Below are 278,911 nucleotides of genomic sequence, written 5' to 3' on the forward strand. Positions count from 1 at the left end.
TGGGCGGATGTGAAGAAGGTTCTTAAAGCAGTAAGGCGGGCTGGTCGAAATGCAGAGGTATGGTCATTTCCCTACAACCCAGAATACTATGAATAGTTGAATACAGTCAGCAGTACGACAACTACTCTGGAACTCCAGCAAACAGTCCAGTTACTGATGATTTCTTAGCTGGGCCACCTTCTATGTACAACTATTACGAGCATGGGTACAATGGCCACAAGCATGGATACTATCAGCAGCCACCTTCCTCGACTATCCTCAATGAAAGGGCAAGTACCATGTTCAGAGATGACAATGTGACTGGTTGCTCTATAATGTGATGACGGGGTTTGATGAAAGGAACATTGTGAATATACACATTTATCCTTTATATATATATATATATATATATAAAAATATTATATTTATGATTCGTGTAAGATGTAAATAACTTCTTGTTGGGGTTCTTGTTTGATTACTGAAATTTCTGGTTTTACATTCATCGTCCTTTCACCAGTCAACTGACATACAACCATTGTTTTGATTGTGAGGGAACGCGTGTGTTTTGGAGAGGGATTCCAGATGTCTTATGGTTTTCCTAAAAAGATGGCTTATTTAAGGAGAGAGATTGCATATATCTTTTGGTTTCCCGCAAAAGATGGGTCCAAATAAAATTTTCAACCACTAGAGACCAAACTTAGAACCATAACCTCACGTATATAACTGCCAAAAGAAGTATAAACCTACCTCCCCACAAAACACAAAGCAGAACCATCTGTAGAGCTAGAGTCGAGAAAACTTGAGAAAGATACGAGAACTAAAAATGGCAAGCCTAGCACAAGTTGCATTCCTCTTCGCTGGGGCTCTATGCTTGATGTGTCTCCCTGGCATCGCCCACTCCACAGTCCCTCAATTCTTTGTTGAAGGAAAGGTCTATTGTGAAGTCTGTCGAGCCAATTTCATCAATAAACTCAGCGAGCCTATGGCAGGTACTACATTGAATTATATGATTCTAGGAAACACAATGTGCGGCAGACCTAGCGTGAAACTTTCATCATCTAAAAAATACGCAAAATATTTTAAAATTTGTCAATTGAGGTGGACGATCGAACTTGCACCCAACGGGATTTCACTTGTTTCAACTGACATTAACCAACCATCTCTAGGACAAAACTGGATTCATTTTCATAAGCTTCTTGTCCTTGATGTTCTTACTGCTTACATGGTTCTAGGAATAATGATGTTCTAGGTGCCATGCATGCATCTCAAAAGAAGATCCAAAAACCATGAACTCAGGAACACCTAAAAAAACATTTGAGATTACCCCTGTTTATCTTTTTCCAAGGACAACACATATATGAGCAGGATTAATGTCATGTTGTTTTCATCACTTCAGGGGCGAAGGTTCGATTGGAATGCAGAGGAGAGGAAGCAGGTAATATAACATACAGCGTGGAGGGAGAAACCAATGGCATGGGACTCTATCGGCTGCCAGTCGAGGGTGATCATGATGAAGAACTATGCGAAATAACATTGGTGAAGAGCAGCAGGCCTGATTGTGATGATCTCCCAGATGAAGGATGGGCACAAAAACCAGCATCAAGAGTCACACTAACCACTCACAATGGTATTCAAGGCGACACCCGCAACGCGAACCCCCTTGGCTTCGCCAAGAAAGTGGCACTGCCACAATGCTCTGAGCTCTTCAAGGAGTTAGATATTGATCAAGACTCGTAGATCAAGGCACACAAATTTGCATCTTTCATAAATTTTTGTAATTTTGATTCTGAATAAATTTTGCTGTTACTTGGGTTGATGTTTATTGGAAGGCTTCAACATAAGTACTCGTTTCTTTTATGTTTTTGGAAATTGATGGTTTAGTGATCGTGAAGGATGATACTACAGTTTTAGACTGAGAGAGACATGTAAGTGTAGTGTGCAATAAATAAAGCTTACTCTTTCCAATATTTATTTGTAATCAAGGAATGTGCGGCGATTTTTTTCTTCTTTCAATTTTCAAAAGTCAGAAAATTTTGTTTTCGCTTTCTTTCAGCTGTATCATTTAAATTTGTAAAAAAAAAATTGCAATGCACATAAGAAAAAAAAATTGCAATGCACATAAGAGCTCGATCAATTATTTACATAGAAGGAAAAAGTTAATCTGGAATTGATACAAAAGCTTCGCCTAACCTGTAAATTCAGAAAGAATTGGCACCATCATGAAAGGAGAAAAGTTAAGGGTCGCTCCAACTACCATTGTCTACCTCATCATCACTACCAATAGCCTGAACCAGAGACAAGATTAAATATAGAAAAAAACATGACAAGTAAATGCATATATGGATTGGGCGAGAGAGATACCTGGCGAACTGCATTTGCCTTTTACAGAATTGCAGTAACTTGAACATGAGCTTGTGTACCCGTTGGTGCAGCTGGTTTTGATGTCACAGTTGGTCGCTGATTAAATAACTGACATCATTAAACAGGTTAGCATGGGAACACAGAATACAACAAGAATGTTGATCTTCAAGCAATCATGGATCGAGTTGTGCCTCATATATGTGTGTAGTTGATGATGAATTGAATAGATAATACCCCGAGTCCTGATGAACTCTTCCTCAGTTTTAGCCTGATTTGGGCTATCCATATAACATCCTGGATCATCCAAGACCCGGAGTCTAATGGGGTATCACCAGATTGCAAATGCTTCGGGTTCTTCTATAGGGTCGAATCATCCAATTGTTTGTTAGTCCGGCGCTTGGAACTTTTAACCCTGCGCATGTTGGATACATATGTGTAAGTACATAATTTAAGTTCTGTCGGTTTGGTATGATTCTTAATTCTCAAGTCGAGAGATTATAACTCACTTCCGCACAAATTCTTTACCTATACCAAATACAACAACTAGCGCAAAGTATCGCTCAAAATCAAAAACTGGTAGGCAAGAAAATTGATGCAACTTAGTAGGAAATTGAAGTGGGGTTTGAGCTTTAAATAATTGAAAACCAACACAATGAATATGTATGGTGGGGTTCTCCAACTCAGAGTAATTGGAGAAGAGCGCTGGACCCAATCACTTGGAGTGGCAACTCTTCCCGTACGAGAATTAAAGCATTTGTTCGACAGCTTGATAGGGAATTCACAGTGTTTGCCTTACAAAACTCAAAATTAAGAATGGACCACGACTTTAAATTAGTGCGCGCTACGTTTTCTGAGTACAGAATTCTTTGTATGAATTATCAATTACAATTAGGAGAGAAATGGAGTAAATTCGAAATTTACGTGTTGATGTTATATTTTTTATGTTCTCTAAATATCAATAGGTAAGGTGTGCCAACCGTCAATTCATTAAATTATAAAATGGTTATAACATTGATAAAGATGTAATTTTGGCTGATATAATAACGACATGAACATATCGTATCATTTGTTCGATAAAATCACCAAGCATAAAATAACTATAAAAAAAACCGATTACTTCGACGGTGAGATGAGGAGGAATTGTACCGACAATTAATAGATGTGGTGTGATTCAAAAGATAATCGATTTATCCATGTGATAATTTTTGTTGGATTCTTAAAGTTAATAATAGAAACTAGACCACAAGTCAAGTTTTGATTAAATTTTTGAACCGACAAAAATTTTAGTGTTTAAGCCAATCGATTTTTTTTTTTTTACTTGATATCGACTCTAAAAATTATAGTATAATAATAATAATAATAACTAGCAGTATAATTAAACTCGAGTTTGGTGAAAAAAATTACAAAAAAAAAAACACACCTTTCCATTTTCTGAAAGTCAATTAGGTTTTTCATGAGAAGATCTCACGGATCTTTATTAATGTGACGAGCTTGCTCATATTTACAATAATAAGAAATATTTTTGACATAAAAATTTGTACTTTTTTATTGATGATTCAAATAAATTATTTGTTTGACAAAATTGACTCGTGAGACCGTCTTATAAAAGTTTTTGTGTTGTTATCATACATAATTTATGATTAAATTTCAAAATAAACTTATAATTTAAATAATGATAAAGATCTAACAGATTATAGACGTCAATATTACTTTTAAAAAATGTATTTTTTATGACATTGAGACTGCGCTAGCTCTAATGTAATATACTGTGATTATCATGCATGCTACTTTGCTTATTTAGTAGTGCTGAACTTGATGACTGCAAGTTGTTACGCATACGTACTAATAATTAATTAAGTGTCGGGAAATATATATAGTGGCATGTACATTTCAAGAAATATCAGCGAGTTGTTATCAGGGCATGTGAGGAGCATCAACTCTAATAGTTATTATCATATGATTTCATTAAGTTAACTAATCACAATATAAATCAATTTAAAATTTTATTTAAGATGATTCCATAATTAGTTGTAATTTCAAAATTAAAAAATAATATAATAAACATCTTGTTTACAACCATCAAATAATAAACATGCTCACACAATTAATTAAATAAAATAATTAAATACAAGCATTCCTTATTTCCAGGACATGTCCTGATATATTTATAAATATATACTAGGATAAATACTACCAAATAATTTCAAGTGTGGCTCATTCCAGAAGTATAACTTATATTCTCATAATGACTTGTGGTATCTGTTATTTTCTTTATACAAAGACAATATCAACCCCTTTTGGAGTGCGTAAAGGTCCGTATACAACAACCATAATAAATATAAAATGATCTATAAAATGATATATGATATGAAATACATATATGTCGTAGAGGTATCAGATTAATTGCTCATTCATTGAGCATGTATAGTATCAATCGAATCGCTATCAAATCATAAAAGCTCGAGCAGGCACGCTGAACTCAATCAAGTATAAGAGAGTAAAAATATATAGCGTCGGCAAAACGTCATTAAATCCCAAACCTCAATCAATCAATCATAGAGGCCATGTATAGATGTCTTTACGGGCCACATAATATCAAACAACATATCGTATTCACAACTCAGAATCAATCTCAAAATTCGATTATGTTAAGATATACAATGATCATAGTTCAACATACATGTCATGTATCAATATATGTATAAAATGATTTGTGTTAATAAAATACTTATTTTATATATCGATATATCAATCATGAATGTCATGTAAATCAGTTCAACTCAAATAAGCTCAAATAAGGTATATAGATATATAGTTTCACTTAAATCAATCAATCATATATCAAATGACACGAATACCTATAATATATTACTCGATGGCAACGTACCTTATTTATTATCCCTTTCCTGCCCACCTTTTGATTGTTAAATGACTTTTGGGGAACTGCTTCAATCTAAATATTTAATGCTATATTATTTCATCATTATCCATTTCCAATTTGAATCCAACTTTGATTTGTCAAAATCAGTATGTTATTTCAAATTCAAATGATTCGAACCAATTACTATTAACATTAATAATAAACTTATTAATTTTAACCCATAATCAACATTATTTAGTCATCCGATCCAAAGAACCATATTTACCAAGTTTCAAGTGTTTACATTATAGAAAGCCTTATAAGGAAACATATTAACTCTTTTCGAAACTACTTCTGATCGAGTTGCAATTAAATCCATATGTATCCAACAACTAAGATATCATTTATATTCTAAAATTTCAAAACTGGGTAACGTTCCTTGACTGATATGACTAAGTTTCGGTTGCCTCTTATATCATAATTTATCTCAAAATAGCCTCGAGTAGGAAAATGATATGTAAACTTGTAGATAGTTTTGATACAATTTAACGAGTAATTAATGACAAGTCCATAATCATGGTTATAGGTTGCTAGCTACGTGTTTAATTTCATAGTGATCTAAACATGAAACACCATTTCACGTCTCTTCGTTTGAATTTAGCGCCGTTCTATCTTCCAATAACACTAAATCATTATATTGTACGTGTAATATGCTATATTATTGGTGTGGAAATAGTAGGCTACAAGACAAATGCTTGTAATAATTGTACATTTACCTCACTAGCTTTTTACTTAAACACCATTGCACTTCAATACTCGTGTAAATTAGCATGAAAATATCGGCTAATAGATGGTATATATGGTGGTCAATCGTCAAGTAATGATTACAACCGAAAGTATTTAATTTTCCACAATGAAAGATAAATATTGTTGTGTATATAAACTACATTTCCGTGCTTTCCTAAAATGTAAAATTTCGCTTTTTCCATTCATAATCACTTAAAATCTGAACATCATATCCAATAAGATGGTACCAGGTCCTTGCTTATAATTTCAGGAGTGAACCAGTAGGATGATGACCCAGGTGAATCAGGTAAGAGCTTGGTGGATGATTGCACCGAGTCGAGTTGATGCGCTGGAGATGATTGTCTAGGCACCTAAACCTATACTTTCAAGGGAGAAAGAACGTTATATGGGCACGAGAAGATTCTCCGATGTGACCACTCCGATGATCAAGTCAATGAAGGTTTTTAGAGAGAAACCGGTAATAAATGTTGTGGGCAATATGAAAAAAGAATTAGCTTCTTTAATGCTAAACCAACATGATATTTATAATAAAAAAGTTAATGATGACATTGTTTTCAGTGTCCACTTACTAATTATGGCAAAATGGTTGCTCATACACTGCTTTTCTGACACGTCAAACTGTCCCTTTTTGCCTTGTCAAATCCATGGGATCTTGTCAGTAATGATTACCAAGATAAGATATCACATACTTGTGCACTCGAGTAAAGTACTATTTTTGAGATAACAAGGGTAGAAAATCATCATCTGGGAACTCGTCTGGAAGTCTGGCTTCTGGCAGCATGGGGAGATGATGTCTCGGCAGTCATTTGTCCGGCTATTATCAAACAGGCCCAAAGCTTGTCAGGACCTAACCCATAATCAGGATCATCCAGTACCCACGATCCGGGCTTCCTCGGGGTATCACAGTACTTGTAACGGAGGAAAGACTATACACATAATTTGTTCTCCTAAATGCATCTGCTCAGCGCCACAGGTATATGATTTTGTTAGCGCAAGTTCCAAATAGTTGTAAGAAAGAGATTAATATCCTACACCAAATCGTTTAATGTAAAGTTGTTGGCGCATTCATGCATATGATATTATATATATTAGGAAATATAATATGGTTAATGATGATGGCTTGAATATTAATTACCTACACCAAATCGTTTAATATTTAAATGGTAAAAAGGTAGCGTTTCGAAATCGAATCAGATTTTGTGAGTGCTTTTCTGCAGTTGACTCGGTTACCTTTTATATTTCTCAGTAAATAATGTTCCGTCAAAAAAAATTGATTAGTTATTTAATGAACAGTAGCCAGAACAACGTTAATTAACCTCGAAAATCTTTCAAAATATATAAGAGAGGAAATAGATTTCTGTATATATGATAATCGAGTTACCATAGCACTCCAAATCCAAAGATAATTAGGATAAATACATACAGTACGTATATACTTTTTAGTGCTATTAAATTTAAAACAAAATAATTAAATTTCAATCAAGATATCATTGATTTAAAAAGTAATTAATAGTGCATTGTACTTTTTAGTGCTATTTTAAAAATACAAGTTGAAAATAAATGCATGAGAGAGAAGAAATCATACATAAAAAATATATATATATAAAGAAAATAGAACCCCCAAGGGCCCATATCATGTCTACTCAGTAGACCCTAAACTCGTTGTTTTCATCTCTCCACTCTTTGGAAAATAAATTGCCACTTTTCTTTCTTTTCCAATTGCTAAAAATAACCATGAATTCTCCTCCTGCAACGATCATGTCCAAGGATTCTGTCGAAGCTTCAGCCAGCAAGCACCAGAAGCCGCCGCCGCCTCAGCCTCCACTTAGCCGCTACGAGTCTCAAAAGAGAAGAGACTGGAACACTTTCGGGCAGTACTTGAAAAACCAGAGACCTCCACTCACGATATCTCAGTTCAACTGCAACCACGTCCTTGACTTTCTCCGATACCTAGACCAGTTTGGAAAAACTAAGGTTCATCTACCAGGTTGCATGTTCTTCGGGCATCCCGATCCCCCCGCGCCTTGCACCTGCCCCTTAAAGCAGGCTTGGGGAAGTCTTGATGCCTTGATTGGACGGCTCAGGGCAGCTTACGAAGAGCACGGCGGATCACCGGAAACAAACCCTTTTGGCAACGGATCGATCCGCGTTTACTTGCGTGAAGTGAAGGGATGCCAAGCTAAGGCAAGAGGGATAGCATTTAAGAAGAAAAGAAGAAGAAAATCAACCATCCGATCATGAATCCGAGGCAACCCCTCTTGAATTAGCAAGGAAAAAATGGTAACTTTAATTTTGATCCTATTTAAATCATATGCGTAAGTTATAATACTTGTGTGTGTGGATTTTTATTTCGTATCTAAAGCAAGTAGCTTCTGTCTGGTAACTTCAAATTCAACGTTAGGATTCATGAAATTAAACCGACCACAAATCATTAGATTTTCAGTTAATAGCATAACTTTGATATATGACAGCTATCTAGAACCCATAGAGGGAAGCAGATGAAATATGTTCGGGCAGGACCACAAGATCACAAAGAACAATACTAGTATATTAAAGAATGCTATACTAACAGACAAACCCTAGATCCACAAAGGAAAAACCCTAAATTACATAGCCGCTGTGGGTGAATCAGCTCCAGCGCCTAGTTATAAACTTAATATCAGATGAAGGGAAAAAATATCATGTGGTAATAAACTGTTAAATAAGTAATTAATTAAGTCCTTCTCTTTGTTTCTCTCTCAAATCATGCAAAACACTATTGATTTTGCTTCATAATTTAAATGTTTTCTTTTTTACTCTTTTTGGATTCTTTAAGATTTTGTCCCCCAAGAACGACCTTTCAGCGTATCATCTTGTCTGTTTTTTTTTTCACGACTGTGGACGTGTATATAGATACCAAATACACACACACACGCTTAATTTTTCTACTCCAGAGACTTATCACTAATTTAGTAAAACTCCAAACAATGTGTTTAAACACATACGCTATGATATATATAGTAGAACTTTTGACAAAAAAATAAATAAAATTGGTGAAATTATTTTTGTTGCTTCTTGTTAGTTGCCACGTTGAAGCGAAATATGCACAAGGCAAGAAAATGCATGTTCCAATACTGTTGACCTATGTAAAATTAGTTTCTCAACATAAACTTTTCATCATTACACCGGTCAATTAGTTCAAGGGATGCATAATTTTCTTCTTCCCTCTTTCAAATTAATTACCTCATATTGCTTCATTATATCCGATCCGTGGATGAAGTTTTCCTTAGAAAAAATAAATAAATAAATTACAGTTTGTTAATTACATCGTTGAAATTATTTTTATTTGTTTTATATAATGTATGCACATGTGTGTGCGCGCGCGCGCGTGTGCGTGTGTTACAAAAGTTTCTTTCAAAATTGAACCGACGGTTTTTAGTTCTTTGTTTACTGAATGTTTATATGTGCCGAATTTCTATAAAATGAGAATATAATGAGTATTTCAATATCAATATATAAACAGTAGCAGAGCCAGGAATATGGCTTTACCCCGAACTAGAATTTTAAATTGTAAAATTTTTTAATATTTTAAATTGATCTACTCAGGATAATATCATATTAATCCAAAATTAAACAAAATTTCCATATAAGTTTTTTTAAAAAAAATTGGGCCAACAAGGCTTTAATCACCGGGGCTCCGCCACTGTGTGTAGAGCTATTTATATATGCATACATGTACATATATATATGTGTGTGTACATGTATATTAACTCTATCAGAAATATTTCATGAAATGCTTTGTGAATTTAGGTCATTATTGTATACCAAATGATTAGCAAATAACAATGGACTTGGTTTCTGTCATTACTTTTAATTTTCTTACCTCATGTTGTAATTCTGTCTTTCATGGTGATATCGTAGTGGCTCAAACGTTGTATTCTCTATATATCGATGTCATTGTTCTCGAAAAAGACATGCCTGTGAAGTTAATTAGTGGCTAACTTCGCATAGAGCTATATGATCTGGTAAGGAGATAGAGTATATATTGTTAACTGCAGAACTGAGTTCCTACAATGATGCCCACATTTTGACCTCACATTAGTTAGCTCTTTGTAGTAAGTCGGTGTAGATGAGCTAAATATTCAAATTCACGCTCTCTATTTATAGCTTACCTTAAACGAGACTCGTTCTTCAATCTCAAAACAAAGACCCCTCGGCGATCGATCAAGTCAAATGACTTAGAGATGGCGAGCGTACCCAAAAGGAATGAGTAGTTTTTTCGTCTATCAAGATCAGGACTATATATGGTGGTGTTGTTTACGTTTATGTTGATTGACCGATGATTTCGGTTGAATATAAATCTAGCAAGTGGATTAGGTCAAGTTATAGTAAATGGTTGATGAGTCTAAGTATCGATCCCAGAGAAACTAATATTTAATTACTAGAATCTATATCACTTAACTTAAGCTAGACAACATAAATATAAAGATGATATATGGATTATTAATCTAAACTATTAAATAAAATAATTGTAATTAAAAACGAGGGATTCCAATATCAAAGAGTAATTCAAATTTAAATAATTAAGACACAAAACGGTACCAATGTCTACTATGTTGACATGCGTTAAAATTCAATTAATTATTTAATTCTTGACAATCATGGTGAAATTCCGAAATTTATTTATTAAACGATTCTTCGAGTTAATAAACATATTTAAATCTAACATTCAAATTATTTCTAATTGAATTTAATTATATCTAGATGCGTTAAATCTTCGTGGAATTTTAGTTTTTACCTAAAACCGCACACTGAAACCGATTATTATTTATAGTCAGTTTAACCATGTGTTGATGGCATTTTTATTGCTATATTTAATCAATCGTCTTTTGATTCAAGATTAATCAACATACATGTAAATAATTGACCAGGCTATTAACAAAAAATATTAAACTAACATCAATCAATAATTAAAATCAATAAAAATAATATATTGAAATAAACCAAATATCAAACAAAGTATTGTTTGGCCCTATAGTGGTCTTAGTCTAAATAAAATTATTTCATGAATTCAAAACCGAAGTGTAAAGTCAAATTTAATTCCATAGAAGAAAACAAAATCAAGAAGGAATAAGATGAGTTCTCAGTGATTTTTGGCGTGTGTTGAGGAATCCATCATGCTTCTGTCTATCTTCCTCCCTGCTGATGTCTTCGTTGTAGCCTTCTATTCACTTCTTCCACTTAGTCCTCTGTTCTCTCCTTCCTCTACTGTTCACTTCTTCCACGCCGCTGCCCTCTTCCTTCTGCTCCCTTCTGTTCACTTCTGTTCTCTTTCCCTTATTCTCTCTCCTCCTCTCTTATGCTATCTTCCTTCCCTCTCCTTCTTCTCTCTCCTCTACCTCTCTCTTCTTTTCTCTCACTGTTCACGTCTCCCTTTTATATTTTTTCATGGGCCTAATCCTCCAACTCTTTGAAGCCTCTTTAAAGTATAATAAATTTATCTTATCTCTCGATTTAAACATTTTTTCACTTTTATTCAAATATACAATTATTAATTCAAATAAACACGTAATTAGGGATAAAAATTCTAGATAAGAGAAAATATTATAAATCAAATCCCTAAAATATTTGTAAGATTTGGCCTTATCATTGATTTTCAGAACAGAGAGCAGAACGAGTTGAGGGAAGGAAATTTATTTTTCCGCAAGACAAATTTGCTCGTTTTTACGTGCTACGGAATGACAATCGTCCCAAAATATAACAACTCTAATCCAAAAAGGTAGCACTACAAATTCCGGATGTCAGCTAACAAAGATATGGCCGAGCTTTCAAGTTTTGGAGAAAACAAATGCAACGAAATTGTATGCAAAAAGTGTATGATGAATGCATACAGAGGGCCTTTTAAAGAGTGAATCACACAAACCATGGAACACATCCAGAGGTCACACCCTTCTGCGACAAGTCATGGGACGCACCTTCTGTGATAAGTCATGGGGAGGGATGCGGCTCTGCACAAAATGCCAAAGGACAATCACGAGATGCAATTATTTTCCAAATAAACTTTATATAAAAAGATTAATATGGTCAAGAGACCGCACCGCACTGCCCTGGGCCGAACCGGCCGGTCGCCGCCCGTGTGTGTCATCAAAACCCAGCCTATCAATGTTTTCCCTTTCTAAAAACTTCTGATATACATTGTGCTCAAACCTTTAACTCAAACTTGGAGTTAATAAAGAAAATTATTTGGCACATTTCCTCGTATAAAAAAAGTCTTTTCTTGGCACATTTTTCAAAGTTCATTCGTTACTCATACTTATCTAACAGCTGCTTTAATGTTCCGGAGAATATAATAGGACTAAAATCTCAGTCCTCCTGCATTAGCAAATCCCGATCGTTTATCAACTTTATATGTATTGCTTATTTCTTCTTTTTGAATGTCCTCTGTCCCTACAAGCCTTTCCGGGTATATATATATATATATCCTGTCAGCTAATCGTAGGTAGATATCAGTGTGTGAAGATATCAGAAATGTTTTGGATCAGGAGTTAATTAATTATATATACGGGGGAGCATGACTAGATAATTTTATGTCTCGGTTTATATACTAATATATTAAGTGGGAAAAGCCATTCACGTCAATTTAATTTTTTAAATATAATTTTACTCTATTTTATTTCAAATAATTAAATTCAGTGCTGTTAACCATATTGTTAATGTTGTTGTCTAGTGATTTAATTATATATATTGTTTGGTTTAATAAAGATTAATCATGCACAAAATTGTGACAAAATTTTTTTGTTTCGCAGGTATTATGGTTAATAATTGTGTAGAATAATATTGGAGCGAGCAAAGGAATTCAAGCATAACATACACATGCATATATATATATGTGTGTGTGTATGTATATCCGCATCAAATTTCTTGTCTACCCACTATTTGCAGACATATATATGTATAATCAAAGTTATGTAAAGTTAAGTACTGGTTAATATATATATATATATATATATATATATATATATATATATATATATATATATATATATATATATATATATATAGAAAGAAAAGATATCACTTCATGGATGTATATATATACTTAATAATCTACGTACTTCGATCTCTTTGCTACAAGATTTGTACTTTGTGTGAGCAGTGCGATACAGATCATCATTGAGAAAACATCAAATTTTATTATCTTCCGAGTTTTCAATTTTTACACTGATATCATGTATGCACACTTTTATAGTACGATACGATTACGACTTCTCATCTTCCGCGGAATATTTTGGGAAAATTGCAAAAAAGCATTCTATAAGTTAGTCTTTTTACTTTTTGTCCCATTATTGATCAAAATTTTATCTTACTGCATTAAGTTGGAATTTTCAATATTCAACGTCAGCAGACGTACTCACAATACGAACAACGAAAATAAGATCCAACTTTATTGAACTAAAATCAAAGTCTACATACTTACAAGGCTAAAAAATAAAATGGGTCGATTTCGAGATGATTTTTGCAATTTTCCTACTATTTTGGACTTGTATTTATGAGTATATATAATCAATATTGTTTCAATATAGCATAACTTGATTTTAAAAAATAAAAATTTCACTTTGAGATTTATAAGAAGTGGAATATATAGGGATCAAGCCTCTCAACCAAGTGACAAAATTGCTTCCAAAGGGGACTCAAATTCGAGTCTTATAATTTGTAAAACCCTTCCCAATTCAAAAAATTTATATATGTAGACTAAATATTAGTAGCTGAAATTAAATTTAATAATTTTTTTAAAAAAATATTAAATTTAATAACAGTTAATTTACTGGTTCGTTAAATTCTTGGAATTGATATTCGAAAAAACTTATGCTTGTTTTCGTTCTAGCCCAATGGATCTCTATTTACGGATTGACAAAAAAAATTATTATTTTAAAAAAATTTAAAAGGAGAGTTATGAACTTATGATTATAGTTTTTTTTTTATCTTCTTAATACATAGCTGAATAGCATTCTCACAAAGCACGATTTTGCCATTGAGAAAACTATGACGAGCAAGTTCTTGGGCGACTTGGTTGGCATTCCGAGAGCAATGCTGAATCTAAGTTCCTAATGAGTTTGCAGATATCAAATGGATGGCTTCCGCGATATTGTCTTCAACAGAAAAAAGTTTGTGACTAGAAATTGGTTGGATACCCTCAATAGCACGGGAATCCAGTAGCCAACATGACCATCCCTGATGTCTGGCCATCAATAACCCTTCGTGAATATCTTTTAGTTCTGCCACATAAAAGGAGAAGCGACTTGTTAAAATGCGACATTCAACCAAAAAAAAAGATGTCCATTGCTGTCTCCTATACCATTCCCAAAATGATCATGAGGCTCAGAAATAACAGCGTCTACATTCACCTGAAAACACCTGTGGGCGGTGGTTGCCAAGATAACAACCAGGGTTGCCTTATGCTATTGTGAATGAGATTATGAAGATTAGTTCTGAAAATGTCCCTTGTCACATCTGCTCGAGCCATTACGTCCTCTGGTGTCTGAGATAATACATGGAATATCAATTTGTTTCTTTGCACCCACAAGCTCCAACATATCAAAATAAAATTTCCCAAATTCCATTCTCTGCCATTGTCCAGAATATCCTATTAAACATGTCCCCAAAAAATCCTACAGAGAAATCCCTTGGTGTGAACCTTAATTTTATCATCCAAAATACGTGTATTATATCTTCCGGTTGTGAGCCACATCTTGGGCATATCTTGCCCACCGTAATACCTCTTGTTATCAAATTTGTTTTTAACTGGTACAGCGTTGAAAAGTATACGCCGGAAATGAATTTTTATCTTGTAATTGAGAATCTCGAGATTCCACAACTTGTGAAGCCACTTTGTGAATCCATAATATAAGCCATTACTTGTTGAAACTCATTATCCCGAGTTAAATAGTATCCGGACTTTACCGAGTATTCACCACTGGATGTGTAGTGGAGCTAGTTAAGTTCCCCTTTCAGGTTAAGGAAACTGAACTCACTTTTGAATGTGCAACTTGGCACATTCTTTACATATAAAATGTTCGCATAATTTTCAATTTTAATTTCCTTTTTCATATTTACGACTCATGGCATGCGAAAGCGGGAGCCATGACTCAAAAGAGGTATTCGGAGTTCGACTTCTCTAGTTTTCAAAAAACGACCCATAATAAGTCAGCACCATGTAGTATTAATATCCGATTTCACCATAAATGACTTTGGAAAAAAAACAGATTCGACACATTAACCTAATAATGAATATGTTAAACATTAAAGTCACATGCAATTTGATGCGCTTGGATTGGATTCCAACAAATGCGTAAACTTTTTAGGAGCTCCTAATGATGGGAGAGTTACATAGGTAGCATGTACAAATGGATCAATACGAATATAACATCACATAACACATTCTCATTCGTTGCAGGGTCGGCTATATAGATAGGAATAATAAATAAAAAAAACATTTGCTGTAAATCACCTTTTTAAGATGCTATTGGCATCGATCTATCATATACATATGTATAATCCATTCTCTTTTATATACAATATACCCAAATTCTTAAAGGCACTGCCCACTTGCCAGATGCGAGCTACAACTCCATTATTATTTCCATGCATCCTAACCACTGTGGGGACTATTATTCCATCAGTATCAACATAATTTAATACACGCAACATACAAGTTTCTGTAAACTAGTGATTGTATACACACTTTATATATAAGACCGTACATGATGCAATAATTTAATGAAAAGCACTAATGTGGTTCTAAATTATCATGTATTTGTTTCTATTTGAGAAAAAAATGATTAACTTCTTGTAATGTGCTCCGTCAGCGTCTTGTTCTACCCACTATATATATGAAATGAGCTATAGTTTGAGTTTGTACCTACTCGATCAAATGAAGTTTAGCTTTTGATCATGTTATTAGCGAACATCAAAGCTCGTGATGATCCCTGAAAAGGTGTATTAAACTTTCTAGATATATGTAATTAATGTATTACAACTCAGCCATATATCCGTGTGTTTAAGTGAGTATCTATACATTCAGTTTTGATATGATATTCATCGTTAATCGTGCCAACATATGTGTCAACTAATAAATCACATCAGTGTCACTTCGTTGGTGGATATAGAAGTCGACATTGTTGATGAACAAACATAATAAAACTACGTACCCAGTTTAAAATTGCTAAATGAGAATTGCTTTGCAGCTAGTGGTGCCGGCAGAAAAGGGAACTGGAACCAGGAAACATGGAAATTGATTGTGTTTCTTTCCTCAATGAAATAATTATAATGGGACATGTTAATAATATTTTTATTACATCAATTGATGGTGGAGCATATGAATATTATTAAGAAATTATACAAGATAACATACAAAATCACCTCAAGTTATTATACATACATCATTTATTTAAAAAAAGAAAAAGAAAAAGAAGAATACAATTAAAAAACGAAGACTGAATAGTAGAAGTGGGATCATATTCAATACCAATCTCTAATATACGATAAGTGAAGTCAAATCCTGAGTTCTGTGTGTCTCATCAACTTGATAAGATCACAGTAAGTCTGATCAATTTTAATTTTTCGCTCTCTCTGCTTGAATACTTTATATACAACTAAGAGGATGAAAGGTAAAAAAAAGACGATCAAGAAAATCAAATATTTCAGCTTCAAACCCTGGTGAACTGATGTAATTATGAAAATGACACTGAAGGAAAGTTAAGAAAAGGAGAAGAAAAAAACTTACTGGCATGAATTAATCAGGCTTCAGATAGGGTCTCTGAAATGCTCTCCAAATGGGGCCTCCACACGCCAACGCGGCCTCGCCGCTGATCCCTGTGCGTTGAAATCTTCTCCGATAAAATCTCACTTAAATAGCGATCGGAAATGAGTGGATTTGTCACTGAAACATTGCTGCCTCCATGTAGCGTTCGCTGCACTGTTGTTATTTTCGGAATACTCTTTCTTTTTCCTCTTCGATCGGGTCTTCTCCGGCGCCGGAGGCAGCGGCATGAGGAAATAAATTTTGCCACGCTGAAGCTCCGCGTCTGAAGAAACGACGACGATTTTGGGGCACACACCTTCATCAGAAGAAGCCTTTGATGGCTTCTTTAAGACGTGTTTGGGGTGCAATTTCATGATTTCTGCTGCTTTCACAGTGCCACCGATTTCTTCAACGCGTCCATTAGCATGCACGATTCGGATCACGTCGAGTGCCCCGCATGGCAGAATGCAAGATATGCAGCATCTGATTGCGTTTTTCATGGCTCCGATCTTTCTAGCTCTCTCCCTCTCGTTTTTCTTTCATTAGGAGAAATGAAGTGAAAAATTTAAGCTTACAAAAAAGAAAAGGGTCTTTTGTAAAATTAAAGAAAAAGTAGTGGGAGGTTGAAAACAAAAGTTGTGAGTTCGATGAATTGTTGATGCACTTATTTATATTCAGTTCATTTATTGATTTATTTAAATATAGAGGTAGAGATACAATTTGAAGAACATTATACACTCTTAAAAATACATTTTAAAAATTCCATAAAAAAATACATTACAAATAACAAAATATGGTTTGTGAAAATCATCTTTCATATAAAATATTATTAGTTATCTCACGTCGATTAGATAAATTCTCCGAGAGTTACATAATGGACTTGTACAATCATCTCCCTAGTGTTAGATTTTGAGATTGAATTATGTCCAAATCTCAATTTTAACATGGTATCAGAGCTCAGGTTCCACAGTTATGTATTGAATTGTCAATAGTTGCACCACCCATTATGTCCATAGTTGGATCATTTGTAAATTTCACACTTCAGATGTTCATTCATGGACGTGAGAAATGTATATTAGTATGTCTCACATCGATTGGATAAAATCTATATGAGTTGTATGTATGATTTTGGACAATCTTCTCTCCTAGAGCTAGCTTTTGGGGTCGAGTTAAGTTCAAGTTTCAATTTTAACATAAAGCGATGCCAACTTTTTAATGATATTCTTTTGGGTTATCACTTCCTTGGAATAAAATCAATTAATAATTGCAACTCATTTGTACTTTGCCTTTGGATCCATTCCGATCCTACACTTCTTCTCATCCCCCCCTCCCCACCTTTAGTTCAATAATTTCGGGTAGGGTGTGAAGGGCTGGGGGGCTTATTCATGTGGAGACACATGTTCCTCCATGATTGGTATATCTAACTCATCCAATTGACCGAGCACATGTGTTTAAAAGGATACGCGACACTTGTCAAGACATAGTTGATTTGGCCATATCATGGAGGACAGGCAAGAGTTGGAAAGCTCTATATATATGTAGATTAAAGAGAAGGGGATATATGGGGTTTGTGACTGAGTATAATGTGTGAAGAAGGGGAAACAAATGGGTCGATTATTTGGGGTTTTGGAGATAGATAATTTGACCTTTTTCTTTTGGGAGTGTCAGTGATATTTCAGTATTGACCCCTAAGCAAAACCATATATGGAATGTGGCTTCGTTGGAAAGTGGACATCGGGGGGAAAGGGATTTATTTTAGGCTTTTGAAGTCCTTTGACCCCGTGGGCCGAATTTCGCTACCCAAAAAAATAGTTAATCAAATCGGTTTAAGGCAGAGTGCTTGATTTATCCTGCTTAATTGTTGCCATTTTAATGTCTAATACAACATCATGAGGATCCAGACCATTTAATGGTTGTTAGTGGGAAACATGTGAAGGATGGAGTAATATTCACTCTATCATTTGTGTTAATAAGTTTGTTTTGTAATATGTTATAAAAATAATAGGCGGAACAATTTCTTCGCCTTTTAGTTGCAAAACTACAATGATAAATATTATATGTATGTGTACTATTTCATTTTGATAATTATAGCTTTCTTTAAATATATCATTTCTCACTCAAGTACCAAACGTTATTTATTTCAATTTTGAGGATCGACAAATCCTATATGTCATTTAAATATTTTAGTTTATACTACTTACATGAGTTATATTGTGTATTTTTTTATTTTAAAAGAATCAACTGTCATTCAATTTACACAATATCTGAAAACTGAAGGATGCTTCCAAATTTAAAAATCGAGTAACATGTAAGGGGCCAATTTAAAACTAAAAGTTGATGCAACTTGTTTCTTCTAGTTTTATAATCGAATAATTTAGGATCGAGCACTTGCTATTTTATCAAAAGTTGTAGTTGGTGATAACGATATAAGTCAAATATCTTAAACCATGCAACACCTGAAACACCATATTTTAATTATTTTACCCAACATGGACAACTATTGACGGTTTATATAATGTCTCTAATATTTGCGACGGTTGTAATAAAACGTCGCAAATATTTTATTCGGGACGGTTTTTGTATAAATTGTCGCAAATTTAGCGATGATTTTGTCCAAACCGTCGCTAAAACATTATTTTTTTTTTTTTTTGTAGTGATCAGATTTTTCGGGAAAACCCTTAGAAAACTTCAAGTGGTAAATTAAGTATCAATTGATGTATACATGAAATATTTTATTATGACGTCTATAATGACGTGGGATAACGTTAAGTATTTTGTAATGAATTGTGGAGTGCTTTATATGTTTATGTGAATAATGTGATGGCATTCATGTATTTTTGTGATTTGATATGCTTAGATTGATAAATAATCCCTATTTTTATCATTTGAAAATGATAAAATAAAAATATATTTATTTTGAAATGAATATTTGGGATATTTATCGATTAGTCATGTTAACTATTCAAGGGAAGCATTTCGAGCCTTGACTCGTTGGTTGCTATCATTATTGATCTATTGAGATGTTGAGTCATCGATGGAGCGAGTGGTAGGATTAGATCACTTCTGACATCTCATCGATGGAGTGAGTTATAGGATTAACACAATCATGATGACTGCATGATAATTGACCGGGTCGCTACCGGACCCTCGATGCTACGTGTATGGATGAGCAGCAGATTGATGTTTCGTTGCTGCATTTTTGGCACAGGTGGCCACTATTCCAATTGCTAATGCAATTTGTTTGGACTTCGTTTTGGTATCCATTATTTTGTTGTTACCGACACGTATTGCATCACATTGCATTTTACTTGATTTTATTTCATGTAAGTTATACTTGTCATAATTTTTCTGCTTCGTCGTACTGATATTATGATTTTATTTAGAGCATATAAATGTTTATGTTGTTTGAAATTTTTTTGGATTTCATACTTATAGAGAGGTCATGCCGAAATTCCTATTGGCCCAATAGAATTATTTTTCTTTCACTGTTTACAGTTAATGAATCATGTAACTTTTCAATAAATGGATTAATATCATTTAAGTTCCAACATGATCACATTTGATGTTGTAAAATTTTATGTATGATCTTTTTCAATCAAGTCGAAATTTAAGATCTCAAGTCGTATTCCGGATTTTTTGTTTCTTTAGTTTCAAGAATCTTCTTAAAATCAATACACAGAGTATTGAATTCTTAAGCCAAAGAAACTACTTGAATGGACTTACTCATATTCACGTGTTTAGCATAATCTTTATAGTTCATAATTTTCAATATTTGCATATTACACAGAAAAATCAATATATTCTTAGTTCTTCAATAAAAAAAATTGAAAGACGTTACATTAAAGATTATAACAAAAAAATCAATGAAAATTTTTAAAATCTATATTTGAAAAAACTTTCTTTCTTTCACATGGATACTTGACTAACTTGAAAGTCCGAATAATCAAGCCAAAAACTCTTCTGACGCCCGAATAATGTTCTTGTTTTCAAGTCGGATTCATTCTACCTGGTCACCAACATGCACAAGAGAAGAACTAAACTATGTCCAAAAAAGTGTTCACTCAACTCAGTCCATTTTCCGAGCAGCATATGTACCTAGTCGACAATGGCAAGATAAATGTAGCTCTCTAAATGAAATTTTCCTTAGGACAAACAATAATAATAATAATTATCTAATTAATTATGACCGACAATAATGGAATTAGGGTTAAGATATTTGTACGCTTAAGACATGGCCCAAATTTATTTGGACCACAGACACCATACAAGTTCTTGAGAAGAAAGCCCACGATTACCTTTGCAACAAGACAATTGAGATAGAGTTGGAAAATTTAATAAATGATGTGACGCACATAACGAGCTGAAATTCGGTGTCTATTTCAAGAGCAAAACGTTAACGAACATAAAAAATTATGAGATGATTTTACGAGTCGATTTTGTGAGACGGATATCTCATTCAGATGACTAATGAAAAATATTGTTTTTAATATCAAAATTATTACTTATTATTATAAATATGTGCATGATTGACATATCTCACAAGAAACCTATTACATTAACGAAACAAGGAAGCGTAAATTTTGGGTTAATAAAACGACTTGAATGATAATCTTCATGCGCACTATAAAATCTAAACTATATCAAAAGAATATTATGATGTAAATACCAAATTTTGGATATATTAAACATGCATGCAATTATCCATATAAAATATATCAAGATTCTGATTTATTTAGATTATAAAACTATTAGGCTTGTTAACCATATAATAGACAGAGAGGGAAAAAAGGATGTATAAAAGACTTTGCAAAAATGGTCTTGAAATTTTCAAATAGAAATTTTATAAGCTACGAAGAAAGTAATCGGTAAAGTTAAAAGGAAGAAATTCGGCAAGGTGTGAAAAAGATGGGAAAAAATGAGCAGAAGATAATTTCAAAACAAAATGATATATAATAGAAACAACACATCCAATTATCGTCTTAAAAGACAACGTCTATCGTGATGTACCTCATGTTTAACGTTGTAATTTTAGTCTTTTTTTCTTAACGTGACACCGATGTGACATTGATACAGTGCTGACTCGTGTAATGTCATATTAATAATTCTGGGTAAAAATGACCATTCAAAAATGAAACTTATACATGACTAAAATTTAAATTTTATAACATAGATAACCAAAATCACAAAGAGACAAACATACACGACCAAAAAAAATCTCTACATATGGATTAAGTTTTTTGAGAGTTGTATATATAGATTGAGATAATCATACCTACTTGAGCTCAGACCCATCAATAGATGTTTGACAACTCTTATGAGTCACTCACTAATTTCTTACAAATTTCACACTCTATTAGGCGTGAGAGATATGCGTTAGATATCTCACATCGATTACATTAATTTCTTTTGAGTTGTATATATAGATTTTGACAATCATTTTCTTAAACTAACTTTTGAAATAGAGTTAAAAGCTAAAATTCATCATCTTAACAAAATTTCAGAAATAAATTATATAAAGAACGTCCCGTCCCAATCCCGATACTGGTTTTAGTCTCGTGGTTCTAGGATTATTGGATTAATTCCATTTTATGTGCAATAAGCCTTTTTTTCCTATCCCGTTTTTAGCAAAGAGTCTAATTCGAAATCTTTTTTATTCCACTAAGAAGTTACAATAGAAAAACGTACAAATATGAGCAAGAAAAATAATAACCCGAAAGAATTTACAGAGTAAGACAATTAATGTGTGTTTTAGTTGAATGAGGCGGTGTTTGTAAATATTTAAAAATCTATAATATTTTTTAAGTATTTAAAAACACTATTTTAGTATAGCGGATAAAAATAGTTGGACGTAATGAAAAAGAAAAGGTTTAGTCAATTTGTACATTGAACTTTCTATAACTAAATTCTTACAACATTCATTCATTCTTTTTTCTTCAACCTTCATTCTCGAGTTCTTCTTTCTCTTTCAATTCTCGAGGAGATTAGCCTCGCAACACCTTTTCAGCTAGATTAGCCCATGTAAATATAACATGTTTATAAATTGTCGATCAATGGTTTAAAATTCTTTCTGTTAAGATTGAAATTTGGACATAATTCAATTAGAAAAACTAGCTCGAGAGGGAAGGATTGTTCAAGTCCATATATATAATTTTCATGTATTTTATCTAACTGAGATAGCACAATTAATACCTCAACAATTTTTAAAATTAACATTTTATTTCGCACGGCATTTTATGTTAAAAGAAACTGTGTCCCAGCAATAAAATAATTCCTGATTGATTAGTCAAAGAAAAACAGATCTGGTATACATATTCAAAATATCACATGCAGGAAGGCATCAAACATGCTTACTTTACGCCCCATTTGTTACTCATCCAAGCGATCATTGGGCCACAATAATAAGATTAAAAAATATATAATATTAATTTTTAAAAGACCTAATCTTTAGAAAGAAACACCTCTTCTTAGGGGTCAAAAAAGCAAAGCATGTGTGTGGTTTTTAACAGAAGAAATTGGGCGTAATTGACTTTGTTAGCATTACCGACAAATCCAGGTGCGCTGTTTTTTTCATTTCGTTTGGTTTGGTTACCATTAATTACGGGGACTTTCGTCCCAAATAGTCAGCTGTCACATGGCACAAAATGACTTTCACTATATTTTCAATATTTCTAATCGTACATGTTTTTTTTTTAAAAAAATATGTTTTTTTCCCTTCAATTTTCAGACAAAAACTTGTATGAGAAGGTCTCACGAGTCGTATTTTGTGAGACAAATATCTTATTTGAGTCATCCATGAAAAATTATTACTTTTTATATGAATATTACTTTTTATTGTGAATATCGGTAGGATTGGTCCGTCTTACAGATAAAGATTCGTGAGACCATGAGACCTACTCCAACTTTTATGCTCTGTGAATCAATTCGATGGTTTGTTTCTGGTGGAAAATTTGATTTTTTTTTAATTTCATCTCATTAGTCAAATGATGACTTATGCCATTGAAAATGAGTATAAGGTGGAATGTCGCAACTAATGTTGAGCTAAATTTCAAGAGATTGAAACTAGTCAACTCTGTCTCCATCCGGTGTTTAAGCTCACAAATTGTTAGTAGATAATTAATATTAAACTCCAACTTGACAAATTTATCCCTACGTTTCTTACGTTAATCTCTATAATTTTTATATTGAAAAGAGCGGTCCCCGCCCGTGTTTTGCTCCTCAACTTTAATAAACTTGGGAATTGTAGAAAAAAAAGAGGCGCGAAATAAAGGGAGTTGGGGTTAACTGTCATTATAACCCAACGGTATATACGTGACGTTTGTCCCCTCCATCTCCAGACAATCAAAGTATCATACGAAAGTGAACGGTTGGAAAAAGAACAAAACTGTAATCGAAATTAAGAAAAAATGAGTTTGATATTTAATGTTTTTCTTTTGGGATAGAAATGAGTTTGGTATTTAATGTTTTTCTTTCGGGATAGAGGCCCACCGGTGTCCAAAATCCACATGCATATGTCAATCACTCGTCTCCATTCTCCGCTCGACTAAATATTCATCATCTCAAAACACACAAGCAAGCAGAGGTCTTCTTCAGTTCTTTCCTGCCCCTTTTTCATCTCTCTCCCTCCTCTCTCTCTCTCTCTCACTTTTTTCTTATTATTCACGCTTTTTCACCAGTCTTCTTCCCATAATTTGCGGAGTGCGCGTTCCTTTTTTCTCTCTCTCTTTCTGCCTTTGGTAAGTGAAGATGCATCTGGGTTCTGTTTATTTGGTGTTTTCTTGGATTTTTTTTTATATATATATTTTGGTTTTGAGGATTATATGTTCCCATTTTGATGTTTCAGGGGGTGTGCTGGAAATGTAAGCTTTATAAGATTGTTTCTTTCTATTTATTATGCTTACTTGTCACTCATTGACGAATGTCAGTTCTCGGAAATCAGATTATGGCCCTGTTTCTTGACCAAACTTGCTTCTTGTGAGAATTTCTTGTGTTACTCGGTAATTTATTTTTACTATTAAATTTAGTTCTTGATGGGTTTGGTACAAATTTTTTGCGTCTGGAATTGATGGGTGTTTAAGGAATCTAGCTGAAACATTGCTCCCCTTCTCTGCTGAGGTTTTGTAAGTTCTTTGGTTATAATTAATACATGTTTGCGTAGGAGCTCAAACAACTAAGCCACTAAAATCAATTGCTCGCTAACGAGTTCTGGTGGAGCATTAAGTAAATGTTTGGTTAATTTATTAGCTGTTTTATAGTTGTGTAACGAACTTTAAAGATGAAATTTCTGTCTGATTCAGATTTTGATATTTAAGCGAGCTGATGGAGAACAGGCAACTAAATTTCGATGCTCCGCTTCTGTCTGTACGGAGATTTTCATCGCCCATACGCTCTTCAGAGCTCGTAAACCACAATGGGTTCGAAAATACACAACCCTATAGACACAATTCCCTTCCATTGAGCAAATACGATTTCGAAATGGAGGAGGTGACAAAACCAGCTTCAGTTCCATTTCACTGGGAAAAAATCCCCGGAAAATCGAAAGGTGGAGTCTACACACCAGAGGAACCTTCCATTACACCGAGGCTTCCACCTGCCATGGTATCAGATGCCATTAGACGCAATTCCGGTGAAATTCCAAGGATGGCACACGGAAGGATGTCTGGTCCCTTAAGATACAATTCGGGTGAAATTCCGAGGTTTCTGCCGGGACGGGCGTCGAGTTCTTCAAGACACAATTCTGGTGAAAGATCGAGTGATCAGAATATTTGTAGAACTCAAACGGAAACATTAAATTTCATGGACCATGCTAGTCTTTTGGAGAAGTTGAATGAGAGTTTAGATTGTAAAGATGAATCTGATACAGGAAGTGAAAATGCGGAATTTTCCGATGAACTTCACTCAATTTCACGAACAGAATCATCGTCCTTTAACTATAGTGTAAGTGGTCTGAGTGGGTACCATAGTTCATGTGTGAAACCATCTGGGACATTCTCTGTTGATGTTCAAACCCGAGATTTTATGATGAATAGATTCCTACCAGCGGCCAAGGCTGTTGTTTTGGAGACACCACAGTATGTCATGAAGAAACAGTTAGTGGCAAATCGAGCCACCTAAAGAACAGATAAAGAAGGTGATTTCTTGTGAGAATAGGCCTTTGCCAAAGCAGTACGGTTTTGATTCGATGCAGAAACGTAGCGAGTACACGGATAATGTGGAAAGCGATGATGAACAGGAGTTCCCCGTTCCAGTGAAAAAGCGGGGTAAAATTTGGGGGATTATCCCTCGGTTGTGTGTGAAGAATACTTTGTGCCTCTTTAGTCCTTTGCCAGGAATGAAATTGAGAAACCACGATCCAAATTTTTCAGCAGGTGAAATTAGGCGACCGGCTCAAAAAGCATACAGCGGTCCTCTGTACAAGGTAATTCTGAAGTTTCACTTGTGCAAATGTAGGAAAAACTATGGTTAATATAAAATCAATAATTTTATAATTTTGAAATCCTGCAGAATTCTTGCCATCCGACTCCTCAGAAAAAATTTCATTCCGGATTGTTACCTCGGGACCATCAAGAAATCGAGAAAAAACTAGCTGATGATTCGAATCAGATTTTGAACTCTCTTGGCTCATACAAATCAGGACTGTCCCCCTTGAGGCGTAACAGAAGTGGTGGCATATCTCCCTACCGAAATGAATCTACGAAGCCTCCGTTCCGTGAAGGAGCGGGCTTTCTTGGACTTCCCAAGGAGGTTGAGAATGACCGTGCCAAGAAAATCGCATCTTCTCGCAAAATGTTTTTGGCCTTGCAGGATGTATCAAGGAATCAGACAAATGGCACCCTGAAGCCTGAATGTGCCATTGATGGAGTGAAGGATATTAAAATGAATCAACTTCCCAATCAAGAATCCAGTCCAGCTTTGGAATCTGATGTAAATTTTGGTACGCAAGATGAAAATAGTCTGGAATGTGACGAGCGAAGAGAATTTGATCCTTCTTGTATGAAGTCTCCATTACCTCCACCATTACCAAAATCTCCTTCCGAATCATGGCTTTGGCGTACTCTGCCTTCCATTTCTTTGGGCAATCCATTTTCGCATCCGCCGAGTAAAAGCCCATTTGACTCTAGGAAACAGGTTCAGCCAGGTTCCAAGACTGAAACCAAATGGGAGACTATTGTCAAATCTTCTTACTCACGACATGATCATGTTCGCTATTCAGCGGTAACTTCACCTCCACCTTCTTTACCGAACTTTGTACTGTAATCGGCAAGTTTTATACTGAATTTTGCCTGATCCCTTCCATTTTATCTTGACAGGAGCTAATACCGTTTGGATCTCATAGAAAATACTATTCGTAGAAAAGGAGAAACGATGGGACAATCTGTCCGTTTCTTTCTACTCTTCCTTTTTCCATCCATGCTCATATATATACAAGTGCAAGATATTTTTCCAGCACTTCTAGTTTTACTTAGCTGCTGGGAACTCATAGGCAAACATACATCAAAGCTGTTTTTCTATGTCATCAGGCGATAATGTGTGAGGTTTGTTTATTATTGTTGAATGCAGACGTCTATTTTGTGTGACCACATGGTGCTATGTGTCTCTCACATGATCCAATTATGATTTGATAGACAAACGCTCTCAACTAGGCATCCACAAAATCCATTCAGACAAACAGGCCGTCGAGTTTATTTTTGTCCATGTTTATATAAACGAGTCTCAAGTTCGAGACAACATCTCATGTAAAAATTTATTTTAACAAACATCTCCCAACTTTAAAAGGTAAAAAAAAAAACCGAGTTATAGTTGTAATAATAATTTTATAAAGTTATGTATCACTCCACTTGTGGCAGCTCGGTTGAAGATTGAGACATAAATATTACTTGGTTTTGAATTACGAAAATAAAACCATATACATTATCATGTTATTTGTTTTTAAATATTTTTTTATTCATTTCATATATCCCAATGTAATTATTATTTTTAATTTTATTTCTAGTTACCGTTGTCATGTTACATTTTTAATCTTATATATCATGTCTTAGAAATCAATCTACCACAGATTAATCAAAATCCGGATAACCGAACGCATCATTTACGACAAACAAATATCTTCTCAAAAGAAAAACAAACATATATCATATGATTATTCACTGAAATCTCCAAAACAACACAATAAAATTAAACAGTATTTATATTGGAAAAAAGTCTTTATTTTTTACATAATATTCAGAGTTATAGTAATAATAAAAACGCATACCTCGTGATATGGTTTTAGAATGTCCACATAACCTTATGATATCCTCAAGAATTTTCGAAAAATCTATTAAATGAGTAATAAAATCACAAAGCCTAACAAACTAATACATCATTGTTATAAGCTAGGAGTAGAGGTGCAAACGAGTCGTGTTACTCTTAAATTCGGTCGAAATTCAATCTTGTAACCGAGTTGAGCTCGAATATATGATAAGTTATCAATTCGAATAGAGTTTTTCAAGCTCGAGCTGGATCTGGAGTAACTTGATAAGTTATCGAGTTCGAACTTAAAAATTATTACTTAAATCGAGTCGAGCTTGAATATTTTAAATTTTTTTCCGAATCAAGCTATATCACAAGCCTAGTCGGAGTACCAACATCTGCTCCAGTTATTTTATGCGGCCCAATTTATTTTGCAAAGCCCAATAAAAGAGTATATTTAAAATATATTTTTTGGCTATCTAACTGAAATAAAAAATTCGAACAAAGCCTCGCTCTCGAGATTTCCTAGCAAAATCCCAAAACCCTATCTCGCCTTGTCATATCATTCAGTATTCTCTGAAATCTCAGTTCTATCTACAATTCCAAGGTAGTAGACGAGTAAGAATTGTAGATATTAGGGGGGAAAAACCCTAAACTAGGGTTTCGATTAGGTGGAAATGGAATCGAGTAAGAAAGCTTCTGAGGGCATAGCGTTGTTGTCCATGTATGGAGACGAAGACGATGAAATGGAAGTCGCCGAAGATCAGGATGAAAATCTTCAAGAAGAAGAAATCCCCACCATCGCGTCGGATGTCGTTATGGTGAAAGATGAAGATGATCTTATTGCCATTGGCAATGAAAATACGTCGCAGAAAGAGGAAGAGCGAGGCCCGAATGCTATGTCTCCTAATAAGCTCTTTAATTATGGTACTTCCTCGGCAACTGCCTCTCCACTGTTCTCTCGCGTGTCACCTCAACCGCCGCAACATACGGTTGGTTTGGATTTGAACTTGGCTCATGTTACAAAGAATCGGCTGACGATAGTGGATTATGGGCACGAGGAGGGGGCAATGTCTCCTGAAGCTGAGGTAATCATGTTGCGTAAGCATTTTGAGTTCTATTTTTTTTTTTTTTCGTGTTGAATGACCGGTGATTGTAGGATGGAGAAATAGTGGTGACTGGTCGAGTAACGTATGGGGATCAGCTTCAAACCAGTGACGGTGCGTAAGGCTGTCCATTTTGGTGATCATTTTTCTCGTTTGCCTCATCTATTAAATTTAATCATTTATATGGCTGAATGTTAGTATTATGATCGTTAGAACGGCCTATGGCACCAGTTTTTAGAGACATTAAAATGTTCAAAGATGGAGATTTTTAAATTAGGATATTGAGTTGGTAATTTTATTTCCATTTCGATTACTTTATGTTATGTGCCATTTGTTATGACACTGGAATCTGTATTTTGATATGCATAAAGTTTGAAAATGGATTGGAAGGTTTTTTGTGCTGGAGTTGTTCTAAGTTTTAATTGCTGTTAATTTAGGTGAGTTTCGGGATAACAGATCACCAAGAAATGCTAGGCTCGCAACACCTAACACTCGAGCCATAACACCTCAATTATTGGATCCAATTGATCAACCTGAATCAGATAGCATGGATTGTGCAATTAATGCATTGGAAGCTGCAGAAACTGAAGATGCCATTAGAATTTCTACCGAAGAGGAAAGGGATATGGATCCATTGGCCAAGTTTCTTCCTCCACCTCCAAAGAAAAAATGCTCAGAGGAACTGCAAGTTAGTCCTTTCTTTTTAGTGAAAGGACTATGATATAATATTTTATGTTAAGCTGATGTAGAATCTGACTTGTAGGATATATTTATATAGCTTTTTCATTTACTATATTTTGATCCTATCTGTTGGACACAGTACCTCAAATTCAGAAAAAAAAACTGTTCTTTATCACAGGTTCCTTTCTGAGAAAGGCAATGTTACAACTGGCTGTTTTCTTGTGGGTGTAATTTATAAATCTAATGGACTGAGTTAACTTATGTAGGGTAATGATTGACCTTTAATATGTCCCAAATCATGAATGTTTACTAGGTCTCACTTTATTAGCAAGTTTGATCTAGCTCAAACTTCTTTTTTCATGCATATCTCACGGTTCTACAATTTGGTGCCAATGAATTCAAATTTAAAATCCTTTCAAGATTACTCACTTCATATATTCTAGACTTCTAGTGGTACTAGTAGTAGTATTTACGTTTAAAACCTTGTCTAAAGAAGTATCTGTATTCTGTTTAAATTAATCTACTCCAACTTTCCCTTGTGTGAGGCATATTTCAGTAAACTTTGTTATTTTGATAAATCTTTCCAAATAGAACTTTGTGCTTGGGTGTTGATCTCTTCCATTTCATTTTCAGCGGCTTGACAGACGCAAGGTTTAAAACATAGTTTTAATGGCACGCGTCTTAGCTTGCACAGGTGCCACTCTTTGGAAAGGTGCATCAAATAGTTAGTGGCTTAGCCCAAAATCATCCTAAGTCCTGCGGCATGAAAGGAATTAATTTCCAACCTCCATTCTGTGCAGCACTCTTTCAGTCTTTATTTGAGGATCTTTTCCTCGACTCAGGTTGATAGTTCTTTGTACATTGTTTGAAAATCATAACAACCATCCTTCATTACTTGAGTTACTAAATTTCCAATTCCAAAATCACTCAAATCCTCCTGCTTTCTCCTGCCGCTAAAGATGAAGAAGAATGGGTGATTCACTTGATTGAAGTTTTTTCTTTTGATACTGCAAAAATTTACTAGTGTCCTTTTGATTTACATTGCTATCCAATAGTTTTAGAGAAAAATATTTTTTGGCTGCTATGTAATATTGAAGTGAAATTCCCTTTATACATATTATAAGAAAGCATGCTTACTGCCCATTATTTTGATAAGGCCCGCTCCTCACCATCGGACTTGCCCCTTATTGCTCCTTGTGTCATAAAAAAAATCATAATTTGAAATCCTTCCTATAGGACACATAACAGAATATTTGTGGTAGAAAGATGGAACTGTTACATATTTTGTCAGCGTAACTAGGCAGAAACAATAAATTTGTTATTTGTCAGTTGTATTATTGGTTTCATCTTGCTATGATATTTTCATGCTATTTTTCAATACATTCCTCAACTTTTCTAATCCTTTGATGCTTCAGGAGAAGATTATCAAGTTTCTTGCACTGAAGAAGACAACTGGAAGAAGTTTCAACGCAGAGGTGCGCAATAAGAAGGAATATCGAAACCCTGACTTCTTGTTGCATGCTGTGACTTACCAAAATATTGATCAAATAGGATCTTGCTGCAGTAAAGATGTTTTTGACCCTCATGGATATGACAAAAGTGACTTCTATGATGAAATAGGTTAGAATTCATATGTAATGTATTTAGATTTGTTTGATTGCCGTCTAGTGATCTATATTCCCATTTATGTTCTAATTTCAATTTAATCTAACTGTTTCCTATCATTTGGTTTGATTTGGTTGGTGCATGTCCACGCTAAAAATTTGTCAAACCTGTGAAATATCTATTCCATTATGAACTTTTCTAAAATATGTTGAAAATTTTAATTATGAACCTTTGTGTTTGATTAAGAAGATCCTCTGAACTCGTTATTGAGCTCTGAATACATTCTCTTATATCATTTACATCTTTCTACCAATTGGCGCTTTCTTGTCTTTTGAAACATATTTGACATACACAAGCTATGTATGAAGAACTTCTTTCTGAAGTGTTTACCCTAATGTTTTATTGTGGGACTTCAATGTCGGGTTTATATTTTCTATCTCTTTTTTTAATTAGAACGAAATTTTCTATCTTTTATCTTCAAACTGGGGCATATGTCAAGAATAAATATTCTTCAACACCCTCGGGACTCTTTATATCATGTAGCATCCTTTTGTAACGTGTTCCTAAGTCGGATGATCGAAAAATAGTTGATGTCTTGTTTCAACTTGAGAAGTTCTTTCACATAATTCTTAGGATAGTGTATCTTCAAATTTTCCCGTTTTGTCTTCTGCAAATAGAAGCTGACATTAGGCGGGAGGTAGAAAGGAGGGAACTAGAAAAGAAGAAAAATCAAAGGGTTGACTTTGTTTCTGGGGGAGCGCAGCAAGGAAATGTTGCTCCTACTCCAAAGATTAACACACCAATTCCAGGTGCTTAAGTACTTGTCAGCTTGTACCATCATCATATCTCCATAAATTGGCTTGTTTTTTGAAAATTTATCAAGATGATACCTTCTTGTTAGTTGTTGTTTCTATGCACTTTAGGATTGGCCGCAGTTGCTGGTGGTGTGTCTAATATAACACCAGTTGCTGTAGATGTTGCAGCTCGAGATGGAAGACATAACAAAAAGTCAAAGTGGGACAAGGTTTACTCATTTTCTTTCTATCTATTAAGGAGTTGTATGGGTTATTTCAAGATTAATAATCTTGATGATTTTGGTTTTAGGTGGACGTTGATCAAAGGAATTTTAATCCGTCTGGAGGTCAGGAAACTCTATCTGCTATTGGTGCTCATGCAGCCCTTATCTCTGCTGCTAAATCTGGTAGTGGATACACTTCTTTTGCGTAAGTTTTAATATGTGAATTTTCTATTATCTTCATATCTTATTCCATTTATTTTGTTTATGGTGTTCACATTCTACTGTCTTTTAACTGAAGTGGGGAAAATGACTCTACTCAATAACGTTCATCTTCTAGTTTACACATTGGTGGTGATATTCTTTTTTTTATGGACTTCAGCATTGGATATGTTGAAAATTAACTTCTATGTTTTCAGCAGTAAACCTGTTGGATTGTAGTTTAATATGTTTTCTGCTGTACATATCTATGAGGAATAGTCTTGTCTTATGATGGACTTGTGGAGCTAAAGAAACGTTCATGTAGGTGCATATGCATCTTTGATAACGCCAGTGTAAAGCCATTTCAGCTCTCGGACTAATACTAGGTTTTTTGAATTAATAAATTAGACTAATACTCTAATATCTATTGTGGCAGGCAACAGAGGAGAAAGGAAGCAGAAAATAGGCGATCCAGTGAAAGAAAATTGGAGAAAAGATCATAGTGTTGACTCTTGTTACAAACATTTTCATTCATATTAAAATACGTGCGCCAGCGAGATAGAGATGGAAGGAGTGGCGCTGAAAGCAATTTTGTACTTGTATCCTTCAACGGGAAACCCATTCTGTATACTTCCCCCTTTTAGTTGATTTAGCTTCCGAAATTTTTTCTTGTTCATCAATCAGTCACGTAAAGCTTTACAATGATTAACTTAGATCCACATGCGACGAAATGTATGCATGATGATGCACGTTTTTCATGCAGTTGTAGGATGTTTGGCCTATTTTCCCTTTTTCTGGAACAAGAATGCAGAGTTTTGTGAACCTTGAGTGTTCAATATATACCTGATAGTTTGGGGCTATTAAAAGTTCAAATTACAGATTATTTTTAATATTTTTTGAGGGTATATCTCTGTATTTTAGGGGACGGAGCTTTTCATTTGTAAAAGAAGTAGGTTTATTTTTTTTAAAAAAAAAACATTGCTCTACTTTTTTTGAAAAAATAATTAATTTAATGACGATGAAATGCCGACCGGGTAAACCCCTACCGATATATTTTTGGGCCAGCATGTCATGTAAAGTTTGTTTAGTGTGGTATTTTTGGTTAATTTGATTTGCATGCATTGTTTTTTTTGTTTTTGTTTCTAACTTTTTGTTAATTTCTAATCTTAGAAGAAAAGGATTTGGAGTTTTAGATCATGGGCATCATTGCTTCCACTAATCTAACCCTCATCCCGAAGTCTTATTTTCAAAAGTAGATAGCATGTCCTCTTGTCTTGTCGCTGTTTGTCTTTAATGATCACTTTCCACGCATTTTTATATTTTAAGGTGCTCCCCTAGTCTTAATTCCCGTCCTTTATATCGATACCCAAGGTTTCGTCCACCGAACGACAGTTTATACTACTTTAAGTTAAGAATGGCTTGAAATGTATTCTGACGGAGATAACTCTCGTGTATACGAGAGTACGATATGTGTGTACATGTAAAATTAAATTTCAAATTATATCTGGTGTCATGGTTGTATGTCATACCCCTCTTGGGAATCTTTTCCGTTCTGTTGATAATGATAATAAATATGCAGTCCTTACAGGTCGAAAACTAATCAATGCGACTCGATTCTCAAATGGAATCAGTGGTTGATGGAATATTTGTTCTGTCTCGCAATGAATTTTATGTTTTACGGTAGGTGAAAGTGGCATAAATTTTGAATAAAAAGTAGTATAGGTGAGTAGAGAAGAAGCTCTGATATCAACGCTAGTAATTCATAATTTCACTGTATGTTGAAGATTTTCTTGATGCTCTCTCACTATCGTGCACACAAAACACATTGACGTCGAGAAGAGGAAGAAAATTATTATTTCTTTCAAAGCAAACTTGGAAAAAGTTTGGACCTACCAACCCTCTTTGAAATTTTTACTTTTGCTTTTTGAATATTCATTTCGAGATAGGAACGAAGGATATGATAAGCTAGTTCAATTAAATACATTTCTTATTTTTTTTCCCATATGTATAGGTATGAAGTATCATTTTCAGTTTATATGTACAAAAAAATCTTTCGTATATTCTTACACAGTTACACTATACACTTATTTGATTAGATATTGTGAAATTTATGTAATTTTCAACTTATTTAAAGAGATTAGTTTAGTTGTGTATCAGTTTTTTTAAATATTTGTTGGCTTCCCTTGCAAAAATTGATCATGTCTCGTTGAGCATAGTGATTAGTGAAGCCTATTACGTATAAATATGCCCTCGGTTTATGAAACTTTTTAGATCCTATTTTCTATTCTCTTACATCACAATTACTCCACTTTAATGTCATCTTTTTTTGTAAACAAAGTTAATGTACAGCTACCTTTTAAGCTGATTGTTTTTAAATAATTGGGATTAATTATTAAATCGTCAATCAATGATACCTCTTTTTTCATCTTTCCCTTTTTCTGCTTTTGAGGAATAAACCCAAAAACAAACATAAAATAATATATTTGCAGGTATAAATTTGAACTGTAAAAATAGAAAAACCATGAAGTATCGTACAGAAAGGCAGGAAGCAACGGTAACATCTGGTTTGGCAGTGCCTTCAGGGGCAATCTCGGAATTTGGATAACTTAACGGAACATTCACAATCAAATAAAGCTAAAAGAAAGCCAAGCAGGAGTTTGCTTTCTTTTCTCTCCAAACAAATATTTTCTAACTGCATGTATGTATGTATGTATGTACAGTCTGTGGGTCTTATCACATTGACTTGGTTTCTCTCTCTCTCCCATCACTTTACCTTTCTTCCTGGTTTTCTTTTTTCTTGTGTTCGATATCCTTTTTGCTTTTACCCATCTAATAGTATATTTGTTTATTAAAAGTTTGACACTCCGTCACTTTGAAGAAACATATATTTTCTTGCATTTGATCTTACTTTTAATGCGTTTTGGAACGTCCCATTCGGAAGCTTAATTGAGAGCAAAAAAGCAAGTTGTGTTTAGCGATGGATGCTCCAAAGCCAGACGAAATATGTCATCCTCCAATGGACCAACTTCAAGGCTTAGAGTATTGCATAGATTCTAATCCTTCTTGGGGTATATTTATGTTCTATTTACTTTCTTCTTCTTCATTTATTTTTATTTTAAAACAAAGGTTTATGTTTGATTTTATGTGTGAAAAATATAGGCGAGGCGATAGCGATGGGATTTCAGCACTATATCTTGGCATTAGGTACCGCGGTGATGATTCCTTCCTTCCTTGTTCCTTTGATGGGTGGAACTGACGTAAGTGACTCTCTTACCTTTGATTAAGGTTTATCTTTATTGTTTTAAGTTGGTTCTTAAATTTTCGATAAGAAAAATGGGACTCGCTAGCCATTCTTTGTAAAATTACACGCTCTCTGTATTTTTTCAGTGGCCATTGTATGTGTTTGTTTTCCCGAATGGGATATTCGACATTTAATTTCATTTGCAATTCCAGGGTGATAAAGTGAGGGTAGTTCAAACTTTGCTATTTGTTGGAGGAATAAATACACTGCTGCAAACATTATTTGGAACCAGGCTACCTACTGTAATTGGCGGTTCTTGGGCATTCATGGTTCCCATAATTTCAATAATTCATGATCCATCCTTAGAAAGAATCCCAGACCCTCATATGGTATGCTGCGTTTCTTGAAATATCAGTTCCTACTAGATTGTTGGTAGTCATTTTTTGAACTAGAATTTTGTTTTCGTGCAAGATATAACTTAATGGGTCTTTACGATTCATTTCATTTAGTTTCTACCAGCGTAAAAGTTCAACTTCAAAGTTTTAAATAAAAGAAAATTTGTAAATGCAAATTTAATTTTTTGGACGACTTTCTTAACTAGTCATCTCTAAAAACAACTGGTGACGTGTAGAGATTTCTCAATACGATGAGAGCCATTCAAGGAGCATTGATAGTAGCATCAAGTGTACAGATTATTCTGGGCTATAGTCAGCTCTGGGCTATATGCTCCAGGTATTATATAGCTTCTACTCAGATAGAACATTTAACTTTACCATAATGCAAATCTTATATCAACGGAGAGACTGTAAATTAAGTATAAAAAGGCATTTATTCCAGGTTTTTTAGTCCACTTGGAATGGTTCCGGTGATTTCTCTTGTGGGCTTTGGTCTGCTCGATAGAGGCTTCCCAGTGGTATGTTGAAATTTCAATTTCAAATACTGAATCAAATGGCCATTTCTTTGCATTGACATGGTTGATGTATGCAGAAATTATGCCTTCCTTTAATTATATGTTGTTCTGATGCACTACTCTCAGGCTGGACGATGCGTGGAAATTGGCATTCCAACGTTCATCTTATTTGTTGCCTTCTCTCAGGTGTCATTACTAATCTTACACATATTTGAAAGTTAAAATTTGTGCTAAAAGTTTTCTATGAAAGTTCGAATTTTGCAACTACAAATGGATAAATCTAGTAGAATTATTCGCTAATGTATTCTTTCACTATATCTTTCAGTACATGAAGAACTTTCAAGCAAGACAATACCCTGTACTGGAGCGATTTTCTCTTCTGATCTCCGTCACCGTCATATGGGCTTATGCACACCTGCTGACAGCCAGTGGAGCATACAAGCATCGACCAGAGTTAACTCAAAGAAATTGCCGAACCGATAAAGCAAACCTAATTTCTTCTTCCCCATGGTTAATATTTGTCAACTTGTTCTGCTGTAGAATCATCCTATTTTCATTTTATTGTCTTGTCTTTGATATTATTTATTTCCTTGGAGCATTACTCATCACCTATAAATTTATCGAATAGGATTAAAATCCCGTATCCACTGCAGTGGGGTGCACCTACCTTTGATGCTGGTCATTCATTTGGAATGATGTCTGCTGTACTGGTCGCCTTAATTGAGGTAAACTTCCACAGTTCTAATATTTTATAACTCCATTAGAATGATTGCTGCAATTGATAAAGTTTCCTTTTTCTTCAGTCAACGGGAGCTTACAAGGCAGCAGCTCGTTTGGCAAGTGCAACACCGCCTCCCGCTCATGTTCTTAGTCGTGGAATTGGTTGGCAGGTTTGTAGAAAATTGTTATCTGAATTTATGCCTTTTACTTAATGCCACGATTATGAAGTTAACTGAAGCAAATATCTCTCGAAATAAATTAAATACAGGGCATTGGAATCCTGTTTGATGGGTTGTATGGAACTGGTACTGGATCCACAGTTTCTGTGTAAGTGGTTTAGGCTTTATTCACTACTTTGCCTTCACTACTTAATATATAACAGATATTCACTATTGATTTCTATGGAAACAGGGAAAATATTGGTCTTCTTGGAAGCACCCGTGTTGGCAGTCGTAGAGTGATCCAAATTTCGGCTGGCTTCATGATCTTCTTCTCAATCTTGGGTAATAAGCATATACTGCCAAGAATTCGAAAAGTACACACTGTTGGTGTTTTTTTTATCATCATTAAAAAAAATGTTATGTGCAGGGAAATTTGGAGCATTGTTTGCATCAATACCTTTCTCAGTGTTTGCAGCAATATATTGTGTCATGTTCGGTATAGTAGGTCAGTAATCCGGGTTTCGTTGCTTGAAACTTATCTGGCTTCATTTCCCTTGTTTCTGATTGCTTATCACTATTTCAGCTTCCGTGGGATTGTCGTTTTTGCAATTCACGAACATGAATTCAATGAGAAACCTATTCATCACTGGTGTATCCCTCTTCCTCGGTTTGTCTATCCCAGAATACTTCAGGGAATACACTACCGCTGCTCTTCATGGTCCTGCGCACACCAATGCTGGATGGGTGAGTTGACACAAATATATTATTATTCTTTCTTGTTATCACATGTTTCTAACTCCTCCCATTTATTCGGTGTTTTCCATGTTCTGCTGCAGTTCAACGATTTCCTTAACACGATTTTCTTGTCCTCCCCTACTGTGGCCTTGATCGTGGCTGTATTCTTGGACAACACGCTTGACTACAAGGATAGTGCTAAGGACCGAGGGATGCCCTGGTGGTCGAAGTTCAGGACATTCAAAGGAGACAGTCGAAATGAAGAGTTTTACACCCTTCCATTTAATTTGAACCGATTTTTTCCTCCATCATGAATGAACAACATATCCTGGTAGAATCTGAAAGAGGAATGTTATCAAAGTGGGGGTGCTGAGAAAGGATTGTGAGTGAGTCCACATGTTTCGACTCATAGGTAGACTGTGACAGACGAGCCTCCTCTGTCATTATTTTTTAATTATTTGAGTTGATCTATCTTGGGTTATTCAGTTTTAATCCAATAAAAATGTTTCACGTAAATTTTCGAAGTTCGCAGAAAATTTCAGCTTCTAATCGTTCCAACAGTGAATCAAGAAAAAAGGAGTTGCGCGGTAACTTTTTTCATTACAATTGACGCATTAAACTTGTTTGAAATTGATCAAGGTGCAATTAATTACATATGAAATGTTAATTTATAATATGGCGACATCTTCGGATAAAATTAACATATTTTACAGTGGTAAAATACTCTCTTGATAAAATCATCATAGAGTCTCATGTTCGAGCTGCTCTCAATAGCATGGTTTCCCAAATCAACCCCTTCTTGAAATTGCTTTTGGCTCTATACACACACACAAACGCAAAGAGTAAGATATTTATTTACCCTCAACTATATGTTTACATTGAGTCTTAACGGGATTTCTGGGGTCACCATTAATCTGACATTAACTGAAGTTTCATTTTCTTTAGTTATGCAAGGACGTCTTTCATGTTCATCCTTTCTCCAGGTGATTCTGCCATGCAATTCAAGGCTAATTCCAGGACATAATTAACACATCTCCATTTCTTGTTAAAATTTTCTTCCCTTACTGTATTAGACTGAATTTTATTGACCCACTTCTTGAGGCTAAGGTCTCCATCAAACATCTCATCACTAGGCCGTTTTCTTGTGAATGTTTCCAATAGCATGACGCCATAACTATACACATCACATCTTGTGGAAACCATACCTTCCAACCAAAATGACAAATTCAAACAAATTATTAGTGAAATATGAGCGGAAAGTGAGAAGAAAAGGTCAAGGTTGAGTATTGCCCGGAGCCAAAAATTTTGCAATACCAAAATCACTAACATGGGCAACCATGTTTTCATCTATAAGGACGTTGCTAGGCTTCAAGTCATAGTGAACGACAGGTATGGAGTAACCATGGTGAAGATATTCCAAGGCACTACTGCTGATTACCTTCGTGAGATTTCTACTGCGAAGATTGCAAAGTACTTATCATTCACTCTTCAACGCATCTTGGACTAATGCAATTAGGCTTTATATGAATACTTAATTTGGAAGCAATTTTTTGAAACATAGCACTACAATGGCATGCATTGATTGCCAAAATATAAGGTCGTACCTGTGAACTTGTTGAAGCCAAGATGTTTTTGCATTGGACAGTATTTACTGAATCCATACATTTTACTGCTACTATTCTGAAACTATGCAAGTGATCATCATTTTAGCATGAAATTTGCCTATTATTTGGAGCCGACACACGAATTTAAGCTTCAGTTAAGCTCGCTTTTAAATAAGAAATCAGGTCGATTCATTTCATAAGAAATTTAAAATCAATTAAGATAAGGGAACAAATTTAAGTGCCGGCTAAATAAATAATCATTGTGTTATCTGGTCCAAGCATACCAAATACTTGTAAAATCGATGATCCGATACTCCAATAGTTTCTTTGCTCCTGAATTTCTACTTTGTTTGTATAAATGCTTAACCATGTTTTATTGTATTGCTTGATCTAGTTGTCCTCAGAGCCTGTTTTACCTTATAGATTGACGATTGTGCAGTTATCGTCCAAGTTTTTTTCCCCTTCTTTTAGAAATATTTTGATAATATGTATTTTGGCTATATATATGAACATTATTCATTTAGTGAAATTTTCATCAGGCGTGCTTAAATGGAAAAAATTACAATAATAATGAAGTAGATACTTAGTATGAAAAGTAAAATTTATGCAGACGTGGTTGTCTGCTTCGCTGGTAATTATCATAGTCGTTGGTTCAAACTTTCAGAGACGAAACAACAAACTCGAGTTTTAATTTTACTGTCATGCCACTTGTTTTTAAGGTAATAACTGTCCATTTGAGAGTGCAAACTCTGGCAGCGAAATACTAAAAACCCCTTATAAATTCAGACCAGGTCCCCATCTCTTCAAGCTTTGTCCCTCCTTATCCAGACTGCTTCTTTACGGATCTATATGCCAACTTCCCTCAACGTTTCACCTGCCCATTGGTCACCCCTGCCTGATTCCTCAACAAAAACACCCCTTGCTTTCCACTTCGTGGTATCAACTCCAGATTGACTCTGATGTCCACACCTTCATATTGTTTGGTTTTGGTGTAGATTCCTATTGTAGATATTTTTGGGCTTGTTTCAAGGTTCTGACTTTGGCTGGGGAATTGCTGTTTAAGCATTTATGGATCCAGAATTAAGAGAAATCAATCAAACAGTCTCCAGAGATCTTGCCTGTGATAAATCAGCAAATTCAGCTCATCTGGAGACTGTGATTGAGATGGGAGAAAATGAATTTTCTGATCCAAATGCGGGCTCGAATGGGTCAACGCTAAGTGAGCCGGTATCCCTGGATGATGCAGCAAAAATTGAAGATAAGTCTTCTTCTTGTGTGATTGATGTAAGCAGCAGAGATTCTTCGGGAGAAAATTATAGGGTTTGTAGAATATGCCATTTGAGTTCAAAGGAAAGTGGGAAGACTTTAATGGATTTGATTGAACTTGGTTGTGAATGTAAAGGTGAGCTTGAAGCTGTGCACCAGGAATTGTGGTGAGGCTTGGTTTGGGGTTCGAGGGAATAGGTAATCTAATCTCTTGTTCTTAAATGTATATTTTGAAAATAACAATTGTGTACGTTGCGTTTTTCGCACATGAAATTTGATATACTCCGACTTTTACCATTGCAATGGTTTTTCTTTTCTATCTGATGTTTGCAATCTTTTTTGGTATTTTGAGCTCTTAGATGTGCTCATATTGTTTGCAGATAGCTAGTTTTAATATTTGATCTTGGCATGGAAGAAATAGATGCCGGTTGTTAGGAGTCTTGGTCTTGTGTTAATCTTGGGCGAGCTCGTAAGAGAACGTGGAAGTTTAGTCCTCATCAAGGCTTGTGCGCTGTTTTCAGTAGACTAGTAATTGAAGTGAATCAAGTATTATTTTCTAGGAGAGAGAGAGAGAGAGAGAGAGAGAGAGAGAGAGAGAGAGAGAGAGAAGGCTGCTCTTTAGATTGAATGGATGTGTTAATCATGGTTCAAGAATTTCTATGGTTATGTTTCGCTTTTGTTCTATTTTATTTTCAAAATCGAGATTGGATATTGATTACTTGGCCAGACTATGACGAAGGGTTGAAACTTCTAGGAATCCTCACAGCTGTAATTTGTGGCTTTCCTATATTATGTTCAAGACGAACTTTGAACTTCATGAGCTAGGTCATAACTTGAAAAACGGCTTCCTTTTCCCTTACACTTTCTTCTCTGTTTTGTAATGTGTGATTGGTTTCAATTCATCCATGCAGATTGTGCGAAATTTGTGGTGAGACTGCAAAAAACATTAAAGGTGTTGGCAACAATGAATTTATGGAAGAATGGAATGACCATATCTTCTGATACTAGTAATAATTCATCTGATAACAACAGAAGGTGTTTGCGTGGACAACCATTGTGTAATTTCTTAATGGCGTGTCTGGTAATAGCATTCATCCTTCCGTGGTTTTTCCGAGTAAATATGTTTTAGGGACGCGAGTGTTAATTACCAGCACGAACTCATTTGTCATGCAAAGTCTGTTTTTGGTCTGCGTGAATGGTCATTTGCCATTGTTGTGATTGTTTTTGAAGTCAGACGAGTTGGATTCTTGATGTTTGCATAATCTTCTGTTTATTAGGCTGAGTTGTAGGTTCCCATTTCAATTTCTCTTTATTGTTTCATTGTATTTTTTCTCTCGTTTGTCAGTTTCAAAGATTCACAAAATAGTTATATATACTCTTAGATTCTTGGTCACCAACGGCCATCGATTGAATTTGCGAGGAATGCTACTAGGAACAATATCACACATTATGGTAGTGAAATATCAATTGCTTGTTGAATTATATGAATTGGTAAATGTCACGTCTCGGGACCGGAGTTATTCAACACCGACGTTGCTTTACAACCACATAATTAAAAACCAGAAGCTTCGTAATACATTATAAACCAAAAACCAGTTTGTTACTCATAATCAATCATAAGATTGTTTTTATAATATAGATTCTTAAAATGATAAAAATATGCGGAAGTAATTACAACTTACTATTATCAGCCTCAAAATTAGTCTTGTTCATCTTCCACGATTTTCTCTTCTGATTCATCTGGGAAGGATTGAGTAAGGGGTGAGTGATATGTTAGTCACTCAGTCAGCGAGGGCCGTTTGAGCACATACATAACAAATACACATGAATTTCGAAAACCACATGTCATATCATGCATCATGTCATATCATGCATAACATGATTCTCATAACATGTCATTATCATAATCGTAAACATAATTTTGACCAAGGCACTGAGATTTCTTTATTTTTCATGGTTTACTGATATTAGTCCCTAATTTATACCTCTAAGAGAGCAAGACAATATAACTGTTACAATCCCACCGTGTAAGGGCCATAAACATATCATGTATACTGAGATTTTCATCCATATCCTAGGCGGCCAATTAATATGGTAGCGCATAGAAGTTTCGACTAGCCTAAAATCGGGGCGGTTTTGGACCGCCCAGTGCCTAGGTGGTCCTAGGCGGGGATTTTTAGAACACTGCATAAAACATACGATAATCATATCAAGAAGGGTTAGAAACAGAATAATGGTGATCGACCGAAATTTTCAAAAATGAAATAATTCATATGCAACATATTTTAAAACAAACTCACTTAACTTAGACTGGAAGAAAACGTGAAGAACTCGGAAAACATAGAATATTCATGCAACCGACATTTCAAAAACGCAGCAGCACATCTACCGAGAAATCAGCCGCCTTAAAAAATTCATTGCGCCTTATTGAAATGTTGGATCGAGTTTAAACTTTTACATTACGTTCACAAGTAAATCGAATAAATTATGAATGATAGAGATCGAGTTTAGAAGTCTTTTTTTTAACCTTCCTATGGAAAAAAAATCATAGGGACAATGTTCATGCTTAAAATCTGAGCAGTTTTCTTGCGAAGACTATAAACGAAAAATTAACCTTAGATTTGACTGAAATTTAGATATGTTATTCAAAACATATATATATGAAAGCATATTCTGAACGGTGGAGATCGGATTCTAAACACTTGATTTATTGAAACCATTTTCTGAACTTTGACATAACTTTGATTACTGCAGTAGAATTTTGGAGAGAAATTTCGAAAATTGAGGTGTAAATTTTGAATGAAAGCTTCACTTATTTATAGAGGGGTAGTAAAAATCTAACCATAATTCGATTAATATCTTTCCTAATTTGGAGATGCTCTTCCATAGTTTCATGATAATCCTTCCATAAATATTGAAATACTTCCTTGTTGATGAAAAAATGTCTTGTATGTGATATTTTCTTCTAATTAAGTGGATATCCAGGCCTTAATTTATCGTGTATCTTGCACTGGATTTCGAATTCCTTGTATTTATTGGCTTGAAATTTCAAATATAATGTATTATTTAATATTTTCGAATTTATTATTTTTACAATAATATCATAACTTAAAAATAAATTCGTATACATCTCTATATTTAAACAAATAATTAAATGCTCAAAAATTTGGATTCTCACATTAAATTACTCAAAGTTCAGGGGTTAAAATTTTTATGGAAAATGCAACGAGCTAAATTTTATTGTAACACGGATGCATACGACTTGAATTAAGACTTTTGTTCTTGAAAATATTACTCAATTCATTGAAACAGCTTGCATTTTTTTAATAAAAGTGAGATTCTTATGATTAAACTTTACTAAACAAACCAAACAATTGTAACAAGACTCTTGTAATACACAAAGTTCGGATCCCCGTTTGATTTTAAAGGGCAGAAAAAGCGAATAAAAATTACCGAAATGGTATATATGTTAAATACGTATATAAGTAGCAGATGGATCACAATTCCGTTGTAGTCTAGTTGGTTAGGATACTCGGCTCTCACCCGAGAGACCCGGGTTCAAGTCCCGGCAACGGAATGAATGTTTTCATAAGCGTTTTTTAATAATTTTCCTTCCTAGGGGCATTATTGTCCTTGGACACGGTTGTAGTCCAATCCACCTTCAACTGCATGCTTTCCACCATTTAATCCAACAATTTAATTAAGTAGCCATTATCCTAGAGCGTCCTGATGTAAGGTAGTTTTTTCAAATATTTTTTTAAAAAAATTAATTTGCAAAATTTTGTAAAAGCAAAGTCTATAATTTTTTTTTTTTTTTGCATTTCTGAAAAATACCTGAATCGAATGATAAAAGAATTATCGCAGTATATTGATTCTTGAAAAAGGACGTTTCAAATAAAGCCAGGTTGATGGAAGCAGATGGCTTATGTTAGCTATTATCAGTGCTGCTACTTTTTAACAAAAATGAGGCGATTTTGTTGACACAAAATCTTGCCTTTTAACATATTTGTTGGGAGCTGAGATGTTTCAGATTATTGGCATTGCTTAGCCTAGCTTTTCTAATTGCATAACTGGTTGCTTGTGGATGATTCTTTATTCCTTGGGAAGAAAAGAAAAAAGAAAATTCAACTAAACTGCACGCAATGCAGTCACTTTGCGTCTGAATATATATACATACACACACATACATACATATAAAGTACGTATAAAGTACGCTAGATATCCTTTCAAAAGAATCCAAAGTTTATCAACTGCTTACGAATATATGCATGTACATAATTTACAAGTGAATGAAAGTTTTAATTACTCACAAATTTAGAACACAATGAATCTAGAAACAGGGAAGATTAAAAAAAAACAAGGAATGCATATCATGAATCAGAGGCTTAAGTTTCATCCTGTCCGAATTATCTGACTGCAGAAGCAACAGCGTGAGCCCACCATTTCAGACTGTCTTTCATCTCAATCTCATTGCTAACAACAGGAACTCTCCAATTAATCAATGGATTCTCTCTGCTTTCTTTCTCTAATATTCCCCACGCCTCAGAAAGATAAGGCCTCGCTCTCGATCCACCAAATTCACCACCACCACCACCACCACCACATGTTGTCTCTTCTTGCACTTCACAGTCATTTTTAGGTCCAAATCTGTGCAGACCTGGTATTATATCCGCAAGACTCGAATTCTTATCTTCTTCAGAAAACACGAAACCAAGATCCATGAACCCCTTCAACTCTTCGAACTCCAGCTCCGACAAGCTCTTGCTGTAGCCTTTTCTGGCTTTTTTGAACCCTTCAATGGGTTTCTTCATCTGCGGGTTGGTGTGGGTTCTTGGAATTTCTTGCGAAATTTCTTTTTGTGAGGGAATGGTTTCGAGTTGGGGTTTTGAAAGGACTGATTTTGGAGATGATGAATCTGGTTTGAAACTCGTATCACGTTTTATGATAAAATGGTCATGGCTTCTCGATCTAGAATGGATGCTTAATTTGGTTGGAACCCTTTGCCTTCCTGAATTTTCTTGATTTTGGCCCGCAAGCGGAGGCTCAGGAGCTGGTGAATTCAAATGTTTTTCGAAAACTTTGGGGTAGAACCAAAAGGAATCGAAGAGGTTTACAACATCCTCCGCTTCCATTAATGGCGGCTGAAAAAAGGAGCAACTATTTAGGCTAGATTTTCAGCTTAGATTTGTGATGATGATGTGTCGAAGACAACATTATTATATATATACTGTAAATAAGGAAGCCGTTGACTGCAAATGGCATTCAAACAACTCGTTTTGCATGTAATAGTATATATATTTTATTGGATTGACCAGTCGGGTTAATTTTTACACGTTTTATTTCATCTTCTTTATGTTTTCGTGGGAGAAATATTCTTTGTTGTTATCATTATTATTTGAAATGTCGTTGCTCCATCGAAAAGGTTGGTTAATTGGCTTCAAGACAAAACAAATTAATATCGTGGGGTACAGAGTTAGATGGCATGAAATAGATGGATAATGGACAAAATGACTACGACTGAATTATATATTGGGATCTATTATGATACTCGTAATCAATTTAATAATAATTCATTTTTGCAAATTAAAACTATTTTGTTCATTTTTTCACTAACTCGTTTAGATAATTAGTTCAACTGAGCGGCACTACAAGAGATTAATCACGGATATCGGTTTCTATCGGCCTTTATGACGATTTGGTTGATATCAATAATTTTGGTCGCTAACTGTGAGATATCGATACCATTAATCGATCTCTGAAATAGCGACCACATTTACGTCATCGAATTCGACAAAATATATTTGAACTATATTCGAGCTTATCGAATTCGAACCAAACTCAAATGTTCGAACTTTTACGAACCAAACTCGAGTATAAATTATTTTGTTTGATATATAATTCACGGGACTTAATATTTTATTAATATATATGGGGTTCCGGACTTGCTCTCTAGAGTGCAAGGCTCGCGAGCCTTAATTATTGATATAATATAATTATATATTAAATATATAATGTTCGAGTTTTCTGATTACTTATTTTCGAACAATAGTTTGAATAGTTCATAAAATGTTCGAATCTTTCGATCCAAACTCAAACTCAAGCTTTAATTCAAACTGAATTCGAGCCACAGTTTTTAAAATTTTCGAACTTCGAATCGAGCTCAAACCACTATGCCAAAAATCACTTTTTACTTCAGATAATATCTGAAGTAATAGGGTACTTAAGTGCCGAAGTATATGGACGTGAAGTAATAGATGTACCTTTTACTTCGCATAATACCCGAAGTTGTAGTATTGAAAATACCGAAGTCTTTTGGCCGGTTTTGGGAGAAAAATCGGTCCAGAATTGGACCGGTGTCGAAGTAATAAATGTGTTTTACTTCATCGATTATAGTGAATAATGAAGTAGTATATCATATAACTTTCTCTTAATTATTATTTAGCGACGGAATTCATGTTCAAAACCGTCGCTATTTTGCGACGGAATACATGTTCAAAACCGTCGCTATTTTGCGACAGAAGTAATGTTAAATACTGTCGCTAGTGTGCGACGGAATTTATATCAAAAACCGTCGCTACTTAGCGACGGGGTTCATATGAGTTCCGTCGCTAATATGTTACGTAAATTAAAAAAAAATTTAATAAATCTGTGTTATGAATTGGTGCGGTAAAATATAAAAAATTTAATAAATCTGTGTTATGAATTGGTACAATCGTGTAAAAGATAAAAATTTTAAGTATCGTAAAGTGGTAAAATCGTGTAATAATAAAAATTTTAAGTGTTGTGAAATTGTAAAATCGTGTAAGTGATAAAAATTTTAAGTGTTGTGAAGTTGTAAAATTGTGTAAGTGAGAAAAAATTTTAATTGTTGTGAAGTGAAGTGGAAGAAATTGGAGAGAATTTGTATGTATTTATAGAGAGTAGTGGAAGAAAATAGAGGGAAAAATTGGTGGGATTGAATTTTTTTTGAAATGGCGACGGTTTTAGTAAAAACCGTCGCAACATTTTAAATCGGCGACGGTTAAAATTGAGTGAAATATATCCGAGGTGGAATTTTTTTGAAAATGACGACGGTGTTCTTTTAACCGTCGCCAAATTTTTAATCGGCGACGGTTGACTTTAACCTGTCGCTACTTTTAGCGACGGTCAAATAACAACCGTCGCTAAATATAGCGACAGTTTTTAAAAAACAGTCGCTAGTTTTAAATATGCGACGGTTTTTATTTGACCGTCGCTAAAATTAGCGACGGGTTTAATTAAACCGTCGCCGATTTAAAATTTGGCGACGGTTTAAAAAATCCGTCGCATGTTTTAATTTTTTTACTTCACTACTTCGTATTTTCATTATTTTTTACTTCATCAAAATTGATATGCCGAAGTAAAATATATAAAAAAAATACAGTGAAGCCCGTGTTTTTAAACATCCGAAGTAAAATATATTATTTTACTTCGCTTGTGTTATTAATGAAGTTATTGGTAATATATTACTTCGTAATTATTTTTGCCGAAGTAACGCCTAGCGAAGTAAAATGTCATTTTTCACATAGTGAACTCGAATATAACTCACTCGAGCTAAATTCAAACATTCAAATTTTCATCATATTCTTTTCAATTCTGTTCATTTACATCCTTGGTCGTAATTCTCACATTAACATATCATGACGTGAATGAAAAGTTAATACATCGTATACATTGGAATATTGAAAATATGTTGACCAAAATAAATGTGTATTGAATTTCTTTGTATTTTTCGAAGACTTTTAATGTAATAAATCAGTAAATACGTGAACAATTCACGAGATATATGCACACGCTCGTTGTTGAACGCAGCCAATCGTATGACCAAAAATTTTTACTTTGAAAATTAAAGGTTGCTATTTTTTAATCCCTTCATTTTCAGACTCTTTCCTTTTTCTTTTTATCAGTTGAGCATTTTCACACTTCCACGTGCGTTAATATAAGGATTTCATGACGTCATCTGCAACGTGTATATATTGACTAATGTAGTATACTATATCTCACATATATAAATTTGTTTGTTTTTCACAAAAATTAAGAAAATCGAGATTGTAATTAAGTCGTGCTTGCACAAATATTTTTCTAAGTATTTATTATTATCTGCCTTGTAGAATAACATATGTAGACACAAGTTTTGGAATGATGTCAAAGTATCACAAAATAATTCCAATACACTCTTTTTTTATTGTTAAAAATGTTCGACATGCAATTTCGAAATTGGTAAAGCTTGCCACATGCATGCTCGACTTCCTAGATCTTGGCAAAATAACTTGATGTTAAAAATTAAAATTATATATCCATTATTTATTTAATTTAAAATTAAACCAGGGATATAAAGTAGGGATGAAGCCAAGTACAGTTGCATTCCGGGGCAAATCTCCTTTGGCAGTGAGCTTACTTAATATTGTTTATTAACTATAAATTTGATCATGCAATAATAAATCCATTACAAATTCCTTTGTAAATTTATCAAGTCAAATTTCGAAAACTCGTGCAGAATGATGACCCTTTACTATTTGGAGGGACGCAATAAAAATGGAAGGGCCCGAGCCTTTTTGTATTCCGTACATTTAATAATGCAATCCCATTTCGATTCAATTGATACATGTAATTATTCAAGAAAGTGCAAATAAAGAAAAGTAAAAATATGAGCTGTGATCCTCTCACGTAACCATGGAAATGGATACGTGACCAAAAAAAAAATTATCAGTGCTAGAAAAAAGTATATATTGAAGAGATAAGTGATTCCAATGCTGGAGAATAATCTGACCACGGGCGGAGCCATCCAATATGTGACTTTTTTTCCCGATATTTTTTATACATAAAATTTTGTCTTATTTCCCGGTAGCTCATGGTTCTATTTGGCAATATTACCTCAACCATGGTTTAAAAAATTCTAGCTCGAGTAGAAATGAAAACCTGGTTCCGCCACTGGGGCTGATCACTGGAAGTGGCGAAAGTGCTGCATGAGATTATTGCAGCAATTGTGAACTAATTAATAAACCATCCATGCACATCTTATGTTACGTTATATATGTTGTATTTTTATAACAAAGTTCTTTTATCACAAAATTAACATAATAACTGAAAGCTAGATAGATAAATTTTGAGATTCAACAAACGATCTAATTTAAGGATAACGATACAAATATATACAGAGGAAAAATCAAGAGGGAAATTTTCAGGAAAAAATTACGGTACTATAAGAAAGAAAACTGGCTGTGGAGTCAAAAATTAATGTAATAAATGTTGATTTAATTAGTAATTAGTAGAGAAATGAATGCGAAATGGTGTACTAAATTTTAGATTTAAATCTTTGTTCTTAATAATGTAGTTGAATATATAAATTTCTTTAACGAAATTAAAAAGATGGCTTGTATAAATTCAAACGCAGGTTAATTACAATGTATAATCTTGTATAAATAGGATAAACTTCCATGTTGCCTCTAAAAAATACATCGCTTCATTTTGTATAAATTTTTTGATCTTTTTGCAAGATTTTGAGTGTAATGTGTTATGTATACATGTCCGTAATTTTTAATGTACATTTCATTAAATTATTTATTTTTCTTTAAAAAAAATATTACATGAATAAAATATTTCAAGACCATGATACTCACGGAAAATTTAGGATCTGATTCCCACAAGTGTCACTAGTCCAGACGCAGGTTTCAAATTTGTCTGGAGTCTGAAATCACGAATAAGACCGTTAGAAGAGGGCCCAATAAGGTGTCCCGGCGTAGCCATAAGAGAGTGCTGCTGAAAATAATATATTGAATATATCAGTTATACATCCAAACCTGGTGTTTATAGGAGAATATCTGGACCCGTGCTGGACCTGTCTTCCATTTGGGCTAAAGATGAGCCGGGGTAATGAGCTCGTCCACGAGGTATCACACCATATATATAATTAGTTCCATCTTAAGATAGATTTGAGTCTGTGCGAGACTGTAGTCGTCAAATTAAGCTCCTCAGGTCTGGTTGCTTCATGAGGGGAATGGATTGGTTTTGGTCGATAGCATTAACGTAACTGCATCTCATTGATGATGATCAGTAGAGCAATTAGTGGACGGCTGAAACTTTTAACTTATAATTGTAATTTTAAAAAGTAAAAAAAAAAAAAAAATCATTCCATGCCCAAAATCTGAGTACTTCTCTCGATTTCTGGGCTATATCTCATACCTTTTCTTTTATTTTTGCAAGCTTAGAGTCCTATATATGAAGATGGAGTGAAATTTTATTGTTTGATAATTATTGAAGCAAACTCCGGAGAATGTAGGGGATAAATAAAAATTAGACAGGTGTAAATGAAAAAAGGTAATATATAATTAAATACCTTTGATCGATTGTGGTGGTCATTGGCCAATAATTAAATGACCAGTGAGGCTGAATTGCCGGGCAAATCTCCTTTGGCAGTGGACGCAATAATAAATATATTTTCTAGACATTTACCGGCCTACTGCCAATGGAGTATTTGCCCAGTAATGCGTCCCCACACAAATGTAAAATTCTCAAGTTTCAACTTCTCAGCTTGATGAACAGAGTTACAGTTTTCACAAATATTTATAGCTGGAGCATACTCTGAAACCTACTAGGATATCTGCAGTATATTCTTTAGCATGCAGCTACGAGATTAAAGCACTTGTTGAATTAGTACTACTGTATTTCCTCGGTGTTTAGGAACAAGAATCGAATCTTATGCTCCTACAAAGCTCCATTCGGAGCATGAACGCCATGTTTGAATGATGACATATCTTCTGCGCGTAAAAAGCATATCCATGGAACAAAAAGGGCAGCGACTGAAAAGTATGGAGGGGAGAAAACCCTAGAGGAATAATAGCCTCAAGCATATGCTACTTCTTACTTCAGCATATCCCAATCACCGGGGGCTCTCAAAAGTACTACTTATCCTTCCCGACTGCGTTTGCGTGTCTTGATATATTCACACATTTACATTTTACACAAACAAACAAAATCATAGTTGGAAAGATTGGACGATGAAAGATGTATAATTTATGCATGATAATCTTGTAATTATAAATTTGAATCATTTTTACATTATGCTATCTATATATTTTAGTGTACGTACACGAACTGCGTATCAGAATTATAATAATTTTTGTTTATGTATTTAATTATATATAGATCGATCTGCAACAAAATAAATAGATTCATAGTAAATATAGACTTATTTACCACTCTTGTTTTTTTCCTTCAAGATTTCACATAAACTCACATTCAATTTTAACACTTTTGATCGATAAGTTTTTTAAAATATATATCGATCAACAAATTAGCACTTGCCATTGGCCATAGATTCGATTTCAAGGACTAATTGCACATACTTTCAAAAGTTTAGAGGCCGAAAATTGAATTAAACTTTTTAGGGACAAAGAATTAATTTACTATTAGTATAATTTTCTCCAGTGTATGATTTTTTTTTCCCTAAAAAATGTTGATATATGATGAGTACCAAAATTTGTTTGGATCACTGTTTTGTTGATGTTTAAATGGATAAGTGGGCCTTTAGCTGAAGAAGATACTCTTTACTTTACATATTTGGACCTCTTCACTACTTTGGATCCACAATAGTCCTTTATTCTTACTCGAAGTCAAAATTAATTTTGACCAGTCACATGATATTAGATTCAACTAGGCTTTTTTTAAGAGTGAAACTAGGCTTTAAATCAATAAAAACATAGTCCCCAAAAAAATTTACCGAATTAAAGTTAATAAAAAGTTATGTCCGATCAAATAAATAAATTTTTAAATGGAGTGACTATATTATCGATCGATGGGGAAATAGCTGAATATCTCAGCTAGAAAATTAGTTTGTTTGGTTGATTACAAAAATTTAATGTTTATATACTAATTTCATTTTAGATTTGCATGTGTTCATATTCATATATTTAGTTTTGGAAAACTATCATTAATGATTGAATGCACCCTATCGTTGAGGTAATTCTCTATTGAATTACTCAAAACCAAAATATTTCAAATGCAAGCCGGGTCGGGTCATAGTCATTCCACAAGTTGTCTCGCGCCTCTTGTAAGTCAATTATAAAAATACCATAAATATTGGTCGTGCAGTGTGAATATTCATGTGATTGAGAGATAATAATAATAATAATAATAATCAAGTTCATCCATACATGCAGTGCAAGTATGCACGTTTTTACTTCAACTACACAAATAGATATGGACGTCAGTTTATTGGACTCGAACTGAAGACCTAGGGGGTGGGGAGGGTGCGACCAACCGACTGGACAAATTTTTAAATATAATATAATATATATAATTTTGATATGTCTACTTCTGAGTTTACATAATTACTTCCCTATATATATATATATATATATATATAAAGTGAAAAATAGATATGAATATATTTAATAGATAACGTATCAAAATTATATATATATATATATAAAAAATATGTGTAAGTATTGTAGAAAGAATCGAATAGTTTGGCAGAAAATTTACGTGGAACCAGGCCATAACTGAGACACATATAGTATATAATATCAGCCGAAGATTATATATACAATAATCGTACGAGTTGACTTATTAAATTATCGTATATACTATAATGAATGATTAATTGATATATATTAAAATGAAAGGGAACGGAAACTCAAGATTATTTATTACAATAAAAAGGACATTTAGTTTGATTATCTGTATTCATGCAATAAATAAAACTATAAAAGCTACAAAACATATATATATATATATATATATATATATATATATATATATATATATATATATAGTAACTCAATTCTAATTAACAGAGTCAATGTTATATATGTGTATGCGCGTATTTCTATGTAATTTTTTTAATTAAAATTTTCAAATTGCGTCAATAAAATTGAATTTAATATAAAAACCAAAAAATGCATTTTGAATTTTCTCATGATTTTTTATTTATATTTATGAAAAAACAATAAATATATCTTTATTTGAGAAATAAATGTTAAATTTAACTTGAAAATAAAGTTTTATGCATCCAGTTTTTATTAAAAGTAAATAATTTATTTATTGTTTTAAATATTTATTACCGATTCTATCGCAAAATTAAATATTTTAAATGCCTTTCAAAGAATAATATTCACTTAAAAAATATTTAAATAGTTTTTTTAATTTTATTAATAGTTAATGAAGGAAAATTAATATATTACAAAACATAGATTAACGGGAAAAAGGAAATAGGGATAGTCATGTTTATTTGTTTTCGTTATGCCTCTTTTTTTCGATCCCAACCACCAACTATTGAAACACAAATTATTAGTCACTACATTAATAGTATATAAATGATTATGAATACTCAAAAATATGAATAGATATCTTGTTATACGATATCATAAGTTTATATCTGTAAGACTTGTCCATTCGATCTATACTTGTAACAACTATGTAATAAAACTGCCAAAAATGAGTAAAAACCAACATATGAATTTTTGAGTTAAAATATATATTTTACTATAATGACTAAAACTGTTAAAAATAAAAATATATAAGAGTAACACATAACTTTGATGAGATAAAACATCAAAATCATAAAAATAAAACTAAAATTACAATTCTTACTCAAAATAATTTTAACTTAATAAAGTTTTAGATTGGCCCCGATATTTTAAATATGCAATTTAAAAAATATACGTTTAGTTAAAAAAAAAATTATATATACTTATAGTTAAATAGTTGATTATGTGATCATGACGGTGGACATGATAGCCACAATTCAACCGTATTATATGTGTGTGTGTGTGTGTGTGTGTGTATATATATATATATAGGAGAGATTCTAAACAGTATTTAATTTTGTTATACAAAAAATAAATTAGAATATACAAAGCATAATTCGGTGTGGACATAAATGATAGATACTACAGGGCAAACAATTATCCAATATTATCAGAATAATTCCATTTGTTATTTTTAAAAAACAATATATTAAGAAAGATATTTAATCAACATCACATTTACTTTTTCTCAATTATTGCGTTCTTGAACAGTTCAATTGCCCACTAGAGGCAATAAATCAGCTGGAACAACGGACAACTTTAGATCACTTGTCTATATATTTTACAGAAAGCAAAACATTTAAATTTTATTTCTTTTCTATTATTAATAATGACTTGTTATTGAATATGTCCGCGTCATGGTAACTTTATATTTCAAATGACAAAAAAAACTAAATTTGGAAAAAAAAATATAGATATAACAAACTAAAACTGACATTTGATAATAAAGACCAAAATCCCAAAAATTATCGATAGGAGGGATTAGGCTGATTTTATTGATAAATAAATTTAAATAACATAATTAAATTACTAATTACTACACAAAAATCAACGTGAGGGTTCCTTTCACACAACATTAAAATATACTAAAACCACGTTTGCTTGCACGTCCTCTATAAACTATATCATTAAACAACTGTCAGCATTTGGCCCCTCCATTAAAACTAAGCAAACAAACAACCCCCAATCCACCATTTCTCCTCCATTGTTTCCTTGTTCTCATTAATATCTCTTTTATCTTCTCATACATAAAAATCTTCACAGTCCAGACTTCAGTACGTACTGTTAGAGATGAGTAGATTGAATAACACTAGACTTGTTAGCGAACTTGTAGATTCCGATGAATCCCCGGAAAACAGCGCAGATTCGCCTCGCTCCGCCGTGTCCGGAGATATCAAGACCGCTTCCACTTCCTCTTCCAGAAGAAGGTAATTTATCAAATTATTTCTTTGGGTTTCAAGTGCATGGATCAGCACTGCAGTAGAAGAATTTTTATTGAGATATTAGTTTTGGTAGTTGGGCTGTTTATTTAATTTTATATGATTTACAGTAGGAGAGGAGGCACACAGAAGAGAGTCATGTCAATTCCAATCAAAGACGTGGAAGGATTAAAGCTGAAAGGTGATCATATGACTGCTCCGCCGTCTGATTCTTGGGCGTGGAGAAAATACGGCCAAAAACCCATAAAAGGTTCTCCATATCCAAGGTACTCTCAACATTAATTATTTGAATCTCAATCTTTTTTGTCAACTAAAATTGTACACGGGTTTCAGATAATTAATGAGAGATATCAAAACTATCAGCAAGAAACTGTGTTAAATTTGGGATCGGGTTATTAAAATCCTGATTTCTTGGAATGGCTTAACCAATTACAAATCTTCGCTACATCGATTTTTTAATAAATATTGTGATCGAGTGAACACATATGAATTCATTGCGGTGGAATCAATTCATCCTACGATGTTGCAGAGGATATTACAGGTGTAGTAGTTCAAAAGGATGTCCCGCAAGAAAACAAGTGGAGAGGAGTAGAGTGGACCCTAACATGCTAGTGGTGACATATTCTTGTGAACACAACCACCCTTGGCCGGCATCTAGGCATAACAATCTCAATACCAACCACAAAAAATCCACCAGCTCCAGCTCGGCTTCTGCAGCCGCCGCCACTGCTTACTTGACAGCTTCAGTATCTGAAGAAGACGAAGAAGACGAAGAAGAAGAAGAAGAAGAAGAAGAGGAGCGAGAAGAAGAGAAGAATATGAAACCCGTAATTAACCCTTCTAATCAATCTCAACACATCATCGAGGATAACAAATTTAGCCATCTTTGTGAAGGGCCCCTGATCATTAATGGGAGCGAATTTGGATGGTTTTCTGATTTTGAATCCACAACTTGCATCATGCTAGAGAGTCCCATTTTAACCGAGGACAGGATTGCTACAGACAATGAAATGGCTATGCTTTTCACGATGCGTGAAGAAGATGAGCCGCTGTTTGCTGATCTGGGTGAGTTGCCGGAATGTTCAACTGTTTTCCGCCGTGGGATGGTGCAAAAGGAGGCGGAGCAACGTCGGCACAGTGGGGATGAGACCATGTGCCTTCCCCAAATTTGTCTTCCGTCATGAGCGGGTTGATTATTATATTGAAAATCTCTAATTATTTACTGATATATTTTAAAAAGAAATGTTTCATTCGAGGGGGTTGATGGGTTGATATCACATTTTCTTGTAGTTAGCGCCATGGGCGTCTGTTTCTTTTATGTTAAATCATTAATTTTTTTTATTTTATTTTTTGAAAGTATAATTTTTATATTGGAATCATTATCTCATCATGCAACATTATTATTTTCTTCAATACATTAATGGCTGACATTATATCCAACATCTATATCGAATTTATTTGGATTACCTCTTTTTCAACTAAATTGTTTTAAATTAATAAGATAACCGTCTTATGGTATATTTATGTGAAATGGATCTTTAACTTGACTCGACTCATGATATTTTTTATGTACAACATATAATTTTACACTGCAAAATATTATTTTTGTAAAAATAAACCCTTACGAAACCGTCTCACAGATCAATTTTATAAAACATAACTCATTTCGACCAACCCTTATAAAATATATTTTTTTGACAGAAAAACTTGTAATTTTATTCAAAACTAAGTAAGATCCTCGATTACAAACTTTACTAACCAAACAGGAAACTCTCCACAAATCCACACGAAAGATGAGGAAGAGGAAATAGCAAAATAGGCTAATGAGTGCGCAACACCATTTGCGGTGTGCAAGAGATGTTCTAATTTTAAATGGGCATGAGTTGCCAATAAATTTCTAATCTTTGTTGCAAAGGCCCCAGTGTATCCAAAGTCCTCTGTTGGACTAGTGACTGCTTGCACTGCAATCAGAGAATCCGATGTAATCTGGTTTATCCTCAACTTTTGAGTCTGAGTCATTTGAATTTCCTCAATTGCAATAAGTTCAGCGGCTACTATAGATGGTGGTTTAGTAATTTGCTTTCCAAAAGCTAGCAATGTCTGGCCCTCGTGATTTCGCACAACACCGCCGATTGCATATCGATTGCACAACAACCCTTATAAAATATTATTGTTTATGCTAAAAAAATTACTTTTTTTTTCTCAAATATGGATTGTGTCGACCCGTCTGACTGATATAGATCCGTAACATCATTTCACAGGAGACACATTCTAATTTTTTTATTTATGTTATGAAAAAACATTGTGCGATATATGCTGATTTAAATTAAAATATTATTATTTATGTGAAAAGTTATATTAGATAATATATGTTAATTTGAGTGAAAATATTACTTTTCGTCGTAGATATTGATCAGGTAGATGCGACTCACAGATTTTGATCTGTGAGAATATTTGTGACGTGCGGACCGAAGAGGAAGAGGGTGATTGTTAGTGCCATGAGGTCGCAATTGACAATGAGCGGCTCCTGACAGATTTCTAGTCAAAGAGAAAATGCATAAACCGATCTCACCCAGAAATGAAAGGGTTTTTAAGATTGTTCAGGTATGAAACTGTGCAGTTGAAAAAGAGTTAAAAAATTGATAAAAATTATTCATATCATCCATGTGCATATTCTTTTCGGGAGCTCATATCATAAGCACTCTAAATTTAAGCGTGCTTAATTTCGTAAAATTATGAGCTAAGTAATCCTCGGATAAATTTATCAGAGAGAGCGTATAAATGAAAATATCATTGTTGATATAGTGAGAATAATCATCTAATATGAAATTTTACATTATTGCACAGAAGACATACTTTAAATTAAATTAAATATATCAACAATGAGAATAATCATCTATATGAAATTTTACATTATTGCACATAAGACATACTTTAAATTAAATTAAATATATAAACCGAACCATTAATTAAATAGAAATTTATATATATAATAATTCTCGAAATGAATTCAATATATGATCACATTATGTCTTGTCAATTACGATGGGGAGGGTTCCAAGATTGAAACTATGACAGACATTGATGCGTATGTGGATTGTGGAGGGATTTTAAATACGAATTCTACTACACATCCTTCTTTGTCTTATTAAATCTTCTAGAAAATCAAATGACTTCCTCCCCCAGGCAAAGTGGGCTAGGAATTATTGTTGCATCACTCGATTAATTAATTTCCAAATGCAAGCTGTTAATTATTACTAATTGTCAATCTAAATCAATATATGGAAAGAAATTCATGCATGCCATAACAAAAGACTAATTAAAGGGCGTGCTTTTCAATCGATGTAAAAATAATGTATGATTCGGTTCATAATTATTTTATATACACAAATGAATTATATATGTGATTTATTTAAATTTTAAAATTTAAAGTATATAAAGTAAATTGAATACATGTACCTCAGTTCCAATATTACTGGGATGCATGGGACACTTGAGACATATTATTACATATACTCACTCTGAAATTGTATGAAACAGCACGCACAATACCTCGCACGATGACCGAAGAGAACCATTTTCTTCAAAATTCTCGTTTTTTTTAATATATTTTAGCTAATAAAAATATTATTCAATAATTATATCTAAATAAATCATCATCACTATTTTGTCACCTTAATCATAGATTTTAAAAATAAAAGAAAAAGGAAATGAAAGAAAATGTAACAAATAATACTCTTGTTCCAAAGCTGTAAACTCAGAAGTCAATAGTAAGCAAAGGTAGTTGGATCCGGTGTAAACTTGTCATCCATTTGTTTTTTTTTTCGTTGAACGGAATAACACACATATTATATTAATGTTTGCAATTAATTTCATTCTATTTACTATTGCAGCTGAATCCTCACCAACCTCCACATTCTTCTTGCTCACCATACGATATATCTGATCAAGAACATATGAGAACGCCTTTTCCACGTTTGTAGCATCCAGTGCAGATGTTTCCATGAAGTAGAGTGACTCTCTCTCAGCGAATGATGTTCCATCCTCAATGGAGACAGTCACCAGATGTCGAAGATCCGACTTGTACTTGCCAATGAGCATGACTACAATGTCGGGATCGGTGTGATCTCTCAGCTCTCTTAGCCATCTCTCCACACTTTCGAAAGTCGAATGTCTGGTGACATCATAGACCAGCAAAGCACCAACCGCGCCACGATAGTAGGCACTGGTTATGGCAAGGTACCTAGAAAGCAAAAGGATGTGAAACCATTAAATTGCTATATAAGTTATAATAAAAGTAGGAGTAACCATTTATGATTTATATTTGGCAATTCTTGAAGATCCTTAGACGTCATGCTTACTGACCATGACGACATTGAGTTTAGATATATGTTGAACGTGATTTATCTCTTCATAGCTAACTCCACTGTCTGATATCTGACCATATAGTGACCTATCGACACTACTTTACTGTTGATTGGTTCTTTAGAACAGTAGATGTCGTAGGCATAAATTTGAGCATAGGTTCGTGCAAACATATAATTCGGGACACTACAAAACCCAAATGAAGGTATCTATAATCACTGAACAGCACTTCATTCAAATTTTCACATTTTTACATTGGAAGAGTCAAAAGCAAGTAGTGGAACATCGAAATCCTGAGTATTGTAGTCTAAGAATAAATCTTATTATTAGATCAAGTCAAATTAGGATAGAAATGCAAAACTCTTATTTTTCAATTTAAATAATGGAAAAAAATTAATTAAAAATAAAACATTTCTTTACATATAAATATAGCAGATTTTACAAACAGTGCTGGGAATTCGTGCACCAAGGAAATTATGTAAATATTGTGGCTTCTCTTTCACTAATTTCCCCCAGGCCATTTGTAGTCTAGGGCAAGGCTCCATTCAAAAGATTAAAAAAGAAAATCAAAATTGAAGAGCCCACAAAGCGGATGATCAAGAACTCGCTTCCTTTGTTTTAGAGTGTAAAAGGTGGTGTACAGTCAGTTTGCTACAAAATTTCAGCAGTGTGCTCGATTACACATTGTCTCTAACAACTAACCTTCAAGATAAAAACTGAAAGCTTAATCATAGCTTTGATCAGATCTGTCTAAGCAATAGAGTCAGCGAAAGCAACGTACATTAATACTTTAAAGTAGTCTCAAGAACCTGCAGTGTATTACACAAAATCCGTATCAAGGAAATAGGAAATCTAGAAAATAAAACAAATTGATCATTATAAAAATGTCACCTTTCCTGGCCAGCCGTGTCCCAAATCTGAGCCTTGATAACTTTACTCTCGAGAGTCATGCTTCTGGTAGCAAACTCAACTCCGATGGTGGATTTAGTCTCCAGGCTGAACTCATTCCTAGTGAATCTCGAAAGCAAGTTGGATTTACCCACACCTGAGTCCCCAATCAAAACCAACTTGAACACATAGTCATAGTCATCTTCCGCTCTATACCCATCCATCTGTAAACTGAAGTAATCGCTTCTCAACGTAAAGAATCCAGTTGAATAATAAAGAAAATGTGGAACTCTGAGGTGTGGGCACTGCCGCACACCCAGGATCGAACGAACCTGGAGAGAGACTGCTGGCTCTGCCCGGCATGGCTAATTTGAGATTACCTCACTCTTTACAGGGGTTGCTTTTCACTTTTTTGAAACTCGTGACCGGGGAAATGAAACAAGCCGAAAAGATCTTTCAATTGGGCCAGAAATGGATCGTGTAAAGCCCAAACAATTGAAAGTCTCTAACCCAATAGTACTGTCAGAACACGCGTAGGCCGGCCTGTCATTTTGATGGATCAAAAAATTGGCATATGACGAAGTCGCATACTTGACCCATTTTGACAGCTTTACATATTTTATATCATTATTTATTTTGCAATTTATATTGATGTCTTTGTTTGGTAGGTCAGAAGCCAACGTGTATTCTGAGGTTCCATTACATACACAATATTTTTATTTAAAATCTTCCTTAAATTTATTTTTTTAAAAAAAGAAGAAATGTGTTTAATTAAGTAATATGAGATAGATCCACTATTGCTCGATCAATATTAATAAATTAAAAATATAAAAAAAGCGCATTAAAGATCTTAATTCCGTCCATTCCAACGTAGACTAATTTTCAGCTGTATATAACGTTAATCTGACGGTGTAAAATGCATGAAAACTTGGCCGGCGGCTTCTCATGCATCTGATTCATCTTCCACGCGTCACCACTTCTGTATAGATATATGAACTTTTGTCACCAAACAACTTTATTTACAGCTGGACTCATGGTGTCAAAAAATATATTACAAAATAAATGAGAAATAAACATGCTACTAGTTTCAAGTATCATATTTGTCTCCATATCACAATTATTTTTATTAAAAATATTCAACGTAACTAAATAAAAACACAATAAATATTTTGAAATTTTAAAATTTACTCCAATATCATCACACTTTAATACAAAAAATTATTTGTTGTATTAAAATTTGATGTACGTAAGTACATGCCTCGCGTGGCAACGTTAATTTACTAGTATACATGATTATACGGACATATAAATATTTTACAACTAAATCGTATGTAAAACACGTACATGTATATGATTTATATGATCACTAATATGGGAAAAAACAGAAAACTTCAAAAAAATATTATGTAGTGGAAATCACCATAACAGCTATTTTCTGATACTCATTGGATAAATCTCGTACTAACGCAATAACCAGTAAATCAAGATATATAGGTAAATTACATTGAGTAAATCATGTGCGATAATATCATCTGAGAAGTTGTTGATATAAGAAATTGAATAATTGATCATTGGTCAAATGTTCACTTGTTTCAAAAGACGGAGGGAAAAATTCAAATTTGGACTTGGCCAATGCCAGAATCTCTTAGCATCACCGCGTTGAAAACTCTTGCATAAATTTGGACTTGGCCCGACAAGATCAACCTCTTGGCATCACCGCTTTCAAAACCCTTGCATGTTAGTTATTCCATTCCCATACTTCCTAAACCCTTTTGTAAAATATATATATAGCATTCGTGCCTCAAACTCAGTCCCCTTCTATTTCTCTTACCCTCACACCCACCAAAGCGATCCCAAAACATCTTCGCCTAGCTATCATCTTTTTTGTCTTTGTTTGTAGTACTATATATATATATATATACAGAAAGAGTAAACCTTAAATGGCTCGAAAAAGTCTGATGACATTCTTGGTGTTGCTGATTCTGTTCTCAACTAATTTGGTATCATACGTAAATGGGAGGAAGGTATTGTTGCACATGAAACTTAGCAGTGTTCCATCTTTAGAGGAAAGACTGTACTTAGAATCGCTTCCAAGAGGAAAACTGCCGGCTTCCACCCCTTCCAAGAAAGGCCACGATGTCACCTTTAACGAAAAGCTCATCGCCCGCCACCTAGCTGCCCTTGATCGAATACTCCGTTCGGTTCCAAGCCCAGGGGTCGGCCACTAGCATTATTTATATATAAACTTTTCTCGAAGTTTTGGATTTTTTTGTTGGCTGGATATTGGATTTAGCGAGGGATTTAATGTATAAATTCTTTAAACGCAAAACAATTTATGAAATATGAAATTCTTTCATCCGAGTTGATGTCTATATATTCTATGAGTTAATTGCACTGAGCGTGAAGTTACATATTGAAGCGTATAGCATTCAAGAGTACTAATCGAATACATGAAAGAATTCCTTTTTTTCCTCAATCGTTTTCATCATTTGTTATAAATGGAAAGTTCGTACAAAAATCTCATCCACTGGTTAGACTGCTACTCGGCTTGAGCATTTGATGCGGTGATAATCTATTCTATAAAGCTTAATTGAGCAATACAAACCATTTTCGATTTACCTTAAAACCATCTATTATGTAAATTTAGTTTATTGGGTTAATGGTCATATTAATTATAACATTTATAGTGGCTTGATCGCCCACCTTTTTATAACTAATCATATGATTCTTCTATCTATTATTTTAAATTTGAGTAAAAAATCAACCTTTGATCCATTAAATCATGGCCTCCACCTCCCTCACGGTTTCATTTAAAATGTCTCTCAGTTTAAAACTTCTTTTTCATTCGAATTTTGCTCCAATTATTATATTGATAATTCCAGCTTCAATCCGGTGTAAACTGTAAAAATCACCATAACCAAGAATTGTATATGATATCCTCGTGTCGCAGGTATGTTTGTAGATGATCTGATAACAGAAAAGACTGGTGATTGTATTGTAAGTATTAAAGATCGCAAATCTTGTAAAACTAATTTCTATTATCGATTTTGTAGTTAAAATCAATACACGTGTTGCTTCGACCCCGACTCAATAATAATATATTATCAGGAACATGTATACATTAATACTGTCTACTAATATTAGTTTAGTTGGTTTGATAAGATTTTTCTCTCGTTTTTTGTAGGATTAATTGGGTTAATGAGATTTATCATAAATAATTTAGATTAGCAAACCCATCAAAACATAAACTTTTACACTTTTCCGTCCTTTTTTTGTCGGTTGTTTTTGTAAAGATTGGAACTTGGACCTAACTCAACCCCAAAAGCTAGCTCAAGGGAGAGGATTGTCCAAGCCAATATATGCCACTCAAAGGTTATTTATCTAACCGATGTGGGACATTTAACACACCCCTCTCACGCCCAGGAATGAACATCTGGAGCGTGGAGTTTACAAATGACCCAATTATGGGCAGAACGAGTGGTCTAATTATTGGCAGTCCAACACATAACGGTGAAACCCGGGCTCTGATACCATGTAAAGATTGGAACTTGGACCTAACTCAACCCCAAAAGCTAGCTCAAGGGAGAGGAAAGTTATTTATCTAACCGATGTGGGACATTTAACAGTTTTTGTGCCGACTTCATATATTAAAACCGAGACAAGACATTGTTTTCAGTTTGAATTCATGCGATCAAGACGCGAGTGTGTGCACATGTGCCAATCGTGTGAATAGATGGTTTTAGGTTAAATCGTTTGAAACAATTTGTCGCTTAACAGATGTATTTTTCAAATCAATATATTTATTAGGAAATAATTTAAGAATTTTATATGAAAAGTTTTGAAAAATGACAAAGTAACATTAACTTGGATTACCTCTTAAAACTAATTATGGATTTTGCAATGATATTAATTATCTTATTTGATAAGATTGTGGTATGTAGAAATTGGGTATGAAGTTGATACGTTTGCAAATCCAAAGAACTAAGGGTTGATTCTTCTTACATGTATGTAGGGGCACTATCCAATGATAGAATCAAAGACACAAATATAGCCACACATACATGGGGTCCACTAATTTTTTAAAAATCATATGTGTGTGAATCTTGTCCATTCAAATCATGTGACGACAATACACCCACATGTAGCATCGAACGAGCCAATTTCAAGATACATTGCGCACAAGCGTTAAAGGCGTCGGTGAGTTTCTTGTAGAAAAACCTTCCACACACAAATCAACCATTGACCGATGAGATTTCCAAAAATCAAAAGAGCATTAATATGAGAGAGAGAGAGAGAGAGAGCATACCCTACAAATGAAAAGACAATTTTATGAAAGATTTTTTAGGTTTGGAGATTGCTCGACACATCTTGGGCTTAATATCCATAGTTATGGACCTTAATAATTAAAATAGACACGGGCTGAATAATAAACTTGTATTATATAACCTATCAATATTATGGTGCACTTTTTAGGATTTAAATGCAATGTAATGTATATTTGTTGGATTCATGCAAATCTTATTTGTGCCTAAAATCATACAAGGGAAGCTGGTTCTTTTGACTTTGCTCACCATACACGATGACTTACTACAATTTTCTGTTGAAAAAATAAAGAAGAGGACAATTTTATGGTAAGATCTTTGAATATTAAATTTTTCATGGAATGAAAAGCATTTATTAGGATGTCGATATCAATCAAACACGTTATCGTCAATTTCGCCGACCCAATTTCAAAATTATACCACACGAGTTAGTTAGGTAGCTCTTTTTCTCTTTATTAGGGGCGGTCCATGAGATTAGAAAATTTGTTCTGTGACAAAATTAAATCTTTGAATATTTTTGATTTCAATAAAATATAATAATTATTACACAGACATCTTCTTAGAGCTACATAGATTATCACAAACATGGATACATTAAATATAGCTTAACGACGTTTCGAGTTCGAGATTCAACGGTACTGTCAAACTGAGAAAAAGAGAAAAACTAAGATCCTCATTGCTGACAAGTCTTCACGGTCATCCAACGCTTTGAGCAAAACTTTGTCATATAATAGATTAAATAAAAAATTCAATATGCCGAATGACATTTGATCGATGCCGTAATAAATATGCGCGCATTATTAATTTAGTTTGGATTTCCAACGAATCTTCTTCTGGAAATTCTACAAGTCATGAATGAATGATCACCACACGTGAAGTTTTATAAATTTCATATGCCCCAAAGCTAGTCAGTGCAACAGTAATAGCTAATTTAATTTAGACCCCTCGCAGTCGCAGGTACTAACAAACAAACAGAAAGATGTAATAATAAAATGCCTTGGTTCATGGGCTGGACCTTGAGCAAGTGGCTAGTAGACGTATTTTCTTTTAATTGGGCTCTTACAATATACTTTTTACTAGTTTGTTAGCCATTAGTTTAATTACCTGGTTGTTTAACCTCTAACACGTTATCTTGAATAATTATAAACGGGTTCTTCAGTTTTCTTTACGTTTGTTTTGGCATGAGAATTTTTGCACAGCCAACACAATTCAGTTTTTTTTTTTTTTTTTTTTTTTTTTTTTTTTCAACCCAACACGAAGTAGAATATAAAAATCCGTTCCATTCTTCACTTTTCAATATCCCTTCCACCAATATTGCACATGGTATGCGTAGCGTCTCCCGCTCTTAAAAAAAAATAAAGAATGAGCTCGGCGGTTTGTATTCACTATTCAGGTCTCACTTCTCAGGCACCCTTCCTATTAGGATTTTATAATAATTTTATTATTTCATATAAAAATAAAATAAATACGTGACAAGCCCCAAAACCTAAGTTCAATCACACAATTCTCAAGCCCAACCCTTAGTGTTCTACAGCTTTCAACGCTTATTTCTAGGGAAAAAAATCATTTCAATTTTAGAATCATTGTTTCTAGTTGTGTCTACATATAATATATAATCCAAAAATCGAAAAAAAAAAACGATGAAAAATGGATACAAACTTTTGATGCCCTATTTGTTCCACTCGCGACAACCCTATCTTCGGTCATTCTAATGGGAAAACTTTAATTTTTTTAGAAAAAAGGAGAATCTATTCCTATAAATTTATTTACGAGAAGCAACGTGAAACATGTAACTTAATCTCAACTGGTCCAATCAACAAGTTGTTGACCCAAAACTGGACAAATTCATGCTCTACATCACAGAGAATCAATCCAACAAAGCATTCTGAGTTTAAGTTAACCAGGTCAAATAAATATTGGTTAATTATATAAAAAGAATTTCACGTTCTGTCCGATCACCGATCTTCATGCAACCATACTTAATCTGTAAGAGGGAATTTGGCACCTAAGAATCAGAAAAAAGAGGCCAGATGCTTTATTGAAGTTAATCTCCTGTGGAAGAAGTTGTCTCTCTGGTAGGTCCTCGAGGTAAATTCTAGATAGATTCAGTGCAGATTTCAGCACTATCAGTTGGATTTGTTTGTGTACTTTCCTCTTTTAGGTCTCATATTTGTTATTTGGAACAAATGAAAAATTAGATATTTTATGAATAAATAATGTCTCATAGACTTGTCCAATATATACTCCAATTCAAGAAATCATGCTACAGTGGAGAAACTTTTCTTATACGTAGAGTATATATTTAAATAGCGATCGTTTAAGTAATTATTTTTTTTCCTTTGGGTGCAAATTTTTTGCATTGGTGCATATCATCAATTCATCATGAATCAACTATTTTTGGTGTATTTGGTAGATTTTTTATTTTTAAGAAATATGACCAACTTTCGTAACTGTAAATATGTATTGTTCTAAAATACATTTATCATGAATATGTTTGATACTAATATGGAAAGTAAAATTTTAATATTTACAAAAATTAAATTATCTAATACATTTAATGCAAACACAAGCCAAATAATCATTCGATCAAAAGAAATGAGAAGTACTCGTTGCCGCCGAGTATGATCAAGTGGGGCACTGTGTGGTTGGTTGAACCAAATTTGACGGGAAAATGGGTTCTGGGATAAAGTGAGTAAAGTAGTCACAAGATCTAAGGCGGGCCTTTCTTTCGAAATAAAAAAGGGTAGGAAAGCCATGTCCCTATTAATCCTCTAATCATCTCCTACTTGATGATAGCTCCCAATAACGATAATCTATGCCCCGTTATTCATCCTCAGCTTCTTATTCAATCAATTATTCATCTAGGCTTCTTGAATGAAAATGGATTGGGGTAGAAAGAAATTCGAACCCTCTTCATCCACTACCACTTCTTCTTCTATAATTGCTCGTGTGCTTCCAGTTACTTGGGTTAACAATGGAGGAACAATATTCTGAGCCTGTGGTTTCAAATTCAAGAAAGCAGCGTAATGTTTCTTTTCCGAGCTGGAGTTTAATCTCGATTGAGGAAGATTGTGCTTCTGAAAGAGTATCAATTTCAGAATGGCAGAATTTTGAAGACTTTAAGATTAAGAAAATAAAATTGAAAAATGAGTCTCAAAAAGAGGCTGCATACAAAAGCAGAGAATCTCATAGCAGAACAACAAAGTAAAGGTATATACTCCAAGAACAGAATGCAAAATCAAAGCACCAGAAGACATGAAGAAATCAAGAAAGATGTTGAAGATGGTGCCGATGAAATAAGTGGAGGGAGGAACCATGTTCCATGGCTTTGCAGTGTTGAAGAGTTCATTTAACCCGCAACAAGACTTGGGAGATTCAATGATTGAGATGATAATGGAGAAAGAAATTTAACGAACAGAAGAGCTTGAAGAACTCTTGGCTTGTTATTTGACATCTAATTGTGATGAATATCATGATCTCATAATCAAGGTTTTCAGGCAAGTATGGTTTGAGCTGGACAGGGGCGTATGTTGACCCTGAAAGCAGAGAGAATGGCCAAGAGCTTGATATAAGAACTTTAGCAGCACAGTACAACCAATGATCACATGATCAAAATAATTCTATTACATGAATGACATATATTCATCTTTGTTATGAATTGAAGTTCAGGAATGCAAAGAATGAGAGTTTTTAGGCAGCCCCATGTTCAGTGACAAAGATGTGCAAAAACATTAAAAAAATCTTGAGCTAACATCATAATATATTCACATAAAGTGTAGTTTATACATCAAATGTTTATCTATTGCAAGATCCACAAGCCATATCTATATTTGCACAACCCAAGCAATACACCTAGAAAAGTATATTAACAAAAAAGAATTAACACAACCAACTGGTATCAAGTTTTCTCCGCTGAAGTAAGATGTCCCAACTGCTCCACGAGGTTATTTACATTCCTTATATTCCACCAAAACGTCCCACGATCAACTGGTTTTTGTTCGTTTCTCTTCCCCTCATCTTTCCTCTTAGTCCGACTTTCAGATGAATCATTTGAACCTGGATTTTCAGTAAGAAACTGTTCCCAGAAAACATCATTGATCCCAGCTCTTGCAGTGGTAGCTGTCCCAACTGCTTGTTCTTCAATAGGAGGCTGCTCCTCAGGAACAACAGAATTAGGCTTGGAATTCATGTCAATCCCAGAAGTCCTGGACTCAACATCAACATTTAGTTGGGTGTAAGATATGGTAGGGCTAGGTGCACAATTTGTAGATTCATCCAACTCCAATGATGAATAACTTTGTGCTAAACCTTCACGGGCATCAAGCGCTATTTTTTCCCACAACATTAGAGAAGAATCTAGCTGTTCCAACACTTCGATGTTGAGCGTTAAAAGTGAATTAACATCTATATGCTCCATTGACGAAATCTGAGAAGAAACCCCTTGATTATCTTCCGTGCTCCTTTCATCAGGGAAGAAGCTATTTCCAGGAAATCTTCTTTTTCTATCATGAACTTCAGTTTGCGGCATAAGATCAAGAGCAACAGCTGGTTCGTGTAGCACCCGGGCCAGAGAGGATAACATGTTTCTGTGGCCTTGTTCCATATTCTGCACACGTTCTGTCAAAGCCCTCATCTTCACTTTAAGTCCTTGCTGCTCTTCTTTGCGTCTCTGCAATTCCAACTGAAGGGATTCTTTATCGCGCTTTACCCTCTCAATATCATCCTCGTACCCTTTCCTTTCCGATTCAGTTAGTAGAGGGAAAGTTGACACATTTGGCGTGGAATGACTGTGAACTGGTTTGCGTCTATGGATGTTCAGCAAAAGTAGTGGCTGGCCTCTGACAAAACCCTCATTTGCAAATTCCCACTGCTCAGGATCAACTTTCCTGAAACCCTGCGAGCAAAAAGAGGGCACACGCACAGACTGAAACCTATAAGCTATCATAGATGGAATAATTTAGGCATATCCAAAATCCATCAAAGCCATAGCGAAAAACAAAAGAATTACATATGTATTCAGTTGCCTGATAAAGCTGGAGAAATTACTGTGCTTAAAGAATTTAGGCAAGAGGACTCTAGCAAATTCTGGCGGATTCGGCACAACGAAGCTTTTATTGTTTTGACTCCAGGATACAAGAGAATTTGTCGAAGGATCATCCACCATTTCGTAAGTCTTTGCCAGGAAAGGAGGCAGGGAATTGGAGGTACTTGGAGCTTCATCCATCATAAATCCGTTCCGCAATCACGTGCCCGAAAATTTCGCCGAAGAATTATCGAAATTCAATCGACAGAGCTATTCAAATTCTTGCCAGACCCCCGAGGTTAGGGTTTCCTGTAAATTCCAAGTCATTCGACCCACCTAATTAGGACACACCTGCTGATTCATTCTCTGTGGTTGTATAATTCCACGTACCTACAAAACCAAACAAGAAATTCCAGAATCCCACCAAATCGTTCGTCATGACGCCCACACAGAGAGGAAACCCAACACCAAAAAATATTCCTTGCAATTATGCACAAGAAAATTAAAAATTAAAATTAAAAAAGAGTTACATTCGCGTCAAGGCCGTTAGATCGGAAAGTGGTACCCGAATCTTCAAGCAAAAGCATCAAATTTAGCACACAAGACACACCTCAAACACAATTCATCTATATTGACATGTCATTTTTTTCATTCCATTTAACAAATGTATACATACGATGGCTCAACAACTACCGGCTTTCCATTTTCATTGTCTTCGGTTGGGTTTGTCAGCTTTTGGAGTCCCCCCCTCCTCTAAATAATACATAAATCCAAGTGGATAAACATGTGAATTTTAGGGCTTTGACATTTACGTGATGTAAACGAAATAAAATTTGTTTCTGAGCTATTCAGAGTTTAACTCGTGGAAAAATTTATTTGAAATCGTTCGCTGTGTTTATAGGATCTAGTTCGAGCTTAAAGATATCCGGCTAATAAACTCGCGAGCTTGTTCTAAAGCTCGACTAGTTTGTCGGATTTTGAATATATAACTTGTATTGTCATATATCATAATTTGAATATAAGAGAAGCGATTAAAAAAACTATAAAATGAGAAGTTTACTATCTTAAATTCTCATATCTTAGTTGACATTTTTGGTAAGAATGTCCGACGAGCTCAAAAACAAGACTGCTTAACGAGCCTAGCTCGAACCATACTCGTTAAACATTATAAAAATACTATTAATGAGCCAAGATCGAACTATTCGTGAGCTTAATATTTTTAAAATGAGCTGACCTCAAACTTATGATAAAAGCTCAAATCGAACTCAAACTAATATATAAGTTAAACGTCGTTTACTTCCCTTGCATTTATGAAGTATGTGTGGCATACTGGCATTCGCAGATTTGGCTAATTTCTTGCAAAACAAACATGTACTTAAATTAAATTCTAAAAAAAACTTGTACTTAAATTCCAATTATCCCCTTTACTTTTAAATTATGTTCAAAGTCACCCCTGTATATGAGATTCGTTTTGGTCCTCCACTTTATTTAATTCTTCTTTTCAAACAATCTTTTTGTCGAAACTTCATGAAAAGGTTGCCTGATTATTACAACTTATGCATACATAAATCTTAAATTACAGTGTGAAAAAGTAATAATACGTATAATTACAAAATAATATATATTATTTATATCATCAGTTTATTAATTAAATCATTGTCATATTATTATTATTATTATTATTATTACTTTTCAAATATATAGAATCAATACATGTATGTCTACAAAAATAAAAAAATTTGGAATCAAACACATTGCACCCTTATTCTATAAATTCTCAAGCAAATTTACTCCGCATGTCCTGTATAAAAAAATAGAGGAAAATGTTTTTTATTACTTTTGAACTTAAAATTATCAAATAATATATAGATGATAAGAGATATCATGGAAAGAAATTTGTAAAATATGGAATTAACAATTGAGTGATTGAAGCATATTTGAAATTATGAAAAAGCTTCATCATTGGCACCCACATGAGCAGGCGCTCAGCTATGCTGCCAACTTCATGGTAACATTGTCAAAACGGACTACTTGGGGGACCAACCTATAACCTACTGCAACCCGCAATTAGGCGGCGCAGGAGACGAATTAGGCCTCACTTTTATTGGTCGCATTTTCTCAATTCAATTTATCTATTTTATATGACAAGACATGATCGACACGAATTTAGGCTAGTCGAGATTTTATCAAGTCATTCCAAATATTTCATTTATACATGAAGTAGAGTTGTCAAAATAAATCAGATTTATCATGTTAGTCCGTCTCATTAGAGGAAACAAGTGGAATGTCTTTTACTTTTTTTTATTACTTCATCATTTCAATAGTTCAGTACTTGATAGTTAATTTCTACAATTATGATATGATACCATATCAAATAATCCATTCAAATTATAATATACTTCCTCATCACTTTTTATAATATGATATTACGTTTATCTGAATATTAATCGATTAATATAAGAAAAACAATGTCATGCATCAGTACACTAGTATATAATTAATATTTATTTATTGTTGTTGGCTGATGACTTTGATGTTCCACGTAATAATATTTTATGACTGCATGATGCATGGATCTATCTAGAGGTATTGTTGTTAATTTATTTGGTGTTTTCTCGTTGATTTTTATCTTATCCGACGTCACTGCTGAGGTGTTCTGGACCGCGCTATTGGCTATTTGCTTCTCGCTTGAAATTAAGGCGTGTGAATGGAATCCTAACGCGGTTCTCGTCACCTCCAGGAACATGTGTACTACGTAGCTATTCAACCGAGAACTTTACCCAAACTAGTCAACTGCGAACATTTTATTCCCAATCGTGTCTCCATAATTGCCCAGCTCCCTTAACCTAGAGAAACGGGATAAACTAATGCATCTGGATCGCTTCTTCTAGAGAATTGTAGATCTCTTCTTCTAGAGAATTGGACTCCGGTCCACAACTTTTTCCTTAACCGGAAAAGTTTTTATGCCACTAAACTAATGCAGGGTGTCTTCAATTAATTATGATAATCAATAAATTTTAATGCTTTTTATAAACTTTAAAAGTCTAGAAATATTCAATCTAGATTTTTATATACTCTACAAAATTCTAGCGATATATATAAAATGAAATTACATAGAATTTTAAAAAGTAATGTGAAATTTAAGCTTGACTTTCTAAAGCTTCTAAGAAAATTTGTATTAAAAAGCTATACTCCTTGCTTAAAAATCAAACCTTTCATTAATAAATAAATTAAATTTATAACTTTTTGAAATGTTCATATAAAAAATTTCATGTAACAATTTGCATAATTATTTTTTTAGTTTCCAACTCTAATAATTAGTTGCCACAAAGGACCCAATTTGGTTATTAAACTCTTTACTGGTTTGGTATATATGAATCGGGAAAAAATAATTTTTACACAGCATATGCATTATGCCATTAGATTTGTGAGTTGTGTCGGATCAAATAATGCATGGTCTCCTAGAGGACTATGTTATAACTTGAATGCTTAACCCGATTCTTGATTTTCGATGATTGAGTCTGTGAGGTCTATTAACGTTCACACAAATTCAGCTCCACGATTAGAGAAAGATGGAGATATCTCTTATGGAAATAAGAATGATACAATGATCAGAAGCAATAAATCCTCATAGGCATGATCATATCAATGGAGACAGATTAGGGACAAACGATTGATATATTGGTGTACAGCTGCTTCATAATCAAAGGAGATGCGATGATATGGCTTAGCTCTTAAATTAAGGGATTATGATCTAAGTTTCTACATTTATCTCACAATAAATCCTCTCAATATATGTATACAGCAGAGGTTGTAAAACTGATTGTGGCTCACGTTGGTTATTGAAAAGTAAATCAGACATCTTCCATTTCTTGTAAAATCTTTAAGGTCCTCTCTGCACGTGAATCTCCTCTTGTTTTATATGGATCACTTGTGTAGAATATCATGACAACGGTTGCTCTACTTTGCAAGTTTTCGTCGGTGAGAACATAGATAGAAGTTAACTATCGAGCCCTTTCCTTTTCCCTCTCAATAAAAAGTTCTCCTCTCTGGTCTTAAACACTAAGTCTGCTAATTATTGTACAATTTCAGGTGATAGACATATGCACTCCATGCATTTGTCAAAAACATCCAGTTCCAGGTGTTTGCAAAAATATAGTACCGTGGAACATACTTTTGAGCAAAATGCATTAAAATCACTTTATTCATCTCGCAATATCTATTTAACCTGATAATAAAGTAGTTTCCGCGTTCGAAGAGGATTAATAATCGATTACCACTTTCCTATCACTGAAAAACCATATATATCGTGTATCATATAATGATCCCGCCATACAAATATCTAACATCATAATAATATCAAGTGCCTGATATGTTTCTGTGGATTATGGCATTAATTTATGGGTTAATTGAGATTTCACTTCCTAAATCCAAACATAAATTAAGTTTCATTTGAGTTCTCTCGACTTAAAAACCCAAAAATCATAGTTCATATATCAATGATATGTACCTACAATTACTGTTAAATTTTCGTGTCTTACATGTGTAAAAAACAATTCACTCAATTAAAATTCATTAATGCCCAAATTTCATAAACTTGTCCAACAATATGTAGTTATTTTTTACCTCAAAAAGTTCAGAGAAGCGAAATGATAAAACACGTTGAGTCAGAAAACACAAACTAAATTTTTATGACATTAGGACTGAATCCTAAGTTGCGGTCAATCTGTTCTTTGATTGAAATTCATTATTAGTATTGTCCTTGATTTTTTGATAAATTTAAAATGTCCATGATTTTGATGCCATTATTTTTCATATGATGAAACAAAGAAAATCTCAAATTGTTTTTTCCCCCCTGAGTTTTTCAGTCTACGCCTCATTTAATGTAATATAGATTCGATGATTAATGCAACTCAATAACAGCTTAATAAATATCTCCTGAACTTTAAATTTGGGGTTGTATCTTACTCGATACTCTATGTTTAGAAATTCTTTTTCGAAAAAATTAAATTCAATAACAATAAAATATATCTTTAACATAAATATATAGAGATGTAAAAAGAATCATACCTGCCAATCCGACTCGAGTCGACACAAAAAATATCGGGCGTTTTAGGGTTTGTATCAATGGGATTGAACCCGAAATAAAACCTGAAAAAATTGGGTTATGTAGGATTTGGTTTGACCCTTTGACTTGAATTAAGATTTAAGAATCATGTCATCAATGAACACAAATTCATTCGAACCATTTATATTTTTTTTCATGACGCAAACATCCAAACTTTTTTATTTTAAGGCTAAGTTACTTTGTGAAACTTGAAAAGTCTTTTATTTATATTTATGTCATAAATTTTCATCGTGTAGTAATATTTACTTTGTAAAATGTTTGAATATTCTAAAAAATTATTTTTTGAAGAATTAATAGTTTAGACAAATAGAATTTTAAATTTAAATACTTAAATCTATAAAACATAATTATCATATTAGGTTAAAGTTTTGTTACAATGTGTTTAAATTAAAATATTATTAATAAGTGTTCTGAATTTTTATTTATATTGACATCATAAATTGAACTTAATCGCACCCAATGTATCGGAATTCGCACCCTTATTTATGTATATGTATATATAAATATTCAACTTTCAATAAATTAAAAAAAAAAACCCTTTCCCAAATCACACTCAACCAATAAATCCGACTATTAAATATATATATTCAACTTTCCATTAAAAAAAAACCTTTCACAAATGACAAATCACACTCCCCCTTCCTAAAGTCCCAACCAATAAATCCGACTATTAAATAAATAAGTTATTTTCACCAAACTCTCTCCTTCAAATATCAAATATATATTTCTCCTCTATGATCAAATATATATATATTTCTCCTCTATGAAAATAAATAGACATCTCAGATATAAATCTTTTATAAAAATTGCACAAACATCCCTTGCACTATCTGAAAATCTGGTGAGCAAAAATATTTTGATAATATCTCATAAATTAAATCAAAATATCCAACAGAGAAAAACGGTAAGAGAGAAAATGTTACAAGTCATATCTCAAGCCAAAAAGACTAGTTCAAACGATATCTATGCTAACTGGACATTGTCGGTTATTGTATCTGTGTCATCTAGGTCGAGCTTACAGCATTCGGTTAGTATATATAACGTTCAAATTAATCTAGTCGACCTGAAACATAAGTTATATAAACTTAAGTTTTCTTTCTAACTGTTTTGTCCGCTAGTTATTTTGATCAATATTTTATGAGATATTATCAAAATACTTCAATTACCGTATTCTATGTGGTACATGACCGTTAGTACAATTTTTATAAAATATTAAAATATGATATCTATTTAATTTTAACGAAAAAATGAATATTTTTTATATTTCACGGAGTAATGTGGTGATGAAAACCCTAATGGTACGTTTGGTACGCATGATAAATGACGGATTAAGAGAGAAAAACCATATAATCCGGTGTTTGGCTCGTTTTTTACTTTAGGTAGGATAACTGGAAGCCCGTGATACGTTCACTGTATTGGCATGAAAAGAAGAGACTGTCATCCCAAGCATTAGGTGGGCTACACAATCCTGCAATGAACAGGAATACAGATTTCTTATCTTCCTACCCGAATTACCCTTTCTCTCTCACAAACCAAAAACAACAAACTCTTCTCATCTCTCTTCAATGGCGTCCCCGAGGTTTTATGCAGCCTACGAAAGTGTTGGAGGGTGAAGTACCTGTCTTCCGATCCCGTTTCGTAAGCCTCCGTTTGTCGAAGTTAATTTGTTGTGTAATAGCCGAGCCCGGTGTACGGTACGGTTTAAGCTTTATTGTGTTAATTGGGTTTATGATTAGTCGTTTATAGTTGTGTTTTGGGCTATAGTATTATTGGTTATTATTTATTTGAGGTATTAGTTGGTGTTGATTGTTCGTTTCAGCGTTTCGGATCGATTTTAGTTGAGTTTGTACTGTTCATTGCCGTGAGTAGAGTGCACCCGCGCTCTTAGATGAGTGCCCCCGCGGTGTACTATTCATCATTTTGCATTTTGAGGGCCGTGGCATGACCGCACCCGCGGCAGTGCAAGGACCGCACCCGCGGTGTGCACCGCACCCGCGGTAATTGTAGCACCGCACCCGCGGTGATCGTGCATGAGAATTATTTTGGTATGCCGAGAGCATGGCGCACCCGCGGTGCTTGTGTTGGCGCACCCGCGGTGTAAGTATGGGCGAGTTTTTAAGTCACTTTTTGGGAGTTGTTGGCCATACCTTATCCTATTCCTTCTCTTCTTTACCGATTTTCTCTCCATTGGCAAGGGTTTTCATCCATTTCTTTAGCTTCCTACCTTCGATTCTTGGAGTTATTTGGATTTCCGACTTGAGATCATCGTTCTCCGTGGTATAAGGAAGCTTAGGTAAGTTTTTGGTGCGATTCTAACGAGGTTTTGAGTTAAGGGTTATTTTGGATTTGATGTTTGAGTTGTTTAATGGATTATTTGGCTTGTACTTGTGGATCTAGAGTTGATATTGGTGTTATTTATGGATTATTGTTGTAGGTGGTGTACCAAGAGCTTATTTGAGGTGTTCTATTGGTAGTAAGTGGAATTTCATCCTTTTTGCTCACATGATATTATATGTATTGTGTTTTAAAGGTTTCAAAGTGTTATTCCCTTCCATTGATCCATTGCTATGTATTCATTTCATTGATTATCTATTGGAGGCATTGTATGTCTCACCATTGTTATAAAGGGAATACAAAAGAAAATATGAGATTGCGAAAGGACGACTTTAAATGCTATTCAGAGTTCAAATGTTTTATTGGATTGATTTATCATAGCCATGGCATTGCATGCAATTAGATGATCATCGACCATAGGCTTTTATCCCCTCACAGTTATCGATTTATATCGATGGGATATTGGCAACCACAGTTACAGATACTATTGATATCAATCCAACCATAGAAAAGAGAATACCATCGTATTGCTATCTATTGCCATTGCTATTGCTACAGTTATTGCTACGTTATTCATGTTTCAGAGTCGATGGTATTTATGATTTAAAAGCCATGTTTTACAGTGTATACTATGTATCATTGCTATGTAAGAGTTCCACTTGCTGAGATTTATTCTCATTTCAGTTATTTTTCATGTGATGCAGATAAGAGCGACGGACCGGGACGTTGACTGTGGATGGGGGTCATATGCATACAAAGATTGGAAGGATGATTATTTTGTACTATTTTGTAACATGATCACACTAATGATATTTTGTATTTTGTTATGTCATTGGAATGATCATGTTGTTATTTTGTAAACACTTTTATAAAAATGTATTTTGAAACTCCTTCCATGTTTGAAAGAAAATTTTAAATTCCGCTGTATTTTAATTGTATCGGGTCAGGGTGTCACATTTAGTGGTATCAGAGCGGTGTTCTTCGGACCAATGCATATGACTTCGTCTACTTTCAACTGTCCGGGTATGTTTTCTTGCATCTATCCATTGTTATATTTATTGATTGGTGTCTTGTGAGCAATTGTAGAGTATGCCTCCTAAGCGTAAGGCGGCAGAGGGTGAGGATAGTTCTTCCTCGAGAGTTGTCGACGAGTTCGGCAAGTTGCTTAAGGAGCAGGCTAAGGTGCATAGCGATCAGATTCAGCAGTTGCTCCGATTGCAAGGAGCAGGTCAGGGTCGAGGCCAAGTGAGAGGTCAAGTTGCTCAGGCCGTTGGCACTGATGCCGTCTTTTCTGCTTTCAAGAGAATGGATCCACCGGAATTCGCAGGTAGCACCGATCCTCTAGTTGCTGTCGAGTGGGTCAAGGCGCTTGAAGCTATCTTCGATCATCTCCAGTACGAGGATAAAGACAGGATTAGCTGTGCAGTGTTCATGTTGGTTAAGGCTGCCCGCATTTGGTGGAATGCTACGAAAGTTGGAGTTGATGTTGCGACACTGAAGTGGTCAGAGTTCACTGACTTGTTCTACGACAAGTATTTCCCCGACGCACTTCGAGCGAGGAAGGTTACGGAGTTCTTGGAACTTAGACAGGGGAGCTTGGATGTTGGCCAGTATATTCTGAAGTTTGAGGAAGGTTGCCTATTTGCTCCGTATATTGCTTCGAACGACAAGGACAAGGGCGCTCATTTCATTCGAGGCCTTAGAGCGGAGATTCGTCGTGATATCAACATGTCCAAAGCTGTTACTTTCAAGGAGATTGTATCCAAAGCTTTGTTGGCCGAGCAGGATGAGAAGGACATTGCCCGGGAGAGGCAAGAGAGACACCAGGCCATTGCTCAGAGAGGCCAGGGTTCTAATCAGAGGGGCAGGGATCGTTTCAAGGGCAAGGGCAAGATGGAGTCGAGTCCTAGACCTCCGCCAGTTCCAGTTCCATTTGATCCTGAGAAGCCGCAGTGTCCAAAGTGTGGTAAGCATCATCGAGGAGAGTGCAGATTGGGCACTCATACTTGTTTTCGTTGTGGCGCGGCAGGCCACGTTGCCAGGAATTGCCCGAGGGGAGATAGCCAAGGGAAGGTGCAGGGTCGTATCTTTTCCATGACGAAGGAAGGTATTAATCGTGAATTTTCATTGATCCTTAGTACTATTTTGATTTCAGGCAGAGTAGCTACTACTTTGATTGATACTGGTGCTACTCATTCTTTTATGTCTGAATTATTTTTGAGATCTTTGGGTATAGTTCCTTCTATTCTTCCCCTTCATCTTAATGTTGTTTTGCCTTCGGGGGACGTGTTGTGCCCGACATCGATTGTCTTTGCGTGCCCTGTTCGTATTGAGGAGCGAGTTGTCTTCGCTGATTTGATTGTTATCCCTATGGTTGCTTTCGACGTTATTCTTGGCATGGATTGGCTTTCGACTTACCGTGCAGTTATCGATTGTGTTGCTAAGAAGGTGACTTTTGCAGATGATGGCCAGGGAGGAGCGCTCGCCAGTGCAGGTACTTCGCTGGTCCTTCCTTTTATTTCTTGTCTTGAGGCTGAGAGATTGTTGTGTAGAGGTTGCGATGGATTTCTTGCTTCTATTGTGGATGTTGATAGATTGATTAAGTTGAATGTAGATGATATTGATGTGGTGAGGGAGTTTGCTGATGTGTTTGAGGATGATGTTCCGGGTTTGCCGCCGGATAGGGATGTTGAGTTTGTGATTGATTTAGCTCCAGGTACGGTTCCTATCTCTAAGGCTCCGTACAGGATGGCCCCTACCGAGATGAAGGAGTTGAAGACTCAGTTGCAGGATCTTTTAGACAAAGGCTTTATTCGTCCGAGTTCTTCGCCTTGGGGAGCTCCGGTTCTGTTTGTCAAGAAGAAGGATGGTTCCTTGCGGCTGTGTATCGACTACAGGGAGCTCAACAAAGTGACTGTCAAGAACAAGTATCCGTTGCCTCGGATAGATGATTTGTTTGATCAGCTCCATGGTGCCACTGTGTTCTCGAAGATTGATCTTCGGTCTGGCTACTATCAGTTGAAGGTTAGGGAGTCTGATATCCCTAAGACAGCTTTCCGGACCAGGTATGGTCACTATGAGTTTCTTGTCATGTCTTTTGGGTTGACCAATGCCCCTTCAGTCTTCATGGACCTGATGAACCGTGTGTTCAAGCCTTATCTGGATAGCTTCGTCATTGTCTTCATTGACGATATCTTGATCTATTCCAAGACCAGAGAGCTTCATGCCGAGCATCTCAGAGTTGTTCTTCAGTTGTTGCGAGAGAAGAGGTTGTTTGCCAAGCTGAAGAAGTGTGAGTTTTGGCTGGATCAGATTTCTTTTCTAGGCCATGTTGTTTCGAGAGATGGCATTGCTGTTGATCCATTGAAGATAGAGGCGATTCAGAGTTGGCCTATTCCTACCACTGTTTCAGAGGTTCGCAGTTTCCTTGGTTTGGCAGGTTACTATCGTCGTTTCATTTCAGGTTTCTCTAAGATTGCCCTGCCATTGTCCAATCTGACGAGGAAGACTGTGAAGTTCGAGTGGTCTATTGATTGCCAGAGTGCATTTCAGGAGTTGAAGGACAGATTGACGACAGCTCCTGTTCTTTCTTTGCCCAGTGGTTCAGAGGACTTTGTTGTCTATACCGATGCGTCGAAGAGAGGCCTTGGTGCAGTGTTGATGCAGCGAGGTAAGGTCATTGCCTATGCGTCTCGCCAGTTGAAGGATTATGAGAAGAATTATCCGACGCATGATTTGGAGCTCGCAGCTGTGGTTTTCGCCCTGAAGATTTGGAGACATTATCTGTATGGCGAAAAGTGTGAGATCTTTACAGACCACAAGAGTTTGAAGTATTTGTTCTCGCAGAAAGAGCTCAACATGAGGCAGAGGAGGTGGTTAGAGCTGGTCAAGGATTATGATGTGACCATCAGCTATCACCCAGGGAAGGCGAATGTGGTGGCTGATGCTTTGAGCCGCAAATCGAGTGCTTCTTTGAGTTCTTTGATTCAGAGACCATTGTTGATGGATTTGCAGAGAGAGGAGATTGATCTAGTGATTCCAGGTACCATTGCTCGCTTTTCAGCGTTGGTCATTCGATCTACTTTGACGGACAGGATCCGTAGAGAGCAGTCGACTGATGTTCAGTTGACAGAGTTGAGAGCTAGAGCTGAGGCTAGAGGGAATTCAGAGTTTAGTCTGAATGGTGATGGTTTGGTGACTTTCAGAGGCCGTATTTGTGTTCCTTCTGGCGACGATATTCGTAGAGACGTCTTGACAGAGGCTCATACCGCACCTTATTCGATTCATCCAGGCAGTACGAAGATGTATCAGGATCTTCGTCGACTTTACTGGTGGCCAGGTATGAAGAAAGATATTGCTTTGTTCATTTCTCAGTGCCTTACTTGTCAGCAGGTTAAGATTGAGCATCAGAGACCTGCTGGGACATTGCTATCTTTGCCGATTCCTCAGTGGAAGTGGGAGCACATCACCATGGATTTCGTGACTGGTTTACCCAGGACGCAGAAGGGTTTCAATTCCATTTGGGTTATTGTTGATAGATTGACCAAGTCGGCTCATTTTCTCCCAGTCAAGACGACGTATTCGATGTCTCAGTATGCCGAGGACTACATTGCCGAGATTGTTAGACTTCATGGTGTGCCCGTGTCGATTGTGTCTGATCGTGACCCTAGATTTACCTCCGAGTTTTGGAAGAGTCTTCACAGAGCTTTGGGTTCTCGATTAGCTTTCAGTACAGCTTATCATCCTCAGAGCGACGGTCAGTCAGAGAGAGTCATTCAGATTCTGGAGGATATGCTCAGAGCTTGTACTATTGACTATTCTGGTAGTTGGGATTCTAAGCTGCCACTTGTGGAGTTCACGTACAACAATAGCTACCAGGCGACGATTGGCATGGCACCGTATGAGGCACTTTATGGCAGGAAGTGCAGATCCCCTTTGTTTTGGGATGAGGTTGGAGAGAGGAAGATGTTGGGTCCCGAGTTGGTCCAGCAGACTGCCGATGTTGTTGCAGTTATCAGAGAGAGGATGAAGACTGCTCAGTCGAGGCAGAAGAGTTATGCAGATGTTCGTCGCAGACCTTTGAAGTTCGAGGTTGGCGATCATGTTTTTCTGAAGATAGCACCTCTCAAGGGTGTGATGCGATTTGGCAAGAAGGGCAAGTTGAGCCCTAGATTCATTGGTCCATTCGAGATATTGGACAGGGTGGGTGACCGAGCCTACAGATTAGCCCTACCGCCCGATCTTGACAGAGTCCATAATGTGTTTCACGTATCGATACTCAGGAAGTATGTTGCAGATCCTTCCCATGTTCTTCGCCATGAGCCATTGGACTTGACGCCGAGTCTGACTTACCATGAGATTCCGATTCAGATTCTGGATCGCACAGTTAGAGTTCTGAGGAACAAAGAGATCGGCATCGTTAAAGTCCTTTGGAGGAACCATTTGATTGAGGAGGCTACGTGGGAACCAGAGACTGAGATGAGAGAGAGGTATCCTGAGTTGTTCGTGCCGTGACGTCAATTTCGAGGACGAAATTCCTCTAAGGAGGGGAGATTGTAATAGCCGAGCCCGGTGTACGGTACGGTTTAAGCTTTATTGTGTTAATTGGGTTTATGATTAGTCGTTTATAGTTGTGTTTTGGGCTATAGTATTATTGGTTATTATTTATTTGAGGTATTAGTTGGTGTTGATTGTTCGTTTCAGCGTTTCGGATCGATTTTAGTTGAGTTTGTACTGTTCATTGCCGTGAGTAGAGTGCACCCGCGCTCTTAGATGAGTGCCCCCGCGGTGTACTATTCATCATTTTGCATTTTGAGGGCCGTGGCATGACCGCACCCGCGGCAGTGCAAGGACCGCACCCGCGGTGTGCACCGCACCCGCGGTAATTGTAGCACCGCACCCGCGGTGATCGTGCATGAGAATTATTTTGGTATGCCGAGAGCATGGCGCACCCGCGGTGCTTGTGTTGGCGCACCCGCGGTGTAAGTATGGGCGAGTTTTTAAGTCACTTTTTGGGAGTTGTTGGCCATACCTTATCCTATTCCTTCTCTTCTTTACCGATTTTCTCTCCATTGGCAAGGGTTTTCATCCATTTCTTTAGCTTCCTACCTTCGATTCTTGGAGTTATTTGGATTTCCGACTTGAGATCATCGTTCTCCGTGGTATAAGGAAGCTTAGGTAAGTTTTTGGTGCGATTCTAACGAGGTTTTGAGTTAAGGGTTATTTTGGATTTGATGTTTGAGTTGTTTAATGGATTATTTGGCTTGTACTTGTGGATCTAGAGTTGATATTGGTGTTATTTATGGATTATTGTTGTAGGTGATGTACCAAGAGCTTATTTGAGGTGTTCTATTGGTAGTAAGTGGAATTTCATCCTTTTTGCTCACATGATATTATATGTATTGTGTTTTAAAGGTTTCAAAGTGTTATTCCCTTCCATTGATCCATTGCTATGTATTCATTTCATTGATTATCTATTGGAGGCATTGTATGTCTCACCATTGTTATAAAGGGAATACAAAAGAAAATATGAGATTGCGAAAGGACGGCTTTAAATGCTATTCAGAGTTCAAATGTTTTATTGGATTGATTTATCATAGCCATGGCATTGCATGCAATTAGATGATCATCGACCATAGGCTTTTATCCCCTCACAGTTATCGATTTATATCGATGGGATATTGACAACCACAGTTACAGATACTATTGATATCAATCCAACCATAGAAAAGAGAATACCATCGTATTGCTATCTATTGTCATTGCTATTGCTACAGTTATTGCTACGTTATTCATGTTTCAGAGTCGATGGTATTTATGATTTAAAAGCCATGTTTTACAGTGTATACTATGTATCATTGCTATGTAAGAGTTCCACTTGCTGAGATTTATTCTCATTTCAGTTATTTTTCATGTGATGCAGATAAGAGCGACGGACCGGGACGTTGACTGTGGATGGGGGTCATATGCATACAAAGATTGGAAGGATGATTATTTTGTACCATTTTGTAACATGATCACACTAATGATATTTTGTATTTTGTTATGTCATTAGAATGATCATGTTGTTATTTTGTAAACACTTTTATAAAAATGTATTTTGAAACTCCTTCCATGTTTGAAAGAAAATTTTAAATTCCGCTGTATTTTAATTGTATCGGGTCAGGGTGTCACATGTTGTTTCTTTTTTGGGGCTCAATAATTTGCCCACTTTGAACTCGTGAATTACTACTTACTACTGCTCATTTTTTCTCTTCTCTGTTTGTATCTGCGATCGTAAGCTACATTTCTTGTACGCGACGGGAATCAGTTTGGGTTTGACGTGATTTTTGACCAGAAGTTCGGAAGCTACGTGTACTGCATTTCTTCGTCGGCAGACAACGAAAGTAATTTCCTTTGTACTCTTTGCTGATTTGGGCGTAAATGAGTGTACATTGTGTTAAATTAGAACTTATTTTTCACTTTTTCAAGTCTTACCCGAAACTGTTTGGACTTCTTCGACACTGAAATTCCAGATACATTTATGCGTTGTGTATTTTGGTTGACATCTCTATCCTCTAATCGCGGGGTCAGTAAAGCGCATTTCTTACTATACCCTGTTCCTATCATTTGTTTGTTAATGACACATAAATTTCCAGTTTTCTATTCACTTTACTGACCACATGGCGGACCGTAGTAAATATTTCTACCCAACTAGTTGGCCACTTGAGGACACTCCAGTTTCTTTTCAATAAATATTTTTATGTTATGTGCATTATTGTACATTCTGTAGATTTTTACACATATAAACATATATACATATATTTAAACAGTAAATATTAGAAATTGAAGGGGGGCATTTGCGTCAACTCATTGAAATTAACATAAATAATCCATCATTTAAAAATCATACCAAAAACAAGTTTAGTTATCCTACTATAATATTAATCCATATATCTCATTTTTCAATCACTCTGTAAACTAATCATTTACTTGTCCCATCACTCGTACCAAACGTAGCCTTAAATAAATCGACTTGACATTTTAAAGAGAGTTAGAGAAAATCAAAACAGAAAACCTTCAAGTCTGTCTTCATCCCACGCTCTCAACTTTCATATTCCAATTATTTGTTCACGTGCCCACTCCCACTCCCACTCGTCCGCGCACGTGCACCTGCTTTGAATTTTCGGTCCCACACGGCCACTGTCAATTTCTATTTTTTTAATTAAATATTTCAAGTAAATGATTATAGAAAGAAGATTCAACGGGCGCCGACGGCCTCGGTCTAATTATTAAGATTGAGGTGTTTAGAGTGGTTGGTCCTAAGTTCAAGTATTGCTGATTTCAGATAGTTTAATTAATTATTTAGGTAGATTTTTTTTTTGAGATAAACAAGTATCGAATCTATGCTTAATTTTTGTTAGTAGCGCCTACAATTACATTATATCTTCGTAATTTAAAACAATATCATACTTATAATCTAAAAGAAATTCAATTGGTGGATGTGGTGAAGTTTTAACAGATTTTCCTTAAATAATATGGACCCAAGTTAAAAATTGAAGTCGATCAAATTGAGTTTGGAGTAACTCTAACTAATAATCAAGAACTAAAAAATGCATAATACCAAAATTTTCTTAACAAAAGTTATATTACTAAAGCGACGTGGCTTATTGGGTATATATACATTACATTAATTATATATAGTCACCGCAAGCTAATTTATTTCTAATGTAATTTCAAACGTTACAGCAAAGAAATATAACTTTAATAAAGCCAGAATTTAAGCTTAAGACCTTTAATCTACACGGTTCCCTGCTCTCCGTCGCACTGGAAAAATAATATGTTAAAGATAATTAGCTGTTTTTAACTTATCAATAATAATTTGATCCAACATGAAATTATCTTTTTAAAAAATATTGTTTAAAAAAGTTAAATCTAAAATAATTAATTAAACATCTCACACGCAATGGATACACTTACCAATACGACGGTAGATGATCTCAACAACTTTTGGAAACATAAAAAAATATCCATAAATACAACCAACAATAAGTTAATATATAAAAATAATGGTCTGTATGGGCTTAACTCAGTTGATCAGCAGCAGTCAGTGAATCTTGGAGCAATGACCAAAGATCGAGTCTCGCAAGCGGCAGTGTGAGAGTTAAATTCCCTCCAATGAGGTGGAGCTCTTGTGCGCGGCGTAGCATAAGGTCTAGCTGCTGCTGGTTGGCTGAGTCACCATGATTTACCTCCTCTCACAATCCTGTCGGCCGGGAGTGAGGGACGCCTAAGGTGAGCGATATCACCTTTGGAGCAATATATAAAAATAATGAGCAAATACAATATTCAATAAACCAATAAAAAATTAGAAATAATATTAATAATGATTCCATTTATTTATATTTTCTTAGAATGAACCCCTTTTAAAAAGACTAAACACGTGCACCACCCGCGTTCAAGGGCAATGAAAAAGCCAGAACATACAGTGGCACTCTCGTAATTAACGCCACATATCAATCCCGAACATTTATTTAAAACACCATCCTTCTCCCCTTAACTGACCACAACAACCCAAAGGACCCATCCCTTCTCCATTCCATTCTCAAATAATCTTCACATGAACCCGGTCCGATCATAGTTTACAACCTGGTTCATTCAACTATCCGGCGATAATATCTCCATCTGCTCGCCGAAAATTCCGAAACTGAGCCGTTTTGATGACGTCGGGCTCGAGGTTGCCGACTTGGAAGGAGAGAGAGAACAACAAGCGGAGGGAGCGGCGGCGGCGTGCGATCGCGGCCAAGATCTTTTCCGGATTGCGCTTGTACGGAAACTACAAGCTCCCCAAACACTGTGACAACAACGAGGTCTTGAAAACTCTTTGCAACGAAGCTGGTTGGATCGTAGAAGAAGACGGGACCACATACAGAAAGGTACGATACAATTAATGACAACACTCCACTGCGTAAGGTGAAGCATAAGTTGCTCCATGGTGGCATAGATATTTAGACTGAGGCTGATTAATTTAGTTCTGGAACCGTAATGATAACTCTTATGCTTGTAGTTTTGAGCTTCCTTCCTTTCTGTGTGGTGTTGCCTGCAAAAAGCGTTGGACGCATTTACGTTGATGCGGTCAGCAGGTGCTTCCTCTGGCCTGATAGGCTAGTTGGTTCCATAGCTTAGTGCTAAAGTGCGCTGTATGCACTCGGCGCATGATGCGAGTGGGAGAGTAATATAATAATAATTCTGGGTGAAAAATAAAAATAATGTAACTTGGTGTATTTAATTGTAACTGTTAATTTTCTCAACATTTTTTTCCCAGAGAGCAAGTATAAATATGATATTAATTTTGTTTTCCTGAAAATAAAGATGACATTATTTTTTTTTCTTACTGTTTTGGCGTACGATAAATCACCTCAGATTTTACTTTTAGTAGTGCACACCTCAAAAGATTCTTATTTCTTGTAACCTTTCTCAGTCATCTTGCTGTTTTTTTTTTCTTTTTTAAATACGTAATTGAATATATATATATATATATATATATATATATATATATATATATATATATATATTAGCCAGGCTGAGAAACACATGGGCCCGTCTGTACTTTCACTCTGGGTGAGAGTTTGTACAGATCCAATTGTCAGGAAGTTATCCGATTCTGATCAGACTGTGGTTAGACGTCGATGCCCCCAAGATGCCTATAGTCCCACGTTCAATCCATTATAAATCATGTCTGATTTGATGTGTGCAGCTATTCTGTTAATACTCGACTTTTTACCTTAGGTAAAAAATTGTCGATGGCGTTAACATATAAAGTCAGTGTTAGCCCTGTTTCGAAAATCAAACCTATATGATGTGGTGTTGAGGTTAAATTAGGGTTTTACAACTAGCCGTGAATAACGGCAATATCCCTTCACTTTTCTCTTTAGGCAAATTTAGAAGCGACATGACACTATGTTAGTTCGACCTTATCTTTGAGTGTTAGTATTATCCAAGGGGTTGATCAAATGGTTATAAACATAACATCAATTTGATGTAATGTATTTGAACTACTTAAAAAATGACAAGTACTATATTTACAATCATCGGATAAATATTTTATATATTTTAAGTAATGTTTTAAGAGCATAGTCGAATAAGTTCTTGAGGTGTAACTACATGTACAACTCTAGTCAGTCATGCTGGTAGTTCGTTTGTTGATTGCTTTAATATTTTGAAATTGATTTTTGGTGCACATAGTACTCGGGAAGTTTAGTTTGAATTTTAGTGGGGAATGCAGCTATATTGGATGACAGAATGATTTACGCTTTTAAAGAAATTTTATAGGACTGGGATAATTGCTATTTAACCTTTTTATCGGCATATCTCCATCATTATATACTTTATGGTGGGGAAGGGGATTGGATACATTGACTCAAGCTTATTCCTTTTTCCATGTTTTGTTTTGCGATTCCTGCTCAAAATGATTATGGCCCCGGGAGCCAATAACACAAACCGACAGTACAAGGATCGAGCATTGATGAGTAAGCTGTGTTAAATTATCACACATAGATATTCACAGAACTGGTGGGGGAACCCTTAGTGTGAGTGCCGGCACATGTCGATTCCAACCAATTGTACAGTGATAGATTTATCGTATTACAGATCTAAGTGCATGATAAATCTTTGTGCCTTTGCATCCCCTTATTTAATATGAATTTTTTTATCACAATTATCATGTTGACTTGGACTTGAACGGTGGATCAGTGAAACCTTGTCATCAAGTTGAAGTCCCTGATGAACATTTGGGATGAAGTGGACTACACGGCTACACCTGCTGTTGACCTATTTCATTGTCTTGACTTCCTCCATGTTTTTTCTCAAGTGCTTCTACCTTCTGCAGGGTTGCAAGCCTGTTGAACGAATGGACATCATGGGTTCAGTAGCAGTCAGCCCATGCTCGTATCAACCAAGCCCAGAAGCCTCTTTCAATCCAAGCCCTGCATCGTCTTCGTTTCCTAGCCCCATCTCTACTCCTTATGCTATAAATGTCAGTAACACCGCTGATCATAGCTCTCTCATCCCATGGTTAAAAAACTTATCATCCGGCACGATGCCCGCTTCATCTAAGTTCCCGCATCATCTCTATATACCAGACGGTTCTATCAGTGCTCCAGTCACCCCTCCACTGAGCTCACCAACTTCACGTACTCCTAAATTGAGAAGTAACTGGGATGACGCAAAAACCAATCCAGCATGTCCTAGTCAGCGCCATCCATTCCTACCCTATTCTACTCCTCGAAGTCCTGGTATACTAACTCCACCTGATTCAGGATGGCTTTCTGGTGTTCAAACCCCTCAAGAGGGACCCTCGTCTCCAACATTCAGCCTTGTATCACCAAACCCATTTATTTTCAAAGAACCATTGTCAAATGGAGGTTCCCGTATGTGGACCCCAGGGCAAAGCGGAGCTTGCTCTCCTGCTATCACAGCAGGGCTTGACAAGACAGCTGATGTTCCTATGTCCGACGCAATTTCAGCTGAGTTTGCCTTTGGAAGCAATACCAAGGAACTAGTGAAACCATGGGAAGGAGAGCGTATACATGATGTGTGTGTTCCTGATGATCTCGAACTTACTCTTGGGAATTATGGTACTAGGTAACACACAAGGCTTTCTCCTGCCCTCTTTTGACTTTTTCAAGATTTGTTTCTCGTTGATTGAGGACAAAACGTTTGATTTGGTGAAATTTCAGGTGATGACATAGAAGAAAGGTCTTAAGTCGGTATCTATCTGAATTTGTGTTGACAGTTCTTAATATTATTGCACACGGTAGGAGCAGCTTCCTTTCTGTCTTTTCCTTTTGCTTCACTATATATGTTCTAAAAGGAATATCTATAGTAGAATTAGCTTATGTAGTTAGCTCTGCACAATTTTTTCCCGGGCAGAAATTTTTAATGTTGTGTTTTACCCAGCAAATTGTTTTGATTCTTTTTCCCCTTTTATTACTGAAACATTTTGCAAGTGTTCAATTGTGTTGTAACTTGTAATTGAATGTACCTTGGACGTCAAAAGACTATCGAATTTTCATGTACAGCTCTGGTCTGTTTTTGTATGTCTCTGCCTTTTCTGGGGTTTTCCTACCCATGACCTCCAGTTGCATATGCTGGAGGAAAAAAATATCAATTTAACTTGGGCAAGGCTGGATGAAAAGCTACTTAACTTTTACTTTTACGATTTGATGGTAATTATGACTTCGATTCCAATGACGGGAAATTTATACGGTCAGTAGCTATTATTATGGCAGTCTGAATTTTACATCAAATGGATACCATGAACCAACGCGTGGAACTGGCCGAGGAGTTAATTAACTTGGTTCGACATTAATAAGATCCAAATAAGGTTCAAAAATTGATCTAGCATATTAATAGAAAGAAATAAAATCACGTACGCGCTAACAAAACTTGAGGTAAAGAGGGAGAAGAAACAATGATTGTATGCATATATTTTACTAGAAACTGTTTCGCAAGTGCAGAGACGCAATGTGAAGATCAAAAGGCAAAGGGAAAAATTAATCGCGTTTGCTTACTCCCTCTGAAGTTAAATATGCAAAGTAATTTATTTGAATTCACTACCTAATCCCCTTTCCTGCCTGCAAAAATATCTAGTTATCGTAGAGACTGACTTAGATGTGTCAACAGTACTCCCTACCAAAGAACAACCGATAAAAGCACCTACAGAGGAAATTTACGAACCATGTCTAATCCAGGAAATGATCCATTTAGTAAACTAGCATAAATCCATATCCCATACAGCACACTTTAGAGATGTAAAAATATGGTGGATAGAGTAAAATCTTTACTACAGCTACACGTATAACGAGCAGCATGAGCACCGGGACCAGCTCAAATTGCTTAATTTAGTTTTGTCTGTCGTGATAATACATGTCGATGTCAAGCTCAATTTAGAATCCTGTGTCATCGAACCGACTTTACGATCAATACTATTTAAATTTAAACTAGCTTCGATGATGTCATTAAGGCCTATTAGCTCAGTTGGTTAGAGCGTCGTGCTAATAACGCGAAGGTCGCAGGTTCGAGACCTGCATGGGCCATACAAAACATTTTAATTTTGTACGGTCTCCTTTTCAACCCTCCGAGAACTGTCAACCCTCCGAGAACTGAAATTTACCAAACGCAGCCCCTCTAGTACCAACTAAAAAATAAATCAAATTTAAAAAGGAAGAAGGAAATCAATAATCCATTCCGGGTCAGGGCGACAGGAATCATAAATTAATACATATGTATGATATATTAGATCAAGGTTATTTTAGCGTATGTTTGTTAGTTTATTTTTTCCCCCTATGTTTATTAGTTGAACATTATCCGGGGAGATCGTGGTCAAATTAAATAATATACAATATAATTTATAGTGATCCAAAGTGTTCATTCTTCTTCTTTCTTTTCTTTTTTTGGTAGTCCAAAATCATGATCTCCCCATGCATGTATAAATAACTCACCAAATTGTACTACAGTGTCATATGGATCTATCTATCTATAGGCCCAACATTCGAGGCCTAGGCCTATAATATTATCAAATTCACACAAAAGCCTCTACACGAAGACCGGATCTTTCTTCCAGAGCTCAACCCAAAATATTGACTAATATAAGGCTGCGTTTGGTTTGAAGGATAAAATAAACTAATTATTAGTAAGTAAATGATAAAGAAAATGATTGTGGTAGGAATGTAATATATAGTGTTATGTTTGGTATGATTTTTAAGTGTAGGATAATTTTGAATTTTTTGATGAGAGGACAAAATCGTCCGTTCTTATTTTTTTTTCTTCTTCCACTCCGGACGGCGACGACAGTCTGTCGGCGGCCGGTGGCAGCGGCGGTCCGGCGACGGTGGTGGCGGTCCGGCGATGGGCGGGTCGGAGACGGCGGCGGTTCGGCGACGGCGGCGGTGGTCGGAGGTCGGTGGCGGCGGTCGTGACGGGAAGTGGTGGTGAGTTTGGATATAGGAGAAGGGTAAAATTGGAAAATAAGAAGGATTAAGAGTTGGATAAATAATCCTAGGAGGTGAGGAGGTATTATTTTAACCTACCTAATATAACCTAATCATTCATAGGAGGGATAGATTTGGTTAAATAATCATCCGTACCAAACATGTGACTAAGTTGGTTAAAAAAAATAAACCCACCTAATAACCCCAACCAAACGCCCCCTAAAAGACATATGCAGGAAAGCCATAAGAAGATACTCTTTATTCACAGATGGAAAAGAAGAAGAAAAGATGGGTCAGAATCAAAATATTCCACTCACAAAGGCAACGCGCTTCTTGCCATTATTATACATACAGTCAAAAGCCTCTCCTCCCTTTTATTAAATTTTGATTTGAATAGAGACAACCACCGAATCTGATCCGACAAAAACAACATGGTTGAGTTCAAAGTCCAATCTTTGACAAAGTCCCAACAAACCTCCCAAGAAAATAACGTAGAAAAATCCCCCCCAAACTTCATTCTTTTTTCGATCTAATAAGCTGAATGAAACATTCTTGAATCTCTGCTCTTCCATGGATTTCCCAGAGAAGAGCATCAGTAGCACAAGCCCGGCAGTTCCAGAAAATTCACTGATCACCACTCTCTGCAACTCAATCCAAGCTCTGGGACGGGGTTTTGACGTCACCTCTGACATTAGGTTGCTTTATTGTAAAGGAGCCCCTGGCTCTAGGTTGGTGCATATCGATGAAGAAAACACCGAAGATCTTGAAATTTCTGAATCTTATGCAATCCGTGATGTTTCTGTTGACATTGGGTGTTCTGTAGGCCAGAGCTCTAATGTGAAGACCCCTGTTTGGACTTTCTACGAGGTTTGTTTCTGGCCCTGACTCATTCTCGTGATTTATTTCTGTTCGATTGAGATAAAATGGTATTGTTGAGGTTATGATAATGAATCGTTCTTGGTTGGATATTGAACCTTGAATGGGGCTGCGCAAGATTTTAGATTTTTTATTGAACACTTGAAATAAAGGCTATCCAGATGTGGATGTTGGCTTTTAAAGGCATGGCCAATGTTATATATCCCATGTAGGCTTAAAAAAATAGCTTTACTAAAAATTTAAGCACAACTGGAAACTACTTCTTGTTCTAGACAGGTCCATAGTATGAGTTATAGGTATGAAAGGGGTTGGAAAAAAATGCTTCCATCTGAAGTTGGCGCATGATCACCTTTGCGTACATTTTTGATGATTGAAAGAAGTGGTGTCAGAAATGAAATTCGAGAAAACCTTTTGCTACCGCAACATACAAATTGTGTGTGCCTATTTCTTGAATGTGGTGTTAATCGAGGAGTTTAGTTACATCTTCACAGTTAAATAACACTGGGCAAATAGCTTGATCACATGCCACACAAGGTTACCCATTTTTGTGTTGCTCCATTTGTTTGAGATAATGTTTCGTTTCCTATTTGATCATGGAATAAGGTAAAATTGTGATTAATCTCGAAATATTCCTTCCTCATTCATCTTCACTAAATTATAACAGCGTGGCTCTAAATGAGTAAATAAATTTATTATATGCTATGGAGAATGAGCATTTCCCTTGGTTGAGTCCTCATTCCTCTATATATTTATTTCCCAATGTGACAGCGCCCTTAAACATTTATTATAGGACCTTTGGACTTGAGAATATCAATGCCCATCTTTGGTCTGAAATGAGCATTTGCTACTCCTCAATATATTTTATTTCCCGATGTGACAGCGCCCTTAAACCTTTATTATAGGACCTGTGGACTTGAGAATGTCAATGCCCATCTTTGGTCTGAAATGAGCATTTGCTACTCATGATTTAATTTTCTTGGTATTCTTTCACAATTAAATCTCCTCACCTAGCTATTCATCTCATGTTTATTCCATACTCGCATTTGCAGATGGCTAAGTATTTTAATGAAAAATCAGATATACCTGGTGATATACCGCTTGGAAGCTTCAATGCCATGTTTAATTTCACTGGCTCTTGGCAGCTTGATGCAGCAGCTACACAATCCCTCGTGATGGTTGGATTCATTATCCCCTTATATACGGTCGCACTAACAAATCTCAATTTAATTTTGCGTGAAGAAGTCAAAAGTGCCGTTCCATATTCTTGGGACCCTGCATCCTTGGCAAGGTAGCATCTATGAAAGTTTTAGGACTTAGCATAAGAATTTCACTGATATATCATCCTTTTCCTGGATATTGCATGAAGTTTCCAAGTTATTTGGTTTACGAAGTGTATCTGAAATTATAGTTTTTGGTTACTTCTACAACATGAATATGAAATATACACGCTATTCGATTTTCTTATGTCAAATATTCTGTCAGCTTTATTGAAAACTATGGCACTCATATCGTTACCTCAGCGACAATTGGAGGAAGGGATATTGTCTACATTAGACAGCATCAGCCATCGCCATTATCAATGTCAGATATTGAAATATACGTGAAAGACATTGGAGAGCAGAGGTTCTCAGATTCAAAGGGTTATGTTAGTTCTGGTGCCTTAAAATACAAGGACAAGGTAAGTCGAGCAGCATTCTTTGAGTTTGTACCGTATAGCTGACTATATGCTGATCAAACGTACTTTTTTCTCTCGAATACTTTTATGTCATTTATGTATTGTATGTTTACAGAATTTTGGCATTTATTTATTTATGCAGGATGTTACCGTCATTTTCAGAAGGAGAGGAGGAGATGACCTTGAACAGAGCTATGACAAGTGGGCCAGGACCGTAGAAGGAGCTCCTGATGTTATCAACATGACATTTATGCCCATTGTGTCTTTGCTTGAAGGAGTACCTGGAATAAAACACTTAGCTCGTGCTATTGAATTGTACTTGGAGTGTAAGAGTTTATCTTTTGTTATTTTGTTCAAAGCGGAATTTGGAAATCATGCAGAATTTTCTTCTAATTGCCAGCTCAAAATTCTTGGAAATTGAATATTTGGCTAAAGAATATCCTAGAGTTGTTTCTCTTACATCTTGAACTTTGTGAAAAAATTTCATTTTGTTCAGATAAGCCGCCTATCGAGGATCTACAGTATTTCTTGGATTTCCAAATTCCTCGGGTTTGGGCTCCTGAGCAGAACAACCTACAAAGGAAGGAACCCGTGTGTCCATCTCTTCAGTTCAGTTTAATGGGTCCTAAACTTTATATAAGCCCTGAACAGGTATCGTAGTCTGCTGTTACAATGTTATGTCAGTGTCGACTCTCCACTTTATTTCAATGTTTAATTTTGGACATTCTACGATGTAACAGGTTGCTGTAGGACGTAAGCCTGTCACAGGGCTCAAGCTCAGCCTAGATGGTTCCAAGCAAAATCGTCTTTCTATAAACCTGCAACATCTAGTGTCTCTTCCGAAAATTCTTCAACCCCATTGGGACTCCCACATGGCTATAGGTGCACCGAGGTGGCAAGGACCCGAAGAGCAGGATAGTAGATGGTTTGAACCAATTAAGTGGAAAAAATTCTCGCATGTAAGCACTGCACCAATAGAGTACACAGATACATGCATCGGAGATCTTTCTGGCGTTCATATTGTCACCGGGGCTCAGCTAGGTGTATGGGATTTTGGGGCAAAAAGCGTGCTTCACCTTAAACTCCTATTTTCCAAAGTACCAGGATGTACTTTAAGGCGATCTGTGTGGGATCATAGCCCCTCAAATCTATCTGCTGCACAAAAGCTTGATGGCTCGTCTACTTCATTACCAAACGAAAAAGGGGATGGTTCCAGCATAGTAGGAAAACTGGCAAAAATTGTGGATATGACAGAAATGTTGAAAGGGCCCCAAGATATGCCAGGGCACTGGTTGGTAACCGGAGCCAAGCTTGGAGTTGATAAAGGGAAAATTGTTTTACGTGTAAAGTATTCTCTACTGAACTATTGATAGATGATTGTGTTAGCTAGGATTCTGCTTGTACCTCCATTAACAGGGTAATATATTTTCATTTCTTGATCAGGCGATCTACCGCTCTATTCTTCTGTACATTATATATGCCAATATAGTCGGTCATTCATTGTGCTTGAATATTTATTGAGATTATACTTGATGCTTGTCGTGTATAAGGGCAAAAATCTGCATTTGTTTTTGTATTTTGGTTTCTCAGAAGTTAATTTTTCTTTCTGTTCATCTGCATATCAACAAATTTTTTTGTTTTCATTTTATCAGTACTAAGTCTAACTGAATTATCTTTGGTCAAAAAACTTCAATCTCGCTTTATCTTTTTCCAAACTTTCGTTTTTTTTTGTATTAAAGATTATCCAGTAACTCAATGTTGAGACACAAAAGATTAGAATTCAAATTGAACCTGATTGCAAAAGTTCGAAAAATAATCAGATGGAATCAAGATAAGCTGAGTCTGACAAATAAATAAAACATGAGTATCTCGAATCAAGGGGTGGTTTTCCATTTGGATTTTACTAATCGAGCAGAAAACCAACCATCTCAATTTAAAAACAATAGGGTGGAAATGTTGGATAATTTCTAGAATATACTCCCATAAGAGTTAACTAAAACCATCCAATCATCGTTTTTAGTGTCCAAGATATTTACTGAAAGCAACCTTAATCTAACAACATGACTGAAGCTTGATGTTGATGTTCATGTTGATGTTTGGTTTCTGGTTACCTGAAAAAGTCAAAAACATCGAAACCATTTGCGGTTTTCCCCCCTTTTACTGCTACAGTTGACGTGGGCAACAGAATATATATACTCCCACGTCGGCAAAATTCCAGGAATATGTACAAGAATATCCAGAAAAAGGGGATTGTTTCTCGATAGGATTTGTCTGACTTCACCGATTCCTTAAGCATACTTGAAAGAATCGTTTTTGGATTCCTAACCGTTCGTTTTTACTATTCTTGGATATTGGTTTAGATAACAGTTGGATTATGTTTTCTTGGAGATTATTTATAATAGGAATGATTAAAAACATATTATTATTGCATAAATATTGATAATTAATTGTTACAACCTCCTGTTTTATATATCTTATGAGTGACATATGTTTTTTAAAAAACAAGCAGTCCATTTCCATGCAACAAAAACATGCGTATTTATTTTATTTTATAAGATTTGTGATATTGAATAATCTTTTCAGAATCTGATTAGTTGAGATCAGGGAAACATGCTATTTTTATTTAATTTGGTTTAATTAATTATGCTAGGGTTTTAATTTGATTGGTCTTTTTATACTTTTAGACCAACTCAGCTGATATAAAATGCTTCGACCTTTGGTAAAGGTGTCATACACACTAAATAATCAACATAGTTTTCACATCAATCTCAATAAAATCATATATATTTATAGCCTCGTTGATTCTTGACTTTGCAATTCTTGCTACTTGGGATCTTCTGCGAAAAGGGTTTTAAAGAATTACACCAGCTAATGGTATTCTCCATACTTTTATTCTTAATCAAATATTCAACCACTATCAGTTGTCGCTTAGCATTTTTGGGTTTCCATATGCATATGATACCACCAGTACTCCAAAACTATGCAGGAACATACTAAATTTGTTGAAGGGAAGGTGAATTGGAAAGGAAATAAGGCTCGAAAAGATAAGCATGGTGGAATAGGTGTCTCGTAACTTCTAGGTACCACCACAACTATTTCAATACAAAAACATAATTTAGAAGGTCTAGTCAAATATCAACGACGTTTTTTAAAGGGACATATGCTTTCGAGCACATGGCAACTTTCGGATTGGCAGTAAACTTGGTAACATACTATACTGGGGTGATGCACTTTAGCATAGCCGATGCAGCGACTCAACTGACAAACTTGTTGGGGACTAGTTACATTATCACCATTGCCTTGGCCTTTCTAGCAGACACATATGTAGGCAGATTCAAAGCAGTTCTTGTAAGTAGCTTCTGTCGAGTTTCTGGTTAGTTTTCATGAATTCAGATGCTTCATTTCTCAAAAACCTTATGACCACTGAACTTTTCCTTCATTTAGGGACTTGGGCTGCTAGCTCTGCAAGCTCATTATCCAACTGAGGCCACCTCTCTTCAACATATATGATAAAAACTCTCATTGTGTACAAGTCAGTGGAACCAAAGCTGTGCTCTTGTTTTACCACACGCCGATGCTTTCAGGTTCCCTCATTTTCAAGGAATTTAAATATGACATAAATTGGTTTTTCTCTATATCAGATTTTCTGGCGATTTTGTTTGCCAGGTTTCTTGATAAAGCAGCTATCCCGACTCCTTCAATACAAAACTCGGAAAGGCCGAATCCATGGAAACTCTGTCGAGCGACGCAAGTCGAAAATGAAAAAATAAAACATTGTTCCGATCTTTTGCTGTACCACCATCATGACCCTTTGCTTGGCTCAGCTTCAAACCCTTTTACATCCAACAGGGAATAACAAAGGACACAAGCATCACCAAGAATTCGATTGTCCACCTGCATCGATAGCAGTCCACCCTGTTTTGTTTCTGATAATCGGCGTTCCACTGTACGATCGAAAATTGTCCCATTTGCAAGAAAATTCAATGGCATTCCCACAGGCACAACGTATCTTCCACGAGTTGGAGTCGGTCTCATCCTATCCTCACTGTCAATGGCCACATATGCAATAATGGAAGCAAAGCGCAAACGAGATGCAAGAGATAACAACATGCTTGATTCAATCCCGTTGCTTCAGCCGCCACACCCAATCAGCGTTTTCTGGTTGTCGTTTCAGTACTTCATATTGGGACGATAGCAGACATGTTTACATACGTCGGGCTCCTCGAGTTCTATTCCCAGGCCCCGAAAGATCTCAAATCGTTATCGAGCTGTTTCCTTTGGAGTTCAATGGCGCTTGGGTAATTCCTTAGCACCATAATTGTGAGGATAGTTAACACTTAACATTGCTACAAAGAATATCACCAGGAGTGGGGGATGGCTGGCTGGAAATAACATCAACCGTGGCCATTTGAATCTGTTATATTGGCTGCTTTTTTTCTTGAGCTAGTTCCATTTTTGCATCTACTTGTCGTCACAACACTCACAAGTAGTTACAAGTAAAGAAAAAGTGAGTTGCGACAGTGCAAATGAGAGTAGCAGGGTCCATGAGCTGCAGATTGTACAAGAATAGTGCAGATTTGGACAAGCAAATTCACTACTAAAAATTTTAGATATTAAGTAATGTTTGTATAGAAAAATTAATTTTTTTTATTAAAATTAAAAATAGTTTTTCAATAATAATATTTTATGTTAGTTTGATATAATCATTTAAAATTTAAAAATAAGATAAAGATAAAAAATTATCTTGGCAGTTCATATATAACCAAAAGGAACATAATCCAATAATTTAACTTCACAATAATTACACTTGATTATCTTTTATTAAGAAAGTTCATATATAATTTTCAAATAGTTTTTTTGTAACATTGAATTAATAAAAAAAATTCACAGTGAGATTGTTTTACGAATCAATTTTGTGAGATTTTACATTTGATTTAACATATAATTTTTTTTATTTTTTATGTCAAAATTATTTCTTATTGCATGTATAGATCGTATCAACATATCTCACGAACATAACATGAGACTTACTAATAGACATTTGGTTGATTGATTAATTTTATACATCAAAGAAATTTTTGAAAAACTATAAGAAATATATATTAGAATTAAACAAAAACTATTATTATTTATTATTATTATTATTATATAGTATACAGGCCTATGTCATTATTAATCAAGAAAATTGTGGGAAGAAAAAACAAAGAAGAAGAAAAGGAATTTGCTCATGCTTGCAAGAAATTGTAACTTTTATTTTTAAAACATTCGTGACGTCACATTAATGGCATTATTTGGTCAATTGTTGCCTATGGGAAATAGCCCACTATTTATTTATTAGTATTTTCCATTTATTTATTAGTATTTTCCAAAAACAAATAAAAAAATAAACAAAACATGTCGTCATAAAACCATTTAACATACTTACCAGTCCTTTTCCTACTTTTTCCACACAGTTCTTGCGTCATTCTTACTAGTCTTTCCCTCTTTATCTCCGCTTCTTTGGATCTTCTACAAATCGTACTCGTGAACTAGCCGGGGTCCTACTCTTGTATTTTCAGTGATATTCGAATTCTTGGTTTTTCGAATTTTAACTTCGGATTTAGGGCGTAAATTCTACTGTTTGGATTTAATTTCATTGTTCTCTTCGTTTTGAGTGTGAGTTATAAAAAAGAAGAAAGAAAGAAAAAAAAAAGGTGTGCAAAGAAAGGATTTTTCTTGAAGAGCTGGTGATTTCTTGCGAAGGGAATTCTCCATTTTTACATATTTCTGATTGAAATCTTCAATGGACTCGAAAATTACCCCTCCCGTGGGATTAACATTGTGGAAGCAATCGTCCATGGCACCTGAGCCGGACAATGGGTTCTTTAATGATTTGGAGGGAGAACATGAGTTTGCTGATGTAAATGGTATTGATCCGGGGTTGAAGCTAATGTACTTGGCGAATGAGGGAGACTTGGATGGCATCAAGGAGCTTTTGGACAACGGTGCTGATGTCAATTTCCGGGATATTGATCATCGGACTGCACTTCATGTTGCCGCATGCCAAGGTTACGTTGATGTAGCCGAGTTGTTGCTTGAAAATGCTGCAGCAATTGATGCCAGAGATCGGTGGGGAAGCACGGTATGACTCGATTTTTAAAATTTAATGGCTTTGTCTATGATTGTTATTCCTTGGGTTTGTGTTTCTTTATCTGTTGGCTGTTTGCTACGTTAGATAGATCTATGAGGACTGTAAACTAACAACTGCTGAATACTTGACATTTTTAATGCTCCAGGTTGTGCTACTGTTTTTTTTGTTAGGCTGCTCGATTTTTTTTCTATGAAAAAGGGCTTAAGTTAGTCGTCTTAAGGTTTGAAATCGAACTCAACTAGTTTGGTTCAAACTTAATTATTGTCCTCCATTAAGAAAATGCTGAAACTTTGGCTCGAATAACTCGTTGAATTTTGAATGTATTTACAATAAAAACTAATGAATATGTTAAAGCTTGCCAGTGCTAAAGTTCGATTATTTCGAAACGTCGATTGAAATCTTTTGATTCATTTAGTAATTTGATTTGCTCTAAAATCTAAACCTGGTCTTACTTAAACAGCCTCTTGCAGATGCCGTGCATTATAAGAAACATGACGTGATTAAACTATTGGAGAAACATGGTGCAAAACATTTTGTGAGTTTCCTACTATTCTCTTTGTGCCTCATAGTTTCTCATTTATGAGAAAGTTCCAGGACTAGTAAAATGTCTCTTTTCATGGCCTCTTCTATGCTGGAGCTTTATTGTTTTATATGTGTTTTTCTTTAGATGGCTCCCACTGCATGTCCCAAATGCCCGTGAGATACCAGAATATGAGATTAATCCCAAAGAACTCGATTTTACAAACAGTGTGGAAATAACTAAGGTACTTAACCAATTTCATTTCTTGTATAATCAGATACCCACATTTGATGTCATGTCACACTTAACAAATTGTTTTTGTGTTTTACCAGGGAACCTATACAATAGCTTCATGGCGTGGAATACACGTTGCTGTGAAAATACTATGGGAGCAAGTTGCTGACGAGGATAAAGTGTGAGATTTTTTTAAAATGAACTGACGGGTTCTGCACTTCTTCTTAACATCGTGCTCTATTACCTGCTCTATTTTTGCAGGAGGGCATTTGGGGATGAGCTTGCTTTGCTTCAGAAAATAAGACATCCAAATGTTGTTCAATTTCTTGGTGCTGTGACACAAAGTAGTCCAATGATGATTGTGACTGAATACTTATCTAAGGTTTTCAATGAAGGAAGCAATTCTGGATAATGATTCTGTTTCTTATCATTCACTTTTGTAGCTTGTAAATTATTTGACTGTCTGCTAATATAACATATGCATGAGTTTTTATGTTCTTACTGATAATTTTTATGTCTCTATGGAAATTTTCTATGTTCTGATTAGTTTTACTTTAATCCTTTCTTGTATGGGAATCGTCATATTTTGTATTTTAAATTGGATTTTATTATGTCTGAGGCAACCGTTGAAGGAAATCACATGCTGTGAACTTGTCAATTTTCTTCTTGTACTTCTCACATGGCTCTCACAATGCTTGGAAGCTGGTAGAAACCTGTCATTTTGTTATTTTTTAGTCAGAGTGGCACTTGCTATATCAACAGAATTCCAAAATTCATGTTTCATTTTTTTTCTTACTTCCAAGGGATTCTAATAATGGTTGTGGAATTGTTGCTTATTTTTCTTAGAAATTTTGATCATGGATAATTGATTGCATTTGGTGCCTATTATTGATTTATCAATTTCATTGAGAAAATTATATCTTTCTTAGCAACTTAGTGATTCACCAGGAATGCGATATTATTAAATGGGCAAAGATGAGCTATTTATTGAATGTCTATTTCAATTTTGGCAGTTGTCTTCCCATATATTCTCCGTTAAACTTGTGATTTTCTATTTGACAAGTATAGAACTTGTGATTTGGTCTTATACCTGTGCTAATATCATGATATATTAGTTAAATGAGTTCGTGACTTGATCTGGTTTACATTCCTCGGTCTTTTTAGGGCGACTTGTGTGAATATTTAAAAAGAAGAGGTTCCATTAAGCCAGCTACATCACTCAGATTTGCAATGGATATTGCCAGGTCCAGTATGTATACTAAGTTAATTTTTGTGTTGCAAGACTTTCCTACCACTTCTTGTTTCATCTAGGTGGTTAATATGTTGACACTGTGTACTAAATGCTGTTCAGATTTGCTTTAGATATAGGTAGCCTAATCTGTTTAATAATTATTTCAATTATGATCCTAACCTCTTTTCCCGTTTTAAAATGTGAGTCACCCTACTACAAACTCGCTGAGCAGTTGTATTTATATGAAATTTATTATGAAGCTGATTTGATTTTGCTGAGCCCTGGAAAACTAAAAATAAAAATAGGAATGCGTTCTTACTGAGGAGTTAGCCAGGAGTTAAATGAAATGATGAATAGGTCATATATATGGAGAAATTTGCGGACTCCCCAATCATTTGAATGATGACGAGAGCCATTTTTTCTTACAATAGAATTGTTCTTGCAGGGGAATGAATTATTTGCACGAATTTAAACCTGAAGCCATTATTCACTGTGATCTTGAACCTTCGTAAGTTTTTATCCTTCCATAATTTGTTAACTTTTCTTTCTTCTGCAAAATTTCTAGAAGAATTGTCTTTTCCTTATTTTTGACTAAGATAACAGAAACATATTGCGGGATGATTCTGGGCACCTGAAAGTTGCAGACTTTGGGGTTAGCAAGCTTCTCAAAGTTGCCAGAGTTAAAGAAGTCACGCCTCTGACTTGTCAGGACACTTGTAAGCTTTTTTCTGCTCTAGAGCTAGTACACTGTTTTGTTACGCTTTTCGACGAGACCATTTAAAATTTGACTGAGAGAATCCATCTGATTATGGGCACATGAAAATTTTGCTGAATTTTTCAGTTTGAAAAAATTTATTTCGACATTCACTTGTGGTGGGGTCGTGTGGCGATTGAGGTGATTACCAGAGATATGATTAATGGCTAATTCTTTCTCATATTTTCTGTACATGGACAGGTCGCTATGTAGCTCCTGAGGTTTTCAGAAATGAAGAGTATGACACTAAAGTGGATGTTTTCTCGTTTGCTTTAATCTTGCAGGAGGTAATGGATGTAGCATTAATGGTTTGGGCTAAGAAGTTGTAGATATCAAATCCTTATCCTAACAATATGTTGATGATGAAATTGCATTTGCTAGATGAACTATAACCGCGATAAGAAAACGAGAATAACATATTATTTTATTTATTAGATTATAGAAACGTTCATGTGCTGTAAATTGATATTGCTTATTTGTTTCACTTTTTCTCTTGCTGTGTGGCATAGATAGTTACTGAACAATTGGACGCAAATCTGTGACAAGTGATGTATTTGTGTGGGCGAATGCTACTGTTTTGTTAAGTTTCCTTGTGATGTTTCTCTCTCTTTTCAGCTTATAATCAGCCGATTTCATTTTCCTCTTCTTGGGTTCTAATTTTTAACATTTTTTTATATTTACACTCTTTTGTATTTTGATAACAAAACATATTACTACGACTTCATTTCATTCATGTCAAGTTGCTATTAGTATGTGACACGATTCTAATTGAAATTTTTAATATCAAATTGATGCCAAAGGTATTGCAGCAACATCTATAATTTTCTCATTGCGCTATCCATTCACTTTGGCTCTTGTTCATGTATGAGATCCATACATAAAAACATGCGAGGTGATTTGATGGTGAGCAGGATCCAGGGAAGAATGAGCTGGGCAGTCACTATCCTTGATCAATAAAAATATGAATTTGAATGTATATTTGTTTCCAAAAATTCAAGTTTCAGACCCCAAAAATAACCCCCATCCCCTCCTCCCTAGTTTCAACCTCTTCACCTAAAGTCCTGGGTCTGCGACGTAGTAGAGCTTGTAGTTTGCAGGACATAGATTTAGGTAGGAGTCACACCTGCGTTTGTGGATTTTTTCAAGAAAGTGCTTATCTTTTTAAATCTTTTTTATTATTATTTTTTGATCATTTTGGGTCAAAGATGCGTGTCTTTGAGAAATTTCCTTATTATAACTGGATTTGATAAATTTATCTTTGTGATGCACTTAACCTTAGATGATCGAAGGATGCCCACCATTCTCTTCAAAGCAAGATCATGAAGTGGCAGAGTCTCATGCTGCAAATGACCGCCCTCCTTTTAAAGCCTCGTTGAAGTTGTATGCCCATGGGCTGAAAGAGTATGTATTTACTCCCAATAATGTTCTTTTCTTTTGTTTTTGCGAATATCTTTGTGAATCATGAGAAATACACTATATCCGATAATTTATTCTTTCTAAGATTTTCTCTAACCATTGAGCATTGGCTTGCGAATGCCACAAATAAGAGAAATATTAGTACACGGTCTAGTGAATTTCCTGCAGGTTGATTGAGGAGTGTTGGAGTGAGAATCCAGCAAATCGACCGACATTTAAGCAAATCATCCCTCGACTGGAGGCCATATATAACAGCTTTGGTCACAGAAGGCGATGGAAGGTTTTCTATGATCCTTTTCTTGCTACTTGAAGCAATGGCCTTTATACCTGCTGACTAACGCATCGATATTTTGTTCACAGGTTGGACCACTGAAATGCTTTCAGAAGAAAGATAGTAGCTTTGGTCATTCCTCTCGATCTGATGGAAGCATTTAGACTTTCGGCTACGATACTTTTTATTTTCATTACATTGCTGATTTTCATATCGGTATTATGTTTTTAATACTTTTCTTGTTTTGTTTTTGGTATGGTATTTTTTTTTAAAGCAGCCACCAGGTGAAAATCAAAGTTGATGGATAAATAATCCTATACCGGGCTTACTCTTGTGTTCTAATGAAACTGTAATTTTTATTGTAATAATGTTTGTTGGCCATGTCCAATCTATTTCCCATTGATATTTTTTGAGTGCTTAATTTTTATTTCTTAAAAATAAACCTCATTAGTTGTGTCTAAATTCCATCAAATATGATGTGTAGTACTATTTATTACACGCAGAGTTGCATTGGCACACCTGCGGTTATATTACGCTTTTGTTTATTAATCCCATTGAAAATCATTATGTTGTCTATAATTTTCAATTGATATTCAAACATAAAATATTTTTATAAACAAAAATGTTATAATTGTATTTTATTAATTAACTCTAATTAAATTTATTTAATTTTTTTTAATATAAAACTCAACTATTACATTAAAGTATATTAAATAGAAAAGATGAATCGCGTTTCATACATTTTAGTTTGATTTACTTGAATTATAAATTGAACTTCAGAGTAGGGAAGATTTGCCACGATCGATATGCGGAAGTTGGTATTATGGACCCATCCCAATTAATTCTAATTCCGGAATAATAATATATAATTGACCCTTGTATGATAAATGACATAATTCGTATATAAATTCCTCAAAACATACGAAAACAGTAGTAGAGCAAAACACAACAGTAAGCAAAACACGACAATATGAATAATATCAAAATTTTTGTTTGTTTTTAGGATTGAGCTAAGCGACTGATATCGTAGGATATGCATCGGATGCCTTGGCAGCACGATATGATCGTCCTCCCGACCACGATATTTGCAGCTTCGGTGGGATGGAATGCATCCCAGAACAGATACGCATTCCGGTTTCGGCATGAAGGTTGAAGCGGGAGACATGTTATTTGTCCATTGTTCCTCCCCACTCCACAGCATCCAGCATTCGTCACCCTAAACCCTGAAATGGGAAAACAAAGTATATTAGGCTGTAATGAATCTCGCACTGCATGCGGTACATGTGGACGTACATACATCCATTTGGTAATCAAATCCTGAAAAATTCGGAATGATCTGATGTTGTGATGATCAGTATGCTTACCGAATGATGCAGGATTGCTAATCAAATCCTGAAAAATTCCATAAGCATCGATATAGATAAACTTAGCATCCCTTGTATTCTGGTTAAGGTTACCAACCAATCCCTTGAGTCCATTGTTAAATAGTTGGTTTGCGCTGTTGATTCTTTGCACACATGTGGTTCCATCAGGGCTGTTTTGTGCCAATGCATTTGGGCTGCACCCGATTTGGCCTATTCCGATCAAAGCAAACTTCCTAGCTCCGAAGTTATATAAAGTCTAGACAAAAAATTGAAATAAAATTAGGATAAAAAATCATCCAGAATAAAATAACAAGATCCAAATTATTAAAATTTGAGACAGGGTTACCGTCAATTGCTGGGAATACTGTTGAATGAGAACGTCGGCATATTGTTGAGGCGTGTACTGGCGGCTGGTCGAATAACTAGGCATGAAATAGTTGTTCAGGTAGTCATTGCTGCCTATTCCAATGTAATAAATGCACTTGCTCAGATAATTTGCAGTAGTGTTTTGGTCACCGAGTATGTTCACAATCTGCGAAATTGTGGTCTTGTAGTTGTTTACTTGTCCCGTAAAATCGGTCCGGGAACCCTGTTTAACAAGAATTTGCCATTAATTATTCATTCGTACTACTGTTGTGAATTGTGTGCCTTTATCTTCGATGTTTTAAAGCCATACCAATTGTCGGCCGGTTTCCGGTCTGATTCCTGCAGCAGCAGATGCATAGTTTACTCCCCTGAGTATTTGCTGGCCACGGGCGGTGGCGTACGGCGGAATGTAATCATCAAAGCCTAGTTGCTCAGCTGAAATAAATGTCGAATAATGATAAACATTATGAGAATGATACGCAGAAAGAATTTACACAGTTAATGAACAAGTTATCCTTTCAAATTCGTGAAATTATTAGTACGTAAAAAGAAGAAAAATATCTTACCAATGACATCAACGGTGGTTTTACCATTGGAAAACCTCCCAGTTGGGCCAGCAGGAAAATCAATTCCATAAGGCAAATAATTAGCTTTGGCCAGTGACTGAATATTATTGTTGTTGCCATTGTCCACTAAGGAATCACCAAATATGAAGTAACACGGGACCTGAGGATCCGACGAGGCCCGATTGACAACGACTACTAACGTAATCACCACCAGCATCCATCTCTGAAACCCACCACCCATTTTTTTATATGTGGCGAAATCTGTGTAATATGGACGAATTATTTTGTATGAGTGTGAATATATAAGAGGAAGAATGTTTCTGAGGTAGGAATGAAGAAGATTCAGAGCATATATATAGTATTGGGAATGAGGGACATGCAAAATTTTCAGAGCGGGGTTGACTTTTTTGTATGGTTTGGAGTTTACAGAAATGTGGTTGGATAGATGCATTGATTTCACGCGGACGTTCTGCGACATTTTTTGACGGTGATCGATGGTAATGTCGATTCTTTACTAGATATATTTGATATTACATGAGAGTGAGTCTTATGTGAGACCGTCTCACAGATTCACGGATCCTAATCTGTGAGACGGGTCAACCTACTCATATTCAACAAATTAAAAAGTAATACTCTTAGCATAAAAAATAATATTTTTTTCATGGATAACCCAAATAAGAGATCCGTCTCACAACTACGACCCGTGAGACCGTCTCACACAAGTTTTTGTCATTATATTTTATAGGAAAGCTCATCTCTATTAGGTGTAATAAACCGAGTGAGCTGCTCTCTGATGGTGGTACAATAGGTTACGGTTTGGTTAATGTCTAGAAGTACGATATTTTTGTTAATATTTTCTCGGACGAATGCGTCACTCACGATTTGTTCAATACAATTTATCTTGCTAGTACGGTTTATAGGTTATTGCATAAGTTTGGATATTTATCTACTTCGCATAAAAAATAACGATCGATAAAACAACAAAATTAAAAATAAAAATAAACCGAGTGATCTGACATGCACTCCAATTAAAGTTACAAATAATCCATTTTATGAGTAAATTCGATATATTAAATGGACTATGGATGGATGAGACTATGGATGGATGATATGAAATGACGTATAAATAAGATTGGTCTAATACAACTATGGTTCATCAAAAGTGCAAACCAGTATGTTTAAATTAATTGCAAGTCTTTAAGTAACTACAGATTCTTTATATTTTTAAAATTTTAATTTCGTGTCTAAATCATTTCAATAAAATTCAATTTCTTCCAAAATTGAAGTCATTTCATCCACTTTTAAATCATTTCACCAAAATAATCCATAGGACAAAAACACAATATGAACTAATAACTTCCTAATTAATTAGTACTAACTCCCCAAAAAAATAAGATGTATTCGCGTCTTAAATTGCATGCACATTGGAACACAAAGTCTCGAAACATAAAAAAGTAAACAAAAACTGTACGAAAATCCAACCACAAGAATCGAGCCAGGTCTGAACACGATTTAAAACCGAAGAAGAATGTGGTAGAAAATGCGATACCTATTCAATATGAATATACAGTAAGGATTAGGCTATCGTTGTATTGACTAATAAGGATGGCATTCATTGCACATGGACATGGGATAAAGGCTTTGGAGCTTTTGGTTTCAATAAATGAGGCAGTTGATCGAACAATACTTCGAAAAAAGGTTGAAAAAAGTAGGTCTAGAAGTTCATTCGCATGGAGGGATATAGCAAAATAGAAATCCATTGAGATATATGAGTTCAGTAGTACGTAGTCTGTCCTATGACATTTTGAGGATGGTGCGGGTTGAAGACGTTCAAATATTTATCCCTTCCCCTCCCCTAATGGAACTTCATTAGCAGATGGTGATCATTAGAGATGCAGGGGATCCAAGTCCAACCTTAAGTATATATATCCCGGCAGTACGTGGTTCAGTCTAGCAACGCCTGCGACTATATATAGCTAATCATACGGTTGGCACATGAGTTGGAGTGACGGGATTCACTTGGTGGCGACTCCTATAATGGTGTCACTATATATATCCAATAAAATAAATAATGAACCATTTTAAATGGTCATGATACTGGAAAAGGATCACACTGAATAAATAGGCATTTGTCTTCAATAAATAATTGCTATTTACATATATAGTTCCATTAATTCACTTTCAATAGACCCTGAATATCACTTTTATAACTGTAGTGCACCAACGAATTATAAACATATAATGGAACTTCACAAATCTTGGCCACGATGTCCAAGATTCAAATGAAACATTTCTATTTGATAGGAACTAGTTTTTATTAAAAATCATATATATAAACTAAATTTATCGATCATCCAAATTTTGATTGATAGACGTGAGATAAATAATCCGAACACAAAATTAAATATTACAACCAAACATTTAATTGATTGGATATGTTTATTAATATCTGCCAGTCTCCTTTCTCCCTCAAACTTTTTTGATTGATTCAACGCATTGGATTTTTAACGAGAATTAATGTAATCTATTAATTCATAGAATTCAAATCAGCGTAAGTACTTTGGCTGAAAAAACCATTCATCATGCAGTTAAAACATTAACTAATATTTTAAGACAAAATAAAAATTATCACTCAGATTATAAAATTAAGAATTAGACGAGGCAGGCTAGTGTCGTTATTGAAAATGATCCTTGCGTAAGACTTTATTGGATGTCATTTTCTTCAAAAAAAACAAAAATTCACGTCAAGTCGCGTATCAATCCTTCTCATCTCGAATTGTACTCTAGTCCAAGAATGCTAATTAATTACAATACAAAATCGTATTTCTTGTTTCCTGTAAAAACGTTTAAATATGTCATCTTAGATTTATTCTTCATATACGTCTTTGGTATCAGCTAGCTATAAACGAATTAATAATGTGGCTCATCGTGTTATTACATTAATATAGCTAATCTGTGATTTTAATTGGAAAGATCGCCTTCATATTTGATTACGTGATGATGTAAAAACTGATTGGTTTATGTAATTAAGTAATATATACATTTTATTTTTTGTAAAAAAATGAACGTTTTAAAACGCAATATATTGATATTTTTGTTTAAAAAAGGAAAAAAGTTATTAAACAACGCGCGGCGGCAGAAACGTTGTTGCAATGAAAGCCCGTGCCGATCCCTTCAATTCTACGGCTGGTATCTAATCATCAGCCATACGACAGCTCCAAGCTTCCTGCCTGGTTGCGATTTGTTTTACCTGATCAAACTCCGTTCCAGCCTTCCAGCTGGTCGAACAAGTAGAACTATATTTTTTTTCCCAGTTGCATTTCATTCAAAATATTTAAAGATTATAAATACTTTTTCCCTCAAAGATTCAAAATATTTCCATAAAAAAATTAAATCGTTTATTTACATCATTTATCGTGTTCTCTTACGTACCGAAAATCCTACTTCCATTTTTTTACACAATTTAATAAATTTTTATATCACCAGAATGTCAAAGAATTATTATTATTATTATTAATTTGTATTCGAATTTTTGTTTCTTGTCGTCTAACGCCGCACGTTTCATGCACACGAGACACGTGTCCCTAACGAAGTTGACACCGTTTCTTCAGACCTATACATGCTTGTTAGCTTGTTTTTTTTAATGAAATACCATTGATAAACTAATTCATCGGGTCTCTGGCAATTGCTAGTACAGACAATGAAAGAGGAAAAGTTCCATCCGTCCAAACAAAACTAGACAAATTTGACAAAGCTACACGAGCCAAGCTATATATGTGCAATCACATTGGCCGTTGGTCGCATATGATTTATGGAAATGAATTTGGGATGATGATCCAATAATTAAAGCTCCAACGGTCGTTAATCAAAACTCCATCCAAACTAAAATATATTACATTATTGATTACTACTTGAAATGCTTGTAATGAATCCGAAAAGATGTAAACATTTGTAATCCGATGGGATAAATGAAAATTTGTATTTTCATTTTTAGTCACTTATCTTTTTTTTTTTTGGAAATTTAGTATTTTTTTATCAGAGTGTTGATGTGATATCGCATCATCAATATTGCATTAGTTTTACGTCAGCGTCATGTAAGAAAAAAACCAAAATCGCAAAGAAAAAAAAAAGCGAACTAAAATCGAAAATTGACAAAATAGTAAACCAAAATCATGAAGAAGCAAAAATAAATGATAATTTTTTCTCCTAAATAGAAATAAGATTTTGAAATAATAAAATATATCATGGTTAAAATGCTCTTAAAAAAACTAAAAAATGCTATAACTCCATATTAGTTAAATTAATTTCATTATTTTATGGGGTTTGCCTCCAACCACTAACACTATAGTACTTTTACAATTATTAAATTTCTACACACAACACACGTAAAAGGAAAAAAAGTTGTATTTTTGCGTATTTGTAGGAATATCATGTAATCGTCGTAAATACAAGCATATGATATCTATCCACCACCACCTAATTAAATACACACTAAATCGTAGAAAATGTCTTATCAACAAAGCAAGTCCACATGAATTTATTTAAATCGAATTTCAAATGTAGTAGGTCCCCACACACCAATAATTAAGAAATATACGTTTTTTTCGTTTTCAAACTCAGTGGATATATACCCACTTGTAGCTTTAGACTATTCACTTGCAAATTCAGTAATTGCCAAAATAAATAAAAGGCTAAGTCGAAATTTAATTAATGATAGTAATTTACCAAGTGTACGTTTAATTAGTTCACATTTTTTAGTTTGGTTGCTGATACATATTAACCACAATTAAATGCTTTCAAATTTGATAGAAATAAGTAATAAAAAGAGAGACTTGTACGCAAGCACAAGCAAGTCAATACAAACTTTTTTAGGCACGTAAATTTATTAATCATCGACAGTGTTTTGAGTGTAAAATACGAAGGAAATATGAAGACAAATTAAGTTAATTACGACAGCTCGTGAAGATTCGATCAGATACATGACACATAAACAATATATATACCGTACATGGCCAATTGAGATAAATACTAGGAAACTTTTTGTGGAAACAGAGGTGTGAAAATGCCAAGATATTCAATTCGAAGGTGTTTCGGAAATATAATTTTTTTAAATTGTCTTGTGTAAATATATTTTCTCAAAAAAGAAAAGAAAAGAAAAGAAAAGACGTAGAGTATATAAGTTGATCAGTTAATGTTCAAATCTACAATTTATACTTATTGATTATATATAATATAAAGAGATTAATGAACATACATTGAATATTATTGTTTAGACTAGAGTGATCAGTATTTGGTAAAACTATGGAGGCTTAATAAAAAGTAGCCCTAAAATATTTTAGGTGAAGACAGCATAATTTTCTAAACCAGCCATTTGGATACACACACGTCTCGACAAAAATTTGTCAAAAAAAGAAACAGAGAAAGATGAAGTCTCAACAGAAGCCGTGAATGACAAGGAACGTACAAGCGTTGTGTTTGGTTCATAACCGATTATTTAGGAATCATAAATAATATATATTTTTATTGTAATAAAAACTTTCTTTTTTAAAAAAAAAAAAAACCCTTTTCGAAAGAACAGGATAGCGGGGGCCGCACTCAACGCCTTCCACAGTGACAATATATATATTTATATATAATCCAAACTATTAAGCTGGAAGTGTACTCACTACGATTTTACATTCGTTCATTCCTTCCCCAAAACTTTTCCATTTCTTATAAACTCCCGTTTCCCACCCTTTTCCATTTATTCAACCCTTCTGTCGATCGTTGTACGAAGTTTTGATGGCAGAAGAGTTTCAGGAATTTGAAGTTATATTTCAAGAAAATCTTGTCGATAAACAAGGCGTTGATGTTGCTGAAGAATGTATTCCTGCATCTGCATATTTCAGTTCTGTAGAATCAGGTCAACTGCAGCAAAGGAAAGAGGAAAAAGGTGAAGTTGACGAGTGAGAAGAATGGCTCGGTACCGGTTAACATTCCAGGGAATGCTTGGTTCGGTTACACGGTGGACGGTGATGACGGCGAAATGGTGCCGCCACACATCATCATAGGGCGGCGCGTGGCCGGGAAGATGATGTCGTTTTCCGTCTGTACTGGTAACGGGAGGACGCTGAAGGGAAGGGATTTGAGTGAGGTTCGGAATTCGATTCTGAGGAAGACTGGATTTCTTGAAACCTGAAATCCCAAACTTAGATTCGGGAATCAATATATATTTCATATATACATTATTAATTTTCTTTTATTTTTTTCCCTATAAGATTTCATAATTGTAAATTAAGATTATATACCTGCAGAACAATGAACTGATATTGAACGATCGAGCAAGCAATAATTCTAAATTTTCGAGCTCCGACGTTTGTGTTTTAGAAATTTCTTTGACACGCTTCATTTAACGTTTGACATTTATATGATAAATAAAATAGCATAATATATTTTTGACTATATCGAGGATATATCTAAAATAGTTACACAAATACTTATACGCTACGGTTTCACATTTCAATTTTGTGAAACGAATATTTTATTTAAAGATTATCATTTTTTGTTGTAAACATAAACGTGATTCAGAGATAAAAATTTATAAGATTATCTCACATACTTAATCGATTAGTTATGCTTCCATTATAAGCTCACAAACGTCATAATTATCATCATCACAACTTATTTCCATAAATCATATGCGACCAACGGCCAATGTGATCGCACATATATAGCTTGGCTCGTGTAGCTTTGTCAAATTTGTCTAGTTTTGTTTGGACGGATGAAACTTTTCCTCTTTCATTTTCTGTACTAGCAATTGCTAAAGACCTGATGAATTAGTTTTATTAATGGTATTACTTTTCGTTCGCGCATGTGTGATTATATATATATATATATATATATATATATATATATATATATATATATATATATATATATAATTTCAACAAGCTAAGTAGATTATGGGACAAAAGTTTCATGCACTAATTCAAGTATATATAATTACTGGAGGCCAACCAGCTGTATAACAATTTTTTTTAAACAAAAATTGACTTGTTATGCAGTAAATTATTAAAATATAGGCAATATTACCACAAAAAGCAATATATGAAAACGAATATTCAGATTTGGTAGTTGTTTGCTCTGAATTTTACGGGTATGTCACGTACGCAAATTATAATTTCTTTATGGAAGATATGGAAAATCTAAGTTACTAAAATCCTTGATTTGACTACTAGTTCTAAGCCTCATTGATTTTGCAATTAACACGAATAAATCATTGAAAAAGTGAAGGAAAATTCTTGGAATGACAAGAAGATGGAATGGCTATAACTCGGACACATAAATCTTCATACAATGACATCCACTAAAGCATGGCTTCTCATCAAAATATTAATGTGAAAAACGTCATCGTTCTTATAATGTGATGAAAGTGTCACCATGCAGCCATCGACATGAAATACAAATACTGTAAACGTACTCACGTGCATAGGAGTTCGTAAGGAGCGTTTCATTCTCAAATGCCTCTTTATGGGCCTTCAAATGGCCCAGAAAGGAAACCAGATTCTTGGGCTTATCCTGGCCCATTAATAAGATATACCTACATACATACGCTCATCTCTATTAATTTTAATTAGCACTTTCGAATTTAAATAAATTATTCTATCCATACTAGTCCATTCAATTTAAACTGATAATTCGATCGGATCAACTCAGTCCATACCTACTATGAAAATTAATAATTTTGATCTAAAAATAATGCATTTTTCATATGTTGAGTCGGGTTTGAGATATGTCTCACAAAATTGATATGCGAGACAATCTCATATGAATTTCCTGTGTTAATTCAAAGTTTTTAATTTTGACTCTTCAAACTACAATTTATATATGACACAGCTCATTTATTTTTACAATTATCTATCTCACAAAAAAAAAAAAAAATTATTATGATAGCTACATAATTCTAGGCGGTCTAATATTGCATTCTGAAAGAGGTTATTAATACCATATTCATAAATAAATATGATCAAAGTAAGGAAATCATCATGGATTGTCTTACTAATAAATTTAATTAAACAAATTGGATGATGCGCATATAACATGGAATATTATGTGGTTGGGTCTAATAATAATAATATAATGACGAGCATGGAATTTAATTTTTGCTTTCAACTATAAAATTTAATTATTCGCAATTTCCTTCACCAAATCTTTTAAACAAAATTACTTGTTGCCACTCACCAGACAACAAGAGTCGCGATAAAAGATGTGTTAGAACATTTGAATATACAAAACTCGATAAATTCAGCACACACGATCCAACCTGTATCACCGTTAATGTCCATATTATATTTATGGACTTCAAAGACGGCCGTGTGTTGAATCCAAAATGAAAGGACTCGTGCCAAAAGCGAACAACAAACATCGAAAAATACAGCTCCTTTAATAGAATTCTTGTATCTGCGTTCCTGCTGAGGTTCTTTCTTGATTTGACTCATGTCTGAAGACGGAGTGTTCTCTATTTATACAGTTTTCAGTGAAGCAGCTGGTGTTGCAGGTTACTATGTTCGATCCCAATCCTTCGAAGTGTGCGTGTATGAGTGCTTTTGTTTGTGGGTTTTCTTGTTTGCGGGTGGTTGCAAGTACATGGTCTTCTGCTCCTGGCTTTAGCTCTGATTAGCATTTGAGTTTTGACTTGAAGGGTTGATTCCTGTGTTAAGCTCTCAGTTCTCAGGAGGAATATTGTTGATTTTTCGTTTTTTTAATGTTAGTCTCTGAGAATTAATGGGAAACTCTATCCAAAATATGTTTTAATCGTCACTCGTTGCAATTTGCAAAGCTCGGTTCTTTGATTCGAAACTGAGCTATATCAAAATTCTTTTACTCTCATTGTTCGAAAGGGGGAAAGGTTTTGATAACTAATACACTTCATTTGACAAAAAAAATTTGTAAATGAAGAAATTTCAAGATTTATTTGACATTCACAACAATTTGACTTCTGGATGCTTTGCAAAAGCTTTTGATGTCATGAGAAAACACATATTGAGCTGTAGTGCAATGAAAATAGCAGTTACTTATAAAGATCGATTGGCCATTCACTGCTTTAACAGCCAAAAGTTTGCTTTTTTTCTTTGCAGGGAACCTCCTAGCTTTTGTGCTGTTTGTGTCACCAATGTAACTAAGTGCATCATACTTTTAGCGAGTTATTTGATTTCTTGATTAATAAGCGTGTTTTTCTCCTTTCCCAGTCCAACATTTAGAAGAATTATCAGAAACGAATCAACAGAACAGTTTTCTGGGTTGCCTTACATATATGCCCTCTTAAACTGCTTAACATGCCTTTGGTATGGCGTGCCCATCGTCTCTTCCGGGATAATATTGATTGCCACTGTCAACTCGGTCGGAGCTGCTTTTCAGTTGGTTTACATTGCCATCTTCATTCGATATGCAGACAAAGGCAGAAAGGTCAAATTTTAATATCTTAACATACGGTATGAACTCTTATTGCGACCTAAATGGAATTGTGATCTGCAGATAAAGATGCTGGGATTGTTGCTGGCAGTTTTTTCTGCCTTTGGGATCATTGTTTTCCTGAGCTTACATGTTTTTCAACAGCCTAACCGACAACTTTTTGTTGGATATCTTTCCGTTTTCTCTCTCATTTCTATGTTTGCCTCTCCACTCTTCGTGATCGTGAGTTCACCATACACCCAAATTTATCAAGTATTTGATTGTATTGTGTTTCTGTTCCATGTGGTAACTTGTTAATTTAAAATATTTTTACTACAGAATCTGGTGGTTAGGACGAAGAGTGTGGAATACATGCCCTTCTATCTTTCACTTGCGACTTTCTTGATGAGTGGTGCTTTCTTTGCCTATGGGTTGCTGAAGCACGACTCTTTTGTTTCTGTAAGTTGTGTCTATGAACCTATTTTCTCACCACCTTGTTTTTTAAAAATGAAATCCTGGGCTACTGTCATATTGCGAAGTAAAAAATTCGACAGTCCCAAGATTCTAGTTGAGGATACAACTTAACATCGTCAATACTACATTTAAATTCTGTCAACTCTAATTTTCTTTTTCTTGTTTCTTTGATTGGTTGACAAAATCAGGTTCCAAACGGGATAGGAACGATTCTTGGGATTATCCAATTAGTTCTGTACTTCCATTACAGTAAAATTTCAGAGGAAGCATCGAGACGGCTGTTGCTGGAGTCGTATGCTTGAGTTGAGTGCAGAAAATTTTGAAATGCACTTTTGAGCCGAGTTTGCGTTGGTTGTTTCTTGTCTCCTACAAATTGCGTTGTACTTCGTACAATTCAATGTTTTGCCAAAGGGAAAAGGTTTTGTCTGTAATAATTCTTATATAGTTACTGTAATATGATTTGAAAATATTCGAATTTATAATTAAAAATGTGTTTTAAATTATGAATTTCAAAATATGAAAATATTTTTACAATCTTTTATGCAAGACATCAAATATAAAGGACATGAGGTGACTGAATTACAAACAAGGATGCGAGTAATGATTTTACGACTATATATCAATAAGAAAAAGAGCTAAAATATGTGCGCAGCACTCAGACAGCTAGCACGCAATGCTATCAGAAACACTCTTAGGTACCATAAGCCAAGCAATATAAGGAAAAATATCCCCTTTAGATAAACCAAATAATCATTTTGGCAATTTCAAAACCACGTCAACCCGCTCGGATAAAACATACTTGCAGAGACTATTACAGAGGTATCAGGGATATCCGTATGAAAGCAAATTTTAACTGATGGTAACGAGGAAGAAGCCATTCTTTAATAAACTTCAGATGTGGTATAATTTGTGGGAATTCTCTGGCGTTTCTCCACATATGAAGTTGGGAACCATCCCGCTTGACCCTGACATTCTCCTTCTGACCATCCAGAAGGGGTCACCTGAGAATACGAGGTAAGTAAAATATAATAAGAGGACAAATATAACATAAAGAATCTTTATCAGCAATAAAGCCCAGCTTAAATTCCGTATAATTGGCAAGAAAATTAATGGACCGATCAGGGAATTAGGTTTCAAGCTGAAGTTTCATTCGAAATTCATTGTCAAGTAACATAAGTCTCTGTCGCTGATGTGAAGGCTTTTTGTTAAAAATGCATATGACTGGTTACTGGTGTACAATTTCATCAGCAGCTATGTTTTTATATTCATGGAAATAAAAATTGATTTTGTTGAACATGCCAAGTGTTTAGCAAGATATTGAATGTAGTAAGTTTATAAGGGAGATTGGACAAAAGCTCAACAGACATCACTTTGAACTATTTCAGAAAAGTGGGAATTTCATGTATTCAAAAACTCTCTACTTCTCATCATGAAGCAACTATGTATAGTAAAAACAACACCAATTAGCTCACGTTTCTTCATATCTAACATATATGTATGTCCACTGGCACCCATAGACATATAAACACCAGAAAATGTTAAAACAGAAGGTAAAAACCTTTCTAACAACAACATAATCCCCAATCTCCAAGCTCAGTTCCTTCTCTGATGAGGCATCAAAAGCATGTATTGCCTGCAAAAACAAGAGCAACGACCTGCCAATTAGATAAACTGTAGTGTGTTATAAGATCTCCGTTCCATTTATAAATCCAATTTTTACATGCCTCAGCCAAAAAATACTTGGTTTTCTCTGAAGTGCGAGTGAGAGGAGCAACAGGTGGAGCAGCTTCCTTTCTTTGTTTCTCGGAGACCATCTATAAAAAACAGATAAAATCACATCAGCAGTAACATAATACATAATCTAGAGAATAGGTGGAAAATACACACCTCGGCTTCAATATTACCAAGTATTGTTGCAACTCTTTCATGATAAGTCCTTTCACCTTCAACCTACAAAAGAAAAACTCACTTAAATGTATGATCTTGGTCAAGAATCTCATACAAATATTCTACTTTCGAGATAATACCATTGCAACAAATCTTTGAAATGTAAGCCTCTGCTGCTGTGATTCTACAGCAGCCAATGCTGTTGCTGCTTCTTTACCAAGTATAGCCATGTTTGCTTTATGTTCCTGCATTTTAGATTCTGCTGTATGCAGCTTGATCACATTTTCAGGAATAGGAGATTCCCTCACCCGTGCTTGTCTTCTAGAAACTTCAGCAGCCTGCATTCGGTTGCTTTTGTAACATGAAATATGAACCATAACCACCTTATGATTGACAGTTTTCAAAGACGTAAACCTGACATTTGATAAACAGAACGCAAACAGCTTCTGATTACCTGCGCTTCTGCTTCTTGTCTCATTCTACTGTATCGTTGAGCAAGGTGACGAGCATCTTCCAAAGGAGAACTGGTTATCATAGTTCTTAATGGTTCTAAGACCTAAGAAAAGAGATACCACATATCATTCTCAATACAAACCTTGATAGCGCTTGATAAGCCCGAATCTTATAGAGATTTAAAAGGATTTTATTTTATAATATTTGTGCTTATCTGTAATTATTATCCCTAATTATGTGATTATCTGAATTAATTTTATAATATTTGTAGATTTGAATAAAATAGGAAAAAAAGCCTAATTTGAGAGATAAGATGATTTTACAAAACTTCAAGGAAACAAAATACCAAAAGAAATGAAATATATTATTTTTATATTTTATTATCTTGAGAATATTGAAGTTTTGGAAGAAAATCTGTACAGATCTTGATAAATAAAATCTCTACAATCTTATCTACAATTTTTGAAATTGACATGAGCTTCAAGGAGTTGGAGAATTAGGCCCATGAAGAAATATAAAAAGCAGTGTATGTGAGCAAGAAAGAGGGAGGCGCAAAAAGAGAAAAAGAAAAAAACAGCGTGGAAGGGCGCGGGCAGAGGAGAGAGACGTGAAGGAGGGGAAGGAAAATAGCAGAACAGAGGAGGAGAAGAGAGAGATGTGAGAGGAGAAGAGAAAACAGAAGGATGAAGTGAATAACAGAGAAGGATAAAAGAAGACGGAAGTGCAGAAGGGATGAATAGAAGGCTACAGTGAGGACAACAAAAGACTGCACATAAGACATTTACACGGTGGAAGATAGAAGGCAGAAGCATGAGGACTTCCTCAACACACGCCAAAAATCATGGAGAATTCCTCATATTCCTTCTTTATTTTGTTTTCTTCTATGAACTTAAATATGACTTTTCCCTTCTGTTTTGAATTTATGGAATAAATTTCTTTAGGCTAAGAACACAATAGAGCCAAACAATATTTTGTCTGATCTTTGGTTTATTTTCAATGTATTATTTTTCTTGATTTTAATTATTGATTGATGTTGGTTTAATATTCTTTGTTAATAGCATGATCAACTATTTACATGTTTGTTGATTAATCACGAATCAAAAGATGATTGGTTAAATATAGAACAAAGACTTTATCAACACATGGTTAAACTGACTAGAAATAGTATTCGGTTTCAATGTGCGGTTTTATTAGAAAACTAAAATTCCACAAAGATTTAATGCATTTAGATTTAGTTAAATTTTATTAGAAATAACTGGACTGTTAGACTTAAAAAAGTTTATTAACTCGAGGAATCGTTTAAAATTGGGGATTTCACCGTGATTGCCAATAATTAAATAATTAATTGAATTTTAACACGTGTCAACATAGTAGAGTTTGTATCGTTGTGTGTGTTACTTCTTTATTTGAATTTGAATCCCTGCTAGATTTTTGTATCCATCGTTTTTAATTGCAATTATTTTATTTAATAGTTTATATTAATAATCCATATATCATCTTTTCATTTATTTTGTCTAACTTAAGTTAAGTGATAAAAATTCTAGTAATTAAATATTAGTCTCTATGTGATTGATACTTGGACTCATCATCCATTTACTGTAACTTAACCTAGTCCGCTTGCTAGATTATTCCCAATCGAAATCGTCGGTCAGCGCTCTGATTCAATTGGTGCTCATTTAAAATCCAATACAATTAAAGGGGTAAAGATAATTTGTGCCCCGAAAAATATTTTATCACCAATTCAGTACCTTAGATGGTAATATAACATTCATAAAAACAAGAATATCATCTTAGAGCAAAACTAGTAACTCGCATTGCAGTATCATGCCCAATTGCTCAAAATAGAATTCAATCTCCTTCAAGTTGTCTGCTAAATTTTGTTACATTCTACAACACTAGCCTCTGTCCCCGATTACCGAAATTTGTAACACTAAACAGAAACATAGATATGTCCCCACCACGACCATGATCCCAACCCTCTACAGCTCCCTTACCATAAACCTTTCTTTAAACAGCGATTCAAAATGGGAAAAAAATTGAAAGTGCTCCCCAAATGGATACGATGAATGGCCAAAACATCAGAAAAAAATAACAAAACATATTGCCATCAGGTAACATACAAAGTACTTGCACTCAACTACCAAGACTGATAGATTATCACATGTCATAGATGAAGTCTAATCTCTCAAACTAACCTGAGTAAACAACAAATTATTCAAGTCTTCTTGCTCCTTTTCCACATGTTTACGAGTGTCCCCATAAATGGATGCAGTCTTGGCTAGAATCTCGTCATTAGAATTCTCAATTCCATACCTGGAACAATCTTCAGAAAACTTGGTTCCTGACTACCGTAAGTGAAATAGCGTTAATCCAAGTATAGTGTATGGTTGGCTTGGATAAGTCATATACTGATCCAATTCTTTTCATGATTAACAGGTTTCGTACAAACTCACCAGCTTCTATATGCTTATACCCTATGGCCGTGAATGCTTCAGCTGCTTTGACAATATCTTTCTGAAAATCCTGAATTGTTTTTTAAAATGAAACATTTCATAGTTCACTTTAGGAATAACAGGAAAGGTTAATAACAAACAAATTTAGGTGTGCCATTGTCGAAATGTGAAAATCTTCCAGAGTAAATCCACTGCAGAGTGCAGACAAGTGGCAACACATCCACACTCCAGACATATCAAATCAGCATGAGAATGCACGTCTTCTCCATTACTTGGACATATCATAGTTTGAAGAAACTTACAAATGATTAGATAATAAGTATTTGCTCGGAACTTATAATTAAACTTAGTTTCTCACCTCATTTTACATTAAAAATTGAAACATAATACAAAAGTTTCCATAGAGAACCACATTATCACACGTGATATCCCAAGATATTTATTTGTAAGATTTCCCAGCATATAATGTATAGAAAATAATAAGGGCGTGGAAGAGGGAATCATATACTGGTAAAACAAAATAAATAGCATAGAGATGAAAATAAAAAAAATGAAGTCAATTACCCTTCCACCTCGAGTAGACCTGTAAAGCTTCTCCAGCTGATGATGCATTTGCAACTCAATCTCATCGACAACCATAATTTCCGAGCTCTCATAGCCGCTCCCACCAAATTGCTTTATCACAGCCTACAATCCCAACAAAAAATCAAAATATATACTGTGCAGTTCATGACTGATTATCATTACTTCCATAAAATAAAATCTAACCACATATTGAAAAAAAAAAACTAAAGAGCAAGCACCTGTTGCTGTTTTGCGACTTGATCTCTGAGTTTGCTTGCTTGCTTCCTTAGAGCGTCCATCCCCGCTCTCTTTTTCTGCTGCGCGTTTAAAATTTCTCGAATTCTTGAAGCAACAAACCTAATTCTGATCCAAATCAAGGCCTCTTGTCATTTGTTAGATCTCAGTTCGACGCCAAAGAGCTCTCTCTTCAATTCGTTGAAGTTACTCTCTAGCAATTTCAGTAAAATAATTACCAATATTTGGGTTTTATCTATATACTTAAAGTATGGAGTAAAATTGATTATTTGATATTTTATCTTTAACCGTAGGAAACAAAAGGCCCAGCCCATTTGCAAGAGATTGGACCGCACTTTATCCAATACTTGCTGATCAAAGAACTTATTACACAACACTCTCTTATAAAATAATAAATTAAGAAATTATATGTTTTAAAATAATATATTTTTATTTTAAAATTATTTAGTAATTTATTATAGAATCAATTAATTATATTTTTATAAATAATTTATAATATTTTTAAGTTTTCAATTTGTGTCCATGTTAATTGAATTTTCAGGGAAACAATTTTAAAATATATCTTGTATTAAAAATAAAATATAAAAATTTGTAATTTATTAGTAAATTGATTTACCCAGTTTAGCTTTTTCTGTAAACCAAATAATGCTGACGAAGACAAAATATTATAAAATGACAAAATTATAAGATTTTATAATATTAATAAAAAATAATAATATTAGAACATTGGAGGAGGACAAAATTTCACTTAAACGAACATAACTGAACGATAATATTAATTTTATAATATTTTTAAAATAAAAAACTTATTTCTTAATTATTCTCAAAAAATTAGTTAATGTGATACAAACGAAAATAGTCTATTGTATTTGTAATTCAGTTCATTTTGTTTGGTTCTTTGGTTTTCATTCGCTTTAGTTCTTTTGTTGTCAATTTTAGAATTAATTTCAAATGATTTATTTTTATTTATTTTTACAATAATTTAAATAATAAAAAAAATATTCATCAAAATATTTTTTTCTAAAAATAAAACACAACTTATAGTAATAAATCTAAACGGCCGGGGTTTGGAATAAAGCACCCAATGGTCTAGATGGGTGGGGAAGAAGAATAAAATGAGAAAGAAGAGAGCTGTTCAACTGTTCCTTCAGTGGAAGTGTTGAAAATTGACGACAGTGAGGAGCCAAACATAGTGATAAGAGGATGAGGATGCTGGTGAAATTAAAAGGGAATTCGAGATTCCTAGTGAATCGGATAGAAAAGATGACAGGATTGAGTACGATAAGCCATCGAACAAGTCCAAAGATGGTGGTTCATCCGATAGCTCAGGCGGTGGCAGCAGCAGCAGTTCCTATTGTGAGTCTTAACGGTATCAAGAATACAAGAAATGTTGATGTTTCTCCATTTCACGATTCTGTGAAGGCAGCTGCGGTGACTGAAACATCATCTAAGACTTGCATAGTGATACAATTGGAGAGGCAGGTGACCCGAGTTATCCTATTGAGAAATCAGTGGATTGTTGTTCACTTGAATCTGTACTTGATGAAAAATAGGAAGAAAAGATCAGCTCTTTTGAACAGAAAGTTTACTTTGTGGCTTTTACAGATGCAGCATCGGAGAGGGAGGAAGAGGAAGCAACGATTCAGCCTATCGAGGATACTTCAGATCCAAAGACATTTGAAACACAAGAAAGTGGTCATAGAATGACTCAATCTTATAATCCAGCAGGCTGAACACTTGGCAGTGTCTGAGGTGCTGTCTCCTTGTGTTTTTAAGTTCGATTGTCGATACCTGCCATAATGTGGTCATAGAATGCCTCAATCATACAAATTTTTTTTTTTTTGATTATCGATTGAGTAAAATAAAATTTAACAAATTATAAAAGAACTAAATTGATATTTGAATGATTAAAATAAAAAAATAAAAATAAAAGTGTATGTTGAAATTTTAAAAAATACATAAAACAAAAGTGTAATATTAGTATCATATAAATGTAAAACAAAAAAAAAAATTCGGAGAATATTTTTTTGATTTAAGATTTGAATTAAATGTGTTAGAGATGAATGTTGTATTTGGTGTAAAAATCATATTACTTTAATATTATGAAAATAGATTTTTATAATTAGAGATGACACGATGAGATAAATGTGGGATTGAGACGAAGGGAAGGGGCCAATCAATCCATATTTCCGTGTGACCTTATACTGACACCTTACGCATTATGGGACATGTGTAATGCATCACCTCCATCTGTAACTTTTTCTATAAATTATTAGTATCATTTTTCTCTGAGAGATTGCAGAACCTATATATATATATAAAAACAGAGTTGTTACTATATTAAGTAAGTTCTCGCCAAAATTTTTACTAAATAAGGAAATAAAAAAAGAAAAATTATTTCTTAATATATTTAATAATATTACAATTTTCAATAACATTAATGAGTTCTCTTTTCAAAGTTTCTTTTTGAAATTTCTATTGATATTGGATAACACAATTTGAAATATTTGAGTATTGATAATTAATACGTAATTAATTAAAGTATGAAAATTAATAAAATTGTCGTAAAACATTTCAAAAATTTTTTTTCAAATTTCAGTTAAAATTGAATTTCTTGAAAATATAAATTTCACTTTTAATTTCAAATTTAAATCTAAATATCTTGAAAAAAAAAAATAACATTCAAATATTTGACATATGTTCCATCACATGATTTAATATCTTGGTTCTATCACCACGGTTTGTACCAACGAGGTTGTGCTGAATATAATTTGATTGAAACAATTAATTTTAAAAATGATAATTCTAAAAAATATATATATATATTATTAATCTCGAAATAGGTGAACTGCAATAAATGATTGAAAACAATTAATTTTATGCGATTTTTATTGATATTTTTGTAATAAAGAATTATATATATTTTTTAAAAAAATTTAAATGTGAATTGAAGAAATTTAAAAATATAAACTTCAATTATTGTTTGAATTGATTATATCAATTTCTTTATTAGTTTAAATTTGATTTTAATTCATTTTTATATCAATTTAAATGTAATCTATGAATTATGTGTTTTGTATGTTCCTTATTCAAATTGAAACTGAACTCAGTTGAAAACATAAAATATTTTTAAATCATTCAAAAATATATTTAGCTCTTAGACTCTGATTAGTTCGTTGATACGATCTACTAGCATATAGAAACTATAGAAATTCAAGTTTAAAATGTATTTTTCATTATCAAAATTTTATTATTTTTTCCATATATTTTATTTTTTGATTTAAGGGTAATATTTATATTTTCTTTATTTTATATGGTTTACACGCGTACACGCAAATATATAAACAAAGTTTTTTTTTCATATCTGGAAAGTTTTTTCTCAAAAATATTATGTTATAAAAAATACCATTATTAATGTATTCACATACCACATTAATATTTGAAACAAATAGGAAATAAATACGTAGTTAAATGTGAATTTTTTGAAAATTATTTTTTAAAATTCAAATTTAAATTTGATATTTTTTGAAATTATAAACTACATTTAAGTATATGTATTGATTATATCATTCTATTTAATTTCGATTACGATTTAAGTTGTGTGTTACTTTTATAGAATTTATTTTACTATTCTCTATTATACTAAATAAAATATAAAAGCTTTTATATAATATTATGTTTTTGCAATTTTTTTGAAAGAATGTCATAAATTGTTGTTATTATTGTTATGTATAGAACTTTAAAATATGTATTTTAATAGAAATTTAATATAAATATTTTTAACATGTCCAAAAAATAATTAATTTTTTAATCAAAATTTATTCATATAATAAATGACAAAAAATGTAATTTTTTTTTTAAAATTTTTTTATTTATTCTGTAAAATTTTGATAAACAAAATAATATAATTTTTTTAAATAATTTTATTTTCTTTTTATTTATAGCAGTTTCACTTAACCAAGATAATAAATCAATTTTCCGACAAATATTGTTATCATCATTTGAGTGTTATTTCAAATGACATTAATATTTTGATATAATAATTTTTGATAATAATATTTAAAATTTAAATATATTCATTATATTAAATAAATAATTTTATATCGTTATTCAAAAACTAATACTTACTAATTTTAATCATTAATTATATAAAATAACAATCCGTGCATCGCACGAATGTAATACTAGTTCTTTTAAAAACAAAGGAATAAGCAAACAAAATACTATAAAAACCACCATTTTCATTTTCCTTATACATAAATAATTAATAATAAATAATTAAATAAATATATATATACATTCCGAAACTACTCCGTGTTCTCAAATTCGCCGGTTAAAAACAAGCGAACCAGAGATTATTACAAAGGCGTGATAAAATGCTGTCACTCACTCTGTGTATTCCCTCTCCCTCTCCGTGCAACCAGCAACGAGTTTTTTTCCAGAAAACATACCACTTGCGTCAAACCAGAATTGTTTGTCGTAACTCTATTCAAGTACAGGGGCACGAATTTAGCTCCCTCAGTCACAACCCGCTCCGGTAATTGTTTAATAGTCTTATAATCAAGGGGTTCCTAGATAAACAAAGCTCATTCTGTTGATTTTTCTGATGGCTTTCTTGATTCTTGATTTTATTTCGAGTTTAATTGTTACACATGTTTGTAATGCAGAGAGTTTGTGATGAATAAGAAAGTACATGGGTTTGGTGCTGTTTGTCATTCGGGGCCGTTAACACCTCGTAATCTACAGTGGGTCTCCACTATTTCCACCGCGTATGTTTGCTATTTTGATTGTTTATTGCAGTACTGTTACCTCGAAGCTGATATCTGTTTTATTGATGCCCAAAGGATGCATTAAACGTGAAATGAAAAATTAGGGACCGGTTGAGAGTTAATCTAAGGTGTTAAATGGATGATTTATGGCTGTGGAAACTACTACTCTCATGATTGATAGGTTGATGATTCGATTGAGTGGTTGTTTCCAGCTTAAACGGGTTTCAATTTTTCGTTTCTTTTTTTATTTTTCCAACTATATCTTAATCGAGATTCTTCCTGGATCTGATTTCAAATTCTTCTAGTAAATGTGCAGTAAAGCGTTCCATTTTTCAGGTGCTATTTCGAGATTTTGCTAAAAAAAGTTATTGTCTTTCTTTTTCCAGGGTTCTAATGTTAGTAAGGGGCACAAGTATTCATAGATCCTTTCTTGCTCCTTTATTTGCCCTACAAGCACCTGCAAGCATCGTCTCATGGATAAAGTAAGCATTTTTAATAACGGTTCTAGTTTAGATAATAGAGACGGTTATTTTAATTATGGATATAACGAGATCATAATGAATTTACTGCTTGATAAGTTACTTTTCTTTGGTGGAATATTCAAAACTGCTTTGCAGAGGTGAATATGGCATTTGGACTGCATTCTTGGCACTTCTTGTTCGCCTTTTCTTCTTCATTCCTGGTAGGCCTTTTCCCCTTTCCTGGATATAATTAACAAGCATTAGTTGGGAAGTCACTGAATTTCTTGTTGGGCAAACAAATAAATTTGACTGCTACTATTCTAAATTAAAGCTATTGAGAGTAATAGATATTTCAACATCCACCACCGATTACCCCCCCACCCCCCCAACCAAAAAAAATAAAAAATTACGATCTGTTATCAAATTACAAGACTGTTTGGTGAAGGTGGTGTTTGTTGGATGCTCTGCTACTCTGCAGTTACTTGTACAATGTTCAGACCATAGAATAAATCTTGCATGAAAGAAAATGGTTTCTTACTGCTTTACAGGAGAACTGGAGTTGCCTTTCATAGCATTGCTCTTGGTGATCTTGGCCCCCAATCAAGTTATGAGTCGGTTGAGGTTAGTAAACAAATTATAACTAATCAACCTTTGATCTTTATGCCATTTGAGCTGATTGAGTCTCACAACAATGTTCATGGCAGGGGAACACAGGAAGGTATCATTCTTACATTGATAATAGCGGCTTATCTGGCTTATCAGCATTTCTCTAGAACTGGCAGCTTGGCTAGAGCCTTTGATCAAGGTTCAATCTTTGCCACATTAGCGATCATCTGTATTGTTGTTGTTTCATGCTTGCTTTTGATCTAACTTTTGAGTTAGAGAAGCTACACTTTTAAAATTGTTTCTTAACAGCTCAAGATCAGACTTTTGTACATGTTATTTTTTTAATGAAACATTTGTGCGTGTTTAGGATTAAAAAATGTACTCTATTTTAGGTCCGACTTTATAGAACTTTCATTTAATGGGAAATACACGTGTTGCTTCATATATCTAATCATCTTTTGGTGAATACTCTGAACTTGCAAAAAATTTTGAAGCTGAAACTCGATGGAGGTGAGATTGTGAATCACAGTATCATGGACTTGGCACAGTTCTGCTGACGAGAAATTTAATATCATAATCATTTGATTACTAATTATTGCTGAGTAACTTACACATCTGTTCACTATAATTGCCCCAAACCAGGCATTCTTGTCTAAAAGTGCTCCTCGACCTAAGAATTTAGCTATTATTAATTAACTAGAATATTCTATTTTTTTATATTTCTCCCTTGCTCTCTACTCGATCTAATAACTTCCAATGATCGCTATATGGTTAAGACATCGAAATTTATACCATGCCATATCTCTCCGCCTCAAAATTTTGTGAAGCTTGGAAACAGCCAAGTTAACTGCTATCTCCTTTGGGAGGTCATAACCAAATTTGATCCTTGTCTAGAGACAACTGGCAACAGAAGCTGTCAATACGAGACAGGTCATGATGACAGGTAGCAGTAGGCTGTGTGATATGGTTTCTGCTGAACTTGGGGTGCCTGTTGGTTCGGTACCATCATCATAGCCCGTTGGTTCTGAACCAAACCCATTTCCCACTCCCGGCGTGTAAGGATTGATAGGCGTAGTTATGCTGCAATGGAAGTTTCCGAAATTTTCATCTCAGTCTGGAAAATATCTGTCTAAAATTCTAAACTCCGTAACTTTACCTGAGGCGGCGGCGGCGTTGGAATAGTCGGTGTTGTTGTGGGTGGTGTTGTGGGTGTTGTGGGGGTGCTGGTGGATAACACATAATGACAGCTCCCGTGACCTGATCCATATATGATTGGAACTTTAAACGTGGTACTCAATAGTTGCAGCAATTTGGATAGACATCATGAGGAATATATCGCAATTCTGAGTAGAGGAGTTGTCTCAAATTGATTATTTGACATTGCAATTGCGCTTCTCTCTCCGACATATTAAGTTTTTGAGAATATACTAAGTCTTATTATCAAGGACTGAATCTTTAACTGTTAGCATATAATTAATAGAGTTCAAAATCTTACTTGGGTCGGTGTAAGACAGCTGTGCCGCTCCTCCAAAAGCACAGCTGGTGGAAATTGGATTCTTCTGGTAGTAGTCGTTAAAAGCATAAGAAGCATGGTCACGCAGCGTATTGGGATCATAGCAAAGTGCACCTGGTTGAATCGCTGAACAGTCTGCTCCTCCATAGCCACATGCGTAGTCCAAAGCTACCTGTAAAGCAATCTGCGAAGCAGTGGGATTGGCGATGCACCAAACTCCGCTTGATGATGTAGGTGTTGTCGTAATTGGTCCTGAGTTGGTTGGTGGAGATGGGCCGATTGGATTCACGATAGGAGATGTACCTGGTGTTGTAGGATTGACAATGGGAACGTACCCTGGAGCTGTCTCTCTCTGGGTGCTCACCATGGAAGGTGAAAACACCGTGTCAATTTCTTGATAGTCAAGTTTTTCACTTTCTTTTATGGCTTTCGATGGTGGTTTTCCTGATATACTTGTATCTGATGGTGGAAAAGGTAATCTTTAGTTTGAAGGAAAATAAAGTTGTATTTAATTGAATTCCGTGGGTATTTTATTTGATTTTGAGAAAATAATCAATCTTTGAAAGTTTGTTTAACTTCTTTTAATCATGGTCTCGGCCTGTATGGATATGTAAACAGAATACCTGTACGCGGAGGGATTAAACCATGCAAAAGGCAAGGATCCATAGAAAATTCTTAGACCATAACGAAGGTCTGAGACGTAAAATGATATAGATATACTAATTATGACACAGTTGCTTTTCTTTTGATAAGGTTATCGAAGATTTGAATAATGATATGGTTATAGAAAATAGGTATCATGACATATTTGGAGCAGCGCCCACCGGAACAAAGCTCAAGAAAGTGCAAACTTACCCGAGATTAGGAACATGCAGACCAGAAAGAGCGTTGCACGACAAAGCACTCTGGTATCCATTATTGCCTTGTTTACCTGGGGTAACGCCTGGATAAATTCTTGTTTTTGTCAAAACAAGGGGAATGAGGACCCGTGTCTCAATGAAGAAGCTATCTCCATTTGCTATATTCAGTTTATATATAAAGTGCTAAGAATCATAGCTTTATTGCACTGAAGAGAATGAAAGAGAGGTCTGTGTTGGGGAATATAAGAAAACTTGAGGAAGGAGGCATTGGTTTGTTGGATACTGCAAGCAAGAAGAGGTGCTCAAATAGGTATAAAAGGTACGGGAAAGTAAAAGACCCGAGGTTGTCTTATTTTCAACTTGGATCTTCAGTGTGTCGATTTCGATCTCATGTTCTGTCACAAATTATTAAAATAAACTCTAAAATAATTTAATTCACATAGACACTAAACATGAGACTCTTTTGGAAGTAGGAAATAAATATGAGTCATATATTTGAAATATAAATAATTAATATGTTCGTGACAAAATAGTAACCTAGCATGGTGGTTTTGGTGCGCTCTTTTTTTTTTCTTTTCTGACCGTCTTTCCACTGTATCATGGTACTAACTCATGCAAAAGGTGAAAAGAACAAACAAGAGAGATTTTATTCTGTTTACACATCCTACGGTCTACAAAGGGTTCACCTGTCTTTCGCTACTGGAATTCTTGATCTCGAATATTTACACCTAATAATTATTATATCAAGGAGTTACCAAATACTGCTTGATTGATTTAATTCATCATGAGAATTTCACTATTATTCACACACTTTACTAGTTCAAACATATGTGTTTATAAATGTTCAACATTCACACAAAATTTCATGCTTCAATTCAACAACAGGGGTGTCTTAAACTAATGAAGTGACTAAAATCTGTGAGTATATATATGTCATTAATTCATATTCATCTTTGACCAATAATTTTCAATTTTCATCACCAACTAGTTTACATATGCATGATAAGTTTTTTTTTCTAAAAAAAATGACAACAAATTAACAAAGGAAAATAATTATCCCCTCCATGTACTTACAATAAAGTTGTGCATTGTCCTTGATTAACTAGATGACACACATGACACAAAATCGATTAAACACAAACTGAATGCAAGGATACGGAATAGATAAAAACAAGAAAAGAACTTATTTGGTTGATGGTGAGGCGGTGGGCTTGAGGACCACAGATGAACATCAATCTTCTTCTGTTGCAACGAATTTCTTTGGCCACGACTCTTTCACTTCCTCCAATATATACACCTTGCACGAAAACTTAAGGGATTAAGCAAGATCAACTCACAAAGTAACAAGAACTCAATGCTAAAAGTAAAAGAAATTTAAATAAATAAAACTTATATAAAACGCTTGGGTTGCCTCCCTAATAGCGCATGATTTTTAATTGTCGACTTGACCTCGGAAGCACTCATCAAAGAGTGGTTGACAGCCAAAGTAAGTGTCGTATGACACCACGTATAGGTCTTGGTTCCATGTAACCTCAAGTGTGGCTTGATGTACAAACTGTAAGTTCATTGCCTCAACAACACTCCACAAATAATGATAAACATGTGAAGAGAATATCGATGTTGGCTCTCGGGGAACAAATTTTTCGAAATCGGTGTTGGAAGAAGAGAATGATCGTGTGGATGTGTGTATGATAATACTAACAATGAGCTCAAATTGGTAGTCTCGATAACTTCATCCTCCAATTTCATTGGTGACTCATTTTCGTATCATATTTATTTCAAGACTTTTTCCAAATGAGACCAATTTTCTATAGCTTCCTCAATCAATACCACATATTCGTCAACCATAACCTCGAGTTGATCCATGATCAATTCTAAACTATCTTCATCTCCGTATTAATAATCGAACCATTGGTTCATAAAATCTAGATAACTCTGGAATATTTAGGTGGTTCCAACTTTGTAGCCAAAGAGCTCAATACTGATGATAGTCAAAGTCGGTAATATCATTCAACAATTTTATCATCTCATCATTACAAATATGGAACTACCAGTTGCCAAATCTCCATTGATTACTCATCTTCGTGTTACTACATCCAAACTGTGAAAGAAAATATTTAGAACAATCATGATACATAGAGTTGTTTGCAAAATTATTCAATCTATCTCATGCTGAGTAAAATGGTTATACATGTTGTTGGGCAACTTGTAAATACTTGTCGATGGACATCTCGAAGTATCACACAAGAAAAGTTCTTACAAAAATATAATAAAAATAGTAGATCACGCAGGAATGAAGTACAATATTTATTTAAAAAAATTCTAAAGAAAGTAACTAAAAGAAATTTTGTCAATTTCAATCTCAGTCAATTGCGCCAAAAACTAAATCGATTATTTCTTTCACTGTAAAATTCCCGATAAAAACAAATCTTTTATACTCGATTTAATCGCAAATGCACGAATCAAGTTATAATATAGTGTACAAAGCACGAGTATTGTTCCCACATAGATTGATTAGACAAATTTATTTCAAACACAATTTTTTATTTAACTAAAACGAAAAGTGAATTAATTAATAAATTAAATTGAAAGTCAAAAAAATAATTTGACAAGAAAAATTAAATTAAAATATTGAACGAACAATTGTCAGGATGTTGGTTCACCTACACAATTGATATTCTCTAGCCATTGAATTTCAATTCATAAGCCATGTTTTTTACAAGATTCTCTAATCTATAAATATATTTATCGAGCTATATTAATGTAATTAACAAATGATATATTAATCTAATTAACAAAATGAAGTAACCAAGTGTCCTGGTATTATTTAACAATTGCAATCGCATTAACAAATTGTTAAATCATCTAACTTTTGACATATTGCACTACAAAAAAACGCTCAACTTAACGACGGTTTTAGTAAAACAGTCGCAAATATAGCGACGGTTTTTTGTAAACCGTTTCTATGTAGCGACTGTTTTTTAAATTACCGTCGCTATTTAGGTTTGGCGATGGTTTAATAAAAACCGTCGTCAAACTAACGACGGTTTTAAGTAAACCGTCTTCATTTTTAGCGACAGTATTCCATATACCGTCGCCACAAATGACGACGGTTTTGAGTAAACCGTCGCTTATTTTGTGAAGCGACGGTTTAATATAAATGGTCGCTATAATAGCGACGAAAAAAAAAGAGACCGTAGCTATATTTAACGACGGTTTAATTAAACCGTCGTTATCTTCAAAAATAACAACGTTTTTAAAAAAACCGTCGTCACTTTTGGCGACAGTCAAAGTTAAACCGTCGCCGATTTAGATCGGCGACAGTTTAGTAAATCCGTCGCTATTAGCGACGGGTTGTGAACAACCGTCGCTATTAGCAAACTGTCTATAAATTGTCGTGTCTTCGACTGCTTTTCTTCACACCTCTCCTCTCCCTTCACTCACATTTGCGAGCGATAAACAAGTCTTCAGTTATCATGCAATTTTTTGCACATATCATGCAATTTCGACATATGTTTTGCACAATTGCAATGAAATAAAGCCATTTGTCAGGTATTATGTATATTTAATTCATTAATTTATATAATTACTCGTTTCAGAATTTAAATTGTATTCAATGTGTTGCAGCATGTACGAGAACAACGTACGTATGACATATCCAGATATGGATGACGCTTCAGTCGAGGCGTACATCCAAACCAATTTGTTTCAGTGGTTTCGTCAATATGTATGAATGCCAAAATTTTAATTCTGTTCACATATTTCAATGAACCGTTATATAATGTGATTTAAAGTTTCAAATTATTTTTTATCGTAGGCTACCTTGCCGGATTCTCAAATTGAACAGCTAATTATAAAACAGGTTGCAGGAGGTCCTCTGATGAAAGTTGAGACTTACCGAGGTTATTGCATTAATGTATTTAACTTTCATACAGTGCATGACACTTCGTTCAAAGGTACAAACAACTCGGGGCTTCAAGTTAGTGGTCATATGAGTAGTGGAAATGTTACTGATTTTAACGGGCAACTTGAAGAAATAGTGGAAATTGAATACCCAGGTCTACAAATGAGACAAGTTGTACTTTTCAAGTGTCGCTGGTTTCATACTCATCCTCGGTCGGGCACACGCGTACACAAAAAGTACAAAATTGTTGATGTCAACCGAAAAAATAATCTGGAAGACTACGAACCATTTGTGTTTCCTACGCAAGCCTCGCAAGTTGTGTATCTGACTTATCCAACAACGAAGAGAGCAGAATCAGATTGGATGCATGTGAGTACTCTACGTAGGCGAGCTTATGTCAATGATGTTGAGCCAAATATTGAGCAGAATACTGATGCATTTCAAAACAACGAAAGTGGACCTCATGACATTTCAACTCAATTTCTTTTGACTTCTCAGAATTTAGTCGATGTAAATGTTACGTACGACAACGAAATTGATTTGAATAGTAGTGAAAGTGAAGCAGAAGATGTTCAATATTCGAGCGATGATGTCCGTGAAACTGATTACGACGAAAGTGAATAAGGTTCAGTTTAATTATATTGAATTGTACTTGGACAAGAATATAAATGTTTTTGTGCACATATTTTAACACATTGTTTGCGTACCTATAATTACGACAGAGCAGCAACATGGATGTAATCTCAGTTGTTTTTATAAAGGTTTATTTTTAAATTGAATTTATTTAAGCAACTAAAATGTTTTGGTAATAAAATTTAAAACATTATTTTAAAAAAAAATAAATTGAAATAGCGACGGTTGTTAATCAAACCGTCGCTAGTAGCGACGTTTTTTGAAATACCGTCGCTAATTTTGACGACGGTGTTCATCCAAACGTCGCTATTTTAAACATCGACATTTTTGAAAAAACCGTCGCCGATCTAGATCAGCGACGGTGTTTGTATCGAAACTCTATCAATTTATTCGCATGAAATGTCGGTTTATTTATGTGTACTAACATCTTTTCTTTTGTATTTCGTAGAATTGCTCGTTCGTGTGATCTTCCAGCTGCATATCCTCACGCACGTTAGATTTCTAAATTGTTTTTTGTACTGCAAAATTTAATATTTACGTGTTATTAGTGTAGTGCTGAATTTTAGCGTACGTACTATGTTATTTATGAAGTTTTGCGTAGTAGTTTAGTTTAGCGACTGTTTTACCGTACAATGCTATTTATGAATTTTATGCATGTTATTTATAAATTTTAGCGTTATTTTATTAATAACTCATGCATTTAATTTTTCAGTAGGAACAATAAGTTAATGTTAGAATGATAGATACTTGTTTATTTTTTCCTTGTATATTTTTTGTTAATTTAATTTATGTAAATAAGGATTTTAAAATTTGTAGGCATAAAAAGTAAAACATCAAACTGAAGTTGGATGGAGCGTATGTTGGAAAGTGGGTTCTTAATTAAGTGGTTAATGGGTTTTTAAGATATTTGTAACAACGAATTTTTTGTATTTGCAGTTTATTTACTATGTCTGGACATCCGCCTCCTCCACCGCCTGATCACAGGCTTGAGCTTACCATCCAGGATGGGATGTAAGTAAATTTTTTTGTAAACTTGAAGTAATTTATCGCAAAAATTTAGCTCTACTTATTTAAGTTTTTTAGGAAAAATATTAAAATAACAATTTTTTCCTGGTTATAGATTTTGCCCAGATAATAACACTGTCTCGAGATTCATATCAAAACAGTTCAAACTGCAGACATGTGAAACCGGCTCGTCGTGGAAATATGTGACAATTGAGCAGCGCCAGTGGTACTGGGATCAGTTTTGCGTAAGTCTTTATTAAATCAATCAATTTTTACAATAACATATTTCAATTTTTATTAAACTATTAATTTACTTAAATATTAAATATTGCAGTTGAGGTATAGATGGGCGGAGAACATTGACGCTCAGGTACGGCAGTTGTGGACCCGTAACATTGCCAGCCTATTGTAGTAGCCCGAATCCTATTTATTTAAATAAACATGATTAAGTATCTTTAATTAAGTAAATCATGTGTAATTTGGCTTTAGAGTTCGTGTGAGTAAGCCGAGGTGTAGCCCAGAAAGGGAAGAGCAGCCCGGGAAGGGAAGATCAGCCCGGGAAGGGAAGAGCAGCCCGGGAAGGGAAGATCAGCCAGGAAGGGAAGAGCAGCCCGGGAAGGGAAGATCAGCCCGGGAATAGTATTTGGTTGACACGTTCATGCATGTAAGGTGAGGTGTCTTTGTGCATGCTGCTTAGCGACAGATGTCCGGATGCATGGGATTTGGTTGACACGTTCATGCATGTAAGGTGAGGTGTCTTTGTGCATGCTGCCTAGCGACAGATGTTCGGATGCATGGGATTTGGTTGACACGTTCATGCAGGTAAGTTCCGAGCTGAGGTCTATAAATAGGGCATGGGATTTCTCATTGTGGAGGGGGTACTGTGTGTTTAAATGCAAGTTTTAGCTCTCTAGATCAGCCCGGGAAGGGAAGATCAGCCTGGGAAGGGAAGAGCAACCCGGGAAGGGAAGAGCAGCCCGGGAAGGGAAGATCAGCCAGGAAGGGAAGAGCAGCCCGGGAAGGGAAGATCAGCCCGGGAAGGGAAGAGCAGCCCGGGAAGGGAAGAGCAACCCGGGAAGGACAGAGCAGCCCGGACAGAGCAGCCGGGCATAGCCGACGGTCCGAGAAGGGCAGTCAGGGAGCTCAGTATCGTCAGGGCTGACGACGGACTAGACCCGATTGATAGGATTTCCCGTGGACTAGGATTGCTTTACTAGAGGTACGAAAGTACTATCCGAGATATCCTGGTCGAGTATACATTCTTATATGTGTTGCATGATTATTTGCTACATTGATATATGTCATATGATGCATGCTATTATGTCACGCTTTATGCTGCATGTTGCATTTTATCTTGAGCCGTATCTCTTTCGAGATAGCCTTTATTGTTGAGCTGTATCTCTTTCGAGATAAGCTATATCTTGTGGGGCCGCTCAGCCCTGTCTTATGGACGCATGGACACCGAGAGTACACAGTGGCCGACGGGTCCGGAGGGCTTCGGTGATCCGGGACATTTTAGGTCCACGTCTGATCTTGTAGTGGATGCAGTGACCCAGAGGAGTACCGCGCGGCACTATCCACTTGGCGCCTCTAGACTGAGCATATTGAGATCTTTTGTGACTCCTGTTTCTTGACTACCCTGGTATCATATGATAGCATGTGCATTTCATATAGGCTTGTATACTCATGCTTTTGTACTGGGCGTTCTTATCGCTCACGTCCTCGGTTTTGTTTATCTTGGACACCCCATTCCCACGGGGCAGGCCTCAGGTTGGATGGCTCAGGAGGAGGATGATGAGGACGTTGAGTAGCCGGTTGGTTTAGTTCTTCAGTACTGTTTGTTTCGATATGGTTGTACCGCATATTTTTATTCTGAGTTATTCTGGACTTCATTTGGTGACCATTTCCGCAATTATCTCTGATTGTTATTAATTGCATGCTTAATTCTTGATTAGTAGGTGATTCTGGAACGGGTCACTACATTTATGGTATCAGAGCATGCATATGATATTGGGATATAGATTCTGTTTTGGGATTTTCGTTGACCATTTTACCATTTTCCCCATTCTATCTTGTAGCGATGGCTGACCACCTTGGTGATGAGAGTAGTCAGGGGAGTGTAGGTCGTTGGTGTGACCAGGACGATCTTAGGCGTCATCGTGAACATCGTCATCGTCGTGATGGCCCTAGGCGTTTTGAGATGCACCGTTTCATTCAGATGGGGCCTAAGCCTTTAGTTGGTGGTGAGACTCACGATGTTGCTGAGGATTGGTTAGAGCGCATGGAGAGTTGTTTCCGTGCATTTCAGTGCACCGAAGAGCAGCAGATGGAGACCCTTGGTTTTCTTCTCGAGGGCCGTGCGTGCAAGTGGTGGCGATCGACTTCTGCGCCGATAGTCCAGGCTCAGGGTAGGGTGACTTGGGCCGAATTCCGTGCAGCTTTCATTTTCCTCCAGCCCTTCGCCAGGCAAAGACGATTGAACTTCTGAATCTTAAGCAAGGGAGTATGTCTGTTGATGCATATCAGCAGAAGTTCTTCGAGTTGTTGCCCTTTGCTCCTCATATTAGTGGCAGTTCTGAGGCCAAGTATGACCATTTCCTTCAGGGTCTTAACCAGGAGATCTTTGATCGAGTCACTGTCTGCGATAATCCTACTTCTTATGATGGGTTAGTGAACCGGTGTCGCCAGGCAGAGATCAGTATCCAGCGTGGTAGGTCTATTCTTTCTTCTAGACCTCCGAATACTTTGAGCCCTCGATCTCAGTCTTTCAAGAAGTCAGGTTCTTCTTCTTCTGGATCTGGATCTCGATCTAGCGGTGTTTTTCGCTTTGGTAAGAAGAAGATTTCTTGTGTGCATTGTGGAAAGAACCATCCATCTGAGCAGTGCCGATCAGCCGCGGGAGCTTGTTTTCAGTGCGGAGAGATGGGTCATCTTAAGAAAAATTGTCCTCAGTTGCGAGGTGGAGCAGGATCTGGTTCCGGATCTCAGACGACTGTTCAGCAGAGGATGCAGGGTCAGGCAATGGGTAGTTCAAACCTTCGACCTCGTGCCCAAGGTCAGGTATTTGCGCTGAACCAGGATCAGGCTGCAGATGAGATAGGGAGAGTCATAGCAGGTACTTTTTGTTTATGCGGTATTCCTGCTTTTGTTCTTATTGATACCGGAGCATCACATTCATTCATTTCTGCACGATTTGTTAAGCGTCATAAGTTACCGTATGTTTCTCTAGACGTCATTCTTTCCGTTTTTACTCCGATGGGTCATTCGGTGTTAGCAAAGCGTCTAGTGATGGGTTGTCCTTTAGATTTTGAGGGTAACGAATTGACTGCGAATCTTATGATCCTAGAGATGGAAGATTTTGATTGTATTCTGGGTATAGACCTGTTGACTACCTACCGAGCTACTGTGGATTGTTACCAGAAGCTTGTTCAGTTTCGTACGACTGAGAGCTCTAGTTGGTTTTTCTATGGTGAGGGAGCGCGACCTCCGATGCCAGTGGTATCTGCTCTGAAAGCCTGTCGTGCTTTAGAGTCGGGCGGGGAAGGCTACCTCATCTATGCGATTGATTCATCCACAAGTAGTGTTGGTACAGATGATATTCCAGTGGTTTGTGAATTTCCTGATGTTTTCCCAGATGAGATTCCTGGTTTTCCTCCGATTAGAGATGTGGAATTTGGCATCGAATTAATGCCAGGGACTACACCGATTTCTCGTGCCCCCTATCGTCTTGCTCCGTCAGAGATGAGGGAATTGAAGCAGCAATTGCAGGATCTTCTTGATAAAGGTTATATTCGTCCGAGTGTTTCACCTTGGGGAGCTCCAGTCTTGTTTGTCAAGAAAAAGGATGGATCGATGCGATTGTGTATTGATTATCGCCAGCTGAATCGTGTGACGATCAAAAACAAGTATCCATTACCTCGTATTGATGACTTGTTCGATCAGCTTCAGGGTACCTCTGTTTACTCCAAGATTGACTTGCGATCGGGTTATCATCAGATGAGAGTCAGAGATGATGATATTTCCAAGACTGCATTTCGTACTCGATATGGGCATTACGAGTTTCTAGTTATGCCATTCGGATTGACAAATGCGCCAGCGGTGTTCATGGATCTGATGAACCGAGTCTTTCGGGATTTTCTAGATCAGTTTGTTGTGGTTTTCATCGACGATATCTTAATTTATTCTCACAGTGTGGAAGAGCATACCCAGGATTGTGTTGCAGATTCTTCGCGAGAAGCAATTGTATGCTAAGCTGAGTAAGTGCGAGTTCTGGATTAATCGTGTAGTATTCCTTGGTCATGTGATTTCCAAGGAAGGAGTTTCTGTGGATCCTAGCAAGATTGAGGCAGTGCTGAATTGGTCACGTCCGACGACAGTGGCCGAGATCCGTAGTTTTCTAGGTCTGGCAGGGTATTATCGTCGCTTCATCGTGAATTTCTCTCAGGTAGCTAGACCATTGACGCAGCTTACTCGGAAGGATGTTCCATTTGAGTGGTCATCTGAGTGCGAAGATAGTTTCAGAGAGCTTCGTCGACTTCTGACTTCTGCACCTGTTTTGGCGTTACCGTCAGGATCTGATGGTTTCAGTGTTCACACCGATGCCTCCTTTCAAGGCTTAGGGTGTGTGTTGACGCAGAATGGTCATGTGATCGCTTATGCTTCCAGACAGTTAAAATCTCACGAGGAAAAGTATCCTATTCATGATCTAGAGTTGGCAGCTATTGTGTTTGCGCTGAAGATCTAGCGTCATTATTTGTACGGTGTTCAGTTTGAAATCTTTACTGATCATAAGAGTCTGAAGTATCTGTTCACTCAGGCTGAGTTGAACATGAGACAACGTCGTTGGATGGATTTACTTAAGGATTATGACTGTGTGATCAAGTACCATTCAGGTTCTGCGAATCTCACAGCCGATGCTCTTAGTCGCAAGGTGAGAGCCTCTGCACTTCAGACCAGTGCTATGTCTAGTACTATCCAGGATTGTTGTTCGTTGGGGTTTAAATTCAAACATCGGAAAGGTATGGAGAGCATTCGTGTTGCTACTATTTTATCTGAGCCAACTTTGTTCACTCGGATTCGAGATGCTCAGATGTCTGATCTCAAGACTCAGAGATTAGCTCGGTTAGTTGGTGGAGATAGCAATTTCCATTATCAGTCTAATGGTCTTCTGTGTTTGTCTAACCGGGTTGTAGTACCAGAGGATGATACTTTGAGGGAAGAGATCTTGTCTCAGGTTCATCGAAGCAAGTTGAGTGTTCATCCGGGAAGCAACAAGATGTATAAAGATTTGAGGACACGATTTTGGTGGAAAAAGATGAAGCGCAGCATTTATCAGTTTGTCTCCAAGTGTCTAGTTTGTCAGCAGGTTAAGGCAGAGCATCGTCGACCGGGAGGATCATTGTTGAACTTACCTATTCCTGAATGGAAGTGGGAGCATATCACGATGGATTTCATTACTCACTTGCCATTGTCTTCGAGGAACACTGATGCTATTTGGGTAGTGGTGGATCGACTCACCAAGTCTGCTCATTTTCTGTCATATAACCGTGATTTCACTTTCGATCGTATGGCTCGATTGTATATTCAAGAGATTGTACGTTTGCATGGAGTGCCAGTCAGTATTGTTAGTGACAGAGTTCCTCGTTTTACCTCACGATTTTGGGGTAGTTTCCAGTCAGCATTGGGTACTTCACTAAGTTTGAGTACTGCTTATCATCCAGAGACCGACGGTCAGTCAGAGAGGACTATCCGTACACTTGAGGATATGTTGCGAGCTTGTGTTATGGATTTCGGAACCGCTTGGCAGGATCATTTGCCTTTGATTGAGTTCGCGTACAACAACAGCTATCATCGTGGTATTGGTATGGCACCATTTGAGGCGTTGTATGGACGACGTTGTCGTACTCCGTTATTCTGGGACGAAGTTGGGGAACGACATGTTGAGGGACCGGAGTTAGTCCAGCAGGCTATTGATAAGGTTGCAGTAATCAAGAAGCGGATTAAGACTGCTCAGGATCGACAGGCTAGTTATGCGAACACCAAGCGTCGACCTCTTCAATTTCAGCCAGGTGAGAAAGTGTTTCTCCGAGTTTCGCCTTTTCGCAGGATTTTGAGATTTGGTCTCAAGGGTAAGCTATCCCCAAGATTTATTGGTCCCTTTGAGATATTGGAAAGCGTGGGAGATTTGGCTTACAGACTTGTATTGCCGCCGTACCTATCAAGTATTCATGATGTGTTCCACGTATCTTTGTTGAGACGATATGTAGCAGATGAGTCTCACATCTTACATCCCTCTGAAGTTCAACTTGATTCGGATTTGTCTTACGTGGAACGACCAGTTCGGATTCTCGATCGCAAAGACAAGGTGTTGCGGAATAAGATCATTCCTCTTGTCTTAATTCAGTGGCAGCGCAGAGGCACTGAAGAAGCCACTTGGGAGTTAGAGAGCCGTATGCGTTCAGAGCATCCAGAGCTCTTTTGAGTTGTACTGTAGTTGTACTATGGATGTATGTGTGTTTTCACGTTGTAAACCAAACATCGGTTGTATTCAACAGTATTTGAGCTGTTTATGTAATTGAGCTGTTTATCGATGCTGTGATTTCGTTTCGTTCTTCTTCTAGCCTGATTTCGAGGACGAAATTTTTTTAAGTGGGGGAGAATGTAGTAGCCCGAATCCTATTTATTTAAATAAACATGATTAAGTATCTTTAATTAAGTAAATCATGTGTAATTTGGCTTTAGAGTTCGTGTGAGTAAGCCGAGGTGTAGCCCAGAAAGGGAAGATCAGCCCGGGAAGGGAAGATCAACCAGGAAGGGAAGAGCAGCCCGGGAAGGGAAGATCAGCCAGGAAGGGAAGAGCAGCCCGGGAATAGTATTTGGTTGACACGTTCATGCATGTAAGGTGAGGTGTCTTTGTGCATGCTGCCTAGCGACAGATGTCCGGATGCATGGGATTTGGTTGACACGTTCATGCATGTAAGGTGAGGTGTCTTTGTGCATACTGCCTAGCGACAGATGTCCGGATGCATGGGATTTGGTTGACACGTTCATGCAGGTAAGTTCCGAGCTGAGGTCTATAAATAGGCCATGGGATTTCTCATTGTGGAGGGGGTACTGTGTGTTTAAATGCAAGTTTTAGCTCTCTAGATCAGCCTGGGAAGGGAAGATCAGCCTGGGAAGGGAAGAGCAACCCGGGAAGGGAAGAGCAGCCCGGGAAGAGAAGATCAGCCATGAAGGGAAGAGCAGCCCGGGAAGGGAAGAGCAGCCGGAAAGGGAAGAACAGCCCGGGAAGGAAAGAGCAACCCGGGAAGGACAGAGCAGCCCGGACAGAGCAGCCGGGCATAGCCGACGGTCCGAGAAGGGCAGTCATGGAGCTCAGTATCGTCAGGGCTGACGACGGACTAGACCCGATTGATAGGATTTCCTGTGGACTAGGATTGCTTTACTAGAGGTACGAAAGTACTATCCGAGATAACCTGGTCGAGTATACATTCTTATATGTGTTGCATGATTATTTGCTGCATTGATATATGTCATATAATGCATGCTATTATGTCACGCTTTATGCTGCATGTTGCATTTCATCTTGAGCCGTATCTCTTTCGAGATAGCCTTTATTGTTGAGCTGTATCTCTTTCGAGATAAGCTATATCTTGTGGGGCCGCTCAGCCCTGTCTTATGGACGCATGGACACCGAGAGTACACAGTGACCGACGGGTCCGGAGGGCTTCGGTGATCCGGGACATTTTAGGTCCACGTCTGATCTTGTAGTGGATGCAGTGACCCAGAGGAGTACCGCGCGGCACTATCCACTTGGCGCCTCTAGACTGAGCATATTGAGATCTTTTGTGACTCATGTTTCTTGACTACCCTGGTATCATATGATAGCATGTGCATTTCATATAGGCTTGTATACTCATGCTTTTGTACTGGGCGTTCTTATCGCTCACGTCCTCGGTTTTGTTTATCTTGGACACCCCATTCCCACGGGGCAGGCCTCAGGTTGGATGGCTCAGGAGGAGGATGATGAGGACGTTGAGTAGCCGGTTGGTTTAGTTCTTCAGTACTGTTTGTTTCGATATGGTTGTACCGCATATTTTTATTCTGAGTTATTCTGGACTTCATTTGGTGACCATTTCCGCAATTATCTCTGATTGTTATTAATTTAGTTAATTGCATGCTTAATTCTTGATTAGTAGGTGATTCTGGAACGGGTCACTACACCTATACCGATGGACCATTCATGGCTGGAGGAGCAAGAACAAGTATCCACAGTCGGTCCCGCATGAGAGATGGGCTTCTTGGAATGCTGCATGGCAGCAAGAGGATTGGCAGAGCAGAGCCGCGAAAAACAAGGCGAATAGGAACAGCGAGCCTGCAGGGACAGGTACATGGACGTCGAAGCACATCGCAGGTGCGAAGACGTACAGCGCTCACGAGCAGGATCTGGTATTTCTTCCAATTTAATTCTTTTCATTTGTACTTTACCATACATACATATATATATATATATATATATATAAATATATATATATATATATATATATATATATATATATATATACATATTTCATTACTTATAAATGCTAATGTTTTACTATTATTGAAATTATTTTAGCGAGCTCGTCATGGCAGAGATCCAACTTCATGGGAGTTGTACGTTCACACATATCGACATGCAGATGGAACTTTCGTCGACACACGATCCCGTCTGATCCACGTAAGTTTATTAAATTTAGTTATACTCGTTAACGTTACGTTAAAAAAATTCGATTTGATTCATTTTTAATCAACATCACAGGAGGAGATGGAGCGTTCCATGGCTCAGTCGGTCACTCCCTTTGATGGATCAGAACCTGAAGTCCCCAGCCCACAGTCGGTAAACAGCATGTTCAAGAATGTGGTTGGGGGAAGAATAAGGGGAGGATGTACGGGTGTGGGTCCATGGCCAGCACCTTTTATCCCGAAGAGATGGCTCAGGGGCGACGGGGTGGGTCGTCGGGTGTCGGTCAGTCGTCTGAGTCCCAGCATATGACAGACATGCGGCAGGCTCTAGACCGGTCGTTACGGCATAACGATGAGCTCGTCGATATGGTGCAGGCTACACGGGCGGAGAACATCATGCTGAGAGATCGCATGACGTCGCTAGAGGAGCAAGTCCGAGCCCTAGTTGAAGGCATGTCGCAGGCAGCTACTGCGCATACATCAGGCCGCACGCCGTCTGGACCAGACAATTCTCACAGGGGTCGATCCCGATCCCGTGGCGCATCAGTTGATCATTCTTCGCATGGCTACAGATTATCACAGACTTATATTCCTCCGATGCAGGGGTACGGGGACGACGACGACCACGACCACGACGACTACGACCACGACGAGACGCAGTCACCGTAGATGCTTTTTTTTGTGATTTATTTTTATGACACATGTATGAAACAATTGATTCTTATTTTTAGTTTAGTGATATGATTATGTTTTTTAAATTTTCTTGTCAATAGTTTTTTAATTAAACAGCACAATATACGAATTATATTTTTTTTTAAAAAAATATTAGGTCAATAGCGACGGAACATTGGTAACCGTCGCTGAATATAGCGACGGTACTGTGAACACCGTCGCTATATTTAGCGACGGTTTTTAAAGCAATGTCGCTATAATAAGCGACGGTTGAAACGTACACCGTCGCTATATGTAGCGACGGGTGTATCACAAACCGTTGCTATAGGGAGCAACGGTTTATCAATAACCGTCGCTTAATATAGCGACCGTGGGAAATAAACCGTCGCTTAAAATAGCGACGGGTTTAAATGAACCGTCGCCAAAATAGCGACGGTGTTCATAAATCAAACCGTCGCCATAATGGTCACGGTTATTGATTTACCGTCGTTTGGCGAGGCGACGAGGCCACCGGTTACGGCTAACCGAACCGACGCTAGAACCGTCGCTTTAAGCAATTTGCGACGGTTTTAGCGACGGTTTTGACCGTCGTTAACCGCAGCGTTTTTTTGTAGTGTTAGACTATAACTATCAACATGTATCCAACTTTTTATGTTTATGTAAGTTGTAAATCCAATAATTATGTTAATTATCTTGTTATAAAATATCTCTCGGTCTCAATTATAATATATAAAATCACTTCTAACTTGATAATGAAATAAAAATTAATAACATAATCAAGTGTGTCAAAAATAAAAATTCAATCTTAAAAAAAATCAAAACATTAATATTTGGGTAGGATCCCCTAAATTCTAACTAAAAGAATGAAAAGATGAAAAATGTTATGTAATTCTTGTTATTCGCTTGAGTTATCTTGATTTGTTATATTTCAATGAAAGCAATTGAAATTAATTATATTTTCTGTAACTAATTGTTAGGTTCAAATTGTGTCAACCCAAATAATTTGAAGGCCAATGAAATTAAAGTCCATCAAGTCAAAATATTTGAGCGGTTGAGGGCTTGATCCACCAATGATCGAGGAAGTTGAGGAAGATGAGCCACGATATATGTCCAGTGATTATGGAAGATTGCAAAACTGCTCTGGACAACTAAACAAAAAGAAGACAGAAACATCAGAATGAGGGAGGACAAATCAATCCGAACAAATCTACAGCAAAACTATGCATAATTCCTTATCAATTTTATGCAAAATTTCTCTTATTTGCTCTGTTGTTTATTGTCATTTCCAGCAAGTGTTTCTATAGATTTTAGCAATGTCCATCCAAGTCTCATGTGAAAGCTTTGTTCGAATTTATAACGGCATAATAAATATTGATGTTGCTTATGAATTCTTTCTTTAATTTCATTATATTTCTCATTTCACGTTTTTATTTTTGGAGCCATTTCGAGGGAATTAGAACAAACAGTCGAATCGAGATTCGCAACGCTTGGTAAACGAAGTCAGATTAATTCACATTTGGCACAAACACGTGCCTGGCACGCCCGAAAATTTCGTGACAAACACTAATATATAAATAAGTAAGATACGAATTTAATATTTCATAAATTTAGAATATGTGAATCCGATAGTCACCTCGTCTCTAGTGCAGTTACATAAGTGTAAACATCTTCCATTATGGTAAATGTCTATGTTTGATTGCAATCGATTAACGAAAAAATGCTCCCACGTAATAAAAAAAAATTCAAGATATTGTCAAACATTTTAGTAATAGATTTACTTCGAAATAAATTTATAAGGATCTAGTAGCTCTCTATATTAGCCCCATGTAAATTTTTATTGTTTTTTACGATTATAAGGGTAGAAAACGTTAAACCTTCATGAAGTGCGATTTCGAAGTCGCACGACTCTTGACATGAGAATATTTACACAACATAATCAGGACGAAAAACAGAATGCCCAAATCGATGATTCGAACGCTTCAATGTCGCCTCACCTCTCTCTCCAGCGTCCACGTACTAGAAATCTCTCTTCTTTTGCAAATGCACCTTAACGTTTTCGTGTTTTAATTCCGAGATTACTGAGTTTTCTTTGACTGTGCGCTTAGGTCTCTTTGGCTTCGATTCCGCCAAGGCTTTACAGGGCACATGGACGGTATTCTTGATCGTCATCTCTCAATTTTCTTGAAATTTTAACGATCGTTGAATCACAAGCCATCCTTTTTATGTATTTTGTTTCTGATTTCTTTTCTTTAAGATGTAGGAATAGCTTCCTTAAAATACTTGGCAATTTGTGAGTTTCTTGAAATATTTTGGCATGATGTCCATGTTTCTTGAAATTGTGTACAATTAGTTGCAAACTTGAACAATCATTTTCCGATAATTTCTTTACTGGTGGTTTTTTTTTTTTTATAAAAAAAATATATTTAACAACCATGACCGGATGCTGGAGTTCCTTTACTCCTGAGTCCTGACTAACCTAACCCTTATGAGTCGTTTGTTTCTGATTTATATTCTTGTGAGCAGTAGCTCATTTGAAATTTCTATCGCCTTCAAGTTTCTTTCCTTCTGCATTGCATTGTCTTGGGTTGAAGCAGTTATTTTGTAATTGCATACAGCTCGAGTATACTTGTAGCTGATATAGTTCGAGGGCATGATGTACTCTCATCAAATGTAGGAAGTCTAAATGGAGTTAGGGCTTTTTGTACTGGTCAAGGTGCGTTTAGATTTCTTATAAAAAAATTTATATTGTTACTAGGCCCTTCTCGTCTTAGTTTCTTCACACGGATGCTATTAGTCGGTACTCTTGTTGATCATTGGCCCAGTGTTTGACGATTCATTTTCATCTTTACCTTTTTCAAAATATTCTATGAAAATGTTAGCTGCTTTTTTTTATTTAAAATTTTCTGATCACGTCATTGCTAGAGTGAAAATGTGTTCCAGTGTTCCTGGAGCCTTTGAGAACTATCTCACCCTTGATTTTTGGAGATTAACAGAGACATGTCTTACTTTTTTAAGGTTGTTGTTCATATGTTAATTGTTTCCATCATTGATAATTTGATATTTATGCAAATTGTGATATTTATGCAAATTGTGGTTTCTATCGCTAATAATTGTCATCTTTGTGCAAATTAACCGTGTCTCTTTATTTTGACTGTTAACTTTGTCAGATTTGTCAATGAAAAAGTGTGTGCCATGCAGTTTGAAAGAGCTAAGGCCTATGACTGAGGAAGCAGCCAATGTTTTGATTCTACAGGTGATGAATACATGCTTGTGATAATTGTCTGCTTGCTGTTTATGGATTGGAGTTCATATTTGTTATCTTACTTTCAGGTTCCAGGATGGAATTTGGTTCATGAAGGTGATACATTGAAGCTGCATCGGTCATGGAAGGTTAAGACTTTTGTGAAAGGAATGGAGTTTCTTCGGCTTGTAGCTGATGTTGCAGAAGCAGAAGGTAACGTGCCGGCTTAATTTGTCTGGTCCTAATCGCCTGGCTTAATTTATGTCTATCCCTATTCGTCCTTGAAATTTTGTGGGCATAAGACACTTTGCTCTTTTGCATCCACATGCAAGTATGTTTTTCGTTCATTGGCTGCTGGAAAATCTGTCACTATATGGTTTTGTATTTGTAATAGGTTTCTTAGTATCTTGGAGCATTATACCAATCTTTTTGGTGATCTTCTCAATGTGCTCTTAGTACATTTATTTTTGGAGAAATAAAACTCGAAATGATTATGCAGTGAGAATAATAGATCAATAAATTTATGAATTTCACACCTTAATGTTTCAACAATCACATGTACTTAATGACATGTCCAGATGCATAGACCATCTACCAAGAGTGAGTGAGTTAAGACGCCAAGAAGTAACGTGAATATCAATTACGGTGGTATAACACTGTAACTAGACACAAAAATTTCCTGCTATAGGCTTTTTTCTTCTCAATTTATATTTGGCGAGCTTATTTTATGACTAGAATATAGATTCAGAATTGATATGACAGCTTGGAAACTATCCTTAGGATACGCCTGACTTGCTCGGAAATTATAAATTTTTTGAATAAATGATTGAATTGGGGACACGTTCTTCTTTGACCTTCTCCCAATTTTCTTTACTTTTTATTGCAGAATCCATAGAGTGAGACTGTGAGAGTAATCATTTGCAAATATATATATAAAAAGAGAAATGATTTTTCATCTGAATTAACTCTTTGCCCAAGTTTCTTCACTCGTTAACAAAATGTTCTTGATTGGTGTTGGTACGGCAGCTTAATTTAAGCTTGGTCGTACTGCAGCCTAAGTTAGGCTGTAGTTTTTATTGGTGTTGGTATGGTGCTCCTAATTTAGGCTTGGTCGTACGGCAGCCTAAATTAAGTTTGGTCGTACTGCAGCCTGATTTAGGCTGTAGTTGATGATTCTTTAATTTTCTGCATTAAAAGTCATATTTTGCAGGTCATCACCCAAATCTCCATCTTATTGGGTGGAACAATGTAGAGATTGACATATGGACTCATGCAGTAGGTAAAATTCAATCCATCTATCGCCTTCTTTTTAAGGTCCTTTCGTTACCATTTTTATTGTTCTAAAGGATAAGTTGATTTGTAGCTTTAACGTGCGAATTGGCATGCTTACTTGTTGTGTAGGTGGATTGACAGAGAATGATTATATACTTGCTGCAAAGATCAGCAGACTTAATCTTCACCACCTTCTGCGGATAACACCTGCTAACAAGTGACAAAGCTTTCATATGCAATTGCTGTGCTGGGAGTGAGACAGTTTATAACTATAGTGGCATAATAATAGGTGACCATGGATAAATTTCTTCCCTTTTTCTTTCTCATCTGTGGTTTTATACTTCTGGTTTTTGCTGGAATTGCCTTTTCATGCTTCAAGTTCCTATGCTATTTGAAAATGTTTGCCTAGAATAACTATTCTGGTGCATGCTTTGTAGCTTTGATAATTTTATTTTTTTGTTGTAAAGGGCTCAACAGTCAACACCACTACTTGATGGTTTTGCTTTTATCTATTGTTTCTATTAATCCTATACTATCAATGAAAGTGTGAATGGTATGTTATCGTTACACTAATTGGATTTTACCGAAATAACTCCCTCGAAATACAGAAGTACGTTTTTTTTTTTAAATTTAATAAAAATATTATAAAAATCTGTTTTTAGTATTTTAATTCAGAGTCTTCGTTAATTTTCTATATTTCTTTAAAATTACCGAAATATTTCTTTCATTTTAAATATTATTGAAATACTTATTTATTCTCATCTACAATTTTGTATTTATAAAATATAGGATCTATGTTTTAAAAAACCTTTAAATTGTTACAACATTTCTTTTATCATTGTTTATTTTTAAATTTAAAAAATAATTTTGATTTTAATAATGATTAATAATTAAAAAAAATAGAAGTATTAATCCAATTGAAAAATATATGCAAGCAAATGTTCATGTGCGTGAATGTCGAGTTTTCACTATGATTAGTGAAAATTATTTTTAGTCCATTGCGAAATATTATTTTTTTCGGGTTGAACTCAGTCGGGTTGATGGATCGTGTTTGATTTTGACATCTTTACGGTTACAACTCGTATCTTAGTGTGCGCACACATTGATACTCGAAAGGATTCAGTTGGTCTAGTGGTAGACGTATATATCTTGATTCCTGCAATTATTATTAACAATGATACAGCTAATAATAACTTAACTAATCCCACTATTTGATGAAGCGATGGGTGCTCTTTCAATGAGCTTGACTGCTGAACAAACACAACATTGCGAATTTTTTCTTTATATTGGATGTTCATTCTAGGAGTAGCCATCATCAAATTGATCTTAAATTTCAAATTTTAAAATTTCAAAAGGAAAAAAATAATAATTTTATTCTAAAAGATACATTAGAATATCTATTAGTTAAACTTTTTGACTCTGTCATTTGCTGAATAAACTTAATAATTACCGTACTATCTTTTTGGATCAACTTATGTCAAAATTTTAATAGTAGGTCTCATGTGAGACCGTCTTACGGATCCTAATCTGTAAGACGGGTCAACCCTACTCATATTCACAATAAAAAGTAATAGTACTCTTAGCATAAAAAATAATATTTTTTCATGGATGACCCAAATAAGAGATCCGTCTCACAAATACGGCCCTTGAGACCGTCTCACACAAGTTTTTACCAAATTTTAATCAGAGTAGGTATCTTGTGAAACAATCTCATATATTTTTAGTCGTCAGACGAGTCAACTATATTCATATATACAATAAAAATTAATATTTTTTAAATAAAAATTAATATTTTTTTATGGATGACCCAAATAGAATATCTATAATTAAAATAAAAAAATTCATGTAAGACGGTCTAACAATAATAGATGTGATATTTCTAGAAGTGATATCATACAAAGAGTGGAACATTATTGAGGGTGTCAAAACCGGCAGTACTATAGGCATAACAATATTTTTGTTGGGATTTGAAACTAGGCTATGCAATTAATTATGGTGGGAAAATTTAAAAATGGAGCTGTTTAGAATTTAGACGCATGTGTGAGATGGTGAATATATTAATGTTATTTTTGGTTGATTACCATCCAATAAGCATAATATAAAATAAAAGTACACTTTTCTAAACCTAAAGTAAAGAGTTTTTAGTCAATACAGAGAACACCAAAGGTCAAGAACCCAATCAAGACCCTTCACATTTGAAGCCTAATTTAGCTACAAATCAAAAGGACGAAGAGATCCTATGCACATTTCCCATTTTTTTTCTATGTTAATGTAATAATAATCATAAATGGAATAAATATGGCAGCATTGACTAATTCCAAGTATCCCAAGTGGAGTGGATGTCACATAATCATTGTGAACATTGACTTTGGTTTGAGGTTTATTTTAAAAAAAAAATTAAGATATGGAGTTATATAATAGGATTTCGAAGGTAAGATCTCGTTCTAAATTTAAGGTATTGGTGTCAAAAGAGCTACAAATCGACAATTTGGAATGAGTTTTTAGTTGTAATAAAGATAAAAAAAAACCTATAAATGATTGTTAGTGAAAAATGACATGCTCATTTTATTTTATCAAGTTATTGTAAGAAGAAAAATGAGCAAAATATAATCCAATTTATCATTCAAATTGATTCTAAGTTATATATTAAGTAAAAATCGATGGGCAAAATTATTCCAAGATAATTATATATAATTTATATAGTTATATTAGTACAATTTCACACTTAGCACACATGACATACAACGAATGACTTAGGTATAACATAAAGCGTCTCTTATCCATTTACATATAACTTAAAATCAGGGTTGCGATGTTTGATATTATTTCAGCTAAGACTAGTCTCGATTAGGAAAACTTGAACCTAACATTTGTTGAAGCTTTTTTTTTTAATAAATAGATTAAATTGTTACAAACTATCCCCAATGTTATCAACACGTCTTAAATTTAAAATAAAACTTTAAATTTGAGATTCAATTATAACAAATCTTCCGAAAATGTTAGGAAAACAAGTCGATCTCAATTAATTAAAAAATTAAATAATTTTGACATAATGTTATGGACGCGAAAGTGGAGTGGCCGTGTTGGAGTATAATAAATTGTTACGGGCTGCAAGTTGATATATATTTGACTGAGTCTTTATCTAACTAATTAATTTTCTTTGATTTACCCAAATAATTATTAACTTTGTCTAATTATAAAGTAACTTTTTCAACGGTCATAATTCAAAAAAGATTTTATTAGGTTTGGCCCATGAAATCATGAAAAATGTATATTTAAGGAATTAAGGCAGCTCATTAATTTTTTTTAAAAATTAATCCTCTTGCGAAAATATTAATTTCTTGAATATTAAATTAAAATTTTAAATGGCATTTCCTTTTTTTTTTTCCAGTTTTATATATATGTGGATGTCAAATTAATGTGAATTTTTTAATCTACACCTAATAAACCTGCCCACTTCTGTGCTGAAAAAGACTTCCATCCAGGAGTACATGCATATTAGACACACAGACACACACACACACACACACACACACACACACACACATATATATATATATATATATATATATATATATATATATATATATATATATATATATTTTGTCACGTATAATGGACGCCAATTATTTAGTGCTCTTTCTTTATTATTTTCCAATGGCAAAAAAAAATTATTATTTCTCAAGCGATCTCCCAAATCTTCGTAAACCACCAATCATTTCACAATTTTCTATTAGTTAATTGTGATTAAGCAAATTTAATGATCAACCTTTTCGCATAATATGGCTACCAAATGTTCTTTTCCCTTCAGTTTTGAGGTAATGTTTTTTTTTCTTTGAGAATATAAGTATTTTCCCTCTTTTTTTATAAATCTTTGGTCCGCGCAAAGAAAATAAGCATGATTTACGAAGAATAAATTATCAGAAGATTCAATTGATGGTCATATATACGTAACATATTTTTGGTTGTTGCCAATACTTACATTCTGTGCCTAAAATATAGCTCAATCGAGGATTAAAAAAAGGTAAAAAGAAATTATATAAAAGGAGTCGTAATAAAGAATTCAAAATATATAAAACTTGAGATCTAATTAAATTATTCCCGTGATATAGTACTTATTTTTTCTCATGTGCAATAATTTGGAATATTCAACAAGCTAAAGAATCTATCAAAGTGATAAAAATATAAAACAAATAAAAAGCACAGAAACAAAGATTTAAGCATACCGGAATAAACAATACCGAATTTATCGAAATTTTCTCTACAATATGACATCATAACCGAAATATTCGGTACGACAACAGTATGAAATTTGAAATTTTCGGTATATATATCGAAATAATATATATAAATTTAAATTATTTTAAAAAATATAATATATTTTTTTCAGTATAAAACGGTATATGTCGATATTTCAGCGCAATATTTCGTTATAAGCATATTCGGTGTACCAAATTTTCGGTGCGATATCGATATAAATATTTTTAATTTTGTAATTTTCAATGTGATATACGATACGGTAAACCATCGATCTCTAATATAGCATCTCTAATATAGATATATTCATGGCTTTACAATTTGGAATCACTATAATTGATCACTATAGTTTTATTATCGTGAGAAGTTTCTGGCCAATCCCGGTTTTGGTGTATTATTTTATAATATTTGTTCAATGATGTCTCTCTGAGCTTCCTTAATTAGTACCAAATTTTATTTTATATTTTACATAATTGTTGCTTCCTTAGTGCACAATTCATTTCAGGAATTCAGTGACATCGTGCAATAATTTAGCATAATCAAAATACTGGCAAGTTAACTAAATTTGGTTATTACTTATTTTTAGTACAATATTATTAGATTTAAACATCTGATTCGATTCGATTGATTTTACTCTATAAATAATAAAAGAAACGTGCATGTGAAGTTTATATATAAATTTAATAATATTTTTTTGCATTCGTATTTATGATTAATTGACACATGATTAAAATTAAAACCAATTGATTGATGCCCTAGCTAGCTAATTATTATTTAACAGATCAAGAAAGAAAGGCATCCCGTCAACAATTTAATAAGTCATATTGAGTACTAGCAATACTATTCCTTGTTGACTTGTGCTTCATTTTTAAATCCACCTATTATTAATATAATATATTCTTAACCTACCTAACAAGTCACAGTTAATAATTATGTACGTCCATTAGCGTAGTTAAAACAGTTAAATCAATCACATGTTATCTTTTGACGTACAAGATTAATTTTTCCAAAGGAAACGAGATTGATCTGACCAAATATTTCTACAGAATTTAAGTTAATATATATTAATTGTAAAATTTAATAGATTGTTACAAATATTATTAATTTATACAAGTTTCACTTGCTATTAGTAAATACTAATTGAATATCAATCGAATTATATATTACACGACTTTTGTAACTAAATAAATTAAAAGGATATATGTAATTATTATAAAACTAACAATGAAATTTGTATCTAATTATATTTTAATAACGACTGGATTAGCAGAATAATTATACTAATGGCCTCGATCAATCAAATCTTATTCTCGTCAAAGCATAAATAAATAAAGACTACTTTTCAAAAAAATAAAAAATAAATAAAGACTGTAAGAAGCTGTCAAATTAACTACCTCTTATCATTTCGTCCACACTCCTCTCTACCAATTAATAAACTTGTTGAAGAATTTTCATGTCTGAAGAATTAAGAGATGGGTTTTACTATCACCAGACATTTCGCGATGACCTCCGCGGTAATCCCGGCGGAGCCACCAACTTTCCATACTCAAACACCACCAATAATGCAAAGCCAGCTGACCACTCCACCGAGGCTTCTAGTTCATTTCCGGCAGATTCATCGGTTCATCAGATTCAAATGCTTGATCCTTCTTTGTATTTAAGTAGTTTCACCGACTTTCTGCATGGATCTTCCGATCACAACACTCTTTCCGCCGCCGCCTTCGGCATGTCGCCGCTGTCTTCTTCCATGAAAGAAGATCCGAGGGGGCAGCTAGGAGATAATCAAGGGTTGGGAGACGGCGAAACCCCACTTACACCCAATTCTTCGATTTCCGCCGCCTCCACTGAGGTGGCGCCAGGCGAGGAATTAGATTCCAAGAAGAGTCAAAAACTTGATACTCAAGTAACTAAAGAAGCTGCTGAAGACGGAGAAGACACGAGATCCAAGAAAGAGTAATTAGTAACTATATCTTTTGACCTCAATTAGTTCTTTTAATTTCTCAACTGTGAATTATATAAGGCTAATTATAGTTAATCAAGATCCAATGATTTATCATGTGAAATTATTTGATCCAATTAATGAAATTAAAGGGATAACAAATCAAAGAAGAAAGGAGAGAAGAAGCAGAGGGAGCCTCGATTTGCTTTCATGACCAAGAGTGAGATCGATCAATTGGAAGATGGATACAGATGGAGAAAATACGGACAAAAAGCCGTCAAGAACAGTCCTTATCCAAGGTTAATTGCACATTTCCTTAGCATGTTCTTTTAGTAATTTAATTAGTTATAGGTAGTGCAAGCAACCGTGAATTAGTAAAACCGATAAAAACCCTTCAATTTTCAGAAGCTACTACAGATGCACGACAACTAAATGTACGGTGAAGAAACGCGTGGAGAGATCCTTCCAAGACCCTTCAATCGTGGTCACCACGTACGAAGGGCAACACAACCACCACGTCCCCGCCACCCTCCGAGGCAACTTGGCCACCGGAATGTTTTCTCCAGCTGGTTCCATGCTTTTAAGTCCGCATCCATTTTTGCAAGAACAACAAGTCTTACTTCAAATGCCTCACCAACTTTACATGAGCAATTTTAGCGGGGGAAACCTTGTGTACGATCACCATCAGGAACAGCAGCAATCTTTGGGTACACTGATACATGATCACGATCAGCAATCTTGCTTGCATGTTTCTGGCCATGGACTGTTAATGCAAGATATAATTCCTCCGGCCTTTCCCAAACAAGAATTCTGACGTGTATTACGTACGTACGGCACTCTCTTCATGTGATCGATCGATCGACGAGGTCCTTTATTTATTAACTATATATGTTTTTTTCTTTTTTTCACTTTTAATTAATTAGTTTCCTGACAATATAGTTCTGCGCTTGCCTTATCTACGCTTCTGTTGTATATATCAGCACTATATATATCCAGCGCATGCATCTTTATTGATTCATGTTAATTATGACTTTTAGCTTCTTTCATCTGTGCTAAAGAGGACGTAATCGTTGTTTTTTTCTTGAAACGGTCGCGGAAATCGTCGAGATTACTGTCCGAGCTAGTTCTATTGTTATGTCCGACGACGGTCACTGTTTTTTTAAAAGTAAATAATCAAAAAAGAAATTTTGAACAATTTAAAATTATCATTTATTGCAAACACACAAAAAATCTGGAAAAAAATTCAAATCTCATTCTGCAACGGCTGCTCCACTACTTCAACCTTGGCAACCTGAAACTTTGTAGCGATAGACACCGATCGAGTTCGTTCAAGAGAACCATAAGCTAAGCTAGGGAGGACTGACTTTAAATGAAATGATTTGTACATTTAATATATATTATAGTTATAATTACTTTCCTAAAAATATATTAAATGCTAGTATGACAAATATGTGTCATGAGTTCGTTTAAACTATAAGGCGTCGATAAGATCATATATACAATATAATTAATTGGATTCCAAAGTATGCAGAATTGTAAATTGGTACAAACACGCAACAGGCATATGCAGAATTACAAACTTTTTACAATTGTCATATAATCTATTCTGCTGAAATTGTATGTATAAAATAAGTATACTATATTATTTAAGTCAAAACTGCTTATAAATTCCTTTAACTAACTTTCATGGTTACATTAATTATGTAAGTTCCGAGAACTAGATGTTAATTAAATGATTATTGCATGATTCATAAGAATGCCACGAGAATCATTTAGATTTGGGCACGTGTAATATATATTTATCTCTTCGCTGCTGCTACAGATCATATGGTCTCCTTGATCCGGGCAACAGTCTTGATTACATCTAAACAACCTAAGCAAAAATGCAGCAGAAGCCCAATTAAACAATCTATTCATTCTTCTGTGAAGTGCTGGATAGAGACTATATATGCTTCTTGAATTATTCTTAAATATTTTGAGTTTAGTAAATTTAAGCAATTTACTATAATGGGTTTTTGTTATCATTTTTTAAGCAATTTACTATAATAGGTTTTGGTACCATTTTTTTAATTAAAAAAATAAAATATTCTAACTTCAGTCTATAACAAAATTTTATAGATATTTAGTACCGTGGATCCTTATTTCGCCATATCACTTGACACATATATCTCTCAATATTTCGTGACGTATAACATAATTTTTTTCTGGATGTGCACTGCTAATAATTTATAACTCATCTATTACAAAAATTCTAGGTTTGAATTTAATAATTTTGAGATTTAATTATAACAAATCATTCTCGACTAAAAACGACTGTATTCTTATACCTACCATTTATTTTTTCAAGCATTTGAGTAAACATGGCCTCAAGGGCGTCATGGTAAACGTCGAAGACAACCAATTCCCTGAAAGTTGGAAGGTTGACCCTGAAATGAACGACTTAATTTCCCCATGTTTGATTTTTTTTTTTTTTTTTTTTTTTGTTATGGGAAAATTTTTTGGGGGGAATCATTTGAGGAAAAAAGAAATGGAAAAAAAATATATGTTGGGTAGTATAAGATTTCGTGTTTGAATTGATATTAGTGAGACGGTTATCATCGGTGATCACTTTGATCTTCATTCAAAATTACGAAATTCCAAAAGTTTGCCAAAGTCGCAGACATTTTGCAAGTTTCCACTATTCTAACCTTGAATTCCTTTTAACTCTACAATCGGCCAGAATATTCAATTGCGTATAAAATTATATCAAGTGTAATATAAATCGAGGCTTGATAATTTCATCAATACGAGACAAATTCACGTGTAGACAAAAATCTACGTTAAAGTCTCGTCCGCGGGAGAAATGGATTTGACTTCTTATTTATTTATTTTTTTAAAATATCTGATTTGCCAACCAATTTTTAGAACAACAAGGTAGATCTGAACACGAGCCGATCCGTGTCCAATTTTGGGTTGGAGTCGACAGGTTCAAGTTGGGATTTTTTTAGAACAATTTGTCTACCATATTTAGTGTTAAGTTCATTATAAAGATCATATAAATGAGTTTAAGTGTTAAACAAAATCAATGAGATAAATGAAATTGTTTTCGTAGGGTCTAAAGAATCATAATATAATGTTAACATTTCTTGTAAACCATCTAATATAAGTATATGATATGAAACCAAAGCACATAAAAATATTTCATGAATTTCTAAAATATTTGCTTTCATGGCATAAATACATCGAACTGACATATCATCACTAGATTTAATATGTTCATTAAAATACATGCAATATATGTTGCAACAATGTGTTAAAACTAAAGAGAACTAGGATAATAAATTCCAGATAATTTGTGACTACATCATTAAAATAAATATTGAACATTGATTTAAAGTAAAAAATTTAAATGTCCGACACACACAGAGTCGAACTCGTCCAACCTAGCATGTCGGCGTATTTTCTACCCTTAAATCATAACCGAACTGCCTTAAGGCGGTTCCACCTACTAGACGAGACACATCTTTGAACATTCCCCCGGTTAACTGCATATGAAGTTTATCAAGGCCGTTATAAAAGCTCAACCAAAGGCCACCTACCAGAATACATGTATAGTCAACTCCAATAGTACCTTCAATTAATCATCACTTCCTCATATTTTTCTTGTATTCAACATGGGAATAATAGCTCAAGAGCTGCAACCAGACATCAATAATGGTGAGATATATAAGCTATTGCTTTAGCTTTCTGACGAATATGTATTACTTCCTGTTTTGTACTGTTTATTGAAATATCTCCTTCTTTTGATCCTTGTGATCATATACAAAAACATAATCTAATATTTCATGTGGCGATGATCTTTGTTATTTAGTTGAACTAGGGGGCAAAACACGACTTTAATTTTTAATGGAAAATTTCAAAAAAGTTAATTTCTTTATAGAGTTCTTATCGATGATTTGATGTTATGTTCAGCACCAAGTTTAAAAGATGGAGGGGGAAGTTCAAATTTAGCAACAACTGCAGAAACCAACAACCGGACTTCCAGCTTCCCATATCTTAAACAGTACAAATGGTGGGTTCAAATGGCCATATACTCGTTCTTCGTCTTGGCGGGTCAGAATTTGGGTGTACTCTTGGGGCGGGTCTACTTTACCAAAGGAGGAAACAGCAAATGGATGGGTACATTAGTACAAGTTACAGGATTCCCGATTCTCTTCCCTTTTCAGTGGTTCATGAAAACCGATAAAAACGACACGGAAATCGCAGCAAGAAAGCCTTCTTTCCCCTTGATTCTTGCTTCAGTGTACCTCTGCCTTGGCATATTATTAGCAGCAGATTGTATGTTATACACAATTGGGCTCCAATATTTGCCCGTCACTACATATACTTTGATTTGTGCAAGCCAGTTAGGATTCAATGCCCTCTTCTCCTTTTTCTTGAACAGACAAAAGTTCACCCCATACATAGTCAACTCATTAGTTATCCTAACCATATCCTCCGTGCTACTAGTGTTCCAATCTGACCCTGGAGACTCGAATAAAACATCAAAAAAGAAGTACGTTGTCGGGTTTTTATGCACCCTCGGTGCATCAGCTGGATACGGGCTAATGCTGTCCCTCACGCAGCTCGCATTCCAGAAGGTAATCAAGAAAGAAACCCTCAGCGCAGTCGTTGATATGGCAATCTACCAATGCATGGTCGCGACATTCGTGGTCATAATTGGGCTTTTTGCGAGTGGGGAGTGGAGTACACTAGGCAGAGAAATGGACAGATATGAACCTGGAAAGGTTTCTTATGTGATGAACTTGTTTTGGACCTCCGTTTCTTGGCAGATATTTCTTGTAGGTTGTGTTGGCTTGATTTTTAAGATCTCATCGTTGTTTTCCAATGTCATCAGCATTCTTGGGCTACCGGTAGCCCCAATATTGGCTGTGATTTTTCTGCAGGATAAACTCACTGGATTGAAGGCCATATCGATGATACTGGCAACATGGGGTTTTGTGTCCTATATGTACCACCATTATCTCGAGGAGATGAAGATAAAGCAGAAAAAAGAAACCAATGATATTGAAGAAGTTTCTCTTACTCAAAGAGTTGGATAGTTCACAAATCACTGGGTTCAAGTTTCTAGCAAGACCTGTCTCTGAAAATTGAGACAACAAAACATAAGGCATAGGTCTATCCAGATCTTGGATATTTTGCTTATAGTTGATATCCATCTGTAAGACCAATATATACCATACCGTCTGTTTAATCAACATAACCACTGTCAAAAAGGTCATCTGCTGGCGACCAATTCTCGTTACTTTCTTTCTTTTTCTTTTTAGCAGGCACCCAAGTTGTGAAACATTGATTATGTTGTGTTGTCGCGATACTCGCCTGTCTAAACAAAATAGAGTAATATGCTCAAGTCCTTGGATTCTGGCTAGTATACATGTTAAATTCTTCAATATCCCCTTAATTATACATACACAAAACTCAATTTTCACGCGTGGAAGAATTTCAGTTCTCCAGCACTCTGCACGTAGAGATTCCAAGTCAATAAAATTTGTAAAGTAAACGGAAGAATTGGAAAAGCCAAATATCGTTTGATTCAAGGCAGAATTTGGTAGGACGCATCTCCTTATCCAAATTCTCGATCTTATCTTTCTTATAATATATTAAAGTTTCACAAAAAAATATGACGAACGAAGAATGTAACAAAGTGGATACAAAATAATATTGGAATACTTTACCAACTAAAATCCCTAGCGAACAGAAGTGACTGTCATGTTTTTTTCGTGTTGAAATCAAGCCCAAACACAAATTAATGAGCATCCAGTTTGCGAACTTTCAAAAAAATTTGATTTTTTTTCGCCTGAAGACGTTATTTTCATAGGCAGAAAGAGTATATATATATATATATATACAAGATGACAAGCATCCCGTCAAGGAGGTTAGACAAAAGCAGAGAGTTGAGAAATCAAGAAGTGATCCTGTTTTCATTCTTAAACCGTTTATTTCGGTAAACATCGAACCTTTTTTCTATGAAATGTAATATCTGATATAAATCTTCATCCAATAAAGTCCAGTAGCATATTTTTCATGGAGGAAGCTCAAGAAAATCAGTTGAACATCCGAAATGAGTTATCTTTATCTCCCAGACCTCTTCTATTATTTTTCTGTATTTCATGACTAAAGACAATGATAAATACTAGGAAAAATAGGTGCTTTCTCCACTATTCAAATCTCCGACTATTTCTGTTGTTTGTAAGGAATTAAACTAAATTTGGTGGTGAGAGCATTTCTATGCATGACTGATAAGCGTGATGTATTTAGAAGGATATATAATTTTTTTATTGATATTTGATCATTAGGCGACTGCACCAGCTCGCTTTTGAAGGCAGTAACCTGGAGTAGAATTAAACCAACTTTACTCCCGTATGACCTGTCGAACATTGGAAAAGTAGCCTCATCAAGAAAAAGATGGAATATTACAACGTTTTTGGAGTTTAAATGCCTTTAATTTACAGATTTAAAAAGTGTCTTAAATAACGTAAAAAAAGTACCAAGATTTACTCCACAGATATTCTCTGCAATCCCCTTTGTTAAGCATCACAATTTTTCTTTTAAATTTTTTTTTATCAAGGGTTGTTGTCTAGTTGATGATTACCAGTTCAAGAAACTAAACAGACAATCCTAGAATTCCAACCGAAGTTATATATGATTGGCAACTTCACGACTTCGATAAATTTGTAAAAAATGAGAAGTTCCCCCCATCTCAACCTCTGCACAATGAACATTCCAGAGAGCATGTTGTTGAGGACACCATAAACAACTACAGGCAGACAAGTAAAATAGATCATTCAAATTTCTTCCCATGGACTAAACTAATTGTCTTTCAAAACTATTCTTTCAGAGAAAGGATGGCCATGGGAATACATCCATTTTTATGTCCACGGCGCGAGACGATTTTGTTTTTTCTTATTAAAGCCCTGGAGTATTTTTTTTAAAAATCTAAATTCTGACAATCTAACTTGTGCTTCAATAGAAAACTGATGTGCCTGAATTAAACCCACAAAAAGGTTCCATAATTCAATACGCATGGAGTCTTAGATAGATACTGTGTCCAAATCCATTATATTTTCCAGCAATGAATTCTCCAGCACTTGTGCCTTTTCAGGACTCATATTATCAGTAGCAGCAGCAATATAGTATCTTGGTTTAAACCTGTCAATCTGAAGAGCGGCTAATAGGTTCAGCATCTCTGCAGTTTGATCACCTATGCCAGAATACAGTGACACCAGAATTAAAATAGAGGAACCAGGAAAAATTAAAAAAGAACTCGAAGAATACATCTGTTGTCACATTCAAGACCTAATTCGAAACTATGGAAAACTGTGCTCTACCTTAACTGAACTTATTATGAGAGCTGCAATTCGATGCCATCAAACTAAAATAAGAGCCCAAAGAGGGCAACTGTATTCCTGAAGCCAAAACTATAATGGCACTGGGAGGTCCTGGTGGTCTACAATACAGGTGATGATCGCTCAAGTATATCACATACAACAGTCGAATCATAATCAAGGAAGACAGCCCCGGCCCATAACGAGCAAAATAGTATAATTTAGGAATCCTATATCTGGAAGAGAAACAAATATCTCTATCCATACACGAGACTTCTAGTTCAGCAACCAGCCACTTCCTATTATATTATATATTTTAAAAAAAGCAAAGAAAGGACTATGCAATCAAGCGTGCAGTGGAAACTTACAGAAATCCAAAATGCATAGAAAGGGGAAACTGAAGTAAAATATATATGTATCTAATGAAAGGCGCCGATATTTTGAGCGACTCTGCCTCTGTATTAGGACACCTGGAATGAAAACAACATCTCAATTCCTTTTTTCTTTCTCAGAGATCGTGCGAATTCTGGCTTGTTTATTTCCAGCAATCATTTTCTTTTTCCCACTCACTGGTACATAATTCTGGCATTATCTTTGTGCTAATTACGTTTCAAAAAATACAAACTTGGTGGAGCACAGATAGATGAATCATTAACGAAGTTCATTTATCAGATAAAACGAAATGGAATCTTTGGGAACAATAGAAAAAGAAATCCATTTTATCATTAAAAAGAAATATCACGACCCGCATCAAAGCATAGAATCAATCGTGTTAAAAAAAGAAAGAAAAGGGAAAACTTACCGGCTTCAGTCCGCACTAAATTATCCGAGCAAAGGGCGAAAAATATCGGACTCACGGATTCACGAAAAAAATCAATTTTTATTATTAGCATTTCTGCAAGTTAGCTTAAGATCGTTTAGTTGAAGAGTCGGGAGATGATGGTTGTCGCCTGTCGGAGGAATGCCAAGAGAATCAGCGACGGGTGATATTCATGTTTTATATAGGCTACAGAATTTAATATTAATCATATTTATTTCGAAAAATTTCTATTTGAACTTGATTTTATTATGCATTCTTCTTTTAAAAATATGATATCTCAAAAAGGGATATTCAAAATATTAGAGATTAAACCAAGATCACTAGATTCTCGAGAGACACTTTGCCTCAGCTTAAATCCCAAAAGAAAGGTTAATCTAGTTTTTGGAAAATTGATAATCGAGAGACTGAACCTGGTCGGCCCACTCCACCGAACTTAGGCAGTTACATTCACGCCATTTTGCGTATTTTTGAAAGAGAAGACAACACTTGTTCCATGTCAGGCCTATTTTCAGGGTCTGGGCTGGTGCAGGACAAAGCTAAATGGAGAAGCACTTCCAAAACTTCATGTTCTCGGGAGGTATATGGTATTAGAAGAGGATCCAAGACTCCAGGCACGTGGTTGATTCCAAGAGCAAGTGTTTGCTGGACTAGTTGAGGCAAAGTGATAGGCAATCCATCTTCCCCTGTGAGTTCTGTAGGCCGCCTTTTTGTGATCAACTCCATAATTATGATTCCAAAGCTAAAGATATCTACTTTAGTAGTTACCTTCCTCAAGTATGCAAATTCTGATACGCCAAAAAAAAAAAAAAATTGTTTTTTAATTAAGGTGACGGCAGAATATGCGGCAACGTGGATAGTATTTTACAGAAGCAAAGCAAATTTACCTGGAGCCAAGTAGCCAATGGTCCCTTCAAATACTGATGCTGAGGAAATGCGAGCTTCATCCTCTGGCTGAATACCCAGAATCCGTGCTGTACCAAAATCACTCACATGAGCTTCCAACTTTTCGTCTAAAAGAATGTTAGACGGCTTCAAGTCGCAGTGCACGATGGGGAAATCATAGCCTGTGTGCAAATACGCCAACCCGTTGGCGATAGAAACTAAAGCATCGATCCTCCTCGTTAATGTCCAACTGGAAAGATGTGCCTCTGATTCATGTATAATCTTGTCCAAATTTCCGTTCTCCATTAATTCTAACACTAATGCTTTCAAGTTTCCACTCTCCCAGGCGTAACCTAGAACTTTGACCAGATTCTTGTGCTTCACTTGCGCTAAAGTTTTGACTTCCCTGTTGAAGCATTTATCCGACTCAGCTGAGAACTGGTGCAAATTCAGTTTCTTCACAGCAATTCGATGTCCATCTTCCAAGGTACCCTTGTAAACAGTGCTTAAACTACTCATGCCAATGATGTTATCAGGACCGAAGGAGTTGGTAGCAATCTCTAAATCCTTTGCATCGAATCTTCTGAGGGTTGATATTGCAATGTAATTGGGTTGTGAATCCTCAGGTTCTTCAATGCTGCACTCCTTGGTCTTCTTTTGGCGAATCACGTAGAAGGTTGACAGTGAAATTATTAGTACAATAACAAATCCAAGTGCAGAAAGAATAAGAAGTGCCTTCTTTGAGAGCTGGTGGGAGGTTGTTGAATTTCTTTTATTACTAGGCCGCTTCGAACAGATTGCTCCACTAAGAGATGGGTTGCCCTGTAAACTAATTAACTGCACATTTCTGAATACACCACCCTGGGGAATACAGCCTTCTAGCTGATTGAAAGAAATATTTAAAAATTTCAAGCTCAAAAAGTTGGAAAAGTTCTCTGGAATCTCACCGCTGAACTTGTTCTCGGACAAATCAACTACAGAGAGATGTCTCAAACTGGCCAAACTTCCAGGAAGTGGACCATATATCCGATTCTTCGAAAAATTTAATCTTACCAGTTCATGTAGTTGAGGAAAGATATCAGCCGAAAGTTCGCCAGAGAGTTTGTTGCCGGAGAGATCAAGAGAGATCAAATTCATGCAGTTTTTAAGTACAGGAGGAATACTTCCAGACATATCATTGTTCGAAAGGTCAATCTCTTGAACCATTTCTAACATGCCGATCTCGTCTGGGACTGTCCCGTCCAAGGTATTGTGTGAAAGATTAAGGTAGACCTGAAGATTCTTCATACTGGCAATCATAGATGCTGGAACAGCTCCAGTAAATTGGTTGTACGAAAGATCTAAAGTTGTCAAGCGGAGAAGGCGTTCTAAGCTTTTTGGAAGAGTCCCATTAAGCTTGTTACCACTGAGATTTAAATAAGAAAGGAATTCGAGTTCAGATATGGCATCAGGTATTGAACCAACGAGTTTATTATTTTGCAAACGAACATAAGTCAGTTGTTTTAGCTCAGACATTTCTTGAGGAATCTCTCCTTCGAGCTGATTTTCGGACAGGGAAAGGCCTTGTAGAAGTGTCAGTTTGGAAAGTTCTGGTGGAATCCTTCCTGAAAATCGATTTCTGTGAACCTCCAAATTCAGTAATGCACTTAAATTGCCAATCTCTCTGGGGATTGATCCATTAAATTTATTTTGTCCAAGTTTCAGAGTACGAATATTCACCAGTTTACCAATGAATAGTTTGATGGTACCGCTTAAATTGTTAAGGCTCAAATCAAGTACCTCAAGCTCTGAACAGTTGAAAAGATCATCAGGGATTTGGCCAAAAATATTGTTTCCCCCTAAAGATAGGTATGTAAGATTAGATAATTGACCCAATCCTTCTGGGATTTTTCCGGCAATTCTGTTACTGGTCAGAGTTATAACTAGAAGACGTGTACAATTGGTTATGCTAGACGGAATTGATCCCTCAAAGAGATTGTCATTTGCTGTCAGGTTCTTCAGATTATACAGCATTCCTATGTCGGTTGGAAGAGGCCCTGTCAAGGAATTGAAGCCTAAAGACAAGTATGCTAAGTTACTCAACTGTGTTATACTTGAAGGAAGCTCCCCACTGAAATGATTTGAATGGAGAGTCAACACTTGCAGGGATTTTAAAGAAGCTATCTTTGATGAAATTGTACCTACTAACTGATTCTGAGACAGCCCAAGATTGATCAAGGATTCCAGGTGAAACAAGGTGTCAGGAATTGTGGAGTTTAACTTGTTTTTGTACATCCTTAAAGCTTGTAAATTAATCAATTTTCCAAGTTCTTGGGGGATACCACCAGAAAAAAGGTTTTCATATAAGTTCAGGCGAACCAGATTCCTACAATTAGCAATTTCGGCTGGAATTGCACCAGAAAGAAAGTTCACATGCAACTGAAGAACCTCCAGATTCGACATGTTGCCGATTTCTGGAGGGATCTTTCCGGTTAACTGGTTTTGGCTTAGATCAAAAGACTGCATTTCTTTGAACCTGCCGACAGAAGCAGGTATGGAGCCCTCTAAACCATTAGCAAACGCTACGAAAATCTGAAGATTTATTAAATTACCAATATCTCCTGGAATTACACCAGTGAGATTATTGTAGATGAGGCCAAGTTGTAGCAATCCAGTGCTGTTACATAAACTATCAGGGATGCTTCCACTCAGAAAATTTTCCCCGAAATCTATCATCTGCAAGCTTTTCAGATTACCAAGCTCTTCTGGAATAGAACCAGAAAGGGAGTTTGCATAAAGGATCAATTCGGTAAGTTGGGAGCAAGATGCTAACTGGGATGGAATATTTCCAGTGAAGGAGTTGAGGGAAAAGTCAAGAACCTGGAGATAGGAAAGGTTTCCAAGAAAAGGAGAAATTTCACCCTGGAGCTGCTGGTCCGAAAGAGAGATTGAGACAACGTGGGACGAATTCGGATTACATTCGACTCCAAACCAAGTACAGTGATGGTTTGAATCATTCCAGTCCAGAAGTACATGAAATGGATCATCCATGATTGATTTTTTGAATTCTTTCAAGGCCTGGATTTCAGTTTCCAGGCCTCTTGGCTTTTCTGAAAGAACCCCACTCACAAGCAGGAGGCTGTGGAGTATAATTATTGGAAATATGAAATTTAAATGCATGTTTCTTTTTTCTGATGATTTGATTCAACGTATGGATACCGTGAAGGGATTTATATTGCTCAAAATGGGTCTGGAATTCAGACATGTCGGCTGTAAACTCCCGTCTCGTTCAAAGAAGTCAACCTTATTCTGAAAGATCAAATTGTTTGACCAATAATTTGGTAGGAATAGGATCATCTACCTCGGATCACCTTCATTATCATCTAAGTCATATAATGAAAGTTTAAAACAAGCTTTATGTGATGTGTACACAACATTATAAAAAATAAATTAAAATACGATTGTTCAAACCACAGTAAATATAAAATATATTTCAAGATATTGATATTGAATAAAAAAAAACAAATCGCATGTATAAATTCTAGTGATAAGATTTGATATCATCTGTTTCCAAGTAAATACAAGTCGGCAAAAATGAGAATCTTACAAAGTGAGTGGGTGGGTGGGTGGAGGAAGTTGACAAGTGGAGGTGGTCACTTGAGTCAACTCAGTGGTGTGTGGACTCTGCTAGAGGCAATTAATTATATCTAGTCTTCTTCGCTGCGAAATTCTCTTCCAATTTCCATTTTTAAGGTTGAAAAAATTAGATGGTGTTGTGAAAAAGTAAAAATTTACGGTAAAAAGTAAAAATCTCAAACTCTCAAAATTATCAAACTACACACTTTATAATATTTTTCTCTCAACTCAATTGTTATTTCATTCACAAATGAGTGCTCTATTTATAGAGTTTCATATACAAATATTCCAAAATAAATTACCTCATTACATACATCATCACACACTAATTTTCAATATTCAACACCTAATTTTACCTAATTTTCAACATTCAACATTCAACATACATATTTTAATATTATATTTTCAACACTCCCCCTTGTGATGATGATCATAATGATTGTCTTCATTACGTGTTTTTATACTGCCTCGTTAAAAACCTTACTTGGAAAAACCCATTGGGATAAAAACCATAGTAAGGGAAAAAGAGTGCAGTCACGTAAACTCCCCCTGATGTTGACATGAACAGTTATTCACAAATTTCGTAGATTGCGCATCCCAATATTATATATGTGCTTTCTGAATATTGACGTAGGAAGTGCCTTTGTGAAGAGATCTGATGAGTTTTCACTTGATCGAATGTGACGAACATCAATACATTTATTCTTCTCAAGCTCCTTGGTGAATGCGAAGAACTTAGGAGGAATATGTTTAGTTCTGTCGCTTTTTATGTATCCTTCTTTCATTTGAGCAACACATGCAGCATTATCTTCATATAGTATTACAGGTTTCTCGTCGAATGATAATCCGCATGAGATTTGGATATGTTGGGTCATTGATTTTAACCACACACATTCACGGCTTGCTTCATGTAGTGCAATAATCTCGGCATGATTTGATGAAGTTGTTACTAGTGTTTGTTTCTGTGAACGCCAAGAAATTGCAGTGCCTCCACGAGTAAATACATATCCAGTTTGGGAACGTGCCTTGTGTGGATCAGATAAGTATCCAGCATCAGCATAACCAATTATACTTGGATTAGCATCTTTTGAATACAAAAGTCCCAAGTCTGTCGTTCCTCGTAGATAACGGAATATATGTTTAATTCCGTTCCAGTGTCTCTTTGTTGGATATGTGCTAAATCTTGCCAACAGATTCACGGCAAAAGATATATCAGGCCTTGTACAATTTGTAAGGTACATAAGGGCACCGATGACACTTAGATATGGTACTTCTGGACCAAGAATATATTCATCATCTTCACATGGACGGAATGGATCTTTTTCTATGTTTAATGATCTAACAACCATTGGAGTACTTAAAGGATTTGCTTTATCCATATTAAAACGTTTAAGAATCTTTTCTGTATAATTTGTCTGGTGAACAAACATTCCACATTCTTTTTGTTCGATTTGCAAACCCAGACAATACTTGGTTTTTCCAAGATCCTTCATTTCAAATTCTTCCTTCAAGTATGACACAACTTCTTGAATTTCCTTACTCGTTCCAATGATGTTTAAATCGTCAACATATACAGCAATAATTACGCATCCGGATGTTGTTTTCTTAATGAAAACACAAGGGCATATTGAATTGTTTACATATCCCTTTTTCATCAAATGATCACTTAGTCGATTATACCACATTCGACCTGATTGCTTTAACCCATATAACGATCTTTGTAATTTCACAGAATAACATTCTCTGGGTTTTGAACTTTGTGCTTCAGGCATCTTAAATCCTTCAGGGATTTTCATATATATATTACTATCAAGTGATCCATATAAGTAAGCTGTAACAACATCCATAAGACGCATTTCTAAATTTTCAGATACCGCCAAGCTAATCAAATACCGAAACGTAATTGCATCCATCACAGGAGAATACGTTTCTTCATAATCAATTCCAGGCCTTTGAGAAAAACCTTGTGCAACAAGTCGAGCTTTAAATCTTACTATTTCATTTTTCTCATTTCGCTTTCGAATAAAAACCCATTTGTATCCAACAGGTTTTACACCTTCAGGTGTAAGGACTATAGGTCCAAAAACATTACGTTTATTTAGCGAATCTAATTCAACCTGGATGGCATCTTTCCATTTTATCCAATCCTGCCGATTTTTACATTCACCAAAAGATTTTGGTTCATGATCTTCGTTATCATTTATGATGTCGATTGCCACATTATAAGAAAATATATCATCAATTTCATCTATATCTTTTCGGTTCCATATTTTTCCAGTATTAATGTAATTGATAGAGATTTCATGATTCTCGTCAGTTTGTGGTTCTGACAGAACATTTTCATCATCATGTGTTTCTTCAGGAACACCATTCTCTATTTTGTGATCATCATGTGTTTCTTCAGAAACATCATTCTTTATTTTGTGATCATCGTGTTTCTCTATGAATTTTCTTTTTCGAGGATTTTTATCCTTGGAACCGACTGACCTTCCACGCTTCAGGCGTTTAATGACATCATGAGTATCTTCCATTTGTTTCTTTGGAATTTCAATTCGAGCAGGGGCATTTGCAGCATGTATATATGATTTAGTTACCCCTTTTGTGTCTGCAAATGCATCTGGTATTTGATTTGCTATTCTTTGCAAGTGCACAATTTGCTGTACATCTTTTTCACATTGTTTTGTTCTTGGATCCATATGTAACAATGATGATACATACCACGAAATTTCCTTTTCGGTATGTTTCTGTTCTCCCCCTAACATTGGGAAGATTTCCTCATTAAAATGACAATCAGCAAAACGTGCTGTGAACACGTCTCCTGTCTGAGGTTCAAGATATCGAATGATTGATGGACTATCATAACCGATATAAATTCCAACCTTTCTTTGAGGTCCCATTTTCTTTCGTTGCGGTGGTGCAATAGGCACATACACCATACATCCAAAAATTCTCAGATGAGAAATGTCTGGTTCTTGACCAAATGCAAGCTGTAATGGGGAGTATTTATGATATGCACTTGGTCTGATGCGAATTAATGCAGCGGCATGTAAAATTGCATGTCCCCATATAGAAATAGGGAGTTTTGTTTTCATAATCATTGGTCTAGCAATCATTTGCAGACGTTTAATCAATGATTCAGCCAATCCATTCTGTGTATGTACATGAGCAACAGGATGCTCAACAATGATTCCCATAGACATACAATAATCATTGAAAGTCTGGGAAGTAAATTCACCAGCATTATCAAGTCTAATTTTCTTGATTGTATAATCGGGAAATTGATTCCTCAATTTTATTATTTGAGCAAGTAATCTTGCAAATGCAACATTTCGAGTTGACAATAAACATACATGTGACCATCTGCTGGAGGCATCAATCAATACCATAAAGTATTTGAATGGACCACATGGTGGATGGATTGGTCCACAAATATCACCCTGAATACGTTCAAGAAACATTGGTGATTCAGTTTGGATTTTGCCTGGTGATGGTCTTATAATAAGTTTTCCGAGAGAACAAGCTTTACATTGAAACTTATTATTCTGAAAGATCTTCTGGTCTTTTAACGGATGACCATGTGTATTTTCTATAATTCTTCGCATCATTGTTGAACCAGGATGTCCCAATCGATCATGCCAATTGGTTAATATCGAAGAATTATCAACTACCATGTTTGATTCAATGGGACTTATATGTGTATAATGCAATCCAGTAGGGAGCATTGGTAATTTTTTAATCACATATTTCTTTCCTGATTTATATGTGATAAGACACATATATTTCTCATTCCCTTCATTCATTGTTTGAGTATCATACCCATGGGAATATATATCATTAAAACTCAACAAATTTCTTTTCGATTGTGGTGAATATAAAGCATCATTGATCAAAAATTTTGTACCATTAGGTAACAAAAATTGTGCTTTACCACATCCTTTAATCAAGTCTACAGGACCTGATATTGTATTCACCGTTGTTTTTGTTGGTTTTAGTTCCAAGAAATATCTTTTATCTCGGAGGATAGTGTGCGTTGTACCACTATCGGGTATGCAAACTTCAGCTTTGCTCATAGCATTTTCCATATTTGAACTTCAAAAAAATATGCAATGAAATAAATTACTGGCAATATATATTTAAATATAACACATATCATAATTATACAATAAAACATTATTTTATGAATACATGAAAAACAAATTATTGTACATTTATATTCTACCACTATATTGTTCATTTTCAGAAAAATCATTGAGAAAATCTGCAGCATCAAAATTGTTCATTTCTATCCCACCAACATGTTGATCATTTCCAGAGAAATCATTCATAAAATCACCAGCATCAAGATGAGTTGAATCACTCAAACGGTCACTGCGTTCAGTGAAGTTGGTCTCCTTTTCTTTCCCCTTTAATGATTCTTTATAAAGTTTACAAAGGTGCTCAGGGGCTCGACAAACTTTGGACCAATGTCCTGGAGTACCACATCTGTAACAAGAACTTTCATATCTTTTTGAGTGATTCTCATTAACACTTGTATTCTCATGATGCCTTTTCTGTGGATGGTTTGGGACGCTCTTTTGAGATGAGTTATAAAAATAACTATCTCTATTATTTTCAAAACCACGGCCTCGACCACGACCACGGCCAAATCCACGTCCACGTCCACGTCCACGACCTCGACCTCGACCTCGACCAAAATCTTGTCTTTGAATTTGATTTTGGTTCCGAGGTTTAAATTCATTTTTATTTACAGCATTTACTTCGGGAAATGCTGTTGATCCAGTGGGTCGGGACTGATGATTTCTCACTAGAAGCTCGTTGTTCTTTTCCGCCACAAGAAGACAGGCGATGAGTTCAGAATATCTGGCAAATCCACGTACTCTATATTGTTGCTGTAAAGTAATATTTGATGCATGAAATGTGGAAAATGTTTTTTCAAGCATCTCAGATTCAGTAATCTCATGGCCACAAAATTTCAATTGCGAGATTATTCTATACATCGCCGAATTGTAATCACTGACTTTTTTAAAGTCTTGGAATCTTAATGTATTCCATTCATCCCGGGCGGTCGGAAGTATAACTTCTCTTATATGTTCAAATCTTTCTTTTAATCCCTTCCACAAAGCCATGGGATTTTTTTCAGTCAGATATTCACATTTCAATCCATCGTCGAGATGTCGACGTAAAAATATTATGGCTCTTGCCTTTTCTTGTGACGTGCATATGCCATTTTCTTTAATGGTCTCGCTTAGACCCAATGACTCGAGATGCATTTCTACATCTAGAGTCCATGGCATATAATTTTTCCCAGTAATGTCAAGAGCGATGAATTCGAGCTTTGTCAAGTTTGCCATGGTGGTACTAAAAATCACGATGCATTTTATTAGTTAATGAATATTGCAATACAAAGTAATGGATAAACAACAAGTACAAGTATTCGTAAAAATAAAGAAAACACACGAGGAGGATATTCTCCGATAAATACAAGACTCGTGAGTATGATAACTAAAATAATTAAAAATAATCTTGCGAAAGCCATCTTCTTTTTTCTCCGAAAATTTGATGAAGAATAATTTTTAGAGAAGAAGAGAAAGTTGGGGTGATTGAATGAGTTTGAGAGATCATATTTATAGGGCAAAAACTAGCCGTTTTGTTACCGTTTATGACCGTTGGTGAATAAAAGAATAAATGTATGTATTTGTATAATTTTATGGTAATAATATGGTATATATAATATTAGACATGTTTAAATAATTATATATATCATATCATAATATTATAACGACTGTCATAATTTATTTTGTTTAAAAACCTTATAGGCTTTTATACTTGTCGTATCCCTTGCCGGGAGTGTGGGATGTCGTCTTAACATCCTCCCAGGATTTATAACAAGTTTATGAAAAATTTATTTTAATAATAACATTATATTGTATATTAAATAAATACACAATAAATAAATAACAGTAAAATAAATATAATTACTTTTGTTACCTTTTTCTTCTGTTTGGAGCTTGGAAAAGTATGTAGGACTTTTAGAGCTTCGTGCTGATAACGTGTTGTGAAAAAGTAAAAATTTACGGTAAAAAGTAAAAATCTCAAACTCTCAAAATTATCAAACTACACACTTTATAATATTTTTCTCTCAACTCAATTGTTATTTCATTCACAAATGAGTGCTCTATTTATAGAGTTTCATATACAAATATTCCAAAATAAATTACCTCATTACATACATCATCACACACTAATTTTCAATATTCAACACCTAATTTTACCTAATTTTCAACATTCAACATTCAACATACATATTTTAATATTATATTTTCAACAATGTTTTTTTTCCTTTTAACAGTTTCTAGAACCGAGTAGTTTTTGAACAAAAATGGGAAAAAGGAAAAGATAATAGTGACAGCTGTGGGATTTGAACCCACGCCCTTTCGGACCAGAGCCTAAATCTGGCGCCTTAGACCACTCGGCCAAACTGTCTTGCTACCTAATATTTCTTTTTTTTTATTTAATTTAATATACAATTCTCTCGATATCAAACTAAAACTGCCACTAATTATATCTTAAAATTAGTAGTAAGTTCCCACACAATAAAATATGGAATTGCTGTTTATGTGGAAAGATTATTTATGATCATGCCTACCTAAATAAGAAAATTATATCAAACTGTCGATTAATATTTCGAGGCTCAGAATTTAGATATATATTTTTTTCAAAAAGTACATGACCAAAAAGAAAAGGAAGGATATATTTTCATTTATTTATTCATGTATATCTATATTTCTATACTATTAATTAAGGCTGAGCACCTTATAAAAATTGCTAAGGAGGACACCATTTTTTTTTTTCCAGTTTTACCTTTACAGTTATAGTAATATTACATTTTTGCTTTTTTTGTTTTTTTTTTTATTTCATCACACTTTTATTTTTATTTTTTTTTATTTCAATCATTCAAATATCAATTTAGTCTCTTCATAATTTGTCAATTTTAACTTTAGTCCATCGATAATGATAAAAAAGATTGTACACACGTAACGCGTGTGCAGAATAACTAGTACTTAATATGCCTCGAGTCGCCATAATATAAAATTAGTTTGTTTTAATTTCATATAAATGATCGATATATCAAATAATAATAAAAAAAACTAATAATAGAATGTAGGATTCAATTTATTCAAAAATAACGTCATAAACCACAATTAAAGTAAATATTTATCATAAATTCAAGACTAATCGAAATAGTTAAAACAAAAAACATAAAATTAACATGCATGTTCGGTGTTCCTATCTTGGTTGAAAGTCTATATGGACTGGTATTTTCAAGAGATCATCCCCAACGATGAAATGACCGCCACCGGAAGGCATCAAATTATAACCCTTATAATCGACCACTCCCAAACTCTTGCAAGCGTTTAACACGAAACTGACCTTCTCACTACCTCCTGCACCAACAAAAACCCTCTTAAAAGCCACAACTTGTTTAATTGGAGCATCCACAATCCCGTTAGGCGGAGCCCAATACACGATGACAACTTCACTTCCATCCATCTCACCGATATTCTTGACCTCCAAATTCAGTTCAACGTTATGGTGATCGTCGCATTGCAAGTCATCGATCAAAATCGCAGGGCAAGCTGGTTTATATAAGCCCTCGGTGTAGTTCATCTCTCGACAGTGCTGGAATTTGTTCAACTGGACCTGCAAATGTTTTGTGGACGAGACTAGAGAGTGTGAGAAGTTCGTATAGCTAAGGCCATATCCGAAGGGATAAACTCTCGAGCTGTTGTAGAATTTGTATGTTCTCCCAGGGTAACCAAGGTGATCGACTGGTCTCAAGGGCATGGATGTCATTGGTAGCATTTCAACGTATCCATTTTCATGCCAGGTTAACGGTAGTCTCCCTCCAGGGTTGTATTTGCCGAATATGACGTCTGCTATAGCCTGACCACCTTCTTCTCCGGGATATCCAGCCCATAGGATGGAATGAACATTGGAAGAATCCCTGGCGAAAGAAATGTCCACACCGCCAGCTGACATGATGACTACCACTACAGGACCTTTGGATTGGGATGCAACTAGATTGATTAACCGATTCTGGTAGCCTGGAAGAAATAAATCTTCCCTGTCTAAGCTTTCTGCCTCAATGCTTAGATCAATTCCTACTACTACTACAGTTGCATCAGCTTTCTTCGCGGCTCTGACTGCTGGGAAAATCATGCTGTCGTTCTTGCATGCCACATCTGCACATCCCATTTCGTATATCACTTTTCCATATTTGGCGAATCCATCAATTGGAGATGTGTACTGACATGGAACACCTGCAAAATTTATTTTTGAAACTGTATTAGTTCATGAAGTTTTAGGTGACAGATTTATGTCTACACATTATGTAATTGAACCAGTCAGACGACCTGCATAGTTTCCGATCATGACGCTGGTGGCATTTGCATGTGGCCCGACAACTGCTATGGTCTTGATTTTTTCCTTGCTCCATGGCAATGTTTGATTGGAATTCTTCAGAAGAACAATTCCTTCACGAGCTGCTTCGGTGGCTAGTTCAATGTGTTCACCGCTGCACACGTTGGTCATATCGAGCTTTTCGAATTGTGGGCTTCCATCAAAAAACCCAAGCCTCATTAGAACAATGTAGAGATACTTGAGGGAAACATCGATATCTTTTTCACTAACTTTTCCTTTGCTCACTGAGTTTCTGGCATAGTTAGTATAGTAGTTCCCGCAATCCAAGTCCAAACCTGCACCGTAAAAAACACATGAAGAAAAATTAACGCATTATATAATATATATGCTCTAGATATAAAAAACCATTCATATTTCAAAAACATAAATTTATGAGAGAATCCTTTTTTCGATTATGGTCACTTATGTCATAAAATTTCAATTTTAATTCGTAATTATTTTTTTCGATTTTAGACCAAAAAAAATGATTAAAATTGTCGAAAATGAATGATGGTGACTAAAATTGAAATTTGATAGCATATATACAAAATAGCAAATTAACAAAATTACAAGAATAAAAATATAGTATTCTCCAAAAAATAAATTCACCTTGTCGTGCACAGTTGTTAATCTATAATATAGGGATACAAATATCCTGAGACGTAATGCAATCAATTTTTTTGTCACGTGTCAAATAAACTGACCAGCTTTTAGAGCTTGAGCAACAGCGTCTTCGGGTTCGTCTTTAAGCCATTTTTGATGATTTATCATCACTTCAATCGAATCACAATCCGAAACTATGTATCTGCAACAACAAATTAAATAAAAAAAATGAATTAAGTAGCTGTTACTTAACCCATATATATAAATACCATAGTTTTGTATAAATTAAATTACCCGTGAAGATCCCATTCCCCTCTTATTTTACCCCTCAAAAGCCGTGGATCTGCGCATGCAGGAATCCCATTAATCTTGTTGTAAGAACACATTACGCTGCTCACATCTCCATCTTTCACGCACATTTCGAATGGCTTAAGAAAAGTCTCCTGCATGTCTTGCTCCGTCACCTGTATTCAAGGGCAAAACAAACAAAATATCTCCTCACGTCAAAATTTCGTTTCAATAAATAAAATATTAGAATGAGTTTTCTTGTATTTTACTCTCGCATCAAAGTTGTAACGTTGGATTCCTAGCCAGTTGTCCACATCGTAAGCTGCATAATGCTTGCAACATGCAGCAACTTTAAGAGGCCTAGAGTTCAGATCTGTTGCATTCTCAGTTCCCTCGACATCCTGCAAACCTCGTACATAATTAACTGCATATTCACCAACAACGTAAGGATCTTCCCCCGGTGTTTCAAGGGCTCTTCCCCACCTAGGATCCCTAACAACATTAATGTTAGGACTCCAAAATGTCAGCCCCGCATGCCCTAAATTGTGCATGGCTCTTGCTTCTGTCGAAACCGCCTACAAGACAAAAATAAATAACGCAATATTAATATTAGAATATATACACGAACAAGTCAACAGTAACTATTTAAACAATCCATATTTACTTAATATTACCTGGCCAATCTTTTTCCACAGAGATTGGTTGAAACTAGCTGCTGTCGTGATAACAGTCGGGAAACTTGTTGCACCAGGGACAACGTCATCGAAGAATGATGCTTTGTGACCCCATTGGCCAACATCGGAGACACCGTGCAAAGCCTCGGACCACCACTCGTACTGGGGGAGCCCGATTCTTGGAACCCCATAGGCAGTGTCTCCGATTTGATCCACCTTTTCAGACAATGTCATTCTGTCGATCAAATCTTTGGCACGTACATCGTATGGGAGGGATGTGTCACAGTACGCGAAGTCTTTAACGTTCAATCCGAGTTCAAAAAACCGAAGAGCATCGCAAACGTGGGTATAGTTTCCATTGACAGTGGAAGTGGAATCCTTGATCCGTGCTAGTGCCGAAGTGAAGGTGAACAGAAATGTGGCCGCAAGTAAAGAGACGATGATGAATGGTCTTGCTACCATTTTTTTGGTTTTTTTCCAAGAATGTTGTTCAGTACGTAGAGAAGTAATGTTTGTTAATATATTGAGATTAACAAATGAGATCGTTATCTTGTTTTTTGAATTCTTTCGGATATGATAGTTTTATATCAAATTATTATCAGTAAAATCTGAAACATTTATCCTAAACAATATTTCCAAACAAATCCTTTGACCTATCTTCAAAGATACTATCCTTTTTCCTTTTAAAAAATATAATAAAAGCTGATATTAATTTGTTGCTTTCATGTCATTAATTTGAACGGCGAAAATATAAATATTTAGATAATGATTGAATTATAATTTAGAATATATAGTAGGTTAATATTTTTTTACTGATATTTGAAATATTAAGATTCATAGAATTGATTATTTGACACGGATAGAAGATGACAACTGATTTGTTGATCAAATATTGTGATTTCTTTTAGTTATTGATTTGATTTTGTAATTATGATTTATAATTATAGCTATTAACTCTTGATGTAGTAGAAAATAATAGAAAATTTTGGTATGCTGTTCTATATAAACTTTATGATTGAATCATTGGATATATTAAATAAAATTCATTTGGATACTTTAAAAATATTTATTTATATATCTAATCGTGTTATGTACAATTTATCCAAACTTAATAAGCCAACATATAATAAATAATGCTCCATCACACCAGAAAATAATAGACCCGGCCTGTGTTTTCATTTACTTACTATATTTAAAAGGCAAAAAAGACAAAAACTTATGAGAGATGGTCTCACGATTCGTATTTGTGAGACGGATCTCTTATTTGGATCATCCATGAAAAAATATTACTTTTTATGCTAAGAGTATTACTTTTTATTGTGAATATGGGTAGGGTTGACCCGTCTCACGGATTAAGATCCGTGAGACGGTCTCATATGAGACTCACTCTATTTAAAAAAGAAAGATGATTATGAGTAAAACTTTATCCGAATTTTCTGAAAGTTTGTTAGGATTCGACAAATTTTAAATATTTCTGAAGCTTAGTCATCTTTCTTAATTGAAACTCAGATAACAATTATCCTCTCTCATATTTCTACATCCACGTTTTAAATATTTTTTTTTTAATATAGACAGTTTTATAGATTTAGCCATACCAAAACGTATCAAGATCGAGTTTTTATTGTGTGCAAATTCTTTATAAAATAGAAAAGATGATTAAAACTTATAAAAATAGATATTATAAAATGCGGAAGAAGGTTATCCTTGATTTAAAATGTGGAAAATGAAGGCAGTTTTTTAGATTTTGTCGTATAAAAATGTACCAAGATGTTTTTATGGTGTTTATATTCTTTATAAAATAGAAAAGATATGGTCTTGAAATGTATATGGTGCAGATCATTGTTGGACTTAGAGCACTTGGTCTATTGGGCTTGTTCTTTTTAAATGAGAAATTGGAGAAACAAGACCTAGATAAGTAGATGGTAAGTGGGAATGTGACGAATGTCCCACATGAGAAAATAATCATATTATTTCGGAGTTTATATTGAGTTACACTTTGTGAAGGTATAAGAAAGATTGCAATGGAAAAGGCTTGACTTGTGTGCACGCGTATGAGCGTGACCTGAGTGCGTTGAATGTCTGACCGATCAATGCATAAGAAAACGTTGTAGAGCGAATCAGTCAATCCGTGTTTAGTACATAGTTTCGGCATAAGACCAACCCGTTTAGTACATAGTTTCGGATAAGAAATTTGAATGATTTCATGCATCCACCGCACTAACAGATTCAACATCTCCCTCACCCTCTTTTTGAGTTTAGGAGCATCATCAAACAGGAATTTGGCCAAGTTTAGCATCGTCAAGTAGAACAGCATCTTCTGCTACCACCTTTTGAAGTCCACACCAGTGAACTTTTCAGATTTTTCACCGTGATTGGTTGGGACAGCAATCACAGTAGCATGAGGGGTAACATGAGGGATAACTTGAGGTGGCACTAACAGATTCAGCATCTCCCTCACCCTCTTTGAGTTTAGGAGCATCATCAAAGAGGAGTCTGGTCAGGTTTAGCATCGTCAAGTAGAACAACATCTTCTGCTGCTACTTTTTAAAGTCCACACCAGTGAACTTTTCAAGTTTTTCACCGTGATTGGCTGGGACAGCAGCCACAGCAGCATGTAGGGTAACATGAGGGACAACTTGAGGCGACACAGGAGGGACAACATGACCAATTTCCCTTTGCTCGCTGGATTCAGTAGCCATATCTGAAACAAACCATGTAATGAGTAATCTGTTTTAAAATTGTTACACAATATATACATATATATATATATATATATATATATATTATATATATATATATCGAATGATATAATACAGAAAGCTTTTAAAAAAGAAAACCAACTAACAGTGTAGTGAAGAAAAATAGTAGATAAAAGCTAAAAATGAATCAAACCTCGGCTTGTATGTGAAATATAGTGTCCTTAATCGGTCCGACATTTGCCGCACCCAGATGAACTTTGGTGAAAGTTTTTGTCTTGATCGGTCCGACATTTAACGCACTCAGGTCGCGCTCGTACGCGTGCCCACACAAGTCAAGATTTTTTACCCATTGCCACGACCAGGTCCGAAATTTGCACCCCCGGCACCGGCGAGCGTGAAAGAGAGCATCTTGACCAATCCTTTTTACACCTTCACAAAATGTAACTCAATATAAGCTCACTAATGCTATAATTATTTTTCTATGTGAGACATTTCTCACTTATCAACTATTTATCTAGACATTGCTTGTCCAATTTCTCATAGAAAAAAGAACAAGCCCAATAGACCAAACGCTCCAAGTCCAACACCTTTTTTACGCATGTAGTGTCATAAGAAAACCGATTCTTTTTAATTAACAATAAGATAAAGCAGTTGTAATTATATTTTATAAGTGGGACCACGCGTAACAAAATGTCTATTTGGACATTATAAACAAAAAGGCAAAGATACATCGAACATGCATCTAAAGACACGGAGAAGTGGGGGATACGAGGATTCCTAGCTCAAAGCATATATATATATATACATATATATATATATATATATATATATATATATATATATATATATATATATATATATATATAATATATGCATTTCCATACAAAGAAAGAATATTTTCCAACCGTGCAAGTTAATTAACTAGGTTAAAGCAGCTGGCAATGATGGTGCATGTAGCTAGTAACACACATTGTAGACCACACGAAGAACATGGACCGTTGAAATTGTTTTGAATCATGAGCTATATATAGACATTCTGTCTTAATAATTAATACCTCAAAATTTATTGATCCTAGAATATATGTACATGATCTCACCTTAAACCAAGATAATTAAAAATTATTGTGTTCAATCTGATTTCAGTTGCACCAAGTTGTATGGACTGTATGTGGAGAATTATTGTCGATAAATATGATAATCGTTCAATGTCATTTGTAAATACAACTTGATTCTCGAAATATCAATGCGATGCAGTCTTAAAATAAATCGAACATTCTGGTCGGTTCAAAAGCATGCATGAATGAAATTCCATGTCTTTATGATCATTTCATTCCGATCCGTTGGCCTACTAGGAGTCCTTCAATGGGAAATGAATATTTTCAGACCAGGCCTTATCTTTATTGGTAAAGTGATTCCATGATTTCCATCCTCGATCATCAACTTTTGATGTTTTACGCCTTCAGCTTTCGACACAAATAAATGGCAAGTAATTAAATTCTTCATGTAACCCTAAATCCACAAAACTAATAGAAAAATTGTCGTTTGATTTGGTTACTAACAAATGATGGTTTCATAAAAATAAGTCAAAGGATATAATGAGAGTGTTTAGGTAATAGTAGCCGGCATTAGCCCTTAGGGGGTGGAGACTTTGGGGAAAAATCATATGTGTCAGTTATTAACAATTAATTGTCTGAATTTTTATAGGTATGGTAAATTTTTAAACACATTATATTAGCTGGCGATCAATGTTGCATTAATTGTTACAAAAGAATTTTTGGCCGGAATTACTTGTTTCACTTTCCTTTTATCCAACAAATCATACCGCTTCCACGAAAATGCGGAACTCCTAAATCACGCGTTAACAAACCAAAAGGCCCCACGAAGAAAAGAACGATATTTCCAATTCCTAAACTACCCCTGCAACGAACCAAGAATTCAAACCTTAAATTCCAAGAAACCTTCAGACGAAATGACTCACAAGTCGCAAACCCAAACATCGTAATTGGCACCAAGTTTTTATTATACAGTTTCTTCTTAGTGAGAGAAAGGGACTCATGGACAAGAAGTCGTCGAGTTTTTCGTTCATCTTCAAGAGGCTGAACAAGAAGGTCGCGGGCGGTGGCTCGTGGAAGTGGAAGTTGAAGAGTTCCACCGGATTCCGATGGAAGAGGAGGTTCAACTTGCATATTTGGTTCATTGATGTTTTCCTTTTCAGGATCGTTTCCGTTCTGGAAGCCATCGTGTTGGTCTCCGGTCTCTGCTTCTTCTTCCTATGCTGCGGCTGCCACCTCTGATTGCAATATCGGTGGTCGATCTCCCAATCAATCGAAGCACCCTGTTTGTTTGTTTTTAAACCCTTTAGTCAGACACTGATTTTTTTTATTTTTTTTTGTCGTACATTTTCGATGCAAATTACGATTCCCAGTGCTAAAAAGGCAGTATCAGATTCATGAACTGGAGTAAAAATTCAAACATTTTTTAAAATAATTAATTTGATCCAATCTTGAATGTTATTTGTTGTAGATCGAGTTTTATGGTAAAATACATGCTCTTTAATTGGACGATATATTAGCTGATGAAAATACTATGGGGAAAGAAAAACAATTTGGAGTGGAGACGCAATCGTTTGTGATTATACAATTAATTATGTTGCAACTTGTGAGGTGAACGAACATCTTTGAATAAAATTGAACCACTGAAAGACTAATTTGCATCTCATTTATCACGATATATTTAAAAATAACGGCTAAGCTATGATTATAATTTTGAATAAAATTTTACCAAATCAATTAAAAATTAATTAATACAGAAGTGTCAACTTTAAATAATAAGTGAAAAGAAATTAATTCTCTCATAATTCATCATTTCTATTCAACTCTAAATATAGAACATTGTATATATATATATGAATGAAAACTATTTTTTGTTATAAAATAATTTAACCGTACAGTATAATATTTAGTGACTTATAAAAAATAATTATAAATCAAATTCTTGGTTCCATGTCTTTTATATAATAAATATAATATAATATACACCCCAAATTAAAGGACGTGACTTATTTCAAGTGCTGTTTACTATCATAATAACGTAAATTGTGACAATATTTCGTTGATAAACAAAAGAAAATATGGACTTGTTGTTAAACAAAATATGCTAACAACAGTAGGCGTAAAATTGTACTCGCGAAAATAAAGCAGTAACAGAAACAAGCGTGTTGTTTACAGTATGATTAATGTATAAAACCAGCAAATCAGTATCGTGAAAAAAACAGTAGTATAATGCTTAATTCAATCAAACTTAGGCTTGTAGCTTGTACATTTTTATTAAAACAGATTCGCCCCCTCCGGTATGTGCTTCGAGGATTCAGCGGACGTCTGTTTCTCAAGTTACAACAAGTAAATCAGCAGAGTTGCAGCACAAAGCACTATGCTAGCGAACAAAAGCAGCGACGCACCCAGGTCGCGCTCGTATGCTTGCACACAAGTTAAGTTTTTTTCCACTGCAAATCATGCCCATGATTTGCATCCCGGGGCTGGCGTGCATGAGAGAGAGTCTTTTGACCAATCTTTGTTACACAATATAAACTTATCTATACCACTTTATTATTTCAATATAAGACAAACCTACCTTTCAAATTTTCATTCACTCACATAGAAAGTCCATACACCTAAAAACTCATATATTTAATCCAACCCTTGTTAATTTGATGCTACCGTGTTTTGTCAGACATAGGAATTAAGTAAAACCAAAGAGAATTCTACCAAATTTCGTAATTATATATGTTTAGCCTGCGGTCAGTAATTTCTTTGAAATTTACGAAGTCAACGCATACTTTCTTTGTAAACAATTACTAGTTTTGTTTCAGTAATACTTTCGCGGTCTTGAACCATTATTGTTATTAGTGATTCTTGACAGCTTTTATGTATATTAAGTTTTACTATAAAATATATTTTTGTTAATTTAGCTTATGATAATTTTTACATAAACTGTGATTTTTCCCTATCTAATTATTTTAGTTTGTATTTGATGTATGTCATAAAAGTAAGTATAGAGAATTGATATTATTGAGAGATAAATACTGGTATATTTAAAAAATCATTAACAATAATGGTATATGTGCTTGAAATGGTCACGTCTCTTATTTGTATATTATGTTCCAAAGCCACGAAATTGAGGAAAGAATTACCAACGAAAATTAAAATTTGAAAAAATTGTACTTTTGATTATATATGTAACATGTTTGATTTTTACGATTTTAGTCTTCTATATTATTAATATTAGTTTTAATCGTATATATTTTAATTTTGGGCAATTTTAGTCTTTTCTGAGTATATGTCATAGTTGTAACGTTATCATATCAACGTCACATCGAAAAAATAATCAAAATTGAAAGAAGAAAAGAGAAATAGAAGTATGAGGTTGAAATTTGAAATAAATATACAAAAACCAAAAATATAATTTTCCTTTGAACTTCTAAATTGCGTGAAACCCAACCCCTACTCGCAAAAGCGATATAAAAATATTCAGTTTCAACTTTCACGTTACTGGAACTCAATCTTCGTGCATATTTTTAAATACTAGATTAAAAAAAACATCAACTTAATTATTAAAGAGATAACAATTAATATGATTGTTGAAAAGAGAAAATTAAATTTTTGTTCTATAATTTATTTTGAAAATCTGCCAATGCACTCACATATAACATTTTTTTGTCCGCATTATTATGCAGCGAGAGATGTATTAATTCGATTCCCTGCAGGTTATTGCGGCAAAAATATTGGCATTTGCTCAACAAAGACCCAGAGCTTTATGCATTTTGTCAGCTTATGGATCAGTTACTGCTGTCACGTTACGCCAGCCTACAACTTCTTCTGGCGCCATAACATATGAGGTTTAAATAAGTTGTTATTGAGAGAAAAAAGCTCGAAGAAGAGATAATTTCAGAATGAGAGGAACTTTATTTATAGAGTCTCTTGTCCTTGTGAAGACATGTATAAAACACGTCGTCTGAAAATTCCTAGTCAAATATGTCAACCGTGTTTCTGCTGCAAATTATGACTTTTTTCCCCTCATTCATTGAATGATTCCAGTTTGACATTTAATGCATATTGCCGACATGGGAAAACCTATTCGTTCGGCCATCTCAGTGTCGATTCCTGGCGGATCATAACTTGAACGTGGGATGAAATGAACGATGAATTGGAGGACAAAAGGAGACAAGAAAAGGCGATGAAAGATGGAATGGAGAGCTGGTGCTGCCGAGCTGTAGAAGATCACATAAGTGTGCTCGATTTAACGGAACTCGAGGAGAAATTGGTAGACTTTCAAGAAAGTTGGATCATGGATCGGATGAAAATGTTTCGAATGTGAAGATGGATGGAGTTCGATCTCCAATTCCGAGTGTGGTTGAAATTATAAAACATATGAAGCGTACATAGTTATCTGAAATGGAATAAGAAAACGACAAAAACTTGTGTGAGACGATCTCACGGGTCGAATTTGTGAGACGGATCTTTTATTTGGATTATCCATGAAAAAGTATAATTTTTGAGTGAGTCTCATATGAGACCGTCTCACGGATCATAATCTGTGAGACATGTCAACCCTACCCTATATTCACAATAAAAAGTAATATTTTTAGTATAAAAAGTAATACTTTTTCATGGGTGACCCAAATAAGAGATTCGTCTCACAAATACGACCCGTGAGATCATCTCACATAAGTTTTTTCCATAATTTTTTATGTGAAGAGTATTACTTTTTAGGGTTGAATCTGTGAATCTATGAGATGGTCTCATATGAGACCCACTATGAGAAAAATACCTTATGTTGATTATAAAACCCATGCGATTATTGCAATGAACAATGATCCATGTACAAAATAATATAAAATAATAAATTATAAACTCGCAGTCTAATTAAGAATTCGCTAAATCGAAAGAAATATTTTTTTAAAGTCATTTACGTGATTAATTAATTATAAATGGGTAACTTATTAAAAGTAGAAGAACATATTTTGTTACATTTTTTATACATGCCTTGCACCACTTCCACGACGATTGTCGGAGCGAATGAAGCAGTGGAATTGCGGCTAACAACTGTAAGAACTTCCGTTTTTGTTTAGTAGATTACGAATTACCGTTTGTAAATTTTTCTTTTATTTTTCCTTGAAAAGATTTATTTTTAAGTTCCGACTTCTTATCTTCTTTGTTCTCTCACACACTGAACTTTCAAGCATTCCAACTCAAGGAAAAGAAGAGGGGCAAAGTTGAGAGCGGCGAGAGATGAATTCCTCAAATTTCACCCCTGTTTCACCCATAATTAATACCTGTTTGAGACCCAATCAAAATCCACTGATACTGATTGACACTACTTATCCAAAGCGAGTTTCAGGTGCCAGGGCAAGAAAAGATATAACTCAGACCAAGGCTTTGCTTTCAACCACCAAAGAGAGAGTCATGAAGGATTTCCAACAAAGAAGAGCCCTCAAAGTAAATTTCCAGTTTCAAAACACAACTTTCTGTTTTGCATTAGTGCTTCCATTTTCGTTTTTTTATTTGCTTTATTCGAACGCTACAAAAAACTTATATTAAATGCATTTACTTCAAAGTTGAGCCTTTCCCAATTTGATTAGCGTTTTTCATGTTATATATTTATTTTTCTTGAGCTGGTGAAGCTGACTTGTCTGACAGATTTGTGTGATTTTATATTTCCTCTAGATTATTTCAGGGTTGCAAAATTTGGATAAATATAATGTTGCTTCGGTGGTTATAGCTGCAGATAAGGTTGTTTTCTTTGACCTTTTTCGGCATTGTTGGCTTCACTAAAATTAGTAGTTTGAGGACGTTAAAAACATTTTTCTCTTATCTCTCTCTCTCTCTTTTTATTTTTATACCTTGGAACTTATTGTAGCATGCCCTGTCTGCTAGCTTAAATTTACGGCGGTGTTATTCATGGATGGTTAAAGATTTAAAACCTTTTGTTTGTATTTGTTTTGCATACAGAGGGGAATAGTCCATGTTCTTCATCTTTTTCTTGCTAGACTGAAACAACTTTTGAAGAAAAATGATAGTTGAGCCTATCCCAAAGAAATAATGCTGTCTTACCTCATTTTCTCTTCTTTATACTCTCTCTAGCTAGGTCTCGCTCGCTCTCTCTCTCACACACACACACACACGAAGGTTATCTATCCCATCCCTATTTACTATCCTGGTTTGGCTCAATTTGGCAGGGAGGTGCAACTCTTGTGGATATTGCCTGCGACCCTGAGTTGGTGAAACTTGCAACTAGTTTGACTTCTCTTCCGGTAAAAACTAAGCTGATCATGGGAAGAATTTCATTGCTTTTGTCACCGATTATTTTAACTCATATACTTAATACTAGCCTATTTTGCTGTCAGTTGTCTAAATAATAGTTGTTTGCTTTGTTCTATCAGTTCATGTGGACAACTTTTATCAGGAGCATCTAGACATATGCCAAAAAACTCTTCAGATGTAACAATATTTTGAGTAAATTTGTTCAAAGATCTTGAGAAAAGTGTCAATTGTCCGCATGTGCATGCAAATAAGTCAGATGGGTTAAAAAATATACTTGTACATGAGGATAGTTGTCGCTGGCTTCAGCGAAGCATCAAATATCTTGCAAAACTTGCCTATTTTTAATTTTCTAGAATTCCACGGCATTTTTATAAGTTACGAAGTATGAAATACTTCAGCTGATGACGCAAGCCACAGCTTAGCTGCCTATTGTTAGATTCATCCATCAGTCTAATTTTACCCGAATCCAACCATCCTACCGTTTTAACTCAAATTTCTTTACTTGCAGGTATGTGTTTCTTCTGTAGATCCTGCAGCATTTCCAGCAGCTGTTGAAGCAGGAGCCTTGATGGTTGGAAGCCAACTCTCTTTTGATTGTTCTGCTTTTGTATATTCTTAAAATTAATAAGTTGAAGTCATCATAAAATCATTTTATTTTCCAATCCAAGGTAAAATCTAATGTTTCAGGTCGAGATTGGGAATTATGACTCATTTTATGAGACGGGTTTGATTTTCTCTCCCGAACAGGTATTAGAAGCTCTCTGGTTGTGTAAAAACATTTTTCTTTCTGATTATATATATTTATATTAATATAGAAGTCACGAAAAATTCCTCATCTGGAAATAAATGGTCGTGAAGTTGGTTTCAAGGATTTTGTAAGTTCCCAATTTTTCCTTGTATCATTTTCTATTTTAGCATCTACTATCCTTTTGCGATACAGATCCTCAGTTTAACAAAGGAGACAAAAAAGATTCTTCCTTCTGTCACGCTGTCAGTCACTGTACCTCATACACTGAGCCTTCCTGACCAGGTTTTGTTCTGGCTTATGATGAGCATAAAGTTAATTCACTTCAAATCAAGCTTCTATTTAAGTTTCATAACATCATTTTGAGGACAACAGGTGAAACTAGCTGAACAGTTGGAACAAGAAGGTGTTGACATAATCCAGACTGAAGGAGGAAAGTTTTCGAATCCATCAAAGCCTGGTGTTCTTGGTTTAATTGAAAAGGTAGCCTTGCCCATGCCTTAATTTTTCGCTCTACTGTACAATTATATTCCTTGATTACTTGTTTTTAAGATATACTCTGTGTTGTTAGGGACGATAGAAAGCATGAGATGCACCTCGAATTTTAGCATGTTGTTGCCCTTTGAGGTCTTAAGGTTTGATTGAAGAACAATAGCATATTGTGAAACCATAGAAAATATACGCTGGATATCTTTTTCTTAAAGCAATACATGAATGCCAGCCACTCGTGTACCATTTTCTGTATAATGTCGTGGGATATTGTGTGCTACATTGAGCAAAATACAGTTGATATACGAATTAAAGTTGAATCATGAAATATATCCGACCATGAACTTTATATATGTCACCTGACATGGTGATAGAGCCATTAACTGTTCTTTCATACTGCCTTTTAATACTTTATTTTCCAAAAGATGATGGAATTTATAAAAGATGATAACCTTTAACAGTAGCAGGGCTTTTCTTAAAATCTTTTCTTGCATATTTTGAATCAATCAAGATCTTCAAACAAGTTATGAGAATCACATAAATCTTTGTGGCAGACTCCATGTTTTCGGTGTCATGGTTATTTAAGCATAATCAATGCAATTTGACTGAAATTGTTTGATGTTTGATGCTTGATGCTATAGGCAAGCCCAACTCTGGCAGCAGCTTATTCTATTTCGCGTGCGGTAAAATTACCGGTAATGTGTTCATCTGGACTAAGTTCTGTAACTGCACCCATGGCAATGGCAGCAGGAGCTTCTGGTGTGGTATGATTCAATCCTAACCCTTGAGTTTTACACTTACCATATTTATGCCATTGTTTTTTTTCCTCATCCTGTCTTAGCCGGGGAAACTTATTTATCCACAGGGTGTAGGGTCAGCAGTGAACAAGCTCAATGATGTAGTGGCTATGATCGCAGAAGTTAAAAGCATAGCACAGTCATTGAACTTATCCACCATGGAAAAAGTTGTATTTGAAGAGAATAGTTTGAGGTTATAGTCAGAAAGCAATGTAAAGTCACGGGAGTTTGATCTAAATTTTCCCCCATCAATATCTATATAAAACAAAATTTTCGACATATTTGGAAAGTTTTGTTTAAAAAATTGTTATAAAAAAAATATTTATTAGTATTAATGTATTGACATATAACATTAAATATTTGAAAACATGTATGAAATAAATGTATAATTAAATACGAAGTTTTTAATTTTTTTAAATTTATATTTTAATTTGATGTCTCTTGAAAACATAAACTACATTAAGTGTTTATATAACATATATAATTTCATTTAATATTGGTTATGATTATGAGTTTTGTGATATTTTTATATATTTAGTTTTCACTACTTTATATCATATTAAATAAAATATAAATTTTATATAATATTACGTTTTTAAGAAGAACTTCTTAAAAAACGTATAGTGAATTTTCGTATATGAACTGTCATTATATATTTTAATTAGAACTTATATAATATTTTGCAACATGTTATAAAAAATAGATAATCTTTTTAATCAAAATTTATTCATATAATAAATAACAAAAAATCTTGAAGTTTTGAAAAATATATATCTATTGTTTAAATTTTGATAGAAAAAATAATATATGACTTTTTAGTTTTTTATTTTATTAGTAACAGCTACAATTTAATATTGGAAGATTGATATCTTTATTTAAATGTGGTTATCTCAAATGATATAAATATTTTTATATAATATTTTTTTGTAATAACATTTAAAATTGTTTTAATAATTATTCAAACATTAATACTTAGTGATTTTAATTATGAATTAAATAAAAAAAAGACAATGTGTGATACTCCTTCTAATAAAGTTGTCGATGATACTAGTAAAATAATTGAGACGGAGGTAGTAATTAAAAGCATTTAGAAGCACGAGAAAAGATCTGGTAGAAGCAGACAATGAATTTACTAAGCATAAAACAATGGGAGGAGAAACCAAGAACAAAACAATGAATGAATGAATATATAAAAATAAAAAAGTTTATGAAGCAATCTATTTCATTTTTAATACCCAAAAAGTTTTCTTAACCATTATTTGTCACCACATCGTTCCCATCGAAGTACTCGGTTTCCATCATGCAAGCAATTCAATCTACCGCGCTTCGTTCCTCCCCGCTCGATCCCCTCCGGAAACCTCAACAATCCTCCCCTTTGCTCCGCTATAATGCCAATACCCTCGCCAGAAGTCTCCCCTTCACTGTCTCTGCCTCCGCCGTCGTCGCGGCGCCAAAGCGCGAGACAGACCCCAAGAAGCGCGTGGTGATTACGGGCACGGGCCTCGTCTCCGTTTTCGGAAATGATGTAGACGTGTTTTACGATAAGTTGCTTGCTGGTGAGAGCGGCATCACTCTAATAGACCGCTTTGATGCGTCCAAATTCCCCACGCGATTTGGCGGACAGATTAGGGGATTCAAATCGGACGGGTACATTGATGGGAAGAACGATAGGAGATTGGACGACTGTTTGAGGTACTGCATTGTTGCGGGGAAAAAGGCGCTCGAAAGTGCGGATCTTGGGAGTGATAAGCTTGACAAGGTAAGAGTTTATTGGGAGAATTATGGATTGATTCTATTGAAGATCCATGTGCTTTGATTTTAAGGTTTTCGAATTTGTTTTGAGTGATTTAAAAATTCTCTGTTATGAGTTTTTTTTGTTGTATGGATTTCATTTCATTCGGTGAAGTAGTTTCCTTATTCAAACTTTGGTCATTTATGCATCTGTTATTGTTCATATTCTTGTGGTGAATGGTGCTCGCTCTTCATTTCATTTTGATGAGTTTTTCTTGAATTTTTTTCTCTCGGTTTTTTGTCTCGAATTTTTTATATGGAATTCATTGCTACTTTTTTGGAACACAACGGCATTGCTAACTCTTGAAATTATGTAGTTTTGTCTTAATTGATGGCTGATCCTCCGCTTGTTACTTTACAACCATTAAAAAGCAAACTTTTTATGGTTATGAAAACTGGGATAGCAGCTGCAAATCAATGCTTTATTGCTAATATATGTAGTACACCCCTAACATGTACTAACTCTTCTGATTTTTTTTTTAAATTATTTTGATACTGTCGAGAAAATAATTATAAAATTGTTGCCATTGATTTGTTTGAAGTTGTAGGCCACCCTCTCTAATTGTTGTAGTTTGGTATTATTGCAGATTGATAAAATTCGAGCTGGTGTTCTTGTTGGGACAGGAATGGGTGGTCTTACAGTTTTCTCTGACGGCGTTCAGGCACTTATAGAGAAAGGTCACAGGAAAATAACTCCGTTTTTCATTCCTTATGCTATAACAAACATGGCATCTGCTTTGCTTGCAATTGATCTTGGCTTGATGGGTCCAAATTACTCGATATCAACTGCTTGTGCCACGTCAAATTATTGCTTTTATGCTGCTGCAAATCACATCCGTCGAGGTGAAGCTGATATAATGGTAGCTGGTGGAACCGAAGCGGCTATTATTCCTATTGGACTGGGAGGTTTTGTCGCATGCCGGGCTTTGTCTCAAAGAAATGATGATCCCAAAACTGCTTCTAGACCTTGGGACAAAGAGCGAGATGGCTTTGTCATGGGTGAAGGTGCTGGAGTCTTGGTATGCTTTTTTTTCTTTCTTAATTATAAATATTGGACTTGTGGTATTTTAAACTGGATTTTAGATTGTTCTGATTTTTGACATGGCACATCATTTAATTTTCCTTCTGCTTTCATCTTCCTGCAAAAATTATCTGGTCAATAAGACTTCTGACCGAAATATCATGTTATCATTCAATTTGAACAGGTGATGGAAAGTCTGGAACATGCAATGAAACGAAATGCACCAATAATTGCTGAATACTTGGGAGGTGCAGTTAACTGTGATGCTTATCATATGACAGATCCTAGATCTGATGGCCTTGGTGTCTCGTCATGCATTCTTAGCGCTCTAGAAGATTCTGGGGTTTCCCCTGAGGAGGTATTTGCTTGCTTCGTTTCATTATAGTAAAGTGACATGCGGCCACAACTCAGGCTTGCAGTACAAAAAGAGAATGTGTCATGAGTCTTAACTATCTGCCTATTGATTTGTTGTCATTGTACCCCAGCTCTAGAAGATGCTGGGGTTTCCCTTAGGAGGTATTTGCATGCTTCATTTCATTACAATATAGTGACATGCAGCCACAACTCCGGATACAAAAACAGAATGTGTCAAGAGTCTTAACGTATCTGCCTATCGATTTGTTGTCATTATACTCATGTCCCATGTTATCTTTTTTGAGATTTCTAGCACTTCAAAATCAACCATTTATGGTGAAACTTCTGCAGATTTCTTGGAAATAACTCGTTTGGTTCATGCTCCATTTCAGGTTAACTATATCAACGCCCACGCAACCTCCACTATAGTAGGCGACTTAGCGGAGGTAAATGCAATCAAGAAGGTGTTCAAAAACACTTCAGGCATCAAAATCAACGCAACTAAGGTAAGATCCCCAACAAGCACTACACCCACCATGTATCTGCCTGCCTTGCCTGTGTATTCTTGAGATTTCGGACACTATGAGACATTATTTATGGTTGGTTTCTCACTTCTTATTTTATACAGTCAATGATTGGGCACTGCCTCGGTGCAGCCGGAGGTTTGGAAGCTATTGCAACCATCAAAGCAGTTACAACAGGCTGGCTTCACCCTTCCATCAACCAATTTGTAAGTTGAAACAAACTAGTTTGCCACGATCCTACAACTTACCTCTTATGTGTGCATCAGTGGAAATCTTTGAAAAAACTGTTCAATTGTTTGATACATTAGTTGGCTTTTGCTTCTCCAGTTTACAATATGTTATTATCATTAACGCAGAACCCAGAGCCTTCTGTGGAATTTGACACTGTTGCAAACAAAAAGCAGCAACACGATGTAAACGTTGGTATGATACCTTTTGGTTCCCCTTTCATCTATTTTTCTCTACCGATTCTAAAACTCCTTGTTAAATGAGGATTTTTTGCAAGATTTTAATGCTCTTTATCAAATGCAGCCATTTCAAATTCATTTGGATTCGGTGGACACAACTCTGTTGTCGTGTTTTCTGCATTCAATCACTGACCAGAGCTGCACTCCATTGCAGCAGAAGCAGGCGGTTTTTACCAGAGTGCCATTGAGTCTATCGTCGGCTTTTTTGTTAATTTGGCGCAATAATTTTTAAGTTCAGTTCTATGGTTTGAATCTTTGATCATTCCTTGCTTCAGATTTATTGGAACTAGAGCTTTTCTTAATTTAAAGTCCATAACTTTCTGCAATTAGCAAGATTTTCTTTTGTCAAATTATATTTTTAATCCATCCTTGGTTCTTTCGGAAACTTCGAAAGTATAATATTAATTGATTTCATAATAAATCATATAAACATGCACATGCATAAATTATTTCCAATCAAAATATAATATATATTCATTGAAAAATTAGATAAACATAGCATTTTTTATATCAACACATACATGTTCATCAGAAGATTTTGATTTCACTTGTGAATTTAATCGTTGTTTTGAATGATAAAAGCAGTTACTCTACTTATCTTGAAATTTATAAATAGTATAAATATTATATTTTTGTAGAATATTTATCAATTATCATTTAACACATTTAAATATATATCTTTAATTATTTGTACTTAGGTACGGATGTAAGTCATATAAATTTAATCTATAATGAAACGATTATATATATTTAGTTCAAAATAAATTCATTTTCTTTTTGACTAATTGACTCAAACAATTAAATAATGAATAATGATAACTTTCATACATTTGATTAGGTTGATAACATTTTATAAAATTAGTTGAATTATTATTTGATAATTAGTTGAATTTTATTAATTCTCAGACCTTTCCACAATCCCCATTATTATGTTTCACACAGAAGTCAGAAGTGACATACTTACTAAATCTAGGAATAATGTGTGTGAGATACGTGGACATGACGTTAATTTTGGTTGTTATGCCGTTTAAAAGAATTGAATTGTATAATCAATATTTGTTATAGTTTTTGATAAAATGATGGACGCTCAAACACTTATTTTAAATAGATATTTTATGTCATTTAAAACATATGAGAATAGATAATAATATATAAAAAATCATAAAAAAAAATGATGTATTTATATGTTAAAAAAATATGAGAAATTATAGTGGTTAATGCCACGTTGAGTGAGTGAGGCCACACGATTTTCCTATCTTAGGGTACTTGTGGCGTGTACGATTCCAACGATGGCTAAAATCACCACTGCTAGTGTCTTCCCGACCACCTCTCTTTTTCATTTCTTCTCGTTCACAGCCAAATCCCACGCTTTTTACCCGAAAGCTTCGACTGTAAGTTTACTCATCGTCTCCATCTATCTCGAATCTCCTGTATCTTAGTTGCATTACGTCTTTCTCCTGTCTTGTCTGATTGTAATCTTCTCAGTTTATCTCGAATCTGCGTTGCATTATATCATAAATTTGGGTTCTTTACGTCTTTGCGCGTGTTCTTTGGTGTTTTATTATATATCTGACTCAATGCAGGTGGAGGGAAGTCAGGTTAAGGAAGAACAGCAGACGGGTTCATCTCAGAAAAAGAAAATATTTGTTGCAGGTGCCACTGGGAGCACCGGTAAAAGGATTGTGGAGAAGCTTTTGGCTAAGAGCTTTTCTGTCAAGGCTGGTGTCCGCGATGTTGAGAAAGCAAAATCAACTTTTCCCGGAAACAACGCTGATCTCCAAATCGTTAGTATTAGAGTTCCTTTGCATTTTCGTTTCCGTTTCCGTTTCCTTTTCTGAATGCGCATTATTTGAATGTGGAATTGGGCTTTGTTGGTTTGGTGTTAATGTAGTTTTGAACAGTGCGGATCATCGAGTTAGCCACAACTTCCTTTTTAAACGAAAACTGAAGATCGACTTTTATTCGTAACTGCACCCACTACATTTACCAGTGCGCTAGAGCCGTGATCCTGAGTGGCACTTGTGATGATGACTTCCCCTACTTTCAAATCCAGTGAAAATGGTTTCTTAACATTCTGAAAATTTGAATTAAAAATATCCTGAAATATTTATAGAAAAACTCTGTCAGCAGCTATTCGAGGATTTAACATCATAATTAGCTGTTGGTTGCAATGTTAAAGCTCATGTATTACGTAAAGTTTCTATCTGAATTGCATCTTTTTCCATTTATTCAACTATAATGCTGTAAACTTTGGTGTACCTGTTAGCTCCGAATGCACCTGTATTATCATTATTTTTTTTAGAGAGATGCACCTGTATTTTCAGGTGAATGCAGATGTGACGGAGGGTGCAACTAAGTTAGCTGAGGCTATTAGCGATGATTCTGATGCAGTAATATGTGCTACTGGTTTTCGACCTTCATGGGATTTGACGGCTCCATGGAAAGTGAGTGAATTTCTTCAGTTTTTGTCTACTTGATTCTGTTACTCTTTGGGTGCAAAGTCTTCATGGACTTGTGCACTCTTGTTATCTAGGTGGATAACTTTGGGACAGTAAACCTAGTAGAGGCTTGCCAGAAACGTGGTGTTAACAGATTTATACTCATAAGTTCTATTTTAGTCAACGGAGCTTCAATGGGACAGTTGTTAAATCCTGCTTACATTTTTCTGAATGTCTTTGGACTCACCTTGGTCGCGAAGCTTCAAGCAGAGCAGCATATTCGCAAGTCTGGTATCAATTACACGATTATACGGCCAGGGGGACTAAAGAACGATCCACCTAAGGGGAACATAGTCATGGAGCAAGAGGTAATGAGGTTCGACCAACAGTTTTGAATTTTTGTAACCGTTGGTGAGCATGTTTTCTTGATCCCTTGTTTACCCTACTCAAGCCAAACTCTCTCCATCCTTGCAGGATACTCTTTCTGCGGGAACAATATCTAGAGATCAGGTTGCAGAAGTAGCAGTTGAGGCATTGCTATGTCCAGAGTCTTGGTATAAAGTGGTGGAAATTGTGGCCCAAACAGAGGCTCCTCGACGTTCGTTTGAGGAGCTCTTTAGTTCCATCAAACAACGTTGAGAATTTCCAGAGCATTGCCCTTGTTTACTTTATTTATATATATGTACTTGTTAAAGACCTCGGAGAGATACTCAAATAAAATACTCAAATAAGTATTAGCAACGTTCAGTGTTCTTCCTTTGTAGATAGATGTACACGTCTCAATTTGTTAAATTTCTCGAAACCCTTTTTACTAGATCCACGGGCGATCCGAACGCAAACAATATTTAGTATCGTTAAAGCAAACACAATCACTTTATTAGGAAGAAAATGGCTTTATTTTGAGTTGACAGTTCTTAGGACAACGGGTAAACAAACTGAACGAGAGATCTCACAATTAGAAACAACGATCGAGACTCGGAGAAAATTTGCAGACAACATAAACCAAACGAAAAAAAGAGAGAAGAAAATGAGGAAACTAAGCATAGGCATTTGGATTCTGGAGTAGATGAGCTTCGACAACCTTGTACATTCCTATCACCTTTTCTTTCCCTGCCTTGACTTCATCTTCTTTAAGCAGGAAATCCCCAATGGTATAGTACTTACTTGTCACATTAGACACAGAGCCACCATCTTCTGTTGCCTCAAACTTGATTTCATATGTAATCTTTTCAAGTTTATCTGTCAACGCCTCACCTTCAATCAACGTGTATTTATACACTAGGGACTCTTCATTAAGCTCATCTACGCGATATTTCAAAGATTTGAAGTTTCCACCTTGAGCAAAATTAATCTGCTTGATGCTTCCGGCACCTCCATCACCTTCAATAATCTGAATGCTGCTGATAGCATGTGGCATCAGCTTTGGTATCAAATTGTGAGAATCCACAACGGAGGCCTTGAAGACTCTTGAAGGATGGATTGGAGAAATGTACTTGTCAGTGAATGTGGTAATAGTCATGTTCTTTCGTGCTTTTTCTTACTCAGAACCCAGAATGTTGTTTTTGTTTGGCGAAGATATCACAGGGAAGTGTGGTATTTATACATTTAGAACCAGAAGTTTTTCATTCATTCATGTTTTGTGGACGGCCTAATACATTCCATTTCTTGTCTATTTGTGCTACAATGATTGCAGGATGCTGAACTTTGTATTTAAGGAAAACTACAAGTTACTCTGATTTTTCCCATTTTATTATTCTTGTTACCCGTATGATAATATGACAGGAAATGGTATAATTCCCAGAATTTGGAATGACATCTGGCTAGATTCTGCCATTTGGAACATCATGGAAGACCGTCATCTGGAGATTTAGCAAAGCTTTATCATATAAATAGAATTCATAATCACATTATATCACCAACACAACAAACTCATTATCAAGATAATCAAAGCATTTAGAACCTCGAAACAGTAGCGATGATGGGTGTGCTTACTATACATTCACAGAAGATCACACTTCTGCTGTCTGCCCAAAGAGAATCTTTAAAGCCTCAATCCTAGACTCCAATAACTTGATTCCTAAACTTCTGCCACATGTAATTAGAAGCATGGAGTTTCTTCAAGGAAACGGTGGAGTTGGAAGCATAAAACTGGTTAATTTTGCTGAAGGTATCTAACTAACGATCCAAACTTCTATATTATTATGTATAAAATTCTAATCCAGTTATGAAATGCATTATAATTTTTTTCTACAGGAAGTAATCTTAAATATCTGTATCAGATTGATGAACTGGACGAAGAGAGGTACAGTTATAGCTACACGGTGATTGAAGGAAACACATTAATGGACAAACTTAAGAAGATCACACATGAAATCAAGTTGGAAGCAGCAACAGATGTGGGTACATTTTCTAAGGTGACTAGCACTTATTAAACGAAAGGCCTTCTCGATGACCGAGAAAGAGATAAAATCCCGGGAAAGAAAAAGTATTGGAACTATACAAGGCTGTGGAGGCATATCTGATCCAGAATCCTAATGTTTATGCTCGACAAATGTTATCTTTTCTGTTCTCTAAGTTCGTCATATTTTATTTATGATTTTACATTATCTGGAAATAAGGATCATTTGTATGTTGTTGGTTGATCTATGCTTCGTTGGAATCTGTCCACATCTGTATAATAATAGAATGCATTTTTATGTATACACAGCATGTTGTCCTGAGATCCTTATCATGAACTAAGTCGTAATTGAGATTTTATTTGTTCCTGCATGTATACTTCCATCAAATTTGTTTATTAAACACTGTATAAAACTATCACGATTCGTTCAGTAGCATAACGACTCCGTGGCCCAATGGATAAGGCGCTGGTCTACGGAACCAGAGATTCTGGGTTCGATCCCCAGCGGAGTCGATTTTGTTTAACCTTGTTTTGATTTTTCGGCAAGTTTAATTTTGTGTCATTTCTGCTGTTATCTTTTATTAATATCAACTTCAATTTTCAAGTCTTAAAGTATATAAGGTACTGTGTGTCACTCAATATCCAGCTTTGTTTATGCTGTTGTAATTCAAATCAATATTTTGTTGTAATCTTTTTTCATGAAAACAGATTTATTATTAAATTTTTTGCAGCAACCCACATACTAATTAATTATAATATAATTAATGATAGGTGTTTTGAATGTTGTATTCTAACTATTAAGATTTTGTTTGGGCTTGGGCTTGGTCTTGGGCTTGGTCTTGGGCTTGGGCTTGGGCTTGGGCTTTACTAGAACAGGGTTACATATTCCTTGTAAATCAATCCACACCACCCTCAAACTCTCTGCCGTAGAGAGAGAAAAGGAAATAGACCACCGGGCAACACATAAAAAAGATGGAATCTTGTGGGTGTCGTCAAATCAAGAATAGCATTTGAGGTAAAACTCTATTTGTGTTCGGTAAAATGTTGTGGGTAATTTACAGTTTTCAGTGGATGGGAGAACAATTTTGGAATTTCAAAGAATTGAACATTTACCATTCGGATTTCTTGTGAAGGGTTTTTAAGCTTTAAAGTGCAATCCCGACTACGGAATGGATCTAATTGAGCGATTTATTATAGGAATTGTGAGATTTTTGGCGTTTAATAGAAATTTGTAGAAGAAGTAAGAGGCCTGTCAATTGGATGAGTTTAGATTTATGATATAGCGAGCCGTGTTCTGGAAACATATTCGAAAGTGTGGTTGAAGGTTAAAACAGAAAAATATTCTTAATACAGAATAGTTATATATGTTAATTTTGATTATACTTTTTTTGGACATGTGAGAACTAGATATCATGCATGATTAGTTTGTTTCAATGTGCAAACGAACTTGACATAATTTGTACCTTGTTATTTTGAGCTTGAGGGCCGGGAGTGTTTGATTTGGGATGAGCAATTCTAACTGCAGAAAACTTATAGGGATGATGAAGTATGCCCATTTGTGTTGAGATGAGTTGCATACACGTCACTGCATGTCAGCTTGTTTATTCGCCATTGGCATTTCTAGCTCGGGATTTTCTATTCAGGGAGTCATCAAGAAACAGCTCTGCATATTTGGGAATAAAACTTCCCAAAATCTCCCTGAAACGGACCTATGCCACCGGTAGATACCGCGAGGTGCACCTGTCTGTTTGTTTGGTGGTAAAGGGAAATCAGAGAATGCAGATGAGGTGACCTAAGTTTTTTAGATTTCCCACTGTTGTTTGATTCATTCAAGTAATTAAATCTGATGATGTTTTTCATAAGATTGTTTCTGTTGAATTGAGTTGTTCGACTAAGTGAACTTAATATGATATTCTTCTATTAGTTTATAAAATTGTGAAAATCTTTGGAGTTTATGATTAAGTGAAGAATGGCTGGATGTAAGAGATTTTGAAATGGAATTAGGATGAGAAGATAAAATATTTGAGAATAGATGTGGTTGCTTTCTTGGGATCTTGGATTGTGAATGGTATTCAAAATGATTAGCTACTTGCTAGCTGATGAAAGGGTTCAGCTACTCCAAATTTTTCCAGAGTTGCGCTTGTATGGTGTTTTCGCTATCCGTTTTGGAATTGATTTTTATAGGAAAATATGAATTTCACTTAATGATGTGGCAGCAGGCTTCTCCATGGAAAGCTCTCGGGAATGCCATGGGAAATTTGAAAAAGGATCAGTCAATTGAAGATGTATTGAAGCAGCAAATTTAGAAACAAGAATACTAGAATGATGGTGGCGGGAAACCCCCACGTGGCTGGGGTTGGGGTGGTTCTGGTGACGGTTTTGGAGAAGCTGATGAAAATGGTTTATCGGGAATTTGGGATGATTTCGTACAAGTGACACTGGCAACTTTTGGCTTTATATTTCTGGTACTCTCTCTGTCCTCCTCCTTCCCTTTGTTACGATACTTGTTAAAATCACTCGATGACAGTATTCTTCCTTAATTTCAGTACATCTACATAAGTGAGGGGGAGGAGGTGACGGTACTAGCAAAGGACTTGATCAAGTTTTTGTTCACTAGACAAGTGAGTCTTCGCCTAGCGTGTATCATTAGCGAATGGAAGAGTTTCTTTGCAAAGCTGAGTGAGAAGGAAGTGGTGGATCCACGTTGGCTGGGACGGGAAATTATTAATACTACACGGTGTATGACAGCCCAGAGAAGTACCGAAGGATCCTCTACAAGGCTTATCTTGATTCAAAATCCGATGATGACAAAGGATACAACAATTTTGGGTGATGGACATACTGAATGATGTGTTTACAAGCAACGAGAGAGTTGGGTGGAGAAGATATTCCTTTTACCTGCCGTTTTGTATCTACACACCATCGGACCTGTAACTCATAATTGCTCTTCTCCTTCGTTGTGGGCTATACTTGTGTTTTTGTACAACTAATCCGCATTATGAAACGCGATATTTTTGAGCTATTAGAGTAGTCGAAACCCAGTAGATCAAGTTTCTTTAGCTGAAAACACAATGGTTTAATCGCTATACCAATAACCAATTTGTTAAATCCATAGTTTTACGTGTTGGCGTGTTTTAAACTAATGACCATGTCCTTCCATGATATAGCTCGTTTATGTGGTAATAATCGCAACAAAAAAAGTCGGGGGTGGTAACTTGTACAAATTTGACATCATTTCTCGTGTATATGTGAAGGAAAACGATTGGAAACTATGTTGGTATGTTAAGTAAATATTTTCTTAAAACACATTTCAACTAAAAATAGGTTCTTTTGGGGAAATAAAAAATAGATATATGAGTGGGGTTCCTCGATTATCCAGAGCGATCGAATTTTACTAAAATGCCACCAATTCAATCATTTTGAAGATACATTGCTGATTGCTGCATTTTATATTTTCTTTCCCGATCTTTACATTTCCAGGTAAGACAAGCCAACTCATAAGTTTTTCTTAAAAGATATATGATGATGATGATGATGATGATGATGATGTTAGCTTTAAAACTTTATTACTGTAATCTGTTCATCGGAGTTCACGACAAGAGCTGTAACAGAAAAATCCATAGAATTTCTCAGTGTGAGGGTCAGCATGCAACAAACATGCTCCAGCCCATGCAGCCTCGATCGTTGCCATTTCCTACAGAACCACTTCTTTTACATTTAAGCTTATGCACATCAGATTGCACTCAAATTCTTTGCAACACTTGATATTTGAGTCCCAAAAAAAAAAAGGAAAAAAAAACTTTGGACAATCACACTTCAGGATAGATGAGGGAATCGCTTGCATCTAGGCGCCAGAAAAACCTTGCAATCGTCCTTAGGAACAATCGTAGGGACGTACGAGATCTCATCGCAGCCGTCGATTCTGTCCCTCTTGAAATCAATCAACGAGGAGAACAAAGCAATGAACAACATCAGATGATTAATCGCGTATCTCTGACCCACACACTGATGGGCCCCGGCCCCGAACGCTAAAAAGTTCTTCTTGTAAACCCGGCCTTCATCCCTCTCCTCCATGAACCGATCCGGGTCGAACTGCTCCGGTTCCGTAAACCCCTGAAACGACGAGTCCAGCACAGAAGGGAAGACGATGGTCCCCTTGGGAATTACGTACTTCTCTGTCAGACGGAAGTCCACTCCCGCGATGTGCGGCACCATTGTTGCTGGAGCTCGGATCCTCACCACCTCACGCGCCACCGCCTCCGTGAACTTCATCTCCCTCAGATTCTCTCCGGTGATCGGGCTGTTACTTTCCGGGACCCAGTACCTTGCCACCTCTTCCCTTACTCTTTGTAGAACTTGAGGATGAGAATCCAAGTAAGCCACCGCCCATAGCAAAGAAGAAGTGGAAGCATCCTGTGAAGCGAATAGAAAGTCAAACAAATGGCCCCCGATTTCTCGGCAGCTGTATTTAAATGAACTTCCTGCTGATTCCCTTATATTTTCTAGCATCCAAAAGTCTATCAAGCACTTGGGTTCTTCACCGGATTTCATTTGCTTCCCGCTATCCGCCGCGCAACCAGCGAGAGTCTCCACAAGTCTCTGCACAGCCAGCCTCGCGTTCCTGAAGGAAAACCCAGGAAAATCGAAAGGAAGTTTCATCAGCCCAACATTGAAGAAATTGTAATCTACATTAAATTGTTCACGCGCCTCTTGATTCAGGTAAGGACCAACGAAAACCGTTTGCGAAGTTTCTAAATTCATGTCGCGGCAGAGGATACGAAGTGGGATCGAGCTGTTCCGCGACCTCCTGCACCAAGACTCTAGGTGTTTCATAATAATGCGCTGTTGGATGTTGGTGTATGTTTGTAGAGCTTTGGGGGTGAAATTGGGTGCAATCTGGCGCCTTAAATCCTTATGTTCTTGACCAAACATGTAGATTAAATTGTGTTCGCCGAAGAGTTTTTTGCCGAAGGGATGGCCAATGAGGTGGAAAGCATCAGGGCGAACATTGGCAAATATTTTGTGGGAGAGATCGGAAGAGTAAATGTAAACAATGAACCGTCCAATGATGTAGTTTGCGGAAATTCCTAGAGGGGTGGACTTGGCGTAGGATGATTGAAGATCCCAGAATTTTGTTGGGTTTTTTACTAATGAAATGGCGTTGCCTAGGAAGGGGGGAACAAGAGTAGGGCCTGGCAAGAATCGCTTTTTCCGGAGGTAAAAGATCTGTTCGAGAACGATAACAAGAGCTATACAGGAGATGAAAGGAGTAATCACGAGCCAGGAGAACTCCATTGTTTTTCCTTGTGTTTGTTTGTTTACTGCTAATTTGGAGAATTTATGTGCATTTTGGTGTAGAATTTTCAAGAAAGGTGGAGTGGAAGGACAAAAGATGTATTGGGAGACCAAAAAGATTTGATCTTTAACTTCTAGGATGTTAGACCGAGAAAGCGTAGAACAATGGGTGTTCAAGGGAATGGGATTGGGGAAGAAATCGGTGTCATTTTGTAAAGAGTGAAAGCGGGAAAGGGAAATGCATGGAAGAGGTGGCAAGTGAATTCTGGGAATGTCTAAATAGCTGATGGTTTACAGCCCAAAATCAGTTGGAAATCTAATTTTAACGAACAACTAAAAAACACTTGTACAAAATATGGTTAGAAATTATTCCACGATCACATATTCCTCCAACAGCTGTCAAATCTCAGGTGACATTTGGTGGTGAAAGAGGAAATTACCATGAGAGTAAAAATAAAAATAGCAAAAGATCGAAACAATGCCAGAATAGCCAGATTATTCACATTGCAAATTTGTATTTTTTTTTTTTGAAAGCACATATTTTTATTCTTCTTGCTTTGTTCTCAAAACATACATGCACAACTGAATTGGGATATTTTAAATTTAGTTTCCATGAAATTATGTACTTCGTATGTTATGGCTCATACAAGAATGTTTTTTAAGAGGAAAAAACGAACAGCAATTAACATGTAATTTAACACAATCAAATTCTCAAATCCACCAATTTTGAAGAAATTATGTCAGTCTACAAATTTTCAATCAATATGAATTTATCACTGCTTATCAACATACACGCCGCGCACATTTAAATTGGCTATTCATTTATTTTCTTCAAACCTAATTGTACATCACATTACTTCGATTAACCAACAAACCAGATTAATTTTTGAAGTCCAAACTATTGGCTTAATTTGTTTTAATTATAACAAATTTTGGTGCAGTAAATATTTTCCATTTTTATTTTGATGGCATGTGTATTACGACCATACACTAAAGGAACATATAAATTAATGATATAATAAATCATGAAGAACAACGTTGAATTCCAAAATTTTGAAAAGTAGATTGATGGTGTGCGAGTCTAGAATGGACAACAACGTTGAATTCCAGATTATTTTTTTTCAAGGATTTCTAGAATAGAATACCAAATATAAAACAAATACCTAAAAAACTGGACAGTCAACCCACCAACATATATGACCTGGGACTTTTTTTTTTTTTTTAAAAAAAAAATATATATGTCTGGAAGCTAAGAATTTCAGAATGGAATTCAACACAAATACCATCGAAGTTAAGCTACAAGCATTATAATTTTTTAGGCTTGAAGCTTAGCATAAATCAAGTATCACCATGCAAAAGAAACGATTCCAAATCTCCAAATGAGTTTAGGAAAGTTAATGGAATCTGATATCTTTTTATTTCCTTTATTACACCTAACCATCTTCTCTTCTCCATTTGAAATGGCTCAATTCAAAAAAAATTAAATTAAATCTGAAAAAATAAAGAACACACTTTTCACACCAATCAATCAATCTTAGTTTAATCCTAACAAGGAATATAAATTTATATCAACCATATCTCAATCCGAATGCAATCTTAGAAAGAAAAGAATCGTTCTATATAAATCCGTGGTCCGTCCTAATCAACATCGACGATCTATTTAATTAAAGTTTTATACATCACGTTGTTTTCGAAAATGCTCCTTTCTTGAATCTGGCATTTGCTTTCCTTTGCTAACTCGTATCCGTCTACTTGCTGTACCACATCGAGAGCAATTTCGTTTAAACCACCAAGAAACACACCAAATCACACGGGTTTCAAATTCTAGAACGTGTAATGCCATTGCCAACTATGTTACAAACACCACACAGACAGATTATACAACAAGATTGACATCTAGATTGCAAATATTTTATAGATATCATAAACTTTCAAAACAAGGATTGCCATCAAGAACCAAAACTGCTGGCTGCAGCTCAATGCCAATAAGCTTCAATTGATAGTTGCGGGACGGCCCCTGCCCATGGCAAACCCTCTGGTTCCATCTGGCATTTTTGGGCCTGGTGGAGGTTTGGATGGTTCAATACCATGGCCGGAAAATTGTGTTCCGTGTCCTGCAAAAAAAAAAAGAAAAAGGTTTTACAAGATCAGAATCTGGAGAAGATCACAATGACAAACTAGCTGATCTAACCGTGTCCATTTGGTCCATGGTGTCTCTGTCTCCTTCCAGGTGCATGGTTTCGACCCTTGAGCCCATTTTTCTCTTTAGCCAAATGCACCCCATTTCTCTCTCTCGATGACTGGTCCATAATCTAAATTCATAACAAAAAGACACATCAAGTACAAGCTCGAGAATAAACCTAGTCATACAAAGTTTCAGTGCAGTAGCATTAAGAATCAGAGAATGGAAAAGATCTTTTTCTCTCTATGTTTCAAGCATATAGGCAGATAGGCCATGGCCAGTTAATAACTTCAGTGCAATTTATAGAGTAGAACAACATTAAAAGTAACTCTAGATTCTAGAAGATTCAAGATGTACCTCCTCATCGTGTGATTCATGTTGCTCAATTGAATCACGATTCTCCTCATTTCCAGACGGCTCAGACGCTTGAACCGGATTGCATTTCTCGGACTCTGATTCCCTCCAAAAGAAATTCTTCTGGCCTGCCTTGTTCTAATGAATCAAAAGAAAACAAACCTTCTTATTACTATTGTGAAGCAGATGCGTAGTCATATATTTTATGCAACATGAACAAAAAGAAAAAATAGAACCAAATACCACTTTTTTTAGAAGCTTAACCCGCAATCCATATCTCCAATCTTGCTCATTGTTTAACAATGTCACCTAAACCAAATTAACTACACTCAATCATCCAACCTAAAGAGAAAAAATATCAAAATAATGATGTGCCATGGTATGTTTAAAACAGATGCACGCTTACAGCTTTCTCAGCAGCCTCCACAGTGTCATACTCCACAAAAGCATGCAACTTCATATAAAAACCAATTGACAATAACATCAGAACATAAACGAATAACATGTATACATAATGCACATGAGAGATAGAGAGAGAGAGAGAGAAATGCAAATCCATACTAAATTTTTAAAGAGGAAACCCCTTTAATAACTATCCATGTGTCAAAAACACTGGCAAATATTCTTTCCTCTAATACCCTTATGTTTAAGAAAAACAAATCATAATGGAATAATAACTCCAACACCAAATGCGATGGAAAAAGTTTTACAGTAAATAAAATTACAATTCACAAAAATTTAAGGTGTCCACGTATCGTGTGTCAAGTAATTAGTTTGAATAAACTATGACACATGAAATTGGAAATAATTTCTATTTGTAGCCTTAGCATTTATTTATTATTCACATGGTTGTACCAATTGACAAGCTCACAAGCTGTAGTATCTGCTAGAAGAAAATGTAACTAAAATCAATTTTTAGACGTTTGAATTTAAGAAAATAAAAAAAAATATATCTGCGGGAACATAGTGACCCATGTTCAAGAAACCAATTCTTGAAGTGATGTCATTTAGTAACAAGCTTCTGTTGCTTTAAACTTCACACACACAGCCAAATACTAAATAAATTTGTGACGTCCAATGTAAACAAAACTATCCGAATGGCATCCAAGTTATTTCCAGAAACCCTGACTGTTACAGTACCTTAAGTGATAACCTGCCACTTCAAGTATAATTTGCTAGATTCAAGAACTGACAACTTTACAACCTCACTCCACATAAAAACCATTAAAGATTAGCAAATGAAAAAAGCAAGTTAAAGAAATAAAAATTCTTCAGCATACCTTCCCACTAATCAGTTTCTCTGTGACTGTGAACTTTTTTGGCTCCCTAGCATCATGTGGATCACGAATCGTTATATTATTTATTCTAATATACAGGAGAAAAGATACAGTTACATGACTAGTAACAAGATGATCCAAGTGAAATGAAAGAAAATTAAAAGATGCATACTTTCCAGCTTCACCGAACACTCTATAAAGGTTTTCTACTGAATGATCTTCTGGAAGATTCTCCACGAGTATAGTGCAAACCTACAAAATGAATAAGATTTATGGATCTTATTGCGCAACACAGAAAAAATATCAAATTCGTCGTCAGAAAAAATACCATCGGATCATTCACATCAGCCAATGGTAGAGGATGAAGTCTCTTCACCTTTTTCCCATTAGAACTAACCACCTGCAATCAACAATCAAATCACAAACCGGCAGCTTATGACACACTCACTTTTATTTCATCCTACCAATATTATCAGGACCATTGTTCTTTCATAAAAATCAATCACTTACAACAAGAGAAGATTCCTTTAGAGCAGCCACTATCAATGACATGTCCCTCGTAAGATTCTTCATTTTTCTAAAAGAAGCAATAACTCCAATAGGAACTGGAAGATAGAAGATTCCTTTTAAGACATGAGAGTAGGATCACTATGACTGACAGTTTCATTGATGCTCGTCCAAGTATCATAACAGACATAAAAACTTCAATTTCCAAGTCTGGTTATCATTTTGAATGGAAAAACAAAAACAATAATTGATAAACCAAAAAAATCCCAATATGTTGTAAGACTACATGTATCAAAACGAATAAAAATTAAAAACAAAAATGATGTTTAGTATCAGGTTGGACTGGATCAATTGATCTCAAAAAGAGAGAAGAGAACATTCTATGACACTCACCATAGCCATCTTTTCTCGTAACATACTTCAACAGGAACTTGTCTTTTGGCAGATTTTCATCACTGAAGTAATACTCTACCTGAAATGGAAAAGAATTTGATGACCAAAGTACTGCTACAATCATAGCTGCACAAATATAATTATCAACCAAAGGTTACAAAGAATTCATTTTCTTGTGTAAGACAGAATACATTCTAAAATAAAAGAGACGCATATTAAATCAAGCACATATCCCTTTTATTCCAACACTTTACAGAAACACTCAGATTCGTGTGGTTCATAACAAGAAACATATTTCCATGAGAATCATAAAATAACACGCAAATGCTCGTTTATATGAAACCAAGACCAACAAACCAACTCGGATAATAAAATAACAAGTAAATTCCAGGGCTTGCGTGAACAAGATCCACACACCAAATCCAATTACACTTTAAAATCCATTGATTCCATGTACTTAAACTTAAACCCTTAATTCAAGAATGCACCCCGAACAACAAAACTTCGGTTAAGGATCAAATAACATGGAGGATTTCAAATTGAGAACTGTAACACTGAACAAAAATTAATCAAGAAAAATGAAAAATCCTTATTTAAACAGTAAGCAAATCAGGAAAGACCTCAACACTTGAATAAAAAATTAATTTTAAAGCATAACAGGGCAAGAAAAACACATAAGGCCGCTCACCTTTAAATGTTACCAAGAAAAAAAAACTGAATAAGTTAAATACAACAAACGGCTAATCGCAATCAAACCCAAAAAACCGTAAAAATCAAGGAAGTCCAAAACCCAATAAAAAAGGCACCTGCTTGATAATCTTGCAGCGAAGATCGTCAGATAGCACTGCAGACGGCGAAAGGTGAAATCCTATCACATCCGGTGATCCAACTGGCGATGAATCAGGATTATACTCATCATGATCAGAATCTGGGGATGAAGAGGTGGGGATCGGAATTCCATGCTCCTCGGCTTTCTCCATTAGAGGAGAGACGGAGAGGGGGGAGTGGACGAGGTTACTAATGGAGAAAATTCCTCTTATTTCCCTAGTCTTTTTCTTTCTCCCAAAGAATACTTTTCTGATTAGGGGCTCAATATATACAGTCCCAATTTACGCTTTTTTATATCGTTTGGCGTTTTTTAAAAATTTTATTTTTTCAAACAGCGTTTTTACCATTTTATACCTATATATAAATTTCCTCTTAAATAATAATATAATATATATATACTTTTATTAATTTAAAATACTTAAAAACCTAATTTGACATATTATTAATTGGATGGGATATATGTTTTAATGGTAATTTATATAAGAGCATTTTAGAAAGAACACATAAAAATACTTTATTATTAAATGATGTTGTTCCTTAATAATCGTTAAAGATATAACTTTAAATAATAATTAGCTTGGAGGTATTCCAAAAAATAAACAAAAATCCTATTTACGTAAATTAATTTATTTTTGGATTTATTATCTTTTTTTAGTATTTTTTAGTTTCTGCCACTTCAAGTAACTCTCAAATATTTTAATTATTTATTTTACGTCAACAGTTGTAATATAAAATTAGTTTTATAATAAATCTTTACATGAAATTATAATTTAGGTTATATTTTTAAGTATTGTTACTAATTTCCTAGTTTGTAAATGTAATTTAGTATAGTACTTAATTAAACTAAATAAATCAATTTTTTAAATCTCAAACGAGCACCAAACATTGAGCGTTTTTTCCCTGCAACTTCAATTTCGAGAGTGAACAACGTACTGCTCAAACCAGCACCAAACATAATCTTAAACACAAGCTCATCAAAAAACATTTCATTTCCAACAGAGCAAAAAACAACCATAAACGAACTTGAGTCAGGGGAACTCTTGCGGGCCACAGGAAATTAAAAGGAAAAAAAAAGAGAAGAAGAAGGAAAAGAAACCAAAGATATCTAAACCAACGTTATCAATAGCAGCTGAAAACCAAGAACCAAGACCGACCCCAAGCCCAAACCCCCAACCCTGATTGAGCCAGATTGCTGGACCCTCACATCATCAACAACTGGACCGCATAGCGAGCTCATGTCATCGGTTCTCGTATTGTAGTAAACACTGTAGAAGGCGACACGAGTCCTCTCAGCTTTGGCCGTGAAGTTGACACTTGCAGTTTGAAACGTGGAGTTCGAGTTGGGAGTGTAGTGTATATTTTCAGCCTGATCGCCGGCAAAAGCCATGACAGCCAGCGGCTGCTTACAGGCATCCCCAGCATGGCCTAGGGAAAACGTTAGTCTGTAAGGCTTGTTTGGCTTAGTTTCCACCATTTGTGAGATGATGCCTTCCTTCCCGGACAGTAGTTCGATGGCTCGTTTCCCCTCTGGGACAGCGAAATGGTAAGAATCGATGTATCGGACTGCTCTGTTTGATTCAACTATCCAACCAGGTAGCGATGACGTCTCCTCATCAAGATTGGTTGGAAGCAGTACGCCTAGTGATTCGTTACGAAACATCCATGGGCCTTCTTCAAAATCACCATTGACAACCGCATTATCTGCAGATGACGATCGTGTGAGTATAACAAGTGATCAGCAAATGGACACTCTGTACAGATTTTGATCAGGCCAAACTAACCTTTGGGCTTATCTGGAACAAAAAGTTTCTTGACTGCAATGTCATCGATTATGGGTCCACAAGTGGGGTCATCTTCCATTCCAGGATTTCTGAACACAACTCGAACATCGTCCTCCTCCACTTGAAAGGCAGCAGCATAAGTATCGGAGCCCTGAACGCTGTAAAGAGTCTGCAAATCGATGTTCTGTGATGCCGGGGGGATAGAAACATTGAGTGACTCTAGCTGGGCGCAAGTGCGAGCAGCGCTGAAAGTGAGAGAGTAAAGGGAGCCCTTCTCCACTTTGAATTCTTGGCTGATTTCAGCGTCATTTCCGAGGCGAACCGCATGCTCACCCTGTGGAACGATGAGGATCATCCCACCCTGTTTCTGCCCGGCTGCCACCAGCTCCACCGTGCCATTTGTTTTCCAGCCGGGGATAGAATCTGGGCTGTCAGAAATGCCACCATCAGAAGCGAAGCCCCCAGATGGTGGGGTCTCAAAATCACCATTGACGAGAGTGCCTGCGCCAAAAGGCTAAACACATATTAGCCAAATTCAATAGAAAAATATAAAACTTATTATTGTAAATAAATTTTGAAGATGATAAAGTCTAAACATAAATCAATCAATTTAAAATCTTACATAATCATAAAACCCGACTGTCCAGTCAAATTAGAAGTTCTTACAAACAGAAACGGGCCCCATGAGATATTATTGAGGCCAGGGGCGATTTTTTTTCACATGGCATGTAATGCATTGCCGTAGCCACAAGCCAGGGCGTGACGCCAAATATACTGTAGGACAAGAAAGCAGCTATTGGTGTGGGCAAGATCAAGAAGCCGCGTTAAACCAAACTTTGGATCCTAGCTGGCCGGTTCCTTTCTTTTCCATCCCGATATAATTAATACTATTATTGGGCGGCGGGACATCAGGCTGGAGCAATTCTATCTCCTAAATATAATTCTACTTAGTAGTTGATAAAATTTAACGAGTTCAGTATTTACCTATTGAAAAACACCACCTCACAGATCATAGCTCCGCCCACATGGTGGGACAGTTTAATTGCTGTTTGCTACGTAGTTTACATCCTAAAGGGCCGAATTCTGGTACAGCAAGCATGCTACTTCTTCATGATTCCGGGATAGCTCAGACAAAAAATAAATTTTTTCAGGACACCTATACCATAATGGAGATGCTGCTTTTACTACAATATCTCGTAAGTTACAGCTAGCTGCTGCAGTAAAGTTACTGTTACAAGACTTATGTTGGTTTGTATTTATGGAGTTGGATGCATATCAGGGTGGGTGCGAGGCAAATAGTATTGGATGGGCATCTTGTTCATCGGCCTCTTAATCTAAGAAATTTTAAATTTTTTTCTAAAATAATTGAGTCACCTCCTGGATTTCACTCCGTATTACTCCTTATGAAATCATGGGCTATTTGAATGGCCATAAGGTACGAGGATATAATAACTACAAATTGCTACAATGGAATCAATAAATGGTCTACCTACCAATGCTGCCTTCTCAGAACAACACAGAGGAAAAGAGAAGCAATAATGTAAGTATCTTTTTAACACGCCAACGATGATGTTAATTTGTAAGTATTTTTTGAACACGCCAACATGGTCTTTTTTTTTATAAATATATCTGCAACTAATTAAGTTCTCAGAACCCATCAAGTGTAATAGGGGGATTATCCACCCAGAAAAGCTCAGTTCACATCTTTCTACACAGTACTTACTGGGTTCACAAACTAAGATCCCACACAAGAAAAGATAAAATCAACCCAGAAATCCAGCGGCGGGACGCCCGACATTCAAATAAAATAGATGAAAGAAAGTCCACAGAGAAAGAAAAGATGAAGCAGAAAGAGAAAAGGAATGTACCATCTTCGACAGCAGTATCAGCACCGCCATGGCTGGAACAAATTAGTAGAATCACAAAGACAGAGACCCATTTGCACTGTATTGAGCAGCGAACCATCTTAATGTCTATCGATCGATCAATGTATAGCAGAGAGTACAAAGACTAGAGTGGAGTGGAATCAGAACTGGGAGAGAGAGAGAGAGAAGAGAGTGGAGGATAAAGCGAAAAACTTCAGAGGGAAAAGACAGAGCAAGCGTTGTTTTTTCCTTCAGGATTTGCTGTTTGTTTTACTTTTTCTCACTACCAAACCTTGTTACCTTACTTATACTTACCAAGCCCAAATCAATACAAGTACGCAAATATAATTTGTTTTTCTACTGTTTTTTCATACAAAAATAGTCGATTTTAAATTTCATTTTCATGGGAAAAAACAAGTTTGTTTAAGATAATAAATATTTGTAATTATTGAATACATATGTAGTAAATCTTTTTTTAAAAAAATTACTTAATACCCCAAATTCTTGTCAAACCGACAAGTAATGTCGGTATTCGTTCAAAAGCCCGTCTGTTTTGTCCAATCAAAATACTTGTCGTGTTTTACTTATGATATGTGGAAAATGAAGACGTATTAATTAATATGTTATAATGGAATGTTCCGCCATTGAAATGCCTCATATCTCGTATATAAAATTTTGTGATTTTCATAACATTTAATAAATAAATATTGTCGCAAAAAAAAAAACATGATTTCATTGAATGGAAGGGGGCTCTGTTTGTGATTAAATTCCCGGGGGTCCACTGCTCATCTTCCGACAATATTATTAAAGTAAGGTTACACTTTTTAATCGGTGGAATTGGATTGGGCTTTCACGATCCACGAGGCCGGGTCATAGTGCTGTCAAAAGTTGGACTTTTTGCATCTTGAATTCACACCAAGAAGAAAATGCTATAGATCAAATGATGTAATATGATATTTTTATATATATACAAATATTTTGTTTGAAATACTTGTAAATTTTGTTAACATTCCAATTACATAGAGAGTTAATTATTTAGGTCCAAATAAACATAATCATCATCCTAAAAAAAAAATCCTAAATTGAAAAAAAAAATTATGATCAAATAAATGTTCACACTTAAGTCTAATGTTTTTTTTTTTTTCCAAATACAAATCTTATGCACAAATTAGCAAACGAACCAATCCGTACGTAGTTGAACACCTCATATGTAAATAACTGCTTTATCAATCTCAAATATGTATGTTATTTTGTTTTTCATACAAATTAAAATATAATTGGAAAAGTTAATGTCTAAATAACGAATACATTAACAATAGTATCACGTGGTAAGTGAGATACGGTATGTAAGGTCTGACCGATCTACACGGCGGAATCGATCGATTTTGAAGTATGCCAAATATTGTTATGATGATGACGGAAGAATCATAGCACAAGCTAGCGTACTCCAAACTTTTATATAGGATATTGGATCGAGTAATAGATGAGTTGCAAGTGTAATTCCTTAATTTGCAATACATAATATTGTATTAAAGCAGCGGTACTATTTATACTTTGCAAAGGTTAATTACCCAATTGGTGTGTCACTCGCAATGACTTGAGTTCGAGTCTTCCCTCCTCCTAATGTACGTAATCTTGACTGGTAGGTGCATACGGCTTCTTAATTTCGATCAGTGAGTTTTTGCGTTAATGTTGGTGGTTCTGATGGAGACATGATATATCTCTTGCTAAGTAATTAAGGTGTATGGCAAGCTATGGAGTGAGACTAGGCACGTACGGGGGGTGGGAGAAATTTCAATTATCTAGGGTGCATGATTATTTAATAACATAAGTCCGCTAAAAAATAATAACTAATCTTACAAATGTCCACAATCTTTAGAGTATTGTTCTTATGTAACATCTCATTAGCAAGTACTGAGAGTATTATATATTTAATTGCTAAATTAAATGCATGTTTTACAAAAATCAATGCGCACCAGTTGCATTAATTGGTAGGACTCGACTCATCCACGTACGTTCTCACGTGAATCTAATGTACACACAAATTAATGCAACCTGGATTTTCATAAATTTACGTGATAGATATAAAAGTCTCCATATTATAAACATGGAGAAATTAAATATATTTTTATTTTTTTTAGCAGCATTCAAACATTGTATTATATGTTTTTCAAAAAAAAGGGGGAAAAAAAATAAAGATGAGACAGAAAAAGTGTACGTGCTCACAAAAATAATCTAAATTTTCCTTATTCTTCAAATCCAAAAGAACTCAAATTTATTAATTAATTCCATTGGTTCAATTCCATCAACTACTCTTTCCTATTCAAACGCCGAGCCTGGAAAAAACCTGGAAATCCCAGTACTGGTGGCGAACGTGATGTTCCCAGAACTCGGGTCTTCGATCGACGTATCAGCAGGGAGGAGCCATATGCTCTTTTACTGGTTCACTTTTTTTAAAAAAAATATATAGGTAAATTTGTATAATTTTGAAATAATATGATATTAGTTCGGATAAATTAAATCAAAATATTAAAAAATTCCAGCTTGAGTAAATATATATTTGTGGTTCCGCCACTATATATCAGCAAGGGTGACCCTCATCAGCCGACGGTCATCCACGAACCTCGGTATTCACACGACACGCGATGGTCGATCTCACGGAACACGGGTGTCATGCTCTTCCTCTGCTTCAGCCGCCATAGGAATCCGGATGAGATATAATGTCGTCGTACACTGGGGCAGAGAGTGATAAAAGAAGGCCTAGTGGGCCTTTTTATCCCATAGGCTTTTGGGTAGGGCTGTATTATTATCTTCAGCCCAAAAACACAGTCCATTGTTGGACCCACTTAATATTAGATTTTGGAAAGAAAAATGACAAAATGCAAAGATATACATGAAATCCCATGTGACGGTATGAAAGCAGTGGATATTGAAAAAAATTAAAGAGCGAATGCAATTCATATTAATATCAAATGAATAGGAAAAATTATTGATGGAACTTCTTTTATGCTCCAACTCATCTACGTTTAATGGATGATGTAATTAATCTCTTGAACTAATGATAAATTTTGTAAAACAGCCGGCACGTAAGCGTTAGGCCCATCTTTCAAACACTGCAGGCTGCAGTGTACATTTATTATTCACTTTGATTTTTTAAAAAATTGTATATAAAAACGAGAAGTGGATGTGGTGAAGCTAGCTATATATAATTGTCCTTTAAAATGTGTCCTTCACCATCCCTATCCGCCTGCTTCCGACATTGACCACCCCATTTCAGAGACATTATTGTTTTAGGCCCCACGGGGAAAAGTGATCTGCATTCAGAAATTAAACATGGCTTTAAATCTAGTCTTGTTAAATCCTTGATTCCTTTAGACATCATTAATCTCCTTAATAAATTAGCTCGAGAGGAAGATAGGGAATTGAAGCAAAGAGGGAATTTTATTCTATTAGAATAGAGTTTGAATTACAATCGTATGCTTATAACTAGTCTTATTTGTTTTATTTTTTCGTTGTTATTTCTGTGAAACGAGTGTATTCGATTCATATATAAAGTGGTAAATAATACTTGTAACATAAAAATAATTTTTTTTAATGAATCAGGTTGAGTCAAAGATTTGTCTCAACAAATTGACATACGAGATAATTTTAATGAAGTTTTTCCTTTGTTATATCAATATGATTGGGTCTCTCTCTAAATAATTGGGCACATGGAAAGCCTAAGATTTAAAGCACTTGAATTAAAGCTTCTATCATTTTAATGAATTGGATGTGAGAAGTAAACAGTAATAGGTAACTAGGATTTCGAAATTCGACATGTTTTAGCACTGGACTAAGTAGTAAAATATATTATTATCGGGAAGCAATTAGGAACAGGAAGAGGACGGAGAGGATCGAATCGCTCGCATTCCTTATTTCTAATTGCAGGAATAATTAATTCATGAATTTCTACGGGTATTAGCAGCAAATTTTTTTTTTTTTAAAAAATAGTAAATATGCTCTAAATTGGTACGCGGTCACGATGTCCTGTCTAGGTCAAAGTACGTACTTACGTTTTTATATTCACCTCTAGGGAATATACATATATATTAATAATCCGACGTTCCCGATTGGACATGACCTGTAGCGATAATGGGCAACAACGAGTTAGCACCGAAGCCGGCATCCAACCGGCCATTCACTAAATTAAATGTATTCTCAAATGCATTGTTTTGGGACAAATAAAACCTCGTTCAACTTCACGTGCAAACTTATTTATTAGTTGACTCATTTAATTATGTGATGAGATGAATCATTATATATAACACCCAGTCAACTCATTTGGGTTTCGTTTAAAGAAATATATACTAGTATACAACAATTTTATTTATTTTTTTTTTATTAACGACAATCGCTAACAAATAATGCACATAACACCATGAAACACGCACTTTTTTTTTTCAAAAAAATATATGAATGCAGATCGCGAAATTTGAATGAACAATATAATATCAGACTTGGGTAGATCACGTCAAGATTCATACACCATGCACTTATCAAACCCTTGTACGTCGTTAAAGAAAAAAAGTGGTTTGTTTATTCGAATTAGACGGCTACCTTTTACTCTGTTCTTTAGTTTTAAATACAGAAAGTACACAGCTAATATTCGAATAGTAATCCAAATCGGGAATCTGAGTGTTGTATGATGCTTCTTTGAAAATTTGACCTGAATTTGTCATATCATTCTTAGAATGTGGTTCAAAAGACAACATGATAACAGAGAGGAGAAATATCTGTCTCTGCGAATTATCTTATTCCAGACAATTGTTATATAATATTCAAAGGTTGATCATTTAGTTTGTTTCATCTCCAAAACAATTGCTTTTAACTTGTTCAAAAAGAAGAAGAGGTTTTTATTGTTTTTTACCTAGTCATCATACTTTTAGGATTTTTATTTTGGGATATGTCGTAATTTAAGGAGAAATCATTGAGATAATATTTTTTATTTTATTTAAAAAAAAAACAGATTAGATTCAATTCAGTTATTCGAAACATTGTAAAGAACACATTGTCCAATACAAAGACGGCCAACATATTTTATTCTCTTATAACGGGGACTTTCGTATTTATTTTGTTGTATTATTTATATAATTATAGTTATAATCAGTATATATTTGTTGTTTTTTATTTACAACGCCACCACAAATAATAATAATAACACAAAAATTTGTTTGAAACGATCTCATATATCAATTTTGTTGATCGAATCTTTTATTGGATCATCAATGAAAAATTATTACTTTTTATTGTGAATATCGATAGATTTGACCCGTCTCATAAATAAAAATTCGTGATATCGTCTTACGAGAGACTTAATCTAATAATATATTGAAAAAGTTTTTTTTTTTTTAAAGCCCACTTTTCTTGATTTAATCATTTTAGACGAGGAATCCCCCCTCGATCCTATAAATCTCCTTGCTTACGCACAATGCCAGATGTCTCTCTATAGTTTCGTACGCCTTTTTCTGTGCTCTAATCTATTTCATGCATCATAATTCACAAATTTTCCCATTTACAGATATATATATATCCACCCCAACATCAAACTACACATCCCAATTACATTCACACATATTCCCCTCTGGCTATCGTCTCTCTCTGTTTAAACCCTCTTTTCAGCAAACCAATTCGATCGACTACCTAACCATGGTCGCTCTGTCACAGCTATTTCTTGATAATTTACCCATAATCAGAACATGCAAGCCCCCGTCCAGCATTTTCACGGAGATTCCCATCGTTGACCTCACAAAACCCGATGCAAAAACCATCATAGTCCAAGCCTGTAAAGAGTTCGGCTTCTTTAAAGTGATCAATCATGGGTTTTCCATGGAGTTTCTGAACCAATTAGAAGATGAAGCGGTCAAGTTTTTCAAATTAACCCAGTCAGAGAAGGATAAATCAGGGCCTCCTAACCCTTTCGGCTATGGGAACAAGCAGATTGGACCCAATGGCGATGTGGGCTGGGTCGAGTATCTTCTTTTCTGCACAAATCCCGAACTAATTTCTCAGAACTCCAAGGTCATTTGCCCTGGAATTTCAGAAACCTTAAGGTAACTTAATTATGGAAAACAAATTCTCGATTTCTCTTTGCATGTTTCTGTTTTAATTGTGTGAAGAAAAGCTAACCTAGCTATTTGCTGCAACAGGTGTTTAGCGAATGAGTATGTTTCAGCGGTGAAAAGTATGGTGTGTAAAGTTCTTGAAATGATAGCTGAAGAATTACAGATTGAGGCGAGGGACACTTTGAGTAAGGTAATAAAAGATGAGAGGAGTGATTCTTGCTTCAGGCTAAATCACTATCCGCCATGCCCACATCTCGGAGCATTGAGTGGTCTAAATTTGATTGGATTCGGAGAACACACCGACCCACAAATGATATCTGTTGGAAGATCTAACAACACATCAGGCCTGCAAATTTGTCTCAGCAATGGTACATGGGTCTCTGTCCCACCCGATAACTCCTCCTTCTTCTTCAATGTTGGCGATTCATTGCAGGTATAATATAATATTATATATATTTGATTTCAATATTGTTTAATCATATCAATGACTTATAATTAATTAAACTGCAAATATGCTGCAGGTGATGACTAACGGCAGGTTTAAAAGTGTAAAGCACAGGGTTTTGGCACATGATTCTTCATCAAGGGTATCGATGATATATTTCGGGGGGCCACCTTTGAACGAAAAGATCACACCTTTATCTTCATTAATGGAGGAGGGTGAAGAAAGTTTGTATAGAGAATTCACATGGTCTGAATACAAGAAATCAGCTTACAAGACAAGATTGGGTGATAATAGGCTCAAGCTTTTCGAGAAATCTACCGTCAACTAACTAGTCGCGTTGTACGGCAAATTAAATGGTAAACAGCCTCTCATAAACTCTAATCCCAAGAACAGGTTGAGTAGATCAATTAAGGTTGGGTAAGGTGGAAAATATCAGCTAGCTAGCTAGCTAGGTTTGTTCAGTAATTAATCCCTTTGTTTACTCACTTAATCAGGCAACTACTATATTATACCTTCGCAAATATTATCGATCTGTACGTACTTGAAGCCTTGGATGTGGTGCAGTGGGGCATTAATCTTTCATTTTTGACTCTGCGCGCCAGCAGTACTATTTTTTCACGAAAGATAATACATATTATTATTATTTATGTTGACAAACATTGTAATAGTAAAGAAAATCTGAATTATTACAGCAGGTTTTGTTGACTCTGAGTATAAAACTCGGATGAATACTTGTAGAAGCATATTATTATATAATAAAATGACGGGCCGGTGACCATCTCCAAAAAGTAAGCGATCTGGCTGCGTACGTGAATTATTCAAAGTCGTACCAAGCTGGCTAGCGATACATACATAATTTCATAGTCTTGAATTGAAAAAGTATAGCTACCAATAAATAACTAATTAATGACGGCCGTTCATTGGGTTTTCTTTCTTTGAATTTGAATACTTTGGAAAACGACGTCCAAGATTCCTACAAATCATTTACACCAAACATACATAGTTTAGCCGTTCGACGGGTACCCGATTCCCATCTCCATCCTTTTCTTTCAACATTCTCCACGTCATTTTTACGGGGAATTGGTGGGTCTCGATCCCACTAGGTCAAATCCCTAGTTGCCACGTTAACAATTCTATATTCCAGGTTTATTAATTTTTTAGAAAAAAAATATTGCAGCAATCGTAATAAACTACTACATACAGTTCCACTATATATATTTTTTCTCGATTTGAATATTGCCAAACATGGACGGAATCATTAAATTCATTTATAGGTTATCATTATTTGGCTTATAAAAGTACACTACAACTAGAGCAAATGTCCTTTGAATTTTTTTTAACAGTAAATGAATTTATAATTTTTTATTTGGCTAGCTACGAGGTTATACGGGATTGGAGGATGGGGGTCACTGACCTTGAGCCCCTCAAAATTATGAATTGTCATATTTGTTTATCCAGATTTAGTTCTTTAATTTCACTGTAATACGATTGAGACATGGTATAATTTATAGTATTAATTTGAAAAATATTCGCATGCATGTCTAATATTATATTCAAAGAAAAAAAATTGAAAGAAGTGAGTGAAAGTTCTTTCTTTTAAGACTTTATTTATGGAAACTTATTGTGGCTCACAATTAAGGTACTGTTTTTTTTTTAACGTACTTGTAATAATGTACATTATGATAACATATAATTGGTTTGCAACCTGCAATAAATTTGATGTAGTCCCACCAAAAAATTATTATCTCACAGACCATATATGTAAGCCTAAGCATATTTGCTCTCTATCTACTAAAGAAACGCACATTGTACCACAACAGTGTCACGTGAGTCAACGACACAACTTAAAAAAAATGATTTAAACTATAAAAAATACAATAATTTGACAACACAAATTATCAAAAAATTACAAAGAGACAAATATACAAGAATAAAAACATAATTTTTTTAAAAATTTTTTATCACTATTATTATTTCATTTAACAGGTGGAGCAGAGCATATAATAGCATGGCATGTGAGTCAAATAATTTAGATTACAAAAATGGGTGTGGAACGAAGAATGAAGATTACAAATTCAAATGTGCCATATATTCATAGGAAATCGTGGTCATGAAATAATTAAATGCTTGTTGGCAATTTATAAAGGTTAAAGATTATTTTGAACAGTAGTGATTGAAATAGTAAACCCTGCGTACGTACCAATGACATTTTCAACTCACGCCCTACCTCTCCATCTTTATTAAAATAATCCATTTATTGAAATTGAACTCTCCCTCATTGTTCCGATTTCTGAAATAGTAGAGTTCCAAATTTGTATCTTAGAATCGAACATTGAATAATAGCTGATAAATTTTACATTTGCATTTTCGAAAATTGGCTTATTCATTGTTGTGACAGTTGATAATTGTTGCAATTGAATGATTCGAAATCTATTGTATTTTTTACTCTAGTTGTTACTGCCAGTGGAATTTTTTATTGTTCCATTATTTAGTTTATTGATTGATATTCATGGCCGACATTGTCGGTAGTTGTAGGTTTCTTAATGGGATTTATTTGATTTCGATTCCTGATAGTTCTACATTGATCGAGATCTTCCAGAATCTAGGAGAAAAATGTCATGCCATAAATCTTGAAATGACGAAGTTGCAATTGCGATTATATATCGTACCAAATGAAGCGATCTGCAGGAAGGTGATCTCGACGTCATATGTAGTAGTAAGCCCCTAGACACGTTGAATGTGACCTTGTTTTCCAGAGGCCGGATTAAAACTACGTAGTGATGAGCTGGCTCATAATTAGTGGAATATTACATTTAGCTTATAAGTCAAGTAATGAAGTGTTATGCATATGAAGTTATATATATGTGAAAACGTGTACCTCAGCTCAAAATATTCTCCAATATTATTTTGCTTCATGATCTCAGTGGAAATGCATGCAAGTGATATACAATCATTCATGCATGTTATGTATCCAATCCATTACTTGCTCATTATATTATTTCACATTATAAAGTTAATCTGGTACTCGACTAGTCTCTGTTAGTTCTTGATTTAGAACGTTGTATCCTGAAATTGACTATAAACATACAAAATTTGAATTTTTTTAGAAAAATTCATCAAACCACATAATTATCACATTTATCAACGCAGTCGAAGTTGACATTTTTTCCCCACAGCCACGGACGGTCCTAGTGTCGTTATTTTTTGAAAAACAATCACACTTTGTGTTTTCTATTGTGAAATAAAAATGGGCAACTCTCACGAAAAAATGTTCATGCACTATTTGATTCACACAATTTTTTTTTGCACTTCTTACCTTGCATATCTTTTTATAAATGAAAAATGGCACAAAAGATTAAAATTATGATATTAATATATTATATTTGAACACAACTGTTTTAGATTTGATACAAAAATAAGATTTTTTATTCTTCACTTGTTTGAGTACTTAAATATCATATATTAATTAATAATAGATCTGAAAAAATTGATATATACTCAAATATTATAAATAAGTATTATATTTCAATATTTTGTATCAATTTTAAGACAAGAAAAAAATATTGGCCAATGGATTGCATAAATATCTTTTTGGAGAATGACCACAAATAAAAATATTCTTGTGGGGATTTATTGATATTTTTCGAATAGTTGAAAATTCATTATAGGATGTCTGTCTGAAGTTTGAGAAATTTGTGAGACAGCGCTTTGACTTTTGCGCAGATCCACCCCCAACATGCTTTATTACTTATTATACGTAATCATCATTGATTTATATCATTAATTTAATTAAACATGATTAAATTTGTCATAAATCAATAGAATGTCGAGCTCAAATGCGTATGGTCTAGCGTAGCTAGCTAATTCAATTGGTGAATACACCAATTAAAGAAATATATTAATCTTGTTTACATGCCAAGAATTTATGGTTGAATTATATATTCATGGCTTACAATTTATTTCTTTTAACACATTCACTTTTATCATCCTTCTATAGATAGGAAATTAGTATGATTTAGTTATTATAAGTTTCATATCGACCCATTGACTATTCAATTATTATAATAATAATAAATAAGTCTGATTCGATGTTTACTGAATTCTATCAACATTTAAAACAGATTTCAATAACGTTGACTATAATTATTTCATTCCCATAATCATATAGTTATATATATCAAAACCCTTTCTCATGCTGAACCATTAGAATCTCAAAAAATCAACGTTCACTATAAATTTAGATTTTTATGTAAATGTTTTATTTACGAATAATCATGCATGTTGATTATCATTTGATTGCAGAAGAATAAAATTGAAAAATGTGGAGGCTCAAGATTGCTGAAGGCCACGGCCCGTATTTGTATAGCACCAATAATTTTGTAGGCAGGCAAATCTGGGAGTATGATCCTAATGGGGGAACTCCGGAAGAGCTCGAAGAATTTCAAAAGGCTCGTGACGAATTCGCTGAGAACAGAAAGAAGGGGTTTCATTCATGCGCTGATTTGTTCATGAGGATGCAGGTATATTTATGTATGTATGTATTTATGTCAGTTGGATTGGCCCCGAACACTCGTGTACATAAAATATTGACTTCCAAGAAATAATATCGAATTTTATCCAACAGCTTAAAAAGGAAAGTGGGATTGACCTGATGAGTATACCACCTGTTCGAGTAGGAAAAAATGAGGAAATTACGTATGAAAAAGCAACCATTGCTGTGAAGAAAGCTCTGAGGTTGAATCGGGCCGTGCAAGCAAGCGACGGCCACTGGCCGGCTGAAAATGCTGGCCCTATGTTTTTCACTCCTCCCCTCGTAAGCAGCCATAATTTACCTTCACTAAATTCAAATGGAAACGGGGAACTTAACTTTTTAACATGTATTTTTCCGTCACATTAGATTATTGCTTTATACATAAGTGGAGCAATCAACACGCACTTGACACCTGAGCACAAAAAGGAGATGATCCGCTACATCTACAATCATCAGGTATCTTCGCCCCGAATCAAGATCCTTGTTAATTATTATTGCATGCACTTCATAAATTTTGGTGCTTGTTACATAAAGAACGAGGATGGCGGATGGGGATTTTACATTGAAGGACACAGCACAATGATAGGATCGGCACTTTGTTACGTCGCTATACGTCTACTGGGAGAAGGAGCTGACAGTGGAAATGGTGCAGTGGCGAGGGCTCGTAAGTGGATCCTCGATAATGGTGGCGCCACGGGAATTCCTTCCTGGGGGAAGACATACCTTTCGGTAACAAGAAATCCCAATAAGCCTATAATAACAAACGAACAATCGGAGAAGGAACAAAAAAGATGAACATAATCCCAACTTTTTTGCTTGTATCAGGTCCTTGGAGTGTACGACTGGGATGGCTGCAACCCGCTCCCAGCTGAGTTCTGGCTTTTCCCTTCAATATTTCCTTATCATCCAGGTAAATTAGAGCGGACTCATGTGTCGTTTTATCAGAAAAATCTGTTCTTCTGTAATCTAACAAGCACGTGTTCTTCAATAAAATGCAGCAAAAATGTGGTGTTATTGTCGCACAACGTATATGCCCATGTCATATTTATACGGTAGAAAGTACCACGGACCACTCACGGACCTGGTAATGTCCATCAGGCAAGAGATTCACATTAAGCCATATGATCAGATAAACTGGAACCATGCACGCCATGATTGTTGTAAGGTGGGGGATTAGACTGCATAAGTTAAGAAGATCTGAAATTTCCTTTTAAAATTGAAAGGGTTACCTTATAAAATTTCTACTTTTCAACGCAGGAAGATGTTTACTACCCTCACACCTTCGTACAAGATCTGCTTTGGGATACCCTAAATTATTTTACCGAGCCGGTAATGAGGCGATGGCCATTGAACAAGATTAGACAAAAGGCTCTGGATAAGACCATCAAATATATGAGATATGGATCAGAGGAGAGCCGTTATATAACCATTGGATGTGTAGAAAAAGTAATATTTTCGATCACTTGAACAAAATTTTCCCTAGTTTCCTTCTTAAATATTCAATGGATTTCATGGAAGAACAGGGTGTTTATTACATGCATATACATATGAATGGGTTGCCTTGATCCAGAGTTTGCAAATGATGTGCTGGTGGGCGCACGATCCCAATTGCGATGAATTTAAGCATCACTTGGCCAGGGTTCCAGATTACCTTTGGCTTGCAGAAGATGGAATGAAAATGCAAGTAGGGAAAATACATACCAAATATCAATTAAACTTTTCTTGTAGGAGTAAAACATAACAGTGAAGGATTTTTATTTTGTTGATTACACTAGAGTTTCGGAAGTCAAATATGGGACTGTACTCTAGCCACTCAAGCAGTAATTGCAACTGGCATGGTGGAGGAATTCGGAGATTGTCTTAAGAAGGCTCAGTTCTACATTAAAGAGTCTCAGGTTCGTCTCAAGAAACCAAAGATGAAACGTGATAAAATATTGCCTAAAGGTTTTTTTTTTTCAAGTCCTGGATTTAATCTCATTTGTGAATCATGTAGATAAAAGAAAATCCAAAAGGTGATTTTAAAGCCATGTATCGGCATTTTACTAAAGGGGCATGGGCTTTCTCTGATCAAGATCAGGGATGGGTTGTATCAGACTGCACAGCCGAAGCGCTAAAGGTGTGTCCAAATATTCTTTTTTGTTAGCATGATCAGGAATATAAAAGCTGACCCGAATTTGATATTTTTACTCTAAGCAGTGTCTGCTTTTGCTGTCACAAATGCCAACAGAAATTTCAGGAGAAAAACCTGACGTTGAGCGACTATATGAAGCTGTGAACGTGATTCTTTATTTACAAGTATGAATTCTTGTCATACACGAATGAATTTGTGCACTCAAATCTTGGTGATTAGTACAACTGAGCTCTGTTTTATTTGCCCAGAGTCCTTTGACCGGTGGATTTGCTATCTGGGAACCCCCAGTTCCACAGCCATATTTGCAGGTAAGCATTTTCAAAAAAAAAAAACTCATGATATTCAGGTGCAAACCAAAAGACCTCAAAAAGGGAGGACTTGTAGAAATGACAGAATTTACGATTGTGTGACAGGGTAACATTTTTTTTCCCTGGTTTCGTGCAGGTTTTGAATCCTTCTGAACTCTTTGCTGATATAGTCGTTGAGCAAGAGTAAGTTCTTATCCCTAGTTTAATTCCGTTTTTCTTTGACTTTTTTTTTGGTATTTATATGATTACTCCTAATGTAGGCATGTGGAGTGCACTGCTTCCATTATCCACGCTCTTGTATCATTCAAGCGCCTGCATCCAGGCCACCGGGAGAAAGAAATAGAGTTCTCCGTGTCAAAGGCATTGCACTTTCTTGAAGAAAGACAGTGGCCTGATGGCTCATGGTGAGGCTTTTTCCCTTTTTTTCATTTTCTGTCGACATTTGTTCTCAGAAACATTAGTCTTGGGATGTCAAGAATCTAACACCAAATACAAATCACAGGTATGGCTACTGGGGAATTTGCTTTCTGTATGGCACTTTCTTTGTGTCGGGAGGATTAGCTGCCGCGGGAAAGACATATGAAAACAGCAAATCACTTCGTAACGGTGTAAACTTTTTCCTGTCAACACAAAATGAAGAAGGTGGATGGGGGGAGAACCTTGAGTCCTGCCCAAACATGGTAATTATTACAATCGTTTCACATATTTTTAGTGCTCATTTCCGATTTCTCCAAGGAATAAGTTAATTTTTTTTGTACAGAAATACACACCATTAGAAGGAAACCGCACAAATTTGGTGCAGACATCGTGGGCAATGCTTGGTCTCATGTATGGTGGGCAGGTATAGACTCCTGGTTTCCTAGATGTCACCCGATTCAAAGGGAAACAGGGGGACTATTTTAAACCAAAATTGTACAAATACCTGCATATGGTTGACTAGTGATTATAATAAACCAGGCGGAGAGGGATCCCACGCCCCTTCACAAAGCAGCAAAGTTGCTAATCAACGCACAGATGGAAGATGGAGATTTCCCTCAACAGGTAATTGACTTGATATCTCTATAACTTCCGGTTTTTTAAAAACAAAACATAATAGTGAAGTTTATATATGATAATAAAAAATACAGGAAATCACTGGAGTTTACATGAAGAATTGTATGCTGCATTACGCCCAATACAGAAACATTTTTCCACTATGGGCACTCGGGGAGTATCGTAAACGTGTGTGGCCATCCCAAAGCCTGTAAATAAAATACACAGGGTCCAAGATTTGTTGTGAAATCCACGCCCAGCAGAAAGACAGCCAAAGATGTATTCCATAGATTTTATGGATCCAATGTTCTATATACATGTGCATACAATTCATCCACAAGGATGCAATGTAAGCATGTGTAAACATCGATGTGTATACCAATAAGCATATTCGAGTGCACGTGAGCCACTACATTTACCAATCTATATCTATATAAATATACAGATTGAATTGTGAATTTACTCTATTGTCCTTATTCTTATTATTATCTATTAATTACAATTATGCATTTACTCTTTTGTCCTTATCCTTATTATTTATTTACTATTACTAAACTTTTAAATTCAATCCTTATTATTAATTATTAATTACAATTATGCATTACTCTTTTGTACTTATCCTTATTATTTATTTACTACTAAACTTTTAATCCTTATCCTTATTATTTATTTTACTAATTACTCAACTTTTAAATTCAATAGCCGAGATTAAAATTTGTTTTGTGAAAAAAACATTACAAATATACAGATTGAATTGTGAATTTACTCTATTGTCCTTATTTTTATTATTATCTATTAATTACAATTATGCATTTACTCTTTTGTCCTTATCCTTATTATTTATTTACTATTACTAAACTTTTAAATTCAATCCTTGTTATTAATTATTAATTACAATTATGCATTTACTCTTTTGTCCTTATCCTTATTATTTATTTACCACTAAACTTTTAATCCTTATCTTTATTATTTATTTTACTAATTACTCAACTTTTAAATTCAATAGCCGAGATTAAAATTTGTTTTGTGAAAAAAACATTACAAATAATCTTTATCTATCTATATCTATCTATACTAATCTATACTAATATAAATATATGAACGTGACATTCATTTAATAATAATCATTAATACATATTTTTTTAAATCAATTTTCAATATATGATGCTAAATACATATTACTAAATAATATATTATCTATTATTAATCTATTAAGTATATGACTTTCATTTGTGAGCTTACTATTATATTATTTTTTTGTTTTACAATTTGTCATGTTAATGGTGTTATTTAATTCATTTTTTTTCTTAGTTTAATAAGATCATTAATAGTGTATTTAACTCAATCAAACTAATTATTATTTTAATTTACTTTAAATTTAATTTTAGTTACTTAAATTTATACATTGCCATCAAATAATAACAGGAAGACAAAGGGAAATGAGTCGGATTGAATAAAAATAAATTATTTATAAATATTAATGTCATACAAAATTTCTTTCTCTCATTTAAAATAAAAATATTTTCAGACTCTTTAAGTGTCAATAAAGATATGTGATTGAGAGAAATATTTGTCTTTAAGTGATTTCAAACATTGTTTTTAAGTCATTTAGTCAATTTTTTTTATAAATGCTGCTAAATAAATATTACTAAATAATATGCTCTATTTGATCATTTTGTATTCTTGCAATGAGAGGAGTTTTTTTTTTACCCTAGCGTTAACATGTTTGATTGTTATATGTCTTTTGTATTGATCATGTAATTGTGTTTGCATTGTTTATGTGATTTGTTTGTTTGCACAAAGAAAAGAGAAAACAAAATCAAATATCCAACAAAAACGATTATTTTTCAATTTTTTATTGTTGAGATATTTTGTTAATTTTTAAACACATAATGCATGTTTTCTGTTTGCTTAGATTACTTAGTTTGAAGTGACTTAGAAAATATTAAAAAGATTGAAATATTTATTCGTTTTTACCTTATGTCTCATAATATCAAGAGATAACATTTTTTATTTATTGGGGTAAATGTATTTTCAAACTTCTGTCTATAAATCAATATTTAAATTTTTTAAGACAATATTATTTTCTCTAATCAATTTTTTTTTACTTAAATTGATAGAAGGCATTTTAATTTGAGTTTTTATGTTCTTGCTTATATTATTTTTGTAATATTATTTATCATGAAAATAATAGGTGAACTACAAAATTTGGTAGGTCTAAGAGTCCTCTGGTGAACGACAAATATGGATAAATTATTAAAATATATAATATCCAGTAGATTTTTGACATGCGATTTTGCTCTAATTCAATGATTATGCATGATTCTAAATTTTAATTATATCACAAGTTAACGCATGCTTTGTTGTTGCTAGATATATTTAGTCAATAGTCTAATATGTTTCTATGGTTTAAGAAAAATTGTGTGACTTTGTATTATATTTTTACGGCTGCTTTTCTAAATGATTTTATTATGATTTCAAGGCACCATTTTTCATGTGTTTTTTAAAGAAGTGAAATGAATATCTATAAAACGATGACATTAATAAGGCTTCTTCTCTTTATTTGAAAAAAATATTGGAAAATTTATACAAATTGTGAATAATATGAGTTAATATTTAATTTGAGAGTGATTTATGCTTTTTATTGCTCGTATATACTTCAATTTTTTTGTTATTGTACTAAATAAATTATTTTTAAACTTTGAGTTATAATTTTTTTTCTTATCGAGGTTGTTTGTGTTATGATTTTTTTATTCGTTTTGGTTAGTATTGTTGGCGGTAATTGATTTTTCTGATATTATATTATGTGTCTTGTTGTTTATATAAAAATAAGTATGAGAGTACATCAATCAAAGCCACGTATTTTGGGTCTTCTGTTCTACGAAGAGAATAATAAATGGTTTCTGTGAATTATATAATTTCTTGGTTTTTCATACATATAGTCTACGAAATGCGTCAAATTTTGAACAAAAAAGTTTTGACAAACATAATTGATGAAAAAAAAAACATGTTAAATAAAAAAAAATACTGTTGTGTATTACTATGTTGGGTGCGATAATTATCCCTGCTTGGTAGAGCGGTCGAACCGTGGTGCTTGAGCTGCTGTGCGGTTTAAAAGATTTGAGTTGCACAATTACTACTAGCTATAGCTTTTGGTAAAACGACAAGCGATCGGTCTTACAATTGGTATCAGAGCCAAGGTCACGGGTTCGATTCCCATTGATTGCAAGGAGTGCAATTATTGGGAGGAAGATTGTTGGATGCAATAATTGTCCCTGCTTGCTGGAGCGGCCGAACTGTGGTGCTTGAGCTCCTGCGCGATTTAAAAGATTTGAGTTGCACCATTACTACTAGCTATAGCTTTTGGTAAAGCGGCAAGCGTTTGGTCCTACATACTATGTCCTAATTTCTGTATGATATAATTCAAGCACATTTTTTTTTTATAGATATTTGAAATTAGGTCTAATTAAGTAACATGAAACATATACATATATATTAAATCATATTTAAAGCAAAATGTTAAGATCAAGAATGATTCATATTTAAATTTCAACGAAACATAATGAAGAAGGAATTGAAGAATTGTATGTGTACGTTAAGTGCTATATAATGATTATGTTGCTACTTCATGGTTGTGCGACATATGAATGTCATATAAAATTTCAATATTTCTCAATAAAATAGTTTTTTTCAAAAAGAAAAAATTATTCATTTAGAAAAAGAATACATGAAAAAACAAATTGTGCATAATTCTCATTCTATTTATAATGGTATGAGAACAATTCTAAAACTTTGTTGACACAATATAATAGATCAATTTTGTGCATTTTATTGAGACATTGAGTCAGTTTCACTTTATTTTCTCCAATATTATCTCGATATATTTCGAGGTGATACGAGATTGTTTTTGTCTCTTTTTTTTAGTCAAAGTGTTTAACTAGCTAATTCATAACATATATGATGGTAGCATAGAAAAATCCTCGTCAAATAAATTCACTTAGCAAAATATTGAAATTCAAATAAAATTCTACAATATTTCATCAAATTAATTTTGACTATCATAAAATGCTCATCAAATCTAAATGATTATATTATTAGATGATATTGAATAAGACAAATACTTTGACATATATTTGAATGATATCTCATATGCATATCTTAATTACATTATTCGTATCTCTTCTCAAGCTTTTTTAAAATACAATAATTAATTTTGTATATCGTTCCACAAGATATAAAATATTATAAAACAAAATATAAACTCGATAGAAGAAAATTTTTTTTGTTTCAATGAATAATATAATATTATGTTCTAAACGCAACAAATGAGATTGAAATTATATCATCATCATGACATGATGCTCGCAATCATTATTTCAAAGCTTCCAAAAAATGACGATCAAGATGACTTTCTTGAATTGTGTCAGATTAAATGAGGACACAATTCTAAGATATAGCCATTTGGAAAAATTCAAGTATTTTTCTCACACTGATTGAGAAATAGTTGTTAAAAATTTATTAACCTTACAGCTATATGTTGATAATATTGATACTAAATATATAAAAATGATATCACAAATATCACAATATTTGAAGAAGGTGCAACATCATTCATTAGTTATGTTGTTGAAGAATATATAGGTTATAAATACTTTTAGTCACAAGTGAAAACTTATCACGAGTAAAAGCATTTTTTCTTAGCAGTTATAGTTGATTATTGTCAAATGTTGAAAAATCATTTAACAACAAAAAAATAGTCGGAAAAATAAGATTATCAAATAAAAACAATATAGAAAATCGAAAAAATGTCGTGATAAAGAAGCAAACTACGAGCATGTCAGATCCCGGATAAGGATTGTAAATAACATAATAGATGTTAAAGACGATCAGATACTTGTTGAGCATATAAAAATAATTATATGTATATCATAACAAACTACGACAAAGAGCTGTTGAGTTGTCAAAATCAACCAAGAAGCATATTGGAAAGTGTGTCAAGTGGATAAGATACTTTCTCTGATTTATATACCTTCTATGGTCATGATTTTTATTTTTTATGGCTTAGTTTGTTTCAGTTGATAAATGTTAATAACCATGTTTTAATTCATTTAAATATTATTAAAATTTCGTACCTATATTTTCAGTAATTTAGTTTTTTACGTGCAACGCACGTGCATTTTTCTAGTGAATATATATATATATATATATATATATATATATATATATATATATATATATATATATATATATATATATGTTCATCACCAGCAGTGCTCGATCGAGTTTCATTTTAGACTATTCCCAAAACGCGCTTTATATTATGGTGATAAATTCTATATAGGTCCGATAAATTAATGGTGGAGCCACAACTGCACGTCTCGTCTTTAGCTCCCTCCAGCTTTGTTCTCACGGGTCCTGATTTACAAGAATTTGATAGATGGATTCATAAATTTTGTATGGTTTTGGTTCCTTGACTCACGCTTATATATGATTTCTATCAAAGTGATTAATCAGAAATCCTTTTCTTACTTTTTACCCCCTCTGCAGGAACCAAGCACGAGTGGCGACCCCAGAATCCAAAATATCATAATAATGCTGGCAAGTAGATAACATTGTCTTGATTTCGTTGCATTTTTTTTCCACCAACAGAGCAATTAAAACCCGATACTTTATTCTCAAGAGTCTGGTAATATCATCAGTATCGACATCGTTCAAATCTACATAAATTTCATGGGTTTTGAATTTAATGCCAATATTTGTATGGGTAAAATGCAATTTGATTTTTGATTAAATAGTTGAAGATAGGCATGAAAATGTAGGACCACTGAATTAAACCTATATGGCTACGCATGCTCGGTGCACATTTCGGCCCCATCTTTTTGGATGCTCGTAGCTTGATATGACAATCGAATAACTTGAATGTAAAGACCAAGATAAAATTTTCAATTTCTTAATTGGAATGAAAGAATACCTAAAATATATATTTTAATAAAGATGATCACAATTCATAAAACATTCAGGCCATTGAAACACAAGTTGCGCAGTATCAAATATTATGAAGCCAAACCGCCAATAAAATGGAATATAAATATCAATCACATGATCTTATACCAATAAAAAGCTATATTAAGTTAATGATGTGACCGATCAAAATTACTAACTAACGCTAACTATTTGCTAATGTTTCCCTGATTCTCGATGCATCTAACCAATACATGCAGACAACTTCACGGCAAGTAACAGCTACACACTGCATCTCATTGATGATTAATCCTATATAATTATGCTGCATCATAATGGCGGCAAGCACAACATAAAAACAAAGAAACGAGTCTTAAGCAAATATAATCTGTGCACTTGATGGTCTTAGATCAAAAAGGGTTTCAGGTGCATCCACGATTTGCCATTTAACCAAAAATTTGTGTTTCTTATCAGTTGCGGTGCTTGAGTTCAGCCTCCTTATATGGCCCACAGCTACATGAAGATTCTGACCAATCACGTAAATCTTCCATTCCCAACCGTTGACACAGAAAGGCTTGCCAATTTGCTCCGGTAAAGGGGGTCCTTCTACAACATCCCAAGAATCACAGTCTCCATCGTAAACCTTTACTTCTGTTCTTTCATCCTCTGTAACCACAAACAAGTGCTCATACATCACCACACTTGAGCCTGTCCAGCCTTCTCGAAGTCCAGTGGCCATATGCTCCCAGACATCTGTTTGTGGGTCATAAATCTGACCTCGAGGTACCACATACAAAGGCCAAAACCAACCTTCGGTCATGAGGAGCTTCCCATTAAGAACTGCTGCATCATATGCAGCCATGTTTGTTCTCATGCTAGCTACTGGCTTCCAAATCCCTTTTTTTGGATCCAAGACTTCAGCTGAACTGAGATCAAACAAGTTTGAGCTGTTTCCTCCGGCGACATATATCATCCCATTGATGGCCCCACTAGCAAAAAATGACCTCGCGGTGATCATCTTTTTCATCACAGTCCATCGATTCTTATACACTTCAAACTTTAGAACTAGATTAAGCGGGCAATCCACGTCTGATATCATACCACCACAAACAAAGAGAACACCCTCGTGTGGGATGGCAACACACCTAAACCCTTGAGGACAGACCTTGTCCTTACAAGGCATGGCAGGGATTGTATGCCAACAGAAGTGGGTAAGGTCAAGAACCTTCCACTCAATTTTTCCGGTACATTTATGATACGCAAATACAAAAAGCCATGGATCATTAAACCCAAGCTCCTTTCTCCAACTAAAGAAACGCTCCTTGCTGCCAAATAACGAATACCATCTTTTGCAAGCAGCCTTACAGGCTCCATGATTATCAACTGGAACCCGAAGAAGACACAGAATAGCAACATCATCAGGGAGTCCCGGAATCAGAGAACATTCACTATCAGATAGATCAAATTCCACATCAGGATCTAGCACATTGGATCGCATCGCAGCTAACCTAAATTTTGGAGACATGGTAAATTGAGAATCCCCCAGTTTGTGCACCGAAGCTTGACGTGACAAAATTTGTTCGATTTGATCTTTCTCCCCTAACTCAAAAAACCAACTTAACTGAATAAACGCACAGCAAAAATACATATCAAACAAGATTTCATTTCATCGGAGATTACAATCTCAGAATCAACCATAAGTACGCATCATAAATGTTTCAAAGAGCGAAATAGTACCAAATTCGACCTAAAAATAAGCTTTAAAAACAATACACTAACTGTTTTCGCCCTTGGAACCAAAATTCATCCTCTTCGGTTCGTAATGGTACGATACTTACCGATCTTTAAAGTTTTCATGACCGATTCTACATTCATTTCACAGCAATAATATTATAAGTTGATAATCTCCAAAACCCAGTTCGTACTATGTTCCCATCGTTGAAAGATTTCAATATCTTAGATATTACACCCCATAGCAGCATGCAAAATTACAGACAAAACAGATAAGACAAAGGAATGAAAATTATAAAAAATATATATAATCACAAGCAATTACTTACAGATAAGAATACAAAGATGGAACAGCTTGATCGGCTTCCGCAAAGAAACGAGGGTAAAGGGGTGATTTTTCTGACATATTTAGCTGGATTTAATTTAATCATTTGATTAACAATGAGGTCCAGACCCACCCTTGTTTTGATTGCGGGCTGATTTGGGCCTCCATGTATTTCGGCCCGCGTACAGAACACATCCAGCCTGCACCAAGATAAAGCATCTTAATTTGCATGCAGTTAATATCTATTCAAAGATCTGAAACTGTTACAAAATGACCAAATATACGACATGCAATCGTCCATTTCATTGGGATAACTTTTCAAATAATTTCATCCAATATAATTAATCATGGTCCAGCAATATATGCTTTTCTTTATGGACTTCATAAAAATATATATATATACTATCATATCTTTTACTATAGTCTATATATATAATAAATTTTGAATAATTAGTTATGACAACTTTTCTAGATTTTTTAAAAGACACTATTTAATAGCATGCGTATATTATATAATCGACTCTTGTTTTGAACAGTTTAATTATCTCAGACTTCGTTCATTTGAAAAATGAAAGAGGAAGGAAGGTAATTATACAACTGAAGCCAATGTGAAAGAAATATTTTTTTTTATATAGAAAATATTCATAGCTTTAAATCATAATGTCTTGCATTACAATAAGTCAAGTAGGAATGTTACTAGAAATCCAATATTCTACATTTGATGATATAAAAAAAGCATTCCTGTTTGCCAATCTTGGCATATAATCATGAAGAGAAAAGAAAATGTTCAAATCCACAAAAATTTGTATCTCTAGCGCAAGTGTCCCGGCCACTTGGTCGCAAGTCTGCAGTGGGATCCAATATGTCTTGATAGCTTCAGTAGAGTCGGAGAAGATACAAATACCTGTAAGTTGTAGACAAAATTTCACAACGTATAATATGTAATTCTGCTACTTTTACCGATCCATGATTTCTAATGTTGCATGCTGAAGCTCCCTTCGCTCGGCCCTGAGAATCTCTAACCATGACCCAAGGGGCGGATCTATTGTGTGGGCAAAGCTGGCCTTTTACCCAGCAAGAATTTTAGGCCAAAATTTTTTCAGTCTGTATTAAATATTTGAAAAATGATTTTGTTTGATAAAATTTGGGTGTGATGTTTTAATGTTATCGTTAATTGCGTGTTGGGATTTTTATTATTATTAATTTTTCAATATTGAGTTGAATATTTTGTAAGAACGTTCTTAGATATTAAATAATGAGTATTGGAGTAATTTGGATTCAGTGATTTCTATTTGAGTATGTTGTAGTCAAATTGAGCAATTATTTTGGGTGAATTATTTATTATATCTAGATAAAACTTTACCAAATATATCGAGATAACGACAAAAATCGCAACAAAATTTTTGCCCACCAAATCAAAAGTTTCTGGCTGCGCCCCTGTCACCTCCGATCCCAAACACTGAATCTATTGTTGTGCTCCTCAAACCCTACATCCAGTCTAAACTGGTTCAATAATGGTGGCTAACTTACCGATTTATACACATCAAACAATACCACAGGTCAATCCCTAACGTGCCCTGAAATGTATTCGAAGGGATGCATTGGGGTGGTGTGGTATATATAACGACACTCATTGATCAATCGTCATCATAAGCAAAAGCAATTAAGGTTTTGCGGTAATTATGACATGAAATTTTTTAATCACTGCATACTTTTCGTTGCTTGAACTGACAGTGAGACCAGTTAAGCCACACCTTAATTAAAATATGTTTATTTATTTGTTTAAATTAACTGTGATTCTTTTTAATATTTTTTGTGTTGTCTTGTTTCTGGCTCTCTTATAACCAAGATTTAAAAAAACATGAAACATGATGAAACATTACGATCAAGTTTCAAAATTTTACAAGATCAAAATGGTTTAATACGTTATAATTAAGTGTGAAAAATGTTTTAAATTATTATTTTAATTATTCAAGTCAATTAATAGATTGTATAATACATAAAATACAAATGTTAAGAATAAATGTTTTAAACATGATGTCTTTTGGGTGTTTTTTAGATTTATTATCTAAAGTAAAACTTAAATTTATATTTTATTTAAAATATTAAAAATTAACTTAAAATTTTATCTAATAAATTACACTTTTTAAAAATTTAATATGGTCAAATAACGTTTTGTTTTACTCGAAGGGAAACATTTCCTCACTCTTTAGAACTGCTCTTCTCTGGTTAATTTGGTGTGCCCTTAATCACAGGGAATGATTTAATAAGAGACAAATAAAAGCATTAAATTTTTTTTAATGAAAATCTAGATATATTTATCAAGATACAATGAATCTTGCGGTGAATGCCATATAATTATTGGAATCGACTCTTAGATTCATCACCCTCCACTTCAAGTATAAAATTTATTAATAAAAATAGAGTAGAAAGTGGAATGCATGCAAATACATATATATACATATATATATATATATATATATATATATATATATATACATATATATATATATAAAGTGTCATGGAATTGATTTTGACATGGGTGTGAAATTTTTAATTCTGCGGACAAAAATCTACTTTATAAGTGTAGATAAGACATAATGATAAAAATAATAAAGATAAGAAAATGATGCTGATCCATCGGACATTTATGTAAGTATGATCTTTGTCAATCAAAATTCGAGGATCGGAAATCAGGATTCTGGTGTCTTTAGTCTCTTGTAGATGATATTTAAGATGATAAATCAGAATCAATTATTTTCATTGAAGCTTATCGGATTGACCAAGTCCATTTTTTTCTTCTAAATATCTCAATCCGTGTGAACATGGCATGATTAATGTTACATTTCACAAAGGAGAAAAGGCCACATTTGATGATGTTACGTTGCATGCATGTGAAACACACAATGGGCCGGGTATCCCTACGAAAGCGTGCGTGCGTGCGGAGGTAAACTCAAATGTGAAAAACATTTTTATAGGACAAGCAACGCTTTTATGCATGTAGGACATGGTTTAAGCTGTAAGCATGACAATATTCAAATTCTCATTTTAGCATGATACTTGTACCTAGACCCGATCACGATTCCTATAACTAAAATCGGAACTGATATCGTTGATTCTAAACCATGGACTTGTGATTTGGTTCTGAATTCTAAAAATATATATCTACATATATATAAACACGTTATATTATGCAATTAATTAATTATTTTGATCTAAATCAATTAACTTGCTAGTTTTCTCAACCAAAATCGTCGGTCACATATCCAAGCAGTTTGGTTTCAATTTCAACTTTCCTTGGAACCATAATATCTATGTTGGAAGCGGGGTCAGGTCTTACTCGTACATGAACCCATTGACGTCCTTAATTTTTTAAGTTTGGTTGAAAGTTAAAATTATTTTAAAATTACAAAAACGTTAGGTTACTAAACATGATAATTCATACTTTTAGAAAATTTAAGGTCATAAATATTCGAATGAAATGTAAAATTTGTCTATATATTTGACCATAAAGACTTGATCCATTCAAAGCGAACGTAGGTGATAATTTCGGTATTCTTAGGCGCGTTTTGCATGGGCTATGGAGTCTAACTTCGAATCTGCTTACATATCATTAATCCAATGCTCCTCCAATCCACTTTTTAGTTCATCACCTTCATCTTCACCTTTAATTTATTAATACAGCATTCTCTCATTGCAATCAATCCACTGTGTGTACACAGTTATTTCCGAATATGCATATATAAGTAATGGTTTAGAGTGTATTTGGAGCTGTAATATTTGGTTAAACTAATTTTTAAAAACCTAACCATATTATTATTTTGATTCAATTTACTATCACTTTCCATATTAAAAAAAACTCAATACAAAGTGCAAATAAATAAATTTGAAAAATACCAAAAAAATAAATATAGTTGAAAAAGATATAAATCCGCTTGCTAATAAAAGTTTAGGTACCCTTTGCACAAATCGATCAAGTGCGCTTCTCTTAGATAATGCTTGACATATGCTATGCTATTTATATGAATGATATCATTGTGCACTCAACATATAACACATGTACTAATTAATATATATACTGAATGATAATTATAATTGATGAGATCCTCTTGAAATGGGCGAGCCGGGTAAGGAGCTTCAATCGGATCAAATCAACAATTTTTAATGTTTTGGGAATTTTGAGCGAAGACAATGGCTTGAACGACACCTGCAAACAATGAAAAGAACTCGTGAATGGGCGTCGGAGGGGTTTCCGACGTAGCCACTCCGATGATAAAGTCAGCAGGTTGTATGATGATGAACTTCGAACAACATTTGAGGAAAAATACGTAGAATGCTTAAATTTCAAAGGGTTTTATTTTTCAGGATCTTTTAATGACATTAATACCTGCTATTTATAGGAGAGGAATGGGTAGTTATCTCGATTCCCGTGTCACCTACTAAGTGGGTTTACCATACTAGCTTCTGATGACTTCTCGGACACTCCAAACCCAAGTTGCTCTGGCGGATTAGATTGCCTGTAATGATTACACTCGAGTGTGGCTCATTTATCGAGGTAGCGCTATTCTCGAGGTTGCCCAAGTGGATATCCAACCGAGAACATTACCTGGACAGGTGAGAAGCACCCGGCCAACTCTATGAGGACCCGGGCTACTCGTAAAGGACTGCGGATGAAGCCATCACACCCGGGAAGGGAAAACTTACCCGGACTTTCACAAAACTACCCGGTACCCCGGTTTGTACACATGGGTTTCATATGAACAAACCCATATCCTTATGGGGGTATCACCACCCATCTGGAAATAATGAATCAGAATTCTTTTCTGTAGAGTGAAACTTCTCTAGTTGAGCTAAATTACGTGACTAATATAGCTGTATGCTACTGAGTGCATAGAAAATGCTCTTCCACGCCAATCCAGGATAGCTGCTGAGCTTTGAGGCCATACAAAATCCACATATACGATCTGAGAGCTGAGCTGGTCGGACTGATATGTTTGCCAAGCAGAGTTGGGCTTATTGAGGTGCCGAGCAAGGTCGGACTTGCTTTTGAATGGAAACCATATCTACGTCTTGAACTCAAGTTCCCACAGACGGCGCCAATGATGAGATCCTCTTGAAATGGGCGAGCCGGGTAAGGAGCTCCAATCGGATCAAATCAACAATTTTTAATGTTTTGGGAATTTTGAGCGAAGACAATGGCTTGAACGACACCTGCAAACAATGAAAAGAACTCGTGAATGGGCGCCGGAGGGATTTCCGACGTAGCCACTCCGATGATAAAGTCAGCGGGTTGTATGATGATGAACTTCGAACAATATTTGAGGAAAAATACGTAGAATGCTTAAAGTTCAAAGGGTTTTTTTTTTTTCAGGATCTTTTAATGACATTAATACCTGCTATTTATAGGAGAGGAATGGGTAGTTACCTCGATTCCCGTGTCACCTACTAAGTCGGTTTACCATACTAGCTTCTGATGACTTCTCGGACACTCCAAACCCAAGTTGCTCTGGCGGATTAGATTGCCTGTAATGATTACACTCAAGTGTGGCTCATTTATCGAGGTAGCGCTATTCTCGAGGTTGCCCAAGTGGATATCCAACCGAGAACATTACCTGGACAGGTGAGAAGCACCCGGCCAACTCTATGAGGACCCGAGCTACTGGTAAAGGACTGCGGATGAAGCCATCACACCCGGGAAGGGAAAACTTACCCGGGCTTTCACAAAACTACCCGGTACCCCGGTTTGTACACATGGGTTTCATATGAACAAACCCATATCCTTATGGGGGTATCAATAATCATTGATTCATATATCATAATTGAATGAAAGATCATGATTTATTCGTTTAAACAAAATTGTTCGATGACATATGATTGAAATTTGAAACCTCTCTCCCCCTTCCTTTATTTAAACCCCTTCCTCTCTCTCTCAGTCCCCATAGATTGAAGGCTAAAACTCACTTCTCTTTCTCTACTAATTTTCTCTCCGTCTCTTCGATGGCACAAACAAGCTCAAGTTCATGGGCTACAGCCCATGTTTCTCAACCAATTTCAACCAAATCTCATGTTCAATTGTCCTTTACTTCTAACACAATTTCAATGAGAAATCCCACAAGAAGAGCTCAAATCAACTGTGCTCTGCACGCACCTTCTCTACTCACTTTCCCCAAGACGCCAGAATTGGACCTGGGTACTGATCGATCGGTGGCCACACCATTTCCGCAGCAATGGAACATTCTACAAAAAGCTGCAGCTAAAGCTCTGGACTTTGTGGAAAGCGCGTTGATTTCACGAGAGCGCCAGAATCCACTGCCTAAAACGTCCGACCCACGAGTCCAAATCGCCGGGAATTTTGCTCCGGTGCCGGAACAACCTGTCCGGCATAACCTTCACGTCGTCGGGACAATCCCCGAATGTGTTCATGGCGTTTATTTAAGAAACGGCGCCAACCCTTTACACGAACCACTTTCCGGACACCACTTATTTGACGGCGACGGCATGATTCATGCCGTCACCATAGACGGAAAAGACTCCATTGGCTACGCTTGCCGGTTCACAGAGACTCAAAGGCTGGTCCAAGAACGTGAGTTGGGCCGGCCCATTTTCCCGAAAGCCATTGGAGAGCTCCACGGGCATTCAGGTATCGCCTCGGCTGTTGCTATTCTACACCCGAGGCTTATTCCGGTTGCTGGATCATAGCCAAGGAATTGGGGTGGCGAACGCGGGATTGGTATATTTCAATCGAAGACTTTTAGCGATGTCCGAAGATGATCTTCCTTATCAAGTGCGGATCAATCCCACTGGCGATCTTGAAACAATTGGGCGTTACGATTTTTCAGAGCAATTGCAGAACACGATGATAGCTCACCCCAAAATGGATCCTGTTTCTGGGGAGCTTTTTGCTTTGAGCTACGACGTCGTCCAGAAGCCATACCTCAAATACTTCAAATTCTCAACCGATGGAAAGAAATCACCAGATGTAGAGATACCGCTAGATGTCCCCACCATGATGCACGATTTCGCCATAACTGAAAATTTTGTAGTAATTCCCGACCAGCAAGTGGTGTTCAAGCTTCAAGAGATGATCAACAAGGGCTCCCCAGTTGTATATGACAAGAACAAGAGATCCAGATTCGGAATCTTATCAAAAACTGCCCAAAATTCTGAAGGCATAATATGGATTGAGTGTCCGGATACCTTTTGCTTTCACTTGTGGAATGCTTGGGAGGAGCCGGAGAACGAAGAAGTGGTGGTGATCGGCTCATGCATGACTCCGCCCGACTCCATTTTCAACGAATGCACTGAAAATTTGAAGAGCGTTTTATCAGAAATCCGGTTGAATTTTAAAACCGGGGAATCAAAAAAGAAGCCCATGATCCCATCCTCTGAACAAATAAATTTAGAGGCAGGAATGGTGAACAGGAACCTGCTCGGCAGAAAAACAAGGTACGCTTATCTTGCCATTGCTGAGCCATGGCCCAATGTTTCAGGTTTCGCAAAAGTCGACCTTTCAACAGGTAAAGTCGAGAAATTCATCTACGGCGACCGAAGATACGGCGGGGAGCCGTTTTTTGTGCCAAGAAATTCGAGTTTAGAAAGTGAAGATGATGGGTATATTCTTTCATTCGTGCATGATGAAAAAGTGTGGAAATCAGAGCTACAGATCATAAACGCGATTACACTAAAGCTGGAAGCTTCGATAAATCTTCCGTCGAGAGTTCCATACGGATTTCACGGCACATTCATAAGCTCTAAGGACTTAGAAAATCAAGTGTAGTTAGATATATACGCTAATGGAGGGAAGAGATGCCAGAGGGATTTGTATATTTGCAGCAACTTCCCCGGACTCTCCCCTTTTGAACTGATTTTAGCTCTTTTCTTTTGGTGGGGAGTGTAAATTTTAGATATTTTTGTTTGTTTGTTTGTGTTTTGAGGCTTTAGATATTACAGATCGTTGATGAAGCTCAGCTGGTTTCTGTTTTCCTGTAATTTTCTTTTTAATTACTCCATCTCATTTCACATTTTAATGTGTTTCTGTTTCTTTTTATTTGAATTTTTAAACGATCGTATCAAAAATAATATTAATAACATTTTGTCATATTTCAAATTTAATTATTCTAATAATATATTATTAAAATCAATTTTAATATAATTTCTAATTTTTTTAATATCAAAATATTTTAAGACAAATTATATATTATTTATTAAATGTGAGATTCTAAATTGGATTTTACAACAAAAAAAAAATCTCTATCAAACAAAAATGTGGGAATTTTTTGCATTTCCTGTTTTAGTAAATTCGTAACTAAAATAAAACAACTTTATCTCATATTAACATTATCTATATATACTTTTGAGTTCATAAAAAAGATAGGAAAATCACTATATATAACAATCATTTGATGCATTTATTAATTCCCGATCGACCAATTTAATTATGACGTAAGCTGGCGTGAAAAGTCCTCGATGGATCATAAATGTGTACTATGGAAGATATTTTCCTAGGCAATATATGGCCCGGCCCATGGCAAATAATCAGAATTTCAAATTTTATTCTAGGATAGAAAGAAAGAAAGAAAGATCAAGTTTAGTTTCATTAATTAAAGAAACAACACACACCTCCGCCTAAACCATTAATACCTTCTTTAAAAAAAAAAAGAAATTTGCCGGCCGGACATTCAATTCAAACCATTACTTTTTTAAAGATGTTTTTCATGAATAATAATGATAATAAAAATTAAAGTGAGACGAAATTTAATAGGTAATATATGAAAACTTAAAAGGAAGATGGCCATCTGTTTCATATATAAGATAAAGACAACCAAAGAAAAAGTTAAGGTCCGTAAGCAAATCAAGAGAACGTAGATGTCAACCCTCAAATCCAAATTTGCGCTGACTTTGAGGATTTTGCCTCAGAAAATTACGCAAGCAAAATCAACCAGACAAAAAAAATAATAATAAAAAAGCCATATCTGGGCAGCATGAAGTTCACGTGAAGTTTCCTGCCATATGCATGGTGCACTATACATGTAATCAAAAATTTAGATTTGTCAAAAATATTACGCGACATACATCAACAAGCTAAACCGTGTGACAGAAGATTTATGTTCCAATAATATTGCCAAAATCCCTGGAACTAAGCCAAATACATCTTTTTTATATACATATTGTATTTGGTCAAATGATCAGGCAGTGAATTAACCTCACTCGTTGTTAGCTAAAAGCACTAATTATCTTCGTGTCTTTTATAGAAAAGGAATAGGATTTTTAAATTTAAAATATCACAGCTCGAGTGGTGTTTCTATATTCATTGAAACAGAGCAATGACTGACGTACGATTAAGTTTTGACTATTAAAATTGCTAAACTATAAACTATTCCATGTGAATTCTGAATCCTTCTCCTGATTAATAATCTTCGTCCAGTTTAGCTCTTACCAATAATGGTTGGAGTTTCTGCGTCCATGGATGGCTCTTTGCCCCGTGAAACATTTCCGTGCAAGAAAATACATCGTAGAATAGAGAAACAAAAAAATTGTCGGGAATCTTACTCTCCACGTACGTCCACGCGGCACCTCAAACATGACAAAATCTCCTAGCAAATACCAACAAAAACAACAACATTATATTATCCTACAAAACCACAACATTGTACCGAAAGAAGTTCGACTTGACGAATATTGAATAAGATTGGTGTTCACCAAGTGATGTCTACCGAGCGTGTTCATCATAAAAACATCATAAGAAAATATGGAGTCTTTTAATGATCGTAACATTATCGAGTTTAGTAGATTTTCTTAATAGTTGGGCGTGACCTCGTAGCTCGTAGATGTAGGTCAATTGGATCGAACAACATTAAAAACTGGCCTAGAATCCTAAACTCCGATGTAGACGACATAACCATCATACTGTTATTACTAACATATCATACTCCAACAACTATAATCAAACCCTAATTATAACTAAGGTTGCATATATAGCTATATTTGTCAACATCTCTTTGGGGAAGATAATTTCGCCAATCACTCCTGATGTTGCTGTTATTCCTGAAAGCACTTCGTAACTTGTCTGGTTGATAGATATGGCTTAGAAACCACTAAAATATGGTTTTTACAAATCGGTAAAAACCTCCAATTTGTTATATTTTGATATTCATTTGATTGAATTAATATTTGAAATACACTGCAAAAGGTAAATTTTTTAAAAAAATTTAGATAACAAAATACCCAATACAAAAGGAGAGAAACTAAACGTGTATTTGGACTGCGGGTTTAAATTTGAAAAAATATTTAAAAAGAAGATTTGAATCTCTTCATACTTCATATTGAGATAGATTGAAAGCTATTAAAATAACACAAAAAATAACTAACTAGTTTGCAGATTTAAAATCTACCGACGAATTAATTCATCCAAATAAACCAATAGATAATTTGCACATGAAAAATCGTTTGAAAAATAAATAAATGATATAATAGTATGGCAGACAATCCGCGGTGGCACTAAATTCAAGGGTTGATGGTTTGTCTTCTCCAATATTCCAAAGACCACGTTTAGATTTGCACACATATCCTCCCACCTTTTCCATTCATGAAATAGAATTTCTGATTCGGTGGAACTCTTGCCCATTGGCCTGCATTCATTTAATTCACCTGTTGGAAAATTAATTAAGGGTCAATTAATTAATTACAGCTAACCAAAATGAGTTTAATTTATTTAATGAATGTACAAAATAATCTTCATCCCTCGTGGAGTCGTAAGTTATAAGTATTTTAAATGTAATTTGAAATAAAAGTAGGTACCTTACATACGTAATGCACCCGTACAGTTCAATAGAATTATAAAATACTATATATTAACTTCAAATATGCAACAAAGATGAGAGTAACCAAAAAGAAACATATAATATAAAAGTGTAATGCATATGTAAGATTTGTCAAAAAAATGAGTAAAATACCCTGTGCACGCTTTATATTATTACTTTGTTTATATTAAAATGAATATAATATTATAATTGTAAAAAATTATGGGAGTTTTTATTGCAATATTTTCCAAACTTGTCGTCGTACCAAACCTACAATCTTTTAAAATTCATTTTCATAAAGTAGAACACAAATTTATTTAAATTATATTTGAATTGATGAATTTGATTTAGATATGATTGCCAAACGACACATGTACATCTCATACATATTTAAAATATACAACAATTATTATTATTATTATTATTATTATTATTATTATTATTATTATTATTATTATTATTATTATTAAAATTGTATAATTTGATATGCAATTTTTACTCAAATTTTTGTTCATCAAAACAAATGGATAACTTGAAAATTTATGAACCGATATGAATTGCACATGGAAATTAAATAAGAAAAGAAAACACGTGGAGTTAATTAATTTAGTACGCACGGCAGTAGCTAGAATGTGGCTAGTCACACCAAAACCTCGTGAAACACGTGAACTTTTTCTGCATCTTCTTCACATTTTCCCTTGTGCCACTTTCGTGATTGAATTGTATTCGTAGCGTTACTACAATAATATGCGCCAGCTCCACCTCCCCAATCACGACTCTATATGTATATATATTCGTTCTCTTCACCCAGCTTCCTGCCGAATTCTAATTCCTGTACCTTGCATGTATATATATATATATATATATACACACACATACATGCATGTGTTTGCGTGTGTGTGAATAGAGATGAAAAGGAACTGTAATTTGGAGCTCAGGCTTGTTAAGCCGGCACATCCTGTCTTCTCCAATGACATCAATATTGGAGGACAGACTCCAAATCCAATCTACAAGGAGCTCACCGTTTTCTACAAAGGCGAGGTTTGTGTGTCCGATGTTACAGAACTTCAGGTACAAATTCTACGTATTATCTATCTATCCTTAACAAAGACTATATATATATATATGTGTCGAAATTCTACGGTACAAGTAAAAGTTTATTTGAGATATTTTGAAAGGGAGGGAGAATTGAATACTCATTCATGTAATTTGCTCTGAAAAGAGAGATGAATTTCATGATATATATTTATATACGACGCAGGCTCGAGCGATTATACTGCTTGCAAGCCGTGAAATGGAAGAAAAATCGCCGGGATCCAAACTAAATTCGCCTCTTTGCAGCCCGACAACGGGCCTGTATATGAAGAGATCACTGCAAAGGTTTCTTCAGAAGAGAAAGACTAGATCCCAAGAAACTTCTCCTTATCCAGTTAATTCTGGACATCCAAATTAAATATTTAATCAATTGTGGGGATCAGAGCCAAATATTTTAGCTCAACTTTGATCCATTCCTAGTGGATATGTCTTTTGTTTGATTCCTTATATTAATTATTTCGTATTAATCTAAGATTTGTTATTATTTTTTCTAATGATATATTTAATGGTTCCGAAGCAACATGATATCGCAGGATTTTCAAGATTTAGGTGTATGTTTATTTCAGCATAAATTAAGCTAAGACAGAAAGATCTCTCACTATCACACATATATAAAAAGGCTATATATATGAGTTTTAGGGGCAAAAGTATGCTGTCAAGTTTCCGATAAAATAGAAAAAAATAAATAAATTCTACACCAAATTAACGGCAAAGGTATTTTTATTCCGCATCTCATCAATTTTCCCAATAAATAAATTAAAACTTGATTATATTCCACACCATAAATTAAATAAATAATTATTGCTGGTGCTTTTCTTGGAATATATAAGTCTATCTTTTTGGGTGAGTATATATTTTTTAAGTGTTATCATCACGTTTGGTGCTTAATTATGATTATTGATAATATATAATGTTTCCCAATATACGACTAGTATAAACTTTAAAATAGTATTATTACAGATTTTAAAGTTATTGTTTATACTGAAATTATCGAGTTTCAAATTTAATTCAATCTAACTTCTTGCAAATTTGAAGCATACTTCATATGTAATAATATTGATTGGGAAATTTGGACATCAATTTCTGATTCACCCGATACTTTTTTTAGGAAATAAATGGAAGTTGGAATTCGTTTCTTCGATTTATTTAGAGAGTCGGCTCGTTGTGCTCAAACTCAATTTCTCTTGTATGTGTGATCAAAAAATTACACTCACTTGTCCATTATTAATATCAATTATTGGATCATTAGTAAATCCGAATTGCCTATCCTACCTAGAAGATTAATCCTGGGAAATAAGGACAAATAGTTTCATTTTAATTAGAATTTTTTAGATTTAGATACATGTGTTAGATGTCTTAACATAGACTCGAGTCTAATTCCAACCCAAAATCTAATTCAAAGGGAGAAAACTGTCCGAATCTATATATATAATTATCGATATTTTAATTCATTGATATGTGACATCTAACTATATGAATATTTTATCAATTTTCATTCTAAAAAATGACATAAAAAAATTTATTTCATAAAACTTTTTCTTCCATAAATACAATCTCTATTATTTTTTTTCCCAGAACTATTTTTACAAAATATTTAATAAAGAAAACAATTAATTTCGAGTTTAAAAAGTTGAAAATAATTTGAATGAAAACTTTTAGTAGCGTTTTTGAATAAGAAACTTTGGGGACTACAATAAATTAACTCTAAGTTTTGGGGCCTTTTGCTTGAGAATACCTGTTATTAACGACAAAAATCTTTGGCAATTAGTGTGTGGGCCAAATCTATCAACGTCCGTTGGATTTAAATCCTAAGGTCACCGCATTTATGAAATGGGTCCTGACCCAACCCACCCAAGAAAAAAACCAATTCTTGAAAAGAAAAAAAAAAAACGCTGCCAGCGATAGATAGCAACTACCCCTGATGGGACTCAAGCATCAAATCCATACACAACAACAACAATAATAATGGATTCAGAGCATCAAAACAAAATCTACTTCAAAAACAAAAGAACAATTAGAAAACCAAAAATCCAATAAGAATGTGATTGTTAAGGCCATCGGCTTTTCTTTCACTTCAGTAACTAGTTTTTCACGTATTTGTGTAACAAATTCTAACATGCATTTTTTCTTAAGTTTAAATGCTGACATCATGAATCATCGTTTTCCAAGAAAACCATCGAATACATTAATTCAGCAAATGAAACAACAGAAACAGGAGGATACTTGTAAAAAAGACGAACTTTTTGTCCCGCCCAGGAGAATATGAACTCATATCACCTTGGTACAAAGTCGGCTTCATGTCCTGAGAATTCTCCGGGTTTTCTCCAGCCCAGGTTTCGTTGCTATCTGCAGGAAATAATGAACTTGAGCATGAAGGGTTTTGAAACAATGTTGAACTGATTTGCTTGTCATTTTGCTCCATTTTATTTGTGCACAATCCATTGTTTTCTCTGATATCGAGCTTATTTCCAAGCCTGGTAATGAAATCTTGGGGAAATAGCAGCTCCCCAGTAAGCTGATTCCTGCTTAAATTTAGAAGATCCATGTTTGGTAGGCTACCCAATTCTTGAGGAACTGTACCAGTTAAACTGTTGTTACACAGATACAGTGCGGTTAAATTTGTTAGTTTTGAAAATATGGTTGGAATCGAGCCTGTGAGTCCACACCCTGAGAAGCTTATCATTGTGAGCTTATTTAGGGCACCAATAAATGAAGGGATGCTTGTATTTATTGGGTTTCCCTCCATTATTAGGTATTGCAACTGCTGCAAATCTAATAAATTTTCAGGCATTGGTCCTGTCAAGGAGTTATTACTAAAATCCAGCAAAACCAAGCGCTTCAATTTCCCCAACTCCTGAGGCAGTCTTCCTTGAAGTTTGTTGGATCCCAAATCAATCTTTTCAAGAAGCTGCATCTCACCTACTGAACTAGGCACCATTCCATGTATAGAATTCCAGCTAAAATCCCATATACTTAAACTTTTCAGCATTCCAATTTCTTCAGGGATTGAACCAGTCAAACTGTTGTGACCGAAATCAAGCTGTTCCAAGTTAACCAGACCTCCTATTTCTTTAGGAATTTGACCACTCATATTGTTTTGAGAAAGGCACAGAATTTTCAGGCTGGTTAGATTTGATATAGTGGAAGGGATTTCTCCAGAGAGGCTTGGATTGGACTCGAGCGCCAGATGCTCTAGAGAAGGCAATGCACCAAAGAGTGTCTCGCTCAAAGAAACAGGCGATTTAGTGAAACAGTTAATCAAAGAAAGGGTCTTCAGGTAAGGCAACTTGAGGAGTGATTCGGAGATTTTAGCAGAATCTTTGCACGGCGAAGTGGTATCATCGGGGCCGACATGAATTTTGGTGATATGAAAGGTTGAAGTTTCTTGAAGAAGCTCACACTCCACACCAGGCCAGGGAGTCTCTGTGCATGGTAGAGGATGCAATTCAACCCAACTGGGGTCTTCCAACAGCGAACCCATTACCTCAAAAAGCCCGTATAACTCCTCCAGTTCCATCGCCAGCACCGTACCGCGATCGTCACTTTCCACGCACATCACTTCATTGTGATCGGATGATAGAAACACGAGAAACCCAACAATTAGAAGAGACACAAAAGCCATGATTCGGGAATCAAGAGAAACAAATATTCTTTCACAGATACGCGCGCACACACTATCTATCCTTTCTGCGTGTGCTAAAAACTTAAGCGGACATACATGAAAGTGTGGAACATGTATTTCTAATGGACATAACTTAATGGGCATAAGAACAAATGACGGTCAAGTTCATATAAAGATACAGACATGGATAAATTAATTAACATACATTTATACTCAGCCTTATGGCAGTGACAAGGCAGCATGGAAAAGCTACTGAAACCCTAAGATGGCCAACATGTTAGCCAGATTAGGAACTTTGAGTGTGAGAGGATAGAGTAGCATGCAAATAGATGAGATGGTGTGAGGGATCACAGTTGCTAAATAATGTAAAAGATGGCGAAAAATTGTCAGAACAGTCAAAACTAAAAATAGTATTTAAAAACAGTGTAGTAACATGATGGGACAAGGCTCTGGTCTCATGAAACAGACATGCCGAGGAGCAAAATTTTACTGACAGGCTCCAGCGATTCGTACACGGGCCCCCCAACAACTACTCCATCCTCCTTAATTCTCGGTAGAGTAGATGCTATCTGTGGGGCAGTGCACTCACAGGATCTCAACCATTGATTTTACATGGTGATTAAATCTGGGTCTTTGATCACTTCATGGGGTGTATGTGTGTTTAAATCTGGGCCTTTGATCACCTCATGGGGGTCGTACCTCACAAAGTAAGGTGAAATAAACCTTAATTCTCCCCCTCTAAATTAATATCGTAGATTTTTTCTTGATTTCATGAACCAATTAATTAATTACGATCAAATATGAGAGCCATCTCCATTGGTAGATTTGTCGGATGTGCCATAAGATATATATCAGCTTTTGTAATTTGTATGTACTCACCGATCTTTATTTATTTGGGAGTATAATAAATCTAATGAAAATCACATAATAATAAATCTAATGAAAAACACTACGTAGTTTTCATCAATTTACTCATATATTTATAATGAAAGAGAGACGGACAACAATATCAAAACTTAGTCTACAATTGAGATATTAATAGAAAATCAGAAAATTTTTTATAACATATATAATTGAGGACAAAAATTTGTGTGAGACGGTTTCACGAGTCCTATTTTGTGAGACAGATTTTTTATTTGTGTCATCTATGAAAAAATACTACTTTTTATGCTAAGAATATTATTTTTTATTGTGAATATTTGTAGGGTTGACCAGTCTTAAAGATAAAGATTCGTGAAATTGTGTCACAAGAGACCTACTCATATTTAAATCATTGCACTTTTACAAGGTGGGAAATTTCTAAAATTGGTCCCCGTAAGCAAATTTCATTCGAATAACACTATGACTAAAATTGGACTAGATCATCATTGATTCTTGATACTTGTACCCCCTTTCCTAGCGTCTTGTTTCGGGATAATTGAATCAACACTATAGTAAAAAATCAAAACAAAATGAAAAACATCATACATACAAATTAATTAATAGCATTTTAGATTCCATATTTTTCAAATTCAAACCTAAAACTCATTACCAGATTAGGAAATGTGTCCGAGTTTTTATAACTTATAGGTGTGAAATTTGATTTATTTTTGAAAAACAAAAGATGCATTAGTCTATTAATACTTTTTAGGAAATTTTATGTTTTTAGACTTTTATTGATGCAATTAGTCCGTCCTAGAATATCAATTTAGCAAAAACAAAAAAAACAAACACACACTTCTATTTCCTCCAAATAAAACAGAAATTTAACATTCCATGTATTCAGAAAATTAATTTGTTCATAAACATTTCGTAATATCTATTTTAGTATGTAAAAAAATATATTATTCCATCAAATATTTGGAATTAGAATTTTAAATAACATGTTAAATAAAACCAGTTAATTTCTTTCAATTTGTTTTCCCAGGCCCGTTGGAAGCTAGATTTGTTAACTTCGCGATCTCTGCATTCAATTGACCAATGCCAACACAGTCACTGAGTCACATCGTTTGGTGCCGCATCAACTTTTGCTCTCCAGGCCATCATTAAAGTTGTACAAACCAATATTATATTTCCTGTATAGTCAGGGGAATAAATTTCTTAAAAATATTCACAAGTGTGAGCAACAAGTCGAGACGATGAGAGACAAATATGGTGAAAATTTTATTGAAGCATTTCAAACTTTTAATGAACAGATGGTTTCATTATTATTATAGGAGGAAAAATATTGATGTCAAATGGCAAAACAGTTTTGGATAAAATATGGGAATAGAAACACTCTTTTCTTTCATGCTTCGGCAACGTCGAGGAAACAAGTCAATAAGCTCACACACCTTAAATGAGAACTGACACGAAGAGAATGAAAAAATATGTGAAGTCGTATTAGAATATTTCCAGAATCTATTCTCTGCTGATAATAACACAATTGATGAAATGCTTAACGAGGTTCGACCATGTGTGACCGATGTACAGAACGAGCAACTGCTACGGCCATTTCATCACATGAATTTAAAGAGGCATCGTCCACACACACTGACTCTGATACCAAATGTAACGGCACAACTCACTTGTGATATTGTCTGCTTTGGTCTGAAACCTCACGAATTTAAAATATGTCACAAAGAGTTGTTATACACTTATTTAAATGTTAAGCACCTCTCCTGTGATTTATGGGATTTCGCCGAATATATTTTTTCTGCTTTTGAGGATAAATTCTCCATTTGATCCTTTACTCATACTCATTCAATTAGGACCAATCATTTTCTTCGGGAGGAGCTGAATGATCCAAAAACCGCTCCACAAGTCAACAATGCATATTATATTTGTAAAGTTAGCCATCTGAATCCAAACTCAACCTGAATGAATTCAGTCGTGAACCGTTGTGCAGGCGGTGGAATATCTTCTGGAGTGAACTTGCAATTCCCATCGACACAGCAATTTGTACCGTACCTTATCTCATCATATACGGTACTCCTTGCACTGATAGATAATGACGGCGCCTGGTACTCAAACCCTGTTTTTTGGCTGACTATCTGTCAACTGAGAAAGGAATCTCAGATGGTCAACTGCTCCTGAATCCAGTGGATTACCTTCGAGACGCCTTTTCTTGTTCAACAAATCAATGTTTTTATTTAATAATTGGTGTCTTTGTGCCTCATATATCGATATTTACGTAATTTTGAAACGACACTCTACTTTTAAAGATGCATTCTTTTAGCACATGTTTCTTATGCGGCTCTTAATATTTTTACTCAAATCGAACTCATTATCAAACTTTGCAACAACGATTCATTACATGGAACATCACAAATAAATCTTAGACACGCATTTTCCAAGAAGTAGATTTAACTATGAGCTTTCATTCTCCTCTACAAAGCAAATAATGTTATTTGTGCTCTTTAAGAGACAACAGAGATAACTGTTCTTCAATGGAACAATCAACGTGAGAGGAAGTTCGACAAGAGAAAGGGATTAGAATGAGACCGACACCCCTATGTTCCATTGGGGAAGGAGAAGTACGCCTGGTGCTGCGATACTCCACTGCATCTTGAAGGATAATGTTCCCTTGCTTATCCACACAGTAGAAGGAGCCCAGAAAGAACCGTCCATCCTGGATTCCAATTAGCATTCGACGATTGATCAATTTCTTGACGTGGGCTACATATTTTGAGCTGTTTGGTTCTGAAACATTTGGGATTCCCACCTGATTTAAAGGAATCCCTTCTGGTTGTGTGGTAGCCATTCGCTCCCGTTGACAGTAGCCAGTAGATGAATAAATTGTATAAATTGCTGCCGTTGATGATAGTAGTTTGATATAACATTAGCGACCAAGTTTCGAAAGCGAACCCCAAGAAATATATAAAGGAGCAGGAACCATCCTAAACATGTTGACACAAACTCGAAAACGCCAAATTAAAGATAGGCTAGTGCTGCATTTGCGTTGACAAAGTGCTTGTAAAACACACAAACAGGTATGGCCCTAAACTCGCTTCCCTCTCAGCTCCAGTTGCAGCCACAACATATTGTCCAATGAAAGATAATTGACTCTCTCTTATTTTTCCCCCAGAAATTTATCGTCAATTAAAGTTCCTGGAAACAGAGCATCTACTACAAGAAGAAACACCCACTATAATTATTACCAGAATCACACTTATTGTTCCTGATATACAAAAATGCAAGGGTTGGACCAATCGCTTTATATTGCGCGCTTATTTCTTTGGGAAAAAAAATCGAACATGGATGATTTTTATTCCATTCACAACAGAAGCATAGCACGTAACATACGAATAAGCATCGGGGAGAAATCCAAACTTTCCGACCCAAAAAATCCTCCAAGAACAAATAGAAATAATAAAATTACCTGGCCCCAATTACACGCAAAACTGACAATCGCTAATATTACCGCGAAAGGTTAAAAAAAAACCATGATAATGAAACAAGACCAACAAATTAAAGAGGAGCGTACCGTGATAGCTAATCCAAATCAAGGAAAAATTTGGGGACGAAATGTTGTATCGTCGAGAATGGAGGCTGCACCGTGTACAAGTCTCCTGTCTGTTTTCATTTTATTTTTATTGTTGCCCTGCGCAGGGGTATTTTCGTAGTTTTACTACGTCCAAGACTAGTTTATTCTTTCTATGCCACATGATATTTGTAAATATGGACTTACTTATTAACTCTTATCTTAAAAAGGTGTACTCAGAATTTTGAAGTATGATATATTAAAGGATTTTAAAATATTTAAAAATATTGATGTATTTACATGCCAAATATGTATTACTCGTGGCCGCTTTGATTTGTATAATTAGTTTATAAGACACAACGCATATCACAAAATAGCACGATCAACTTCATTCATTGACAAATATGTTGACTTTGTGTAATTTAGTTAGCGTTAGAAACATCAGCATTTCCAACTAAAACAACATTAGTTTTTTACATCAAGCCAACCGTGCATTACCGCAAAGTAGGACTACAAGCAAAATCTATTAAAATTAATCTATCATAATGAATTTTAAATATTTAATAGACATACTATATATATATATATGTATGTATATAGGCAGTGAATGATAAAACTTGTTCACTGTAAAAGAGGCAGGAAAAAGGAAAAAAAAAAAAAAAAAAAACACCCTAATCGTGTTTGTTTCTCCTCCTCTCATCGTCTCCCTCAAACGCAAGAAACAGTCGAGTTTACATATTCAGAGCTTTAGTCGTCGGATCGACAATTTCTTATCCTTTTTTGATATTGCCTGCACAACACACGAGCGGAGATATAAGGAAGGGTTCTAGTTGAATATAGCGTTGTAGAAAATGGGTTCTATTCGATTAGATCTGGGCGGTAAAATCCACCCCGAGCCGATCGATCTTTTCGACGGAATTCCGGACTCACTTCTCCTCGTCATCTTTAACAAAATAGGGGATGTGAAATCATTGGGCCGATGCTGCCTTGTTTCGAAGCGCTTTCATTCTCTCGTTCCTCAGGTCGACAACATAATCGTGCGCGTCGATTGCGTTATCTCGGACGACGATTCCTCTGCCTCCTCTGGCAAATCCCGGCACCCCATATCCTCTTTCTTTCGCCTCTTCCTCGGACTCTTCAAGCCCTTTCAATCTTTCACACAATTCATTAATCCGAACACCCGCCGCCTTCCTTCATTCGCTGAAGATTTCGACTTCGAAACCGAGCAAAACAGTGTCACCCACCATTCCCCTACTCAAGTGTTGAAGAATTTTAACGAAATCAAGCTCCTACGGATTACACTTCCGAGTGGCGAATTGGGGATAGACGCGGGTGTTTTGCTCAAGTGGAGGGCCGATTTTGGGTCAACGCTCCATAATTGTGTTATTCTTGGCGCTTCGAGTGTCATCCATAATCTGAATAGTGGTTCTGCTTCTAGTGTTGATAATACTGATATCGGGAATAACAGTAATGGAGTAACGCTTGATAATGGCAACATACCAGAGTCTTTTTACACGAACGGGGGTTTAAAGTTGCGTGTAGTGTGGACTATTAGCTCATTGATCGCGGCCTCGGCAAGGCATTATCTGCTGCAGCCTATAATAGCTGAACACAAGACCCTGGAAAGCTTGATTTTGACCGACTCGGATGGACAGGGAGTGTTATCTATGAATAAAGTGCAGTTGGAGGAGCTGCGGGTGAAGCCGTTGTCTGCATCCTCAGCATCAAAGAGGACTCTTGTTCCTGCTCTGAATATGCGGTTATGGTATGCTTCCCATTTGGAGTTGCCTAATGGGATGGTGCTGAAAGGGGCGACTTTGGTTGCAATTAAGCCTCGCGAGCAGTCCAAGATAGAAGTCGTGGGTTCGGAAGGGAATTGGGTTGCCTCCGCATTTGAGGAGCCTTTCGGGACTGCTGCAAGGATGTTGGCGAAGAGGATAACTTATTGTTTGGAAATGAACTCATTTTGAGTTGGGGTTTGAGAAAAGATTGGCAAATGGATTTGTTTGAGGTAAAAATCCAAGGAGATAGATTCATAAGTTTGTTGGGATGTTTTTGTGTTCCATCACGAACCTTCAGCTGTTTCTTGTCTTGTTTTCTATTTAGTTAGATAATAATTTAGGTATCTTGTATCACATTTGAATTACTGTGTTTGCACCTGAAATCATTCGTGAACTTCACTATCAACTTTTTTCTGTCAGTGAGCATATCAATTATTGGGCTTGAAGGACATGTTTAACGTTTATTCTCATTTGGTGGGAATTGATTGGAAGCTCGAAATCTTTTCTCGCTGTGTGAACCAAATGTACAGTTATTTTACTGGAATTGTAGGAAAGAATACTTTGTTTGGATTATTGAAAGTCATTATGAAAAGTCTCAACTTAGAATCAAGATGCTCCCTAATTGATTGACTGTAATTGTGTTCTTTTGCTTCTGTCACAGACCTTGCTTGATATGCTTGCTCTATAACACTGAATCATTCATGTTGATGATTACTTCTTTGTCCTAGACTATTTTAAATGCCCATTGTTGCATCATATATGAGCTATCATTGTAATTTTTCATTCCATTCTCGATTTTTTTAAAAAAAATCATTCATGGATGATTGATTTCTTCTGTCACGTGCACATTCTACTTGCAACAATATCGCACATCTGCTCTGTATCATGACTATATCTGGTTAGGTTGTGTATTTGCCTTGCGAATCCTGTAATTAAAATTATGCTTCATATGTGTCATGTCAATGCATTTTCCAGGGAATCCAAGGAGGATAAAAGCGGAGCCCGAAATTTTTTCCTCTGAGAATAACATACTACAAGTAACAGAAGTTTAGCTTGCTATGCTGCTGGCTATCACGACTGTGTGATCTCAATCGATGGTTGACTATGAGCTTTAGCTGTCACTTTATAGAGTAAAACTATTGATGATAGGTGCCTACTTTCATCTGGACTATCTTGTGATAATTACCGTGTTTGGATTTTTGGCCATCTTCCTGTATTAGCTACCACTCTGTAAAAATATGTTACTCGTTGAGATCCTATGTTTCTGCGATTGTTTAAAGGTTAACCGATGACCGACTTCTGATTCCTGCTGCGTGTTTTAGCTGATTTACTGCCTCAATAAATATGTGAACCTGTCTCAACTTTCTTTCGCACGAAGCATTTGTCTATGAAGTTCCCAATATTCCACCTTAAATTAAGTGTATGTTTCTTGTTTTATTGATAAAAAGTAATAATAATTTAATGAATCACTCAATTTTTATCATTTATTTAACATGGAATTAAAAAGTAATTTTGAACACGATTAACAATAAAATTCGCCGATCGTTTCGTCATGAATAGGATACTTCGTGTTTTATAATGTGTCGTGACACTGACAAACTTGATTAAGTCAAACAGTAACGCATGTCTCGTGTCCGAGTCTTTTTATCGGTGCTTTCAACAGCAAAAACCAAAGGGGTCCTAGCTCAGATCTCTCTCTTGCCTCGATTCTGTGATAAAATGAATGAATTGAACAATAAATGAATACCCAAAATGGGAATCCAGCCAATGCTCGTCGAAAATGAACAGTGTCAGAGAAAGGGGGGAGATCGAAAGCTAAATTAAGCTAATGTCACCAAGCTTGAGAAATTAAGATCAGTTTGGGTTTGTTCATGGATCACAAATGTTGAGACCAGCCACTGAATATATATATATATATATATGTATATGTATGTCGTGTGTATAAAATCTTGGATCTAAAAATGGGAATAGGCCAACGCCGATTTTCTGAATTGGTGGTCAATACTTGTCGACCTTCGGTTTTTATCATAGATTATTGATTAATAAACACACGAGCTAGCTAGTAAGTAGAATCAGGCTAATAAAGAAAATAAAGATACATGCACCCAATTTAATCTATTCATGCAATACATGCCACGCTATTAAATTTAATCCATCAATCGATATGCAGCAGGTTCCTGAATCACGTACGTCCCCGGCCCGAAGATGTGACTCCGTACAAAACATTAACGCTAGCTCAACCCAAGAATTTTTATGTATATGGCTAAAATTCAATATCCATGGCGGAGCATGATGACATACGAATTCTATATATATTGGATATATTATGCTCTCCTTAAATGTGCTTTCACCACCGTAGCTAGGGATTAGAAATTGTTGAGGTAGGGTCCACTCCATCCAATGGTGGATAGATGGTTAGGAGTTGGATTATATTATAGACAGATCGAGGAAGAAGAAATCACAGCCGCAGAAATTGCCGGGTACGTACTTTTTCTGATCATTTATTCCAGTACTCACTCTGTCTTTGTCATGTAAAAGAGATGCTCTTATAAACGCTTTGTAAACCCTTAAAGTTGTTTGGTCTTTCACCAATAAATTGTGTTCCGATTTCTATTTCATGCACATATATATATACAACCCTTTCTTCATTTCTCCTGTCTTGCTCATCATCGCCCTTTCATTTTTTTAACTCATCCATCTAAGTGTTGAAAAATGAATCGAGCAGCAAATAATAAGATCGTGTCATCTGCTATGATGATTGGCCGTGGTGTTGGAGTTGGTGGAGAGGTGAAAGCGGCGAACTGGGAGCCTGTGTACGAGACACTGAGTGTGCTGGCGTCCAGCAATGCGGTGGTGGTTTTCACAATCAGCGGCTGCTGCATGTGCCACGTTGTCAAACAGTTGCTTTTGGGACTCGGGGTTGGCCCCGCCATTGTGGAGCTCGACCACCACGAATCTGGCAGAGACATTCAGACTCTACTTTGTCACCTCTCGGGTTGCGGCAATGGTACTGCACATATACAGCTGGTGGTGCCGGCTGTGTTCGTGGGTGGCAGGTTCTTGGGTAGCATAGAGAAAGTGTTGACTTGCCACATCAATGGCACTCTTGTTCCTCTACTCAAGGATGCAGGAGCTCTCTGGCTTTGAATCTTGTTGGATCATCCGATGGGGGCAATTTACTGCCCAGCTCTCATTTTCTCTTTTTAAAAATAAATATAATCAGTTTTTCGTGACAAAATATAAATATATATCAATTGACCATTGAAAATAAATATTGTGTGTTTTTCAAGGTACAACAGTTTAACTAGCTAGTTATCGGAAAAAATATGCATAGTATAACGTACAAACTATGGAGAGTGTTATTTACACTCTAAAAAGTGTTAGCGACGCTCCATCGACTTGCCATTTTAATCTTTTTATTTTTTACAATATAGTCTTTGTATATCACTTTCCTTATATTATAATTTTTGTCCCCCAAAAATTATAATATAATACTTTATGGAAACAACTAAAAGTGACATTTTTAAAAATTTATCCTAATTTTTGAAACATATATAAATATAATGTCAAATTAAAAAAAGAAATCGAACTTTTAATCTTATAATTTATTATTTTTTACTGAGATGTAAATTTATCCTAAAGTTACTGAGATGTAAATTTTTTTTATTTAAACAAAATATGTTCACGAGCTAACGAGCGGAATACTGTAAAGCTTGAATTTGGTTGGTTTATATTAACGAGCTCATCAAACGAGTTTTTATCGAATCGAGCTTCGAATAGCTCACAAACGGTTTGGTTCGTTTACATCCTTAGTGATAAACCAGTATATCTACTTTGTTTATATTTTGAATATTTTTACGACATGATGTTCACAATTAATTATACAATCAATACTAAAGTTTCAAAAAAAATAGTAACGTTATAGTTTGATCAATTTTGTAAAAAATATTTATTAGTTACGTTAGAAAATATAAGAATATATGGATAAAATATAGAAGAAAAATAAGAAAGAAACATTATTTATGTAGTAATCGATCCACAGAAGCAAACACCTTAATTATATTAGGACCACCACCTTCATTGAAGATCACATGGGCACTTACTTGTCTTTTTTTTTTTTAAAAAAAAAAACCTAATCTAGGGGGTGGTGTAGGGATCGAACCCATGCCACTTTCATGAGGAGTATAAATGAGAACTAATGGGGGCCACTGTCCTGATCTTACGAGCAATGGTCATTTTGGTGATCAGTCAGTCCTGCTTCTTCGTGCTTGATCCAACTAAATCAATGAACTTCAGACTTTTCTTATTTATTATTTCAAAGACAGAAAAACTATGACTCCTTTAGATTTAAAGTAAATTGATGTAAAATTGTTAAAAGCTAAACTCTTCAAAGTCAACAAGTCGAATGAGAATGAGAATGAGAATGTCGTGTTAAATAATAAAAACAAATACAGTATATTCTTCTGTATATCATATTATTATATTGAATGTGGTCCGATGCGCATTGATTGCGTGTGGGAGATGGTTGGAGGGATCTCCTCCAATTACTTATTGGGTTAAAATTAAAAAATAAATAGGCTGCCTTTGGTGGTTTGAATAAATAATTATTATATGGATAAAGTAAATATATTCAAAGTGAAATTGTCTTTTTCAAATATGTCCTTAATATATGCCATAGTTAACAACTATATAGTTGAATAATTAACATCGCAAATACAATAAATATTTTATTGAACATAACATTTTGAGTTACAAAAACTAATTTACTTTTGGATAAAACAGTGAAAGAGATTTTTTTTTTATATAAATTTTCGAAAAAAATAAATAGTTAGTGTGAATAATAATAATAATAACACAAAAGTATTTTAAAATCCTAATTTTTTCCCACAAAGGTGTGTTCCAAATATTCCTTTGTCTTAAAAATATTTCCTCTCATCAAAAAAGAGTGTTATCAAATTCCTTGGCTAAATCATGTTCGTCTTTTCTTCTACTTCTTGTCTCTGTAGATTTTATCGGTTTAGGATTGGGGAGGCTGCAATGTTGGGGAAAGATGGAAATTTGTATTTTCGAAAAATGATATTTGTTGTCATTATGATGAGTTTGGGGATATGTGGTTAAAGAAAAGTTGTTTTAAAAGGGAATAAATAAATTTAAATAATGAGATTAAATTAGAGTCGAATGGAGATTAATTCCTTAAATCTTCCCCATAAATTAGGTTACTTGAATTCCACTCCGTGGCTGACACGGCTTTTCTTTTTTCTTAAAAAAAGCGACCTTTTGCATTCAAGCTTTGAACTCGTACAAACTTCCATCAGGAAAATTAATGCCTCTCCCTACTTGGCCTTCCGTTATTTTCTTCTGTTTCAACAATGGTTGCCATTTGGAATCCTACAGAGAGGAGAAAATGGATTTATAAATTCCCGATCGTTGGTTTATTGTTTTCCTTTTATGTGAGGAAATCCAGGAAGAGAATATGAATGTGAAGAAGTCTCAGGTGTGGCAGCCTTGCAAGAAGAAACGGCTCTAGCGTTTTCGAATTCAAGAAATAAAAGAAGAGAATTTTTTTATTGGAGGGTTAACACAATGACCAGGAGCCACACTTGAAATCAAGGCGAGTGAAAATATTTCTGAATCTCGTAAAAAGGCGACTTCTTTTTGGTCGAACCTGTACGTACACGTATATATTCAGACGCGGGATTTACAAAAGAAAATGGCATCGAAATCCAGTGTTGGTTGGGGCGCAGGTAGTGAGAGTGCAGCTGGCAGGACACGGGTGGGAAAGTATGAATTTGGAAGAACAATAGGAGAAGGGTCATTTGGTAAGGTGAAGTTCGCAAGGAACTTGGAGACTGGCGAGAATATGGCCATCAAGATTATCGATAAAACTAAAGTTCTCAAGCACAAGATGATTAGCCAGGTGCTGATAGATAACCCCCACCCCCATCCCTCGTTTTTTTTCTTTTCTAGTTTCTTTAGGCTTAACGGAATATTGAGCGATGCTGGTGTTATGGGTGTTTGGTCTTTTGCATATTCTATCTGCAATTCTTCATTTGCAGTAGGAGTTGGTTTGACTTTTTAAACTTATGTTTGAGGCATGTTTTCCCAATTTTTACCAAGAGTAGCTTTCTGGTCTTCCAACTTCTTTCGGCATTGAAATTCTGAAACTACTTCAATGATGCGAAATGTTTCTGGATCAACTTGCAGCAATATGAATTTGCAAGCTGGACATGGCATGAATAAAGATGTTCATGTTTCTTATCATTCTGTAGGGATGTTATGAGTGTGAGAATTGGTAAACATATCTCTTTCTAATTCTTGTCTGTGGGAGCGAGCTGGTGTTGTTAACGATTTGAACTACGTGTTTTTTTCTTTTTGGTCTCTGGCGTGCTCCATTGTCTTGTTGCCAGTAAGTTTTGTTTCTCTTTGTTTTGTTAAAATCTAATGCTCCTGCAGATTAATCGCGAAATTTCAACCATGAAGTTAATAACGCATCCAAATGTCATTCGAATGCACGAGGTTGGTATTTAACTTGTCAAGCAAAGTTTGTGCAAACGGCTGTTAAATTGATTTGAGTTATTTGCACTGCAGGTCATGGCCAACAAGTCAAAGATATTCATCGTGATGGAATTTGTCAATGATGGTGAACTCTTTGACAAGATTGTAAGTTACGAGTATTATTAGCTGTCAATTTGCAATTACGACAGATTGACTATAAGGAATAGTAACTCATGGCAATACTCCCAACGGTTTCTCGAAGCAAGGCTACTAGTCGTAGGCTCGGGGAAGATGAAGCTAGAAAATATTTTCAGCAGCTAGTTAATGCTGTAGATTACTGCCACAGTAGAGGCGTTTACCATAGAGACCTTAAGGTAAGCTTCTAATTTTCATGTTAATCTTGCAACATCTCAGGAAAGAGTTGTGCAAAACAGTCCTGATAGTTGATGGTTGATACGACGGGCAACTCAAATTCTTTTTAAAATATATAGCCGGAGAACCTGCTGCTTAATGTCAATGGAGTCCTTAAAGTCTCTGACTTTGGATTAAGTGCGCTATCTCAGCAAGCATGGGTAAGCACGATTTGCTTTATCCCGTTGCTGTATTTTGGGGACACCTTGTCAAAATCTTAATCTAGCGTAAGCCAAGATGCTATATTGTGATTGAAGTTCAATTTTGTAATCTTGTTGTCAGGAAGATGGGTTACTTAACACAGCATGTGGAACACCCAACTATGTTGCTCCAGAGGTATGCAATTAGCTTTTGGTGCATGTCGTTCTCAAGTTCTTTTCGATCTAAGACTTTTAATCATCTAACTAAATTATCTAGGTGATTAAAAGTAAGGGTTATGATGGAGCTAAAGCAGATATTTGGTCATGTGGTGTCGTACTTTTTGTTCTTATGGCTGGTTATTTACCTTTTAAAGATCCAAATCTTATGGTACTGTACAAAAAGGTAACTATCATTGTATATTATTCTGCTTAACATGAAATCTGTCATCTTCAATTTGTGGAGTTAATGGGTGTACTCCTTTTTACCTGAACTTTGTTCATCCTCGCAAATATACATCTCTTGACCTGAATGGAATTTAAGTATCAAAACACTAGAGAGAGAAAATTTGTAATATATGTTTTTAATGCTCAACCCACACTAATTTTGATTTCAAATCATGTCAGATATTTGCGGCGCAGTTCATATGCCCTCCTTGGTTTTCTGCCAGCTCCAAGAATTTGATCAAAAGATTATTGGATCCCGATCCATTGGCAGTATGTTCACTTCTTTCATGCTATTTACATATGACCCTTCGAGCAGTGACAGAGGAAGAGAAGGACAAAACCAGAAGCGTTTTATCTTTTTCAGTCAGAAAAATCTGTGTTTATTGGAGCTATTTTACTAAAATCCGCTGATCTCTATTTGCCGCAACTGTAACTTCCTTACATGATTTTGCCATGTGGATCAGAGGATCACAATTGCCGAGGTTCTCGAAAATGGGTGGTTCAAAAAAGGATACATGAAACCCATATGTGAATGCGAGGAAGTTGCTCTTGACGATGTTGATGCTCTTTTTAATGAATCAGTGGTGGGTGTTTTGATGTTAGCTTATATTATTTAAATGTTAAAGATAGATTTACTAAACTACTCTTTCTTGCATTCAGGACTCACAGGACTTTGTCGTGGAAATGCAAGAGGAACAGCAACCTACCCCACCAGCGATCATGACTGCCTTTGAGCTTATCTCCTTCTCGCAGGGTTTCAATCTCAATTCTCTGTTTGAAAAGCAAATGGTATGTACATAAATGAACTAGAAATTATAGTTGCAGTGGAGTGGCGGAATCACTCTATTTTAAGTATTCGTGGAATGTGCCCAACATTTTAGATGGGTACAGGGGTTTGTTAAGCGAGAAAGGAGATTTGCATCCAAATGTTCTGCAAATGAGATTGCTTCAAAAATTGAGCAAGCTGCTGGTTCCTTAGGTTTCGGTGTGAAGAAGAGGAACTACAAGGTGATTCACACTTTCTCTGCTTCCACCCACCACCTCTTCTCATTTTGGTCAAGGAATCTTTTTTGGAGGGCTGTGGCTTCCTTTTGCATGTTTCCCAGGCACATGCCACCCTTAACTCTTGTTATTATCTGCAGAACATTTTAGAACCTATGTGACAATATTGTGGAACGAAGTGGGAGCAAGAGCAAGCGAAGAGTTGTAATTCATATTATTGTGACTAAAATTAGTGTCAAATATAAGTTTTGATTTTAGTTACTTTCATGGGCTACTTTTTTCATCAAAAATAAAGTCTCAAGTCTAAACTCTCCCTAATGTTCATCCTTCTCAGATGAAACTTCATGGGGAAAAGTCGGGGCGCAAGGGTCACCTAACAATTGCAACTGAGGCATGTTGTTTATAGGACCACCTGTGAAATTCCCTTGCAGATTATTTGGAAAATGAAAATTGTTGTTTTATTTGATTGGTTGTATTTATCTTCTGTGAAATGCCCTTGCAGATTTTTGAGTTGGCTCCTTCACTGCACATTGTTCAGCTTCACAAGACTGGTGGAGATACATTAGAGTTTCACAAGGTAATAACACTTGAAATTTATTTCCTTTCATTGAGGATCTTCTAAATATCTATAAAAATCCACTTAAATCTCTCTCGTTTATCTATAAAAATCCATTTATGATGACTTAAATCTCTCTCGTTGGCAGTTTTACAAGAACCTGTCAATTGGGTTGAAAGATGTTGTGTGGAAAACTGGCGACGAGGTGAACATTGAAGTGAATGATGGTAAGTGTGAATAATGTGTGATAGTGTGGAAATGAGGAGTCAATGTGATATAATATTTTCTACAATCAATATGGCCAATTTTCAAGCCGCGTCAGATGAGAAAACTGAAACGAGTTTGGTACCCCGGAAAAGAAAATGATACATATGCTTCTTCTCACCGTCTTTAAACTATTAGTGAGAAATCTACTGTACATCATGATGTTTATGTTTTCACAGGTGCAGGTACCTCGAAGTCTTGATCGTGATTATATATCTTTGTGTTATGGTTGTAATAAATGGATTGCCCTTTGGCGTCTAATGCCTTGAGGTGGATATATTGGTTCAGTCGGCTTGCTACTAAATACAAGTTGGTATAAAAACTTGGTGCGTGTACAAGAAATTGACATTTTCTGGCATCAATCTGTATTTTGTTATCTTTTTAATGAAAGTTTACTTGATATGGTATGCGTATTGTATGAGCTATGAGTTATTTTTCTTCCGTGCAAAACCATTAGTTGGACCAGATTGCTTGGCGATTTCAAGACTCACCCCATTCGAGTGCTTCTGCCCAAAATTTAGTCAAAAACCTGGAGCAAGCAAACCTTTTACATTGCGACATAAAGTCCTCTACAAACACTCTTAAACAAATATTTAATACCCATTTTGGTAGAGAAATCATTGGTGTTGGCCTCTTTACACGTTGACGAAAAACGGAGAAGTGTAGATGAATTCAACATATGCATACAGAGGAGATGAAACTTGATCACACATGGTTGGGATTTTATTCTCTAGATGATCAAGTGATTATGACTGTCAAGTATCGATAACAAAAATAATAATAAACCACAACGTGTTTTGGTAGAGCTGGGTAAGGCGGGCTGGAACTTGAGATTTCAGTGCACCCCAGACAGTAGTTAAGCATAATCTTTGAATTTTAAATGAATTTATACAATTATATTTCGTTAATAATTTAAATTTCAATTGTAGTGTGATGGTATGATATATGAGAATCTACAATATATTTATTTTTAATCAAGCAGAAATTGGCTGAAAAAGAAATAAGAGAATATAACGAATTCAATTCTTTTTCTGGTTAATGCTAGGCTTGCTAGCTTTGTATGTTTTAATTAATTTTTTGTATATAAAAATTTGATTGAAACCTTTTATTCTACAGCAGGCTACTAAGGATCTGTTAAATCCGAAACACACAACAAATATATATAATATTCGAATCCAAAAAATTAATACAATAATTTTTAAAAAGAATTAAGGTTTATGTGGATGTCAACAAAGGCCCAGATATTTATCTCAACCAGGTTTCAAAAAACGAACATCTTGATTTTTTTTTTAAATTACAGTAGGCATTTTCCTAGTATTAAGAATGGTAGCAGAGTAGGCCATGTTCAAGAAGCCAAGAAATCCAATTATAAAAACAGAACATGACAGAATTGCTAGCTTATCAAACCAAAAATCCTAACATATATAAACTATCTGCACTTCAGATAGTTTCTAACACAGCACACTGATTTACAATACTCATCATTCAGTTAATTATTCTTCTTGATGTGTTCCACGGCATGCATTCGAAGGCTTTTATATTGCATTCGAAGTAACACTTCTTTTACGGCAACTTCTCATCAACGGTATATGTCTTGGGAGACAAGTGCAGCCCATGCATCCTAAAATCATGAACACTGCTTTAGTAATTGATCATTTATATCTGAAATTAACAAAAGATTATCCCCCTGGAGCATTAGATGGCTGAAGTAACCTGGAGGATGGAAAAAGCCTTCTCGGCTACGTATTTTTGTGGGAGTGTAGCACCCCTTTGTTGCAGCTTGTCGGGGTGCAGGCACAGCCTTGCCTTTTGATATGCTTTCTTCACTTTCGGGCTTTCGATTATATTTGTTAGAGGTATCGGAAACCAGCCACTGTTAGGCCATAAAATCTGAACAAAGAAACAGTAGTAGATACTATTATGCATCGCACAATGAAAATCTTAGTAACCCTTGAAAAGATAAGCATCTACAAGAGACATTAGATGCAACAAATTCATCTCACATCATGCAGAGACGATAACAGCAACCGGATGTCCGATTCTTTGCCTTTTGACCACAAGCTTATCTTTTCATCCATTACTTGCATTTGTATTTGTAACTGCCATGAATTACGGGAGAAAATTATAAGTTTTCTTGCTCTCTTAAGCTGTATATACATTATTGACTGCATTTGTGGCCAGTTACCATGCTTTCAAATGGCTGTATTTCATCTTTTAAAGCCCATTTTTCTTGTTGCTCATCCTACATCACAAGCAAAAGAAAAGAAATCAAGTAAACAATATGCACACTGTAAATCACATGTTGATCGTAAAATGTGTAAATGTCTTCTATCTGTAAGCTCATCTTACAAATGATATACATATACCAGTGATCCAAAACTATCAGCTTGTCCTGAAAACTGATTCCTACCGTGATTTTCTGCAAAGTTCGACATATATGGTAAGTCAATGCTATATCTATATAAATAATAGCCAAAAAGACATGGCTAGGAAGAAACTCTAGCTGACCTTCCAAGTGTTTCCCTTTCTCGCCATTTTCAGATCCCCATTTACTCTCCACACAATGTTTATGGAACTTCTCTTTTGCCCATGCAATTGCTTCGTCGACACCATTAGATTCACTTGTCCCTTCCCTATTATCAGAGCTTATTTCAATAACATAGGAGCTCATCACTTCATTTTCTTCCAGTTCTACCTGACCCTGCATCAACATATCTTCCTCAACAGCACTTGTTTTTTGCTCCATGTCTGAATGGCAAACAGAAGAAACAGCTGATGCTGGTGAATTCGGTTCTAAACAATCTGTAGACACTCTGAAGCTGCTGCTTGATGTCGGTTCAACACTAATGGTCTCCGGGGATGCATTTCTCCGACTAAATCCAAATGTGTAGTTCTTGAAATTCTCAGGGTATTCATATTCAGTGTTGAACACGGGCTGAGTGCCAGTAAATGGTGGCAAATTCTGTTGTTTTCGGTAACTGTTTTGCCTCATTATTGGTGAAATGCACCTAGATTTAACATTAACTGGCCTGAAAAAGGAGCACATTATTACCTCTTTAGTATTGTTCTTGGCAGGACGATTTGATCATATTATAGAATCTTGATTTCCAAGAGGTTTTGTTACTTCAAATGTGCATGCATCTCTTTTCTAGAACAGGTCATTACATCTAGAATCCGAGTGAATTATTATTATTATTTTCCCTATGAAAGAGTCAGCGTTTTGTCGAAGAATTGTTATTCAATGTGGACAGAAATGAGATGAAACTGGCGGAAGTTATCCATTAAACCCCTCAAACAAACAGACTGCAAAAGCTGAAGTCAGTATGTCGAGTTATCAAAAAATTAAAAAAGCAAAACATAACTTACCTGAGCTTCGAAGCAAATAAGGAAACATAGTCGTCGGCCCGCCGGATAGGACTTAACTCCTCCGAGCTTAAAATCGATGAAGAACTCGTCTTCGACCTTGACCTTGATCTCATTACCCTCTCATCAACCCACCCAAAAACATCAGTATAGAAACCAGTCTTTCGACTATTATGTTGATCTCGAACACTCTTCGTCGAGATCCTAAACTCCTTCAAGCTCCGTCCAATCCTCTCCGTCGACGGAGGCACATTCTCCGGCTGCCGGAAAATCTCCTCGTAGAAAAAATTGGAAGAGGAGGTGGATATTGGAAAACCCGTGCTGAAGTGGCCGGAGAGAACTGTTCGAGGGGGCCCACCGAAAACGTCGGTGAAGTCTTCAGGGTTTAGAGGGTGTTCGTCGGAGGAAGTTTTCCGGGTGTTGGAAGAAGAGGTATCGTCCGTAGTGGATCGGTAGTTTGGAAATTTGGGCTTCGCAACTGTTCTCCGGGGCGGCGGTGTCGTGGGCATCCCGAATCTCATTCTCCAAGATTCGTCCATTACTGTTGTTTTCCACCGGTGAGGAGACAAAGAAGAGAAGAGGAATACTGGTGAGTGGCGATGATGGATAAATTCTCCAGTGCATGCAGCGCTATATATATATATTTATATTCAAATCATTATTAATAATTTTCATGTAAATATTTTTAGCAAGATAAAAAAAAAATTTATAAATCAGTTTCATTTTTTAGTTACGAAATTCAGTCTTGGAAACATTAATTTAATTTTATGAGACAATCACAACCATAGCGGGGATGTCTCTTCAAATTATTTATTTATTTATTTAAATCTTGTTGAAATGATTTAACTACATATGTGAACCAAAAGCAAGTTGCACAAAACAAGAGCTGGCGGAGGAGGAGACCCAATTTTCCAATAATTCAAGGTCTTGCTTGCATCTCTAAATTAAACCGATCATTCTCATATATGGAGATCCTTTTGTCATAATATAACCAACGAAGTGAAATAAATCATTTCGTTAATTCATTTTATAGACCTAGCTATTGATTAATGATCGACTAATCAAACATATTATTCTTATTTAATTGGTTGATAAATTTAATTACAATCTATGAAGCACACACATACATGTGATACCTTTGTCCCACATCTTAAAAATGAAAGATTTAAATGAGTTTATAATGGAATTTTATAGCAACTTAGGTTAATCATTTTTGTACAGCGATGACGAATACAAAGTAGTTGCTATAGGAATACATTATACAGTCACGTAGGCGCGGGCCCCAAATACCAAGATTTTAGATAGAATGAATACCACAAATTAAACTATATTCAAATAATAGATTTCCCACCAACTATAACGGAAAATCCAAGTCGGTCATATGATTAATATTGATCACCGCAAGTCGCATCTTTAATATTGTTTTTTTTTTTTGGGGGGGAAATTACTTATGATGGTAAAAGACAACAAATGTGATGATATATTAATTGATATTTTAGCTTAATTAAACAAAAAGAGAGGGAAAGTATCTGTATAATTGAATCGACAATACATGGTGCCTTTTACCACTTTTTCTTGATGAACACAAATAATCATTCATTTACAAAAGCATACATCATTCGAATAATATATGTGTTTGCCTTTTTCTCCACTTGGGCCCAAATTATTTTATTCCCTATCTTCATTGGGAGGGGGTTTAAATTTATTTATTTTTAAAAAATTTCCACCAGCATACATAAATCCCATTGCGAACTTGAGGATGATGCTCTAAAGCAAATAAAACTATGCATCGGTACTTGCAAATGAGCTCTGTGGTTCTTAAAAAAAAACAAGAAGAAGAAGAAGAAGATTTAAAGATATCATTGAAATGAAATATCTATCAAGTCTGTCCTGCCCTATATTGAACAGCATGAAAAAAGTTGGGTACGGAATTCATATCTGTTATTCTGAAATGACAAACAGATGAGTACATGATCTGTATCAAAAAACCAAATCCTATCTTCCAAAATTCGAAAAAGACTTCAAGTTCACCACACGAGATTTTATATCACTTCAAAAACTCGATGGTGGTTTGTACACCTGCGTTACTTTTGATATCGATAGATTCCACAGGCTGAATCTGACGAAAATTTGTGTTCATTGCATTTGGATTGACACGCAGATTTCCAGAAAGGGGAAGGTTATAGATTGTTGAGTTTAATGTTTTATGCCATGGAGCTCAAGCGAATGTGGTAGCTAGTAACCCGCCCATCCAAGTTTCAAACTAAACATGCTAAAATTCAAATGATAAATATCGCATAACGGAAATAAATGATATCAAATAACAACTAATCGTCCATTTATGATTTATAAAACATGCCATGAAAACAATCATCACTTCTTGAGATCCCATCATCTCAAAGCTCGAAGATGGATTAAAGAGGTGTCAAAACATATGAGATGTTTTTCTTAGCACTTTTGAGATACAAGAGGTCACTTGACCTGGACTTGATGCTATCAAAAGCTACCAAAATATTTAACTTTTCTCTATCCCACACCTCCATCATATGCAAATTCTATATAATTGCAGACTCGTTATCATCAAAATCAATTTTGGAACATGAATCCCACTACTAGCTAGGCCATGCTTTATCGCGATAAGATGGATCGATTCTTTTCACAGGTTGGATTGGCCATTAGATAGGCACATTTAAATGTTTGGATACAACTTAAATCTATCTTTCCATTGTACAGGGAAAAGGTCATATATGATCTCGCTGTCTCTACAGCCATAATTGACTCTCTCACCTCTATTATAAAGTAGAGCCGTGAATTCGTGAGTAAACTGATGAACCACAGCATGTCTTAGGGTCATTAAGATTCCATGGTTGGACAATTGATTCCTACAATCAACTCCTGAACATACTGTTTGTTACGTGTAGCATTATACCGTTCAGTTGGAAATATGCCAATACTCGTTGCATATAGCATATGTGAGATAATTTAAACTTATCCGGGGAAACAAAAACAAGTGTAAATCCTCAAACACCATCCTCTCTGTTTCTTACCTAATCAGTCTGGAATCTAAATTTCGTTCTTTTCATGCAACTTTTAGGCCAAGAGTCCGTGAATGCGCTTACACTACCCAAAAAAGGAAGTTCATCATAGAACATCTTTCCATTTTCTATAAAATGAAGCCATATCCTTTACATCATGTTCTTGTTTTCTTGTGTGAGGAAAGGAAATCCATGAATGAGATACTAGAAAACTTATTCACCTGAACAGCTAGTAAGAAAGAGACTGTAAGTCTATTACCTATTAAAAGTAGCCAGCTCTCAACAAATGGAGTCAAATCTTGGACATGCTTGGTGGAAAATTTTCCACTCCAAGCCATAAAAACTAGTGGTAGGCCGAAGATGGGCTAACTGAATTATTATATCCTTCCAGCGTGAATCACTGTCATGAAAATTGAATTAACTATGAAATTCTTTTTCTTTAACGACCAGGACCAGGGTGTCTAGCACATTTTTATTTGAAAGAAAAATTATTTGAATTAAGTATGGGGTCATTTTCTTTTTATAACCAGGTCTCCAGGACCAGTTAGTCTGTCACATTTTTGACTGAAAAGAAAATTATGACTTCCTTGTCACACGTCAATAACCAGCCATCCCTTTTTTTTTTTTTTCATTTGCACCAATAATCCAGTGAGGTACACAAACAAAATAGAGAAGATATCGAACCCAAGAAGATTTACAAAAATCTTTTAGTTGAAATCACAAAGGGGGAAAACCTTAGCAGGAATGAGTTATCTTTGATTCCCGTGAAAGATGTCGGATATAGAAAGAGATTTGGTAAGTTATAGAAAAATTCCACGGTATAGAAAAGCTGTACCGGACCTTTTTTCATTAGATCAACAAAAACAATAAAATCCAACATTCACATGTTAAAACTGCTATAATCTCGTCCCACATTTGTTGAAATGAAAGTTTAAGATGATTTATAAGTGGTTGTGAAAGAATTCAAATGTAACTCATATATATATATATCGTAAATATGTATCTAGTGATTGAAGAAAGATGGAGAAAAGTACTCTGCCCTGAAGGTTCGATATGAGCACTCAATTCAGAAAACTGTATCGAGTATCAAAGACTTTCCAGCTGATAAGCAAAACCGTATACGGATTTTTATCAAAACTTCTGTCCACGTTACACCTTATTATTTGCCTGGAATTCAAAATAATTTGGTTTCAGAAATTTGTTGTGGATGAAGCAATTCCAGCTCTAAGCATTTTGTGCCTCGGAGAACCTAAGAGTTTCCAAGGAGTAGGAGTGTAGGACAACAACTAAACTTTCAATCGGAAATAAGTCCCTCGAAATCAAACATTTTGAGTGCAGTCGCAAGACTTCACGGTTCACGCACATATAATCATCAAGCCTAATAGATAGTACCACAAGTGTAACAGAGAAGATATTGATACACCAATAAATTTTCAATTATGAAGTTATCTTTTTTTTGAACCAAATGACATTCTAAATCGCTATGCCAGTTAATCATAACAGAGAACTGGATTATAATTTGACATCAGAACCGATAACATGTGCGCTCTGTTGTTGCTCACTGGGTAGTTATGTTTCATTGTTTCTGGAAAGAGATTCGGATTGAGGGAAAAATTACCACGTCCAAAGTCACTGGAACTAGTTCTATGACACAAAGCAGTTCGTCAAACGTATTCAGTGTAGTGTACACACACACTAGCCACGAATTTCAGGGCGTACCATAACGAAGAATAATTAGCAAATGGCGTTGGTTAAAAAGTTGAGTTCTAACTAACGTATACAATTTTAGCCCCAAAATCTAATTAGTAGTTTCACTTCCAATTTCTCCCCTGAGTTGACGAATTATTGATTCACCACGGGCAGTCAATATGGTAAAATTAAAATATTACCCTGTAATGGTTGAAGCGGTTCAATCAATAATTTTTATTATCCAAATTATATCACGGTTTTTGAGCTTTTAATCGATTTGTGCACAAGCTCAATCAATGTCGGTACGTGACGGGCTTCCGTGGCTTTCACGTTTCAACTTTGATGATGGGCCTATATATATTGTATTACATTTCATCTTAGCAGTCAAAGTTTTTTAAGTTGAACAACCTTTCATCTACACAAACTTTGCGTTCAACTTAAGAAATCATAATCATAATATATAAAAATACCAAGTTGGAGATTTCAAAGGGTCAAATTGGTGTAGTTAAGTACTTTATGTAATATTGTTGTCAATGTCTTATATGTGTCGTATATCCAATAAATTAATTATCTAGAAAGGCCACACAAATTAAACTATATATACCAAAGTAGTCAGTCAAACATGCATGGCATGACATGACCTATTAAGGTTCTTTGTTCAATCAAATCATCGGCTTTTTTTCTCTTTTTAACTGTTTTGGTCCAGAAAAGAAGCCAAACAAAGACTAACCAAATTGCTACGACTGAAGACTACATTATTAATCTTTGTTTGAATTCCAATTTTTATAAATATTAATGAATATTATATACAAACGCATCTCCCATTACAGAAAAAAGAAGCAACATATATGCATGCACACACACAAGGGTAAAGGAAATTAATAAAGGAGGGTTGATTGATATGGCTTGTTATGTACCTTTTAATGATAGGAATTTGGATATAAGTTTCTTTATGTTGAGACCAACAGTGTTATATGTTGATGAACTTGTGGAAGCTTTGAAGCAGATTTCTTCATACACTGAAAGCCTTGGATGTGTTCACAGTTCCATATTCAGAAGTATCCATGGAAATCTGGTAATTGAGGACTCCATCCTGCTTTTTCTTTTTCTTTTTTTTCCTTTTTATAAGAGTGAACAAACATGCTTTCCAA

General features: G+C 35.1%; 39 protein-coding genes, 6 long non-coding RNA genes, 4 other non-coding genes and 5 pseudogenes across 75 annotated transcripts in view; 34 read left to right on the forward strand and 20 right to left on the reverse strand.

The window, feature by feature from the left end:
• The first annotated feature begins 719 nt into the window (after nt 1-719).
• On the forward strand, nt 720-1,946 carry LOC140814555 (olee1-like protein). The gene is made up of 2 exons (XM_073173577.1): nt 720-968; nt 1,376-1,946. The coding sequence occupies exons 1-2, from the start codon at nt 803-805 to the stop codon at nt 1,714-1,716; spliced, it is 507 nt and encodes a 168-aa protein (XP_073029678.1). The 5' UTR covers nt 720-802; the 3' UTR covers nt 1,717-1,946.
• Nucleotides 1,947-2,109: 163 nt separating this feature from the next.
• LOC140813513 (uncharacterized) lies at nt 2,110-2,784 on the reverse strand. Its single transcript, XR_012113967.1, has 3 exons — nt 2,575-2,784; nt 2,341-2,448; nt 2,110-2,264 (listed from the first exon to the last, which is right to left on the reverse strand). It is a non-coding gene; the product is annotated as an uncharacterized lncRNA (long non-coding RNA).
• Nucleotides 2,785-7,628: 4,844 nt separating this feature from the next.
• Nucleotides 7,629-8,274, forward strand: LOC140815709 (protein LIGHT-DEPENDENT SHORT HYPOCOTYLS 9-like). The gene is given in 2 exon segments (XM_073174772.1): nt 7,629-8,213; nt 8,216-8,274. Coding segments are annotated over 2 exon segments (531 nt in total). The 5' UTR covers nt 7,629-7,741.
• Nucleotides 8,275-15,421: 7,147 nt separating this feature from the next.
• LOC140814969 (uncharacterized) lies at nt 15,422-17,432 on the reverse strand (annotated as a pseudogene).
• A 6,860-nt stretch (nt 17,433-24,292) lies between these two features.
• On the forward strand, nt 24,293-27,041 carry LOC140815710 (uncharacterized; annotated as a pseudogene).
• A 1,464-nt stretch (nt 27,042-28,505) lies between these two features.
• On the forward strand, nt 28,506-33,509 carry LOC140815181 (uncharacterized). 6 transcript variants are annotated; one of them, XR_012114287.1, is made up of 8 exons: nt 28,506-29,104; nt 29,176-29,236; nt 29,560-29,810; nt 31,219-31,423; nt 32,086-32,217; nt 32,310-32,432; nt 32,513-32,609; nt 33,061-33,103. XR_012114287.1 is itself a non-coding variant. In XM_073174300.1 (8 exons), the coding sequence occupies exons 1-8, from the start codon at nt 28,694-28,696 to the stop codon at nt 33,125-33,127; spliced, it is 1,347 nt and encodes a 448-aa protein (XP_073030401.1). In that variant the 5' UTR covers nt 28,506-28,693; the 3' UTR covers nt 33,128-33,509. The 6 variants fall into 6 exon arrangements, 4 of the variants coding, with proteins under 4 accessions (XP_073030401.1, XP_073030400.1, XP_073030402.1 ...); XM_073174300.1 differs by having other exon boundaries at nt 32,332-32,432; nt 32,513-32,631; nt 33,061-33,509; XM_073174299.1 differs by having other exon boundaries at nt 32,332-32,432; nt 33,061-33,509.
• A 1,633-nt stretch (nt 33,510-35,142) lies between these two features.
• Nucleotides 35,143-38,862, forward strand: LOC140815180 (nucleobase-ascorbate transporter 2). Its single transcript, XM_073174298.1, has 14 exons — nt 35,143-35,692; nt 35,784-35,881; nt 36,078-36,254; nt 36,497-36,597; nt 36,703-36,778; nt 36,902-36,961; nt 37,101-37,285; nt 37,404-37,500; nt 37,579-37,665; nt 37,764-37,822; nt 37,907-37,998; nt 38,084-38,161; nt 38,240-38,400; nt 38,493-38,862. The coding sequence occupies exons 1-14, from the start codon at nt 35,602-35,604 to the stop codon at nt 38,703-38,705; spliced, it is 1,575 nt and encodes a 524-aa protein (XP_073030399.1). The 5' UTR covers nt 35,143-35,601; the 3' UTR covers nt 38,706-38,862.
• A 1,762-nt stretch (nt 38,863-40,624) lies between these two features.
• LOC140814059 (uncharacterized) lies at nt 40,625-42,636 on the forward strand. Its single transcript, XR_012114064.1, has 2 exons — nt 40,625-41,459; nt 42,173-42,636. It is a non-coding gene; the product is annotated as an uncharacterized lncRNA (long non-coding RNA).
• A 2,129-nt stretch (nt 42,637-44,765) lies between these two features.
• On the forward strand, nt 44,766-44,838 carry TRNAE-CUC (transfer RNA glutamic acid (anticodon CUC)). Its single transcript has one exon. It is a non-coding gene; the product is annotated as a tRNA-Glu (tRNA).
• A 10,868-nt stretch (nt 44,839-55,706) lies between these two features.
• On the forward strand, nt 55,707-57,373 carry LOC140815105 (probable WRKY transcription factor 65). Of its 2 annotated transcripts, none has more exons than XM_073174218.1 (3): nt 55,707-56,013; nt 56,139-56,291; nt 56,555-57,373. In XM_073174218.1, exons 1-3 carry the CDS (start codon nt 55,877-55,879, stop codon nt 57,207-57,209), a joined length of 945 nt encoding a protein of 314 aa, XP_073030319.1. In that variant the 5' UTR covers nt 55,707-55,876; the 3' UTR covers nt 57,210-57,373. The 2 variants fall into 2 exon arrangements, with proteins under 2 accessions (XP_073030319.1, XP_073030318.1); XM_073174217.1 differs by having other exon boundaries at nt 55,708-56,013; nt 56,136-56,291.
• A 377-nt stretch (nt 57,374-57,750) lies between these two features.
• LOC140815711 (ras-related protein RABA1d-like) lies at nt 57,751-61,618 on the reverse strand. The gene is made up of 3 exons (XM_073174774.1): nt 61,282-61,618; nt 59,911-60,268; nt 57,751-58,035 (listed from the first exon to the last, which is right to left on the reverse strand). Exons 1-3 carry the CDS (start codon nt 61,500-61,502, stop codon nt 57,751-57,753), a joined length of 864 nt encoding a protein of 287 aa, XP_073030875.1. The 5' UTR covers nt 61,503-61,618.
• A 7,724-nt stretch (nt 61,619-69,342) lies between these two features.
• Nucleotides 69,343-71,418, reverse strand: LOC140813815 (heat stress transcription factor A-4c-like). Of its 3 annotated transcripts, none has more exons than XM_073172566.1 (3): nt 71,300-71,418; nt 70,609-71,013; nt 69,343-70,494 (listed from the first exon to the last, which is right to left on the reverse strand). In XM_073172566.1, the coding sequence occupies exons 2-3, from the start codon at nt 70,825-70,827 to the stop codon at nt 69,499-69,501; spliced, it is 1,215 nt and encodes a 404-aa protein (XP_073028667.1). In that variant the 5' UTR covers nt 70,828-71,013; nt 71,300-71,418; the 3' UTR covers nt 69,343-69,498. The 3 variants fall into 3 exon arrangements, with proteins under 3 accessions (XP_073028667.1, XP_073028668.1, XP_073028666.1); XM_073172567.1 differs by having other exon boundaries at nt 71,317-71,395; XM_073172565.1 differs by having other exon boundaries at nt 71,154-71,384.
• A 16,184-nt stretch (nt 71,419-87,602) lies between these two features.
• Nucleotides 87,603-91,144, forward strand: LOC140813920 (BES1/BZR1 homolog protein 4-like). 2 transcript variants are annotated; one of them, XM_073172731.1, is made up of 3 exons: nt 87,605-87,999; nt 89,952-90,706; nt 90,802-91,144. In XM_073172731.1, exons 1-3 carry the CDS (start codon nt 87,784-87,786, stop codon nt 90,803-90,805), a joined length of 975 nt encoding a protein of 324 aa, XP_073028832.1. In that variant the 5' UTR covers nt 87,605-87,783; the 3' UTR covers nt 90,806-91,144. The 2 variants fall into 2 exon arrangements, with proteins under 2 accessions (XP_073028833.1, XP_073028832.1); XM_073172732.1 differs by having other exon boundaries at nt 87,603-87,999; nt 89,952-91,144.
• On the reverse strand, nt 88,048-89,945 carry LOC140813921 (uncharacterized). Its single transcript, XR_012114043.1, has 2 exons — nt 88,878-89,945; nt 88,048-88,820 (listed from the first exon to the last, which is right to left on the reverse strand). It is a non-coding gene; the product is annotated as an uncharacterized lncRNA (long non-coding RNA).
• Nucleotides 91,145-92,086: 942 nt separating the features above from the next.
• On the forward strand, nt 92,087-92,160 carry TRNAI-AAU (transfer RNA isoleucine (anticodon AAU)). The gene has a single exon. It is a non-coding gene; the product is annotated as a tRNA-Ile (tRNA).
• Nucleotides 92,161-93,335: 1,175 nt separating this feature from the next.
• On the forward strand, nt 93,336-97,134 carry LOC140814696 (MACPF domain-containing protein CAD1-like). The gene is made up of 6 exons (XM_073173761.1): nt 93,336-93,921; nt 94,980-95,218; nt 95,413-95,608; nt 95,748-95,931; nt 96,102-96,256; nt 96,346-97,134. The coding sequence occupies exons 1-6, from the start codon at nt 93,625-93,627 to the stop codon at nt 96,973-96,975; spliced, it is 1,701 nt and encodes a 566-aa protein (XP_073029862.1). The 5' UTR covers nt 93,336-93,624; the 3' UTR covers nt 96,976-97,134.
• A 1,451-nt stretch (nt 97,135-98,585) lies between these two features.
• On the forward strand, nt 98,586-100,175 carry LOC140815712 (protein NRT1/ PTR FAMILY 4.3-like; annotated as a pseudogene).
• Nucleotides 100,176-101,040: 865 nt separating this feature from the next.
• LOC140813958 (serine/threonine-protein kinase 12-like) lies at nt 101,041-106,542 on the forward strand. Its single transcript, XM_073172791.1, has 12 exons — nt 101,041-101,726; nt 102,196-102,293; nt 102,403-102,499; nt 102,588-102,670; nt 102,751-102,871; nt 103,654-103,733; nt 104,166-104,228; nt 104,324-104,436; nt 104,676-104,761; nt 105,754-105,875; nt 106,059-106,170; nt 106,251-106,542. The coding sequence occupies exons 1-12, from the start codon at nt 101,388-101,390 to the stop codon at nt 106,323-106,325; spliced, it is 1,389 nt and encodes a 462-aa protein (XP_073028892.1). The 5' UTR covers nt 101,041-101,387; the 3' UTR covers nt 106,326-106,542.
• Nucleotides 106,543-107,009: 467 nt separating this feature from the next.
• Nucleotides 107,010-108,771, reverse strand: LOC140813909 (GDSL esterase/lipase At5g45670-like; annotated as a pseudogene).
• A 5,467-nt stretch (nt 108,772-114,238) lies between these two features.
• LOC140815713 (protein S40-1-like) lies at nt 114,239-114,635 on the forward strand. The gene is made up of 2 exons (XM_073174775.1): nt 114,239-114,389; nt 114,439-114,635. Exons 1-2 carry the CDS (start codon nt 114,239-114,241, stop codon nt 114,633-114,635), a joined length of 348 nt encoding a protein of 115 aa, XP_073030876.1.
• Nucleotides 114,636-116,741: 2,106 nt separating this feature from the next.
• On the forward strand, nt 116,742-118,860 carry LOC140815334 (bidirectional sugar transporter SWEET2a-like). Its single transcript, XM_073174462.1, has 6 exons — nt 116,742-116,993; nt 117,574-117,610; nt 117,685-117,901; nt 117,971-118,129; nt 118,226-118,345; nt 118,549-118,860. Exons 1-6 carry the CDS (start codon nt 116,933-116,935, stop codon nt 118,660-118,662), a joined length of 708 nt encoding a protein of 235 aa, XP_073030563.1. The 5' UTR covers nt 116,742-116,932; the 3' UTR covers nt 118,663-118,860.
• Nucleotides 118,861-118,952: 92 nt separating this feature from the next.
• Nucleotides 118,953-124,194, reverse strand: LOC140815331 (SH3 domain-containing protein 3-like). Its single transcript, XM_073174457.1, has 10 exons — nt 123,957-124,194; nt 123,718-123,840; nt 123,154-123,223; nt 122,896-123,041; nt 120,702-120,803; nt 120,388-120,585; nt 120,248-120,310; nt 120,085-120,174; nt 119,919-119,993; nt 118,953-119,361 (listed from the first exon to the last, which is right to left on the reverse strand). The coding sequence occupies exons 1-10, from the start codon at nt 124,014-124,016 to the stop codon at nt 119,242-119,244; spliced, it is 1,047 nt and encodes a 348-aa protein (XP_073030558.1). The 5' UTR covers nt 124,017-124,194; the 3' UTR covers nt 118,953-119,241.
• Nucleotides 124,195-128,263: 4,069 nt separating this feature from the next.
• LOC140814569 (cold-regulated 413 inner membrane protein 1, chloroplastic-like) lies at nt 128,264-130,254 on the forward strand. Its single transcript, XM_073173590.1, has 6 exons — nt 128,264-128,509; nt 128,640-128,741; nt 129,128-129,223; nt 129,359-129,423; nt 129,751-129,823; nt 129,907-130,254. The coding sequence occupies exons 1-6, from the start codon at nt 128,349-128,351 to the stop codon at nt 130,070-130,072; spliced, it is 663 nt and encodes a 220-aa protein (XP_073029691.1). The 5' UTR covers nt 128,264-128,348; the 3' UTR covers nt 130,073-130,254.
• A 186-nt stretch (nt 130,255-130,440) lies between these two features.
• LOC140814568 (uncharacterized) lies at nt 130,441-132,577 on the reverse strand. The gene is made up of 4 exons (XM_073173589.1): nt 132,177-132,577; nt 131,304-131,780; nt 130,969-131,065; nt 130,441-130,891 (listed from the first exon to the last, which is right to left on the reverse strand). Exons 1-4 carry the CDS (start codon nt 132,235-132,237, stop codon nt 130,699-130,701), a joined length of 828 nt encoding a protein of 275 aa, XP_073029690.1. The 5' UTR covers nt 132,238-132,577; the 3' UTR covers nt 130,441-130,698.
• Nucleotides 132,578-149,008: 16,431 nt separating this feature from the next.
• Nucleotides 149,009-152,157, forward strand: LOC140815038 (pterin-4-alpha-carbinolamine dehydratase 2, mitochondrial). The gene is made up of 7 exons (XM_073174144.1): nt 149,009-149,132; nt 149,225-149,271; nt 149,735-149,832; nt 150,287-150,372; nt 150,450-150,573; nt 151,571-151,639; nt 151,762-152,157. Exons 1-7 carry the CDS (start codon nt 149,073-149,075, stop codon nt 151,851-151,853), a joined length of 576 nt encoding a protein of 191 aa, XP_073030245.1. The 5' UTR covers nt 149,009-149,072; the 3' UTR covers nt 151,854-152,157.
• A 5,117-nt stretch (nt 152,158-157,274) lies between these two features.
• On the forward strand, nt 157,275-158,874 carry LOC140814322 (WRKY transcription factor 71-like). The gene is made up of 3 exons (XM_073173266.1): nt 157,275-157,842; nt 157,981-158,127; nt 158,234-158,874. Exons 1-3 carry the CDS (start codon nt 157,343-157,345, stop codon nt 158,640-158,642), a joined length of 1,056 nt encoding a protein of 351 aa, XP_073029367.1. The 5' UTR covers nt 157,275-157,342; the 3' UTR covers nt 158,643-158,874.
• A 2,520-nt stretch (nt 158,875-161,394) lies between these two features.
• Nucleotides 161,395-163,047, forward strand: LOC140815327 (purine permease 21-like). The gene is made up of 2 exons (XM_073174451.1): nt 161,395-161,524; nt 161,780-163,047. The coding sequence occupies exons 1-2, from the start codon at nt 161,482-161,484 to the stop codon at nt 162,907-162,909; spliced, it is 1,173 nt and encodes a 390-aa protein (XP_073030552.1). The 5' UTR covers nt 161,395-161,481; the 3' UTR covers nt 162,910-163,047.
• On the reverse strand, nt 162,894-170,206 carry LOC140815315 (uncharacterized). 3 transcript variants are annotated; one of them, XR_012114339.1, is made up of 4 exons: nt 166,897-170,206; nt 165,995-166,797; nt 163,051-165,068; nt 162,894-162,950 (listed from the first exon to the last, which is right to left on the reverse strand). XR_012114339.1 is itself a non-coding variant. In XM_073174442.1 (2 exons), the coding sequence occupies exons 1-2, from the start codon at nt 170,051-170,053 to the stop codon at nt 166,460-166,462; spliced, it is 3,495 nt and encodes a 1,164-aa protein (XP_073030543.1). In that variant the 5' UTR covers nt 170,054-170,206; the 3' UTR covers nt 162,894-166,459. The 3 variants fall into 3 exon arrangements, 1 of the variants encoding a protein (XP_073030543.1); XR_012114338.1 differs by having other exon boundaries at nt 163,051-166,797; XM_073174442.1 differs by having other exon boundaries at nt 162,894-166,797.
• Nucleotides 170,207-176,912: 6,706 nt separating this feature from the next.
• TRNAL-UAG (transfer RNA leucine (anticodon UAG)) lies at nt 176,913-176,992 on the reverse strand. The gene has a single exon. It is a non-coding gene; the product is annotated as a tRNA-Leu (tRNA).
• Nucleotides 176,993-177,698: 706 nt separating this feature from the next.
• On the reverse strand, nt 177,699-181,006 carry LOC140815317 (probable beta-D-xylosidase 5). Its single transcript, XM_073174443.1, has 6 exons — nt 180,535-181,006; nt 180,130-180,435; nt 179,867-180,036; nt 179,674-179,774; nt 178,924-179,265; nt 177,699-178,830 (listed from the first exon to the last, which is right to left on the reverse strand). Exons 1-6 carry the CDS (start codon nt 180,994-180,996, stop codon nt 177,797-177,799), a joined length of 2,415 nt encoding a protein of 804 aa, XP_073030544.1. The 5' UTR covers nt 180,997-181,006; the 3' UTR covers nt 177,699-177,796.
• Nucleotides 181,007-189,440: 8,434 nt separating this feature from the next.
• Nucleotides 189,441-192,862, forward strand: LOC140815332 (uncharacterized protein ycf23-like). 2 transcript variants are annotated; one of them, XM_073174458.1, is made up of 9 exons: nt 189,442-189,727; nt 189,956-190,021; nt 190,468-190,542; nt 191,061-191,123; nt 191,240-191,299; nt 191,493-191,582; nt 191,673-191,780; nt 192,428-192,550; nt 192,652-192,862. In XM_073174458.1, exons 1-9 carry the CDS (start codon nt 189,521-189,523, stop codon nt 192,781-192,783), a joined length of 924 nt encoding a protein of 307 aa, XP_073030559.1. In that variant the 5' UTR covers nt 189,442-189,520; the 3' UTR covers nt 192,784-192,862. The 2 variants fall into 2 exon arrangements, with proteins under 2 accessions (XP_073030560.1, XP_073030559.1); XM_073174459.1 differs by lacking the exon at nt 189,956-190,021 and having other exon boundaries at nt 189,441-189,727.
• Nucleotides 192,863-193,805: 943 nt separating this feature from the next.
• LOC140815322 (3-oxoacyl-[acyl-carrier-protein] synthase I, chloroplastic-like) lies at nt 193,806-197,105 on the forward strand. Its single transcript, XM_073174448.1, has 7 exons — nt 193,806-194,342; nt 194,962-195,393; nt 195,580-195,753; nt 196,142-196,255; nt 196,378-196,479; nt 196,630-196,696; nt 196,805-197,105. The coding sequence occupies exons 1-7, from the start codon at nt 193,884-193,886 to the stop codon at nt 196,870-196,872; spliced, it is 1,416 nt and encodes a 471-aa protein (XP_073030549.1). The 5' UTR covers nt 193,806-193,883; the 3' UTR covers nt 196,873-197,105.
• An 858-nt stretch (nt 197,106-197,963) lies between these two features.
• Nucleotides 197,964-199,941, forward strand: LOC140815333 (uncharacterized protein At2g34460, chloroplastic-like). Of its 2 annotated transcripts, none has more exons than XM_073174461.1 (5): nt 197,964-198,131; nt 198,324-198,524; nt 199,065-199,184; nt 199,439-199,546; nt 199,653-199,941. In XM_073174461.1, the coding sequence occupies exons 1-5, from the start codon at nt 198,030-198,032 to the stop codon at nt 199,815-199,817; spliced, it is 696 nt and encodes a 231-aa protein (XP_073030562.1). In that variant the 5' UTR covers nt 197,964-198,029; the 3' UTR covers nt 199,818-199,941. The 2 variants fall into 2 exon arrangements, with proteins under 2 accessions (XP_073030562.1, XP_073030561.1); XM_073174460.1 differs by having other exon boundaries at nt 197,966-198,131; nt 199,274-199,546.
• A 123-nt stretch (nt 199,942-200,064) lies between these two features.
• Nucleotides 200,065-201,134, reverse strand: LOC140815335 (major allergen Pru ar 1-like). The gene has a single exon (XM_073174463.1). The coding sequence runs from the start codon at nt 200,695-200,697 to the stop codon at nt 200,215-200,217; it is 483 nt and encodes a 160-aa protein (XP_073030564.1). The 5' UTR covers nt 200,698-201,134; the 3' UTR covers nt 200,065-200,214.
• LOC140815714 (major allergen Pru ar 1-like) lies at nt 200,696-201,827 on the forward strand (annotated as a pseudogene).
• A 189-nt stretch (nt 201,828-202,016) lies between these two features.
• On the forward strand, nt 202,017-202,089 carry TRNAR-ACG (transfer RNA arginine (anticodon ACG)). Its single transcript has one exon. It is a non-coding gene; the product is annotated as a tRNA-Arg (tRNA).
• Nucleotides 202,090-202,469: 380 nt separating this feature from the next.
• LOC140815338 (uncharacterized) lies at nt 202,470-204,558 on the forward strand. Of its 2 annotated transcripts, none has more exons than XR_012114343.1 (4): nt 202,470-202,591; nt 203,113-203,363; nt 203,796-204,041; nt 204,123-204,558. It is a non-coding gene; the product is annotated as an uncharacterized lncRNA (long non-coding RNA). The 2 variants fall into 2 exon arrangements; XR_012114344.1 differs by having other exon boundaries at nt 202,477-202,591; nt 203,054-203,363.
• LOC140815339 (uncharacterized) lies at nt 203,900-204,157 on the reverse strand. Its single transcript, XR_012114345.1, has 2 exons — nt 204,046-204,157; nt 203,900-204,014 (listed from the first exon to the last, which is right to left on the reverse strand). It is a non-coding gene; the product is annotated as an uncharacterized lncRNA (long non-coding RNA).
• Nucleotides 204,559-205,010: 452 nt separating the features above from the next.
• On the reverse strand, nt 205,011-207,309 carry LOC140815321 (cytochrome P450 710A11-like). Its single transcript, XM_073174447.1, has one exon. The coding sequence runs from the start codon at nt 206,869-206,871 to the stop codon at nt 205,393-205,395; it is 1,479 nt and encodes a 492-aa protein (XP_073030548.1). The 5' UTR covers nt 206,872-207,309; the 3' UTR covers nt 205,011-205,392.
• A 1,161-nt stretch (nt 207,310-208,470) lies between these two features.
• On the reverse strand, nt 208,471-212,669 carry LOC140815329 (la-related protein 6A-like). 4 transcript variants are annotated; one of them, XM_073174456.1, is made up of 11 exons: nt 212,391-212,669; nt 211,585-211,663; nt 211,195-211,289; nt 211,013-211,084; nt 210,857-210,936; nt 210,688-210,772; nt 209,814-209,861; nt 209,654-209,716; nt 209,411-209,545; nt 209,063-209,183; nt 208,471-208,985 (listed from the first exon to the last, which is right to left on the reverse strand). In XM_073174456.1, exons 1-11 carry the CDS (start codon nt 212,562-212,564, stop codon nt 208,864-208,866), a joined length of 1,074 nt encoding a protein of 357 aa, XP_073030557.1. In that variant the 5' UTR covers nt 212,565-212,669; the 3' UTR covers nt 208,471-208,863. The 4 variants fall into 4 exon arrangements, with proteins under 4 accessions (XP_073030557.1, XP_073030556.1, XP_073030555.1 ...); XM_073174455.1 differs by having other exon boundaries at nt 209,651-209,716; XM_073174454.1 differs by having other exon boundaries at nt 211,195-211,307.
• A 714-nt stretch (nt 212,670-213,383) lies between these two features.
• Nucleotides 213,384-216,350, reverse strand: LOC140815326 (protein BIIDXI-like). The gene is made up of 3 exons (XM_073174450.1): nt 216,062-216,350; nt 214,194-214,694; nt 213,384-214,113 (listed from the first exon to the last, which is right to left on the reverse strand). Exons 1-3 carry the CDS (start codon nt 216,156-216,158, stop codon nt 213,518-213,520), a joined length of 1,194 nt encoding a protein of 397 aa, XP_073030551.1. The 5' UTR covers nt 216,159-216,350; the 3' UTR covers nt 213,384-213,517.
• A 5,231-nt stretch (nt 216,351-221,581) lies between these two features.
• On the forward strand, nt 221,582-223,185 carry LOC140815328 (gibberellin 2-beta-dioxygenase-like). The gene is made up of 3 exons (XM_073174452.1): nt 221,582-222,147; nt 222,244-222,592; nt 222,681-223,185. The coding sequence occupies exons 1-3, from the start codon at nt 221,582-221,584 to the stop codon at nt 222,930-222,932; spliced, it is 1,167 nt and encodes a 388-aa protein (XP_073030553.1). The 3' UTR covers nt 222,933-223,185.
• A 4,095-nt stretch (nt 223,186-227,280) lies between these two features.
• LOC140815340 (uncharacterized) lies at nt 227,281-227,779 on the forward strand. Its single transcript, XR_012114347.1, has 3 exons — nt 227,281-227,417; nt 227,502-227,591; nt 227,670-227,779. It is a non-coding gene; the product is annotated as an uncharacterized lncRNA (long non-coding RNA).
• Nucleotides 227,779-230,421, forward strand: LOC140815715 (dammarenediol II synthase-like). Its single transcript, XM_073174776.1, has 13 exons — nt 227,779-227,799; nt 227,961-228,045; nt 228,134-228,300; nt 228,393-228,581; nt 228,706-228,819; nt 228,911-229,030; nt 229,129-229,251; nt 229,332-229,430; nt 229,515-229,574; nt 229,711-229,757; nt 229,835-229,978; nt 230,077-230,254; nt 230,335-230,421. Exons 1-13 carry the CDS (start codon nt 227,779-227,781, stop codon nt 230,419-230,421), a joined length of 1,434 nt encoding a protein of 477 aa, XP_073030877.1.
• Nucleotides 230,422-236,679: 6,258 nt separating this feature from the next.
• Nucleotides 236,680-238,615, reverse strand: LOC140815325 (F-box/kelch-repeat protein At1g30090-like). Its single transcript, XM_073174449.1, has one exon. The coding sequence runs from the start codon at nt 238,213-238,215 to the stop codon at nt 236,941-236,943; it is 1,275 nt and encodes a 424-aa protein (XP_073030550.1). The 5' UTR covers nt 238,216-238,615; the 3' UTR covers nt 236,680-236,940.
• A 5,916-nt stretch (nt 238,616-244,531) lies between these two features.
• On the forward strand, nt 244,532-246,593 carry LOC140815318 (9-cis-epoxycarotenoid dioxygenase NCED2, chloroplastic-like). Its single transcript, XM_073174444.1, is given in 3 exon segments — nt 244,532-245,271; nt 245,273-246,543; nt 246,574-246,593. Coding segments are annotated over 2 exon segments (1,779 nt in total). The 5' UTR covers nt 244,532-244,620; the 3' UTR covers nt 246,401-246,543; nt 246,574-246,593.
• A 3,642-nt stretch (nt 246,594-250,235) lies between these two features.
• On the forward strand, nt 250,236-251,054 carry LOC140815337 (protein TIFY 5A-like). The gene is made up of 2 exons (XM_073174464.1): nt 250,236-250,493; nt 250,684-251,054. The coding sequence occupies exons 1-2, from the start codon at nt 250,332-250,334 to the stop codon at nt 250,873-250,875; spliced, it is 354 nt and encodes a 117-aa protein (XP_073030565.1). The 5' UTR covers nt 250,236-250,331; the 3' UTR covers nt 250,876-251,054.
• A 1,595-nt stretch (nt 251,055-252,649) lies between these two features.
• On the reverse strand, nt 252,650-254,438 carry LOC140815320 (uncharacterized). Its single transcript, XM_073174446.1, has one exon. It carries the CDS (start codon nt 254,281-254,283, stop codon nt 252,703-252,705), a length of 1,581 nt encoding a protein of 526 aa, XP_073030547.1. The 5' UTR covers nt 254,284-254,438; the 3' UTR covers nt 252,650-252,702.
• A 2,990-nt stretch (nt 254,439-257,428) lies between these two features.
• Nucleotides 257,429-258,698, reverse strand: LOC140813761 (uncharacterized). 2 transcript variants are annotated; one of them, XM_073172472.1, is made up of 2 exons: nt 258,584-258,698; nt 257,429-257,907 (listed from the first exon to the last, which is right to left on the reverse strand). In XM_073172472.1, exon 2 carries the CDS (start codon nt 257,858-257,860, stop codon nt 257,504-257,506), a length of 357 nt encoding a protein of 118 aa, XP_073028573.1. In that variant the 5' UTR covers nt 257,861-257,907; nt 258,584-258,698; the 3' UTR covers nt 257,429-257,503. The 2 variants fall into 2 exon arrangements, with proteins under 2 accessions (XP_073028573.1, XP_073028574.1); XM_073172473.1 differs by having other exon boundaries at nt 257,429-258,225; nt 258,584-258,645.
• A 544-nt stretch (nt 258,699-259,242) lies between these two features.
• On the forward strand, nt 259,243-261,666 carry LOC140813760 (F-box protein At5g46170-like). Of its 5 annotated transcripts, none has more exons than XR_012114004.1 (3): nt 259,243-260,591; nt 260,782-260,885; nt 261,337-261,666. XR_012114004.1 is itself a non-coding variant. In XM_073172471.1 (2 exons), exon 1 carries the CDS (start codon nt 259,432-259,434, stop codon nt 260,548-260,550), a length of 1,119 nt encoding a protein of 372 aa, XP_073028572.1. In that variant the 5' UTR covers nt 259,246-259,431; the 3' UTR covers nt 260,551-260,591; nt 261,337-261,666. The 5 variants fall into 5 exon arrangements, 1 of the variants encoding a protein (XP_073028572.1); XR_012114005.1 differs by having other exon boundaries at nt 260,782-260,874; XR_012114002.1 differs by having other exon boundaries at nt 259,244-260,885.
• A 1,407-nt stretch (nt 261,667-263,073) lies between these two features.
• LOC140815716 (glutaredoxin-C1-like) lies at nt 263,074-263,508 on the forward strand. Its single transcript, XM_073174777.1, has one exon. The coding sequence runs from the start codon at nt 263,074-263,076 to the stop codon at nt 263,506-263,508; it is 435 nt and encodes a 144-aa protein (XP_073030878.1).
• Nucleotides 263,509-265,633: 2,125 nt separating this feature from the next.
• LOC140813841 (CBL-interacting protein kinase 23-like) lies at nt 265,634-270,080 on the forward strand. Of its 4 annotated transcripts, none has more exons than XM_073172598.1 (15): nt 265,634-266,278; nt 266,815-266,877; nt 266,950-267,021; nt 267,123-267,230; nt 267,348-267,428; nt 267,550-267,603; nt 267,685-267,810; nt 268,032-268,121; nt 268,316-268,435; nt 268,512-268,640; nt 268,743-268,859; nt 269,188-269,244; nt 269,356-269,430; nt 269,558-269,636; nt 269,853-270,080. In XM_073172598.1, the coding sequence occupies exons 1-15, from the start codon at nt 266,072-266,074 to the stop codon at nt 269,873-269,875; spliced, it is 1,401 nt and encodes a 466-aa protein (XP_073028699.1). In that variant the 5' UTR covers nt 265,634-266,071; the 3' UTR covers nt 269,876-270,080. The 4 variants fall into 4 exon arrangements, 3 of the variants coding, with proteins under 3 accessions (XP_073028699.1, XP_073028700.1, XP_073028701.1); XR_012114014.1 differs by having other exon boundaries at nt 265,636-266,278; nt 268,994-269,244; nt 269,853-269,882; XM_073172600.1 differs by having other exon boundaries at nt 266,109-266,278; nt 267,119-267,230.
• A 423-nt stretch (nt 270,081-270,503) lies between these two features.
• Nucleotides 270,504-273,658, reverse strand: LOC140815190 (uncharacterized). Of its 2 annotated transcripts, none has more exons than XM_073174309.1 (7): nt 273,040-273,658; nt 272,182-272,702; nt 272,034-272,092; nt 271,859-271,915; nt 271,677-271,772; nt 271,387-271,563; nt 270,504-271,294 (listed from the first exon to the last, which is right to left on the reverse strand). In XM_073174309.1, exons 1-7 carry the CDS (start codon nt 273,573-273,575, stop codon nt 271,253-271,255), a joined length of 1,488 nt encoding a protein of 495 aa, XP_073030410.1. In that variant the 5' UTR covers nt 273,576-273,658; the 3' UTR covers nt 270,504-271,252. The 2 variants fall into 2 exon arrangements, with proteins under 2 accessions (XP_073030410.1, XP_073030411.1); XM_073174310.1 differs by having other exon boundaries at nt 270,506-271,294; nt 272,040-272,092.
• A 4,937-nt stretch (nt 273,659-278,595) lies between these two features.
• LOC140814686 (uncharacterized) overlaps nt 278,596-278,911 on the forward strand; it is a 1,686-nt gene continuing 1,370 nt past the window's right edge. Inside the window, exon 1 of the mRNA XM_073173739.1 lies at nt 278,596-278,835. Within this exon, the coding sequence (XP_073029840.1) occupies nt 278,662-278,835 (174 nt within the window). The 5' untranslated portion in view covers nt 278,596-278,661. The remainder of the gene's footprint in view (nt 278,836-278,911) is intronic.

Source organism: Primulina eburnea, chromosome 15 (genome assembly GCF_022965805.1).
Source record: "Primulina eburnea isolate SZY01 chromosome 15, ASM2296580v1, whole genome shotgun sequence".
NCBI lineage: Eukaryota > Viridiplantae > Streptophyta > Magnoliopsida > Lamiales > Gesneriaceae > Primulina > Primulina eburnea.

Bases quoted from the DNA above. Each gene is read 5' to 3' on its own strand.
- LOC140815716 (XM_073174777.1), top strand. From the start codon at position 263,074: ATGAATCGAGCAGCAAATAATAAGATCGTGTCATCTGCTATGATGATT.
- LOC140815328 (XM_073174452.1), top strand. From the start codon at position 221,582: ATGCATCATAATTCACAAATTTTCCCATTTACAGATATATATATATCC. The intron at 222,148-222,243 runs GTAACTTAATTA...TTGCTGCAACAG, and splicing joins GGAATTTCAGAAACCTTAAG to GTGTTTAGCGAATGAGTATG. The intron at 222,593-222,680 runs GTATAATATAAT...AATATGCTGCAG, and splicing joins ATGTTGGCGATTCATTGCAG to GTGATGACTAACGGCAGGTT.
- LOC140815333 (XM_073174460.1), top strand. From the start codon at position 198,030: ATGGCTAAAATCACCACTGCTAGTGTCTTCCCGACCACCTCTCTTTTT. The intron at 198,525-199,064 runs GTTAGTATTAGA...CTGTATTTTCAG, and splicing joins ACAACGCTGATCTCCAAATC to GTGAATGCAGATGTGACGGA. The intron at 199,547-199,652 runs GTAATGAGGTTC...CCATCCTTGCAG, and splicing joins ACATAGTCATGGAGCAAGAG to GATACTCTTTCTGCGGGAAC.
- LOC140813761 (XM_073172472.1), bottom strand. From the start codon at position 257,860: ATGGCTACCACACAACCAGAAGGGATTCCTTTAAATCAGGTGGGAATC.
- LOC140815038 (XM_073174144.1), top strand. From the start codon at position 149,073: ATGCCCAAATCGATGATTCGAACGCTTCAATGTCGCCTCACCTCTCTC. The intron at 150,373-150,449 runs GTGATGAATACA...TCTTACTTTCAG, and splicing joins CCAATGTTTTGATTCTACAG to GTTCCAGGATGGAATTTGGT. The intron at 151,640-151,761 runs GTAAAATTCAAT...CTTGTTGTGTAG, and splicing joins CATATGGACTCATGCAGTAG to GTGGATTGACAGAGAATGAT.
- LOC140815320 (XM_073174446.1), bottom strand. From the start codon at position 254,283: ATGCCCATTAAGTTATGTCCATTAGAAATACATGTTCCACACTTTCAT.
- LOC140815325 (XM_073174449.1), bottom strand. From the start codon at position 238,215: ATGTATTTTTGCTGTGCGTTTATTCAGTTAAGTTGGTTTTTTGAGTTA.
- LOC140815713 (XM_073174775.1), top strand. From the start codon at position 114,239: ATGGCAGAAGAGTTTCAGGAATTTGAAGTTATATTTCAAGAAAATCTT. The intron at 114,390-114,438 runs GTGAAGTTGACG...TTAACATTCCAG, and splicing joins GCAAAGGAAAGAGGAAAAAG to GGAATGCTTGGTTCGGTTAC.
- LOC140813920 (XM_073172732.1), top strand. From the start codon at position 87,784: ATGACGTCGGGCTCGAGGTTGCCGACTTGGAAGGAGAGAGAGAACAAC. The intron at 88,000-89,951 runs GTACGATACAAT...TACCTTCTGCAG, and splicing joins ACGGGACCACATACAGAAAG to GGTTGCAAGCCTGTTGAACG.
- LOC140813815 (XM_073172566.1), bottom strand. From the start codon at position 70,827: ATGATGGATGAAGCTCCAAGTACCTCCAATTCCCTGCCTCCTTTCCTG. The intron at 70,495-70,608 runs GTAATTCTTTTG...TTTTGCTCGCAG, and splicing joins TCAGGCAACTGAATACATAT to GGTTTCAGGAAAGTTGATCC.
- LOC140815332 (XM_073174458.1), top strand. From the start codon at position 189,521: ATGAATTCCTCAAATTTCACCCCTGTTTCACCCATAATTAATACCTGT. The intron at 189,728-189,955 runs GTAAATTTCCAG...TATTTCCTCTAG, and splicing joins AACAAAGAAGAGCCCTCAAA to ATTATTTCAGGGTTGCAAAA. The intron at 191,781-192,427 runs GTAGCCTTGCCC...TTGATGCTATAG, and splicing joins TTCTTGGTTTAATTGAAAAG to GCAAGCCCAACTCTGGCAGC.
- LOC140814322 (XM_073173266.1), top strand. From the start codon at position 157,343: ATGTCTGAAGAATTAAGAGATGGGTTTTACTATCACCAGACATTTCGC. The intron at 157,843-157,980 runs GTAATTAGTAAC...ATGAAATTAAAG, and splicing joins GACACGAGATCCAAGAAAGA to GGATAACAAATCAAAGAAGA. The intron at 158,128-158,233 runs GTTAATTGCACA...TTCAATTTTCAG, and splicing joins AAGAACAGTCCTTATCCAAG to AAGCTACTACAGATGCACGA.
- LOC140813841 (XM_073172598.1), top strand. From the start codon at position 266,072: ATGGCATCGAAATCCAGTGTTGGTTGGGGCGCAGGTAGTGAGAGTGCA. The intron at 268,436-268,511 runs GTGGGTGTTTTG...TCTTGCATTCAG, and splicing joins CTCTTTTTAATGAATCAGTG to GACTCACAGGACTTTGTCGT. The intron at 269,431-269,557 runs GTAATAACACTT...TCTCGTTGGCAG, and splicing joins ATACATTAGAGTTTCACAAG to TTTTACAAGAACCTGTCAAT.
- LOC140814696 (XM_073173761.1), top strand. From the start codon at position 93,625: ATGGATTTCCCAGAGAAGAGCATCAGTAGCACAAGCCCGGCAGTTCCA. The intron at 93,922-94,979 runs GTTTGTTTCTGG...TCGCATTTGCAG, and splicing joins CTGTTTGGACTTTCTACGAG to ATGGCTAAGTATTTTAATGA. The intron at 95,609-95,747 runs GTAAGTCGAGCA...TTATTTATGCAG, and splicing joins CCTTAAAATACAAGGACAAG to GATGTTACCGTCATTTTCAG.
- LOC140815337 (XM_073174464.1), top strand. From the start codon at position 250,332: ATGAAAAGGAACTGTAATTTGGAGCTCAGGCTTGTTAAGCCGGCACAT. The intron at 250,494-250,683 runs GTACAAATTCTA...TATACGACGCAG, and splicing joins CCGATGTTACAGAACTTCAG to GCTCGAGCGATTATACTGCT.
- LOC140815326 (XM_073174450.1), bottom strand. From the start codon at position 216,158: ATGGTTCGCTGCTCAATACAGTGCAAATGGGTCTCTGTCTTTGTGATT. The intron at 214,695-216,061 runs GTACATTCCTTT...CTTTTGGCGCAG, and splicing joins TGATACTGCTGTCGAAGATG to GCACTCTCGTCAATGGTGAT. The intron at 214,114-214,193 runs GTTAGTTTGGCC...CGTCATCTGCAG, and splicing joins TGTTCCAGATAAGCCCAAAG to ATAATGCGGTTGTCAATGGT.
- LOC140813760 (XM_073172471.1), top strand. From the start codon at position 259,432: ATGGGTTCTATTCGATTAGATCTGGGCGGTAAAATCCACCCCGAGCCG.
- LOC140814555 (XM_073173577.1), top strand. From the start codon at position 803: ATGGCAAGCCTAGCACAAGTTGCATTCCTCTTCGCTGGGGCTCTATGC. The intron at 969-1,375 runs GTACTACATTGA...TCATCACTTCAG, and splicing joins ACTCAGCGAGCCTATGGCAG to GGGCGAAGGTTCGATTGGAA.
- LOC140815190 (XM_073174309.1), bottom strand. From the start codon at position 273,575: ATGGACGAATCTTGGAGAATGAGATTCGGGATGCCCACGACACCGCCG. The intron at 272,093-272,181 runs GTCAGCTAGAGT...CGAACTTTGCAG, and splicing joins GAAAGGGAAACACTTGGAAG to AAAATCACGGTAGGAATCAG. The intron at 271,773-271,858 runs GTAACTGGCCAC...AATTCATGGCAG, and splicing joins TACAGCCATTTGAAAGCATG to TTACAAATACAAATGCAAGT.
- LOC140815321 (XM_073174447.1), bottom strand. From the start codon at position 206,871: ATGGAGTTCTCCTGGCTCGTGATTACTCCTTTCATCTCCTGTATAGCT.
- LOC140814568 (XM_073173589.1), bottom strand. From the start codon at position 132,237: ATGGATACCAGAGTGCTTTGTCGTGCAACGCTCTTTCTGGTCTGCATG. The intron at 131,781-132,176 runs GTAAGTTTGCAC...TTCCACCATCAG, and splicing joins CTGCATGTTCCTAATCTCGG to ATACAAGTATATCAGGAAAA. The intron at 130,892-130,968 runs TCAGGTAAAGTT...AAACTTCCATTG, and splicing joins ATTCCAACGCCGCCGCCGCC to CAGCATAACTACGCCTATCA.
- LOC140815181 (XM_073174299.1), top strand. From the start codon at position 28,694: ATGGAATCGAGTAAGAAAGCTTCTGAGGGCATAGCGTTGTTGTCCATG. The intron at 29,237-29,559 runs GTGCGTAAGGCT...CTGTTAATTTAG, and splicing joins TCAGCTTCAAACCAGTGACG to GTGAGTTTCGGGATAACAGA. The intron at 32,610-33,060 runs GTAGTGGATACA...CTATTGTGGCAG, and splicing joins TATCTCTGCTGCTAAATCTG to GCAACAGAGGAGAAAGGAAG.
- LOC140815180 (XM_073174298.1), top strand. From the start codon at position 35,602: ATGGATGCTCCAAAGCCAGACGAAATATGTCATCCTCCAATGGACCAA. The intron at 37,286-37,403 runs GTTAATATTTGT...TTTATCGAATAG, and splicing joins CTAATTTCTTCTTCCCCATG to GATTAAAATCCCGTATCCAC. The intron at 38,162-38,239 runs GTCAGTAATCCG...TCACTATTTCAG, and splicing joins TGTCATGTTCGGTATAGTAG to CTTCCGTGGGATTGTCGTTT.
- LOC140815715 (XM_073174776.1), top strand. From the start codon at position 227,779: ATGGTGCAGTGGCGAGGGCTC. The intron at 228,301-228,392 runs GTGGGGGATTAG...TTTTCAACGCAG, and splicing joins CACGCCATGATTGTTGTAAG to GAAGATGTTTACTACCCTCA. The intron at 228,820-228,910 runs GTAGGGAAAATA...TGATTACACTAG, and splicing joins AAGATGGAATGAAAATGCAA to AGTTTCGGAAGTCAAATATG.
- LOC140815334 (XM_073174462.1), top strand. From the start codon at position 116,933: ATGTCTGAAGACGGAGTGTTCTCTATTTATACAGTTTTCAGTGAAGCA. The intron at 116,994-117,573 runs GTTACTATGTTC...TTTTCTTTGCAG, and splicing joins TGAAGCAGCTGGTGTTGCAG to GGAACCTCCTAGCTTTTGTG. The intron at 118,346-118,548 runs GTAAGTTGTGTC...TGACAAAATCAG, and splicing joins AGCACGACTCTTTTGTTTCT to GTTCCAAACGGGATAGGAAC.
- LOC140815105 (XM_073174217.1), top strand. From the start codon at position 55,877: ATGAGTAGATTGAATAACACTAGACTTGTTAGCGAACTTGTAGATTCC. The intron at 56,014-56,135 runs GTAATTTATCAA...TATGATTTACAG, and splicing joins ACTTCCTCTTCCAGAAGAAG to TAGGAGAGGAGGCACACAGA. The intron at 56,292-56,554 runs GTACTCTCAACA...ACGATGTTGCAG, and splicing joins AAAGGTTCTCCATATCCAAG to AGGATATTACAGGTGTAGTA.
- LOC140815335 (XM_073174463.1), bottom strand. From the start codon at position 200,697: ATGACTATTACCACATTCACTGACAAGTACATTTCTCCAATCCATCCT.
- LOC140815329 (XM_073174453.1), bottom strand. From the start codon at position 212,564: ATGGAGAAAGCCGAGGAGCATGGAATTCCGATCCCCACCTCTTCATCC. The intron at 211,308-211,584 runs GTGAGTGTCATA...ATGTCTTAAAAG, and splicing joins TACGAGAAAAGATGGCTATG to GAATCTTCTATCTTCCAGTT. The intron at 209,184-209,410 runs GTACATCTTGAA...TTATGAATTTAG, and splicing joins ATGAATCACACGATGAGGAG to ATTATGGACCAGTCATCGAG.
- LOC140815317 (XM_073174443.1), bottom strand. From the start codon at position 180,996: ATGGTAGCAAGACCATTCATCATCGTCTCTTTACTTGCGGCCACATTT. The intron at 180,436-180,534 runs GTAATATTAAGT...TTTGTCTTGTAG, and splicing joins TGTGGAAAAAGATTGGCCAG to GCGGTTTCGACAGAAGCAAG. The intron at 179,266-179,673 runs GTCAGTTTATTT...TTTACGGTGCAG, and splicing joins TGCTCAAGCTCTAAAAGCTG to GTTTGGACTTGGATTGCGGG.
- LOC140814569 (XM_073173590.1), top strand. From the start codon at position 128,349: ATGCTGTCACTCACTCTGTGTATTCCCTCTCCCTCTCCGTGCAACCAG. The intron at 129,224-129,358 runs GTAAGCATTTTT...ACTGCTTTGCAG, and splicing joins AGCATCGTCTCATGGATAAA to AGGTGAATATGGCATTTGGA. The intron at 129,424-129,750 runs GTAGGCCTTTTC...ACTGCTTTACAG, and splicing joins CCTTTTCTTCTTCATTCCTG to GAGAACTGGAGTTGCCTTTC.
- LOC140815322 (XM_073174448.1), top strand. From the start codon at position 193,884: ATGCAAGCAATTCAATCTACCGCGCTTCGTTCCTCCCCGCTCGATCCC. The intron at 195,394-195,579 runs GTATGCTTTTTT...CAATTTGAACAG, and splicing joins GTGAAGGTGCTGGAGTCTTG to GTGATGGAAAGTCTGGAACA. The intron at 195,754-196,141 runs GTATTTGCTTGC...GCTCCATTTCAG, and splicing joins CTGGGGTTTCCCCTGAGGAG to GTTAACTATATCAACGCCCA.
- LOC140815315 (XM_073174442.1), bottom strand. From the start codon at position 170,053: ATGCATTTAAATTTCATATTTCCAATAATTATACTCCACAGCCTCCTG. The intron at 166,798-166,896 runs GTAAATTTGCTT...TTGGCGTATCAG, and splicing joins CATTGGCTACTTGGCTCCAG to AATTTGCATACTTGAGGAAG.
- LOC140813958 (XM_073172791.1), top strand. From the start codon at position 101,388: ATGGACTCGAAAATTACCCCTCCCGTGGGATTAACATTGTGGAAGCAA. The intron at 103,734-104,165 runs GTCCAGTATGTA...TTGTTCTTGCAG, and splicing joins TTTGCAATGGATATTGCCAG to GGGAATGAATTATTTGCACG. The intron at 104,437-104,675 runs GTAAGCTTTTTT...GTACATGGACAG, and splicing joins TCTGACTTGTCAGGACACTT to GTCGCTATGTAGCTCCTGAG.
- LOC140815331 (XM_073174457.1), bottom strand. From the start codon at position 124,016: ATGGACGCTCTAAGGAAGCAAGCAAGCAAACTCAGAGATCAAGTCGCA. The intron at 120,175-120,247 runs GTGTGTATTTTC...TGTTTTTTATAG, and splicing joins TTGGTAATATTGAAGCCGAG to ATGGTCTCCGAGAAACAAAG. The intron at 119,362-119,918 runs GTTTTTACCTTC...TCGTATTCTCAG, and splicing joins ATTATGTTGTTGTTAGAAAG to GTGACCCCTTCTGGATGGTC.
- LOC140815711 (XM_073174774.1), bottom strand. From the start codon at position 61,502: ATGGATGGGTATAGAGCGGAAGATGACTATGACTATGTGTTCAAGTTG. The intron at 60,269-61,281 runs GTGACATTTTTA...TTTGCTTTCTAG, and splicing joins GACACGGCTGGCCAGGAAAG to GTACCTTGCCATAACCAGTG. The intron at 58,036-59,910 runs GTAAATAGAATG...CAAATGACTCAG, and splicing joins GTGAGGATTCAGCTGCAATA to ACTCAAAAGTTGAGGATAAA.
- LOC140815327 (XM_073174451.1), top strand. From the start codon at position 161,482: ATGGGAATAATAGCTCAAGAGCTGCAACCAGACATCAATAATG. The intron at 161,525-161,779 runs GTGAGATATATA...TGTTATGTTCAG, and splicing joins GCAACCAGACATCAATAATG to CACCAAGTTTAAAAGATGGA.